The 269,320-nt window shown below is 36.6% G+C and overlaps 16 protein-coding genes, 5 long non-coding RNA genes and 1 pseudogene across 93 annotated transcripts in view; 14 read left to right on the forward strand and 8 right to left on the reverse strand.

Moving 5' to 3' along the window:
* The window catches only part of LOC126582278 (mitochondrial-processing peptidase subunit alpha-like), a 4,400-nt gene extending 34 nt beyond the window's left edge, over window positions 1–4,366 (forward strand). Inside the window, exons 1-13 of the mRNA XM_050246361.1 lie at window positions 1–131; window positions 611–844; window positions 950–1,246; window positions 1,727–1,894; window positions 2,099–2,266; window positions 2,410–2,490; window positions 2,635–2,701; window positions 2,824–2,921; window positions 3,332–3,404; window positions 3,490–3,560; window positions 3,687–3,736; window positions 3,831–3,943; window positions 4,042–4,366. The exon at window positions 1–131 is cut by the window's left edge and continues 34 nt beyond it. Coding sequence (XP_050102318.1) covers window positions 96–131; window positions 611–844; window positions 950–1,246; window positions 1,727–1,894; window positions 2,099–2,266; window positions 2,410–2,490; window positions 2,635–2,701; window positions 2,824–2,921; window positions 3,332–3,404; window positions 3,490–3,560; window positions 3,687–3,736; window positions 3,831–3,943; window positions 4,042–4,094 — 1,509 coding nt within the window. The 5' untranslated portion in view covers window positions 1–95 and the 3' untranslated portion in view covers window positions 4,095–4,366. The remainder of the gene's footprint in view (window positions 132–610; window positions 845–949; window positions 1,247–1,726; window positions 1,895–2,098; window positions 2,267–2,409; window positions 2,491–2,634; window positions 2,702–2,823; window positions 2,922–3,331; window positions 3,405–3,489; window positions 3,561–3,686; window positions 3,737–3,830; window positions 3,944–4,041) is intronic.
* Window positions 4,367–4,946: 580 nt separating this feature from the next.
* On the forward strand, window positions 4,947–7,541 carry LOC126582275 (pentatricopeptide repeat-containing protein At1g51965, mitochondrial). Its single transcript, XM_050246359.1, has 2 exons — window positions 4,947–5,890; window positions 6,008–7,541. Exons 1-2 carry the CDS (start codon window positions 5,123–5,125, stop codon window positions 7,211–7,213), a joined length of 1,974 nt encoding a protein of 657 aa, XP_050102316.1. The 5' UTR covers window positions 4,947–5,122; the 3' UTR covers window positions 7,214–7,541.
* A 168-nt stretch (window positions 7,542–7,709) lies between these two features.
* On the reverse strand, window positions 7,710–10,445 carry LOC126582279 (30S ribosomal protein S9, mitochondrial-like). Of its 2 annotated transcripts, none has more exons than XM_050246362.1 (4): window positions 9,776–10,445; window positions 8,923–9,363; window positions 8,224–8,304; window positions 7,710–8,080 (listed from the first exon to the last, which is right to left on the reverse strand). In XM_050246362.1, the coding sequence occupies exons 1-4, from the start codon at window positions 10,260–10,262 to the stop codon at window positions 7,989–7,991; spliced, it is 1,101 nt and encodes a 366-aa protein (XP_050102319.1). In that variant the 5' UTR covers window positions 10,263–10,445; the 3' UTR covers window positions 7,710–7,988. The 2 variants fall into 2 exon arrangements, with proteins under 2 accessions (XP_050102319.1, XP_050102320.1); XM_050246363.1 differs by lacking the exon at window positions 7,710–8,080 and adding an exon at window positions 8,114–8,163 and having other exon boundaries at window positions 8,194–8,304.
* Window positions 10,446–26,036: 15,591 nt separating this feature from the next.
* LOC126633854 (uncharacterized) lies at window positions 26,037–26,763 on the forward strand. The gene is made up of 2 exons (XM_050304399.1): window positions 26,037–26,570; window positions 26,677–26,763. The coding sequence occupies exons 1-2, from the start codon at window positions 26,037–26,039 to the stop codon at window positions 26,761–26,763; spliced, it is 621 nt and encodes a 206-aa protein (XP_050160356.1).
* Window positions 26,764–26,927: 164 nt separating this feature from the next.
* On the forward strand, window positions 26,928–29,705 carry LOC126582280 (acid phosphatase 1-like). Its single transcript, XM_050246364.1, has 3 exons — window positions 26,928–27,379; window positions 28,682–28,891; window positions 29,303–29,705. The coding sequence occupies exons 1-3, from the start codon at window positions 26,943–26,945 to the stop codon at window positions 29,478–29,480; spliced, it is 825 nt and encodes a 274-aa protein (XP_050102321.1). The 5' UTR covers window positions 26,928–26,942; the 3' UTR covers window positions 29,481–29,705.
* A 61-nt stretch (window positions 29,706–29,766) lies between these two features.
* On the reverse strand, window positions 29,767–37,594 carry LOC126582287 (uncharacterized). Of its 6 annotated transcripts, none has more exons than XR_007609414.1 (4): window positions 36,821–36,969; window positions 35,506–36,712; window positions 32,491–35,277; window positions 29,767–30,634 (listed from the first exon to the last, which is right to left on the reverse strand). It is a non-coding gene; the product is annotated as an uncharacterized LOC126582287 (long non-coding RNA). The 6 variants fall into 6 exon arrangements; XR_007609416.1 differs by having other exon boundaries at window positions 29,768–30,634; window positions 32,491–36,544; window positions 36,651–36,712; XR_007609415.1 differs by having other exon boundaries at window positions 29,768–30,634; window positions 32,491–36,570; window positions 36,651–36,712.
* A 95-nt stretch (window positions 37,595–37,689) lies between these two features.
* Window positions 37,690–39,017, forward strand: LOC126582285 (uncharacterized). 2 transcript variants are annotated; one of them, XM_050246380.1, is made up of 5 exons: window positions 37,690–37,775; window positions 37,859–38,093; window positions 38,240–38,276; window positions 38,435–38,459; window positions 38,589–39,017. In XM_050246380.1, the coding sequence occupies exons 2-5, from the start codon at window positions 37,956–37,958 to the stop codon at window positions 38,761–38,763; spliced, it is 375 nt and encodes a 124-aa protein (XP_050102337.1). In that variant the 5' UTR covers window positions 37,690–37,775; window positions 37,859–37,955; the 3' UTR covers window positions 38,764–39,017. The 2 variants fall into 2 exon arrangements, with proteins under 2 accessions (XP_050102337.1, XP_050102338.1); XM_050246381.1 differs by having other exon boundaries at window positions 37,738–37,797.
* Window positions 39,018–40,090: 1,073 nt separating this feature from the next.
* On the reverse strand, window positions 40,091–40,784 carry LOC126582288 (uncharacterized). The gene is made up of 2 exons (XR_007609417.1): window positions 40,393–40,784; window positions 40,091–40,302 (listed from the first exon to the last, which is right to left on the reverse strand). It is a non-coding gene; the product is annotated as an uncharacterized LOC126582288 (long non-coding RNA).
* A 66-nt stretch (window positions 40,785–40,850) lies between these two features.
* On the reverse strand, window positions 40,851–44,228 carry LOC126582286 (uncharacterized). Of its 12 annotated transcripts, none has more exons than XR_007609401.1 (6): window positions 43,852–44,208; window positions 43,521–43,693; window positions 43,324–43,424; window positions 42,744–42,862; window positions 42,570–42,648; window positions 42,209–42,366 (listed from the first exon to the last, which is right to left on the reverse strand). XR_007609401.1 is itself a non-coding variant. In XM_050246382.1 (4 exons), exons 1-4 carry the CDS (start codon window positions 43,003–43,005, stop codon window positions 41,205–41,207), a joined length of 318 nt encoding a protein of 105 aa, XP_050102339.1. In that variant the 5' UTR covers window positions 43,006–43,317; the 3' UTR covers window positions 40,851–41,204. The 12 variants fall into 12 exon arrangements, 2 of the variants coding, with proteins under 2 accessions (XP_050102339.1, XP_050102340.1); XR_007609400.1 differs by having other exon boundaries at window positions 42,744–42,842; window positions 43,852–44,202; XR_007609406.1 differs by lacking the exon at window positions 43,521–43,693 and having other exon boundaries at window positions 43,852–44,228.
* A 5,063-nt stretch (window positions 44,229–49,291) lies between these two features.
* On the forward strand, window positions 49,292–55,452 carry LOC126582289 (uncharacterized). Of its 3 annotated transcripts, XR_007609418.1 has the most exons (6): window positions 49,292–49,443; window positions 51,505–51,578; window positions 52,088–52,165; window positions 53,473–53,542; window positions 54,004–54,073; window positions 54,868–55,452. It is a non-coding gene; the product is annotated as an uncharacterized LOC126582289 (long non-coding RNA). The 3 variants fall into 3 exon arrangements; XR_007609420.1 differs by lacking the exon at window positions 51,505–51,578; XR_007609419.1 differs by lacking the exons at window positions 51,505–51,578; window positions 52,088–52,165.
* Window positions 55,453–60,081: 4,629 nt separating this feature from the next.
* LOC126633855 (uncharacterized) lies at window positions 60,082–61,572 on the forward strand. The gene has a single exon (XM_050304400.1). It carries the CDS (start codon window positions 60,082–60,084, stop codon window positions 61,570–61,572), a length of 1,491 nt encoding a protein of 496 aa, XP_050160357.1.
* Window positions 61,573–62,230: 658 nt separating this feature from the next.
* On the forward strand, window positions 62,231–65,394 carry LOC126582283 (uncharacterized; annotated as a pseudogene).
* Window positions 65,395–72,658: 7,264 nt separating this feature from the next.
* LOC126582282 (uncharacterized) lies at window positions 72,659–160,575 on the reverse strand. Of its 50 annotated transcripts, none has more exons than XR_007609367.1 (15): window positions 159,939–160,553; window positions 158,036–158,095; window positions 157,765–157,817; window positions 157,429–157,562; window positions 157,011–157,078; window positions 154,073–154,220; window positions 153,873–153,947; window positions 84,161–84,213; window positions 83,827–83,958; window positions 82,064–82,204; window positions 81,452–81,793; window positions 75,031–75,076; window positions 74,573–74,645; window positions 74,377–74,468; window positions 72,659–73,968 (listed from the first exon to the last, which is right to left on the reverse strand). XR_007609367.1 is itself a non-coding variant. In XM_050246369.1 (8 exons), exons 1-6 carry the CDS (start codon window positions 160,113–160,115, stop codon window positions 82,149–82,151), a joined length of 516 nt encoding a protein of 171 aa, XP_050102326.1. In that variant the 5' UTR covers window positions 160,116–160,575; the 3' UTR covers window positions 81,087–81,555; window positions 81,748–81,793; window positions 82,064–82,148. The 50 variants fall into 50 exon arrangements, 11 of the variants coding, with proteins under 11 accessions (XP_050102326.1, XP_050102325.1, XP_050102333.1 ...); XR_007609372.1 differs by having other exon boundaries at window positions 157,429–157,521; window positions 159,939–160,552; XR_007609373.1 differs by having other exon boundaries at window positions 157,429–157,532; window positions 159,939–160,552.
* Window positions 116,541–142,710, forward strand: LOC126582281 (acid phosphatase 1-like). Of its 3 annotated transcripts, none has more exons than XM_050246365.1 (3): window positions 116,541–117,005; window positions 120,462–120,671; window positions 121,026–121,431. In XM_050246365.1, exons 1-3 carry the CDS (start codon window positions 116,569–116,571, stop codon window positions 121,201–121,203), a joined length of 825 nt encoding a protein of 274 aa, XP_050102322.1. In that variant the 5' UTR covers window positions 116,541–116,568; the 3' UTR covers window positions 121,204–121,431. The 3 variants fall into 3 exon arrangements, with proteins under 3 accessions (XP_050102322.1, XP_050102324.1, XP_050102323.1); XM_050246367.1 differs by lacking the exons at window positions 120,462–120,671; window positions 121,026–121,431 and adding exons at window positions 141,741–141,950; window positions 142,305–142,710 and having other exon boundaries at window positions 116,575–117,005; XM_050246366.1 differs by lacking the exons at window positions 116,541–117,005; window positions 120,462–120,671; window positions 121,026–121,431 and adding exons at window positions 139,446–139,897; window positions 141,741–141,950; window positions 142,305–142,710.
* A 364-nt stretch (window positions 160,576–160,939) lies between the features above and the next one.
* On the forward strand, window positions 160,940–163,716 carry LOC126582284 (profilin-1). Its single transcript, XM_050246379.1, has 3 exons — window positions 160,940–161,175; window positions 161,519–161,656; window positions 163,258–163,716. The coding sequence occupies exons 1-3, from the start codon at window positions 161,053–161,055 to the stop codon at window positions 163,390–163,392; spliced, it is 396 nt and encodes a 131-aa protein (XP_050102336.1). The 5' UTR covers window positions 160,940–161,052; the 3' UTR covers window positions 163,393–163,716.
* LOC126582290 (uncharacterized) lies at window positions 161,663–162,745 on the forward strand. The gene is made up of 2 exons (XR_007609422.1): window positions 161,663–161,797; window positions 162,100–162,745. It is a non-coding gene; the product is annotated as an uncharacterized LOC126582290 (long non-coding RNA).
* A 7,748-nt stretch (window positions 163,717–171,464) lies between the features above and the next one.
* LOC126634273 (protein OXIDATIVE STRESS 3-like) lies at window positions 171,465–172,840 on the forward strand. The gene is made up of 2 exons (XM_050304778.1): window positions 171,465–172,031; window positions 172,424–172,840. Exons 1-2 carry the CDS (start codon window positions 171,730–171,732, stop codon window positions 172,722–172,724), a joined length of 603 nt encoding a protein of 200 aa, XP_050160735.1. The 5' UTR covers window positions 171,465–171,729; the 3' UTR covers window positions 172,725–172,840.
* A 3,359-nt stretch (window positions 172,841–176,199) lies between these two features.
* LOC126582427 (uncharacterized) lies at window positions 176,200–177,968 on the forward strand. Its single transcript, XR_007609522.1, has 2 exons — window positions 176,200–177,168; window positions 177,260–177,968. It is a non-coding gene; the product is annotated as an uncharacterized LOC126582427 (long non-coding RNA).
* Window positions 177,969–187,012: 9,044 nt separating this feature from the next.
* LOC126582426 (F-box protein At5g49610-like) lies at window positions 187,013–189,054 on the forward strand. Its single transcript, XM_050246577.1, has 2 exons — window positions 187,013–187,180; window positions 187,422–189,054. Exon 2 carries the CDS (start codon window positions 187,460–187,462, stop codon window positions 188,699–188,701), a length of 1,242 nt encoding a protein of 413 aa, XP_050102534.1. The 5' UTR covers window positions 187,013–187,180; window positions 187,422–187,459; the 3' UTR covers window positions 188,702–189,054.
* Window positions 189,055–189,097: 43 nt separating this feature from the next.
* Window positions 189,098–192,360, reverse strand: LOC126582425 (uncharacterized). The gene is made up of 3 exons (XM_050246576.1): window positions 192,071–192,360; window positions 189,504–191,911; window positions 189,098–189,384 (listed from the first exon to the last, which is right to left on the reverse strand). The coding sequence occupies exons 1-3, from the start codon at window positions 192,159–192,161 to the stop codon at window positions 189,304–189,306; spliced, it is 2,580 nt and encodes an 859-aa protein (XP_050102533.1). The 5' UTR covers window positions 192,162–192,360; the 3' UTR covers window positions 189,098–189,303.
* Window positions 192,361–216,498: 24,138 nt separating this feature from the next.
* LOC126582424 (uncharacterized) lies at window positions 216,499–220,072 on the reverse strand. Its single transcript, XM_050246575.1, has 3 exons — window positions 219,862–220,072; window positions 216,910–219,656; window positions 216,499–216,796 (listed from the first exon to the last, which is right to left on the reverse strand). Exons 1-3 carry the CDS (start codon window positions 219,950–219,952, stop codon window positions 216,716–216,718), a joined length of 2,919 nt encoding a protein of 972 aa, XP_050102532.1. The 5' UTR covers window positions 219,953–220,072; the 3' UTR covers window positions 216,499–216,715.
* An 8,957-nt stretch (window positions 220,073–229,029) lies between these two features.
* LOC126634301 (protein IQ-domain 26-like) lies at window positions 229,030–233,107 on the reverse strand. 2 transcript variants are annotated; one of them, XM_050304797.1, is made up of 4 exons: window positions 232,000–233,107; window positions 230,905–231,351; window positions 230,106–230,312; window positions 229,030–230,014 (listed from the first exon to the last, which is right to left on the reverse strand). In XM_050304797.1, exons 2-4 carry the CDS (start codon window positions 231,316–231,318, stop codon window positions 229,397–229,399), a joined length of 1,239 nt encoding a protein of 412 aa, XP_050160754.1. In that variant the 5' UTR covers window positions 231,319–231,351; window positions 232,000–233,107; the 3' UTR covers window positions 229,030–229,396. The 2 variants fall into 2 exon arrangements, with proteins under 2 accessions (XP_050160754.1, XP_050160755.1); XM_050304798.1 differs by lacking the exon at window positions 232,000–233,107 and adding an exon at window positions 231,451–231,981.
* Between the last annotated feature and the right edge of the window lie 36,213 nt (window positions 233,108–269,320).

Consider the following 269,320-nt stretch of genomic DNA (forward strand, 5'->3'; position numbering starts at 1 on the left):
CGCCCTGAAAAAGCTCAGACCTTTAAGAGGAACAGAGGCTGCAAAATTCCCCAATTTATTTTCTAGGGCTTCATTCAATCTTGAGCTCCATCGCCATGTACAAGGCAGCCTCCCGACTCAGGTCCCTCAAGGTCAGTCCCAACCTGCCGCCTCCCAAACCCTAATGTTCTGCTCCGTTTCCGATGCATTGTAAACCAAATGGGATTTGTGCTGTGAGATCTGCGTTTATCTTTTCTAGGTTTTTGTTTCCTGGATTTTTTTAACGATTGTATGACGAAATTTGGGTATTATTTTATTGATTGATGCGAATTTATAGCATTTTTGTGTATTGATTGATGCGAATAAAATGGAAAATATGGTCCTCGTGATTTATGTGTATTTTTCTTGATTAAAATGAGGAATTGAGTTTCTAGTATTTGGTTTTTGTTGGGCATATATGATATTGTCTATTTTTAATTTGATTGATAAATATCGTAGTGTTAGATTTTCTGAGTATAATTTGTAAGGAGCAATTTAGGGTTGTTGCTGGATGCGAAATGCCGTTGTTCTTAATTTTTATACATAGTGATAGTGTCGTTGACTGTTCCCTGACGTGAATGTGTCCGAGCAGGGCCGTGGAAATTTGGGGGCCACCCGGTTTGCAACAAGTGCAGCTGTATCGAAGCCATCCTCAGGCGGTCTCTTTAGTTGGCTGACCGGGGAGAGCTCAAGTGCTCTTCCTCCGTTGGAAACCCAGCTCCCAGGTGTTAACCTCCCTCCTCCAGTACCTGATTATGTTGAACCAAGCAAAACTCAGATTACAACTCTTTCTAATGGTGTCAAAATAGCTTCTGAAACTTCAACGGTATGTAATACAGTGTAGCTAAACTTTTCTTTTCTTGTACAGCCTTCTCATTTTACCGCTCAGTCTTGTTGATTAATTTTGGTTCTTTTTGTGTTGAGTATTCAGAGTCCTGCAGCGTCCATTGGAATATATGTGGATTCTGGTTCCATATACGAGACACCAGTATCCAGTGGTGCCTCACACTTGCTAGAACGATTGGCTTTTAAGAGTACAACCAACCGGAGCCACTTACGCATTGTGAGAGAAGTGGAAGCAATCGGTGGTCACATAGGAGCCAGTGCCTCTAGGGAGCAAATGGGATATACTTTTGATGCCATCAAGACCTATGTTCCCCAGATGGTGGAACTGCTTGTTGACTCTGTGAGGAATCCTGCCTTCTTGGAATGGGAAGTCAATGAAGAGGTAAAGTTTCTGTTTCTTAAATATTCTGTCAAAGTTACTAGACATCCATTTAGGATTCTTTGGGCAAAAAATCTGTTGCAATCATATACCTTTCTATAGTTAGTTATTAAAATCTCCCTCTTTGGTAAGATGGGAGGAGTTGGGGTGGTAGAGGTTGTCTTCCGTTTAATTTAGTATTTCCAGTTTGAAAAAAAAAAAAAAAAACCAGGACTTTTTGACATAGTCCTTTGCTGAGAATAAGTTTGCGCACTTGAAAGAGATAAGTTTGATTGAATTTGGGAGGTTTAGCAGAGGAAAAGTTTCAGCTCACAGTGAAATTATTGATGAACTTCTTAAAAGTAATTGTCTTTACATGTCTATTTATGTCTGCAAATGTGATCAAAGAAGTTTTGTAGTTTGGGTATTCATACATGGCGATTTGTTGTCAATTTCTGTAATTGTTCCGTCGTTCTTATTTCAGTTCACTTAATCTTTATACAGCTCAAAAAAGTGCGGGCAGAGATTGGAGAACTCTCAAAGAATCCCCAGGGCTTACTGTTGGAGGCTATTCATTCTGCTGGTTATTCTGGTGCATTGGCTAATCCTCTTTTGGCTTCTGAAGCATCACTGAACAGATTGAATGGCAGCATCTTGGAGCAGTTCATTGCTGTAAGATCATAAACTTATAAATACTGCGTACTCATGCTTATCCCTTATCCTAAAATTCAATACTGCATGCAGCGTAGTTGTTATTTATTCAAATGAATAACTTAGTTTTTTTGTTAACTATCTTTTAACCTTGTTCTATCCTTATTTCCTATTTATGTCTGGTCTGGTGTGGCTACTGACTGGTTGCTGACATGGGAATTTCAGGAAAATTATACTGCTCCTCGTATAGTTCTTGCAGCATCTGGGGTTGATCATCAGGAGATTGTATCCATTGCTGAACCTCTTCTCTCTGACCTACCGAGTGTGCCTCGCTATGAGGAGCCACTATCCAAATATGTTGGAGGAGAGTACCGTTATCAAGCTGATACACCGGTTCGTATTTTTATCCATTCAAAAGTTGCTTCTCCTTTCCTTCGTATTCTCCTCATTGTCTGATACAAAAATGTACGAAATTTTCACGTAAATTATTTAATTTTGTTACTAACATGCTATCTGCTATACTCCTCATCGTCCAGGAAACACACGTAGCTCTTGCTTTTGAGGCTCCCGGCGGCTGGCGCGAGGAGAAGCAAGCCATTCTTTTGACAGTTCTCCAGGTTCCACACTTACTCTCGGAATGCTTAACATAATATTACAGAAATTTGTAGAATCATCTGGGTGTTACTTATTGGTAGGTCATCATAATAAACATTCAAAATGTCATGTCTAGATGAGTGATGAGAACAATTCTGTATTTGCAGTTGCTTATGGGAGGTGGTGGATCTTTCTCCGCTGGGGGCCCCGGAAAGGGGATGCACTCAAGGCTATGTAAGTTTTGCCTAGGTTTCTAGTTTGTTGCTAATTACTGGAGTGCTTGACTATTATTCTTGTTTGGTTGGACATTTTTTTTAAATTTTTATATAACAATCATTATGTTCATTTGACAACAGATCTCCGCGTCTTGAATCAGTATCCAGAGATCCAATCCTTTTCTGCATTCAACAGCATCTTTAATGATTCTGGGTTGTTTGGTATTTATGCTAGCACTGTAAGGCTCTCAACCTTGAGTTTTCTGATTGTAGTTAATGTTGATTTCTGGGGTGAGCATCGCTGCATGTTGGTGTGTATGACTAGGACAGAAGATAGATTTCTTGATATGGCTTCTGCCTGATTTCATATTTTAATATGAAGTCTGGCGATTTATATTTTCTGTTGGAACAACGTGTTCTGTTTTCTTGTGCATTTAACTTGAGATTATAATTTCAATTTTGGTAATTGGAACTAGTTTTATGAAGTTGGTCTCTCTAGTGCACAACACATGCATCAGGATGGGGTTTTGTGTATGCCTTCATTGAATATGAATCATCAGTTGGCTTGATGAGTCTGTTTGGTAAATAATTAAAGTATGAATGTTATTATTTGAAAAATGATTTCTTTTGGCGCTACTTTTGAATGTAGGGCTCTGAATTTGCATCAAAAGCAGTTGATATAGCAGCACAAGAATTACTTACAATTGCAACACCTGGACAAGGTTTGCTCTTCGTATTTCTCACTTCTTGTTTCAGAATGAAGGACTTATGTTTCTCATGGTGCCTTTATTTCTTCTTTGCTCGCAGTTACGGATGTACAGCTTAAACGTGCCAAGGAGTCCACAAAGGCGGCAGTTTTAATGAATCTAGAATCTAGAGTATGACCTCTCTCGTACACGCATGATTATGGTGCAGTGGTTCTCGAATGCACTAGTTTGTCGTTATTTTAATATTTGTTGTTGAGGTTGGTCATTCTTAATGGGTTTTTGTTTTCCATTTTGCAGATGATTGCATCAGAGGATATAGGAAGGCAGGTTTTGACATACGGAGAGAGGTAATTCAATATCTGTTCCGTTTGATCTATTTGGTAGGCTTTTACAGCATTTGTTGCGACTTGCTAAGGAATATGTTACTGTTTACCATTGCAGGAAACCTGTGGAGCACTTCTTGAAGACGGTAGAAGAAGTGAGCTTGAAAGATATTACTACAATCGCGCAGAAGATTATTTCTTCACCGCTAACAATGGCAACATATGGCAATGGTAATTTCCAATTACTTAACACATTGATCTCATATATCGCGTCCGGTGGTACATTGATTAAAGGGTGAGAAATTAAGCCCTCGTGTGTTTTGTGGCAGTTGTACATGTACCCGGTTACGACTCAATTAGCAGCAGGTTCCAAGCAAAATGAGAGGATGCCTCCTGCTGGCTGTAATTTTTTGAATCGCATGACTACTCACGGCTTCCGAGCTATTCGCCGTTGTTGGCAATTGTCGAAATAAAATTTTGAAAGGATTAATTTGATCCAAATTACATATACCAGGATTTGTTTTGGCAAATATTATATCTTTTCTAAGCTGTTTTGGTGTACAGGGGGTTCTGCACCCTCCAAAAAGCAAACCTAACAACAAGAACAAACTTCTCCTTCATTTCGCGCACAAAAATAGAAGGATTTTTATTTTATGGGATGTGTTTTTTTCTTTTCATGATACTTAAATTGGACTTCTTGTTGCCTTCATTTCAAATAAGTAAACATGTTATATTTTTTATAAGTTATTTAATTTGGGCTTTTTGTTTGGTGTTTATGATCGGAAAGAATTGGGTAACTCATAGAATTTAAGGTAGAGCTAAGATAGAGATAAATGTTGTGAAATTTAGTCCTAGGGAGAGAAGTTTTTTCGTCATGTAAAGTTGTGTTGGATCAAAACGTTTATATAAAGATAGATGTTTGTAACCTCACAACAACATACAAGATCAAGAGTGAAAGTAATAATACAAATATCCCTCCTCTCTCTTTACATTCTTTACATGTATCCTACAAGATCAAGAGCGAAAGTAAGAATACCAATGTTTATATCCCTCCCCTCTCTTTGCTTGCATCATTTTTGTGATACATACAGTTACGAAATGTGATACATTGCATCCGTTCCACTTCTATCTTTAACAAAAGATTATTTCTCTCTCATTTATCCCTATTATAACAATAAAGTGCTGATAAAAAAAATAAAAGTGATTTTTCATTATACCAATATTAGAGGAATCTGCGCTACAACTTGATGAAAACAATGCTGTGGAGCGCGCAAAAACCACTCTGTGTACGACGTCGTTTGCTTATTAACAAAACACAGTTTAACCAGTCCAAACCCAGTCCACTGCTCTTTCTAACGATAACATTCGAATACCAAACTAACACTAACCACCACCGCTACTGCCGCCACCATGAAACCCCGCCACCACCTGAGACTCCTCCGCCTTACCAAACCCACGCCCTCAACCACCACGTGCCGCCACTATGCCACAAAGTACACCGCCAAAATAACCTCAACCGGCCTTTCCGTCTCGGCCGAGGTAACCCCGCCGCCGCCCCTCCCCACCGACATCCGCGGCTACGCTCTCCCGCGGCGTGACCTCGTCTGCAAAGCCACCCAAATCCTCCTGGGCTGCCAATCCCCTTCCGCCATGTTATCAGACCCCTTCTCCGACCTCTTTGACTACCTCACCTCCCTCTCCCTCCACATCACCCCGTCTGAAGCCTCCGAAATCCTGAAATCGGTAACCTGCCCCGACCTCGCCGTCAAATTCTTCCGATTTTGCCCCTCGCTCTCCCCTAATTTCCACCACGACGCCTTCACCTGCAACCGAATCCTCCTCATCCTCTCCAAGTCCACCTCCCCCGCCCGGTTCGACCTAGTCCGGTCGATCCTACGCGACATGGACCGCTCCAGCATAAGTGGCAACATCTCCACCGTCAACATCCTCATCGGCCTGTTCGGCAGCACCGAAGACTTGGAAACCTGTATTGGGTTGGTGAAGAAATGGAATCTCAACATGAACAGCTACACTTACAAGTGCTTGCTTCAGGCCTTCCTGCGCTCTCGCGATTCTGGCAAAGCTTTCGATACTTACATCGACATGCGGCGGCGGGGTTACAAGCTCGACATTTTTGCCTACAACATGCTGCTGGATGCATTGGCGAAAGACGAAAAGGTTTGAATTTTGATCGAATTGAATGCAATTTGACATTGTGGTTGCGCTCACATGTTCAAATTCGATGTGGGTTTTTGTGGGTTTCTGATTTTCTGATGTGCAGCAGAAATTTGGCAGGTTGAGGATGCACGCAAGGTGTTTGATGATATGAAGAAGAAGCATTGCGAGCCGGATGAGTTTACGTACACGATTATGATCAGAATGGTTGGGAAATTGGGTAAGGGCGATGAGTGTCGCGGGTTGTTTCAGGAAATGGTGAACAAGGGTTGCGCTCCAAATATGATGTTTTATAATACTATGATTCAGGCTCTTGCTCGGAGCAAGATGGTTGACAAGGCCATCATTGTGTTCTCGAAAATGGTACAGAACAATTGCCGGCCTAATGAATTTACGTACAGTGTGGTTTTGAATCTTTTGGTTGCAGAAGGGCAGCTGGGTAGGTTTGATGAGGTGGTGGGGATGTCGAAGAAGTACATGACGAAGTCGATATATGCATATCTTGTGAGGACATTGAGTAAATTGGGTCATGCCGGGGAAGCTCACAGGTTGTTCTGCAACATGTGGAGCTTCCATGGCATGGGGGATCGGGATGCATATACTTCAATGTTGGAGAGTTTGTGCAGTGCGGGTAAAACTGCAGAGGCGGTTGACATGCTAAGTAACATTCATGAGAAAGGGATAACTACTGATACTATCATGTACAACACAGTCTTGGCAGCTCTTGGAAAGTTGAAGCAGATACCCCATCTTCATGAACTGTACGAAAAGATGAAACTTGATGGGCCTGAACCGGACATATTTACCTACAACATTATGATTTCGAGCTTTGGTAGAGCTGGGAAGGTTCATGAGGCTGTGACGATATTCGAACATCTGGAGAATAGTGATTGTAAACCGGATATTATCTCTTACAATTCGTTGATCAATTGCCTTGGGAAAAATGGTGATGTGGATGAAGCCCACATGAGGTTTAAGGAGATGCAAGAGAAGGGTTTTAGCCCTGATGTCGTCACCTACAGCACTCTGATCGAGTGCTTTGGCAAGACGGATAGGGTTGAAATGGCATGCAGGCTGTTCGACGACATGCTTGCTCAAGGCTGCTATCCGAATATAGTGACATACAACATCTTGCTTGATTGTCTTGAGAGGTGTGGGAGGACTGCTGAGGCAGTGGATCTATATGCGAAACTTAAGCAGCAAGGGTTGACACCGGATTGGATTACATACGCAGTGCTTGAACGGTTGCAGAGCGGTTCGCATAGGAGAGTTAGGGTTCGTAGGCAGAGTCCGATCACAGGTTGGGTTGTGAGCCCTTTAAGGTGATGAATGGTGTAGATATACCAAATTTTGCGTTCCTGCTTCTTTGGAGCCAGTTTCCAGTTCCTGCCAAGGCCGAAGCATGTGGCTGCTGCTGGAATTACTCAAGAAACTTGCTCACCACAGCGCCATCACAACCAGCATCCATTTTGTTTGCGGAATGAGTTATTTGGGAATGAAAATTCAAGCTCATCGCTGTTGAGATAGAAACTGGCTCACTTGAGTTTTCGACGAAAAAAGATTCTCAATTGTGGAACATCATAAATTTAGTCACAAATTCACTAGTGTGGTTCAAAAATTCAATAATTGATGTGGAAGCATGTCGTGTATTTCAGATTTGATGTCTCACTGTCTTTCAGAATTTAACTTTACGTGAACAGTGAACAATGAACTTGTATGGTTGCTTTGGCTGCGAAGAAGAAAACAACGGTTGTGTCGTGTACTAAGTCAACTATAAAACTAATCTGATTCTCTTAGCGAGTGTCATCAACGTCACTTCCACTTCATAAGACAGACTCATATATTACCAAAGTTGGCAAATAAATCTAGTAAAATGTATTACTACAAAATGTCGACTGTGGAAGCAAAGGATCAGAAACAAATCGAATAGCTCCGGATGTTTTCTCACATCACAAAATCTACAAAATTCTTCTACCACTCATCGCCTATCACAAGCTACACTTGAAATGCCATACGAGTGGATCTCAATAAGTTATTGCAGTAAATCATACTTTTAAGTTCCAAACAAAACCGCGCAGAAAACAAAGCCCGGAGTAATTGATCAACGCTTGACCCACTGGAAGCTCTTCCTTGCTTTTGCTTTTCCGGGTTTTTTCCTTTCCACCACACGCGAGTCCCTTGTCAAGAAACCAGCTGGAAACACAAACAAGTTGCTGGGTTAGCAAGAAAGAGGCAGACAGATCAAATCTGTTTCTCCTTATAGACAAGAAAAAACTCTTCTCAAAAAAAAATAGACAAGAAAAAACCAGCCGACAAAGGGGAAGAAAAATATTTACATTCTTTGAGTGCAGGACGCAAGTCGGGTTCCCAATTTTGCAAGGCCCTGCTCACTCCTAATTGAATTGCTCCAACTTGACCTGGAAAAAACACCTTTTCAATTTTCCATATTTAACACAAACAAAAACGTTGATGCAAAGAATCAACATACCAAACATATTAAACATTGTTCTTTAAAAACGAGTTACTGTTAAGAGTAACAATTTGCACAAACAGTATTTTTGTACTCACCTACTATATAGGAAGAAGAGCCAGCATCAAAAAGCACGAAACAATCTTTAGAAATTACAATCAATTCGTATTTAATTCTGTCTGAGATGTTGGCTCCGATTTTCTTCTCTTTTCCTCTGCTCTGTTTCAGTTTCATTATTTGATGTGAAATGAAAATCTAACCACAATTAATTCAACCTAACTGAAAAATACACTCCATTCATTTGATTTCATGAGAGCAGGGGAAGAAAAGCTTTACTAACATATGGAACTGGACAGAAATTTGTTTTCCATGAGAGTTTGGCAGTGTAGGTAGTAAGTAGCGAGACAAATTTTGTGGTTTTCTGGCATATAAAGCTATTGAATTACAAGTTCAAGGATAACGGAGGGAAACAGCAGTTGAATTGGATTTCAAACAAGTCAATATCAAGGAAAAAAAGTTAACATATAAATCAAAATAAAGTGTGTGGCAACAAACTTAGGCTTACCTGTGGTGCCGCCTCCTTGAACAGTACAAGCGATATCCCAAAGGCCCAACGTTTTTGTCTCAGAGAAAGGTCGGAGGAGAGCAGCACGATGATCAAGCATTGGAAAATAGGCGTCAAATTGTTTATCATTAATTGTGAATTTACCATTACCAGGTTGAATCCAGACGCGTGCTACACTGCATTTCCTTCTTCCTGTTCCATAAGCTCTCCCCTTGTCATCTACCATTCTCACTCTTGCTTTGGCAACTTCCTCCTGTTTCTGGCGCTCTATTTCAGCTCTCGAGGATTTTCTGGTATTTTTCTCATAACGAATGTCTTCAATCTCTGATAGAGGGGGCAATCCCCTTATCCCTTGAAAATCCTTCAATGCAATCAAAGTGTCAAGCATTTCATCTGTGATTCCAGATGCAGCAATAAGGTCACCAAAGGCACGATTTGGACCTGCAGTTACCATACTTGATCAGTATAACACCTAAAGAGTCACCTAGCTGATAAATGAATCAGCAACTGCATTCAAAACAAAGTATTATTTGAACTATAATACTTCGAGAAAGCCGAAGAAATAATCTTATCCCATGTATAGTGCTTGCAGACCTAACAAGATATCTGATAATTTTAACTCCTCCCATTAATCAATAAGTAGTAGTGTAGTTCCCAAAATCAAAAGCAGAACAATAGACACACCAATATTTTAATGAACTTGCAGACCTCCCAACAACGAAACATACAATTGGTTGGTGCCCAAATCAACCCAAAAGGATTTAGTACAGTACAAGCTGTTCCACTAAGCTATACACGTTCCTACTCTTTAAGCATATCGATGTTATCCAGAAATTTACGAAAAAAAAGTAACCTTTGAGAACAGCAGTAAGCTCCCGCTCCTCTTTCTCAAGCATCTCAGCCTGTTCAGCCTTCTCAATCTCCTCTCTCCTTGTCTCACCATCAATGGCAGTAACAGTCTGTACACCCTCTCCGATATCGAACAAGGCACTCTTCTCGTCCTCTCCCAAGCTCCACAGCTTGTACTCCTGCGATGTACCCCACTCCTCGCCTGCTCTCCCTTTCAACCAATCGGAATCGGCCTCGCCGGACTCAACTTCTGCAATCCCGGAAATGTCCCCGGAGCTCTCGCCGAATAAAGGGTCGAACTTTCCATCGGTTTCCTGAGAAAGCCTCCAAACATCTGATTGGGAGGGACCCTGAGCATCGTCCCTGGAGAAGAACCTTGGAGTGAAAGTAGTGAAAAGAGGGTTTTGGGGTTGGGGGAAGGGATGGAACTTTGGGGAGATTAGGGTTAGGCGAGAGAAATGTGAGGGTTTGGGCAGAAGACGAGAGAGCATGGTGATGAAGCAGAGACTTGAAAAATATTTTAGACTTTTGAAATTTAGGGTCTAACAAGAAAAATGTTTCTTGCAATCATAACAGGAAGCGAACAGCAGAGAGAAGTTAGAAGTTGAATGTGTCATGGCTGCGATGTGTTTCTTGCAACTCGAAACAGATCAATCAGGAATTGTATGTGATTAATCAGAAGAACAAGTTGATATATATTATTTGGGCCAAATTTCTTGTACTGTTTTTCCTTTTCGGTTAGCCCGATCAGTTATGGGCTGATGAGGCCACGACACGTACAATTTTTTTCTTCAATATTATTATTATTTATTTTTGTTTTATCTTGTGGATAGATTGATGTTAATGCAAGAAGTGACTTCCGTACATTATTTTATTTTGATTTTTCAATCCCAAAAACAGATATAAGAGTGTGTAGCAGGAGAAAATGGTGTGAAAGTAACTTTCCTTTTATTACTACATCTATCGACTGAAATTGACTCGGTTAAATTATTTCCCCTAATTACTAACTTTACCATTCTACAACTAGTAAATTGCCCTATTGGATAAGACTATCATCTTCAACTCATAGCGTCTCTTATTCAAACTTGCCCCTTCTTTTTAATCTAACTTATAGTAGTAATATCGATTGTAAAAAAAGAAGGATTAACTCTGCACTTGAGGTTTTGTGTTCAAGCCCGTTCTTTTGAACTAAACTCTAATCTCTAATCTCTAATATTAGAAAATCAGCAGTCAATTTTGGTGTCTTAAGCTTCACCAAAAAGTTTAGGACAAAATCACCCCTAAAACAGAAAAATCCAAAACTAATCCAAATTAACACATCAAACACATCATGGGTAATTTTGTAAGAAAAGCATAACAAATACAAGATAAAAAAAAAAGGAAAAAAGAAAATGAAACGTGCAAAACTTTGATGTCGTGGGACTCCAGAGAAACACCACGAACTGACAGAGAAGAAAACTACCATGAACCATAACTCCACGTTGAGCACTGAAGATTATGAGAAGGAGGGAAATCTTATTTTGCCGTTCCTTCTACTTTGAGTGGTTTGGAAGAAGAAAAAAAAGTTCATCAATTTCCTTTTTGTTAGGACCATATGGTTTGGGCCCTTTAGCTCTTCCTCTCAGCCCATGCTTGTCAGCCTCCAACTAAGTTTTGCTCAAGGCCCAGCCGGGTTCCCTTTTCGACCTCGGCCATTCAACATGCTTTCACCTCGCAGTTCACAGCTCTTCAGTCATTGATACTCGATGAACTTCGTCTTCTGAAATCGAGTTTTCCTTCCTCCCAAACCACCACCCCACACATACCATCCCCAACCCACCGCACCTCCAGCGCACCACAACCCCAACCCACCACAAACCTAAACCCGACGACCATTCGACCACCCACAACCACCACCACACCTTCATTCCGCGCCTTGTTCTCACCCCCCAACCCAACATTCTCGAATCTCGGCCCTTCAAATCCTCCTTCGCCAAGCCTCGCCCCACTTGCCCCTTTTTTATCCTCCATCCGCACCACCCTACCTCCTACACCCATCACCAGCCGACTGACCCATTCCCAACAACAAAACACATCTCCTTCTATATTTTCTCCAAACCCTTACTCACCTATAACCACCCAAACCCATTCCTTTCATGTCCTACCATCCACAACCCCAATTCCCATAAATCCCAACCCATACCACCATTCCCCCAATTTTAAAACCATTAAAATGGAATTACCTAGATTTAATGGTGACGACCCATATGGCTGGCTTGCAATGGCCGAAAGGTACCTAGATTATTATGAGGTATAGCCTGGTAATTCCTGACACGACCCGATAACCCGACACGACATGACACGAAATTAACAGGTGTTTGGATCGACACGATAATGAAACGGGTCGTTATCGGGTAACCCGATAAGCACCTGTTAAGATAACGGGTTAGTTCGGGTATACACGTGGGTAACACGATACACGATAAGCAGAATATTAATTTAATAATTTTATAACCCTAAAAAAAATATTATAATAATTATATATATCAATTTAACAATTTTATACCCCTAAAAACTATAATAATTATAATAATTATATATACTTTAATAATTATACCCCCAAAATATTCACTATAATAGTTATATATATATATATATATATATATATTAAATTTTATACCCCTAGAAACTATAATAATTATACATACAAAATAAATAGATTTAAGGGAACTTTAACGAAAAGCTCCCAGTACTGTTCACTTTAACGAAAAACCACATTTTTACACTAAAAAGTCAATCCTGGTACTATTCACTTTATCCTTTATTTTGTCCTTATCGTTAAAACTCAAAGTTCTCAAGCCTTTTTCATTAGTTTTCCTTAGATTTAAATCTACTTAATAAATAAATATATATATATATATACACACACACACCATTGAACTTTATGTGATACGAATTATACGAAACTAATTTCAACGATCCAACCGTCAAACTTGTTTGTATATGCTTCGAGATCGCATCAGCAAAAAATTACAAAAAAAAAATATTCACAGATCAAGTAACGAGACAAAACTTTCCGACGGTTATAAACGAAAAATCACGATTTAACGGTTATTTTAACTCCGATTTTGATGATTTTTTACAGCTATAATCCTTGACCCTATATGAATACAATGAATGAATTCGATCTTCAATTTAAAATATTTACACTAGTGGATACCACAAAATCTTATGTTATACTTGATGAAAGTATGAATAAACTCTTAAGTGTTAGTGAATCTATTGTTTTGATGGGATACACATTCTACGAAACTAGTTTCAACGATCTAACCGTTAAACATGTTTGTATATACTTCGAGATCACATACGCCAAAAATTGCAAAAAACAAACATTCAAAGATCAAGTAATGAGACAAAACTTTTCGACAGTTATAAACGAAAAATCACGATTTAACGGTTATTTTAACTCCAATTTTGATAATTTTTTACAGCTACACTCCTTGACCCTATATAAATACAATGAATGAATTCGATCTTCAATTTAAAATATTTACACTAGTGGATACCACAAAATCTTATGTTATACTTAATCAAAATATGAATAAACTCTTTAAGTATTAGTGAATCTATTGTTTTGATGAGATACACATTTTTCGAAACTAGTTTCAACGATCCAACCGTCAAACTTGTTTGTATATGCTTCGAGATCGCATACGCCAAAAATTGCAAAAAAAAAACATTCAGAGATCAAGTAACGGGACAAACTTTTCGACGGTTATAAACGAAAAATCACGATTTAACGGTTATTTTAACTCCGATTTTGATGATTTTTTACATCTACACTCCTTGACCCTATATGAATACAATGAATGAATTTGATCTTCAATTTAAAATATTTACACTAGTGGATACCACAAAATCTTATGTTATACTTGATGAAAGTATGAATAAACTCTCAAGTGTTAGTGAATCTATTGTTTTGATGAGATACGCATTCTACGAAACTAGTTTCAATGATCCAACCGTCAAACATGTTTGTATATACTTCGAGATCGCATACGCCAAAAATTGCAAAAAAACAAACATTCAGAGATCAAGTAACAAGACAAAACTTTTTGACGGTTATAAACGAAAAATCACGATTTAATGGTTATTTTAACTCCGATTTTGAAATTTTTTTACAGCTACACTCCTTGACCCTATATGAATACAATGAATGAATTCGATCTTCAATTTAAAATATTTACACTAGTGGATACCACAAAATCTTATGTTATACTTAGCGAAAATATGAATAAACTCTTCAGTGTTAGTGAATCTATTGTTTTGATGAGATACACATTTTTCGAAACTAGTTTCAACGGTCCAACCGTAAACTTGTTTGTATATGCTTCGAGATCGCATATGCCAAAAATTGCAAAAAACAAACATTCAAAGATCAAGTAACGAGACAAAACTTTTCGACGGTTATAAACGAAAAATCACGATTTAACGGTTATTTTAACTCCGATTTTGATGATTTTTTACAGCTACACTCCTTGACCCTATATAAATACAATGAATGAATTTGATCTTCAATTTAAAATATTTACACTAGTGGATACCACAAAATCTTATGTTATACTTGATGAAAGTATGAATAAACTCTTAAGTGTTAGTGAATCTATTGTTTTGATGGGATACGCATTCTACGAAACTAGTTTCAACGATCCAACCGTCAAACATGTTTGTATATACTTTGAGATTGCTTATGCCAAAAATTGCAAAAAACAAACATTCAAAGATCAAGTAATGAGACAAAACTTTTAGACGGTTATAAACGAAAAATCACGATTCAACGGTTTTTTTAACTCCGATTTGATGATTTTTTACAGCTACACTCCTTGACCCTATATGAATACAATGAATGAATTTGATCTTCAATTTAAAATATTTACACTAGTGGATACCACAAAATCTTATGTTATACTTAATAAAAGTAAGAATAAACTTTTAAGTGTTAGTGAATCTATTGTTTTGATGGGATACACATTCTACGAAACTAGTTTCAACGATCTAACCGTCATACTTGTTTGTATATGCTTCGAGATCGCATACGCCAAAAATTGCAAAAAACAAACATTTAAAGATTAAGTAACGGGACAAAACTTTTCGATGGTTATAAACGAAAAATCACAATTTAACGGTTATTTTAACTCCGATTTTGATGATTTTTTACAATTACACTCCTTGACCCTATATGAATACAATGATTGAATTCGATCTTCAATTTAAAATATTTATACTAATGGATACCACAAAATCTTTTGTTATACTTAATGAAAGTACGAATAAACACACTAATGGGTCACTTTCATTAAGCTTTGAGTTCCATTGACAAGGTTTAAACTTTTGAGAAAGGCTTCACAACCTTGAAAACAAAAACGCTTTCATTTTGCATATCCTTGCACATTTAATATTTGTAATAGATTAGTAGTGTATGGATGTATTTTTTATGAGGCTATTATTTTCGAGTGTAGATGTAGTACTTAAGCGACAAATGTGTTTTAATGTTTTGAAGTAATATTTATGTGACAATGTGTGGTATGTGCAAATTTAAGAAATTTTTTTTTTCTTAACGGGTCATAACGGGTCGGGTCACTTTACCCGTTGGGTAAAGTGACCCGACCTGTTAAGGACCCATTAAGATAATAGGTGTGACACGACACGACCCGTTAAGATAACAGGTGTTACATGAAAACGACACAAACACAACTGACACGACTCGTTTGCCAGGCCTAATGAGGTACCACCACATCAGTGGGTTCTGGTAGCAGCTTGTAATTTTAGGGCCGATGCCTCCATTTGGATGCGTGGTTTCGAGCAGCGCTACGGCCGAGATAACTGGGGTCTCTTCGTCGACTTACTACTTCAACAATTTGGAGGAGGTGATCGAGCAAATATCGAATCCCAACTCACTCATGTTCAACAGAGAGGCTCAGTGGACGATTACACAGCTGAGTTTACCAAACTCTCTTGTCGAGTCATTGATTGGACTGAGAACCAACTCAAACATGTTTTTCTTGGTGGCCTACGTGACGACATCCGTCACGACGTACTAGCCCTCGAACCTGAATCCCTTCATCAAGCACAGAAACTAGCCAAAATTTTTGAAACAAAAAACCAAGCCAAACGCTCATTTTGTCCTAGCTTTTCTCGCCAACTCCATTCCTCATCTTCTACCCGACCCCCCTTCCCCACCACTACCTTCCCAAACAACGCCCCTACTCCACCACCCCATAACCCCAATGCCCCCTTCAAACGCCTAACCCCTGCTGAGGTTCAAGAAAAAATATGGAAGAATGAGTGTTTTCATTGCACAAAACCCCATTTTCCTGGCCACAAATGCAAAACCCCCATGATTGTGTTGCTAGACGTTGACAATGTGGATGATAACACTAAGTTCCATGATTGCATTCCGGAGGCAGAGACCCCTACTGACCCACCTTGCCATATGTTGAAGTTATTCACCATCACGGGCTGCAATATGGGCCACCCTATGCGTTTGACTGGCACAATTGACTCCACACTTATCAGAGTCTTAATTGACTTAGGAGCCGCTTGCAATCTACTGCGGGTTGACATTACACAACAGTTGGGATTGCCTATTGAACACATCACCCCTGTGCCATTTACAACAGTATCACATAATCGCATTTCTGCAAACATGAGAACCCACAATGTGACTATCAAGCTCCAAGAATACACCCTGACTGGATCATTTCTTTTATTAAACATCCCTGTATATGATTTAATATTAGGAATAGAATGGCTGGAATCTCTCGACTATATAGGTTGGCATTTCCAACACAAAACAATGTTATTCGCTGTGCAAGGCACTACCCACACCCTACAGGGCCTCACTACAGCCCAACCAACAGTTCATTTTTGCCAATCAGCCCAATATACCAATTCCTCTACCCCACCATCACTCAAACCCAACTTCCCCACCGACAGCCCACTTCCACCACCGCCCACCTACCCCATCGACACCCACATATCACCTCCACCTAATACTCATCCTGCAATTGCCTCACTTTTGTCAAAGTATTGCAACCTTTTCACTCTTCCCATCGGCCTACCACCACCGCGCCAAATCGATCACAAGATTCCCTTGCTTCCCAATACCAATCCCAAAAATGTTCGCCCTTATCGCTACCCACATTCACAGAAAGCAGAAATTGAACGACAAGTGCAAGAGTTGCTTAATTCCGGTGTCATTCCTCACCTGTTCTCTTGGTAAAAAAGAAAGACGAGTCATGCGCATTTGTATTGATTACAGGGCCCTTAATTCTGCCACCATCAAGGATCGTTTCCCCATACCTGTGGTAGATGAATTACTAGATGAGCTACATGGTGTAGCCATTTTTTCCAAGCTCGACCTTCGTTCCGGCTATCACCAGATACATATGTGCCCATATGACATTGCCAAGACGACCTTTCGTACCCATGACGGACACTTTGAATTCCTGGTAATGCCGTTTGGCCTCTCCAATGCCCCATCTACTTTTCAAGCACTAATGAATTCAATTTTTCGTTCGTACTTACGTCAGTTTGTTTTAGTTTTTTTTTATGATATACTAGTGTATAGTCCTTCTTTGAACACTCACATCTCCCATTTGGAGCTTGTTTTTCAAATCCTATCAACACACAGTTGTCAGTGGAATCTTGAGGATTCAAATTGAATCTTCAAAATTTCCAACGAGTTCACAACTGGAATCTCAAGATTTTGTTGTTGAAAACGACTGACATCACCGAAGATGACGGCTGCAGGCCGTCGATGATCTGCAAGACGGTGCAGATAGTGGTGTGATTTGACTTTGGGCTTTGTAGACGGCAGCCCAATTTTGCAGTCGTCGTTCTTGAGGCTTGTTGCTGAGCACTGTAGGCTTGGCCCCACGGCTTGGTCCAAATGGTGCTGCTTCAGGCCGCTATTTTATTTAGATTCTTTGACTCACAAATTCCACATAGTGAATTTATAATTGTGTTATGCATGAACATATGTATATATTGACAAATATATGAACATATACAATATATATCGGAAGGAAAATATAAATGTAGGGGGTTCATGCATAATGGGGAATGTTTTCATGCTTCATGGTTGTTTCAAATATCTTAATTTATTTTAAAAGAACCTGATTGATAGAAAACAACTATGCTTTTGAATTTGTAGAAGATCCTTATCAGAAAGCCGGAATTACATATCCAATGCGTTATATCACGTTCAACAAAAAACACAAATTAAATTGAATCAATAGTATGCAGATTAATTCAAAATAATAAATTAATCATAAAAAGAATGATTAAAGCGTAATACTCATATGATTGAATAACAAACTCTTTTTAGCATAGCGTCAAGAGCGTGCTAATAACGTGTTGTAGGCCTAATTTACTAAATCATATAAAGGACAAAGAGAGGGGGTGTGGCAATAGTAGAGAGAGATGTGTAATTGTGAGGTGTTGTTCTATTCCACCTCATTGTGCCTTTATTTATAGTAGTAAGGAAGGTTAATTTCTTACTCTAATAGGATTACAACTCTAATAGGATATTATCTAATCTAAGAGATATGGTAGAATCCCATAAAGATATCTTAGATATGTTAAGATTTACACAATCACATTCCTAATCTAATAGGATTGCAACAAAATCACATTAAAAACAAAAATATCAATAACTTAAAAATACCAAACACATTAAAAAATTATAATAATTAATTTACAAGTATGAAAAAAATATGCAAATGCTCGTGATTGCATCCTCTATACTTTGAGGATGCGTACATCGTCGTTTGAATTTCTAAAACCATAAAAACCCTCATGAATAGTATTTTAAGGGAGTTCAAAATAAATAAAATTCATAATCATTAATGTACAAGTTTGAAAAATGTGAAAACATATATAAACGTTCATGATTGCATCATCCATGCTTAGACAATAGTTACATGGTCGTTTAGATTTTTATAACCCTCCATAAACCTTAGATTTAAATTTAACCATCGATTGTCGTTTATGCTTTATTCTACTCATCAATTTTTTTTTGCAATTTTTTTATTGATTTAAAATTTATTTTCTTTAACGGATAACGGGTCATATTACCTGATAATATTAACAGGTCGATTTCGGGTCATGCCATATTACCCGTTTACTTTAACGGGTGTTCCACGACACGACCCATATCGGGTATGTCACGAAACGACATTGTCACATCCCAGTCCGCATAGCAAGATATTGTCCGCTTTGGGCCATGCCCTCACATATTTGTTCTTGGGTTTCGGCACGAGAACTTTCCAATGGGGTCGCCCATCCTAGGACTGCTCTTGCCCAAACTCACTTAAGTTCGAAGTTTTTATGAGATCCGGAGCCAATAAGTTCTCAAAAGGCATTGTGCTATAGGGAGGGGAGCATGTACATATAAGACACATCACCCCTTCTCCGTTGGTCGATGTGGGATTTTACAGACATGAACACAAAAAACATGACACGAATATCAGGTCTAGCTAATAGTACCATATATATGCACTCCCTCTCTATTCCAATAGTGATTTTTTTTAATTACAAACAATATTTTATACTAATTTACATTATGTTATGTTTTATTCATATTTTGTGTTCATAATATATCAGCCTCATATATACCTGTTACTTATGCAAATATAATTACAAACTCAGTGTGTAGGCTAAAATTTGAATATGTCCATATCATATTCTCATTCCAAAAACAACAAAAATAATATATCAAGAAAAACGTGGTTAAAATTGTCGATGTAGATTGCTACTACTGTGTGTCGTTGTCGTTGAAAATCACTGTGTCTTGTTGCAAGATCCAATAATTGACTTGTGTTAATTAAGAAGTCTCTTTAAGGTTGTTTTTAAAGAAAACTAATAGAAATGATTTGAAAATTTTAAGTTTTAATGAAAATGATAAAAAAATGTTGTAAGTGAATAATATTAAAATTGATTTTTTAGAATAAAAATATGATTTTTTTGTTAAAATGAACAATACTGATAATATTTCGTTAAAACTTTATTTTTTTAAAAATGATACTATTTAAATATTCATTTTTATTTATTACATGCCTAACAATCGGATCAAATGAAATAAATACAATTAAATTAACAAAAAAAGTGTGCGAGATAAAATGAGATTGTAGATAGGACCGCGCTGATTTAATTATGATCTCTTCTTGTTATAGATGTCCTCATATTTTTGTTTTGTTTTTGTGCGTTCTTGCTTTTCTTTCAGAAATGCTGAAAGGACCCAATGAAGTGACAAGTTGCCTGCAAATGCATTGAGTAGTCTTTGTTTGCTTGCTTATCGTTTCGTGGTTTGTGTTGATTACGGTCGATTTGAGTGGCAGGCAAGATTCGCAGGGCAGGCCCCTGTGTAAGGATGGTACATCCACGTGAGAAATATTTCATTTGAACTAGAATACGAATAGTACATCATGTGTTTTTATATAAATAGTAAGAAATTTTATTTTTTAAATTATTAACTTTTTAATACACATATCCCACTATTTATATAATAACACATAATGTATCATCCTATGTACCAGTCACATTAAAAAATCTTTCTCTACATGGTGTATTAGTCAGGGTACGAAAAATAAAACAAGTATAAAACAATTTTTTAAAATATCTAAAATACAATCACACTATTTTATTTAAATTTTAACTTATAAATTTTCTTTTATTCATATATATGTTTTAAATTGAAATCTATCATCAACTATGTTGATAATTGATCCTTATTATAACTTATACCACATAGAATAATTTATCACGTGATTTATGTTTTCAATATCTATAAAAGTTTCTCTGACGGACAATAATGCTAAAACAAATCAGAAAAAGACCTAACACAATGTAACAATCGTCAGCCACGTATGGGAGACCCTTCAAATGATTTTTTTTTTGGGGAAAAGTGTCGGCAAATGGATAAATCCAAATACCCTTTGTCCACAGGCATCCAATGTTTGCTGCATAATTAGTTCAATTCAACGTGGGAATTCCTTTATTTTTCACGCAATCTTTAAATATTTTCGGGCACGTTTGAATGATGGATTACGGGTTCAACTGTTCAAGCGATAGTAAACATCTTTGAATTAGCAAGAGATATGCTTAATGTTAATCCTTGAAAGAATTATGAATTAAGAGAGATTTGACAAGATTATACCAATTACCAGAAATATATGCAACTCGATTAATATAAGACTAAATTCGACAAAGAAAAAGGATTAATGTAAGACTAAATATGTGAACGTGGTGGGCGTGTGTGTGTGTATATATACACACACACAGATAGAGAACCTTATCTTTTTATATGCGGCTTGTTATGCATGCATGTTATATAATTATGCATATAATATCATCTCTTTTGACGTCTATTCCTTCCATTTTAAGCTTTTTAATAAGGGAAATACTTTTTAAACACTTGTTTAGCCTTACACACAACTCTGTTTAATTTAGACTATTGATTTCGTTTGACTTATACAATTCGATGATCATAAATAAAAAAGTGTATATGAGAACCTAAAAAATAAGTGTGAAAATTACTTTCATTATGTGATGGAATTCTATTGTTGTGCATCGATACCCTTCGTTCTGTGATATAAAAGATGCTTTAATTTTAGGCTTTAATAAGCTCTTACCGTTACCTTTCAATTATATAATACATAACTTTTTATGAAAAGTGAGAGAGGGTATTGATTCGATTTATATACATACAAGGGATAGTTTATACTAATTTATACTACGAGGAGGGAGAGATTTTGAACATGAAACACAATGAATTGAAGAGAAATATCATAGCCACCATAGTTGTGTTAAGAATATTCAACTTCCATCTATTACAATGAAAAGAATGGAAATTAGGAAATTCCTACATCTATATTTATTTGAAAGTAATTCCCTTTTCATTTTTATTTTACTTTAGTTGTTTTTTTAATTTTTAATTTTTTTTTGTTATTGTTGTTGTAATGATGTATCTTATTGTATGCAATTCTTTCTTTTTATTCTGAAAATATATGCAATATTTTTATTAATTTTATACTAAATCTTTTACAAGTATGCAACTCTTGCCACTTTTTTAGGGAGCATTTTTGCTCACCACTATAACTATAGTGTATAATCACTATACATCTAATTATTTATCATGTGTTATTTTATCTTTCTAGTTTTCACATTAAATGTTACTTTTAAATTTTTTTAAAAACTTTACTAAGGTTTAATGAAAGAACACTTAACAAATAATTAGATATATAATGAACATACACTAAAGTTTGGACGATAGCAAAAATGTAATGGCATTTGGAGAATTAAATAATTTATGAATTATTATTTTCAAAAAAGCATATGCTGACCAATTATTATTTTCAAAAAAGCATATGCCAACAGACAGTGATACTTTCTTGGGTAAGCAAACAACAACATATATTATTAATATTTATGGTACGTTTTGCATATGGCAATATATTATTACATTATTACTTATAAGTCCCTTTGCCTTTTGGAGTTTTCTGTTTGGTTGATTTCAACTTTTCTTGCATGAGTTGGTCAAATAAAACATAAAACTGCTTTTATTTTAACAAAAAAAAATATTATCTACATTAAGAGAGAAGGTATGAGTTTAGCTTCATAATGAACTAACAATAATATGATTCAAACTAGTATTTGACGAGAATCAAACTTAAGACCTCTCACTTACAAGTGAAGGAGAATATCACTAAATCGTTGTACTAAGTGGCAAACAAAAAACGCCGTTAATATTGTAACATTGATGTGAAAATGTGAAACGTGGGAACGGTAATGAAAAAGAGACTCACAAAAGAGAAATGCTAAGAAGACTCTTTCAAAGTGAGACTTTCTATGACTCTCTGTCACCTCGCAATTTACCATAAAATCTCATGCGAACATTATAAAATATTATGCAAAAAACATGAGATAACAAAGAGTTCATAGAGAGTCCTACTTTTGAAAGAGCTCATTAACATTTTTTTTAACAAACGATATTTTCTACATTAAGGGGATGTGAGCTTATCCTCACAATGAGCTAACAATAATGTGGTTCAAATTCACCTTTAGCAAGAATCGAACATAAAATCTCTCACTTACAAATAAAAAGAAATACCACTAAACCTTAGTACTAAGTGCCACACAATTACCATGACGAGGAATATACGCTATTGAGCACTTAACAAACTTAGTCATCAACTCCCTAATATCAGAAGCAATAAAACCAAGACTTGAGTAATCTATAGTTCCTCCTTTGCAAGCTTCAACTGCTTTCACCAAGTCCGTTTCAAATTGGACCAAACTACATCCAGTGTGAATAGCAAGCTGCAACCTAACTCTTATCGCCAATAGCTCCACCTATTTCACGAAGCAGATCCCTTGGAACCTCCACACACCCACTGCTCGAAACAAGTCTCCATCACCACGAAGTACTCCTCCCGCGCCACCATCCTTGACCTCTAACTTTGCCGTGCCATCTACATTTAATTTAAATCACCCTTCACTAGGTGTCATCCACCTATGTGGTTGCGGCTCCTTAACATGGCTAGGGCTGCAATTAGCCTCCTGGAACTCTTGAAGCCAACACAACGCCCGCTTTAGTACCTCCAAAGGCTCAACAAATTTCCCCTTCTAGACCAACCTATTATGCTCCATCCAAAGCGTCCATATTAGCATTAATATTATATCAATAACTACCCCTTGATGTAGTATTCATATTTCATAGATGGGGTTTTATCACAAATTGTCCCTGTAATTGACCCTCACTGTCAAGATGGTTCCTGAAATTGAAAATCAATCAATATAGTCCTTGAAAATAGGTGTAGCAAATCAATGTGGTTCTTTCATCACAATTCTGTTAAAAAATCTGTTAAGTGCTAATGTGGCCCATAAATGTGTCCCATAAGATTTATGGGTTTTTATCACAAATGGTCCCTGAAATTAACTCACACCATCAAGATGGTCCTTGAAATTGACCCACACCATCAAAATGGTCCCTAAAATTGAAATCGATGAATGTAGATTTGAAAGTAGGTGTTGCAAATCAATATGATCATTTCGCCACAATTCTGTAAAATTTTTGTTATGTGCTGATGTGAGTATAATAATTAATTAAAAAAGTTGCCAAATACTTTTTTGCACAATAGAATTTTTTTTATAATAGGACCTACTCCGAAGAGAGATCCCTTCCATAAATTCTCAAAAGCACAAGGCTTAACCAAGGCCTAAGATGGGGTTTGAAAAAGTTTTCAACCAACAATAGACACGCCTTGGTTATAACCTCATTATCTCAATGAAAACATCCCCGTTCTTTGAGTCACCAGACCACAGGGAAGTGCCGAACAAACTCTCCAAGATTAAAGTTGTGAGGATGTTGATCCCCTAATGTCTCAGAAGTTGTTGCCAATCAGCCAAGCCATCACCAAAGTTGATCTCAATCCAAGTCCAATTCGGTGGAGGGTGTCGAAGTATGTAAAGTTAGATGTATTGAGATTTTATTTTAGAGAATAGACAGCGAATGAGGTAGAGGAATGTGGACTGTGATTAGAGGTAATTGTAGGATTGGGCTTTTGGGTTTACAATTTTTTATTAACAATTAAATTATTAAACTTGTTTGTAATTTTTTTTTTTAAATTTAATTCGGCTTGTGTGATCCAATTATGTGTCACATCAGCATATAACAGAATTGTGACAGAATGAGTACATTGATTTGGGACACTTATTTAAGGGACTACATTCATCGATTTTCAAATTTAGGGACCACTTTGATGTCACATGTTAATTTCAAAGACCATTTTGATGTTGCGGATCAATTTCAAGGACCATTTGTGAGAAAATAGGACATATGAGACCCATTTATGTGCCACATCAGCACTTAACATAATTTTTAACAGAATTGTGACAGAAGGATCACATTGATTTGCAACACCTATTTTCAGGTACTACATTGATTGATTTTCAATTTCGGGGACCATCTAGATGGTGAGGGTCAATTTCAGGGACAATTTGTGATAAAAACCCTTTCATAGATAATACAATTAGTAGTATTCATTTTCACTTGTAAGTAAAATATTTAAGTTCAAATTTCATAAATAGTGAGTTTAATACTAATTTATTCTTCCATCTTTTAGTGTAAATATATCTTTACATCATACAAAAAAAAAAAAAAAACCCGATCCTTATAATTAATTTCTAAAACAACTCAAGGTCTTGTGCATCTTAGCCATTGTGATTCCTGAATTTTATTCGAATTGGAGTTTGATCCCAAAACTAGAAATTTATGAGTATTGAATTGTAAAGTTGTCACGATCTGAAGCAATATTCCTTTTAGATGACACCAATTAAGTGGAAAAGTTCAAGCACTAATATTAATAGTTTTTGGGAAACTATTAATGACACCATTGTTAGCACAGCGGTTGATTTCTCCAGGGGTTCTATCATGCTGAACCATATTAATAAAACACATATTGCCCTTATTCCTGAAGTTCCCAATCCTGAAAATACTAGCCTGTATCGCCCCATTAGCCTTTGCAATAACTCTTACAAGATTATATCCAAGATAGATTGGAGTCGTTGATTAACAAAGAGAGGAGAATGTGGAACTTGGAGGAGATTGTGCATATTCTATCAGCTTGTGATATTGACCTTATTTTAACCATACCCTTGCACAATATTAGTGAATCTGACAGGTTGGTATGGCCTTGGAATCTAAATGGGCAATATTTGGTTCGAAGTGGTTATCATTAGGCAATGTTGAAGCATGCTAGCGACCCTCCCTGTATTAATCCTCGCCAATCCCACCACGTGGATCCGAAACTATGGAAGTTAATATGGAATATGAAGGCAGTACCAAAATCAACAACTTTCTATGGAGAGCTATTTCAAATGCCATTCATACAAAACACAACCTCTTATCTTGACACATTGGCATGGATCCTAGATGCTCATTTTGTGGTACAGAGGATGAAACCTTAGAACATATTGTTCTCAAGTGCCCGTGGGTGCACTATGTGTGGTATGACTCTCGCTTAAGTTATCACCCCAATAATCAAGGAATTACCTCTCTCGATCGCTGGCTTCTATGCATGGCTACGATAGGATCTTCATCTTTAAGGGATACTATTTGGTTATATGTTGGGGTGATATGCTGGGAGATTTGGAAAGAACGATGTCATGCAATTTTCATGAAGGTGGCTCCCAACCCCATATTTGTCTTAGCAAGATGTAACAGTATGTACAATGACATAACAAATATACACACCAGGCTCCCATCAATTGTTAGTCAAGAGGATCATTATATTCATAGGTGGATCCCTCTAGTGGACCGGAACGTAAAGGTTAACGTTGATGGGGCTTGGAACTCTTCCATGATGGAAACTGGAGTGGGAGTTGTTATTCGAAATTCTAGTGGTGAACTTATTTGCGGTGAGTCCAGTTTCTTGAAGAGAGCTTCAGTTGAAGAGGTTGAAGCTGAAGCAGTATTAACAGGGATGAAACTAGCTTCAACAAAAAACTTCCAGCATGTTATGATTGAGAGTGATTCTATAGTGGTCATAGAGGCCATCAATTGTCCTTCTCACAGCAAAATATGGAGAATTTACCCCATTGTCGTTGAGATTCGACGATTGGCATCTCATTTTTCATCGGTAACTTTAACTTGGACATCAAGATCCTCCAATCGAGCAGCTCATTTGGTAGCTGCACTTGGCAACTCGAGGGTGAGACACTTCCAATGGGCTTCAATGCCTCCTCCCTCCTTGGTTCTGGTACTTTCACATGATGGACTCCTTTGTCCTCCGTCATTGGTAGTCTGATGATGGCTACTCCATTGCCATCCTCTATTTTTTTGTATGCCTTGATGGCTTTTTGTAGCTAGTGTTATCTTCTCTTCCTGAGATTTACTTTCTCTGTATGGTTGGTATCACTATGTATCCCCATCGGGGATCAGAGTTTCTGTGACTCCACTTGTACTTGTTCTCTTTTTCAATATATTTCCTCATTTTTCCAAAAAAAAAAATTCCTCTAATTTTCACTTATAGTACACCAGCATAACTAAGGGGCACCCACGTAATTATCCTTAAAACCAAAGGTCAATGTCTTGATTAAACCCTATTTAAAGAAGGAAACTTATCAATCTAATGCAACGAAGTCTCCACTCACCAAAACCCGCACATACCATGGAAAGATTGCCAGGAGTATTACTCTTCCTTCTTGCCATATTTTTCTCAACAACTCAAGCTTATGAGCCACTTATAAACCACCATATCCATCTCCTCAGGCCGAAATCCGGGGCGGGTGGCAGCAGCGTTCCCGGCGTGTCTTGCCTGAGTTGGCGTTTGGGGGTGGAAGTTAGGAACATTATCAACTGGAAGACTGTTCCGGCACAGTGTGAAAGCTACGTTGGGCACTACATGCTTGGGCACCAGTACAGGAAGGACTCAAAAGCGGTCACTGATGTGGCTTGGCTCTATGCTAAGAGCCTCAATCTTACAAAGGATGGCAAGAACGTTTGGGTCTTTGATATCGATGAAACTACACTCTCTAATCTACCGTATTATGCTCGTCATGGATTCGGGTAAGTTGCTAATTGAGTAAATATTACCAAAATCGTGATATTAATCTTCTTTCATGCAAGCAATTTCTTTAACGTTTATATAATAATTCATCAAAATTTTTCTTAAGAAAATGTTAATTATGTTCAATAATGGTAATATTTGTGGATAAATTGGTCGGACTCATTGGCCGGCTTGACTTCTTTGTCCTTAACATATTCATTTGGATTATTCGTACCGTTCAAATATGAGAGAATGAAAGAGAAGGAAAAAACGAAAGAGAGAATTATACTCATTTTTTTTTCTTCAGATCGGGGATTAATATATGAAAACCCACGAGTGTACGCTGCTTAACATTGTAAATTAATTATGGAGTTCTTTATTTCTATTTTTTGGTTCGTTTCTCATTTTTATACTACATACATTCAAATTGTCAAATATTAAATTATAATAAAAAATTTCAACAAAAACTTGTAGTAACCTATGATATATTATATTTATCGCCTTCATGATATTATTCACTATTTTATTAATGTTGAAATAAACAATAATAAGGACCCTTCACGGGTTTTGCATTTTTTTTTTCTATAAGGGGGACCCCCTAGGATTGCATAATGCTTGTTTGATAAATAAACGAATAATGAAGTTTATATAACGCAAATTGTTTGATTAATAAAAGAATAATAATGTATGAAACTCAGCGGAAAACAATCATACTTATATATCTTAGTGCGGATTCGACTACCATTCGTTCTCTCATTTCTCATTTAACTCACTAACATTATAACTCTACTGTATAAAACTCGCTTATATGTTAATAATGTGACCAATAATGTGGTACCTAAGCTCTTAGCTAGTCTAAATTTTTTATTATGACGGAGACATGAGTGGTACACCATGTGTTTTTATATAAATGGTAGAAAATTTTATTTTTTAAGTTATTAACTTTTTAACACACATATTGTATCATTTGTATAGTAATACGTGATGTATTACCTCGTGTGCCGGTCATACTGAAAAATCTCTCCTAACTAACAAATATATTTCAAAGATTTTATTAAATATAAAGCATGAGGATGCACATGACCCAACGCATAATAGAAAAATAAAGTAGCAATAAATCAAAGAAGTTGATCATCCAAATGGAAATTTTGCTAAAAAGCAAAACAATAATTGAGAAATCTTAGAAATACAATCTTTTTAGATAATGTAGATTATTGGCAAATCACATGATGAATTAATTAATGAAGAAGTTTGTTGTTGTTTGGTAGGGTTTAATTAGCACTCATAGTTTAAACAGCATTTTTGGGAATTAATATTTTCAGGACCGAGGTATACAATTCCACTTCATTCAATGAATGGGTGTTGGAAGGCACAGCCCCAGCTTTGCCCGAGAGTCTTCAGCTGTACAAGAAATTGTTGAAACTTGGAGTCAAGGTCGTGTTCATTACAGGTAGAGGAGAAGATCAGAGAAGTGTCACAATCACCAATCTCAAAAATGTCGGATATCACACCTGGGAGAAGCTTGTCTTAAAGTAAGCATCTACCAACGAGTTAACTTAACACTTGACGAATAGTGGTTCAACCCTAATTTTTTCTATTTCCGCGTGCATACATCTTGACCTACTTTAACCCTATATCAGTATATCTTGCCTATTTTTTTTAACTTTTCATGGAAAAAATCAACCTGAATGTATTTGTGGTCCTCCAAATGGTTCCTAGCAAACATACATTTTTGTTGCTTTATTGCAGTTTCGAGGAGGGCTAGTGTTAGAAATCAAGCGCTCTTCTGGCCCTCCTTATCCGAATTCGAGGATTCCCTACCTCATATTCTCATTCCTCCATCATAACCCTACCTATCTATTGACTGTTCATAGCAAAACTACATTTTATTGTATATATTGTTTTTATTGCTGTCTAAATTTAAGTAACATTTTTTGTTGCAGGGGATCAGCTTATTCTGGGAAGACATCGTACGAGTATAAATCAGCAGAGAGGGGGAAGCTTGAGAAGAGTGGATTCAGAATAATTGGGAACATGGGCGATCAATGGAGCGATATATTGGGGACAAGTGTCGGCAACCGGACCTTCAAGTTGCCTGATCCGCTCTACTACATTAGTTGATCACTGGTTTTTTGCTTTTCTGCAAGCGTTGAATAATTGATTGAGGTTTTACTTGAGTAAATAAAGGGGGAAAATGTCAATGTGCTGGATAAATGGTACTCTAAGTGAAATTTGACCAAATGTAAGCACTTTTTCTTCTTTGCTTTGAGGAGAAACTGTAGACGCTTTTGGTTTACCTGATGTAAGTGAGTTTGATTATATTGTTAGCAACGCATTTAATTGTCATGAAGCGCACTTAATTTTCTACAAGTAATCTCAAATGGAACTTTAAAATGAACAACTAGAAAGCAAATCATGCTAAAAATAAAAAATTAGTCTACATTGAAGGATATAAAAGAGACAAAAAAAAAAAAAAAAAAAACAAGAGAAATCACCAATTAATTAAACAGTTGCAGTTAACCTTTACTATCCTTAGTACAAATTATACCTATGAAGTAAATACAATCTTTCAATTTTTATACATTACTGCCTTAAGTTTTAAAATGTTAAAATTATACGTGACAATTACATCTCATCGTGGATACGAATAAATTATTAATGTGACAAATATAGAGCCCATTTCTAGAATCTAAACCCAATCATACCACAATGCAACTCAATTTTGGTTTGACGCACTCTTAAAGTAAGACTCGCTCCGATTTAAGGTTAAATGCAGTTTAAGACTTGAGCTTCTTGTTGGACCTAAATTGAGCAAGAAAACATATTCAAGCTTCTCTTCTATTGAGAGCTATTCTCACCGCCTATGTGAGTTTACAGATTCGAAAAATCAATTAGCCGCCAGCCCTTGCTTTAGCAAGGGTTGGTGGCAACCCTGGTTTCCTTTCGATTTCCTTTCTGTGTGTGTTTATCAGCATAATTTTCCTCCTATTCTTCTACCAAATTTTCTCCGACCCCAAACCTCAACTCCTTCGTCATATAGACCGGAAAGCCCCCAATTCCAACTTTCCTTCTCCTATTCTCCGCACTATTTGTTCAATTACATGTCTTCAAACAATTCATTTTCTTCCTTTCCATTATGGCTTTCTCATCCCTTTGTTTCCTCATACTACATCCTTTCCCCTTCTTCCATTGGATCCATCACCTCTTGACCCACATGCACTGTTGTGTTTTGTCGAAGATCTTTGGGAGGGTGTGTAGAGCTTTGGGCCCCAATCCTGGTGATGGATTGGAATCTTTCCTTGTGATGTTTTGGAGGTCCATATTTTGCTTTGTACTTCCTTAGTGATTGGGCATTCGTTTTGTATATGTGTTAGTAAGCAATGAATGTTGCCTTTGACCAAAAAATAAAAAATAAAAATTGAGCAAGAAAACAAAAACAAGGATACAATAAGTGTGGTTTGATATTTTTATAAAAGTGGATTGTACACTTACCATGTATGCAAATAACAAAGGCCTATATGGTAAATAAAAGAGGGATAAATTACATAAAATTACCTTAACTATAAGTCGAATCACAATTTCATACCTCATTTTAAAAAGGGTAAACTGTCGGTTTACCCCCTGAACTTTTCTATTGGAAAATTAAGGACTCAAACTAATTTTTTTAGCCAATTTGCCCCCTACCGTTAGTTTTTCATATATTCCATCCATATTTCCGTTAAGTGAGACCATGTGCATAACATGTGAGGATAATTAAGTCATTTCAATTTAAAAATGATTAAAAACTGAAAATAAATAATAATAATAATTTTCCCTCTATTTTTTCCCGCTAATTCATATCCTCAATTTTAATTTTCCATCTCATTCCTATGCATGAGAAATAACATATGGTGTTATTGTCTTCATAAGTAGCTAAGTTAATCTTTTTTTTGAAGCATGTACTACCATTTTTATTTTCTCTAACAAATTAATAATTTGACAAATGCTCATGGTGTTATTGTCTCCAAAGCAGTGCATTAATATAAGAAACATGTCCATAAAAAAGACTAGGGTTTCTTGTATTAATGCACTGCTTTGGAGACAATAGCACCATTAACATTTGTCAAATTATTAATTTGTTAGAGAAAATAAAAATGGTAGACAATAACACCATATGTCATTTCTCATGCATAGGAATGAGAGGGAAAAATAAAATCGAGGATAGGAATTAGCGGGAAAAAATAGAGGGAAAGTTTTGCTTTTTTTATTATTTTCAGTTTTTTAATAATTTTTAAGAGTGAAATAACTTAACTACCCTCACATGTTGTGCACATGGTCTCACTTAACGGAAATATGGATGAAATATATGAAAAACTAACGGTAGGGGGCAAATTGGCTAAAAAAAATAGTTTGAGTCCTTAATTTTCCAATGGAAAAGTTCAGGGGGGAAATCGAAAGTGAGGTGAAAGTTCAAGAGGTAAACCGACAGTTTACTCTTTTAAAAATTACAATGTCATACCTCATCTTACGAATTTGTTGCAATGTCAGATCTCTGTCAGTTTTTCTATTAATTTTTCTGTTCAATGTTGACCTGACTTGAGGCAGGACCCACTTCTTAGCCCAACTGAATTAAAAAATTAATTAAAGAATAAAAAATTTAAAATAAAATCATTATTTTTATAAAAAAATATGGAACCCGCCCTACAAACTCATCAACCTCACCCTTCTTCCCTAGTCTACCCATCACGCCCAACCCTCATTCACCACCAAAACCAGAACCCACTCCCCCACCACCGCCCTCACCCGCCAATCACCACCCTCTCTCCTTGCTGCTCTTCAATCCAAATTATTCACTACCTATTATTTTACCATTTCATTCCCCAATTTTGTAATTTGGTCAAACAAATCAAATCCCGGAATTTCGCAAACTAGGTGTACTCTGTTGTTATGCCCCTTTGACACCTCTGCCACCGCCACCAGCAAATCCCCGTGCATCCATCTTTTTCTTTCCTTTCTATTTTGAACACGTGGTGGCGTGTTCGTCAGTCTTTGCACATACAATCAGGCGAGCATCATCCTTGGGCAACGACACTGGAGACATCTTGGGCAATGTCAACAATCTTCTTAATCTTCCTAAACTACCAACACCAACAACACTTAATTTATTAAATTATATATAATGAATTGATTGAATGAAAAATTTCAGTAAAATCAACAAGAAACAAACTTGTTTGTGGGATTCGGGTTTAGATTCGAATTCAGAGCTAGCATCATCTTTGGCAACGGTACTAGGGACTAATCGTTGCTGTAGGGCTTTGGAGATCTTGAAATCGATGGAGGCGGCTGCACTGGAGCTGGGGTCGAAGGGACAGCGGGTTCAATCGGGTTTGGTGTCCAGAAGAGGAGGTGGGGATGATTAACAGACAAAAATGACGAAGGATCTGACATTACAATAAATCCGTAAGATGAGGTATGACATTGTAGTTTTTTTTTTTAATAAACGATATTATCTACACTAAAAGAGAGGGGATGAGTTTAACCTCACAATGAGCTAGCAATAATGTGGTTCAAATTCACCTTCGGCGATAATCGAACTTAAGACCTCTCACTTGCAACTGAAGAGGAATATCACTAAACCGTAGTACTAATTAGTTGTAATTTGTAAAATATGAGACATGACATTATGATTCTACTCATAATTAAAGTAATTTTGTATAATTACCATAAAACAGTGATTTCAATTGTTAAAGATTTGAAAATTGTAAATGACTCGATCTCTTTTTGAAAATTACATAAAGTCGTGACAAGTTAAATCACGTGGGTCTCACATGACCATGAACGTATGCAGGAATTTTCAAGCACTTATAATCATATACGTTAGGGACGGGCATTGTTCAGGTTGGATTGGTTTCACAAAAAAATTGCGACCAAACCAATGACATTATAATAGTTTTTCTTTCTTTTGCCCTTTTTTACAAAATTGTTGGCCAAAATTCAACATGTCGTCAATCTTCAAAATTTCACTAACATTAAATTCAACATTCTTATCTGGTTACCGCCGCTTAAAATTATGCTTCGTACCGAGGGCTGGATGTAGGAATTTCATAAGTGGCACAAGCCACTGGCGAGGAAGGCAAGCCGAGAGCATCAGAAGTGGGGGAGACCTGCAGAGGGATGGGTTAAGTGCAACTTCGTTGGAGCTTGGAACAATAGAAGTAACCGGGGAGGTTTTGGGGGTGGTGATTCGAAGTCATTTGAGGGAGTGTCTTGTCCCTGCTGTTGGGCCCATTGAGAGGGCAAACTCTGCATTGCATGCTGAATTCTTTGTAGCTCGTAGAGCTGCAATATTGGTGGGCACTATTTGTACGGTGGAGGGGAAGATTCAGTTCGATGTAGACTCTACGTTGGTGTTGCCTTCCATGCAGGGGACTGGGGACGACAACTCTGCCTTAGGTCCTATAATCAGTGATCTGGGATGCCTTCTCATGGAGTGGTCGATTCGATGGTTAGTCATATTCAACGAGAAGGGAACTCGGCAGCCCATCAGCTTGCTCGGATGGAAATTAATAGTGCTCAGGAGGTAATGTGGTTTGAGGAGCCTCTAGATTTGATCCAAGATATACTTCTAGACAAGGGATCGTAATTCTTTTCCATTGTTCATTTGAGGATAGTTCTCTTGTTGTGCAAGACACTCTTTTCCTTCGAGGCCCATTATGCGCACTATCCTCAATTTGTACGAATTCTAATTTACTTAATAAATATCGTATCTTCGCTTCAAAAAAAAAAAAAAAACCATTTTTATTTTTATTTCAACCAGTAAGAGGATACATCTAAAATAAAAACTCAAAACTACAGCCGAACCAATTTATTATATGATTCCATTCGATTTTCAACCATTTGATTATTCTTAAGAAACACTTAATTGTACCAATGGTTTCTGAACGTTACTCCTAGTTTAATTTTGGTCTCTAAACTCTCATATTGGTTTTTTAGTCTTCGAACTCTACAATGTGTTGTACCATTGATCATTTTCATTAACGCCATCATTTTTTTGTTAAATTTAGGAGTATATTAGGAATTTTATCCCACGTCACTAAAAATGAATAAAAAAAATCTAATAAACCAGAATTTTTTTTGAGTGTAAGAAAATGGAATACATAACCATTTTCTCCGTAGCTTAATATGTGATTTGTTAGTTATTTAAGTCCAACCACAGTTCAATCTCCTTTGAAATCACATTGCCTAATATTTACAAGTTGCTAAATTCCAACCATTTTCATTTTGTATTTTTATAGTTCAATTTTCATTTGTTTTAAGTTTTAGATATTAACTAGATAGTGATGTCCGCGTGTTACTGGGGGATTATAAATTGGATGGATAATTATATTTCTAACATTGCAGTATATAAATTTTAATTAATAAGTGTGTGCAAAGAAGCAATTTGTCATGATATAGTGAATACTAGTAAAAGAGCCCACGCGTTGCTGCGGGTTTTAAAAGTACATAAAACATGTAAAAAGTTCTATTACAATAGTAGAAAATGATAGTAGGCAACAGAAGCAAAGAGCTAGGTGCATAACAAAGCATCAGTAATGCATATTTGAATGAGAAAAAAAGAGAGATGTTAAAAGAAATCAGATAAAAATTGGTAGAACTACTGTTAGATTGAGTAAAGATAAATGAAATTCTATATGAAAGTGTGCTCTTAATTCAGTATAACATACAATGTCAACTATCTCATGATTTCAGAATCCTACTCTTTATATTGTCAGACAATACTATGATTCATAACTCTGAATTAGAGCATGAAATGAGTTGTTCGAGTAATGACACATACTTTTTTTTTTTTTTACCTGGTGACAGAAATTCCATCAATGTCAGCATGTTATCTTGCTTATTCACATTTTGAATTCATCCTTTAACAACATAGCAAGGCAACCTAATTAAAGCATGAAAAAAGCTTAAGAAAAAAATGTAAATGCTTTCGAAAAAATTCCACTTAAAATTAACTTTCATGAATGTTAGTAAGGTAGAAGAACCTTACAGTATATGCTAATACAGATTATAATTCATTGCAGACTGAAAGAACTCAAATAACGTAAATAAAAAGCCTAACACACTTATTAAATCATTCAAAATATATAGAAAGGGAGAAATTGGAAGCAACCTGTTGACGTTTACCTCTGCGATTAATTTCCGTCTAGAATCCTACACCACAAAACAAACATTAAAACAACACCTTAGCTAGCCACCATGCTCTCAAAATTCCTCAAATCTCTTATACATCTAGAGAATTGAATATTAGTATGACTACTATGTATTATGTTTCATTGTTGTTTCTTCTCTTTGTTTTCAATTCTTTTGATCATCCCCCAACGAAGTCAAAACGTATTAAATTATTCTAGTCCAATCGAGTATTTTGGAGTTCTATTTATTATTATATCTTTGTAAAGTTTGATTCTCATTTTTCATAATGCATTTTAGTGATCGAAACTGTGTTTACATTTAACTTTCATATTCAAGAGTTAATCTCGCAACCAATCATTCAAATCCTAAAATATACACAAAATCATGAAACTCATTAGACAAAATTGTAATGAAAATGTCAAAACAATCGAACAACTAATCAATTGTTGGTTTAGCTGATTATTTGTATTCTTGTAAGAAATTCTAAAAGTGAGCAATTTGGACCATTGATTGACTACGAATTGAAAAATAGGATGATCTTTTGTAGAAAACCTGCATATAGGTGAGTATGTTTGAATTTTGTAAGCAATTTGGTAAAAGCATTCTTTCCTTTAATAAAAAAAGAATTGGTTTACTCAACAAAAAAACAATTGGTAAAAATATTGCTCAAAGGATTGGAAGCTCATAATCATTCGGCTTGTCAGCAAAGGAAGACGGGATGTTTTATCGAATGTGCAATTGTACAGCTTTATTATCTATCAAATGTGCTAGATCAGAAAGAGAAGCATATGCATCTAGAGAATTGAATATTAGTATCACTACAACGCATTTAGGGGGGTGTATTCAATTGAGAATGTGAGAGATTTTAATGGATTTATAAATCCATGAGTTTTTATGGAGTTTAATTGATTTGTAGAGATTCCATATAAAGTTTTGATTCAATTCCCTCGATATTTTTTCTTTCAATAATCATGATTCTTATTAACTTACTTATCTCTGCAATCCAGCTTGAAATCCGTCTAAAATCACCTCCACAAACACGAATCTTAAACATGCATTAAGAGAAATCAAATAAAAAATAAAATTCAAAATTTGAGGATTAATCTTACACGATTCTTAAATTACCTTCCATTGGTGGTGATAAGGAGACGCACCGTGCCACAGATCTAACAATATAGAGAAAACACCTTCAATCAAATTAAAAAAAAAAAAATTGACCACTAATCATCTCAACATAAAAAACTACCAGAAATAAGTTAAAACATAATTAATAAAAAAAAAACTTAAAAACTCACCAACAAATCTTAGAGGTAAGAAATCCAGCCTCACAAAATCCAACATCAATCGGCACCGATCCAAACCTTTTAAAGGCAAAAAAATCTGCAGGGATTTGAGTTTGGCTGGGTTCGAATTCGTTTGGGGGCAAAATTAGGGTTTGATTTCAAGGGAAGCAGTCGATCCACGGTTTCGTTCAGGACAGATGGGCGGAGAGGCCTGGAAAAGGAGGATTATGCGGGGAATTGAAGGGCGAGATTGATCGCACTTGTTGGAATCGAAGGCGAGATCGCGGCAGGGAAGCAGGGCTATGCATGCAAGGGGAAGTCAGGAGAGAAAACGGAAAGAAATATCTTGAACAATCAAAAAGCCAGAGCAGCCAGCAGTGAAAGACAGAGAAATCTCGCTAGCACACCACGTTTGCAACAGGGTTTTTGTTTGTCTGCTTTCCATTTCTCCTCTCTCTTGCCATCTTCTCTGTATTTTGGCTGCTTCCCGCTCTCTTTTTTTTTTTTACTCTTGGTTCTGTGGTTCTCCGGCCGCCGTTAAGGTTTGTGTGGTCGGACGGTGATGGACTGCGTGGACGATGACTACTACAGCAGCAACAATGATCGATTTCTGGAAAACGGCGGAGAAAAATAGAGGAACTACGTTTTTAGATGATCGGATTGAATTTGCGGCAGGGAGAGGGGAAGGGAAAGAGGGAGGAAGAGAAGCAGAAAAGTGATGAGCAAAATGGAAGACGCTGGAAGCAAATAGAATACAGAAGGGCAAAACTGAGATCAGAGTAAACATGGGAGGGCAGAATCGGAACGACACTGTTAATTTCACTGTTCATGAACAGTGTTCCCTAAACGTTGTTGTCTTTTTGTGAGAGAGGTGTTCAGAAAAATTCCAAATATTTGTCTATCTCTGAGTCTGGGATTTGTCTCTCTGAGTCTGTGAAGCTGAAGAGCAGCAGTTTGAGATTGTTGAGTTGAGTCCTGCGATAAAACAGGTTCATTTTTTTTTACATTTGGTTCATAATCCAGTGGTACTGAGATTTGTCTGTGTTTCAGCGGTGCCAAAAACCGAGGGGCTTGCACCTACAATTTCACTTTCGGACAGCGCATTGAAGCGCTTCAATAAGATGAGATCTGAACACGGTGAAGACTTATGCTTGAGATTGTTGTGTTGAGTCCCGTTGATTTTGAAATTTCTTTGTTATTCTCTTGCAGATCGCTTTTTGCATTTTTTTTCCAGAAAGAATCAAGGTCGGCCTTAACATTGCGTATGAAACTCATAACATGCAAGGTATGCATGTCTCTCAGATTTGAGATCCTTTCTTTTGCTTCAGTTTTTTTATTTTATTAAATTTTCTTTTTATAATTTTGGGGGTTTTGTTTGTGTGCTCGGATGTTGTGTGTGGCTGTCTGATTTCGTTCTTTGTTTGCTTTCAGGAAACGCCGGTGTTCTTATTTTGGGGCTTTGCTGAAGGTATATAATTTGTTGAAATATTTAGTTTTTAATATATTAACAATTTTGCTGGGTCAGTTTTGTGTTAGTTTTTTTTTTTTGCTTTCGATCTCCTTCTATTTGAGTGGTATACTGGTATACAATTTATTGTCCTAAATTCACAATCTTACACTTCACAGATTTCACCACTCAACCTATACTCAGGTAATCAGTTCGCAGTTGAACTATTTTAATCCTTTCAGTTTTCAGACTCTATAGTGTTAAATCCAGTGTTTCATTTTGATTTTACTTTTGACTTTCATTCTACGTTCATTTTGATTGAGTTGTTTTAAGGATTTTGCGGGAGGACTCCCTTTGGAATTGCCGAATGCTGTTGTTTGTCAGGTCGGCGCAAGGTCACTTTCTGTCGGCATTGTCTGTATCCAATCCAACTATGATATTGATACTAGCAATGCTGCCCGTGCGATGCTTCCGGCGTGAAATTCAACATGTTCAAATGCCTTCTTAAGCAGTATCAATTTGAATGCACTTAATCAAAGCACAGGTTGCAGCATACCTTGTAATTTGTCCAAGGTGGAATTATTTTGTGATTAGGTATTGGAAAAACAAAGTTTAAACTTGTTATAGAACAATACTAGCAATTGTGCCCGCACGTTGTCGCGGGTTTTAAAAGTGCATGCATAAAATTTGCAGAAAGTTTTACAAACATGTATGTGTCTTCATCGTATTTACAGGAATGAATAAACATATAGAAATCACAAATGGTACAGTTTTGTTCTAGTAACTGGAAAAAAAAAACACAAAATTAGCAACAGGAGCAACAAAAAACCAAAATCAAATAAGTCAAATTCAGTTTTTCATCATGATTGTGCAAAAAAGAAAATCATACATCACTAACACGCAAAAGCGATTGAGCAAACTGACTTCGGTCGAGTTCAAAAACTTTGGAAGCAAGAGGAGCCTAATGACCTGCAATACACTCCACTCAATTAAGAAAAGCTGGAATAGTTGTATCATTAACCAAACAGATATGATCTTTGCCATGCAAAACATATTTGATACATCTATTTAATAAAGAATAGTTAACAGTTTCTTGTCTGCATTATCTCTGGAATACTACCAAATTATCCAAAAATTAGAACCAAACAGAGTGTTTGTTATTGATCTACCATATACAATATATGTATTGTTGTCCACCCATGTGAGAACGCTATTTGACAACGAAAGCAAACGAAATACCTCACCATTCAGAAAAATTGCCACCATCAATGTTCTTAATCCCCAATATAAAAAGTGCTAATTTTCACAATGGTAATTGAATCACACACCTTAATTCAGCATTACATCATTGTTTAATTTAACTAAACATATGGTTGAATTCATAATTAAGCTCTAATTAATCATTGAAGCTCTCAAACCTTTGTAAAAGCTTCAAATGATTTTAAACACTGTGCCTTTCAAAGCCTTTTGATTTCTGCATACTAATCTAAAGAAAGCTGTATTTAAGCATTTAAGCTTTTAAATTTTTGTAAAACCCTTAACTAATTTTGAATACTTTCCTTTTCAAAGCTTTTTCCTTGCTCATCACCAACTCAAACCAATAACGAAGACAACTCCAAAAAATAAGTGGAAAGCACACTGAGTTTCTCTTCTTAAAAAACGATTAAAATCTGAAGTAACCACACACCAATCAGAACAAATCGAGTTTCCCTTCTTAAAAAACAATTAGGATCTGAAGCAACCACACACACCAATCAGAAGCAAAGCAAAAAAACATTACCAATTCAACTTATATCAGACTTTCTTCCAAACATATACAATTCTGGACCAAAAAATTACTCACATGGAAAACCAATTTATTAGAACCATCGTAAATACAACAGATAAAACCAATTTGGCAAGGCTCCTTTCAAATAAACACAAACTAAGAATCGAAAATTGCACATAGTTGTTTTAAACATACCTAAGCTCAATATAATTTCTTTATCAATAATCTGAAGAGGTAGCACATGATCAGCCTCCAATTTGACAAAAAATTAGTCCCAACCTCCAGATCCGCAAAAAAATAAAAAACAGAAACAAAGAGCTTAAATTTCTTACCCTAGAGATCAAAAAATAAAGATAAAATGTTGAAAACAAACTGACCTTAAAATTTTGATCCCAACGATGGCAAGATGAGAACAAAACGCTGACCAACAAAGGGTTCGACACCGGAGAAGACCGGAAACAAAACACCCAATAAAATCAAACAAAGGGTCCGACACCGGAGAAGACCGGAAACCAAATCCCCAATAAAATTAAAGTCAGGATCTCTTTTGAGACTATTTCGCGAAGAAAGAGCAAAGATTAGGCAGCAAAAGAGGGAGCGATGAAGGAGAAAATCGCAGAGCAACGGAGATGAAAAAACGAAGAGAAAAGGTAAAGTAAAAACAATGCGGTCAAAGCAGAGAAAGAAACGATGAAAGACGCAGAAGGGCACGACCGACTTTCCACTATAGAAAAGTGGAAACAGTAAGCAAAACAAAGAAGAAACCGAGGGCATTTCCGTAATTTTACTATTTCTGAACAGTGCTAAAACTCAACTGAGTTTTAGTATATATAACTAGTAATTGTGCCCGCGCGTTGCCGCGGGTTTTAAAAGTGTATGCATAAAATTTGCAGAAAGTTTTACAAACATGTATGTGAATTCATCGTATTTAAAGGAATGAATAAAAATATAGAAATAACAGATGGTCCATTTTTGTAAGAAACAATGTATTTGTAATCCAAAGGTTAAATTTGTGTTGTAGGGTGTAAAAAAATGTTGATTCAAATGTGAGTTTGTGATGGTTGTTAAGTGTGTAAATTGACAGTTATCACGGATGAAAGTGTTTAGGTATTTAATATTTAACTAAGGGTAAAAATAATATTGTTCTTGTTAATAAGTTAAACAGCTGACAAATAATTTTATCAAAGCAAATAAAAGATGGTGCTAGAATGGTGTACCTTGAAATGAATGATGATTGGAGGCAATGCTTTACACAAAAACTGGTTATGCAAAATAACAGTAAGCAGGAATAAATTTGTATGTGTCAAATTGTTTTCAGAACTGGTAAGTTAAGAATCAAACACTGCACGAAAGTAATAAGAAATATAAATCTAGGCTAACAATATGCTTTAGCATTTTTCTTTAGGAACCTCATATATCAGAAGTAATATTTAGCAAATAGTAATTGTATAGTTTCAGTCTTATCACTAATGTAATCATGTTGGTTTCTAATCGAAAATCTTATACTGATGCATCTTTGGAAAAATAATTTGATCTATAACTAAAGCATTGTTTAATCAAATTGAATAATAACATTGTTAATAGAAGGAGCCGGTATACAAAAATGGATCAGATACGTTTGGTTCGCTGTTTCTGTATAGTACAGAGGTATAAGTTGCTTAGTTATTTCAACTTGCATAATTCGGACAAACGATCATCATTTCCATTCTTCCATCTCAGAAGAATCAACTGTTACGAATTTGTAGGTAAAGACTTTCTTGTATTGGCTTAGTCGTAATACATGGCTAATAACTGTGTTGATCACTGAAAGGTTTAAAATGGATGACTAAAGGTATAAACAAAGATGTTCCCACCAAAGATGTACTTGTCTCACATGCTTTAGCTAAATGAAAGAAGACTTTAGAAACAGAGGAATTGTTAAATGGAGCCAATAACCAATAAAAATGATATATGGATAAATTTAACAATTTCTCTATTACCAAATGTTTTTTGGATGAATTAAGCTATGTGAACAGGGTAGATCTGTAATGGGAACGTCTTGGCTAATACTTTTAGATATTGAAGTAAACCCCTCAGTGATCAGGGAAGGGATTAGTCATGTATTCTAGACTAAGTCAAAAGAAGACAGTCATTATCTACATTGGTAACAGCCAATTCCCCTGAGAAATTTTTTTAGTAAAGATTGAAGGGAATAAAGCTTGAATTATTGGTACATACAGTGAAGCCTTCAATTGTAATTTGGGATACAGGGTGGGGAAGGATGAATTATAAACGTTAAGTAAACGCAGGGACTTATACCTCAATTGGATTTTCAGATTAATTTTGTTTTGGAAAAAGGTGAACCTACAAAAGTAAATTAAATTTATGATTAAGAATAAATGAATACTGCATCTAGGCAACTGTTCTTTATGATTTGATATAACAAAAATGACAAATCACAGTGACCTCCTTAGAATATGAAACCGAATAAAAATTCAAACATAACGAAAAGTTTGAAAACCATGTGATGAAAAGATTTAAAATTTCTGAAACCTTTTGAGACTTACATTGTGGTCTGCAGTTTTTTCATCCCCAATGGAGGTTACCCCACGAAGGAACAGCACAAAGCAGGTCCTATGGAAGCTCCTAGACAATTGGTAAAAGATCATTGCCTACAAATCTGAAAATAGAACAATTTGAGCAAATAAAAAAATTTATATAGATATGTTTGTTATACAAACCTGTGAAAATGGTGCAAGTTTCTATAATAGAACCAATGGGAGGTCAACAGTTCATCAAATACGAAAATCAAATACCGATATTGTAGTTTAACGGAAAACCTGAAAAACACAAATAGACGCTAGAACAGATATGGATATATTATTTGAGATGTTTTATTTTAAATAAATGAAAAACCAATTAAAACTGAATTAACATGTGGTTTTCATACGGAATAAATGATGGCCTTTGTGTGATGCTTGCAAAGAATCTCTTTTTCATCATGCATATACAAAAATAAGACAGTGATTATGTTTAGCACTAATCAGAAAATTATACATAAATAGCATTGTACATGTTTTTCAATCATAGCTTGAGATCAATCTCATTCGATTATTCTATTGCTAACTAAACAAATTAGAACACCACAGAGAATAAGCATATGTCCTCACATACGAAACACCACTGCTATCAATAAAAGAAAAGTCGATTCACCAACAAAACTCAACAATAAACAAAGCTGTTAAAACATTAGGAATAATGGAATTAAAACATGCATTAATCGATTAGTTCCCTGCTTTATTTTAAATAGGAAATACATACCCAAACCAATAGTAGCCTTCGAACTCCTGTTAAATCTCAGATTTATCAGCGGAATAAACCAAACGCAAAATCCGCTCTTAGCCGACAAAAGCCTCGACAAACTGCCACAACTCAGCATAAAATCAAACTGTTAGGGTTTCGTTCAAATCAATGAAAATTCGAAATAACAACTCTCATATAAGGGTTGCAGAACTTACGTGAGTTAAATAAAATTTTTTTTACGATGATATGAACAAAGATCGCACCCAGACCGCACCAAAAATTGGTTGGAAAGCCGATGACAATTGGGGAGAAACGATTTACAGAGATGCAGAACTTGTCTCAAAACAGAGAACCCAAACAAACTCCCCAAAAAAAAGAACACGACGATCTTTGGGATGAATATTTTGCAAAACGAAAAACACAGGATTTCAGACGAAATGAAGGCGAGAGCAAGATGGAGAGAAGCAGAGAAAACAAAAACAAAGACCTTAAATTTAATGGCCTAGAGATAGCAAAATGAGGATAAAACATTGAGAACAAACTAACCTTAAAGTTCTTCCCCGACGATTGCAAGATGAGAACAAAACACCGAACAACAAAGGATTCAATACCGGGAGAGACTGGAAACTAAATCCCAAAGAAAATCAAACGCTGGATCTCTTTTGAGACAATTTTGTGAAAGAAAAAGAAAGGATTTGAGAGCAAACGACGGGCTGACGAAGTGGGAGAAAATCACAGACTCATGAAAGTGAAAAACGAAGAGGAAGGGTAAAGCAAAAAGATGCGGCCGAAGCAGAGAAACAAACGATGAAAGACGCGTGGCTGGGAAGGGCATAACCGACTTTTCACTGTAGAAAATTGCAAACAATACGCGGAGCAAAGAAGAAACCGAGGGCAGTATCGCCCTTTCACTGCTCATGAACAGTGCCGGGGAAAACTGAGTTTTAGTATATATGATTTCATTCAAATAGATATGGGATCACATTGACCATAAACTATTACAATATTCCACAGTTCATTACATTAGCATTTCTAGCCATTAGAACCTCGAAGACACAACTAATCAATTTTATAGAAACTTACCACGAAATTAACAAAAGAGAATAGAAGACCGTAAGCTTCATTCGGTTTCATAGCATATCATATTCATTTAAGAAAACCTCCTTGTAGTTTGTCATTCAACAAATCCTACTCACAGTAAAAATAACAGTAATAACTCATAGGAGCATAAAGTATAACCATTAAATTAAATTCAATAGAACATAAACTATATGTATAACTCCATAAATTCCTTACCACGCAAACCTTGAGAGGTCCAATAGGTCTAAAAGTCTCAAACCCTCTCCATATTTAGCTTCAATATTTGAAAACACTGAAAAATGGAGAAAAAACATAAATTCATCAAAATTCCTATCTTATTTACACATATTTACAACTATGTTTACCTTGTTCTTAATTGCTAAAAGAACTGAATAGTTTCTTCAATTGATTCTCAAATGCATTTAATAAGATATGTTAAAAACAAACATATGTTGATCTACCAATGTAAGTGTACCATGAGAAGAAAAACTAAATTTTCAATTGCTCATTTTTTTTTTTTTTTGAGAAGAAATGTTCAATTGCTCATCAATAATTAAAACTGACATATGTTAAAGGATGCATATGAGAAGAAAGTAGACTTTTCAATTTGCTCATCTCACATTTTTATTAAGTTGATTCACCAAGGTATCAGCCAACATCACATAAGAATATGCATATTCCAAGAGGAATGTGACTAACCAGAGAGATTGGTGATGGCATTTGAGATAGCAAGGGCAGTGCAGACACCTTTCCCTCATCCAGACATGTCTCCTCCGAGTAACAGCTTTGCGAACCTCTCCATCATTTAAACATCTGCAATCACAAAATAAATACGAAATAATTAAAATTTAAAAAAACAAATAAATCATGTTAATTAGAACATGAATTGGTATGTAGAACACGAATCAGATAACAAAATTTTCAGCTGCACATAAATTGGTATGTATTTTCACTGAGTTTTCAGGATGTGAATATTACTGGACATCCCCTAAATTTTCTCAGAATCCAAACAGTGAGCAAGAATTTCCCAGAAGCCCAAATTTAGAAAGAAAAAAAAAACATTTAAACATAAAAAGGAAACAAATAAACTAAACAAAATGAAATACCAGATAAAACACTCAATTAAAAAAAACTAAGCAGAACAAAAAGCCAATGACAAAAAATATGACCATATGTAGCAAATCCAAAGCACATCCCAGAATCTTAATAAAAACAGAGAAATAAGAAGCAGCTTTCAAATAAAAAAAAAGACATAAAACTAATTTAATGGTACCTAATTTGGCATGTGGGGGATTCAAATTGGATGTTCATAACTAATAATATTTCACAGTGTTTACAAATAGGTAAACTGTGTCCTAAATCATGTTTGCATATTGTCTTCTACTCTACTCTGTTCAAGTGTATATCGTGTTGGACTCAAACCCAACATTAACCTGCAAAATTAAAGTTAAAATGTTTTTGTTTCGAATGATCTGATACCTGAGAATAGAGAAAGATATATGATTATAGAGAAAGGCCAAAAAGAAGAAACACTTATTCACAAAACCACCCCTTCAAATCAACACACAGTCAGCATGCAGAGAAGGATCGCTTTGGACATAAAGCTTAACATTTTACCTGCAAGCCCGCTGTTTGAGATAAACAACACCAAATCATTGTATCCCTTTAGAAACTTAACAGGATGCTCCACCTTGACCCAATGACCGAAGACATTGCCTTAAAAAATCGGGGCAATAACACGTGTATTAGAGAAAACAATAGAATAGGTTATAGAGAATATGTTGAAAAATAGGTACCGGTTGTATACTGAAATCAATCATTACAACCCCTCTGGCTCTAAAACATTGAAGAAGAAATATCTGCAGTAGTTTGGAAGCCTGAAACTCCACGCAGAAAGTAGATTAACGTGGGTCAACTACATCTTCATGGTCAGTCTAATTTCTAGTATTACGGGTATTAGATTATTGAAGTGCAATATAAACCAATAACCATGTATCAGTAACATAGGAAAAATACGGAAATAATTTCGGGCATACACAATACAGGGGCGTTACAAAGCCTAATAAAAAAGTTCATAACTTCGAATTATCTTATCATACAATTTGGTGGAGCAAAAACTAAACCTACCAACATCAATATGCAGTGTTTGTCATAAAACGACAATTCATATCCATTACCATTATCCTCTAATGCTCTGAGCAATCTTAATGTTGGCCTGCAAATTATCCGGCCCCTCAACTGTGGAGGTATTATATGCTTATTTTGTCAACCAAATAGAGATCAACCTGAGTAAATTTCCGCTTAATTAAGTTCTAAACACTTTAGTAAAATCTAAAGTTAAAAAGAGCAGTTCAATTTGACTAAAAATACATAAAGGAAGAGAGAAAGAACAAAGAGTTGTAGAAAGCCGTAAAATGATACTAAACCTGCAAGTTAAATAAAAAAAAATTTCAAACAAATCTAAAAGCCAAAATTATTCAGAGGATCACTCTCAAATTAATAAAGAAGTTGGGAAATGCTAAGGATGCCCAGCTGTTTACATCTTCTCATTATTTTAGTCTAAGGAAAGCATGGGAAATGGCACTGTAGAAATGAATAGTATCAATTTAATTACAACAATGCCATTGCTCTAAGGATTTTGCCTGGGCTTTGTTTTTCTTTTAGGTTTAGTTGTATGGGCTTTTTGCAGGTTTGGGCTGTGATTGGGTTGGTGGGTTTTGTTTGTAGTCGGGTTTTTCGGATGATGGCTGACACGGGCAGGCCTAGCCTGCAATGAAGCCAGTGAGAAGAAAGGGGAGGTGTGGTGCGATGCGAGAGAGAAGAGAGACAGGAGTCGTCCGATGGCAGAGAGACGAGAGGTGGGTCGTGCGATGCCTGAGAGAAGAGAGATGAGGACTTCTAGAAGGAAAAATTGGAGGAGAGAGGGAGGGGTAGGATAAGCAAAACAATAGGTAGGGCTGCCCGGAATTTGGGTTTTGTTTTTTCTCGGTGAGCTCTGCTTTAGAGAAACGGTGAGGCAGGAAGGGACGCCTAAAGCTATGGTTGGTTTCAGAGATTTGGTTCCAGCTGGAAGCTATCTCTGCAAGCATTGATGAGGATTTCTCCCAGCTGGCAGGTTGCATTCCTTTCAAAGCTAAGTGTCCCTTTTGAACCGAATTTTCCCTTATTTCACTGTTTCTGGTTTGAACTTGCTTAGAAACCTGTTGTTTTTTCCTGCTTTCTTTTCTGTTTAATTCTGGTTCGGTTCTTCAACTTTTAGTTGGGAGTGCAAGATTTGATTTTAAATTATTAAATTGGGACATCAAAACAGATATTTTGTGCTGCTTTCTTCACTGTCTGATAATACTACTTCCTCTTCATTTCTCTTTTTCTTCCTGTTGTGTTGGTCTTTCAGTATTATAGCTTCTCTGCCGAAATAGGTTTTCCATTTGTATAAACCTAGGGTTTTGGGTGGTAAAATTGCTTCACACAATTTCTGGGGTTGCGATCGACGGTGGTATGTGCTGTGTTTGGTTTTTCTTTTGATTTTTGCTTGATTTGGATGAAATTGTAACCATTGTTTTTTTGGGTTGGTTCTGATCCTGTGCTAGGTTTTCCTCGCTGAGAGGATATTTTTCATTTTGGTTCCTTCGTTGATCAGTCGCAAATTTGGCAATGTCTCTGGTGGTCTTCTTATTTTTTGGGTAAATCTCCTTCCGCCAAAAACAATTTCCTTGCTATTGTTAGTACTTTGTTCTCCTTCTTCTTCTTTATTATTATATACCTTCTGTTTATTTAACATGTTTGTAAGATTGGTTTATCATTTATGCATGTTTTTATACAATTGTTGCATATTTCATTCATATTTTACATATGTATATGCTTCGCTTTTATCAAGTACGTACTTGAGAGATTGGTAGCTTGATTTTTGGGTGAGTTTTTGTCATCATTTTTTTGTACATCTGGGAACCCCGTTGATAAGTGTTAGATTAGAGTGTGTTTGTAATTTTTTGGAACAAATCAGAGGAATGATTGGAGTTTGGGTAAATTTGATGTTAGGTTAAAATTTCTTTGTAATTTTAGTCTGCTGTGCATTACCCATTCGGAAATCACGCTTGAGCAGTGTGCACCATTGTGCTATTTTGCAAAGTACCAAACCAGGGGAAGAAGATCATTAACACTTTGTTTAGACAGAACCGTTTGTTTTCGCCAAAATCAAAAGGAATTTTTTTTTTAACCGAATGGTGTGTTTTCTTTCTTCTTTGTCCATTTTGCCTAAAACATTTAACCAAAACATGACAATTTCACTGAAAAAATCCCATTTCCCTACTTTTAAATGAATTAAGCATGTCATTTTAACACCTCCTATAAAATATTTATGTAAACCAACTAAAAATCCGACTTTTTTCCTACTTTTGAATGAATGAAGCATGCAATTTCAATTTTGTCCATGTGGTCTAAACTATTGAATCAAAACATGACAATTTCATTGCAAAAACCCCATTTTTTCCAACTTTTGACTGAATTGATCATAACATTTTAAGGTTTGCATAAAAGATTATACGAGGCAGCTAAAAATCCTATTGTTTTTCTGTTTATTCATTGAATTGAACATGTCATTTCAAATTAGTAGCTCAATTTTCTTTCTGCTGTTACAATTAGTGGCTTAAGTGCCCCATTTTTTCCTACTTTTGAATGAATTGCGCATAATTGTGAATCGTTTCCTAACAAATCTGTTGAGATATGTTATTTTTGGTAGGAAATTGTGGTTGCTGTTGTTAGAAATAGATTGAATTTTTCTGTTTGGTTTTGATTATAGCTTATGTCTTTGAACAAGCATGCTTATAAAGTTGCTGCAAAGTGTTTTCTCCCTTGCTTGACCTGGGAATACAATGTTTCCTCCCTTTATTTCTCTGTTTTGTATCCACCAGCCATAAAGCACAAAAGTAGTTCTACTCAACACGCACACGCACACCCAGACACCTCCACAACTGACCACCCAACCTCCATTTCAGCTCAGCTCAGCTCAGATTCCGACCGTCCAAATCAACCACTTTTCCGACCCTTGAATGTCTTAAGGTACTTTTCTGTTCCATTTGGTTCCTTCTTTTGTTGCTTAAATTCATGTGATTAAAGTCTGAAAAAATACAGTGAAAAAGATGCAACTTTTTTATGCCAAATGTGCTTAAAGATTGGACATGTTGTTGAATGTTAGCCATGTAGTTTGAATTGGATATGTGATTGAATATTAGGTATTTAGTTTGAATTGATTTGGATGTGTGGTTTATTGAATTGGAATTCGGATATGTGCTAATTGGAATTGGATATGTTGAAACTTTATATATATCTCAAAAGAAAATAAAAGGAATTCATTCTACATACAGAAGCAAATGATCCAACAATTACATATTTAATTACAACTCCATGAGTGTTTTTGTCAATGATTTGTTGATTTTGTGTGATTTCGGTTGGATGGCTATCATAAAGTCAATCCTCAACTTTGTTCATGTATATTGAGAGTAAATTAGAGAGCTAAAAGGTAGTAAAGTTTGAATATTTATGTTTAATGTTGTTTTGAGTTTGGATTAATTTTGTTTGTTTGATATTAGAAATTGAGTGATAGGGAATTGGCACTTTTCTTCAACGTTTAACTCAATTCTAATTTTCTGCTTAGTTTCCAAGAAAATTGAGGGAAAAAAGGATAGAAGATTAATGAATTCACTGAATTGAGTGCTTTAAGTCCATTTGTGATTGAAGTTATTCCCTTTGCTTTCATTTCTGGTTGTTTTTTTCTTTTGGGTTTCCAGCACGTTGAGCATGGTACAACAACAACAACAACAAAGCCTTTTCCCACTAAGTGGGGTCGGCTATATGAATCCTAGAACGCCATTGCGCTCGGTTTTGTGTCATGTCCTCCGTTAGATCCAAGTACTCAAGTCTTTTCTTAGGGTCTCTTCCAAAGTTTTCCTAGGTCTTCCTCTACCCCTTCGGCCCTGAACCTCTGTCCCGTAGTCACATTTTCGAACCGGAGCGTCAGTAGGCCTTCTTTGCACATGTCCAAACCACCGGAACCGATTTTCTCTCATATTTCCTTCAATTTTGGCTACTCCTATTTTACCTCGGATATCCTCATTCCCAATCTTATCCTTTCTCGTGTGCTCATACATCCCACGAAGCATCCTCATCTCCGCTACACCCATTTTGTGTACGTGTTGATGCTTCACCGCCCAACATTCTGTGCCATACAACATCGCTGGCCTTATTGCCGTCCTATAAAATTTTCCCTTGAGCTTCAGTGGCCTACGACGGTCACACAACACGCCGGATGCACTCTTACACTTCATCCATCCAGCTTGTATTCTATGGTTGAGATCTCCATCTAATTCTCCGTTCTCTTGCAAGATAGATCCTAGGTAGCGAAAACGGTCACTTTTTGTGATCTTCGCTAGATTGCGCTGGTCATTAGTGTGGATAAGTATATAAATGGATAGAGATAGGAAAGCAAACACAAGATGTACGTGGTTCACCCAGATTGGCTACGTCCACGGAATAGAGGAGTTCTCATTAATTGTGAAGGGTTTACAGAAGTACATAGGTTCAAGCTCTCCTTTAGTGAGTACAAGTGAATGATTTAGTACAATGACATTAGGAAATATTGTGGGAGAATGATCTCGTAACCACGAAACTTCTAAGTACCGGAGTGTGGTATCGTCTTGACTTGCCTTATCTGTCTCATAGGTAGATGTGGCATCTTCTCTGGAAGTACTCTTCCTCCATCCAGGGGTGGTTCGTTGAGCATGGTAAAATAAATTATTTTGATTTTGGAAGTCTACTTTGTTTTTCAGCTTTAGTTCTTGGGGGAACTGAAAATGCGATTTCATGTATGGTGGTTGTATTTGTTTGTCATTTGAAAGCAATTGAAACAGAGAGAGAGAAGGGAGAGGAAAAGGATTTGGTCCTCATTTAATTCTTCTTCTATTACATAGATTCAAAATGTGTTTAGTATCTCATTTGATTGGTGTACCTTTGCTCATTTAACTCAAATTTAATATGATTTGGTCCTCCAATTTCTCTAAATTGCAAACGGATTTATTTTCTTTAGAAATTTCATGAACTCTGGTTGTGGGATGATGCTTGCAGATGAACTATATGCACAGTCTTTTGGGATGAGTTAGGAAGATCCACCTGAAAACAGCATAGAAGATAGAGAACTGGTATGTTGCTTTGTCTTTTTGTTCGATTTTGATGTTTATATGATCATTGTCTTTTCAATTGATAAAAAATCTTCTGTAACTTCTGAAAATTCATGGTCACCATTGAAAAAAATTGTGATTTGTTCTTAGCCATCATATTTCAAATCAAAATTGGTTCTGTCATGAACAATTCAAATGTTCAGTTCTTTTATTTCAGGGCAATATTTTTTCTTTATCGGTTTATGTAGATCGGGTTGCATTCGATAGTTGATGGATTCATGCCTAGAATCCTACTACTAATTTTGGCCTACAGGCTTGACCATTATTTACAGCAGAGATGTTTTGAGATTAAGAGACCTTAGGAAACTATCATACAAGACTATACTTACAATTGAATATCGTTTTTCGAGTTCATAAGAGGAATGTGTTTATGGAAGTTAATATCTTCTTTTTCTTTTGGTGGTTTTCTCACTAGGAAATGCTCAAGTTCTATCATATATTTTTTGTTAATTAAGTTTTGATTTTCACAGTAATTGTACAACCCTGTTCCATCATGATCAAATCTGCCTCGCAGATCTTCCTTCTGTGCCTCCTTCAAAACTCCTATGGTGAGTTCCAAAATATACCCCCAATTGTATTTTCTTCTCTCTCTGTATGCGCTTTTGGGAGGTTCCAATTTCTTGCGTTCTTAAGCTTATGCCTCTAAAGGCACCTTAATTTTGTGTTTAATTTGGGTTTTCTTTTGTTATGAATTCTGAATTTTGTCTTTAATTTGGGTTTTGTAGGTTTAGAATTTAGAATTTGTAAATAATTAACTTTAATTTTGTCTATTATTATTGGGTTTGAGCAAATTTCAACCTTTTGTCTTTGTTCTTTATACTTTTGAGTTCCATATATTAAATACTAGGTTTTTTTTCATTTAGCATCTTATGAATTTTATGAATTACAGCTTCTGCAGTATTTTCCAAGTACATTTTATATACATCCACGGTACGCGCACATGCAATGTCACACAAACACTGTCATGTACTTATACACACAACATATACAATATATACTCGCACACTTATGCCTTTTTTTATCACTTGGAAGCTTTTGTTGTTTTTTGTCAGCAATACAATATACTCTTACACGCTTATGCATCCCATGCACTCACAGACACAGTACACACATTGTTGTTTTTCCTTATTTGATTATTGGGATGCCAAAATTTTAAGAATTTCTGTTTAATTTGATTATTTGGTATACTCAGTTAGTTAAGGCTGTTCTTAACTTTCTGTTTTCTGATTGAATTTGTTTTGGGTGCACGGTTTGAGGGTAGGGTTGAGGGAACAAATGTGTTGGCTGCAGAGAGAGGCTGGGGTTGATGGATTGTATCTCTCCCTCTCTGTCCCATCTCTTCTTCTATCATTTACCATTTCCTTCCATTTGCGATTGTGTTGGGGGTTTTGTTTGTAGCCTGTGATTCTACGTGGGGTTGTTTATTTTTACTTGATCTGAATGCACGTCCAATTGCTTGCCTGCGCACGTCCAATTCATTGATTGCAAAGAAAAATAAACTGGTTGGAGTATCTTCTAATGGGCTCCTGCAATCTTTATAATTACTCTGTTATTTCCTTTAGTTATGGCTATTTGACTTTCTTTTAAATTTTCATAAATGTTGTTCCAATGGAATCAAGTGCCAAAATTAGAATAAACATTCTTTAGTCAAGTTGGACACTTATCCATATAATGTTTGGTTCAGGGATCCCTTATACAAACATAATCTTCAAATGTATTTCAATCAGACTTCACCCTCATGGTTTAATAAGTGTGAAAACTGTCTTAACTATACAATTGGTAGTCTTACTTAGTTTATTGAATCCGTTTGTTAACGGTTTGAATTCTTACTGTGAATCTCACTCATTTTTTGCAGTTTAGATTAGACTCTCATCACATCATTATAATCTGCTCTTGCTGCTGCGTGCATTTGAATCAACACTTTGGTATGTCACCTGAACTTAAATGCATTCTTTTCCCATTCTTTATGTTTAAGGCACCACGACTTTATGATTTTTTGATTGATTGATTGTAAAGAAAAATAAATTGGTTGGAGTATCTTCTAATGGGCTCCTGCAATCTTGATAATTACTCTATTATTTCCTTGAGTTATGGGTATCTGACTTTCGTTTTAATTTCCATATATGTCGTTCCAATGGAATCAAGTGCCAAAATTAGAATAAACATCCTTTAGTCAAGTTGGACGCTTATCCATATAACGTTTGGTTCAGGGATCCCTTATACAAACATAATCTTCAAATGTATTTCAATCAGACTTGACCCTCATGGTTTAATAAATGTGAAAGCTGTCTTAACTATACAATTGGTGTGTTATAGTCTTAGTTAGTTTATTGAATCCATTTGTTAACGGTTTTAATTCTTACTGAATCTCACTCATTTTTTGCAGTTTAGATTAGAGTCTCATCACATCATTATAATTTGCTCTTGCTGCTTCGTGCATTTGAATCAACACTTTGGTAAGTCACCTGAACTTAAATGCATTCTTTTCCCTTTCTTTCCGCTTGAGGCACCACCACTTTATGATTTTTTGATTGATTGTGTTTGGTTTCATCGCATTATCTTATTCATTTGCTTTCTGCTTTGTTTTTCATTCTTGGTTGTCTTGGTCATTGTCTCATTGTCCAGAGGTCAGATGGTTTGACTTCATTTTTTTTGTTTTAATTATGTTTGTGCAATTCTGTTATTGTTTCAAAGTTCCTTGCTATCTTTGTGATTCTGGTTTAACCCAATGTTCTTAATTCTTTATCAGATGTTGTTGGGCATTTAATCTCTGTTATTCTGTTATTGGTTGGTTGGTGTTTTCGTTTGGTTTTCTAATAGTGAACTGTCTCATCCTCCCCAAAATGCTTTAACATGTTTGGTTGATAACTGCACTCTCTAAACGAACTGGACATTTTTACCTTCCATATTTAACAAAATGAGCAACCTTTTAACAATGCAGGAATGCAACTAAGATATTAAGGAAAAATCATGGATATTTACATTCAAACTACAAGTATCATTTGATCATAAATAATTAAATCATGCATTTTCTTTATTAGCCATCCCTTCAAAATTTGATCCAAAACACTGTCAAAATGCATTTTGTTTGTGTTTTCTTTAGCTGTTATCTAACTTTTGCAAATCTTCTGCATTTACATTATTAATCTGAGTTTTAAAGATTTTTGACGGTGTTATTTTTCAACCTACAAGCTAAAAGATATTTAAAAAAAAACATAAATATTAACGCCGTATTTAATTTTTGATCAAGGCTAAATAAAATGGTGTGCGAGATTGATCGAAGAGAGCAACAAATTCTAGGAGTGTTAGTAAAAAATTTAAGGAAACTGGTTAAGGCTCGACATGATGAACGAAATCGAGGGACATTAGTGAGATATTATGACACTTCCCCGGGACCAAGTACAACGAGAGCAGCAAAAATACAAAAACAAGAATGGGTTTGCGTGTTTATGGTAGGGGTGCAAACAAAAACAAATTGGTGGTCCATACCATGTATCCACCTGCAAATCGTAGTAATCCGACAAAAGAAAAGGTTTTGTTGGATAAAAAACCTTTGCAAAGTTTTTTGGGGTTTTTCAGTGGGATTTATAGCTTTGCTCGCTAGAAAAAAGTTGGAATTCTGTTGCTCTTACTTGCCTTTGCTGCAACGGCCGTTTGGGTTTTAAATGTCTAAAGACAGGACCGGTGTTTTAGATAAGATTGACACAATGTAAACTTTTTTTGTTCGGTCATAAGGGTGATAATGTAAACAATTAAGCCTTTAACCGTTTTAAGGAAGTGTTGTTAATACTTTTTTTTGCACTTTTTTGGTACACTTCTATCTCACTAATGAATGTTTTTTGCTGACCCTTTTATCATTTTAAGGATAAAGTATTGTTAGTACTCTTTTTTCACCCTTTTGCTGCAGTTCTATCTTTCTGATTAATGTTTGTAGCTGGCAATAACCTTATTGTGCCAGAATTATGTTTCTCTCCTTAAATTTGTATGCCATTTCTATTGTTGTTAATAGGATCCTTTAGCCAATACTTTTTTGGTGGTTATACACTTTTAAGGTGGTTGTTGTCTTGATGTTTTGGTTTTCTAAGTGAGCGGGCTGTTCTCATCAACGAGTATTTTCAATTGTGTGCCTCTTACTTTTTTTGGCTTAACTTTAAGCTATGATTTTTGGTGCCCTAATGATTTTTTCTCATAATGCATATAAAAACCTTTGACTTTGGTGCTTCTATTGAAGTGAGAAAAACTCATATCTCACTTTTACAATTTGATCAGTGGTTGTTGATTAGATTACCTAATTCTTTTACTAAGAATTTGGTTTTACGTACTCCATTCATTTTTCTTCATATAAGTATATAAAAATTGCATCATCAAACTAATTAGAATTATTCAACTTATGGATGAGTTGGCATTGTTAAGTGGTCGTACTTAAACTCAAAAAATGTTGGAGTATTTCTATCATTAATAATTTGTATCAAACTCAACGTTTCATAAGAGTCTAAACTGAGAGCTTTGTGAAAAACAATGAAACTAGATCACACCATTTTATATATATTTTATTACATTGCTTATAACACAGGTCAATATTTTGTAAACTAGAACAAAAGTCCATTATGCTGTCTTAAGTATTGCTAAAATTGTTTTATCAAGTGAAATGTAGTTGACGAATACAAAAAATTAACTTAGGAAATCTTAATGATGATTGTTCATGTCACCCTGTTGATAAGTGTCTCCAATGTGATGGATATTTTGTGATGTAAAAGTGTTAGTTTGATGTTGGATTCTTGGTGAACATGTGCTATCCCAAGTGATGGAATCGCATCATGGATTTCTATGTTTCCGTAAATAGATTTAATGAAAATGTTTTCCAACATCTACGAAAACAGACATGGTGAACACAAACTTTAATCTTCAAACTTTCTCAGTGTTGTAGTATCTGGTGATTTAGTTTATCCTGTTAGCCTATTGTAAGATCAACCAAAAATGTTTTGCCTGTTCTTATTGTTTTGCATTATATGCTTTTTTATTGTTAGATCAATTGTGATTTTGTATTATTCGTGTTTGTCCGTGTTAAATTGTTCATGTACTTTCACTTTTACATCTAATTAGTCAACCGACAACGAAATTTAAACGTTTTAAATCCTGATCATCTCTATTTAAGACAATGCATTTTTTTTCTAACCTAAAAGCGTTTGATGCATGTCATTTCTTTAAAGTATTGAAACATACATCGTTCCAATTGTATATGTGTTTATATTTTCTCTTTCTTTCTGTAGCTTCTATAACTACTGTTTTAATCCTTGCGGTGATGTATTACTGCTCGATTGGATTTATGTGCAGCTGCAATCCCGTCTCTATATTGGTTAGATTTCTGCAACTTTAAAGAACCATCACCTTCTTCGTTTCTGCTTGCTTTTTTGTGGCCTTGCACATGCAATCATCCATGAATTCTTCTTGGATCGTGGTTCCTTTCTTATTTGATATTTATCCTGCTGCTCTTTATCACTATTTTTTTAGCAATCATTGCATGCTTTATCCATACTTTTTACCGTTGCAACGGGAAACAACGCTGTCCAGAGAGACAGCCGTAAATTAAGTTTCTCTGTTATTTGTTCTAATCTAATCACATTATGATTGTGTTTTTACTGTTGTATTTACAATGTGTTTGTCTTTCTAATTGCCTTTTGCTTTAATGAATCATGGTTCACTACCAATTTCATTTGGTTTGGATGGTTATTTGGTTGGAGTGTTGCTTTTATTAGAGAGTGAACCGCTGCTGTTTCTGTTTTTTTTTCTTCCCCTTTATGTAGTTTTATGTCTAGATGAATAGGGTGACCTACGAGGGCCGTTGAAATTCAACGTGCCGATTTGCCTGCATTTGTTGCGGATAGTGATCTCAGTAATTCAGAGTTGCAAGATGTTCCCACTGCTTACAACGATCAAAATAATGATGGTTCAAGTTCTTTCTCACTTTTTAAAAACCAAGACAACTCTTCCCAAACATTTGCATCAGCTTTCAAAAAAATTTTTCCCATCCATGGTGTTTTTAGCCCACATTTCGAACCTGGGACAAGTTCTAATCAGATTTCTGTGCCCGCCTTTTCTTGCTGATCGTGCAAATGTGCAGAGTCTGTTAGCTGTTGATGCTCAAACCAATCATTCTGGCATGAACCCACTAATAACCGGGCAAGCCAACTATCAAAAAAAAAAAGAAAGAGTATGCAATCTTTCGACATAACTCTGTTCTCATTTTCTCGCTAATTTCAGAAGTTCACTTTTCTCCATCTGTTAACTTAAGGTTGTTGATTTGATGGCTGCTTCTATTAATCTTTGTTTTTATAGGGATTGATCCAGAATATGTTGATTTTGGCTTAAGAAATTGCCAATGTCAATACTACAGTGCTCTGTTTTGGTCTACAGAACAGTCCGTAAAGAATGTTCCATCTACTTCTGCCCCGCAGTTCACCGCGTGTTGCATGAGTCAAAAAGTAAAATTCCCACGTGTTAAACCCACACCTCTTTGTCTGGATCATTTGTTGAATCCCAAAAATTCTCAAAGCTGCTTGCAATTTAAAACAAATGTTAGATCGTATAATTCAATGATGGCGTTAACATCAATGGGAGCCAAAGTCGATGCATCAATCAACAAGGGTCGGGGTTCTTATGTTTTTAAGATAAATGGTCAAGTGCATCATTTGATGGGTTCTTTATTGCCTCTGAAGGGCGAAAATCCTAAATTTGCACAACTGTACATTCATGACACTCAGAATGAAGTCAGTAATCGTATTGGTTGTTTTGGTGGATCAGAAGCGGTTGAAAAACTCGACCATCATGTTGTTGATGGCCTCATTAAAATGCTAGACGAGGGTAATGAGGTCATTAAGCTTTTTAGGCTCGCCAAAGATATGATTGATGAAGGGTCCACAAGTCATTTGCGTTTGTGTTTATATGGTGCGCAAGGCAATCATGATGCACAATATAATTTGCCTGTGTCTGACGAGATAGGTGGCTTGATAGTTGGGGATATTGGCGAATTCCACACTGAAAGAGATATCATTGTGGAGCATAGGACGAATGGCCTACAAAGAATCACAAAGTTACATTCTAAGTACATGGCACTACAATATCCTCTTCTTTTCCCCTACGGTGAAGATGGGTATAAGAAAGGCCTTCCTTGGAATCCAGATTATAAAGGGAAAAAACCAAAGACTGGGGGAGTTTCAATGAGAGCGTTTATGGCTTATCAAATTCAGGATAGACCAGGACACAATGATACCATGTTGAAAGGTGGCAAATTATTTCAGCAATATTTACCACGCTTGAAGAAGACAGGTTAGATTTCATCAAGGCAAATCAAGATTCTTTAAGAACAGAAAGTCTTAACGGAATTCATGAAGCGCTGAAAGCAAGAAATACAAGCAGTTCTGCTGTTGGCAAGAGAGTCATTTTGCCAACTTCGTTTACTGGCAGCGTTAGATATATGATAAATAATTATCAGGATGCAATGGCCATATGCCGTCACTTTGGAAATCGTGATTTATTTATCACTTTCACCTGCAATGCTAAATGGCCTGAAATTATTGAAGATATGCGTGATAAACCTGGTTGTAGAGCTTAATTCATCAAATCAGGGAAACCTTTTGGCGATGTCGAATCTGGTTAGTTAATCGCTCTTGGCCAATTTTTTCCCTTTCTTTGTTTATCTATCTTCTCATTGCATATTTAAATCGTTTTGTTTTGATGTCTTTGCATTCTTTATTTAAAAACAGTGATTTACACGGTGGAGTTCCAAAAACGGGGTCTTCCTCATTGTCATATCTTGCTCTAGGTGAACAAATATTATAAATGTTACTCTCCCTACGATGTTGATTCTATTATTTCGGCTGAACTTCCTGATAAATATTCTGACCAAGTTGGGTATGATGCAGTTTCGCAGTACATGATCCATGGGCCATGTGGTCCTGCAAATCGATTTTCACCATGCATGAAAGAAAACAAATGTTCAAAAAAATTTCCAAAACCTTTCACAAGTGAAACCACTTTTTCGGATGATGGTTTCGTTACTTATAAGCGTCGAGATATAGAAAATCTGTTTGTTCTGAAAAACGGAATCAAGCTTGATAATGCATTTGTTTTCCCTTACAATCGTGAGCTATTATTGAATTATATAAATGTTGAATCATGCTTTCAATCAACACTCATCAAATATCTTTTTAAGTACATAACTAAAGGCATTGATCGGGCTAGAGTTGTTTTTTAGGATAAAGAGTTTGATGAGGTTGTGGCTTATTTAAATTGTAGATATTTATGCCCTTACGAAGCTGTTTGGAGATTGTTATAGTTTTACATTCATTTTAGGGAACCATCGGTTGAAAGATTGTCTGTTCACCTTCCATTTGACCAAAATGTTGTTTTTAGAGAGATCGATGATCTCAACTATGTTATCAACAACCCTAATCTCGAAAGAACAATGTTAACAAAATGGTTTGAAACCAATGTCCAAGACTCTGATGCACGTAAGTTATCTTACGTTGAATTTCCTACCAAGTACGTTTGGAAAAATGATAGGAAACAATGGAGCCGTAGAAAACAAGGTAGATCTTTGGGTAGGGTTGTGTATGTTCACCCTGCTGCTGGTGAATTATACTATTTGAGGTTGTTGCTTAACTACCAGAAAGGCAGCTTTAGTTTTGACCATTTAAAGATTGTCAAAGACGTTCTTGAACCCACATTCCAAGCTACATGTACATCCCTTGGTTTATTGGGAGATGATAGGGAATCGAATAATGCTATGTTAGAAGTAGTTATCACTACGTCATCTTTTCAATTGAGGCAGTTGTTTGTCACATTGGTGCTCTTTTGCAATGTTGCTGATCCATTAACTTTGTTTGAAGCGCATTGGAAGTCCATGTGCGATGACATTTCCAGAAACATGCTTAACGTTTTTGGCCCGCAAGATGTTTCTAAATATCAGGATGAACTTAGAAATTCTCTTTTGTATGAGTTAGAAAAGTTGTTCACAGCTTCGAATACTTCTTTATCAAAATATCACCTGCCACAACCGAACAATCTAATGATGGATAGACTGAAGAATAGGAGTTTGAGAGAAGAGTTAAATTACAATGCTAACTCACTAAAACAAGAGCACTCACTTCTGATCGGCCAATTAAACAAGGAGCAAAAATTAGTTTATGACAGCGTCATAGACACGATTGACAACAACAGATCTGGCCTATTTTTTGTGCATGGTCATGGTGGGACAGACAAGACTTTTTTGTGGACCACCATCATAGATAGAATTAGATCCCAAAATCAAATTGTTTTAGCGGTGGCTTCATCTGGAATTGCCTCCCTCTTGCTTCCTGGTGGAAGAACAGCTCACTCTAGATTTAAAATTCCTATCAACCTCACAAATTGTTCTGTTTGTGAGATTAAAAAAGGGACTCATCTTGCAAAACTAATCACTGAAGCTGCTCTTATTGTCTGGGATGAAGCCCCCATGAATCATAAACGATGTTTTGAAACTCTTGATAGATCTCTTCGTGATGTTCTTAAAGGGTCAAAACCAGGCTTTGACCATTTGCCATTTGGAGGTAAACCAATTCTTTTCGGAGGTGATTTCAAGCAAATTCTTCCTGTTGTTCCAAGCGGAAGTGTTGCTGACATTGTTCAAGCTTCATTGACGAGTTCATACCTTTGGTCCTATTTAACTATATTTTTCCTTAAGCAAAACATGAGGCTTTCGAAAACAGGTCTAAACGAAGTGGAAAAAAAAGAACTTGCTGATTTTGCAAAGTGGATATTAGATATTGGAAACGGTACTGTTGCCAGATCTATATCTTCAGCTGATGAAGAAAGCTCCTGGGTCGAAATTCCAAAACAATTCCTTATCCATTTTGATGAAGATCCCATCAAATCCATGGTTTCAGCTGTGTATACAAATTTCACAACAAATTTTTGAGATGTGTCATATCTAAAAGAAAGAGCTATTGTGACACCACGAAATGGTACAGCCACTGAAATAAACGATTTTGTGTTAGGTATGGTGCCCAGCGAAAGCCGTACTTATCTCAGTTTTGATTCGGTGTCTTCTGCAATAGAAAATTCTGAAAATTTAGATATGCTTTATCCAATAGAATTTCTAAACCAACTTGATTTACCTGGTTTGCCGCACCACAAGTTGGCTTTAAAAGTTGGTGCCTCAGTGATGTTGATCATAAATTTAAATCAAAGTGGGGGGTTGTGTAATGGAACACGATTGGTTGTAACACAATTGAACGACAGAGTTGTACAAGCAAAAATCATGACGGGAAGCAATATTGGCGAAATAGTATATATCCCCAGGATCATTATTGAATCATCGCAACATAAATATCCCTTCACTATACGAAGACGACAATTCCCTCTAAAAATTTGTTATGCGATGACAATCAACAAAAGTCAAGGACAATCCTTGAAAATTGTCGGCCTGTTTCTATCACAAGTTGTTTTTTCTCATGGACAACTATATGTTGCGTTGTCCAGGGTCACCTCAGCAAAAGGTCTCAAAATTGTTATTGCTCACAATGCTGACGTGCCTTACGGTTATACAAAAAATATCGTTTACAAAGATGTTTTGAAACATTTGCATCACGGTATACATTTATATTAACGTTATGTGCTTTTATTTATTTTTTGAAATATGGCTCTGCTATTCTTTAATGTATTACCTTATTCAATGTTGAATTTAATTTGCTTTTAAATTTTATTTTCCCTAGATTGATGGAGCTGATGCCGATTCGTCTTCTGAAGCCCTACCAACCAGGGACCAAACTCCAGATCCGAGTTTGCAGGATGTGGGTCACAAAAAGCATCGGACATGATCCTCAACCTACAGGTCTTGACTGTTTTATCGTTGATAAACAGGTTTGATTCTTACACCTTTTTGACAAATCGTTGAATTTTCTATTGTTAATGAGCCTTGATTGCAATATACAACAATTTGAATGAAATATACATCGGCTGGATTGACATATTGAAATTTATGTATATAAACTTTTTTATAAGAACAGATGTAAATTAGAATCATACCTGGGTCATCATACTGGTAGTATATGATTGAACGATGCTAAAGGTTAAGTATGAACTTAGACTATGTGCCAAAAGAAAGTTGCTCATTACTTGCGTATAATTTATTTAGTTTGTTCAGGGAAGAGCACGGTGGCGTGTGCTTTGAGTGGGAGTTTGTACCGCAGGGGAAGCTGTTGTACATTCTTGATGGGGACAATGTCAGGCATGGCTTGAATTGCACCTTAGTTTTAAAGCAGAACATCGTGCAGAGAACATTCGAAGGATTGGTAGTATGTGTATGCCTCTTTTTAGATTAACTATGGATTTCTGCTTCATTATGTATTCATGAAACTAATCTCTGCAGTTTTTCAATTCATCTGAGGTATTTGTGATTTTGAATGACACTAAAATTATATATGAGTTATAGGAACCACTGGTTAAGAAAATGGGTCCAAATTCAAAGCTGCATTTTTCTTCCCTCAAAATAAGAAGAAAACATTTCCTCAGCTCCATATTTCAGCACCTCAAGTATATTCGTGTTCTAAAGCCTTCTATTTCTTTCCTTTTCTTCCGTGCTATTATTTTACCCATATGTTATTTGTAAAGTGAAAGATTGGATTTCATATGTCTTGAGTACTTATGGTTTTGTACAATACAAACTTGAGCTTATTGATCCAAATGGCTAGAACAGTATACTCAACCAATTTCATATCCTCTTGGCCAAATGAGAGTATAATACTTGCCACTAAGAAAAATACTTCTATAATAGCAATGTGTTGGTGTGTGGCATGCTCTAATTAGGGATATTTTTGTGTTATAAGAAAGCCACAGAGAGAGAGAGCGTCACATTTTTGTTTTTTTTGGTTTTGGTTAATGTTTCAATCGTAAACATGATTACAGAATCAAAGCCGAGGACACACAAATGATCCATGTAGTTTGAAATTTGTAAGTTACAAGCTTATGGAAAGTAAGCTTTTGTAGTTGTCTAATGACATAGTCAAAGAGTTATCCACCTAATGTTTACTCTACAATGACTGTCAATGAACACTAAAGTCTCATTCCGTGGGAGAAATTTCAAAGTAAGATGTTAATGTCTGAAACAAGCCTATGTTGAAATTTCTTTCATCGTTTTGTTTTTTGTTTGAAAAATTTATTGTTAAAATTTTCTTGGTGCTTTGTTTTATAAAAGATTCAAGATGGGGATAATTTAGCTTTCATTGATGTGTTGTGGCATGTGAGTGTCGAACTTTTTTCTTAATTTAATTTCAAATTGAAATGCGTTTAACGGTGGTCCTATATGATGAAGTTAGCATCCTTATAGGGAACCTAAAACAGGAGTAGTGTACTCATAAATTCCTACTTTTCTCTGCCTCCTTCCCCTCTACTTGCACCATTTGTGACTTATTTTCTTTTTTGGTTTTATCTCAGGAGTTTGTTAGGGAGAAAGTTCGTGAACGAAAGAAATCTAATCGAGAGGTATTTTCTTTTTGGCACATATCATGAATTATGTTTGGGTGTTTAAACAATATTTGCCTAAAAGTATACTCTATTTTTTAGTGGTATTTCAAATAAGGTAACTTCCCCAAACATTGATATTTTGGTTTTCTATTGGTATGTGTGAAACCAGCTTGATTCAGGTTACAAGGTTGAGGGTTGCGGATAATTGTCATATTGCGGATAGTTAATCATGTTCAATAACCTTAGTTACTAGGCCATTCACTTAAATTTTGGTTTCAAGTTGTAGAAAGACGGCTTTTCATTCTTTCTCAATATAAGCTTTCATTACAGCTTCTGTGAACTCATCACTGGATTTGTTAGATATAAGTTTTTATTTGGATAATCTTACTGGTGAATTGTTAAAAGGTAGGAAGGGAGAAGGCGGCCTGCGATTTTATAAACTAAAGTTCAGATGCATTTTCTGTGGTATGGGGTGTCCGAGAGAAAGGGTTTCAGGGATTAGGTTCCGATGCATTTTCTGCTTCAAATCCTTTTTTAACTAAACAAACAACACGTGCCATCAGATTATCAACTATCAACCGTTCTATTCCTTAATTTAAATTTTTTTTTCGTGCCTCTGCAAATTAAGCTAAATTTCTTTTTACAACATTGCTCTGATGGATGCCGATATCTTGCATGTGATCTTACATGCTATCTCTGTAAAAACAACCATCCTATCTTAATTGTTTGAGTGATTGTATCGTCGTCTATGCTAAATCTTTCCTGCTCATTTAGTATTATGTCTTATTTTGGTTTCCTCTTTCTGAAAGGGGGATGCAATTCATGTAACAACAAATGCTCGAGATGTTCAATCTTTTTTGGACCATCTGAGGGTCGGTGATGCATACGAAATCAACAAAAACTGTGTTGTTCACAATAAAGCATCAAACAAGGTTGTACCTCATGCTGCGATCATTGAGTTAAATCATAAGACCACAATCGTTCCTGTTCAGAAAACAACGCAAGAGATTCCGATGCAATGGTTCAATTTGATTGAAATTGGACCATCTTTACGAAAGAATAGATAGGGATGTTAAACTCACAGGTAACAAATTTTATTTTAAGCACTGCTTCATAAACCGAGACAATCATTTTAATTTTTTTGTTGCCTTCCGTGCACACCGATTCTCACTGATGAATATCATTCGTAGATATATTTGGTTGCTTGACGGTTGTGCAGCCGATTGAAGAGTTGACTATCCAACACACAAGAATTGCAAAAAAAGAGAAATCTTAACTAGAAAATATCAGGTGATTTATGTATGCTTTAAATTATTATTATTATTTTCACATCGCACCGTGCTAACTGCTAACTTTTAAATAAATTACAGGGGTGAAACTGTGAGGGTGACCTTATGGGGTGAGATTGCGACCAATTTTGAAAACACTGGATATCAATCGTTGAACATTTGACATATATTTTATCCTTTTCCATAATCCCTGTTGGATCAGTACTCCCCATCAACATGTAAGTCTTGGCACTAGAATTTTTTCCTTTTTTAAGATTGGTATTTCCCTTTTTCTTCAGGAATGACAAACGATGTTGCAAATATGATTCTTCTAGAGTAATATAAGAAGACGTCATCTTAAACGTAGTGAAAGGAACTGCAAATACAAAACATGAAGGAACGAAACCCATCAAGGAACTAGAAATAGTAAAAGGAAAAATAAATTTGATAGGATGTTATATAATCCATGGACATGTATAAAAACAATAATATGGCAGCCATTTGAAAAGAAAGAAATATCAGCTTACCTTTGGCTGGTGCACGCCTATTGATAGGATCTTATATTATACGTTTGTCCCATGCTTTGTTTCTCATTCTTGATTGTCTCTATCACCTCTGATTGTCCAAAGGTCCGATAGTACTTTGTTTTTTTGGGTTTAAATAATGTCTATCCAATTCTATTATTTTTTGAAAATTTCTTGCTCTCTCTGTTTGTAAACCAAAATAAACTGGTTGGATTATCTTCTAAGAGGCTCCTGCAATCTTTATAATTACTCTGTTGTTTCCTTTAGTTATGGGTATCTGGCTTTCTTTTTAATTTCTATATATGTCATTCCAATGGAATCAAGTGCCAAAATAAGAATAAACATATTTTAGTCAAGTTGGACACTAATCCATATAATGTTTGGTTCAGGGATCCTTATACAATCAACTAATTACTTTTACTTGATCCTGCATTGCACAAGGTTAGTCTCTCATCACCGACATGTTAACAAAAGTTACCTCTTCTTTTTTACAAGAAAAAAATTGTTGCATCTTCCTTGGCTGCTTCTTGATTTCTTTCTTTATTTGCTTATGCTCCATCTTTGCAAAATGACGATTATATATGTTTAATGATTTGAAAACATGTGACTCAATAACAGAATGAAAGTTTCACATGGCAAGCGACTGTTGTTGGATTTGATTTAGGCAGGGGCTGGTGGTACAAGCTGTCCATCCTGCCATAAAGCTGTTAAAAACACATCTGGATCGTTTGAGTGCAATGAACATGGTTTATTGAATATTTACCCGAACCATGGTAATATTCTTTCGCATCTGTTTTTCATCCATTCCTTATACTAATTTGCTGACTCCATTTTTTATTTCTGATGGTTATGAAATTCATACAAAATCATGTTTTTATGCTTATAATATTCTATGCAGCAAAAAATTTCAACATGTGACAAACCTACCGTTACATATCCCTTTCAACTTTATAAAAAGACTATTTATACTTGATGGTTAAATTTACAACATCTTCAATTCACTTTCATGTAAAAGCACAAACACTGACGTTTATCTAGCCGGCATATGCTTTTACAATCACTGTGATGCCTTAATTGATCTTTGGTTCACAATCTCAATGCATGCATGCAATTAACTTTGGGGTAGTCTTCATCCCCACTATACTTTGACTGATGTGTGACCCTTGCAACTATGGAGTTTAAGTTGTAAACTTTGGGAACCATTGTTTCCGTTTCTGTTTTGGTTTTATAAAATTGGCTAACAAATGTTGTATACTTTGTTGTTGCAGATTTTGTTAACTAAAACTTTTCAATAAATGCTATTTAGTTTCCACAGCTTATTCATCTTGAGTGATATCCATCTAAACGATCTATATGTCTTTCTGTCCATGCTATTCATGCATACCCTACATTATGATAATTCTAATGCATTTTCTACATTGCTCACAAAGTTGATATTAGTAGTCATGGCTGTCTAACACAAGAATATCCTCCTCTTGCACAGGTTCAAAATTGATGTTATTGTGGAAGATAAGACGAATCAACACAATTTCCTCATAATAGGAAGGCATGCAGAAAAAGTAGTTCGTGTTTCTTGCCACACTTTGGTGATGCAAGAAGGATATGAGGATCCTTTTGTGGCGCCACCAATTCTTGCAAATTTGATGGGCCAATAAAAAACATTTCAAGTCTCTTTTGGAAATCAGAACATCAATTTCGGAAAGACAGATTTCATCGTTCACGGATTGCTTGAAGATAAAGCATTGTCCGAGCCAGCAATCCCCTCAATCAAACCACAAACGCCCGCTCCCACCATAGCAAAAACAATTATCAATCAAGTCACTCCAGCCCTATTCACGCCTTCCCAACCATTGGATCAACAACTCCGATCAATTGCAGCCACTAAGACTTCGAAAAAAAACGTTGTTCCTTGATCAACCATTCACATCTGCCAGGTAAACTTTTCCTTCCGACTAATGCTCTCATCTGTCAATCTTATTAACCGTACTTCCTTCTCTTGGTTATATGTTTGCAATCATCAAAAGGTGTCCACCACTCTTTCACTCTTTTCCATAACTATCATGATTATCTTTACCCTTATCAATTTTGCCTTCATTCACAGCAAAAAACCTCGCACAGACCAAACAACCACAACAAAAAGTGAACAGCCATGCTCTCCATGATCAAATGCTATACACTATGCTGCATATTTTTTTGTTTTAACATCTATGGTTGATGACTTACTTGCTCAAACACCACTTTTCCTATGTTTTGCTAACTGCTAAGTGAGGTTTGGAGGTTGCAGAATATATATTTTGCAGTCTTAACTGCAGGCTCAAAATAAGTGTAAACTGCAGCTTACCTCTGTTTCTTCAATTTCTTATCAGCTACTTCAACAAGTCTTCAACACTTTCTATTTTATATTTCCTGTTGAATAACCTACCTACATTGCAGGACACATGTTATATGCGTGAACTAAATGTTTCTTTTGTTTCTTAAGTAAACAAAATTTTTTTGGAAACCATCTCTTTCTAATCAAGCACATACAGTTTCTTCCCACTCATTGTGCAATGTGTTTATATGCCAACTCACTTAAATGTGTATAAAAGCAAAACTGCTTATCTTACTAGCCTTATTCACTCATGTATCCCTCTGTTTGTTCATAATTGTCTTCAATTTATTCAACTTAAATGTGTTTTATACATCCGGTTATGTTTGAAACAGTTGGTTCCCGCAGCAACGCGCGGGCATAATTTCTAGTATTCTCTAAAAATACTACAGATGGGTTCCTCCACTAAAACTATAAAAACAAATTTAAAATTACAATTAAATTTAATATTTTCTCTTTTCCTCTCCCTCTTCGTGTTCCCTCTGTCCGATGACGCTTCCTAAAATTCTAGCCATTTTACTCATCTCTTCCCAAAAACTACATATACGTTTTAATCCGACAACTATGAATACATATTCAAACTGGGAAAAAGTAGGGCAGAAAACATACCCAAAAAGAAACAGTGGCGTTCTAGCTGCTGCCAAATCTCAGATTGATCAACTGAGGAGGCAAAACGCTAAATCCCTTTTTAGCTGGGAAAGCCCTGACAAAGCACCACAACTCACCGCAAAACCAAACTGTTAGGGTTTTGTCCAAATTAACAAAAATCCAAAATTAAAACTCAAATACAGTACCTGAGTTGAATAGAACTCATTTCACTATGATCTGAAGACAGGCCGCACCCAAACTGGGCTGGAAATTCGTCGAAAATTCGGCAACAACTTTAGAATCCAAGACGGCAAAAGAGACAAAATCTGTGAAGTCTTGGCCCGGCGATTGCAAGTTTAGGAACCCTAGAAACCAATTTTATGAGTTTCGACAAAACGCCCACAACCGCAGGTTTGCAGGGATGCACAACACCCCTCAAAAGCAGAGACGCAAAGAAAATCCCTTAACACACGAAAATCAGGAACTTTCTCCTGGATATTTTGTGAAATAAAGAACGGAATATTTGAGAGGAACGGAGGATTTGAGAAAAAATGATTTGGAGTGTTTTTTTTTCAATGGTGAAAAAAATGGTTAATAGTAAATTGATTGTATTTTAAATTTTATTGAACTCAGGTACCCATGTTCAGTTTTTCGGTTTGATTTGAAGGTATTTCTTGCGCAGAAGAGCTAGGGTTTCTTGGTGAGTTCTTCGGGTTGTGCATCATGCTCTACATCACAAGTTCATTGTTATTTTTCGTAATATATTCTGATTTCTAGAACTGTAAATTTGGATGTGGAAATGAATTTTCTGTGCAAATTTGGATATTTGGATGTGGGTTAAAATTAGGGGAATGGCTCAGATTTTGTTAGTCAATTAATTTAATTTTTTGTTTATCTCAAGCTTTTAAATGATTTCCTGCATCATTGCTTTGTTTTACTCACCGAAATTTGAGGGGTGAATTTTTTTACCTTATGACCTCATTTGTGATTATCAAGTGCATAATTGTCTTTTGATCAGATTTCCTTTGAAGTGAATGCCAAACTGCAGTGTGATGTTAATTGTGATGTTCAAACTTTGTGGCCTTTTGAAATAGGTGGGAGCATAATTCATTCTACTACAGATTGTTCCCCTTTCCATTTCCATGAGGTAAAAGCTCAAATCTTTGTATTTTTGTGTTGGAGAAGTTGGTGGAACAAATTATGCTTTACTCTACATATGACCAATGTCTATGATTTACCTATTTTGATAATGCTTTAATTATGCTTCTTGGTTTTTAATTGGGTTTTTGTGTAGCGAGTTGGATGGATAGTACATAGCATAGGTTTGGTTGCATGTTTATTGGAAAAAGAAAAACACAGAGAGGCACAACACGCTAGAGGATTGAGATTTTAACTCTCCTCATCTTTGCTGCAGCCAATAACAAGAATAAACATTCTCCTTTGCTTTGCCTGCTTCTACCAACAAATTGAAACCTAATTAAAATTTCATCACTACGATTTCACCCATTTATCATAAAATTGGTAGACATAACTTCATACCATCTCAGAGCAGAAATAAAGGTTTTAATTTTCTTTTACTCTGTTATCACTCACTCTTTGTTTACTTTTCCTCAATTTAAGTCTCCAAACAAGCTACCGTTTGTAAGTCCCATCAATCTTCCATTTTTATTTTTCTTGCTTTGATTTCAGTTTTTTATTACTAATTTTAATCATTTGTGTCCACTACTGATATCTTGGTATGTTAGTTTGAAAACGTTTCCCTTCGAATTGTAAAATCTGGCAAATTATTTGAAGCAATTCTAATTTCAGCTTTTTGGATTTTACAAATAGGAAGATGAGGAGACAAAAAGAAGTGCAAAGGAATGCATTTAGCTTCCACTTTTGAGGTTCCACGCACTCAAAAACTGCCGACTGGTGAGCTTAAAAAAAAGAAGTCTCAATTTGATATGAAGTTTGGATTTTCAAGTCTAGATTGGATTTAATTGTACATTTAATTTGATGGGTTTGATTTATATGCAAGGACTTTGCTTTTATTAATGCATAAAATACTAATTAAATTTTAATTACAATGCTAACTTTGTAGGTACCCTGGAATTAACAATGTAGCTGGATTTCTCCACTGGCTTAAGTACAGTGGAGAACTCAAGTACTGATCTCTTTATCTGTTTCTCAATCCTGGAACCTCTGGCCTCCGCAAGAAGGTTCGTCTCTCTCTCTCTCTCACGCTTTTTTTTTTAAATTCGTAATCGAATTTCCTTTGCATAAATGCTAGATCTGTTGCAGTGGGGCCGCAAATCCTACCCTCTGTTTGTTACTTTGTTCCAATTGTTGCAATCAATTTTTCATCGTTTATTTGGTCAATTCTTGCATTGTTTTATTTGGTCAATTCTCAATTAACGACTGGTTGTTCTTGCTTGGTCTAATTGGGTAACTTAAGAGTTTCATCTGTTGTTTAAATTTCATGTGAGAATTTTTTGTCCTGATGGATCCTTTTTTTTACCATTATTCAAAATTTTTTTTTTAATTATGTAGCCGAATGAGTTCGGTATTCCTTTGGAGTCTCTGCAAGTTTAAAATAATCTATGTTGTTGTTTTGATTGTGCTTTTTGTGACTTACGCTATTTTAATAAGAATGTTTTCAATTTAGTGTAATCTCAATCTCAATGGGTTTTTATAATACGCCTTATCAATGAATTTATCTACATTTTTCAATGTTAGTCTCGACGATTGTGATCACTGCACTGCATGGATTTTGTTTGAATTCCCAAATTTGGTTGAACATTTGACAAGCGCTTCTTGAATAAATTTCGAGTAAAGAACGTCTAAATATGACAATTTCAGGGTTTCAAATTCACTGGAAAATATGAAATAATATTGCATAGTTTCTGATTAATGCGAAAAATTGGTACTATTGTAGTGATATATGCTTTTGGAGAAAGTTGTAAAGTTTGATACTTTACAGCTTTAATCTACTTTTTCAGTTGTCTAAAGATATAAATACCCGCATTTAATTTACTTTTTTCTTTCAGGAGCAGTTTGAATGATTAAAATGTTTGTCATTTGGTATAGATGATCTTGGTTTAGCAAATTGATATCGAGATGGAACACTCCTAACTAGGTTGTAAGTTCGACTCACTCATCATATAAGAGTTGCTTCATAATTGTAATATTCAAAACCAAATGGCTTTTTCGGTTATGGTTCGATTATTATTTCCTTTTCAATTGTTATTCTTCATTATTCAAAACCAAATGGCTTTTTCAGTTATGGTTCAATTATTATTTCCTTTTCAATTGTTATTCTTCATTTTTGATGTGGTTGCTGTTTGTGATTTCCATTCAATGTGATCCATACTCAGTTTTCTTTTCAGAATTCCTCTCTTTGCCTTTTCCCAATGTTAATATTTTTCTCCATGATAGAAATTTTACGGTCTATGTTAATATTTTTCTTTTATAATTTAGATCCTACAAGTTCAAGGCATTGATGATGGAATTAAATTCAACGCTGCTTATTGTTCCTTATTTTAGATAAGGTTGTACAGGAGCAAGATGTAGCACCACAGCATCGCGGGGGCAGTCTTGCTAGTAATATATATAATTCGGTTTACAATAGATAACTGATCAAACCGAATTGGAACCGTCAGAATTGAACTACTCGTTTCATTAATAATTACTAGCATATGGGCACACTTTGTTTTTGAAATAAAATGAGAGAGGAAGAGAGTGATAGAGAATGTGGGAGCAGAGTTGAAACCATTTTCATTCAGTAACAAAGTTGTAGAATCAAAATATCAATTTTATCAATTTGCGAAAGCACAAATATGCAGATTAAATTGCATGTAAAGAAATGTGTAAATAGAAAAGTATCAAATTGCAAAAGAAATGTTAACACAACACCACTACAATAATAAGAAATCTCAAATAATAAAATCTATCATACATATGATTTTTTAAAATGGATACCTGTAATAGATAACTTATAGCTTTCACTTGCTTGTCGTTAATGAAATACAAAACACGGCCAACAAAAGAACACTAAGCAAATACCAAAAGAAAGATTAAGCTCCCAATCAAGTATTTAAATGAAAGAGATGTAAAGGTGGTCAAATAACTAAAAAACATCAATGTTTCAAACTAATAACCATCACAAATTTACCCCACTCAAAGTACCCTAAATAACACATCATGGGCATCCCACGATTATCTGAGAATATATTATTGGTTACTGTTGAAAATATATTGCATTATCTTGAATTGAAAGCACAAACAATGAAGAATGCACATGAACAACACAATTTCTTTGCAAAACAATTTTATAATGCTATAATGTTGAATTGGAAATTCAGAATGAATTTCATTATTTCAGTATGCAAAATTCAAGAATTTAATTACATCAAGACAAATAAGCCAAATTCTCTCAAATTAAAACGCATAAAATGAAAAAGAACATTAAACTATGCCTTGCCAAACCAATTTTTCAAATGTATCAGTGTTAATTTGAAACTAATAATTATCTAATTAGAAACTGCAGAGTCATTGGTATGTAAATTGTTTAACCTTGAGGCTTGTCAAAACCAAAAATGCTGGGGGGTCTAATTGTTGCAACAGACTGTAACTTAAGTTTTTTGTAGTGTCAGTCATAGTGAAATTATTATCTCTTTTCTCTTGAATCAATATTATAGCATAGGCAAAAGAACTCGAAAAAATGAAACTTTTTGCAGTGTCAGTCATATTATGCCCAGGTTTTTTTTTGGGCATTCTAATTAATCATTATTTAACTAAAGAATACAATTCATAGAACAATAATTAGTATATAAAAAGAAAGCAGCAATGTAAAAGTCATGGGGCTACCTAAATTCTGCGGGCTGAGGACAACAGCTTAATGGCACCAAGTTCCATTTTATGTCAAGAGTTGGAAACTGAATTCAAGACTCTTCTGGGTTCCTATTAACAAACATAACATGGTGGACCAAACTAAAAACAGTTTTAAATGGAAAATTATAATCTGAGTTGCTTTAATTCTTTTTGTAAGAATTCTCATAACCCTGAACAAATAGAAAAGTTTACTGCAAGCTTGGAGCTAATCGGGTCCAATTCTCCTTCCTCTGAAAACACACAAACCAAAATTTGAAGCCGAAAAACTATTTAATATATATATATATATATATATATATATATATATATATATATATATATATAATTGTTGTTTTGCTAATAGTGACCTTTTCTTAAAAAAAAAATGACTCGATATATTTTTTGCTCTATCATGGTCATCAGTTTAGGTAGCAATCATTTATCCTAATTCATTTTCAAATTAGGCTACGAATTCAAAATACAAAACATGAAAATCCAAATTAAACGGAAAATTCAAAATTCACAATGCCAAAACCTAAATTAAACACAAAATTAAGGTGCATTCAGAGACATAAGCATAAGAACTCGAAAAAATGAAACCTTTTGAAAGCGTAGAAAGAGAAAGGAAATACAAGTTAGGGTAAAGTTTGAAAGTTTACCAAGAGGGGTTTCGGAGGAGGTGCAGAGAGGAGTAGATCGAAGATACCGTTATCACCGTTGCATCTTGCAGGTTTTGTTATCTATTATAACCCTGAAACAAAACAACATCGGACAAATGGATGTAAATTTGAAGAAGGAATATGGTAAATAATTGAGGCGACTTTGAGGAATTTAAGGTACGATTTTTGCACATACCTTGGTGGGTTCACTATCTGGATGAGTTTCTTGTACTCAACATCCATGTCATGTGAAAAGCTCATGTTAACTTCTGCAGAAAGCCACCAAAAACTGAGACATAAAATTAGCCAAAAAGGTTGGAGAGAATAATTTAAAAAAAAAAACGAACGGGGAGATGAACAAAACAATTGTAACCAATCAGGAAAATATAGTTTTAAATCCCAGGAAAACCATCATTTCAATCATTTTCCAGTCTCCCTCGAAAAAAAAAAAAAATCATTTTCCAGTCTTTCAATAGGGATTGCACAGAAAATATAACTAAAAATCCCAACTTTCTCAGAAAACTACTACAATTTTTACAAATTTCCATCACCAACACTGAAAAATGAAAATCACTAAGCAACGAAGAAGCAAGCAAACTACAGAATTCAAAGAACCAAACATGCCAGAACTGAAACATTAAAAATAGCAATTACCCATTTGAAAGATAAAAAATCTCATATATCAGTATATTAGCACTCCCTGCAAAACACCAACAACAACAACAACAACAACAAAGCCTTTTCCCACTAAGTGGGGTCGGCTATATGAATCCTAGAACGCCATTGCGCTCGGTTTTGTGTCATGTCCTCCGTTAGATCCAAGTACTCTAAGTCTTTTCTTAGAGTCTCTTCCAAAGTTTTCCTAGGTCTTCCTCTACCCCTTCGGCCCTAAACCTCTGTCCCGTAGTCACATCTTCGAACCGGAGCGTCAGTCGGCCTTCTTTGCACATGTCCAAATCACCAGAGCCGATTTTCTCTCATCTTTCCTACAATTTCGGCTACTCCTACTGTACCTCGGATATCCTCATTCCCAATTTTATCCTTTCTCGTGTGCCCACACATCCCACGAAGCATCCTCATCTCCGCTACACCCATTTTGTGTACGTGTTGATGCTTCACCACCCAACATTCTCTGCCATACAACATCGCTGGCCTTATTGCCGTCCTATAAAATTTTCCCTTGAGCTTCAGTGGCCTACGACGGTCACACAACACGCCGGATGCACTCTTTCCATCCAGCTCATATTCTATGGTTGAGATCTCCATCTAATTCTCCGTTCTCTTGCAAGATAGATCATAGGTAACGAAAACGGTCGCTTTTTGTGATCTTCGCTAGATTGCTCCGGTCATTAGTGTGGATAAGTAAATAAATGGATAGAGATAGGAAAGCAAACACAAGATGTACGTGGTTCACCCAGATTGGCTACGTCCACGGAATAGAAGAGTTCTCATTAATTGTGAAGGGTTTACACAAGTACATAGGTTCAAGCTCTCCTTTAGTGAGTACGAGTGAATGATTTAGTACAAATGACATTAGGAAATATTGTGGGAGAATGATCTCGTAATCACGAAACTTCTAAGTATCGGAGTGTGGTGTCGTCTTGACTTGCCTTATCTGTCTCATAGGTAGATGTGGCATCTTCTCTGGAAGTACTCTTCCTCCATCCAGGGGTGGTATCTTTAACTGGTGGAGATGCACAAGGTAATGTATCAATTTCACTTGAAGCTTACTTGTAGTTTCAGGCTTGGTTAAGCGCGATACAAACCATGTAGTAGGAGTCCCCCAAGTCGCCGAGCTAGGGGGTCTGCTGAAAGAGGTGACAGACAAGGTAAGCAATCAGAGCTCCGACTGATTGTTCACCTTCTCCCCATCTTGCAGCAGCATGAAGGATAAAGAGAAGAAAAATGAGAAGAGATGATATGAGATACTTTTGCTTTTGAAGAAGTAACTTTCCACAGGCTTATTCTTGAACTGAGCTGGAGGGTTTTCTGGTTTCCTCCAGAGTATAAGGCCGACTGAAGAATTTGAGGGTCAAAACAAGTCCATCAAATCTAGAGTACGTTCCACCCTGCTGATATGGGATACTTTTGCTTTTGACAGAGTAATGGATGTATCGGCACGTGTGCTGTTACGCTTGTCTCCACATGCTTCCTTGTATCCTTCGCACTTGCCCTATCTGTTCCTCAAGCAGATGCGGAATCTTCCCTGGAAACATAAGATGTTGAAGATGAGTACTCGAGAGCAATGCCAGGTAAGTAATCAGGTAAGGGGTTCCAGGCAGTCAGTTCCTGGCTGGAAGCTTGATTCCAAGTGCTGACTGATTGCTCTCTTTCTCCTTGTCTTGCAGGTAAAAACAAGGTCAAAAGAAAAAACAGGAAAAAAGCATGATATGGGATACTCTTGCTTTTAACCCTGATGATATGAGATATTCTTGCTCTAGTATAGCTTGTTTGCAGAGGTATTATCGGGGGGAAAGAAAGCTGAATATTTCGAAAGGCTTTGTTGGGAGTGCCCTCTCAGATATGATGAAGGGTTGAGCATTTTTGCAGGTCTGCCTGTCCGTTGGGGATGGAGGTCGACATATATAGGAGTCTCCCTAACAACAAGTAGTAATGCTATTCCTTTACCCTGCTTGGTCATAGCACGGTAGTGGGAGCTGCCAGTTTCACATGTTTTAACTCTGTCAGAGCACTTTGAAAAAGTGGTCTGTGGTATCTGGCTCTCGAGATTCGGAGAACGATGCCTCTTCGATTTTTGAGAAAGCAATCATGTTGGGGGTCTGACTCTCGAGATTCGGAGAGCAGTGTCTCTTCGATTTTTGAGGAAGTAATCATGTTGGGAGTCTGGCTCTCGAGATTCGGAGGGCGGTGCCTCTTCGATTTTGGAGCAAGCAATCTTGTTGGGAGTGTTGTCTCGAATGTGAGTAAAGGTTGGACATGTTTGCTAGTCTACCTTGCCACGAAGCACAAAGGTTGACACATAGGGACTTTCCAATTATCCAGCAATGGTACTGTTCCTTTACCCTCTCTTCGATTTTGAGAAAGTAGTCATGTTGGGAGTCTGGCTCTCGAGATTCGGAGGACGGTGCCTCTTCGATTTTGGAGCAAGCAATCTTGTTGGGACTGTTTTCTCGAATGTGAGTAAAGGTTGGGCATGTTTGCTAGTCTACCTTGCCACGAAGCACAGAGGTTGACACACAGGGACTTTCCAATTATCCAGCAGTGGTACTGTTCCTTTACCCTTGTGGGTAATAATATGGTAGCTAGACCTTCAAAATTTATGGGTCTAAACTTTGTTAGTGCTGTTTCTTTGCTATTCTTTTACCTTTCTTGGTCAGAGCGATGTAGTGGGAGCTACAAGCTTCACGTGCTCAACTTTGGCAGAGAACTTTGGCAAAGTGATCTGTGGTACCCATGAGTTATTGTTGCGTGTGGGAAGTGGGTGATTGAACAGTAAGATTCATGTGCTTTCTACTTCACCAGAAGTCTTCGACAGAATGCCCATAATTTCTGCAAAGCTGAGTGTGCGTGTGACAGGTGCTGACAAGGCTAGAAAAGTAGGTGCCTCTTTGATTTCTGAGATCGGCCCTCGTGGTCTCTGAGCAGCCCAGCTTTTGAGAAAGCGAGCGCCTCTTCGATTGATTCGGAGAACGGTGCCTCACCGATTTTTGAGAAAGCAATCATGCTGGGGGTCTGGCTCTCGAGATTCGGGGAGCAGTGTCTCTTCGATTTTTGAGAAAGTAATCATGTTGGGAGAGTGGCTCTCGAGATTCGGAGGGCGGTGCCTCTTCGATTTTGGAGCAAGCAATCTTGTTGGGAGTGTTTTCTCGAATGTGAGTAAAGGTTGGGCATGTTTGCTAGTCTACCTTGCCACGAAGCACAGAGGTTGACACACAGGGACTTTCCAATTATCCAGCAATGGTACTGTTCCTTTACCCTCTCTTCGATTTTTAAGAAAGTAGTCATGTTGGGAGTCTGGCTCTTTAGATTCGGAGGACGGTGCCTCTTCGATTTTGGAGCAAGCAATCTTATTGGGAGTGTTTTCTCGAATGTGAGTAAAGGTTGGGCATGTTTGCTAGTCTACCTTGCCACGAAGCACAGAGGTTGACATACATGGACTTTCCAATTATCCAGCAGTGGTACTGTTCCTTTACCCTTGTGGGTAATAATATGGTAGCTAGACCTTCAAAATTTATGGGTCTAAACTTTGTTAGTGCTGTTTCTTTGCTATTCTTTTACCCTTCTTGGTCAGAGCGATGTAGTGGGAGCTGCAAGCTTCACGTGCTCAACTTTGGCAGAGAACTTTGGCAAAGTTATCTGTGGTACCCATGAGCTATTGTTGCGTGTGGGAAGTGGGTGATTGAACAGTAAGATTCATGTGTTTTCTACTTCCCCAGAAGTCTTTGACAGAATGCCCATAATTTCCGCAAAGCTGAGTGTGCGTGTGACAGGTGCTGACAAGGCTGGAAAAGTAGGTGCCGCTTCGATTTCTGAGATCGACCCTCGTGGTCTCTAGGGAGCCCAGCTTTTGAGAAAGCGAGCGCCTCTTCGATTTCTGAGATCGGCCTTCGTGGTCTTTGAGCAGCCCAACTTTTGAGAAAGCAAACGACTCTTCGATTTCTGAGATCAACCCTCGTGATCTCTAAGCAGCCCAACTTTTGAGAAAGCAAACGCCTCTTCGATTTCTGAGCAGGCGCCTCTTTGATTTCTGAAGCTCCGTCGAGTGCAGATTTTTATAGGGGCTGGCATTAAGTTCCAAAGCACACTTGAATCTCCACCAGTAGAAGCTTCATTCTTGCACTTCTAAGATCTTGATTTGTTCGACCTCTTCTCTCTTCAACACCTTTGAAAATGTCTGGCCCCTCCGACCGTCGTTTTGACTTGAACCTTGTTGAAGAGGCAGCCCCGCCTTCTCCAGACAACATATGGCGCCCATCCTTCGTCTCCCCAACTGGTCCTCTTACCGTTGGGGATTCCGTGATGAAGAATGATATGACCGCTGCGGTGGTGGCCAGGAACCTTCTCACTCCCAAAGATAACAGACTACTTTCCAAACGGTCTGATGAGTTAGCTGTTAAGGATTCGCTGGCTCTCAGTGTTCAGAGTGCAGGTTCTGTGTCTAATATGGCACAACGCCTATTTGCTCGAACCCGCCAAGTTGAATCATTGGCGGCTGAAGTGATGAGTCTCAAACAGGAGATTAGAGGGCTCAAGCATGAGAATAAACAGTTGCACCGGCTCGCACATGACTATGCTACAAACATGAAGAGGAAGCTTGACCAGATGAAGGAAACTGATGGTCAGGTTTTACTTGATCATCAGAGATTTGTGGGTTTGTTCCAAAGGCATTTATTGCCTTCGTCTTCTGGGGCTGTACCGCGTAATGAAGCTCCAAATGATCAACCTCTGATGCCTCCTCCTTCTAGGGTTCTGTCCAGTACTGAGGCTCCAAATGATCCCCCTCCGGTGCCTTCTCTTTCTGGGGCTCTACCGACTGCTGAGACTTCTCCTAAGCAACCTTTGTGAAGGCTCCCTCTTGTGTGTTTATTTTGACTCATGTATATGTACATATTTGTAGCTTATCGGGGATATCAATAAATAAGTTTTCCTTCATTTCAACGCATTGTGTTAAATACACCAAAGCCTTCTTCGCTAAGTTCTTTGAATTTTCTTTTGTTGAAGCTTGTATGTTGAAGCTTTCTGAGTGGAGCATGTAGGTTGGGTAGTGTTCCCTTAATTTCCCGAGTGAGGAAAACTTCTTGGTTTGAGACTTGGAAAATCCAAGTCACTGAGTGGGATCGGCTATATGAATCTTAGAACGCCATTGTGCTCGATCCTGTGTCATGTCCTTCGTTAGATCCAAGTACTCTAAGTCTTTTCTTAGAGTCTCTTCCAAAGTTTTCCTAGGTCTTCCTCTACCCCTTCGGCCCTGAACCTCTGTCCCATAGTCGCATCTTCTAATCGGAGCGTCAGTAGGCCTTCTTTGCACATGTCCAAACCACCGTAACCGATTTTCTCTCATCTTTCCTTCAATTTCGGCTACTCCTACTTTACCCCGGATATCCTCATTCCTAATCTTATCCTTTCTCGTGTGCCCACACATCCAACGAAGCATCCTCATCTCCGCTACACCCATTTTGTGTACGTGTTGATGTTTCACCGCCCAACATTCTGTGCCATACAGCATTGCCGGCCTTATTGCCGTCCTATAAAATTTTCCCTTGAGCTTCAGTGGCATACGGCGGTCACACAACACGCCGGATGCACTCTTCCACTTCATCCATCCAGCTTGTATTCTATGGTTGAGATCTCCATCTAATTCTCCGTTCTTTTGCAAGATAGATCCTAGGTAACGAAAACGGTCGCTCTTTGGTATTTCTTGATCTCCGATCCTCACCCCTAACTCGTTTTGGCCTCCATTTGCACTGAACTTGCACTCCATATATTCTGTCTTTGATCGGCTTAGGCGAAGACCTTTAGATTCCAACACTTCTCTCCAAAGGTTAAGCTTTGCATTTACCCCTTCCTGAGTTTCATCTATCAACACTATATCGTCTGCGAAAAGCATACACCAAGGAATATCATCTTGAATATGTCCTGTTAACTCATCCATTACCAACGCAAAAAGGTAAGGACTTAAGGATGAGCCTTGATGTAATCCTACAGTTATGGGAAAGCTTTCGGTTTGTCCTTCATGAGTTCTGCCATTGTATCTTAAGAAACCGCCAAATTTCCAATCAAAGAAAAAGTGCTAAAAGAAACCCAGTAAGACTAAAAGAACGATAATCAACCATAACAATTATAGTTGTTAACAATAAATGTAAAAACCCAGAACCATTAACCCTCATTAAAAATATGAACTATTGTCCTTATTACTATGTATTTAACCAGATCGCAAACAATCTCATTAGATCTCATGATATCATGAGGGGGCATAAACACATGCAATTATCAAGAAGTTAATTCTCTAATTTCTAATCACAAATTCCAAACATAAACAACGGACTGTGAGGGATAAGAACATATTGGACTGATGTACGGAATAGCTAATGTGATGAAAATGCTCAAGCCTCACCAACAGCGCTCCAACTCCTGAAAAATCATAGACTCGTCTACGAATAAACCCACACGCAAAATCTAGTTTTACCAGGCAAACCGTGGACAACCCATTGCAATTTACTGCAAAACAAAATTGTTAGTATATCCAAAACACAATTAAAACCCACAAATCCATCACCAAAACAAATAATTTCCCTAACAAAATTAATCAAATTAACAACTTTTTCAACCTGATATATAGATACACAACGACATGTATAAACATATCAGAGATATATAGAGAGAAAGAGAGAGGTAGAGGTAGAGAGAGACCTGATGGTGTTGATGAACACTGGAGAGTGAGAAAAGCTGAGGACAACTGGAGGTTGCTAAAAGAGATTAAGTACAGTGAAAAATTAAATATTTGGCTTCTGGGTATTTGAGAATAAAAGAGGTCGCACTTGGTGCGATGGCAAGTGCCTTCACCCATGAGCGGTAGGTTTCGAATTCGAGACTTGGGAGCAACCTCTCCATAAATGGGGAAAAGGCTAGCCGACATTCACCTCTCCCAGACCCTGCGTAAAGCGGAAACCTTGTGCACTGGGTACGACCTTTTTTGGGTATTTGAGAATAAGTGAGATTTAGTTACCTGTGTAAGGAGAGATTGGGAAATACTCTGAAACCCTTGCATCAGCAACCGCAAGATCGGGAAAAAAAAACCTTGGAAACCAATTTTATGACCTTCCACAAACCGCCGAGAAATCTAGGTTTACAGGGATGCAAAACTCATCTGAAAACAGAGAACCCAAACAAAATCTCAAATTAAAAAAATTAAAAAAATTAAAAAAATGAAAAAAGAAAAGGAAAACCACGATCACAAAACCCCATATTTGAACAAAAGAAAACCCCAGATGTAAGATCCGAAGAACTCACCAAGAAACGCTATCCTTTATGGGTAAAATTTTTCTTCGAATCAAACCGAAAGCGTTTACTGGTTGGGTGGTATTTCAGCAAAACGGAGAAAGTGAAAGAGAGAAGTTGAGGTTTGAGAGAGAGAGATAGAGAGAGAGAGAGGAACCTTCTTACATGCTTGAGAGAGAGCTCGGCTTTTCATCCGTCTTTCCTTCCCAATGAGCAACACGTGTATAGGAGTCTGGAACCAAACGCATAGCCTGACTTTTCCATCGTATTGAAGCAGACTGACGCGTGGATCTCTGGGGCAAGTTTGCCATTTAACTGTACCGCTGAGGGAAAAGAGTCGGAAAGAGAGAGCTAACCGAGGGCATTTCCGCCCTTTTACTATTTATAAACAGTGCCGGGCTCAACTGGCTTTTAGTATATATAGAATTTGCGAAACTATTCCATGAGATCGTCTTACTGGAGATGAAAAGAAATTTATACAAACAATTAGAAATCATGTAACTGTAAATGCCAAGTCCTGTGATCTAATGGTTAAAAATTATATAAATTGTTTTATGTATCAAGAAATGAAAAGCATATGGAAAGTGAGTAGTTACTTGAGCTGAGAGTTTAGATAATGACTTTAAGAGCGGCAAAAGTTTTGTTGGATTGTGCTGGTTGCAAAACATGTCTTCTTTTTGCACACAAGAGAGTTTCAAATGTATGCTAAAATTATTAGCCTAATTCAGATTTATAACATTTGAGGCAGAAAATAAGAAATTGAAATAGATATTCACTTTTTAACACTCGAAAACCTACAAAACAACTAAATAGGAAAACAACATAATAGTCTGTGTAGTGAATCTAGTGATCTAGTTTTTCTTTTTTAATTTTGTAATTAAATTTAATCTCAAATTTTTGCCCAACAATGGAACCATAAGAGATTGTGCAACAATAGTTTAGTAAACACCATAAGAGAATGGGGATAAATTGAATACTAATACATACACATCTATCTATATAGTACAACTAAAAGAAACTAAACATGTTAATAGAGAAATTAAACCCTAATATGAGTAGAGAACAATTTCTTACATGTTTCAATACATCCAGAAAAATAGTTCTTTTTACTTATGAATATGACATGGACACTTGCAACACCCCTATAGAAAAGAAAAAAAAAACAACTTGAAAAATTAAAGGGAAATGATTAGACCCAATACTCTCTGATGAATTCCAGCAAATTGAATTGGGGTTAAGATAAATTGGCAAGAATAAAAATAATGCATTCAAATACATGAACAAAAGATATTAGAACAACAACAAAATCATGAGAATTCAACTCAATAAATTCTGGATCCCAAAACAAAATGAATTATCCTTTCTCTATTTCCTTAGCTAGCCACCACCCTCAAAATTCTTCAATCCCTTATATCTCACAATGATAAACTCATGCATGTCCATTTCAGCTCTTAAAACCGAAAGAAATGTTAGGGTTTTTTAGTTTCTTACCCAAATCCACCAATTTGAATCAAATCTCTGCAACACAGATGTGCAGCTCAATGGTTCTTCTTCTGCATCTTCTTCAGAAGAATAGAACCAACTGTACAAAGGCTAAAATTGTTCCTCAATACCATTTGGCATCTCCATCCAAAATATTGAAGAAATGAACTTAACGATTATGCAATGCAAGTGTGATATGGTTGATTGATGCTTGATGTCAAGGACATTCAACCACGTTTTAAGATGCAATTTGGACCAAGAAATGAGAATGACGAATAGGGGCTATGATGAGCGAGATTATATAATTGCTGAAATTTTGGATTGAAGGAAATATAGTACTTACATAGAGAAAGTGGTTCACCTTGAACACTCCATGTGCAGTGAATGAGAAACTCACTAAGAAAGTTACAAAGAAAAGATTAAATGGCATGAACTCAACACGTTTTGTTTTGATCACCAAATTTTGAAGAAATAAAGGGGCATGAGTGAGAACAAATTCAACCATCTAAGAACAATCTGAATGAGGATCATTCGACAAAAAGTTATGATGACAATCGATGGCAAACATACATGAAAATTAGTGAAGCAATACTCAAGTATCCAACGAATAATTGCCTCCCATTGTAGTCCAAAAACTTAAGTTGACAAAGACAAAGGACACCAATAGAACAAAAACTGCAATTAATTAACAATGTCAACATCCTCATCTACAATAAACCTACAATAAACATTTTAAAGAACAACAAATAGTCAGTAACGCAGAGTTGTAAAAGGTACCTTAATAAGATGAGATGCAGGTAGATTACCTTAAGAGCTCTTTCAGCGTAAGAAATGAAAATGCTCAAGGAGGCTAATTAGAAAGCAGTCAAACTGAATTAGAACATTCAACAAAATTATTTTGTTAATTTGTCCATGATAAATCTATTAAATGTTCACCTGGAATAGAACATCAAAGATTCAACAATCAGTAGGGAAATGCAAAATATTGAATATTAATTCAGTCCAGGAACTAAAAATTTCATAAATGGTTCTTAAATATTGAACCCTAAAAATTCAAACATCAAAGATAACATATATGAACAATGAAAGATCAAGTCAATTACGCACCCGAGGTTACTACAACATGAAGCACAACCACTTTGCATCATTCATAAAGAAATACAAAATTTTAACAAAACCCCTTTAGTCAAAATTTTAACAAAGCATATCCGATCACTCTCACCGATATTCACACCAGTCATGACTTTTATCTTTCATGAGGAAAAAAAGATCAATATCATTAGTGTATTGTGTTATAGATATCCTCTGCAGTTAAAAAGTGGATAAACTATAACTAACTAATCATCAGATAAAACTGATCGAAATATGATTTTGAAAGGAGATAATAGGCATATCTTGAAGACACAAAGAGCTCCTAATTGGAAAACTAAATTATTTTACTATGATATTTTTGGCTGGTTAAATGCTAACATGTATGCAATAGAATTAGTTATTTCAGGATTCTAGACCATATATATTGAACGGAAGAAAGAGAGAAATAGAGAATTGCAAATAAAATTCTAGAGAGGGCGAGAGGACTCATCGTGAATTCAAAGCCGCTTGAAGAATTTTTTTCAAATCGAGACAAGATTTGCGTCAGGTTGTCATCGTTGACAAAGAGCGTACGAAATCTTCTTCGATATTGAGACCTTACGAATCTTAGCGTTGGGTACGTCGTTGACAGAGTGCTTCTCGACCTCAAACTGGAGCTGGTGACCACCAGGGAGTTCGATGTTCTATTTGGCCAAGAATTTGGAGCTTCGGAGAGAAAGATACGCAAGAAAGTTAAAGTAGATGGGGTTGACGAAGGGTAGCTAAATCAGAGTTGAACGATAACAGCAAATGGAGAACGAAGGGTTTCTAGTGATCATGCTTTCTGGAAGCGACTGGAGATCGAAGAGCCTTTTCATCCCCTTTCCCTCTCTAAGATAGCCAACACATGCGGAACAGTGCTTTGTCGTAGTAGAATCTCAAGATTTTGTTGTCGAAAGCGACTGACATCGCAGAAGATGACGGCTGCAGGCCGTCGATGGTCTGCAAGACGGTGCAGATAGTGGTGTGATCGGACTTTGGGCTTTGCAGACGGCGACCTAATTTTGTAGTCATCGTTCTTGAAGCTTGTTGCTGAGCACTGCAGGCTTGGCCCTGCGGCTTGGTTCAAATGGCACTACTTCAGGCCGCTACTCAACAATATTTTTCCCTTTTTTTCTTTTTCCAGATTTTTATTATTTAGGGTTTTCAGAACCCCAAAAATTAATAAAAAAAATAATGCTTCTATTTTATTTAGATTCTTTGACTCACAAATTCCACATAGTGAATTTATAATTGTGTTATGCATGAACATATGTATATATGAACATATACAATATATATCGGAAGGAAAATATAAATGTAGGGGGTTCATGCATCATGGGGAATGTTTTCATGCTTCATGGTTGTTTCAAATATCTTAATTTATTTTAAAAGAACCTAATTGATAGAAAACAATTGAGTTTTGAATTTGTAGAAGATCCTTATCGGAAAGTCGGAATTACATATCCAATGCGTTGTATCTCATTCAACAAAAAACACAAATTAAATTGAATCAATAATATGTAGATTAATTCAAAATAATAAATTAATCATAAAAAGAATGATTAAAGCATAATACTCACATGATTGAATAACAAACTCTTTTTAGCATAGCGTCAAGAGCGTGCTGATAACGTGTTGTAGACCTAATTTACTAAATCATATAAAGGACATAGAGAGTGGGTGCGGCAATAGTAGAGAGAATGAGAGAGATGTGTAATTGTAGGGTGTTGTTCTATTCCACCCCATTGTGCCTTTATTTATAGTAGTAAGGAAGGTTAATTCCTTACCCTAATAGGATTACAACTCTAATAGGATAATATCTAATCTAAGAGATATGGTAGAATTTCATAAAGATATCTTAAATATGTTATGATTTACACATTCACATCCATAATCTAATAGGACTGCAACAAAATCACATTAAAAACAAAAATATCAATAACTTAAAAATACCAAACACATTAAAAATTTATAATAATTAATTTACAAGTGTGAAAAATGTGAAAAAAAATATGCAAATGCTCGTGATTGCATCCTCTATGCTTTGAGGATGCGTACATCGTCGTTTGAATTTCTAAAACCATACAAACCCTCATGAATAGTATTTTATGGGAGTTCAAAATAAATAAAATTCATAATCATTAATGTACAAGTTTGAAAAATGTGAAAACATATATAAACGTTCATGATTGCATCCTCCATGCTTAGACAATAGTTACATGGTCGTTTAGATTTTTAAAACCCTCCATAAACCTTAGATTTAAATTTAACCATTGATTGTCGTTTATGCTTTATTCTACTCATCAAATTTTACTTTTTCAATTTTTATTTTTTTATTGATTTAAAATATATTTTCTTTAACGAATAACGGGTCATATTACCTGATAATATTAATGGGTTGATTTCAGGTTGGGCCATATTACCCGTTTACTTTAACAGGTGTTACACGACACGACCCATATCGGGTATGTCACGAAATGACATTGTCACATCCCAGTCCACATAGCAAGATATTGTCTGCTTTGGGCCACGCCCTCACAAATTTGTTCTTGGGTTTCGGCACGAGAACTTTCCAATGGGGTCACCCATCCTAGGACTGCTCTCGCCCAAACTCACTTAACTTCGAAGTTCTTATGAGATCCGGAGCCAATGAGTTCCCAAAAGGCCTCGTGCTATAGGGAGAGGAGCATTTACATATAAGGCACATCACCCCTTCTCTGTTGGTCAATGTGGGATCTTACAGACATGAACACGACAAACATGACACGAATGCCAGGTCTAGCTAACAGTACCATATATATGCACTGCCTCTCTATTCCAATAGTGATTTTTTTTTAATTACAAACAATATTTTATACTAATTTACATTAAGAATAAGGTTTGAACCCGATCAGGATACAGTGTGTTGAATAAAATGAAATTGAAGTAAAACACTGGAGTGGATGAATTGTTATGTTTTATCATTATTAGTTGTACTTATTTGATTGTCATATTTTGTGTTTCATAATATATCAGCCTCATATATACCTGTTACTTATGCAAATATAATTACAAACTCACTGTGTGAGGCTAAAATTTGAATATGTCCATATCATATTCTCATTCTAAAAACAACAAAAATAATATATCACGAAAAACGTGGAAGATGATCCTCTCCTGAGCTCATGATGAGGATCCTCTTGACCGGATTATCCAGGCCGTTCAAATTTAATCAAACGGCTCCAAACAGGAGGTCTTCTAAAAGTTATAATAATTGCAACCGTTGGATTAAATTTGAACGGCCCGGATAATCCGGTCAGGATGATCCCTATCCTAAGCCAGGAGAGGATCCTCTTCCGAAAAACGTGGTTAAAATTGTCGATGTTGATTGCTACTACTGTGTGTGGTTGTCATTGAAAATCACTATGTCTTGTTGCGAGATCCAATAATTGACTTGTGTTAATTAACAAGTCTCTTAAGGTTGTTTTTAAGAACAACTAATGAAAATAACTTGAAAATTTTGAGTTTTAATGAAAATGACAAAAAAGTGTTGTAAGTGAATACTACTAGGATTGACTTTTTAGAATAAAAATGTGATTTTTCGTTAAAGTGAACAGTACCGATAATGTTTCGTTAAACTCTATTTTTTTTAAGGATGATATTATTTAAACACTCATTTTTATTTATTACATACCTGCCAATCGGATCAAATGAAATAAATATAATTAAATTGGCAAAAAAAGTGTGCGAGATAAAATGAGATTGTAGATAGGATCGCGCTGATTTAAATATAATCTCTTCTTGTTATAGATGTCCTCATATTTTTGTTTTGTTTTTCTGCGTTCTTGCTTTTCTTTCAGAAATGCTGAAAGGACCCAATGAAGCGATAAGTTGCCTGCAAATGCATTGAGTAGTCTTTGTTTGCTTGCTTATCGATTCGTGGTTTGTGTTGATTGCGGTCGATTTGCGCGGCAGGCAAGATCCGCAAGGCAGGCCTCTGTGTAAGGATGGTACATCAGCATGAGAAATACGGAACATGAGTGGTATACAGTGGCGGATCCAGAATTTTAATATTGGATGGTCCCAATTTAGAAGCTCTGTACAAAATTAGACAAAAAACCTTGAAAAATTAAATGATGAACTACTAACTTTTCATTTTTACATACTACAACTTGGGATCATTTCCAAAATGAACCACAAGGTTTCAATTTTAGCATTTTATACCTAAATGTTTTTATTTTCAGTTTTTATGACTGGTTTAAAACGAAGCAAACAAGTGATGCATTGTTCTGGTGGTTAGAGTTTTCCTATTCAACCACGACGTCGGATTCAAACTTTCCTTCTTCTTTTATTGTAAAATAAGCATAGAAATAGAAATTGTCTTCTGTAATTAGAAAACGATGCAAACAAATGAAAATAATAAACAATTAATAAAACAAGGAGAAGAACATACACACAAACAAGATGAAATTGATAGCAACTAAAAAATAGATCAAAAAAAGAAAGGAAGATTGAGGAAGTGGTAGAGAATAAAAGGATATAATTTCAACCAAAAAAAAAAAAGCAAAGATGTAAAATAAAGTGACGTGGCTTAATTTTCTAAAAGCTAGAAAACGCCTTGGCCCAAAAACAAATGGTCATAAGCAAATACTTATTAAATGACATGATGAAACGATGCCGTATTGTCGAGCGTTAAAAGTTGAAAAAAACTATTTTTCTTCTTCTTCCTCCTCAGGCTGCCCTTTCTGGTTTTCTTTCCCCGCATCCGTTACCACCAAATGCCCAGATTTAGGTGGTCCTCAGTGGTCTTCACAGCCAACTATTCAAACTTTCGGGTGGTCCTAGGACCACCTTGGTTCCTTAATAGATCCGCCCCTATTGGTACATCATGTATTTTTATATAAGTGGTGAAAAATTTTATTTTTTAAATTATTAACTTTTTAATACACATATTTCACTATTTATATAATGACACGTAGTGTCCCACCCATATACAGGTCACATTGAAAAATCTCTCTCTCTACATGATGCATTAGGTAGGTTACGAAAAATAAAACAAGGGTAAAACAATTTTTTAAAATTTCTGAAACACAATCACATGACGTTAGTATTTTATTTAAATTTTAACTTATAAATTTGCTTTTATTCATATATATGTTTTAAATTGAAATCTATCATCAACTATAATGATAATTGATCCTTATTATAACTTAGGGAATTTTAACGAAAAGCACCTGGTACTGTTCACTTTAACGAAAAACCACATTTTTACACTAAAAAGTCAATCCTGGTACTATTCATTTTACCCTTTATTTTGTCTTTATCATTAAAACTCAAAGTTTTCAAACCATTTTTATTAGTTTTCCTTATAACTTATACCACGCAGAATAATTTATCACGTGATTTATGTTTTCAATATCTATAAAAGTTTCTCTGACGAACAATAATGCTAAAACAAATCAGAAGAAGACCTAACACAATGTAACATTCGTCAGCCACGTAAGGGGAGATTCTTGAAATGATTTTTTTTTGGGGGGGAAATGTCGGCAAATGGATAAAACCAAAAACCCTTTGTCCACAGGCATTCAATGTTTGCTGCATAATTAGTTCAATTCAATGTGGGAATTCCTTTCTTTTTCAGGCAATCTTTAAATATTTTCGGACACGTTTGAATGATGGATTATAGGTTCAACTGTTCAAGCGATCGCAAATATCTTTGAATTAGCAAGAGATATGCTTAATGTTAATCCTTGAAAGAATTAAGAATTAAGAGAGATTTGACAAGATTATACCAATTGCCAGAAATATATGCAACTCGATTAATATAAGACTAAATTCGACAAAGAAAAGGGATTAATGTAAGACTAAATATGGGAACATGGTAGGCGTGTCGTGTATATATATATACAGATAAAGAACCTTATCTTTTTATATGCGGCTTGTTATGCATGCGTGTTATATAATTATGCAGATAATATCATCTCAGTCCGCATAAAGAACCTTATCTTTTTATATGCGGCCATATTACCCGTTTACTTTAACGGGTGTTACATGACACGACTCATATCGGGTATGTCACGAAACGACATTGTCACATCCCAGTCCGCATAGCAAGATATTGTCCGTTTTGGGCCATGCCCTCACAGATTTGTTCTTGGGTTTCGGCATGAGAACTTTCCAGTGGGATCACCCATCCTAGGACTGCTCTCGTCCAAACTCACTTAACTACAAAGTTCTTATGGGATCCGGAGCCAATGAGTTCCCAAAAGGCCTCGTGCTATAGGGAGGGGAGCATGTACATATAAGGCACGTCACCCCTTCTCCGTTGGTCGATGTGGGATCTTACAGACATGAACATGGAAAACATGACACGAATGCCAGGTTTAGCTAACAGTACCATATATATGCACTCCCTCTATATTCCAATAGTGATTTTTTTAATTAAAAACAATATTTTATACTAATTTACATGAAGAATAAGGTTTGAACCCGATCGGGATACAGTGTGTTGAATAAAATGAAATTGAAGTAAAACACTAGAGTGGATGAATTGTTATGTTTTATTATTATTAGTTGTGCTTATTTGATTGTCATATTTTGTGTTTCATAATACATTAGCCTCATATATACCTGTTACTTATGCAAATATAATTACAAACTCAGTGTGTGAGGCTAAAATTTGAATATGCCCATATGATATTCTCATTCTAAAAACAACAAAAATAATATATCAAGAAAAACGTGGAAGAGGATCCTCTCCTGAGCTCAGGTTGGGGATCCTCCTGACCGGATCATCCAGGCCGTTCAAATTTAATCAAACGGCTCCAAACAGGAGGTCTTCTAAAAGTTATAATAATTGCAACCGTTAGATTAAATTTGAACAACCCGGATAATCCGGTCAGGAGGATCCCTATCCTAAGCTCAGGAGAGGATCCTCTTCCGAAAAACGTGGTTAAAATTGTCGATGTAGATTGCTACTACTGTGTGTGGTTGTCGTTGAAAATCACTGTGTCTTGTTGCGAGATCCAATAATTGACTTGTGTTAATTTAATTAACAAGTCTCTTAAGGTTGTTTTTAAGAAAAACTAATGAAAATAACTTGAAATTTTTGAGTTTTAATGAAAATGACAAAAAAGTGTTGTAAGTGAATAATACTATGATTGACTTTTTAGAATAAAAATATGGTTTTTCGTTAAAGTGAACAGTATCGATAATGTTTCGTTAAAACTCTATTTTTTTTTAAGGATGATATTATTTAAACACTCATTTTTATTTATTACATACCTGCCAATCAGATCAAATGAAATAAATATAATTAAATTAACAAAAAAGTGTGCGAGATAAAATGAGATTGTAGATAGGATTGCGCTAATTTAAATATAATCTCTTCTTGTTATACATGTCCTCATGTTTTTGTTTTGTTTTTGTGCGTTCTTGCTTTTCTTTCAGAAATGCTGAAAGGACCCAATGAAGCGACAAGTTGCCTGCAAATGCATTGAGTAGTCTTTGTTTACTTGCTTATCGATTCGTGGTTTGTGTTGATTGCGGTCGATTTGCGTGGCAAGCAAGATCCGCAAGGCAGGCCTCTGTGTAAGAGCAACTCCACCGTTGGAGTTTGCTCGGGGGATAGGCAAGGAAAAATGGCTCTAGAGGCTGGGCTGTGGACTCTAGCGTGGGGGAGCCCGAGGGACTGTGGAGGTCCGAGTAGCGCGCCTGTGAAGAATTGCCAACCCGAGAGCCCGAGTGGATCTGACGCAGTGCTGACGTCAGGGCGACGTCAGTCATAATATAAAATTAATAAAAATATAAAATATTAATAAAATTAAAAGTAAAATTAAAAAAAATAAAAAATATTGTAAAATCCAGCTTCAAACTCAACGGCTCTCGCCGGAGTTCGTCGTCGAGGTGATGAACACCCACAGACAAATGGCAGAGATGGGTGGCTAAGGTGTGGGAGCTGCTGAGCTTGAAAAATGGCATAGAAAAATGGCAGAGATGGGTCGCCAGAGATCGAGACCGTTGATGGAGGCTGAGGTGGGTGGGATGGTGAAGATGGAGGAAGAGAGGTGGCGGTGATGGTGAAGATGGAGGAAGAGAGGCAGCGGTAGGGGTGGTGAAGATGGAGGAAGAGAGGCAATGAGGGATTGGGGCGTTGGGGGCGGGGGGGGGGAGGGGGAGACGGGTTGAAAACTGGGTGTGGGGGGGGGGATACATTACTGTTCATTAGGGCAGTTATTGTTCACTAGGTGGATAGCATAGTGTATTGCCTGGGGAGAGGGCTCCAACGGTGGAGTTGCTCTAAGGATGGTACATCCGCATGAGAAATATGGAACAAGAGTGGTACACAGTGGCATATCCATTTAATATTGGATGGTCCCAATTTAGAAGCTCTGTAAAAAAATTAGACAAAAAACCTTGAAAAATTAAATGATGAACTACTAACTTTTCATTTACACGCTACATACTACAGCTTGGGATAATTTCCAACATGAACCACAAGGTTTCAATTTTAGCATTTTATACCTAAATACTTTTATTTTCAGTTTTTATGACTGTTTAAAACGAAGCAAACAATGCAAGTGATGCATTGTCCTGGTGGTTAGAGTGTTCCTATTCAACCACGGCGTCCCGGATTCAAACTTTCCTTCTTCTTTTATTGTAAAATAAGCATAGAAATTGTCTTCTGTAATTAGAAAACGATGCAAACAAATGAAAATAATAAACAATGAATAAAACAAGGAGAAGAACATACACACAAACAAGATGAAATTGATAGCAACTAAAAAATAGATCCAAAAAAAAAAAAAAAGGAAGAATGAGGAAGTGGTAGAGAATAAAAGGATATAATTTCAACCAAAAAAAAAAAGCAAAGATGTAAAATAAAGTGACGTGGCTTAATTTTCTAAAAGCTAGAAAATGCCTTGGCCCAAAAACAAACAGTCTTAAAGCAAATACTTATTAAATGACGGGATGAAACGATGCCGTATTGTCGAGCGTTAAAAGTTGAAAAAAACTATTTTTCTTCTTCTTCCTCCTCAGGCTGCCCTTTCTGGTTTTCTTTCCCCGCATCCGCTACCACCAAATGCCCAGATTTAGGTGGTCCTCAGTGGTCTTCATAGCCAACTATTCGGACTTTCGGCTGGTCCTAGGACCACCTTGGTTCCTTAATAGATCCACCCCTGTTGGTACATTATGTATTTTTATATAAGTGGTGAAAAATTTTATTTTTTAAATTATTAACTTTTTAATACACATATTCCACTATTTATATAATGACACGTGGTGTCCCACCCCATGTACATGTCACATTGTGTCACAGCCCGTCCCGAGATTCTTTTTATCAAGGTTGTGAAATGAAGAAAGTACCCTTGACGGTTAATAAGGTATGTGTGTGGCATGTTATTGATTATGCATATTTCTTAAGTTTTGGAAAAATTTAAATTGGATAAGGTTGTATTTTTGTGGTTAGGGAGTTAAGAAAAATGGATGGTGATGGTTTTGGGATGGACCACACACACATACACACGGGTCAAATCCTTTCTCTCTCTCCCCCGTGCTCTCTCTCTTCCCTCTCCGTTTCAGTCTCACTCTCTCCCTTCGAATTGTACGGACAAGGCACCAAGTCCTCAAACCTCCACGGATCGACGCCAAAAAGGTGAGGTTCTTCATCCTTTCAACCTCCTGAGTCGAATGGTGCAATTTTTAGAACTTAGAACCCTCGATATCACGTTGAAAACTCGAGGTCCGATTTGGGTACTGTTCATGTATACGTAAATTGTTGATTTTCAGGGAATTCTAAGCTTACAGTGAGCTTAGTGAGGTTCTAAGGAAGCTCGGAGTGCTTAGTTTGAAGGTTTTGGACGTCAGGATCATTGAGTTCGAAGTTGGCCGGTTTTCTTGGAATTTCTCCGGTGAGATTTCGTAATTTTTAGAGCTTTAAACTTGTACAACGTGATTCTACATGCTTAGGGCTTCATTTTGATATAGAATGCGTGAAAAATGGTTGAGAAATGACAGAGAACAAGAAGATTGAAAAATCTCCAGTTTTTCGGTGACTGGAAAAACCAGTCCGACGACTGGAGGAAGAAGGAGACGCGAGTGGGGGCGCGTGGGTCCGTGCCCTTCCTGGCGTGTGGGGGCGCGTGCGGCCTCGAAATTTTTTTCTAAAAATACCTCAACGTCTGTGACGTCGAGTAGGTCACTGTGGTAAATTCATATATCCAATTTGAGCATCGTATGAGAAGTTATTACGAATTGTCGGTTATGTACTTTAAATAATGTTGTTTTAGTTATTTCGCATATAGGTGATACCTATCCCGAGGACGAGCAGATTCAAGGGCGTCACAGGGGTTACGACTCTTCGACTTATCAGTGAGTGGGCAGTATTTTCTGTATTTACCTATATACTATCGATTTTCCCAGAAATTGAATTTAAATGAAAGTATGTTTTTAAAATGCCATGCATGCATATTATGAATTATATGAATTAGTAATTGATGCATATATATGTGAAATGGTGTTGTGGACGCATAGGTGAGTATCAGGTGAGTTTTATGTTGTTCATGTGATTTATTGATGATGTGAATTGTGTTGAGAGCTCATAACCTGCACCCCTGGTGTTAGTGCTTATAGTATTCACCGCACCGCATGCTCACCTTGGATCCAAGTAGGTGCATGTCGTACAGACCATGAGAGGGTTCTGACATGCTAGTCGTATAGATCACTAGAGGTGGTTCCGACTGGTAGGTGACCTTAGATTATGTGCACAGATGATTGATGAGAGAAGCACTATAGCGTATTATTACACCATTCTTGTCATACATACTACTTCAGGTAGTTCCGACTTATGTGCAGAGTAGTGCCGTATAGGTCACCATGGTGACTCAGGTTGGTTTGGATATTGAGCTATGGAATTAACCGTACAGGACCAACTGCAGGGTCTCCGGTTGATTCATTATGTCACCTATTATATTGATGCATCCATATTCTGTTATTGACATTTATGGCATGGCATATTTTCTGGATTTGATAAAGATTGATGATTTGAGATATATGAGGATTTATATTCTATTATGTTATTTTTGGGAAAGTATACATGTTTTACAGCGAGGAGTTAGAATTGTTTTTGATGAAATGTTTTCGAAAAGCTTGGTTTTACTGACCCCCCTCAATTTTGTTTTGCGCCCCTCCAGGTTCTAGTTAGTAGCGTTGGTGGCCCACGAGGATTCCCACGACGTACTGACAGACTACATAAATGTAGGACTCACATGCGGGTGTTGTAATTTAGTTATGGTCCTACTTGACTGCACCTAGTACTTATGCTCTGAATTTGTGTGTTCACACTTAAACTTACTCTAGCATGTTGGTTGGATATTATTGCTAGTAATTGGTTTTTATTCCTTCGCAATTCCTTTATCTTTTGCTTCCGCATCGCACTTTTGATTACGCCACGCTCACGTGACGGCCAGCACACCTTGATTCTAGGATCGGGGTGTGTCACATTGAAAAATTTCTCTCCCCATGATGCATTAGGCAGGTTACGAAAAATAAAACAAGGGTAAAACAATTTTTAAAATTTTTTAAAACACAATCACATGACGTTATTATTTTATTTAAAATTGAACTTATAAATTTGCTTTTATTCATATATATGTTTTAAATTGAAATCTATCATCAACTATGTTGATAATTGATCCTTACTATAACTTATACCACGCAGAATAATTTATCACTTGATTTATGTTTTCAATATCTATAAAAGTTTCTCTGACGAACAATAATGCTAAAACAAATCAGAAAAAGACCTAACGCAATGTAACAATTGTCAGCCACGTAAAGGGAGATCCTTGAAATGATTTTTTTGGGGGGGGGTGCAAATGGATAAAACCAAAAACCCTTTGTCCACAGGCATTCAATGTTTGCTGCATAATTAGTTCAATTCAATGTGGGAATTCCTTTCTTTTTCAGGCAATCTTTAAATATTTTCGGGCACGTTTGAATGATGGATTACAGGTTCAACTGTTCAAGCGATCGCAAATATCTTTGAATTAGCAAGAGATATGCTTAATGTTAATCCTTGAAAGAATTAAGAATTAAGAGAGATTTGACAAGATTATACCAATTGCCAGAAATATATGCAACTCGATTAATATAAGACTAAATTCGACAAAGAAAAAGAATTAATGTAAGACTAAATATGGGAAACCTTATAGAGAACCTTATCTTTTTATATGCGGCTTGTTATGCATGCATGTTATATAATTATGCAGATAATATCATCTCTTTTGATGTCTCTCCCTTCCATTTTAAGCTTCTTCTTTTTTAAGGGAAATACTTTTTAAACACTTGTTTAGCCTTCCACACAACTCTGTTTAATTTAGACTATTGATTTTGTCTGACTTATACAATTTGATGATTATAAATAAAAAAGTGTAGGTGAGAAGCTAAAAAAAAGTGTGAAAATTACCTTCATTATGTGATGGAATTCTATTGTTGTGCATCGATACCCTTCGTTCTGTGATATAAAAGATGCTTTAATTTTAGGCTTTAATAAGCTCTTATCATTACCTTTCAATTATATTATATGTAACTTTTTATGAGTGGTGGGAGAGGGTATTGATGTGATTTACATAAAAACAAAGGATAGTTTACACTAATTTATACTACAAGCAGGGAGATATTTTGAACATGAAACGCAATGGATTGAAGAGAAAGATCATAGCCACCATAGTTGTGTTAAGAATTTTCAACTTCCAATCTTTCTATTACAATGAAAAGAATGGAAATTAGTAAATTCCCACATCTATATTTATTTGGAAGTAATTCCCTCTTCCTTTTTATTTTAGTTTAGTCTTTTTTGTAGGGAAAACTAATAAAAAGGGTTTGAAAACTTTGAGTTTTAATGATAAAGACAAAATAAAGGGTAAAGTGAATAGTACTAGGTTTGACTTTTTAGTGTAAAAATGTGGTTTTTTCGTTAAAGTGAACAGTACCATGGGCGTTTCGTTAAAACTCCATTTTTTGTAATGATGTATCTTATTGTATGCAATTCTTTCTTTTTATTCTGAAAATATATGCAATATTTTTATTAATTTTCTACTAAATCTTTTACAACTATGCAATTCTTGCCACTTTCTTCGGGAGCATTTTTGCTCACCACTATAACTATAATGTATGATCACTATACATCTAATCATTTATTATGTGAATAGCAAGCTACAACCTAGCTCTTATTGCTAATAGCTCCACCTAGTTCACGGAGTAGATCCCTTGGAACCTCCACACACCCGTTGCTCGAAACAAGCCTCCATCACCACGAAGTACTCCTCCCCCGCCACCATTCTTGACCTCCAACTTTGCCGCGCCATCTACATTTAATTTAAACCACCCTTCACTAGGTGTCATCCACCTATGTGCTTGCGGCTCCTTAACATGGCTAGGGCTGCAATTAGCCTCTTGGAACTTCTAAAGCCAACACAACGCCCGTTGCAGTACCTCTAAAGGATCATCAAATGTCCCCTCCCAGACCAACCTATTATGCTCCATCCAAAGCGCCCATATCAGCATTAATATTATATCAATATCTACCCCTTGATGTAGTATTCATATTTCATAGATGCGTTTTTATCACAAATGGTCCCTGTAATTGACCATCATCATCAAGATGGTCCCGGAAATTGAAAATCAATCAATATAGTCCCTGAAAATATGTGTTGCAAATCAATGTGGTATTTTTGTCACAATTCTGTTAAAAAATCCGTTAAGTGCTGATGTGGCCCATAAATAGGTCCCATAAGATTTACGGGTGTTATCACAAATGGTCCTTGAAATTGACTCACACCATCAAGATGGTCCCTGAAATTGACTCACACCATCAAGCTGGTCCCTAAAATTGAAATCGATGAATGTAGTCTTTGAAAGTAGGTGTTGCAAATCAATATGATGTTTCTGCCACAATTATGTAAAATTTTTGTTATGTGCTGATGTGAGTGTAATAATTAATTAAAAAAGTTGTCTGAATACTTTTTTGCACAATAGAATTTTTTTTTGTAATAGGACCTACTCCTAAGAGAGATCCCTTCCATAAATTCTCAAATGCACAAGGTTTAACCAAGGTCTAAGATGGTATTTGAAAAAGTTTTCAACCAACAATAGATGCACCTTGGTTATAACCTCATTATCTCAATGCAGACATCGTCGTTTTTTGAGTCACCAGACCACATGGAAGCGCCGAACAAGCTCTCAAGATTAAAGTTGTGAGGATGATGATCCTCTAAATGCTAACAGTCATGTCCTAGAAGTTGTTACCAATTAGCCAAGCCGTCACTAAAGTTGATCTCGATCCATGTTCAATTCGATGAAAGGTGTCGAAGTGTTTAAAGTTGGATGTGTTGAGATTTTATTTTAGAGAATAGGCAGCGAATGAGGTAGAAGAATGTAGACTGTGATTAGAGGTGATTGTACGAATGGGCGTTTGGGTTTACAATTTTTTATTAACAATTAAATTATTAAACTTATTTCTAATTTTTTTTTTAAATTTAATTAGGCTTGGGTGATCCAATTATGTGTCACATCAGCACATAACAAAATTTTTGATAGAATTGTGCCAGAATGACTATATTGATTTGGGACACTTATTTGAGGGACTACATTAATCGATTTTCAAATTCAGGGACCACTTTGATGTCATAGGTTAATTTCAAGGACCACTTTGATGTTGTTGGTTAATTTCAAGGACCATTTGTGAGAAAATAGGACATATGAGACTCATTTATGTGCCACATTAGCACTTAATAAAAATTTTAACAAAATTGTGATAGAAGGACCACATTGATTTGCTACACCTATTTTTTTCATAAATAGCGAGTTTAATACTAATTTATTCTCCCATCATTTAGTGTAAATATATCTTTACATCATAAAAAAAAAAAAAAAAAAAAAACTTATCCTTATAATTAATTTCGAAAACAACTCAGGGTCTTGTGCATCTTAACCATTGTGATTCCTGAATTTTATTGGAATTGGAGTTTGATCCCAAAACTAGAAATTTATGAGTATTGAATTATAAAGTTGTGACAATCTGAAGCAATATTCCTTTTAGATGACACCAATTAAGTGGAAAAGTTCAAGCACTAATATTCCTCCAATTTTCACTTATTGTACACCAGCATAACTAAGGGGCACCGACGTAATTATCCATAAAACCAAAGGTCAATGTCTTGATTAAACCCTATTTAAAGAAGGAAACTTATCAATCTAATGCAACGTAGTCTCCACTCACCAAAGTCCTCACATACCATGGAAAGATTGCCAGGAGTATTACTCTTCTTTCTTGCCATATTTTTCTCAACAACTCAAGCTTATGAGCCACTTATAAACCACCATATCCATCTCCTCAGGCCAGAATTCGGGGCGAGTGGCAGCAGCCTTCCCGAACTGTCTTGCCTGAGTTGGCGTTTGGCAGTGGAAGTTGGGAACATTATCAACTGGAAGACTGTTCCGGCACAATGTGGAAGCTACATTGTGTTTTGTTTGTGTCGTTTGTTTTGTTTTGCTCGAGGACTAGCAAAAGCTACGTGTGGGGGAATTTGATAGGAGCATATTTATGCGACTGAGTTAGCTTGTTCTCATGCATTTATGTTGTTATTTCTTAGTTAATTATGTATTTTAAGCTATTTTCGTGTGTTTGTAGGTCCATAGGCCTTATGAAGCAATAAGATGCATTTTGGAGCAGTTTTGGGCTTGTAATGAATAGCACATGCATGGAGCAAGGTGGATGGATGAAATTGAAGACTAAAGAGGCTAGGAATGTGTTAAAGAGAAAGAAGAATTAATGTAAAAAGGACAAAGCTCAGCCACAAAGGCGTGTCACTCCACCATTCACCTTTCCATCATTGTCGTGCACCACCATTGCATTCCCTTTGGATTCCTATGTCATGCATCATCATCCATGTTCCCTCCATTAACTCATTTGTTGCATCATTCCACTTCCCTTTCCTTTCTCTACCATGTGCACAATCATTCATGTTCCCTAGCTGCAACACCACTCCATTTTACCCCCATGCTTTGCATCATCACTTCACTTTCACCTTTGAATCATTTCAAACACCACTCATTGCACTCATTTGCTACATCATTCCTTGTTCCCTCCATCATTTCAAATTCATACATCATTACATTGAATCATTGCACTCAATTGCTACACCATTCCTTGTTCCCTCCATCATTTTAGATTTCATGCATCATTACATTGAATCATTGCACTCAATTGCAACACCACTCCATGTTCCCCTTCATTGCCATGCACTTCCTCTATAAAAGGAAGTGAGTGTGTGTAACATAAATTTAGTTCATACTTGGTTAGATCATTCACTCCCATTTCAACACAACATTCATCCAAACACATCCATTCCTCCATACAAACAAACCTTCAAACACTCACCAACACCTTGTGCCGTAGCAAAGGAAAGGAAGGAAAATGCTTGGACGTGCTTGCTGTCCAACTTGGATCGTTGGAGCATTTAGGTGTTTTCTTTCTTTTGTTTTTAATGTTTAAATTCATTTCCTTTCGTTTTGTTGTAAATATGAGTGGCTAAACCCCTTTTGGCTAGGGGTGATTTCAAAGCCATGATTATGTGTGCAATATAATTTGATAAATTCCAGTTATGAACTCTTGAATCGTGAATGCAATTGGCTTAACTATTTGATTGATAACTTATTTGTATTTGTTAATTAATAGTCGACACTTAATTGGCATGCATAAATCCGTTGCTAGAATATAAGGAAGTTTCATATAATCGTTACAAACTTATATTCACATGTAGTGAAGGTCGCTTATAAACGATCGCGTTAAGTTCAATTCCTAGCATGAGTGACATGATGTCATAGTTGCAAGTGCTTTGTCAATGCTTATGATTTTCATTAAACGTAATGATCTTTGATAGTATCTCTATTATGATGTCATGTAGGGAACTTTTGAAGAATGTTTTGGGTTGTCGAATGATGTCATCCAATTCAATAAAACAAGGAAAATCTGAGAGTTAACTAGTGATGTCACGGTTAATTTGGGGCATTGTCATTCATAATTCAATGAAGTAATAACTGGAAATTAAGTTATTTGCATACATGTCATGTGTGGAGAAAAAGCCTCTAGCTATCCCATTCATCATCTTATTTCTCACATTCTTTTTACAATCTGTCTAGTTTTTCATACTTGTTTGTTTGTTTCAACTTCATCCAAATCAAAACCCCCCTTTTAGTTTCTTGTTTCAAAGTGTTTCAAATCTGTTTTAGTTTGTGTTTTTAAGTGTTTTGATTCAAGTAAAAGTCAATTTTGGTCCAAAGTCATTCCTAGTGTCTAATTTAAGTTTATTTGGATGTTTTAAGTTGTTTTGAGTATTTTAAGTTTGCTTTGAGTCTTGTGAGTCTTGTTAAGTGTTTTTAAGTTTAGTTTTATGTTTTTGAGTTAGTTTAGAGGTTATTAGCAAGCCATTCTAATCCCCGGTCCAGAACGATTCCTACTTATACTTGTACTACAATCGTCAACGATCATCTCATTTCGATTCCAAACCTTATCCAATACTGCATAGTGGATCAAAATCTCACGATTCTCGAGATGTCGGGTTGCTTTATCTAAGACATCACTGTAATCTATAATAACCTTATGTTTTGGAACAGATGAGTGAGCAATGGTCAGATTCAAACTAGGGTCACTATTTTGTGTCGTTTTCCTCATCTGGGGTTATGAATCTTTTGAACCATAGGGTCTGCCACAGTTCAGGGTAGAAGTAGATGATTGGCTAGCCGCCAATGTACCAGGCTGCGTGGAAGGTGCGGCCTCCCTACCTTTGGGGACGATTCGATCTAACCAGGTGCTATTTCGGCATACTCGAGGTCCATTATCCTTACAGGTGTGTTTATAGCAGGTATATGTGATCTTGTCACCTTCGCTACAACAGTAAAAACATCTGGCATGCTTTGAGCAATGCTTTGAAGATCTATAATTCGTCGCATTTCAGTCTCATACTGGGCAGTGAGGAGATTTAAATGAGACATAATGGGAGTATACCACAACAATTTGCTATGTTTTACAGGAACGTTAACATGCTTATCTCCCCCCTAAAGATGGGAAGATTGTCACATCAAAGTGACAATCCACAAAACGTGCAGTAAAGAGATCTTCTGTAAAGGGCTATAAATAGCGAATAATTGATGGCGAATCATAACCGTCATAGATTCCCATTTTTCTCTAAAAACCCATTTTGGTACATAGTGGCGACGTTATTGGTACATATACCGCGCACCCAAACATATGTAAATACAAGACGTTAGGCTCGTATCCAGTAACCAACTGTAACAGTGAATGAGGTTGCGTAGTAATGGCCCTCAGGCAGACCAATGTAGCTGCGTGCAATATTGCATAGCCCTAGGCAGATGTCAGCAGTTTGGTTCGCATAACCAAAGTCCGAGTTATCAATTGAAGGCGTTTTATGAAAGCTTCTACCAAGCCATTTTAGGTGTGAACATGGGGTACATGATGTTCAACTTCAATCCCAACTGACATGCAATAGTCGTCAAAAGTCTATGACGTAAACTCTCCAGCGTTATCTAGTCGAATTAACTTGATCAGATAATTAGGGTGGTGAGCCCTAAGCTTAATAATTTGTGCTAGGAGTTTTGCAAATGCAACGTTGCATGTGGATAATAAGTAAACATGTGACCAACGTGTCGATACATTAACCAACACCATAAAGTCAACAAATATCCCCTTGAATCCTTTTAAATCCTCTAAATCCTCTTAAGAAACTTATGAGGGTTGTGATTAATCTTTGTAATTGAGGGTTAAGTATTCAACTTCCCTAAAGAACAAGCTTTGCATGGTGGGAATCCAACGTAAGGAGGTAAATGATGCCCATGTGATGATTTGAGGATATGACGCATCATGTCACGTCCGGGATGTCTTATACGGTCAGGCCAAAGCAATAAAGTGCTACGGATTCCCACCATGCACATGTCAAAGCAGTAAATGATGTCCATGTCACGTCCGGGTCGGCCACATGGTGGTTCTTTATGTTGCAAATGGTTGTGATGTTCAATCCACTTGGGAAACGTTCCAGCATCTTGTCAATACGTTTCTGGCCATACTCGTAAGAAGGGATACAAAGAAATTTAGATCCATTCTCTTTAGTGGTTTCAATATGATATTGATTATCTCGAATGTCTCTAAAACCCAACAATGTTCTTCCGGAACGTGGAATATGGAGGCCTTTTCAATGGTTAAGACATTACCATTAGACAACATTATACGAGCCTTTCCATATCCTTCAATCAGGTTGGATGAGCCAGAGAGGGTTGTCAGATGTGCTTTCTTAGGTACAAAGTTAGTAAAATAATGTCGCTCACACAATGTGGTATGTGTAGTAACACTATCAGCCAGACAAATAACTTCCCTACTAGACATGCCTAAAATAAATTGATTGAATTGGTCACATGCATAAATATAATTCCATTCATTCAATTAATCAATTCGAGAAATAATATCCATAAAATAATTATCTATAATTCAAAACAAACCAAAACCAAACAAATTATTATAAATACTTAGAAAAATTGTCCAAATATTAAACCATAAACCTAAAAAATAGAGGGGTTTCAACCATACCTAGTGGGTTCGGCCAGTGGCGAAGTTAGGAATTTTCGGGAGGAGGGGCGAACTTAAAAGGAGTGCAAAGGTTAACAAATGACAAACGAATGAGGGATAAAAAATCAACTGTTGCTAACTTTCCTTGGCATGATGTGAGATTTAGGTTGACAAGGGTTATTTTGGAGATAATGTCTACGAATTGCTTCGCGATAATTAAGTGGATAATCAACCATTCGATGTCTATGTCCAAGGTCTTATAGTATTGTTTTATTATGTATCTGTATAATGGAAATAAAAAAAAATCTTAAACTCTTAATCCTAAAGCAGACTATACTAATATGACTAATAACTAATTAAACTAACAATTCAATTAATCAATACCAAAAAATTCAATTCAACTAATCAATATGAATAAGCATATACATTATTCAATAATTCAATTAATCAATCAATAATCAAGAATTCAACTTTTACCGTAAACAACAATTTCAATACTCATAGAATTGATATTGATTATCACTAATCAATAATCATATTAGTGTATTATCCTATAATTATATATTAATTAAATAAAAATAATCAATTAGAATTTGAAATAATATAAATTTAGAAAATAAAAAATTTACCTCAAATTTGGGAAATGGCTGTTGGCATGGCGTTTAAATGCTTTATAGGATTGTGGCACAGTGGAACACATTTGAAAATTGAACGGGTTGGATGGGAAAGGCGACAGTGGTCCCCACTCAATATTTTTTTTCACATAGCAAGTAAAACGATGCCGTTTTACTTTTAAAATTAAAAAACAGAAGCCTAGCACTGCTCGCAGGGAGCAACTCAGCAATATGAACAAACAGAACAACCACCATGTTTTTCAGTTTCCGGCCTCACCAGCTTATGACTCTCTCCTAGGCATGTTTTCTGATGAGCGGAGGGGCAACCGCCCCTCCTCGGCCCTATGTAGCTTCGCCACTAGGTTCGGCTAGTAAAGGTAAAAACACCCTAACAACATGTCTAGAAGAATAAAACTTATTCATCTAAAGGAGTTGATGCCTCCTAAAAATATGATATCTTTATGGATGTAGTAGCATCTTTAAGATGTTCCACATGGGCAAAGTCAGACTCATGACGGGAATGATACTTGGCAATTTGGTGGGGGGGAGGGGGTAGCTCTGCATTTGCGTGACCAAAGATCCTTTGATCCATATTGGTAGCACATGTCCATTTCATTGGAAGCCAATTGAACGATAGCTTTTCCCTTGTTCTTGAAGTTTGGGGACTTTGGGGCAAATGCTTAACGTTTCTGGGTCAAATTTCCTCCTTTAGGTGGGCCTTGGCTCTGTTGACCTTGGGCCCGTGGTTGGGCTTACCGCCCATTACCATGGCCACGATGATGTTTTCGTCGTTTGTGGTTGCTAGAATTGGTCCCATGCGCTTTAGGTACGGCGTTCGAGCTAATGGGTCGAGCTTGATGATTTGTCATCAAAAGTTGGTTCTACTTTTCAACGAGAAGTAAAACAAAGATCAAATCCATAAATTTGGTGAACTTTTATGCCCTATATTGTTGTTGCAGGACAATATTGGTGGCATGGAAGGTCGAATAGGTATTCTCCAGGAGATCTGCATCTGTTACGTCCACATTACAAAACTTAAGCAGTGATCGGATTCTACAAACTTCAAAGTTGTATTCATTCACAGACTTAAAGTCTTGGAAGTATAGATGCTGCCAGTCATGTCTTACTTCAGGCAAGTAAATGTCTTTCTGGTGATAGAAACGGTCGGCCAGAGCAAGCCAGATTGTGCGTGGGTCCTCCTCAGCGAGGTGCTCGGTCTGCAGTGCATCATGGATGTGTCTTCAAATGAAGATTATTGCAGTAGCTTTTTGAGCTTCATCGATGGGTTTGGCATCGGTATGTGCCTCGGTGGTGGCTCTAATACCCTTTGCAGTAAGATGGAGTTTCACATCTTGAACCCACTTCAAGTAGTTTCTTCCAGAGACTTCCAGAGCGGTGAATTTGAGCTTGTTCAAGTTCAACATGTCCCTAAAATAGAGGCTACAATAAAACATGGTTAGTTATAAGGTAATTCATAGACCTCGAGTTCTATAGACATGTATTGGTTTAATTTAAGCATGAAACTTACAAGTTTCACGTGGCATAAATATGGCCGTCACGTTAGCTCTTAACTGATCAATGGATGGAAAATGTAACAGATGTATTATATTCAAATAAATCCACCTCTCGCAATCGCCCACCTCTACAAACAAACCCAAAAACCTTCCCCTATCACCCCCACCCCCCGGCGACCTACCTCATTCTCCTCTACTCTTTTCACCTCCCATCCTATCCAAAGACCCATCACACCCTACCCCCACCTCCCCCGCTTCCATTACATTACAAAAATACAATCCCAAATCAATGTCAGAAACCCTAATTCAAAATTTCCAGGCAAGAGGTATTTTGTTAACAACACAAGGGTATGATGGAGCTCCTAACAAACTTTGATTAATGACTCCAAAAGCCCTCCTAGTTTGCCCAATTTGCTGCTGTCCACGAATAGTCCTCCTTTATGTTAGTCGAAAATCGAAAAAAGTCAGAATCTTTGGAAAATTTTAACTCTCAAAATCTAAATGCCCAGATTGCAAAAAAAAAAAAAAAAAAAAAAAAAAAAAAAAAAACCATTTCAGCGATTTATTACCTCGCATATTTATAGGTCTGATTAGACTAGAATGGTTCTCATTAGAAACAGCCATCTTTGAAGTTTATGATTTCCTTAAGGAACAATCAATCAATCAATCAATCAAATCAAACCCCGAGCAAAGAGGCTAAGAATCCTCAGTCACCTTAAATTTCGTCCCTTCAAGAAAGCCTATAGAGAGATAAAGAGAATAGAGAGAGAGAGAGAGAGAGAGAGAAGGATTGAAATCTCTGCAAAATACCACTTGTAGCGGGGGAGGTGAGAGCTAGAAGGATCGGTGGAGAGGATATCGTGTAGAGAGGGAGGGCTTGGTAGAGAGGAGATCGTGGTAGAGAGGGAGCGGAGAAGGACCCACTACCACTGCCGCTGGTGCGTCTTCTCCGAAGAGGTGGGGTGGGATGGGGTAGGTTTTTGGATAGGATGAGAGGTGAAGAGAGTGGAGGAGAGGTAGGTGGGTCGGGGGGGGGGGGGCGAAGTTTCCTAAATATTTTTTTGCTACTTGGCACAAATGTAGCAGCTACGTCAGCTCTTAACGGATCAATGGATGGAAAATGTAACGGATGTATTATATTGAAATAAAATAGTACGTAAGGTATGAAAGTGAAATGTTTTGAAGATATTGTATGAGGTTGTAATATACCTCATACCTGAGGTGATAAAGTGTAATTTACCTAATTTTATTTTTTTATTGATTTAAAATATATTTTCTTTAACGGATAATGAGTCATATTACCTGATATTATTAACGGGTCGATTTCGGATCGGGTCATATTACTCGTTTACTTTAACGAATGTTACACGACACGACCCATATCGGGTGTGTTACGAAAACGACATGAACACGAATGTCATGTCTAGCTAATAGTACCATGTATATGCACTACCTCTCTATTCTAATAGTGTTTTTTTTTTGTTTTTTTTTAATTACTGTTGACCCTAAAAACTACCAAGCCTATGTGGCGCGCAAGCCGAGTAATCTATGAGCTAACTACATCCTTCGGTTGTGTGCGGGGCCTGCCAACTCGTCGGCTGAGCTCGGCCGAGGAGTAAAATATGTGATGTTGCGTTGGGTGTGCGGCTGACTTCTGCGTTTTGCAATTGCGGCTGATGATGGAACTTGTCTCGGCCTTCGGGTTCTAGAGCCTGAAGACAAGGCTGCTAACTTAGCAAAGTTCAATATCAAATTCGGCTTCCAATGTGCCGAATGTAGTAACTCGTAACACCTCACTTCAACGAGAAGGCTGATAAGATGACCTCGACCAACAAGGATTCGAAAATCATTCTCGACCGAGACTTGGATAGGTAACCAATCGGCCTTGATGCAGTGCTGTTTATGCCAACTGAAAATGCTGCGAGATCGGCTGATTCTACAGCGACAGTGCTGTTTATGCCAACTAAAGATATCATCGGTTGCCTCCACAGTGCTGTTTATGCCAACTGAAGATGTGTCAGCGAAAAAGAAAAGAAAAAAAATCTCAAGGTTGTTGAGAGAATTTGTGCAGGGCAGTTGTGTGTTGAATTGGAGGTCCCTGATGCGTTGCTCATGTGTCTGTATTTACCTCTGCACAGTCTAATAATTAAGTAGAGTTCATCTACAACTCAAACTAATGCAACTGATCTGTGCCGTAGGCTAAGGCCTATCCCCCCTTTTTAGGCTTGGTATCACATCACCACAAATAAACTAGTTTATCTCCATAAAATAAACAAGTTTATATCCATGTAATCACCTCACCAATCAAATCCATCATGTATATTTCCCCTGACAAAGACCACATGCATGCATGATGATCCCTTCATCAGCTTAAACTCCAAAAAACAATTGATGAAATTCATCATCATATCTCAAGACAAGGTTACGTGCTTCAACCCTGTCCATGAATTCAAAGTCCATTTGAATTGTACCATCCACATCAAATATATCACATATTAAGTTTAAATATCATAGTTATTATTAAGAGATAATATTATGGTTAAAATCACAATATCATTCCTCAATACTAACTAAAAATCATTTTAACCACTTTATCATTCACCGATCTAAAATCCTTCTCATTCAACGGCCTCGATTGCACGGGCCGATAGTGTAAAAAAGGGTTCAAACAATTACAAACAATATTTTATACTAATTTACATTAAGAATAAGGTTTGAACCCTATCGTGATACAGTGTGTTGAATAAAATGAAATTGAAGTATAACACTAGAGTGGATAAAGTGTTATGTTTTAGTATTGTTAGTTGTACTTATTTGATTGTCATATTTTGTGTTTCATAATATATCAGCCTCATATATACCCTGTTGCTTATGCATATATAATTAAGAAAATGAACGAAAACAGCTTGAAAATTTTAAATTTTAAAGATAATGATAAAATAAAGGGTAAAATTAATAGTACCAGAATTGACTTTTTAGTGTAAAAATATAATTTTTTTATTAAAGTAAACAATATCATAAACTTTTTGTTAAAATTCCTATAATAATTACAATTTTAGTGTGTGAGGCTAAAATTTGAATGTGCCCATATCATATTCTCATTCCAAAAACAACAAAAATAATATATCAAGAAAAACGTGGTTAAAATTGTCGAATGAAATAAATAAAATTAAATTAACAAAAAACATGTGCAAGATATAATGAGATTGTAGATGGGACCGCGCTTATTTAATTATAATATCTTCTCGTTATAGATGTCCTCATATTTTTGTTTTGTTTGTGCGTTCTTGCTTTTCTTTCAGAGACGTGCTGAAAGGACCCAATGAAAAAATGAAGCGACAAGTAGCTGCAAAAGCATTGGGTGGTCCTTGTTTGCTTGCCGATCTTTGGTGGTTTGTGTTGATTGCGGTCGATTTGCGTGGCAGGCAAGATCAGCAGGGCAGGCCTCTGTGTAAGGATGGTACATCCACATGAGAAATATTGCATTTTGATCCAATAATACATCACATATTTTATACAAATAATGACAAATTTTATTTTTTAAATTATTAATTTTTTAATAAATATATTTTATTATTTCTATAATGACACATAGTGTATCATCTTATGTACCGATCACATTAAAAAATCTCTTTATCTGCATGATGCATTAGATAGGATACAAAAAATAAAACAAGGGTAAAAAAAATTTAAAAAAATTTTGAAACATAATCACGTAACGTTATTATTGTATTTAAATTTTAACCTATAAATTTGCTTTTATTCGTATATATGTTTTAAATTGAAATCTATCATCAACTATGTTGATAATTGATACTTATTATAACTTATACCACGTAGAATAATTTATCACGTGATTTATGTTTTCAATATCTATAAAAGTTTCTCTGACGTACAATAATGCTAAAACAAATCAGACAAAGACCTAACACAATGTAACAATCAGCCACGTAAGGGAGATCCTTGAAATGATTGTTTTTTGGGGAAAAATGTCGGCAAATGGATAAATCCAGAAACCCTTTGTCCACAGGCATCCAATGATTGCTGCAGAATTAGTTGAAAGGAAAACTAATGAAAAAGGCTTGAAAACTTTGAGTTTTAATGATAACGACAAAATAAAGGGTAAAGTGAATAGTACCAGGATTGACTTTTTAGTGTAAAAATGTGGTTTTTCGTTAAAGTGAACAGTACCGGGTGCTTTCGTTAAAGTTCCCTTAGTTCAATTCAATGTGGGAATTCCTTTATTTTTCAGGCAATCTTTAAATATTTTCGGGCACGTTTGAATGATGGATTACAGGTTCAACTGTTCAAGCGATCGTAGATATCTTTGAATTAGCAAGAGATATGCTTAATGTTAATCCTTGAAAGAATTAAGAATTAAGAGAGATTTGACAAGATTATACAAATTGTCAGAAATATATGCAACTCGATTAATATAACATATAAGACTAAATTCGGCAAAGAAAAAGGATTAATGTAAGACTAAATATGGGAACGTGGTAGGCGTGTTGTGTATATACATACAGATAGAGAACCTTATCTTTTTATATGCGGCTTGTTATGCATGCATGTTATATAATTATGCAAATAATATCATCTCTTTTGACGTCTCGCCCTTCCATTTTAAGCTTCTTATTTTTAAGGGAAATACTTTTTAAACACTTGTTTAGCCTTCCACACAACTCTGTTTAATTTAGATTATTGATTTTGTCTGACTTATACAATTTGATGATTATAAATAAAAAAGTGTAGGTGAGAAGCTAAAAAAAAGTGTGAAAATTACCTTCATTATGTGATGGAATTCTATTGTTGTGCATCGATACCCTTCGTTCTGTGATATAAAAGATGCTTTAATTTTAGGCTTTAATAAGCTCTTATCATTACCTTTCAATTATATTATACATAACTTTTTATGAGTGGTGGGAGAGGGTATTGATGTGATTTACATAAAAACAAAGGATAGTTTACACTAATTTATACTACAAGCAGAGACATATTTTGAACATGAAACGCAATGGATTGAAGAGAAAGATCATAGCCACCATAGTTGTGTTAAGAATATTCAACTTCCAATCTTTCTATTACAATGAAAAGAATGGAAATTAGTAAATTCCTACATCTATATTTATTTGGAAGTAATTCCCTCTTCATTTTTATTTTACTTTAGTCTTTTTTGTAAGGAAAACTAATGAAAATGACTTGAAAACTTTGAATTTTAATGATAAAGACAAAATAAAGGGTAAAATGAATAGTACCGGGTTTGACTTTTTAGTGTAAAAATGTGGTTTTTCGTTAAAGTGAACAGTACCGTGGGCCTTTCGTTAAAACTCCATTTTTTGTAATGATGTATCTTATTGTATGCAATTTTTTCTTTTTATTCTGAAAATATATGCAATATTTTTATTAATTTTTTACTAAATCTTTTACAACTATGCAATTCTTGCCACTTTCTTCGGGAGCATTTTTGCTCACCACTGTAACTATAATGTATGATCACTATACATCTAATCATTTATCATGTGTTATTTTACCTTACTAGTTTTCACATTAAATGTTACTTTTAAAAATTTTAAAAAAAAATTACTAAGATTAAATAAACGAACACCTAACAAATAATTAGATATATGATGAGTATACACTAAAGTTTGGGGCGATAGCAAAAATGGAATGGCATTTGGAGAATTAAATAATTTACGAATATTATTTTCAAAAAAGCATATGCCAACCAATTATTATTTTCAAAAAAACATATGCCAACCAACAGTGATATCTTTCTTGGGTAAGTAAACAACAACATATATTATTACTATTTATGTTACGTTTTGCACATGGAAATATATTATTACATTATTACTTGTAAGTCCTTTTGCCTTTTGAAGTTTTCTGTTTGGTTGCTTTCAACTTTTCTTGCATGAGTAGGTCAAATAATTGAAATAAAACAGAAAACTGCATTTATTTTAACAAATAATATTATCTATATTAAGAGGGAAGTGATTAGTTTAGCCTTATAATGAGTTAACAATAATGTGGTTCAAACTCGTCTTTGGCGAGAATCGAACTTAAGACCTCTCGCTTACAAGTGAAGAGGAATACCACTAAACCGTTGTACTAAGTGGCCAACAGAAAACACCGTTAATATTGTAACATTGATGTGAAAAATGTGAAACGTGGGAACGTTAATGAAAAAGAGACTCACAAAAGAGAAATGCTAAGAAGACTCTTTCAAAGTGAGGCTCTCTATAACTCTCAATCACCTCACAATTTACCATCAAATCTCATGCGAATATTATAAAATATTGTGTAAAAAACATGGATAGCAAAGAGTTCATAGAGGATCCCACTTTTGAAATAGCTCCTTAGCATTTTTTTTTTAACAAACGATATTATCTACATTAAGGGGGGAGGGGAAGTGGGCTTAGCTTCATAATGGGCTAGCAATAATATGATACAAATTCACTTTTGGTGAGAATCGAACATAAGACCTCTCACTTACAAGTGAAGAGAAATATTATTAGACTGTAGTACAGGGTCGGTCCAGAGATTTTTGAGGCCCGGGGCGACGTAAAAAAAAATGCCCTAACTTCATGTAAGAAAATTATTTATTTTCACACATAAGACATCGAAAAAATTATACTTAGAAAAATACTTCAAACTCAATAATTTAGAAACACAGAAAGACTAATTTATTTTGTATTGAGAGAGGGAAACAAAAAAACTGCGGGCTTACAAGTAGATAGATGATGAGTTTTGTTTTCCATTTGAACTTTGAATGTGTTTTTGAATTATCGTGAGGTGTTTTTTTCTTATTTACTAAACTTGTCAATACTGGACTAAAAAATAATGATGTTTTCGAATCTTTAATTAATATGTATTATTAATGAATGGGTACTAAATTAAACATTTTGATGACACGTCATATAATTTGCAAATTTGGTCTACGTATTATTCTTTGTTGAAGATTAGACTTGAATTAAAACGAATATTTAAAAATAAAAACCCACATAGCTACTAGATAGTAACTAAAAATAAATTACAAACCAAACAAAAATTTGTAAAAATTGAAAAGGATAAACATGCACATAGCATTTCGAACTTAGGACCACTTGTTAATTTTAAACAACAAAAATCATTGTTTCTAATTAAACTTTTTGATCCTTTAACCAAATTTTCTAAATTTATACTCTTATAAAAAAAAATTTGTAAAAAAAGGAAAGTAAATAAGCACACATGGTGTTTTGAACCCAAGACCTCCTTATTATTTTCAAATGACAAACCACCACTTCTAGTTAAATTTATGTGTCTTTGAATCAAATTTTATAAATTTATAATCTTATAAAAACATATGTAAATATACCGCCCTAATAATTTTGGTGCCCCTAATTTTTTTGGGCCCTGGACGGTTGCCCTTCCTGCACTGGGCCTAGGCCGGCCCTGCTGTAGTACTAAGTGGCAGCTATCTCATTAGCATTTATCTTCACAAATTTGAAAAACATAGGGCCCAACGCCCTAGGACCACGTGCACCTATAAAGGCCAGTGTCCAGGACCACGCACACATTTGAAAAATATTAAAAAAAAAATAGCACATCACGGGCACATTTTAAGTTTATGGTTATTATAACAAAATTTTGTCAATTGGCAAGGTGGTGTGCCACACAATTACCATGATGAGGAATATACGCTATTGAGCACTTAACAAACTTAGTCATCAACTCCCTAATATCAGAAGCAATAAAACCAAGACTTGTGAGTAATCTATAGTTCCTCCTTTGCAAGCTTCAACTGCTTTCACCAAGACAATTTCAAACTGGACCAAACTACATCCAGTGTGAATAGCAAGCTACAACCTAGCTCTTATTGCTAATAGCTCCACCTATTTCACGGAGTAGATCCCTTGGAACCTCCACACACCCGTTGCTCGAAACAAGCCTCCATCACCACGAAGTACTCCTCCCCCGCCACCATTCTTGACCTCCAACTTTGCCGCGCCATCTACATTTAATTTAAACCACCCTTCACTAGGTGTCATCCACCTATGTGCTTGCGGCTCCTTAACATGGCTAGGGCTGCAATTAGCCTCTTGGAACTTCTAAAGCCAACACAACGCCCGTTGCAGTACCTCTAAAGGCTCATCAAATGTCCCCTCCCAGACCAACCTATTATGCTCCATCCAAAGCGCCCATAACAGCATTAATATTATATCAATATCTACCCCTTGATGTAGTATTCATATTTCATAGATGCGTTTTTATCACAAATGGTCCCTGTAATTGACCATCATCATCAAGATGGTCCCTGAAATTGAAAATCAATCAATATAGTACCTGAAAATATGTGTTGCAAATCAATGTGGTATTTTTGTCACAATTCTGTTAAAAAATCCGTTAAGTGCTGATGTAGCCCATAAATGGGTCCCATAAGATTTACGGGTGTTATCACAAATGATCCTTGAAATTGACTCACACCATCAAGATGGTCCCTGAAATTGACTCACACCATCAAGCTGGTTCCTAAAATTGAAATCGATGAATGTAGTCCTTGAAAGTAGGTGTTGCAAATCAATATGATGCTTCTGCCATAATTATGTAAAATTTTTGTTATGTGCTGATGTGAGTATAATAATTAATTAAAAAAGTTGTCTGAATACTTTTTTGCACAATAGAATTTTTTTTTTGTAATAGGACCTACTCCTAAGAGAGATCCATTCCATAAATTCTCAAATGCACAAGGCTTAACCAAGGTCTAAGATGGGGTTTGAAAAAGTTTTCAACCAACAATAGACGCACCTTGGTTATAACCTCATTATCTCAATGCAGACATCGTCGTTTTTTAAGTCACCAGACCACATGGAAGCGCCGAACAAGCTCTCCAAGATTAAAGTTGTGAGGATGATGATCCCCTAAATGTTAACAGTCATGTCCCAGAAGTTGTTGCCAATTAGCCAAGCCGTCACCAAAGTTGATATCGATCCAGGTTCAATTCGGTGAAGGGTGTCGAAGTGTTTAAAGTTGGATGTGTTGAGATTTTATTTTAGAGAATAGACAGCGAAGGAGGTAGAAGAATGTAGACTGTGATTAGAGGTGATTGTACGAATGGGCTTTTGGGTTTACAATTTTTTATTAACAATTAAATTATTAAACTTATTTGTATTTTTTTTTTTAAATTTAATTAGGCTTGTGTGATCCAATTATGTGTCACATCAGCACATAACAAAATTTTTGATAGAATTATGCCAGAATGACTACATTGATTTGTGACACTTATTTGAGGGACTACATTAATCGATTTTCAAATTCAAGGATCACTTTGATGTCATAGGTTAATTTCAGGGACCACTTTAATGTTGCGGGTTAATTTCAAGGACCATTTGTGAGAAAATAGGACATATGAGACTCATTTATGTGCCACATTAGCACTTAATGAAAATTTTAACAAAATTGTGATAGAATGACCATATTGATTTGCAACACCTATTTTCAAATTTCATAAATAGCGAGTTTAATACTAATTTATTCTCCCATCATTTAGTGTAAATATATCTTTACATCATAAAAAAAAATTTAAAAAAAAAAAAAAACTTATCCTTATAAATAATTTCAAAAACAACTCAGGGTCTTGTGCCTCTTAACCATTGTGATTCCTGAATTTTATTGGAATTGGAGTTTGATCCCAAAACTAGAAATTTATGAGTACTGAATTATAAAGTTGTCACAATCTGAAGCAATATTCCTTTTAGATGACACCAATTAAGTGGAAAAGTTCAAGCACTAATAGTCCTCCAATTTTCACTTATTGTACACCAGCATAACTAAGGGGCACCGACGTAATTATCCCTAAAACCAAAGGTCAATGTCTTGATTAAACCCTATTTATAGAAGGAAACTTATCAATCTAATGCAACGAAGTCTCCACTCACCAAAATCCTCACATACCATGGAAAGATTGCCAGGAGTATTACTCTTCTTTCTTGTCATATTTTTCTCAACAACTCAAGCTTATGAGCCACTTATAAACCACCAAATCCATCTCCTCAGGCCGAAATCCGGGGCGGGTGGCAGCAGCGTTCCCGGCCTGTCTTGTCTGAGTTGGCGTTTGGCGGTGGAAGTTGGGAACATTATCAACTGGAAGACTGTTCCGGCACAATGTGGAAGCTACGTTGGGCACTACATGCTTGGGCACCAGTACAGGAAGGACTCAAAATTGATCACTGATGTGGCTTGGCTCTATGCCAAGAGCCTCAATCTTAAAAAGGATGGCAAGAACGTTTGGGTCTTTGATATAGATGAAACCACGCTCTCTAATCTACCGTATTTTGCTCGTCAAGGATTCGGGTAAGTTGCTAATTGAGTAAATATTACCAAAATCGTGATATTAATTTTCTTTCACGCAAGCAATTTCTTTAACGTTTATATAATACATTCAAATTGTCAAATATTAAATTATAATAAAAAATTTCAACAAACACTTGTAGTAACCAATGATATATTATACTTATCGCCTTCATGATATTATTCACTATTTTATTAATGTTGAAATAAACAATAATAAGGACCCTTCACGGCCGGGTTTTGCTTTATTTTTTTTCTATAAGGGGGAGGGACCCCAGGATTGCATAATGCTTGTTTGATAGATAAACGAATAATGAAGTTTATATAACGCAAATCGTTTGATTAATAAAAGAATAATAGTGTATGAAACTCGGAAACAAACAATCATACTTATCTATCTTAATGCGGATTCGACTACCACTGATTCTCTCATTTCTCATAATAATTAACTGTTTAACTCACTAACAGTATAACTCTACTAAAATATATTGTATGAACTCACTTATATGTTAATAATGCGACCAATAATGTGGTACCTAAGCTCTAGCTAGTCTAACTAACGAGAACTTTTTTATTGTGACAAAAATACGAGTGGTACATCATGTATTTTTATATAAGTGTGAAAATTTTATTTTTTAAGTTATTAATTTTTTAACACACATATCTCACTATTTGTACAGTAACACGTGATGTACCACCTCGTGTACCGGTCCAGCTGAAAAATCTCTCCTAACTAACAAATATATTTCAAAGATTTTATTAAATATAAAGCATGAGGATGCACATGACCCAACGCATAATATAAAAATAAAGTAGCAGTAAATCAAAGATGTTGATCATCCAAATTAAGCCTGGCAAACGGATCGTGTCTGTCGTGTTCGTGTCATTTTCCTGTAACACCTGTTATCTTAACGGATCGTGTCGTGTCACACCTGTTATCTTCACGGGTCCTTAACAGGTCGGGTCACTTTACCCAACGAGTAAAGTGACCTGATCCGTTATGACCCGTTAAGAAAAATATTTTTTTTCTTAAATTTGCACATACCACACATTGCCACATAAATATTACTTCAAAACATTAAAACACATTTGTCGTTTAAGTACTATATCTACACTCGAAAATAAGTGCCTAATAAAAAAATAATACATACACTACTAATCTATTACAAATATTAAATGTGCAAGGATATGCAAAATGAAAAAGTTTTTCTTTTCACGGTTGTGAGGTCTTTCTCAAAAGTTTAAACCTCAATTTACAAAATCCTCGATTTATATCGATCATCATGAAATTGTATTGGAACTTTGGTTTGATCTCGGCCAATCCAATGGTCATCAATTTTTTAAATTTAATTATATATATATATATAATTATTATAGTTTTTAGGGGTATAAAATTGTTAAATTAATATATATAATTATTATAGTTTATTCATACTTTTATTAAGTATAACATAAGATTTTGTGATATCCACTAGTGTAAACATTTTAAATTGAAGATCGAATTCATTCTTTATATTCATATAGGGTCAAGGAGTGTAGCTATAAAAAATCATCAAAATCGGAGTTAAAATGACCGTTAAATTGTGATTTTTCTTTTTATAACCGTATAAAAGTTTTGTCCCGTTACTTTATCTCTGAATGTTTGTTTTTTGCAATTTTTGGGGTATGCGATCTCGAAGTATATACAAACATGTTTGACGGTTGGATCGTTGAAACTAGTTTGGTAGAATGCGTATCCCATCAAAACAATAGATTCACTATAAGAGTTTATTTATACTTTCATTAAGTATAACATAAGATTTTGTGGTATCCACTAGTATAAATATTTTAAATTGAATATCAAATTCATTCGTTGTATTCATATAGGGTCAAGGAGTGTTGCTGTAAAAAATCATCAAAATCGGAGTTAAAATAACCGTTAAATCGTGATTTTTCGTTTATAACCGTCGAAACGTTTTGTCCCGTTACTTTATCTCTGAATGTTTGTTTTTTACAATTTTTGGCGTATGTGATCTCGAAGTATATACAAACATGTTTGACGGTTTGATCATTGAAACTAGTTTCGTAGAATGAGTATCCCATCAAAACAATAGATTCACTAATACTTAAGAGTTTATTCATACTTTCATTAAGTATAACATAAGATTTTATGATATCCACTGGTGTAAATATTTTAAATTGAAGATTGAATTCATTCATTGTATTCATATAGGATTAAGGAGTGTAGCTATAAAAAATAATCAAAATCGGAGTTAAAATAACCGTTAAATCGTGATTTTTCGTTTTATAACCATCGAAAAGTTTTGTTTGGTTACTTGATCTCTGAATGTTTGTTTTTTACGATTGTTTGCTGATACGATCTTGAAGCATATACAAACAAGTTTGACGGTTGGATCGTTAAAATTAGTTTTGTATAATTTGTATCCCATCAAGTTCAATGGTGTGTATGTGTGTGTGTGTGTATATATATTTATTTATTAAATAGATTTAAATATATTTATTTTGTACGTATAATTGATCGGTACACAGAGTAGTACATTACGTGTTATTATAAAAATAATTGGATATGTCATATGTGTGATAAAAAGTTAATATCTTAGAAAAATAAAATTTCTCACCACTTTTATTAATTTTCATTTTTCCATCTTTTTTTTGTTTCATTTTCAGCTTTTCTTATAATTTTAATTTTTTCCTTCATTCTTTTTCTTCAAAGGGCAACAGCCTATCCATCTTTCCCTCTTTTTTTTTGTTTCCCTTTCAATTTTTCTTATAATTTTCATTTTCCCTCCCTTTTTCTTCAAAGGGTGCGGCAGGAATGGAATGGAATTATGGAATCAATGGATGCATATTAATTAATAATTATTATAGTTTTTATAAAATTTAATTTAAAGTTTAATATATATATATATATATATAATTATTATAGTTAATATTTTGGGGGTATAACTTTATAGTATATATAATTATTATAATTATTATAGTTAATTTAATATATATATATATATATATTATAGTTTTTAGGGGTATAAAATTGTTAAATTAATATATATAATTATTATAGTATTTTTTAGGGTTATAAAATTATAAAATTAATATTATGCTTATCGTGTATCGTGTTACCCACGTGTATACCCGAATCAACCCGTTATCTTAACAGGTGCTTATCGGGTTACTCGATAACGACCCGATTCGTTATCGTGTCGACCCAAACACCTGTTAATTTCGTGTCGTATCGTGTCGGGTTATCGGGTCGTGTCAGGAATTGTGAGGCATAATCCAAATGGAAATTTTGCTAAAAAGCAAAACAATAATTGAGAGATCTTAGAAAATCTTTTTAGATAATGTAGATTATTGGAACATCACGTGATGAATTAATTAATGAAGAAGTTTGTTGTTGTTTGGTAGGGTATAATTAGCACTCAGAGTTTAAATAGAATTTTTGGGAATTAATATTTTCAGGACGAAGGCATTCAATATCACTGCATTCAATGAATGGGTGTTGGAAGGCAGAGCCCCAGCTTTGCCCGAGAGTCTTCAGCTGTACAAGAAATTGTTGAAACTTGGAGTCAAGGTCGTGTTCATAACAGGTAGAGAAGAAGATCAGAGAAGTGTCACAATCGCCAATCTCAGAAATGTCGGATATCGCACTTGGGAGAAGCTTGTCTTAAAGTAAGCATCTACCGACGAGTTAACTTAACACTTGACGGATAGTGGTTCAACCCTAATTTTTTCTATTTCCGCGTGTATACATCTGGACCTACTTTAACTTATATCTTGCCTATTTTTTAACTTTTCATGGAAAAAATCAACCTAAATGTATTTGTGGTCCTCCAAATGGTTCCTAGCAAACATACATTTTTGTTGCTTTATTGCAGTTTCGAGGAATTCGAGGATTTTCTATCTCATATTCTCATTCCTCCGTCATAACTCTACATATCTATTGACAAATGGTTCATAGCAAAACTACATTTTATTGTATTGTTTTTATTGCTGTCTAAATTTAAGTAACATTTTTGGTTGCAGGGGATCAGCTTATTCTGGGAAGACATCGTACGAGTTTAAATCAGCAGAGAGGGCGAAGCTTGAGAAGAGTGGATTCAGAATAATTGGGAACATGGGTGATCAATGGAGCGATATATTGGGGGCAAGTGCCGGCAACCGGACCTTCAAGTTGCCTGATCCGCTCTACTACGTTAGTTGATCACTGGTTTTTCGCTTTTATGCAAGCGTTGAATAATCGATTGAGGTTTCAAGTGAATAAATAAAGGGGGAAAATGTCAATGTGCTGGATAAATGGTACTATAAGTGAAATGTGACCAAATGTAAGCACTTTTTCTTTTTCCTTCAAGGAGAAACTGTAGACGCTCTTGGTTTACCTGTTGTAAGTGAGTTTGATTATATTGTTAGCAATGCATTTAATTGTCATGAAGCGCATTTAATTTTCTAGAAGTAATCTCAAATGGAACTTTAAAATGAACAACTAGAAAGCAAATCATGCTAAAAATAAAAAAATTAGTCTACATTGAAGGATATAAAAGAGACAAATAAATAAATAAATAAATAAAACAAGACAAATCACCAATTAATTAAACAGTTGCAGTTAACCTTTACTATCCTTAGTACAAAATATACCTATGAAGTAAATACAATCTTTCAATTTTTATACATTACTGCCTAAAGTATTAAAATGTTAACATTATAAGTGATCATTGCATCTTATCGTGGACATAAATGAATTATTAATGTGACAAATGCAGAGCCCATTTCTAGAATTTAATGCCAATCATTCCACAATGCAACTCAATTTTGGTTTGACACAAGTCGCACTCCTAAAGTAAGACTTGCTCCGATTTAAGGATAAATGCAGTTTTAAGACTTGAGCTTCTTGTTGGACCTAAATTGAGCAAGAAAACATATTCAAACTTCTCTTCTATTGAGAGCTATTCTCACTGCCTATGTGAGTTTACAGATTAGAAAAATCAGTCAGCTGCCAGCCCTTGCTTTAGCAAGGGTTGGTGGGAACCCCGGTTTCCTTTTGATTTCCTTTCTTTGTGTGTTTATCAGCCTAATTTTCCTCCTATTCTTCTACCAAATTTTCTCCGACCCCAAACCTCAACTCCTTCGTCATAGATCGGAAAGCCCTCAATTCCAACTTTCCTTCTCCTATTCTCCGCACTATTTGTTCAATTACATGTCTTCAAACAATTCATTTTCTTCGTTTCCATTATGGCTTTCTTATCCCTTTGTTTCCTCCATCCTACATCCTTTCCCCTTCTTCCATTGGATCCATCACCTCTTGACCCGCATGCGTTGTGTTTTGTCAAAGATCTATGGGAGGGTGTGTAGAGCTTTGGGCTCCAATCCTGTAATGGATTGGAATTTTTCCTTGTAATGTTTTGGAGGTCCATATTTTTCTTTGTACTTCCTTTGTGATTGGGCATTCGTTTTGTATATGTGTTAGTAAGGAATGAATGTTGCCTTTGACCAAAAAAAAAAAAAAAAAATTGAGCAAGAAAACAAAAACTGTTGAAACCATTGGCAGTCAATATTGGCAGTTGAAAACATTAGCTGATGAAACAATCGGCTATCTGATGAATGCCCACATAAGTTCTTTGTCAATACCTACACAAATATGATGAAGACTTTGGAAACAAAATGTTGTAAATTTCGAACTTTAAGAATTTGTCGTATGGATTCGCTCTATAAATAGAGCATTCCTACTGCCATCGATGTATATACAGAGAGAACATACAGAACAAAAGAAATCTCTTCCTCCAACTTTTATTTGTCATTCACTTGAGCTATAGCTTTAGTGTGATATTTTACATCTGCTTCGCACCTATCTAAAATGTTATCCCTCTAACTTTTACATATTTATAACACGTTATCAGTACGAGTCTCTAAATATAACTATTTCTCATTCCTCTTTGCCGAATGAAAATCATTTCTCTTCGCCGAAAGAAAAAATGTTTCCTCTAAGGTTTTTACTGTTCATCTTCTTCCTCTACCTCAACTGTGCGGTATACCTTCACGACGAACTGTTTGCTCCATGCCTGCTTCTAGTTCTCCAACTAGCGGTTACATACATCTTTGATTTCTTGTTTGGTATAGATATTGATTACTAACTAGTATTTATTTTTTACTGCAATCCAAGATGGTGCGGTACAATCGCCCATTTTGAACTGCAAATTTCATCTTATTGCGATCCAAGATGGTGCGGTATCATCTCCTATCTTGAATTACAGATTTAATTTTACTGCAAATTTTAGGTGGAGCGATATAATTGCCCGCCCTACCCTGCATATTTAATTTGCCTGCAGTTTAATTTCATTGCAATTTTTAGGTGGTGCGGTTTAATCAATCACACTGCTATGCGTATTTAAATTTTTCCTGCTACTTGAGTGGTGTGGAATAATCGCTCATTCTATGTTACATTATTTCAATGAGAATGGTGCAGTACAATCGCCTTCCTCATTCACCCTAAAAATCTCGAGCCAAAAGTTTCGAGTGCTTATCATTTTAGCCTGAAGATCAAAATGAAAAAAAAATTGTAAGAACTAGAAGTTCTAACACTATATTCCTCCAGGAATACATATTGTTGCAAGTTCTTACACATCTCATTTTTCTTTTAGAAAAGAAAATGGCGAACTTGGTAAAGCTTGAATATGTTGCCTTGGACATTATTGGGAAGAATTACCTTACATGGGTACTAGATACCAAGATCCATCTGGAAGCAGGGAATCTTGGAGATACCATCAGAGAAGTGAGCAGCTTATCCTCTCAAGAGCGGGCAAAAGGCTACAATTTTTATTCGTCGCCATCTTGGTGAGGCACTAAAGAGTGAGTACTTAACGGTTGAAGATCCGTTAGCTCTCTGGCAGGCTTTGAGAAGCAGATACAATCACCAGACAATGGTGATTCTTCCAAGAGCTCGCTATGAATGGACTCACCTAAGGATCCAGGATTTCAAGTCAGTGGCTGAGTACAATTCTACGTTGTTCAGAATTACCTCTCAGATGAAGCTCTGTGGGGATACTATTACTGAGGAAATGTTGCTGGAAAAGACCTTTAACACATTTCATGCCTCTAACGTGCTTCTGCAGTAGCAGTATAGAGTGCGAGGCTACACTGAATACAACCAGCTGATATTTGTGCTCCTGGTAGTTGAAGAGAACAATGAGCTCCTGATGAAAAACCATAATTCCCGACCTAATGAATCTGTTGTGTAAAACTAGCATTTCATATTCAATAAAAGTGGCATGTAAATTTCTTGTTATAACTTGCTTTTAACCCTGATTCCCTTACTCAGAGAGCATGGATAAAAATTATGGTCATTCTCAGAACATGAGAAATGGCAGAGATATCTGTCTTGCAAACTGCACAACAACGTATACAATACTTCGAGATCGAAAGTATTTCTCAAGCTTGATGTTTACAAAAGTAAAGGTAACAACAATATCAGGCCAATCAGATGTGATTGAAAGCTAAGGGGAAACCCATATTATGTTACCAAATGGAACAATATTATCCATACATAATGTGTTGTACGCTACTCGATCTACTCGAAACTTGTTGAGTTTTAAAGACATACGTTTAAATGGATACCACATTGAAACGAAAAGTGCAGAAAATGTGAAGTATCTATGCATTACCTCCAATGATACCCAGAAACGTATATTGGAGAAGTTGCGTAGTTTGTCGAGTGGATTGTATTATACATACATAAAGACAGTTGAATCACATACTGGTCAGGAACCAGAAGTTCATTGATTTCAAAGTTTACATACTTTGGCATGACCGTCTGGGTCATCCAGGATCCACCATGATGCGTAGGATCATTACCAACTCTAATGGACATCCATTATTGAGCAGAGACATTGCTATCTCAAATGATAACCCTTGCAATGCTTGTTCTCAAGGGAAAGTTGTAATTAGACCATCGCCACTAGGTTTGGCCAGTAAAGGTAAAAACACCCTAACAACATGTCTAGAAGAATAAAACTTATTCATCCAAAGGAGTTGATGCCTCCTAAAAGTATGATATCTTTATGGATGTAGTAGCATCTTCAGGATGTTCCACATGGGCAAAGTCAGACTCATGACGTGAATGATACTTGGCAATTTTTTTTGGGGGGGGGGGGGGGGTAGCTCTGCATTTGCGTGACCAAAGATCCTTTGATCCACATTGGTAGCACATGTCCATTTCATTGGAAGCCAATTGAATGATAGTTTTTCCCTTATTCTTGAAGTTTGGGGACTTTGGGGCAAATGGTTAACGCTTCTGGGTCAAATTTCCTCCCTTGGGTGGGCCTTGGCTTTGTTGACCTTGGGCCGGTGGTTGGGCTTACCGCCCATTACCATGGCCACGATGATGTTTTCGTCGTTTGTGGTTGCTAGAATTGGTCCCATGCGCTTCAGGTGCGGCATTCGAGCTAATGGGTCGAGCTTGATAATTTGTCATCAAAAGTTGGTTCTACTTTTCAGCGAGAAGTAAAACAGAGATCAAATCCAAAAAAATTGGTGAACTTTTATGCCCTATATTGTTGTTGCAGGACAATATTGGTGGCATGGAAGGTCGAATGGGTATTCTCCAAGAGATCTGCATCTGTTACGTCCACATTACAAAACTTAAGCAATGATCGGATTCTACAAACTTCAAAGTTGTATTCATTCACAGACTTAAAGTCTTGGAAGCATAGATGCTGCCAGTCGTGTCTTGCTTCAGGCAAGTAAATGTCTTTCTGGTGATAGAAATGGTCGGCCAGAGCAAGCCAGAGGGTGCATGGGTCCTCCTCAGCGAGGTGCTCGGTCTGCAGTGCATCATGGATATGTCTTCAAATGAAGATTATTGCAGTAGCTTTTTGAGCTTCATCGATGGGTTTGGCATCTGTAGGTGCCTCGATGGTGGCTCTAATACCCTTTGCACTAAGATGGAGCTTCACGTCTTGAACCCACTTCAAGTAGTTTCTTCCAGAGACTTCCAAAGCGGTGAATTTGAGCTTGTTCAAGTTCAACATGTCCCTAAAATAGAGGGTACAATAAAACATGGTTAGTCATAAGGTAATTCATAGACCTCGAGTTCTATAGACATGTATTGGTTTAATTTAAGCATGAAAGTTACAAGATTCATGTGACATAAATATGGCCGCCACGTTAGCTCTTAACTAATCAATGGATAGAAAATGTAACAGATGTATTATATTGAAATAAATCCACCTTTCGCAACCGCCCACCTTTACAAACAAACCCAGAAACCTTCCCCCTTCACCCCCACGCCTGGCTTCTCCTGTACTCTCTTCACCTCCCCTCCCATCCAAAGACCCATCACACCCAACCCCCACCTCTCCCGCTTCCATTACATTACAAAAATACAATCCCAAATCAATGTCAGAAACCCTAATTCAAAATTTCCAGGCAAGAGGTATTTTGTTAACAGCACAAGGGTATGATGGAGCTCCTAACAAACTTTGATTAATGACTCCAAAAGCCCTCATATTTTGCCTAATTTGCTGCTGTCCACGAATAGTCCTCCTTTATGTTAGTCGAAAACCGAAAAAAGTCAGAATCTTTGGAAAATTTTAACTCTCAAAATCTAAATGCCCAGACTGCAAAAAAAAAAAAAAAAAAAAAAAAAAAAAAAAAAAAAAAAAAGACCCCATTTCAGTGATTCATTACCTCACATATTTATAAGTCTGATTAGACTAGAATGGTTCTCATTAGAAACAGCCATCTTTGAAGTTTATGATTTCCTTAAGGAACAATCAATCAATCAATCAAATCAAAACCCGAGCAAAGAGGCTAAGAATCCTCAATCACCTTAAATTTCTTCCATCCAAGAAAGCCTATAGAGAGATAAAGAGAACAAAGAGAGAGAGAAAGGGATTGAAATCTCTGCAAAATACCTCTTGTAGCGGGGGAGGTGGGAGCTGGAAGGATCGGTGGAGAGGATATCGTGCAGAGAGGGAGGGCTTGTTAAAGAGAAGATCGTGGTAGAGAGGGAGCGGAGAAGGACCCACTGCCACTGCTGCTCGTGCGTCTTCTTCGAAGAGGTGGGGTGGGATGGGGTAGGTTTTTGGATGGGATGGGAGGTGAAGAGAGTGGAGGAGAGGTAGGTGGGTCGGGGGGGGGGCGAAGTTTCCTAAATATTTTTTTGCTACGTGGCACAAATGTAGCAGCTACGTCAGCTCTTAACGGATCAATGGATGGAAAATGTAACGGATGTATTATATTGAAATAAAATAGTACATAAGGTATGAAAGTGAAATGTTTTGAAGATATTGTATGAGGTTGTAATAGACCTCAAACCTGAGGTGATAAAGTGTAATTTACCTAATTTTATTTTTTTATTGATTTAAAATATATTTTCTTTAACGGATAATGAGTCATATTACCTGATATTATTAACGGGTCGATTTCGGATCGGGTCATATTGCTCGTTTACTTTAACGAATGTTACACGACACGACCCATATGGGGTGTGTTACGAAAACGACATGAACACGAATGTCATGTCTAGCTAATAGTACCATATATATGCACTACCTCTCTATTCCAATAGTGGTTTTTTTTTTTGTTTTTTTTTAATTACTGTTCACCCTAAAAACTACCAAGCCTATGTGGCGCGTAGGCCGAGTAATCTATGAGCTAACTACGTCCTTCGGTTGTGTGCGGGGTGTGCCAACTCGTCGGCTGAGCTCGGCCGATGAGTAAAATATGTTGATGTTGCGTTGGGTGTGCGGCTGACTTCTGCGTCTTGCAATTGCGGCCGAGGAAGGAACTTGTCTCGGCCTTCGGGTTCTAGAGCCTGAAGACAAGGCTGCTAACTTAGCGAAGTTCAATATCAAATTCGGCTTCCAATGTGTCGAATGTAGTAACTCGTAACACCTCACTTCGCCGAGAAGGCTGATAAGATGACCTCGACCAACAAGGATTCGAAAATCATTCTCGACCGAGACTTGGATAGGTAACCAATCGGCCTCGACGCAGTGCTGTTTATGCCAACTGAAGATGCTGCGAGATCGGCTGATTCTACAGCGACAATGCTGTTTATGCCAACTGAAGATATCACCGATTGCCTCCACAGTGCTGTTTATGCCAACTAAAGATGTGTCGGCGAAAAAGAAAAGAAAAAATCTAAAGGTTGTTGAGAGAATTTGCGCAGGGCAGTTGTGTGTTGAATTGGAGGTCCCTGATGCGTTGCTCATGTGTCTCTATTTACCTCTGCACGGCCTAATAATTAAGTAGAGTTCATTTGCAACTCAAACTAATTCAACTGATCTGTGCCATAGGCTAAGGCCCATCCCCCCCTTTTTAGGCTTGGTATCACATCACCACAAATAAACTAGTTTATCTCCATAAAATAAACAAGTTTATATCCATGTAATCACCTCACCAATCAAATCCATCATGTATATTTCCCCTGACAAAGACCACATGCATGCATGATGATCCCTTCATCAGCTTAAACTCTAAAAAACAATTGATGAAATTCATCATCATATCTCAAGACAAGGCTACGTGCTTCAACCCTGTCCATGAACTCAAAGTCCATTTGAATTGTACCATCCACATCAAATATATCACATATTAAGTTTAAATATCCTAGTTATTATTAAGAGATAATATTATGATTAAAATCACAATATCATTCCTCAATACTAACTAAAAATCATTTTAACCACTTTATCATTCACCGGTCTAAAATCCTGCGCATTCAACGGCCTCGATTGCACGGGCCAATAGTGTAAAAACGGGTTCAAACAATTACAAACAATATTTTATACTAATTTACATTAAGAATAAGGTTTTGAACCCTATTGTGATACAATGTGTTGAATAAAATGAAATTGAAGTATAACACTGGAGTGGATAAATTGTTATGTTTTAGTATTGTTAGTTGTACTTATTTGATTGTCATATTTTGTGTTTCATAATATATCAGCCTCATATATACCCTGTTGCTTATGCATATATAATTAAGAAAATGAACGAAAAGAGCTTGAAAATTTTAAATTTTAATGATAATGATAAAATAAAAGGTAAAGTTAATAGTACCAGAATTGATTTTTTAGTGTAAAAATATAGTTTTTTATTAAAGTAAACAGTATCATAAACTTTTAGTTAAAATTCCTATAATAATTACAATCTTAGTGTGTGAGGCTAAAATTTGAATGTGCCCATATCATATTCTCATTCCAAAAACAACAAAAATAATATATCAAGAAAAACGTGGTTAAAATTGTCGAATGAAATAAATAAAATTAAATTAACAAAAAACATGTGCAAGATATAATGAGATTGTAGATGGGACCGCGCTTATTTAATTATAATATCTTCTCGTTATAGATGTCCTCATATTTTTGTTTTGTTTGTGCGTTCTTGCTTTTCTTTCAGAGACGTGCTGAAAGGACCCAATGAAAAAATGAAGCGACAAGTAGCTGCAAAAGCATTGGGTGGTCCTTGTTTGCTTGCCGATCTTTGGTGGTTTGTGTTGATTGCGGTCGATTTGCGTGGCAGGCAAGATCAGCAGGGCAGGCCTCTGTGTAAGGATGGTACATCCACATGAGAAATATTGCATTTTGATCCAATAATACATCACATATTTTATACAAATGATGACAAATTTTATTTTTTAAATTATTAATTTTTTAATAAATATATTTTATTATTTCTATAATGACACATAGTGTATCATCTTATGTACCGATCACATTAAAAAATCTCTTTATCTGCATGATGCATTATATAGGATACAAAAAATAAAACAAGGGTAAAAAAAATTTAAAAAAATTTTGAAACACAATCACGTAACGTTATTATTGTATTTAAATTTTAACCTATAAATTTGCTTTTATTCGTATATATGTTTTAAATTGAAATCTATCATCAACTATGTTGATAATTGATACTTATTATAACTTATACCACGTAGAATAATTTATCACGTGATTTATGTTTTCAATATCTATAAAAGTTTCTCTGACGTACAATAATGCTAAAACAAATCAGACAAAGACCTAACACAATGTAACAATCAGCCACGTAAGGGAGATCCTTGAAATGATTGTTTTTTGGGGAAAAATGTCGGCAAATGGATAAATCCAGAAACCCTTTGTCCACAGGCATCCAATGATTGCTGCAGAATTAGTTCAATTCAATGTGGGAATTCCTTTATTTTTCAGGCAATCTTTAAATATTTTCGGCACGTTTGAATGATGGATTACAGGTTCAACTGTTCAAGCGATCGTAGATATCTTTGAATTAGCAAGAGATATGCTTAATGTTAATCCTTGAAAGAATTAAGAATTAAGAGAGATTTGACAAGATTATACAAATTGTCAGAAATATATGCAACTCGATTAATATAACATATAAGACTAAATTCGGCAAAGAAAAAGGATTAATGTAAGACTAAATATGGGAACGTGGTAGGCGTGTTGTGTATATACATACAGATAGAGAACCTTATCTTTTTATATGCGGCTTGTTATGCATGCATGTTATATAATTATGCAGATAATATCATCTCTTTTGACGTCTCGTCCTTCCATTTTAAGCTTCTTATTTTTAAGGGAAATACTTTTTAAACACTTGTTTAGCCTTCCACACAATTCTGTTTAATTTAGATTATTGATTTTGTCTGACTTATACAATTTGATGATTATAAATAAAAAAGTGTAGGTGAGAAGCTAAAAAAAAGTGTGAAAATTACCTTCATTATGTGATGGAATTCTATTGTTGTGCATCGATACCCTTCGTTCTGTGATATAAAAGATGCTTTAATTTTAGGCTTTAATAAGCTCTTATCATTACCTTTCAATTATATTATACATAACTTTTTATGAGTGGTGGGAGAGGGTATTGATGTGATTTACATAAAAACAAAGGATAGTTTACACTAATTTATACTACAAGCAGAGACATATTTTGAACATGAAACGCAGTGGATTGAAGAGAAAGATCATAGCCACCAAAGTTGTGTTAAGAATATTCAACTACCAATCTTTCTATTACAATGAAAATAATGGAAATTAGTAAATTCCTACATCTATATTTATTTGGAAGTAATTCCCTCTTCATTTTTATTTTACTTTAGTCTTTTTTGTAAGGGAACTTTAACAAAAAAACTTCTGGTACTGTTCACTTTAACAAAAAACCATATTTTTGCACTAAAAAGTCAATCATGATACTATTCACTATACCCTTTATTTTGTCTTTATCGTTAAAACTCAAAGTTTTCAAGCTCTTTTCATTAGTTTTTCTTTTTTGTAATGATGTATCTTATTGTATGCAATTCTTTTTTTTTATTCTGAAAATATATGCAATATTTTTATTAATTTTCTACTAAATCTTTTACAACTATGCAATTCTTGCAACTTTTTTCAGAAGCATTTTTGCTCACCACTATAACTATAGTGTATGATCATTATACATATAATCATTTATCATGTGTTATTTTACCGTACTAGTTTTCACATTAAATTTTACTTTTAAAATTTTTAAAAAAATTTACTAAGATTAAATAAAGGAACACTTAACAAATAATTAGATATATGATGAGCATTCACTAAAGTTTGAGAACATAGCAAAAATGGAATGGCAATTGGAGAATTAGATAATTTACGAATATTATTTTCAAAAAAAGCATATGCCAACCAATTTTTTCAAAAAAGCATATGCCGACCAACAGTGATATCTTTCTTTGGTAAGTAAACAATAACATATATTATTACTATTTATGGTACGTTTTGCACATGGCAATATATTATTACATTATTACTTATAAGTCCTTTTGCCTTTCGAAGTTTTCTGTTTGGTTGATTTCAACTTTTCTTGCATGAGTAGGTCAAATAATTGAAATAAAACAGAAAACTGCATTTATTTTAACAAATAATATTATCTACATTAAAAGGGAAGTGATTAGTTTAGCCTTATAATGTATTAACAATAATGTGGTTCAAACTCGTCTTTGGCGAGAATTAAACTTAAGATCTCTCGCTTACAAATGAAGATGAATATCACTAAACCATTGTATTAAGTGGCCAACAGAAAACGCCGTTAATATTGTAACATTGATGTGAAAAATGTGAAACGTGGGAACGTTAATGAAAAAGAGACTCACAAAAGAGAAATGCTAAGAAGACTCTTTCAAAGTGAGACTCTCTATAACTCTCAGTCATCTCACAATTTACCATCAAATCTCATGCGAACATTATAAAATATTGTGCAAAAAATATAAGATAGCAAAGAGTTTATAGAGAGTCCCACTTTTGAAATAGCTCCTTAGCATTTTTTTAACAAACGATATTATCTACATTAAGGGGGGAGGGGAAGTGGGCTTAGCCTCATAATGAGCTAGCAATAATGTGATACAAATTCACTTTTGGTGAGAATTGAACCTAAGACCTCTCACTTACAAGTGAAGAGAAATACTACTAGACTGTAGTACTAAGTGGCCGCTATCTCTTTAGCATTTATCTTCACAAATTTGAAAAACATAGGGCCCAATGCCTTAGGACCACGTGTGCCTATAAAGGCCAGTGTCCAGGACCACGCGCACATTTGAAAAATATTATAAAAAAAAAAGAGCACGACACGTGCACATTTTAAGTTTATGTGTTGTAAAATCGCCGGTGGTGTGCAGTAGAATAAATAAACAAGACATAAAATTTACGAGATTCCTCTATAGTCAGTGTGACTGGAGTACATCCTCGGGGCACCAATGATGCTTTCATTATAATATGAAATAATAAGAGTACAAAGATAACTCTCTGTATTATCTCATCTCCTCTTCATCTCTTCCTCTTCCGTGAGTCTCCCCTCTTCTTCACCTCTCATTCATTTTATAAACAAAGAGAACACTATTCACTTTACAAATTTTCCACAAATGAATAGTGAAAATAATGTGAATAAATAGTAGGCCTAGCAAACGGGTCGTGTCAGTCGTGTTCGTGTAACACCTGTTATCTTAATGGGTCGTGTCGTGTCACACCTGTTATCTTAACGGGTCCTTAACAGGTCGGATCACTTTACCCAACAGGTAAAGTGACCTGACCCGTTATGACCCGTTAAGAAAAATATTTTTTTTTTCCTTAAATTTGCACATACCACACATTGTCACATAAATATTACTTCAAAACATTAAAACACATTTGTCGTTTAAGTACTACATTTACACTCGAAAATAAGAGCCTCATAAAAAATACATTCATACACTACTAATCTATTACAAATATTAAATGTGCAAGGATATGCAAAATGAAAGCGTTTTTGTTTTCAAGGTTGTGAAGCCTTTCTCAAAAGTTTAAACCTTGCCAATGGAACTCAATGCTTAATGAAAGTGACCCACTAGTGTGTTTATTCGTACTTTCATTAAGTATAACATAAGATTTTGTAGTATCTACTAGTGTAAATATTTTAAATTGAAGATTGAATTCATTCATTGTATTCATAAAGGGTCAAGGAGTGTAGTTGTAAAAAATCATCAAAATCAGAGTTAAAATAACCGTTAAATTGTGATTTTTCGTTTATAACCGTCGAAAAGTTTTGTCCCGTTACTTAATCTTTAAATGTTTGTTTTTTGCAATTTTTGGCGTATGCGATCTCGAAGGATATACAAACAAGTATGATAGTTAGATCGTTGAAACTAGTTTCGTAGAATGCATATCCCATCAAAACAATAGATTCACTAACACTTAAGGGTTTATTCTTACTTTTATTAAGTATAACATAAGATTTTGTGGTATCCACTAGTGTAAATATTTTAAATTGAAGATCGAATTCATTCATTGTATTCATATAGGGTCAAGGAGTGTAGTTGTAAAAAATCATCAAAATCGGAGTTAAAATAACCGTTAAATCGTGATTTTTCGTTTATAACCGTCGAAACGTTTTGTCTCGTTACTTGATCTCTGAATGTTTGTTTTTTGCAATTTTTGGCGTATGCGATCTCGAAGTATATATAAACATGTTTGACGGTTGGATCGTTGAAACTAGTTTCGCAAAATGTGTATCTCATCAAAACAATAGATTAACTAACACTTAAGAGTTTATTCATATTTTCATTAAGTATAATATAAGATTTTGTGGTATCCACTAGTGTAAATATTTTAAATTGAAGATCAAATTCATTCATTGTAGTCATATAGGGTCAAGGAGTGTAGCTGTAAAAAATATCAAAATTGGAGTTAAAAAAATTGTTAAATCATGATTTTTCGTTTATAACCGTCGAAAAGTTTTGTCTCGTTACTTGATCTCTGAATGTTTGTTTTTTGCAATTTTTGGGCGTATGCGATCTCGAAGTATATACAAACATGTTTGACGGTTGGATCGTTGAAACTAGTTTCGTAGAATGCGTATCCCATCAAAACAATAGATTCACTAACACTTAAGAGTTTATTCATACTTTCATCAAGTATAACATAAGATTTTGTGGTATCCCCTAGTGTAAATATTTTAAATTGAAGATCGAATTCATTCATTGTATTCATATAGGTTCAAGGAGTGTAGCTGTAAAAAATCATTAAAATCGGAGTTAAAATAACCGTTAAATCGTGATTTTTCGTTTATAACCGTCGAAAAGTTTTGTCTTGTTACTTGATCTGTGAATGTTTGTTTTTTGTAATTTTTTGCTGATGTGATCTTGAAGCATATACAAACAAGTTTGACGGTTTGATCGTTGAAATTAGTTTCGTTTAATTCGTATCCCATGAAGTTCAATGGGGTGTGTGTGTATATATATATATATATTTATTTATTTATTAAGTAGATTTAAATCTATTTATTTTGTATGTATAATTATTATAGTTTTTAGGGGTATAAAATTTAATTTAAAATTTAATATATATATATATATATATATATATAAATATAACTATTATAGTTAATATTTTGGGGGTATAATTATTATAGTATATATAATTATTATAATTATTATAGTTAATTTAATATATATATATATATATATAATTATTATAGTTTTTAGGGGTATAAAATTGTTAAATTAATATATATAATTATTATAGTATTTTTTAGGGTTATAAAATTATAAAATTAATATTTTGTTTATCGTGTATCGTGTTACCCACGTGTATACCCGAACCAACTCGTTATCTTAACAGGTGCTTATCGGGTTACTCGATAACGATCTGTTTCGTTATCGTGTCGACCCGAACACCTGTTAATTTCGTGTCGTGTCGTGTCGGGTTATCGGATCGTGTCAGGAATTGCTAGGCCTAATAAATAGTAACAAATTATTCATGTGGGCCATCCACATATTATTCACAACATTATGGTTATTATAACAAAATTTTGTCAATTGGCAAGGTGGTCTGCCACACAATTACCATGACGAGGAATATATGCTATTGAGCACTTAACAAACTTAGTCATCAACTCCCTAATATCAAAAGCAATAAAACCAAGACTTGAGTAATCTATAGTTCCTCCTTTGCAAGCTTCGACTGCTTTCATCGAGACAGTTTCAAATTGGACCAAACTACATCCAGTGTGAATAGCAAGCTGCAAACTAGCTCTTATTGCTAATAGCTCCACCTATTTCACGGAGCAGATACCTTGGAACCTCAACACACCCGTTGCTCGAAACAAGCCTCCATCACCACGAAGTACTCCTCCCGCGCCACCATCCTTGACCTCTAACTTTGCCGTGCCATGTACATTTAATTTAAACCACCCTTCACTAGGTGTCATCCACCTATGTGGTTGCGGCTCCTTAACATGGCTAGGGCTGCAATTAACCTCCTGGAACTCTTGAAGCCAACATAACACCCGCTGCAGTACCTCTAAAGGCTCAGTAAATTTCCCCTCCCAGACCAACCTATTATGCTCCATCCAAAGTGCCATATCATCATGAATATTATATTAATATCTACCCCTTGATGTAGTATTCATATTTCATAGATGCGTTTTTATCACAAATGGTCCTTGTAATTGACCATCATCATCAAGATGATTTTTGACATTGAAAATCAATCAATATAGTCCTTGAAAATAGGTGTTGCAAATCAATGTGATGTTTTTGTCATAATTATGTTAAAAAATCTGTTAAGTGCTGATGTGGCCCATAAATGGGTCCCATAAGATTTACGGGTGTTATCACAAATGGTCATTGAAATTGACTCACACTATCAAGATGGTCCCTGAAATTGACTCACACCATCAAGATGGTCCCTAAAATTGAAATTGATGAATGTAGTCCTTGAAAGTAGGTGTTGCAAATCAATATGATGCTTCCGCCACAATTCTGTAAATTTTTTGTTATGTGCTGATGTGAGTATAATAATTAATTAAAAAAGTTGTTTGAATACTATTTTGCACAATAGAAATTTTTTTTTGTAATAGGACCTACTTCTAAGAGAGATCCCTTCCATAAATTCTCAAAGGCACAAGGCTTAACCAAGGTCTAAGATGGGGTTTGAAAAAGTTTTCAACCAACAATAGACGCACCTTGGTTATAACCTCATTATCTCAATGCAGACATTGTCGTTTTTTGAGTCACCATACCACATGGAAGCGCCGAACAAGCTCTCCAAGATTAAAGTTGTGAGGATGATGATCCCCTAAATGCTAACAGTCATGTCCCAGAAGTTGTTGCCAATCAGCCAAGTCTTCACCAAAGTTGATCTCGATCCAGGTTCAATTCGGCGAAGGGTGTCAAAGTGTTTAAAGTTGGATGTGTTGAGATTTTATTTTAGAGAATAGACAGCGAAGGAGTAGAATAATGTAGACTGTGATTAGAGGTGATTGTACGAATGGGCTTTTGGGTTTATAATTTTTTATTGGGGCGTTTTGATATAGACCCCTCATTTTTAGGCTTTTTAGATTAAACATCTATTCAATTTAACAATTTGATTAAACATTCTCCTACAATTTTGGTGCCATGTGTATTTTAATTAACCCATTGTAACGTACCTAAATTACATATTTTGCCATAGCCTTTAACATATCTCTTTGCCGTATCTAGTTTCTTCACCCCAAAATGCACGCAAGTTTCCTAGATTCTTGCTAACTATGTCTCAGAGTTTTAATCCGAGTAGAATACTTGTTGAATATCAGAAGGATTTGAATTTAAGGATATTAATAATGTTATTTTTCTAGTGAATTTTATTTTCCAACGACACTTCCTTCCTATGAACGTACCATAAATTTCAAAAGCCTTCTTTTCGTACCGAGGTTGACGTTGGTATTCAGGTTCCAGTTACTGATTTTTATTCAATTATCAGTTGGGTGCATTGATTTTGATTGTCTTTCGAAGTCGAAGGATTTGATTAAACGAAAAAATAAAAGATGAAAACTTAATTAATCTAGGTATAGCTGAAGCTGTTATCGAGTTAAAAAACATGATTCACACGTTAGGGTCGATGCATGTTGTGTATTAGCCAAATTATTAATTATGGTTTTAGTATTAATTGAATTAAGAATCCCATATGGAGCTTCGGTTGGATCTCATATCCATCCAACTTGTTAGGAGTTACACCGCAACGTACGTAGCTAGTATAAGAAGTTGAGGGTCCTGAGCAAGGCTATGATTAGTACATTATTAATGTTATGCTGACTCATATTGGACTGCGACTTTGTAATGTACCAGTTAACATTTTGAATTTGGTACATTATTGGACTGCAACTTTGTAATGTACCAAGAGTTTGGTATGTCATTTAATGTTATGTTGACTCATATTGATCGTTTGGTACGTAAAGTTTTTATTTTTTAAACGTATTTGTTTGGAAAAACGTTATCAGTGTGTGTTTGTAATGTACCAAGAGTTTGGTACATTACTTAATGTTACACATACTCATATTGATCGTTTGGTTCATGATAGAATGTTAAATTATATCATTTAAGGCGTTTGGTACGTAAAGTTTTTTTATTTTTGAAACTTATTTGTTTGGAAAAACGTTATACAATGTGTGTTTGTAATTTACCAAGAGTTTGGTACGTTACTTAATGTTACACTGACTCATAATGATCGTTTGATTCATGATATAATATTAAATTAGATCATTCTAGGCATTTGGTACGTAAAGTTTCAGTAATTTTTGAAACTTATTTGTCTGGAAAAACATTATACAGTGTGTTTGTAATGTAACAGGAGTTTGGTACGTTACTTAATGTTACACTGACTCATAATAATCGTTTGGTTCATGATATAATATTAAATTAGATCATTCAAGGCGTTTGGTAATAGGGGCAAAGTTATACTCACTGGTCATTAGCTCCTATCAAAACGAGATTATACAAAGAAATTAGACTAAAAGCTAGAAATGGACGACGCCATTGGGCTAGTATCGATATATGTAGTAGGCAAACTAAGAAATGTGGTTCTCTGTTCGGAGGCTTTGATTTTGAAAAAAAAAAAAAACGAAAAAAAAAACAAAAAAAAAACCTGAGTAAGAGACTTTCATAGATGGGATTGAATTAAAAAAACGTGGGAGAACCGGCTTCCTAAAGAATAGGCACGTACAGAAATATATCTACATAAAAGGATATATATGGAATTTAATAATTAATATATTAAATTAAAAAAACACAATAATGATTTGTAATCTAAATAAATATAAAAATGTTGACATGACTATTGTTTAAGTGTCCTAATCAAATTTTGTATTATAACCAATGTTTAATCTAAAGAGGATTATAAAAGTGATGGGGATTCTAATTTTCCCTTTTTTATTAACAAGTAAATTATTAAACTTATTTGTAATTTTTTTCAAATTTAATTAGGCTTGTGTGATCCAATTATGTGTCACATCAGCACATAACAAAAATTTTGATAGAATTGTACCAGAATGACTACATTGATTTGAGACACTTATTTGAGGAACTACATTAATCGATTTTCAAATCCAGGGACCACTTTGATGTCACAGGTTAATTTCAAGGACCACTTTGATGTTGCGGGTTAATTTCAAGGACTATTTGTGAGAAAATAGGACATATGTGACTCATTTATGTGCCACATTAGCACTTAATGAAAATTTTAACAAAATTCTAACAGAAGGACCACATTGATTTGTGACACCTATTTTTAAATTTCATAAATAGCGAGTTTAATACTAATTTATTCTTCAATCTTTTAGTGGAAATATATTTTTACATCATTAAAAAAAAATTAAAAAAAAAACTTATCCTTATAATTAATTTCAAAAAAACAACTCAGGATCTTGTGCATCTTAACCATTGTGATTCCTGAATTTTATTGGAATTGGAGTTTGATCCCAAAACTAGAAATTTATGAGTATTGAATTATAAACTTGTCACAATCTGAAGCAATACTCCTTTTAGATGACAACAATGAAGTGGAAAAGTTCAAGCACTAATATTCCTCCAATTTTCACTTATTGTACACCAGCATAACTAAGGGGCACCGACGTAATTATCCCTAAAACCAAAGGTCAATGTCTTGATTAAACCCTATTTAAAGAAGGAAACTTATCAATCTAATGCAACGAAGTCTCCACTCACCAAAGTCCTCACATACCATGGAAAGATTGCCAGGAGTATTACTCTTCTTTCTTGTCATATTTTTCTCAACAACTCAAGCTTATGAGCCACTTATAAACCACCAAATCCATCTCCTCAGGCCGAAATCCGGGGCGGGTGGCAGCAGCGTTCCCGGCCTGTCTTGTCTGAGTTGGCGTTTGGCGGTGGAAGTTGGGAACATTATCAACTGGAAGACTGTTCCGGCACAATGTGGAAGCTACGTTGGGCACTACATGCTTGGGCACCAGTACAGGAAGGACTCAAAATTGATCACTGATGTGGCTTGGCTCTATGCCAAGAGCCTCAATCTTAAAAAGGATGGCAAGAACGTTTGGGTCTTTGATATAGATGAAACCACGCTCTCTAATCTACCGTATTTTGCTCGTCAAGGATTCGGGTAAGTTGCTAATTGAGTAAATATTACCAAAATCGTGATATTAATTTTCTTTCACGCAAGCAATTTCTTTAACGTTTATATAATACATTCAAATTGTCAAATATTAAATTATAATAAAAAATTTCAACAAAAACTTGTAGTAACCAATGATATATTATATTTATCGCCTTCATGATATTATTCACTATTTTATTAATGTTGAAATAAACAATAATAAGGACCCTTCACGGCCGGGTTTTGCTTTATTTTTTTTCTATAAGGGGGAGGGACCCCAGGATTGCATAATGCTTGTTTGATAGATAAACGAATAATGAAGTTTATATAACGCAAATCGTTTGATTAATAAAAGAATAATAGTGTATGAAACTCGGCAAAAAACAATCATACTTATCTATCTTAATGCGGATTCGACTACCACTGATTCTCTCATTTCTCATAACAATTAACTATTTAACTCATTAACAGTATAACTCTACTAAAATATATTGTATGAACTCACTTATATGTTAATAATGCGACCAATAATGTGGTACCTAAGCTCTAGCTAGTCTAACTAACGAGAACTTTTTTATTGTGAATTTGTGACAAAAATACGAGTGGTATATCATGTATTTTTATATAAGTGTGAAAATTTTTATTTTTTAAGTTATTAATTTTTTAACACACATATCTCACCATTTGTACAGTAACACGTGATGTACCACTTCGTGTACCGGTCCCGCTGAAAAATCTCTCCCAACTAACAAATATATTTCAAAGATTTTATTAAATATAAAGCATGAGGATGCACATGACCCAACGCACAATATAAAAATAAAGTAGCAGTAAATCAAAGATGTTGATCATCCAAATTAGGTCTGGCAAACGGGTCGTATCTGTTGTGTTCGTGTCGTTTTCATGTAACACCTGTTATGTTAACGGGTCGTGTCGTGTCACACCTGTTATCTTCACATGTCCTTAACAGGTCGGGTCACTTTACCCAACGGGTAAAGTGACCCGACCCGTTATGACTCGTTAAGAAAAATATTTTTTTTTCTTAAATTTGCACATACCACACATTGCCACATAAATATTACTTCAAAACATTAAAACACATTTGTCGTTTAAGTACTACATCTACACTCGAAAATAAGTGCCTAATAAAAAAATAATACATACACTACTAATCTATTACAAATATTAAATGTGCAAGGATATGCAAAATGAAAATGTTTTTATTTTCAAGGTTGTGAGGTCTTTCTCAAAAGTTTAATCCTCAATTTACAAAATCCTCGATTTATATCGATCATCATGAAATTGTATTGGAACTTTGGCTTGATCTCAGCCAATCCAATGGTCATCAATTTTTTAAATTTAATTAAATATATATATAATTATATTATATAATTATTATAGTTTTTAGGGGTATAAAATTGTTAAATTAATATATATAATTATTATAGTATTTTTTAGGGTTATAAAATTATAAAATTAATATTATGCTTATCGTGTATTGTGTTACCACGTGTATACCCGAATCAACCCGTTATCTTAACATGTGCTTATCGGGTTACCCGATAATGACCCGATTCGTTATCGTGTCGACCCAAACACCTGTAAATTTCGTGTCGTATCGTGTCGGATTATCGGGTCGTGTCAGGAATTGCCAGGCCTAATCCAAATGGAAATTTTGCTAAAAAGCAAAACAATAATTGAGAGATCTTAGAAATACAATCTTTTTAGATAATGTAGATTATTGGAACATCACGTGATGAATTAATTAATGAAGAAGTTTGTTGTTGTTTGGTAGGGTATAATTAGCACTCAGAGTTTAAATAGAATTTTTGGGAATTAATATTTTCAGGACGAAGGCATTCAATATCACTGCATTCAATGAATGGGTGTTGGAAGGCAGAGCCCCAGCTTTGCCCGAGAGTCTTCAGCTGTACAATAAATTGTTGAAACTTGGAGTCAAGGTCGTGTTCATAACAGGTAGAGAAGAAGATCAGAGAAGTGTCACAATCACCAATCTCAGAAATGTCGGATATCGCACTTGGGAGAAGCTTGTCTTAAAGTAAGGATCTACCAACGAGTTAACTTAACACTTGACGGATAGTGGTTCAACCCTAATTTTTTCTATTTCCGCGTGTATACATCTTGACCTACTTTAACTTATATCTTGCCTATTTTTTAACTTTTCATGGAAAAAATCAACCTAAATGTATTTGTGGTCCTCCAAATGGTTCCTAGCAAACATACATTTTTGTTGCTTTATTGCAGTTTCGAGGAATTCGAGGATTCTCTATCTCATATTCTCATTCCTCCGTCATAACTCTACATATCCATTGACAAATGGTTCATAGTAAAACTACATTTTATTGTATTGTTTTTATTGCTGTCTAAATTTAAGTAACATTTTTGGTTGCAGGGGATCAGCTTATTCTGGGAAGACATCGTACGAGTTTAAATCAGCAGAGAGGGCGAAGCTTGAGAAGAGTGGATTCAGAATAATTGGGAACATGGGTGATCAATGGAGCGATATATTGGGGGCAAGTGCCGGCAACCGGACCTTCAAGTTGCCTGATCCGCTCTACTACGTTAGTTGATCACTGGTTTTTCGCTTTTCTGCAAGCGTTGAATAATCGATTGAGGTTTCAAGTGAATAAATAAAGGGGGAAAATGTCAATGTGCTGGATAAATGGTACTATAAGTGAAATGTGACCAAATGTAAGCACTTTTTCTTTTTCCTTCGAGGAGAAACTGTAGACGCTTTTGGTTTACCTGTTGTAAGTGAGTTTGATTATATTGTTAGCAATGCATTTAATTGTCATGAAGCGCACTTAATTTTCTAGAAGTAATCTCAAATGGAACTTTAAAATGAACAACTAGAAAGCAAATCATGCTAAAAATAAAAAAATTAGTCTACATTGAAGGATATAAAAGAGACAAATAAATAAATAAAACAAGACAAATCACCAATTAATTAAACAGTTGCAGTTAACCTTTACTATCCTTAGTACAAAATATACCTATGAAGTAAATACAATCTTTCAATTTTTATACATTACTGCCTAAAGTATTAAAATGTTAACATTATAAGTGACCATTGCATCTTATCATGGACACAAATGAATTATTAATGTGACAAATGCAGAGCCCATTTCTAGAATTTAAAGCCAATCATTCCACAATGCAACTCAATTTTGGTTTGACACAAGTCGCACTCCTAAAGTAAGACCTGCTCCGATTTAAGGATAAATGCAGTTTTAAGACTTGAGCTTCTTGTTGGACCTAAATTGAGCAAGAAAACATATTCAAACTTCTCTTCTATTGAGAGCTATTCTCACTGCCTATGTGAGTTTACAGATTAGAAAAATCAGTCAGCTGCCAGCCCTTGCTAAAAGCAAGGGTTGGTGGCAACCCCGGTTTCCTTTTGATTTCCTTTCTTTGTGTGTTTATCAGCCTAATTTTCCTCCTATTCTTCTACCAAATTTTCTCCCACCCCAAACCTCAACTCCTTCGTCATAGATCGGAAAGCCCTCAATTCCAACTTTCCTTCTCCTATTCTCCGCACTATTTGTTCAATTACATGTCTTCAAACAATTCATTTTCTTCGTTTCCATTATGGCTTTCTTATCCCTTTGTTTCCTCCATCCTACATCCTTTCCCCTTCTTCCATTGGATCCATCACCTCTTGACCCACATGCGTTGTGTTTTGTCAAAGATCTGTGGGAGGGTGTGTAGAACTTTGGGCTCCAATCCTGTGATGGATTGGAATTTTTCCTTGTAATGTTTTGGAGGTCCATATTTTTCTTTGTACTTCCTTTGTGATTGGGCATTCGTTTTGTATATGTGTTAGTAAGAATGAATGTTGCCTTTGAACAAAAAATAAATAAATAAATATTGAGTAAGAAAACAAATACTGTTGAAACCATTGGCAGTTGAAAACATTAGCTGATGAAACCATCGGCTATCTGATGAATGCCCACATAAGTTCTTTGTCAATACCTACACAAATATGATGAAGACTTTGGAAACAAAATGTTGTAAATTTCGAACTTTAAGAATTTGTCGTATGGATTCGCTCTATAAATAGAGCACTCCTACTGCCATCGATGTATATACAGAGAGAACATACAGAACGAAAGAAATCTCTTCCTCCATCTTTTATTTGTCATTCACTTGAGCTATAGTTTTAGTGTGATATTTTACATCTGCTTCGCACCTATCTAAAATGTTATCCCTCTAACTTTTACATATTTATAACACGTTATCAGTACAAGTCTCTAAATATAACTATTTCTCATTCCTCTTTGCCGAATGAAAATCATTTCTCTTCGCCGAAAGAAAAAATGTTTCCTCTAAGGTTTTTACTGTTCATCTTCTTCCTCTACCTCAATTGTGCGGTATACCCTCGCGACGAACTGTTTGCTCCATGTTTGCTTCTAGTTCTCCAACTAGCGGTTACATACATCTTTGATTTCTTGTTTGGTATAGATATTGATTACTAACCAGTATTTATTTTTTACTGCAATCCAAGATGGTGCGGTACAATCGCTCATTTTGAACTGCAAATTTCATCTTACTGCGATCCAAGATGGTGCAGTATCATCTCCTATCTTGAATTACAGATTTAATTTTACTGCAAATTTTAGGTGGAACGATAAAATTGCCCGCCCTACCCTGCATATTTAATTTGCCTGCAGTTTAATTTCATTGCAATTTTTAGGTGGTGCGGTATAATCGACCACACTGCTATGCATATTAAAATTTTTCCTGCTACTTGAGTGGTGTGGAATAATCGCCCATTCAATGTTACATTATTTCAATGAGAATGGTGCAGTACAATTGCCTTCCTCATTCACCCTGAAAATCTCGAGCCAAAAGTTTCGAGTGCTTATCATTTTAGCCTGAAGATCAAAATGAAAAAAAAATTGTAAGAACCAGAAGTTCTAACACTATATTCCTCCAGGAATACATATTGTTGCAAGTTCTTATACATCTCATTTTTCTTTTAGAAAAGAAAATGGCGAACTTGGCAAAGCTTAAATATGTTGCCCTGGACATTATTGGGAATAATTACCTTACATGGGTACTGGATACCAAGATCCATCTGGAAGCAGGGAATCTTGGAGATACCATCAGAGAAGTGAGCAGCTCATCCTCTCAAGAGCGGGCGAAGGCTACAATTTTTATTCGTCGCCATCTTGATGAGGCACTAAAGAGTGAGTACTTAACGGTTGAAGATCCGTTAGCTCTCTGGCAGGCTTTGAGAAGCAGATACAATCACCAGACAACGGTGATTCTTCCAAGATCTCGCTATGAATGGACTCACCTAAGGATCCAGGATTTCAAGTCAGTGGCTGAGTACAATTCTACGCTGTTCAGAATTACCTCTCAGATGAAGCTCTGTGGGGATACTATTACTGAGGAAATGTTGCTGGAAAAGACCTTTAACACATTTCATGCCTCTAACGTGCTTCTGCAGTAGCAGTATAGAGCGCGAGGCTACACTGAATACAACCAGCTGATATCTGTGCTCCTGGTAGTTGAACAGAACAATGAGCTCTTGATGAAAAACCATAATTCCCGACCTACGGGATTTGTTGTGTAAAACTAGCATTTCATATTCAATAAAAGTGGCATGTAAATTTCTTGTTATAACTTGCTTTTAACTCTGATTCCCTTACTCAGAGAGCATGGATAAAAATTATGGTCATTCTCAGAACATGAGAAATGGCAGAGATATCTGTCTTGCAAACTGCACAACAACGTATACAATACTTCGAGATTGAAAGTATTTCTCAAGCTTGATGTTTACAAAAGTAAAGGTAACAACAATATCAGGCCAATCAGATGTGAGTGAAGGCTCAGGGGAAACCCATATTATGTTACCAAATGGAACAATATTATCCATACAGAATGCGTTGTACGCTACTCGATCTACTCGAAACTTGTTGAGTTTTAAAGACATACGCTTAAATGGATACCACATTGAAACGAAAAGTGCAGAAAATGTGAAGTATCTATGCATTACCTCCAATGATACCCAGAAACGTATATTGGAGAAGTTGCGTAGTTTGTCGAGTGGATTGTATTATACATACATAAAGACAGTTGAATCACATACTGTCATGAACCAGAAGTTCATTGATTTCAAAGTTTACATACTTTGGCATGACCGTCTGGGTCATCCAGGATCCACCATAATGCGTAGGATCGTTACCAACTCTAATGGACATCCATTATTGAGCAGAGACATTGCTATCTCAAATGATAACCCTTGCAAGGCTTGTTCTCAAGGGAAAGTTGTAATTAGACCATCACAACTAAAGATTGATGCTGAATCCCCATCATTTCTGCAAAGAATTCAAGGGGATATTTGTGGACCTATTCAATCATCTTGTGGACCATTTCGATATTTTATGGTTTTGGTTGATGCATATACCAGATGGTCACATGTTTGTGTCTTATCTACTCGGAATGTAGCTTTTGTGAGACTTATTGCTCAGATAACTAAGTTACGAGCATAGTTCCCAAATTATCCCATTAAGTCAATCTAACTTAATAACGCTGATGAATTTACGTCTCAAACTTTGGATGATTACTACATAACATTGGGCATTGATGTTGAACACCTGTTCCTCATGTCCATACTTAAAATGGTTTGGCAGAAGCATTGATCAAGCGACTTTAGTTAATAGCTCGCACTCTGCTTATGAAAACCAAATTGCCAGTTTCTGCATGGGGACATGTCATCCTATATGCTGCACCATTGGTTTGATTGAGACCTATAGCCAACCATCAATACTCGTCAATACAACTCGTGTTTGGACATTAGCTAAACATTTCATATTTACGAGTTTTTGGTTGTGCTGTTTATGTGCCTATTGCACCCCCACAACACACTAAAATGGGACCTCAGCGTAGACTGGGAATTTATGTGGGTTTTGATTCACCATCTATCATTAGATATTTGGAACCCTTGACAGGTGATATGTTTACAGCTCGTTTTACTGATTGTCACTTTGATGAGACAATCTTCCCGTCATTAGGGGGAGAAAAGACCATTCCAGAAGAACAGAAAGAGCTAACATAGGTTGTTCCCACCTTGTCTCATTTTGATCCTCGAAGCATTCAATGTGAAAATGAAGTAAAAAGGATCGTTCATCTTCAAAGCATTGCCAATCAAATGCCCGATGCATTTAATAATGATATGAAAGTGACAAAATCACATATACCTGCTGCAAATGCACTTGCCAGAATTGATGTCTCTGTTGGACAAAATAAAGTGGCAGCGAATGATTTATCTGGTGCACACCTAAAGCGTGGTAGACCACCATGTTCAAAAGATTCAGCCCCTCAAAAGAGAAAGATGAGGGCACAGCTGAATCCAAATGAAATCATTCAGGAAGAGAGAATGAATGACAAATCCACAATTCATGATTCTGGACTTCTAGAAGAAGAAAATGTCCTTAATGAGACACATGTCCCTGAAGAGATAGCAGTACATAAGAGTAAAGAAATCTCCGTAAATTATGCATGTAATAATGAATTGTGGGATCAAAATGAAATAATCATTGACGATATGTTTGCATTCGTAGTAGCCACTGAAATCATATTAAGTGATGATCTTGAGCCCCGCTCTGTTGATGAATGTAAACAGAGACAAGATTGGCCTAAATGGAAAGATGCAATCCAGGCATAATTAAATTCCTTGGAAAGGCGAAGTGTTTTTGGACCAGTAGTCCAAACCCCGCTTGGTGTAAATCCCGTGGGTTACAAATGGGTATTCACAAGGAAACGAAATGAGAAAAACGAGATTGCAAGATATAAAGCAGGACTCGTTGCACAAGGTTTTTCACAAAGACCTGGAATTGATTATAAGGAGACATACTCTCCTATAATGGACACAATTACATTCCGTTACTTAATAAGTTTATTGGTTTCAAAAAAGCTTAACATGCGACTTATGGATGTCATCATTGCGTATCTATATGGAGAATTAGATACTGACATATATATGAAAGTCCCAGAAGGACTCAAGTTGCCTGAAAACAGCTAACAAATCACAAGGTATGCTCTCGATCAAATTAAGGCGATCATTGTATGGGCTAAAACAATCTGGACGAATGTGGTATAATCGTCTCAGTGAGTATTTGATCAAAGAAGGGTATATCAACATTGTCATTTACCTTTGTGTGTTCATTAAGAAATCCAACTCTGGATTTGCTATAGTGGCAGTATATGTCGATGATATGAACCTAGTTGGAATTCCTGAAAAGTTACATAAAACTGCTGAATATCTGAAAAGCGAATTTGAAATGAAAGATCTTGGAAAAACGAAATTTTGTCTCGACCTGCAGATCGAGCATTGTGCTAGTGGAATTTTGGTCCACCAATAAGCTTACATTGAAAAAATCCTGAAGCGATTTGGTATAGACAAGGCTTATCCACTCAGCACGCCAATGGTTGTTCGTTATCTAGACATTAAGAAAGATCTATTCCGTCCAAAAGAAGATGATGAAATGGTCATTGGTCCAGAAGTACCATATATGAGTGCAGTATGTGCTTTGTTGTATTTAGCACAATGTACTAGACCATATATGGCTTTTTCAGTCAACCTGTTAGCTAGGTATAGCTCTGCTCCAACAATCCGTCATTGGAAGGGTGTCAAAGATGTATTACGATACCTTCGTGGGACAACAGATATGGGTCTCTTTTACTAAAAAAACTCCACAAATGACTAGGTTCTTGTCGGATATGCAGATGCTGGTTTCCTTTCTGATCCGCATAAAGCCCGCTCACAAACTGGATATGTGTTCAAGAATGGAGATACAACAATCTCATGGCACTCAACAAAGCAAACATTAGTTGCTACATCTTAAAATCATTTAGAAATACTTGCTTTACATGAAGCAAGTCGTGAATGTTCTCGGTTAAGATCAATGATCCATCATATTTGGAATTTATGTGGTCTACCTTCAAAGACAGACACTCCAACTGTCATTCATGAAGATAATGCAGCCTGTGTTACCCAAATGAAGAAAGGATTCATCAAGGGCGATAAAACTAAACACATATCTCCAAAGTTTTTCAATGCACATGAGCTTCAGAGGGCTAAAGTTATTGAAGTCAGACAAATCCATTCTAATGAAAATCTTGCAGATTTGTTCACCAAATCTCTACCAAAATGCACGCTTCAGAAGTTAGTGCAAAGTATCGAATTACGTCGACTTACCAAACAGTTAAATTTGGAGAATGCGGAATCAGTGGGAGATACATATTATGGGGAGCATCCATGATACATGCTTGTTGTACTCTTTTTCCTTCGATTAGGATTTTTCCCACTGGTTTTTCCTATCAAGGTTTTAACGAGGCAACATAAGCATACTTAACACTATATCAACAATCCAGGTAAAGTTGTACTCTTTTTCCTTCGCTATGGTTTTTTCCCACTGGGTTTTCCCAAGCAAGGTTTTAACGAGGCAACTGATGTTGATATGTGGGCATCCAAAGGGGAGTGTTGAAACCATTTGTAGTTGAAAACATTAGCTGATGAAACCATCGGCTATCTGATGAATGCCCACATAAGTTATTTGTCAATACCTACACAAATATGATGAAGACTTTGGAAACAAAATGTTGTAATTTCAAACTTTAAGAATTTGTCGTATGGATTCGCTCTATAAATAGAGCACTCCTACTACCATCGATGTATATACAGAGAGAACATACAGAACGAAAGAAATCTCTTCCTCCATCTTTTATTTGTCATTCACTTGAGCTATAGTTTTAGTATGATATTTTACATCTGCTTCGCACCTATCTAAAAGGTTATCCCTCTAACTTTTACATATTTATAACACGTTATCAGCACGAGTCTCTAAATATAACTATTTCTCATTCCTCTTCGCCGAATGAAAATAAATTGATTGAATGAAAAATTTCAGAAAAATCAACAAGAAACAAACCTGTTTGTCGGATTCAGGTTTAGATTCAAATTCAGAGCTAGCATCATCTTTGGCAATGGCACTAGGGACTAATCATTGCTGTACTGCTTTGGAGATCTTGAAATCGATGGAGGTGGCTGCGCTTGAGCTGGGGTCAAAGGGACAGCGGGTTCTATCATTTTTGGGGTCCAGAAGAGGAGGTGGGGACGATTAACAGAAAAAATAACGAAGGTTTGACATTACAACAAATTTTTAAGATGAGGTATGACATTATAATTTTTGATGAGGTATGCCTTATAATCAAATACGTTAGGGCCGGGCATTGTTCAGGTTGGATTGGTTTCACAAAAAATTACGACCAAACCAATGACATTATAATAGTTTTTCTTTCTTTTGCCTTTTTTTTACAATATTGTTAGCCAAAATTCAACATGTCGTCAATCTTCAAAATTTCACTAACATTAAATTCAACATTCTTATCTGGTTACTGCGACTTGAAATTGTGCTTCGTACCAAGGGCTGGATGTATGAATTTCATAAGTGGCATAAGCCGGCGACGAGGAAGGCAAGCCGAGAGCATCAGAAGTGGGGGAGACCTGCGGAGGGGTGGGTTAAGTGCAACTTCGATGGAGCTTGGAACAATAGAAGTAACCGGGGAGGTTTTGAGGTGGTGATTCGAAATCATTTAGGGGAGTGTCTTGTCGCTGCTATTGGGCCTATTGAGAGGGCAAACTCTGCATTGCATGTTGAATTCTTTGTAGCTCGTAAAGCTGCAATATTGGTGGGCACTATTTGTACGGTGGAGGGGAAGATTCAGTTCGATGGAGACTCTGCGTTGGTGTTGGCTGCCATGCAGGGGAGTGGGGACGACAACTCTACCTTAGGTCCTATAATCAGTGATCTGGGATGCCTTCTCATGGAGTGGTCGGATTCGGTGGTTAGTCATATTCAACGGGAAGGGAACTTGGCAGCCTATCAACTTGCTCAGATGGAAATTAATAGTGCTAAGGAGGTAATGTGGTTTGAGGAGACTCTAGATTTGATTCAAGATATACTTCTAGGCGAGGGATTGTAATTCTTTTCCATTGTTCATTTGAGGATAGTTCTCTTGTTGTGCAAGACACTCTTTTCCTTCGACAGGGTTAAAATCCCCAGAAAGGTTTTTATCGAGGCCCATTATGCGCACTATCCTCAATTTGTACGAATTCTGATTTACTTAATGAATATCGTACCTTTGCTTCAAAAAAAAAAAAAAACCATTTTTATTTCAACCAGTAAGAGGATACATCTAAAATAAAAACTCAAAACTACAGCCGAACCAATTTATTATACGATTCCATTCTATTTTCAACCATTTGATTATTCTTAAGAAACACTTAATTGTAATAATGGTTTCTGAACGATACTCCTAGTTTAATTTTGGTCTCTAAACTCTCATATTAGTTTTTTAATCCTCGAACTCTACAGTGTGTTGTACCATTGATCATTTTCATTAATGCCATCATTTTTTTGTGTGTGTAAGAAAATTGAATACATAACCATTTTCTCCGTAGCTTAATATGTGATTTGTTAGTTATTTAAGTCCAACCACAATTCGATATCCTTTGAAATCGCATTGCCTAATATTTACAAGTTGCTAAAGTCCAACCATTTTCATTTTGTATTTTTATAGTTCAATTTTCATTTGCTTTAAGTTTTAGATATTAACTAGATAGTGATGTCCGTGTGTTGCTGGGGGATTATAAATTGGATGGATAATTATATTTCTAACATTGCAGTATATAAATTTTAATTAATAAGTGTGTGCAAAGAAGCAATTTGTCATGATATAGTGAATATTTGCTAAACTATGCCATGAGATCGTCTTACTGGGGATGAAAAGAAATTTATACAAACAATTAGAAATCATATAACTGTAAATGCCAAGTCCTGTGATCTAATGGTTAAAAATTATGTAAATTGTTTTATCTATCAAGAAATGAAAAGCATATGGAAAGTGAGTAGTTACTTGAGCGAAGAGTTTAGATAATGATTTTAAGAGCGGCAAAAGTTTTGTTGGATTGTGCTGGTTGCAAAACATGTCTTCTTTTTGCACACAGAGAAGTTTCAAATGTATGTTAAGATTATTAGGCTAATTCAGATTTATAACATTTGAGGCAAAAAATAAAAAATTGAAATAGATATTCACTTTTTAACACTTGAAAACCTGTAAGCCAGTGGCTCCAAGATGAAAAAAAAAACCCTACATAAACCCAAATCAACTAAGTTACAAAACAACTAAATATGCAAACAACATAATATTCTATGTAGTGATCTAGTTTTTTTATTTTGTAATTAAATTTGTTTGTACCATACTTGACCAATCCCGAAACTATTGAGCACCGGTCAACGTTATACCGTCAAGGACCCATAAGAGTTTTCCTCCAACCAAGAGGCCAATCACAGCGCGACATGTGTCGACATCAGAAGCCAATCATAGCGCGATACGTGTCAACGTCAGAAGTCGATCACAAGACGACACGTGTCAATGTCAGAACAAAGCTAGAAACACTCTTTTATAAAAGGAGATCATTCTCCCACAATTTTTGCTAATATCATTTGTACTAAATCATTCACTAGAACTCACTAAAGGAGAGCTTGAACCTATGTACTTGTGTAAACCCTTCACAATTAATGAGAACTCCTCTACCCCGTGGACGTAGCCAATCTGGGTGAACCACGTACATCTTGTGTTTGCATCCCTATCTCTATCCATTTACATACTTATCCACACTAGTGACCGGAGCAATCTAGCGAAGATCACAAACTTAACACTTTCGTGGTACCAAAGTTCTCACTGATTTTGTGCATCAACAAAATTTAATCTCAAATTTTTGCCCAACAATGGAACCATCAGAGATTGTGCAACAAGAGTTTAGCAAACACCATAAGAGAATGGGGATAAATTGAATAGTAATACATACACATCTATCTATATAGTACAACTAAAAGAAACTAAACATGTAACATAATTTCTTACATGTTAGTAGAGAAATTAAACCCTAATATGTTAGTAGAGAACAATTTCTTACATGTTTCAATATATCCAGAAAAATGGTTCTTTTTCCTTAATGACATGGACACCTGCAACACCCCTATAGAAATAAAAAAAAAAAACTTGAAAAATTAAAGGGAAATGATTAGACCCAATACTCTCTAATGAATTGGCAAATTGAATTGGGGTTTAGATAAATTGGCAAGAATAAAATAATGCATTCAAATACATGAACATAAGATATTAGAACAACAACAAAATCATGAGAATTCAACTTTCTAATAAACTCTAGATCCCAAAACAAAATGAATTATCCCTTCTCTATTTCCTTAGCTAGCCACCACTCTCAAAATTCCTCAATCCCTTATATCTCACAATGATAAACACATGCATGTCCATTTCAGCTCTTAAACTCGAAAGAAATGTTAGGGTTTCTTATTTTCTTACACAAATCCACCAATTTGAATCAAATCTCTGTAACATAGATGTGCAACTATCAATGGTTCTTCTTCCGCATCTTTTTCAGAAGAATAGAACCAACTGTACAAAGGCTAAAATTGTTTCTCAGTACCATTTGGCATCTACATCCAAAATATTGAAGAAATGAACTTAATGATTATGCAATGCAAGTGTGATATGGTTGATTGGTGCTTGATGTGAAGGACATTCAACCACGTTTTAAGATGCAATTTGGACCAAGAAATGAGAATGACGAATATGTGCTATGATGAGCGAGATTATATAATTGCTAAAATTTTGGATTGAAGAAAATATAGTACTTACATAGAGAAAAAGGTTCACCTTGAACACTCCATGTCCAGTGAATGAGAAACTCACTATGAAAGTTGCAAAGAAAAGATTAAATGGCATGAACGCAACGCATTTTGTCTTGATCACCAAATTTTGAAGAAAAAAAGGGCATGAGTGAGAACAAATTCAACCATCTAAGAACAATCTGAATGAGGATCATTCGACACAAAGTTATGATGACAATCAATGGCAAACATACATGAAAATTAGTGAAGCAGTACTCAAGTATCCAACGAATAATTGCCTCCCATTGTAGGTAGTCCAAGAACTTAAGCTGACAAAGACAATGGACACCAATAGAACAAAAACTGCAATTAATTAACAGTGTCAATATCCTCATCTACAATAAACATTTTAAAGAACAACAAATAGTTAGTAATGTAGAGTTGTAAAAGGTACATTAATAAGAAGAGATGCATGTAGAGCTCTTTCAGCATAAGAAATGAAAATGCTCAAGTAGGCTAACTAGAAGGCAGTCGAACTGAATTAGAACATTCAACAAAATTATTTTGTTAACTTGTCCATGATAAATCTGTTAAATGTTCACCTAGAATAGAACATCAATGATTCAATAATCAGTAGGGAAGTGCAAAATATTGAATATTAATTCAGTCCAGGAACTAAAAATTTCATAAATGGTTCTTAAATATTGAACCCTAAAAGTTAAAACATCAAAGATAACATATTTGAACAATGAAAGATCAAATTCACCTTCGGCGAGAATCGAACTTAAGACCTCTTACTTGCAACTGAAGAGGAATACCACTAAATCGTAGTACTAAATATTTGTAATTTTTAAAACATGAGATATGAAATTGTGATTCGACTCATAATTAAAGTAATTTTGTATAATTACCATAAAACAGTGATTTCAATTGTTAAAGATTTGAAAATTGTAAATGACTCAATCTCTTTTTGAAAATTACATAAAGTCTTGACAAGTTAAATCACGTGGGTCTCACATGACCATGAATGTATGCAGGAATTTTCAAGCACTTATAATCATATACGTTAGGGCCGGGCATTGTTCAGGTTGGATTGATTTCACAAAAAAAATTGCGACCAAACCAATGACATTATAATAGTTTTTCTTTCTTTTGCCTTTTTTTACAATATTGTTAGCCAAAATTCAACATGTCGTCAATCTTCAAAATTTCACTAACATTAAATTCAACATTCTTATCTAGTTACCGCCGCTTGAAATTATGCTTCGTACCAAGGGCTGGATGTAGGAATTTCATAAATGGCACAAGCCAGTGGCGAGGAAGGCAAGCCGAGAGCATCAGAAGTGGGGGAGACCTGCGGAGGGATGGGTTAAGTGCAACTTCGATGGAGCTTGGAACAATAGAAGTAACCGGGGAGGTTTTGGGGTGGTGATTTGAAATCATTTGAGGGAGTGTCTTGTCGCTGCTGTTGGGCCCATTGAGAGGGTAAACTCTGCATTGCATGCTGAATTCTTTGTAGCTCGTAGAGCTGCAATATTGGTGGGCACTATTTGTACAGTGGAGGGGAAGATTCAGTTCGATGGAGACTCTGCGTTCGTGTTGGCTTCCACGCAGGGGAGTGGGGACGACAACTCTGCCTTAGGTCCTATAATCAATGATTTGGGATGCCTTCTCATGGAGTGGTCGATTCAGTGGTTAGTCATATTCAACGAGAAGGGAACTCAGCAGCCTATCAGCTTGCTCGGTTGGGAATTAATAGTGCTCATGAGGTAATGTGGTTTGAGGAGCCTCTAGATTTGATCTAAGATATACTTCTAGAGGAGGGGTTGTAATTCTTTTCCATTGTTCATTTGAGGATAGTTCTCTTGTTGTGCAAGACACTTTTTTCCTTCGACTGGATTAAAATCTCCAGAAAGGGTTTATCAAGGCCCATTATGCGCACTATCCTCAATTTGTACGAATTCTAATTTACTTAATGAATATCGTACCTTCGCTTAAAAAAAAAAAACCATTTTTATTTCAACCAGTAAGAGGATACATCTAAAATAAAAACTCAAAACTACAGCCGAACCAATTTATTTTACGATTCCATTCGATTTTCAACCATTTGATTATTCTTAAGAAACACTTAATTGTACCAATGGTTTCTGAACATTACTCCTAGTTTAATTTTGGTCTCTAAACTCTCATATTAGTTTTTTAGTCTTCGAACTCTACAATGTGTTGTACCATTGACCATTTTCATTAACGCCATCATTTTTTTTGTTGTTAAATTTAGGAGTATATTAGGAACTTTATCCCACGTCACTAAAAATGACAAAAAAAAAATCTAATAAACCAGAATTTTTTTTTTGTGTGTAAGAAAATGGAATACATAACCATTTTCTCCGTAGCTTAATATGTGATTTGTTAGTTATTTAAGTCCAACCACGGTTCGATCTCCTTTGAAATCGCATTCCCTAATATTTACAAGTTGCTGAAGTCCAACCATTTTCATTTTGTGTTTTTATAGTTCAATTTTCATTTGTTTTAAGTTTTAGATATTAACTAGATAGTGATGTCCGCGTGTTGCTGGGGGATTATAAATTGGATGGATAATTATATTTCTAACATTGCAGTATATAAATTTTAATTAATAAGTGTGTGCAAAGAAGCAATTTGTCATGATATAGTGAATATTTGCTAAACTATGCCATGAGATCATCTTACTGGGGATGAAAAGAAATTTATACAAACAATTAGAAATCATATAACTGTAAATGTCAAGTCCTGTGATCTAATGGTTAAAAATTATGTAAATTGTTTTATCTATCAAGAAATGAAAAGCATATGGAAAGTGAGTAGTTACTTGAGGTGGGAGTTTAGATAATGATTTTAAGAGCGGCAAAAGTTTTGTTGGATTGTGCTGGTTGCAAAACATGTCTTCTTTTTGTACACATAGAAGTTTCAAATGTATGCTAAGATTATTAGGCAAATTCATATTTATAACATTTGAGGCAGAAAATAAGAAATTGAAATAGATATTCACTTTTTAACACTCAAAAACCTACAAGCCAGTGGCTCCAAGATGAAAAAAAAAACCCTACATAAACCCAAATCAACTAAGTTACAAAACAACTAAATATGCAAACAACATAACAGTCTGTGTAGTGATCTAGTTTTTTTATTTTGTAATTAAATTTAATCTCAAATTTTTGCCCAACAATGGAACCATCAGAGATTGTGCAACAATAGTTTAGTAAACACCATACGAGAATGGAGATAAATTGAATACTAATACGTACACATTTATCTATATAGTACAACTAAAAGAAACTAAACATGTAACATAATTTCTTACATGTTAGTAGAGAAATTAAACCCTAATATGTTAGTAGAGAACAATTTCTTACATGTTTCAATATATCCAGAAAAATGGTTCTTATTCCTTATGAATATGACATGGACACCTGCAACACCCCTATAGAAATGAAAAAAAACAACTTGAAAAATTAAAGGGAAATGATTAGACCCAATACTCTTTGATGAATTCCAGCAAATTGAATTGGGGTTCAGATAAATTAGCAAGAATAAAAATAGTGCATTCAAATACATGAACAAAAGATATTAGAACAACAAAAAAATCATGAGAATTCAACTTTGCAATAAATTATGGATCCCAAAACTAAATGAATTATCCCTTCTCTATTTCCTTAGCTAGCCACCACTCTCAAAATTCCTCAACCCCTTATATCTCATAATGATAAACACATGCATTTCCATTTCAACTCTTAAAACCGAAAGAAATGTTAGGGTTTCTTAGTTTCTTACCCAAATCCACCAATTTGAATCAAATCTCTGTAACATAGATGTGCAACTATGAATGGTTCTTCTTCCGCGTCTTCTTCAAAAAAATAGAACCAACTGTATAAAGGCTAAAATTGTTCCTCAATACCATTTGGCATCTACATCCAAAATATTGAAGAAATGAACTTAATGATTATGCAATGCAAGTGTGATATGGTTGATTGGTGCTTGATGTGAAGGACATTCAACCACATTTTAAGATGCAATTTGGACCAAGAAATGAGAATGACGAATAGATGCTATGATGAGCGAGATTATACAACTGCTGAAATTTTGGATTGAAGGAAATATAGTACTTACATAGAGAAAAAGGTTCACCTTGAACACTCCATATCCAGTGAATGAGAAACTCACTAAAAAAGTTGCAAAGAAAAGATTAAATGGCATGAACTCAACGGATTTTGTTTTGATCACCAAATTTTGAAGAAAAAAAGGGCATGAGTGAGAACAAATTCAACCATCTAAGAACAATTTGAATGAGGATCATTCGACACAAAGTTATGATGACAATCAATGGCAAACATACATGAAAATTAGTGAAGCAGTACTCAAGTATCCAACAAATAATTACCTCCCATTGTAGTCCAAGAACTTAAGCTGACAAAGACAATGGACACCAATAGAACAAAAACTGCAATTAATTAACAATGTCAACATCCTCATCTACAATAAACATTTTAAAAAAGAACAAATAGTCAGTAATGCAGAGTTGTAAAAGGTACCTTAATAAGAAGAGATGCAGGTAGATTACCTTAAGAGCTCTTTCAACGTAAGAAATGAAAATGCTCAAGTAGGCTAACTAGAAAGCAGTCGAACTGAATTAGAACATTCAACAAAATTATTTTGTTAACTTGTCCATGATAAATGTCACATCCCGGCCCGGGGTGAACCACTTCCCGGGCCCGCTCCACCACCGTAGCATGATATTGTCCGCTTTGGGCTTACCATTCACTCACAGTTTTGTTTTTGGGAACTCACGAGCAACTTCCCAGTGGGTCACCTATCCTGGGAGTGCTCTGGCTTCCTTCTCGCTTAACTTCGGAGTTCCTACGGGACCCGAAGCCAGTGAGCTCCCAAAAGGCCTCGTGCTAGGTAGGGATGAGAATATACATTTAAGGATCACTTCCATGGGCGATGTGGGATGTTACAATCCACCCCCCTTAGGGGCCCGACGTCCTTGTCGGCACACTTCCGACCAGGGATTGGCTCTGATACCATTTGTCACATCCCGGCCCGGGGTGGACCACTTCACGGGCCCGCTCCACCACCGTAGCACGATATTGTCCGCTTTGGGCTTACCATTCCCTCACGGTTTTGTTTTTGGGAACTCATGAGCAACTTCCCAGTGGGTCACCCATCCTGGGAGTGACCTGGCCTCCTTCTCGCTTAACTTCGGAGTTCTTACGGAACCCGAAGCCAGTGAGCTCCCAAAAGGCCTCGTGCTAGGTAGGGATGAGAATATACATTTAAGGATCACTTCCCTGGGCGATGTGGGATGTTACAGAAAATTTCATAAAAATTTGAGAAGGAAACACAAATTTACTGATAAAATTCAAGAAATTTAGTCAAATCCAAAAAACAAAAATCCAAATTTCATAAGAAAATCAAGAAAAAAATATTAAAATTACTGGTAAAAATCAATAATTTTTTTCTTCTAAATATACCTTGTGAGAATTGCAGCACTGCTTTGTGAGATATAAAGGAGGCAACTTTGGAATCAAAAGTATCAACGTTGGCCGCGACGAACTTGTCCTCGGAACTTCAGAAACCCATATAAAAAAAATCAATTTTTCATTCTATAGACGTAAAATTATAGCAGAAATCGATTATATGTAAGTACATAACTGTATACATAGATATACCTGTGGAAGAAACAGAGCAGATGACCCACTGAGAGGAGAAAGGTTGATTTGAAGCTGCTATGAAAAAATTCGTCAATGGGGTCAAGCTACCTCTCTAAAAATGAAACAGTCCCTACAAAATTCAAGGCTCAAAAATAAAATAAAATACAAATTCAGAAGAAATCTGAGAACAAATCATGCCGTCAAACAAATATGAGAAAAAAAAAGAAATAAATTCAAGTTAAAAATTACTTACCCACAAACCCAAACCACATCCCTAAACATTACACACCGCAAAACTCTAGAAATCACCAGAATTGAAAACCAGCGCCACTGGATATTGTGTTATAGATATCCTCTGCAATTCAAAGTGCGTAAACTATAACTAACTAGTCATCAGATAAAACTGATCGAAATATGATTTTGAAGGGAGATAATAGGCATATCTTGGAGAACAAAGAGCTCCTAATTGGCAAACTAAATTATTTTATTATGATATTTTTGGCCGGTTAAATGCTAACATGTATATAGTAGAATTAGTTACTTCACGATTCTAGACCATATATATTGAACGGAAGAAAGAGAGAAATAGAGAGTCGCAAATAAAATTCTAGAGAGGGCGAGCGGAATCACCGTGAATTCAAAGCTGCTTGAAGAATTTTCTTCAAATCGAGACAGGATTTGCGTCAGGTCGTCATCGTCGACAAAGAGCGTATGAAATCTTCTTCGATATTGAGACCTTACGAATCTTAGCGTCGGGTATGTCGTTGACAGAGTGCTTCTCGATCTCGAACTGGAGTTGGTGACCATCGGGGAGTTCGATGTTCTATTTGGCCAAGAATTTGGTGCTTCGGAGAGAGAGTTGCGCAGGAAAGTTAAAGTAGATGGAGTTGACGAAGGGTAGCTAAATCAGAGTTGACGAAGGGTAGCTAAATCAGAGTTGAACGATAACGGCAAATGGAGAACGAAGGGTTTCTAGTGATCATGCTTTCTGGAAGCGAACAGTGCTTTGTCTTAGCAGAAGGTGCAGCGATGGGGACAAAATCGTCTTTTTCATATGTAGAAGTGGTAAAAAATGGCTGATAACAAAGGAATTGGAGGGGTACTTTAGTCTGTTTACTTTTAATGAACAGTGTTTTGTGTTGGGTTTTAGTATAGGTATAATTTATAAATTTTCATTTGTGAGCTTCTTCTATTGTTTTTTGAAGATATAAGTTGAAGTTCCTATTATACCTCTAGATTTAACGGAAAAAAAAAAGACAGCGTTAGAGAAAAAGACCAATGATGCAGTGCAACACATTGTTAAATTTGAGGGCTAAAAAAACTAATTTGAGAGTCCAGAAACTAAAATTAAACTAAAAGTAAAGTTTATAACTATTGCTACAATTAAGCTCCTAAAAAATAATAATAAACCGGTCACCGTGATTTGGTTCGGCCGGTTTGGTCCATACCAAATTGATGGACGGCCCCACTCTATGCAGTAGCAGGACGTTTAAGGCACTCAACCGATCACGTTCATATCCAACGCCTGTAAAGAGATCACCGACCCAACACCAACGTGGTTATGTTTACACCAAGATTTAGTGGGCCCCACCCCACCACCAAGTTCCCCCTCCTTTTCTCTTTCAAGTTTCAGGCCAACTCCTCGTGTGTTATATAAGGAGTCTGAGCGCAGAAGAAAATTTGCAAAATTTTACAAAATCAAAGTTAATTCGAGGAATTTCGACGATCACGATTGAATCAGAAAATGTCGTGGCAGGCGTACGTCGACGATCACTTGATGTGCGACATCGACGGCCACCATCTGACAGCCGCGGCCATCCTCGGCCACGACGGTAGTGTGTGGGCCCATAGCTCCACCTTCCCTAAGGTTCTCTCACATTCTACAACTTTCTCTTTTTCCGATTACTCTTCATTGTCATTTTATTATTTGATCTGTGCTCTGTTTGTTTCCTCGGAAAACTTCAATTTTCTCGGAAAATGAAGTAATTGGATTGCAGATGCGGGACTTGTGAACCTAATGGATACTGATTTCAACATTTCAATTCAGATTCTGATAGGAATGGATTTTTTTTTTCTTAGTGATGATCGATATGGTTTGTGAATTGTGATTGATATTTTCTGTTTGGTTGCTGAGAAAATGTTCTCCGTTGTGGTAGTTAGTGAGTGATGGAGACTAATATTGGTTTGCTTATTTTATTATTTATGTGCAGTTTAAGCCGGAAGAGATTACGGCGATAATGAAAGATTTTGATGAGCCAGGGTCTCTTGCCCCAACTGGATTACACCTTGGTGGGACAAAGTACATGGTTATTCAGGGCGAGGGCGGAGCTGTGATTCGTGGCAAGAAGGTTTGTTTATTTTGTTCCTCTCCTTCATCATACACTAATTGGTCATTGATGTCATTGCTTTGAATTCTTTTTGGTGTAATTCGGGTTAGGTGTGTGTATTTCGAATGAAAACAATGTTTTCGAGAAAATTCCCTTTCGAAAGTGTGTTTCTTGATTAGGGTTTCAGTCCATGACTAACACAATGTCCGCAAAAGGTTTCAGGTCTTTGTTTCCTAATAGTAATAATGATTATGAACAAATAAACAATTTTGGGCAGAAATGAAATGACTAAGAAAATGCTCGTGTGTGTATTATCCAATATAACTTCTAAAAAACATGACATCCTTGATCAATCAAAGGCCTCAGAAGATAGCAGTTGTGCATGAGACAAGACTCTCGATTCGTCATGAGAGTATATTGTTAGGTTTCTAATGGAACATTTACTAAATTATTCTCTATATAAGTAGAAGAATTTACATGAAAAACCCTACATTTTCAAGAAATCGCGTCTTTAGATTAGGCTTGCATCTCTCAAATGACAAGTGAAAAAGAAATGGGGTCATTTTATGTTCATGTAATGGATCTGGCTGTAAAGTGTAAAGGAATTAATTCACTCATGAACAGCTTACTGTTTTTTTGCTCGATCCCATGGCTTCTTAATCGTCACCATGTGAGCTTTTAGGCAGAGCTTCATGGGTCTCAATTTGTGTATTTTAGATTATACAATTACATATCAAAATCATGTTATAGATACTCAATGATATGTTTATATTATAATTGTTCCCCAATTGAGCGTAATTCTCAGGCTGGTTTGAGTTTGGATCTAGACTCCTGGAAAAGTAGTGGCTGAGCTTGAGTTTGCTAGCAGGCAAGACTCAATTTAAGTTCTAATAATAGCCATTTGTAATTGAAGATGTGGACGGTTTATTTCATAGTTTATGAAAGAAAGGTTCTTTTCAGGTCATTATTTGAGAATATAGGATTATTAGCCTAAATTGCTCATAAAGGTTTGCAATGAAAACTGTAAAGCAGTATACGTGCACCCATGTCATAAGTAGTGGTCCTCATGGTTGTTTCAGCTTTTTGACTTATAAAATTGTTCACCATCGATTCCATCTGTTGAAGTTTCTTCATATTGCAGTCAACATTCTGCCTTCTCATCTGTTGATTATTATAGGGCTTTAGATAAGGGAGTTTTAACGAAAAGCCCACTGTACTTCCTTAAAAGAATAATAATAGAGCTTCAAGAGTCCCACAGGTGGACCGCTTAAATATTCCTCTTTTGTGTATCCAGATTTCCTTTTGGGCTCTTTGTTTAAATTTTAATTAGTCCCTCTCGATAATAGTCTCACATAGCTAAAGTACACAAACACATGGTTGTCTAATTGCATATGATTTATCTGCTGTAAAGTTTACTACCAAACTCTTCCCAACAAGAGGATGCCCCTCATGATTATGAGGTCCATAACTTTGCGGAAGGAGCTACGTACACTTGCAACCACCGACGCTAATTTACACCGAATTGCCTTTTTCATGTGCCTTTATGATGTATTTCTTGCTGTCTATGCAAAGTGTTTCTGGTCTATGTGTTAATGGCATGCTGGATTTGATTTCCTCTGCAGGGCTCTGGTGGCGTAACTGTGAAGAAAACCGGCCAAGCTCTGGTTTTCGGTATATATGAGGAGCCCTTGACTCCAGGACAATGTAATATGATTGTGGAGAGGTTGGGAGACTACCTGATTGATCAAGGCCTATAACTCATATTACCGTCATGATTTTCATACACTGAAGTTGTCTTTTTCGGCTTGCATATACTTGCTGGTTATATGGTTTGAACTGGCACTGTTGGTGGTGTTACTGAAAATAACCGTGCGCAGACGGATGCATTGCCTTCTGGTGATCAAGGATTTGTTCATTTCTCCGATTTTTTGTGTGTTTCTGAACGTGTGTATTTATTCGCTCAGCTCTTTGTTTGCTCCTAAGTTCTGAGTATCCTTGGATTTCACCTTATTACGATGTGGTAAAAATTATTTGTTCAATTCCGAAGAAATGTTGTTGTATAATATATCGATGGCTGAAAATCTAGTGTATAACAACTCTGTAAACCGTAACCAACTATTGGGTGGAAGTTGGACAAAAAGGAGCCTTCCACGGCTGGAGAACAACTTGTCAATGCCGAACTCATCTCCTCTTGGCAGGCCCTGTGCTCCAAGTGCTCGACAAAAGACCGCAATGAATTTATACGGTAGTTGATCCATATGTTTGATCTATGTCATGCATTGCCGAGTCTAATAGTGTAAGTTTGTAACTAAACACGGCCTTAAAGTGATTGGTTGTATGAGCAGTTGAGTTTGGTCCTGAACTCATAGGGCACACCTTATCCACCATGGGCAGGTAGCAAATAACGAATGAGAGAAGAAAAAAAAATTGAAGCTAGTTTATGGTAAAACTACTACTTTCATTATGATTCGGATTGGTCGTAAATAACAATCAGTATAGCTTATCCAATTAAGATTTTGATGAATTTTAAAAGATTTTAGAACTATAGGTGTATTGAAATAGGATTTTAAATGAATTTGCTAAACTCTAGTGGTATTCAATCTTGATTTCAAAAAGCATGTCAAAATCTGGTGGTATTCAATCTCGAGTTTTTTAAAATGTTTCAAAATCTGGTTGTATTCAAAATTCAATGAATTTGTAGGAATTTAGGAGTTGAAGGGTTTTGGTGCATTCTAGAGTGGAAAATATAAATACCAAAAGCCCTCACAAATCATGCCTCTACCCCTAAGATTTCTTCGTGATTCCTCCCTCTACAAAATATGAGCATACCTCGATATGAACGAAATCTTCTTCTAAACAGACATGTAAAGGTAACACGCCAAGAAATTTACAAAATTCTTTTTCAATATTTTTGTCTTCTCTATATGGCCAAATCTTTATCTCGTCTCTCTTCAAGAAAGACAACCAGTAATCAACAATTTTCTTGTCTTCTCGTGGTCAATTTTTATTATTTGTTTTTGAGAACCTTAAAATCTCAATTCAATTCAATCGAATTCTAAGCATCAATTTCCTTTCCTGATCTTGATATCTCATAATCAATAAGTTGTACTTGCCAACACCACTCCCCTTCATCACCATAGAAATCTTCTTCTTTTTTTGGCATCCTCATTGTGACTTTTGGCATCTTCTGTAAATGCTATAAAAGCTCCATAACAAAATTCGTATAAAATTCCTTTTAAATCCATATGAAGTCTATGTGAATCCATTAAAATTCATGAGGAGTCTATATGAATCTATTAAAATTCATAGACTCCATGGGAGTCATAATTTCATTAGAATTCATCAAATTTTCAATTGGATACATCTCTCTATCACCTCAAGAATAAAATTATGACCCTGTCCCCAAAATTGACTACTTCTCCCAAGCTCTTAAAATATGATATTGATGGGTGGTTGAAGGTACAAAATATGGATAAAGGGGGAGGGAGATAATGGTTGGGTAGGCCACGGCTGCAAGGAAGGACTAATTCTGAATTGATGTGAGAAGGTTCGTTTGCCCATCTAGTCGTATCTATAATTCTTCTATACTATATATCAAGATAAAAATGGCTTTTGGCATCATAGAATGTTACTCATTTTATTCATACGGAAATCTTACAAGGATTTAATTTCTCATGTGCACACACAACACACGAATGTGAACTCACCACTAGACCGTTGTACTAAGTAGTTGTGCCATTCACTTTTAACTTTGTTAATCATCTCAACCAGTTTATATTTTGAATTCATATATTCATATATCTTTTGTAAGAAATTAGAAAATTAAAAAATTACTAAGACATCTAATTAATGTGATGAAAATAAACGAATATAGTGCTGCAAAGACATATAAAAAAATGACTATGATTTAATCAAACTATCATATGGTTTCTAATTTTGGTAATTTTCGGTAGATATGATCTTTGAGGAAAGTCCTAAAAGATAAATGGTTGAATTGTTGAAATGCAATGTGAATTCAGCCCTACAGTGTCCAGGGGTTTTTAAAAAATTCCTTAACAAAAGCTCATTATACAATAAGCAAGTCTTCGAGCACCACATAATGATATGTACCATCCTATATTCCAAGGACATTGTATAATGATACAACCATTTATTTTTCAAGTATCCCTCTATGACTAAAAAACTTTACTAGAACATGTCTTCAAGCACCTGGTGGGGATTGCTGATTCTTGCCGACATTTTCCAAAAGCTTATCCATATGTATATCGACAACTACTATGGTTTGTTGAGGGCAACTGCAGGAAACTGTCGATTAGTGTTGAAGACTATCAAATATAGGGATCAAATACAAATACACAAACAAATATACATAGAGATTTGAAGCTGTTGAGATCATCAGCAACTCATGATCTCATGCTGGCTACACCACTAAACACACCCCATGTTAATGTGAGATGACCATACACCCCAATAATCATTTTCTTCAAGCTCTCAATATTACACTACTCTCACCCTCCATTGTAAAATAATGTAAACCATAACCACTAAATGTAAACAAGCCCACCCCAACTATAATTTTCAGAGAAAACAAGAAGGGGGTTATACTTTAAGGGTATAACAATATTAAATTATTTTATTACGTGTTATAACATGAATGAATTTTACGTATTAACTTAAAACTAAGGGAGACTTTGGATCCGGTCCCTAGCCACTAACATTCTTTGACTAAAACCTTAATTGTATTCAAATTTTTTATCAAAGTCCCTTGACTTTGTACACCTCATTATTGCTATTGATATGTATTTTCATATGTTTGATGTTAATTACTTGACATATTATGGGATTTAAAATCACATATTATATGGCATATAAATTTAAAAAAATAAAAATAAAAATGAAAATACTCAAAAATTTTGATTGAATAAATAGATAAAAACAGGTAATAATATAACTTTGAAATAATAAATGTCAAATGAATGTACTCATAGTGTTAAAAAAAAAATAGGGGTACATTTTATTATAGAATATGCATACATTATAACTATAAATAAATAGATTTTACATAAAAAAATGGATACATTTTACATAAAAAAATGGTACATTGACAACAACAAAAAATTGGTATATTTTACATATAACAAGCGGTACATTTATAAAGATAAATGAGTACATTATAAATTAAATTATGAGTATAAATAAAAAATTTAAAAATATGGGCAAAAAATGAAATTAATATATGGGTACAAACTAAAACTAAAAAGAAAATCGGTACAAGTTAAAAAAAGGTTGCAAATTAAAAATGGTACAAACAAAAATAGAAATATATGATACAAAGTTTAACCATAAATATAAAAATACCAAATGTAACGTTTCTAACACTAAATGAATATGTATTAAAAATAAAATTTAATTATGTTGATATGTAAATAATTTATAATTGAAATAAGGACATTCGTTAAAAACTAGTGACACACCCCGACCCAGGATGTCCACTAGGAATCCGAATCGAGCTATGCTGGCCGACACCTGGAAGGTGACGAAGCCATAAATTGTGATGATGTGGAAAAATGTGAATACATTTAAACCTAAAAGTGCTTAAAAACCAGAGTGCGCTGGTGAGCGGGAATGAACCCACTTCACACGTGACGTTAGAGCATAAATAAGTACAGCAGAGTGGATTGAAAATCATACCATCGAAAAAAATCTCCAATACTAAGATTTGTCACGAATCCTCGTCGATAAGAAAGCTCAGCTAATAAAACCTGGAGGGTGAAAACAAAACAATGGTGAGTGGCCCTAGAAATAAAATCTTAATAGAAACCTTTTAAAACGTTATAACCCCTCACTGCAACACCTGTATAGTTTCCAGAAAAATCATACCACGTATCATTGTGAAATCAAAAGTATATCAACAGTAAATCCATAAATATACCACGACATAGCATCTCATTAGCAATATAAATAATCATGTGCTCAATAATCTATATTAGCACACAAGTCGGAGTCACCTAATGTGACCTGTACGATTGCACCCATAGCTCATTAATCAATGCTAGCACATAAGTCGGAGTCACCTATTGTGACATGTACGACTCCCCCATATCTCATCAATCAATGCTAGCACATAAGTCGAAGTCACCTATAGTGATCTGTACGACTCATCCACATCTCATCAATCAATGCTAGCACATAAGTCGGAGTCACCTATAGTGACCTGTACGACTCATATCGGAGTTGCCTATATAGCTCGCCAATTCCTGCACACGAGTCGGAACCATTTAAGGTGGTATATACAACAGGCTGGGTGTAAATAAATACGCTCAAGTGCTACGATCACGTGAAGGCTATGCAAAGATTCGCAAGTTACCTACTAGTCGGAACCACCTAATGTGGTTTGTATGACAGGCTGACACTTGCCTTGGATCCAAGGTAAGCGTGTGGTGCGGGAGGTGAATGATCACGTGAAGGCTAGGCCCTGCCTCGGGTGGAGCACTAACACCGGGGTGCAGGACAATGAAATATAAATACATCTCAACACAATTATACTCACTACCATCAATATACTCACCTGAAGCTTATCGGGGCATCCGCAGCGTCATTTGACATAACCACTTTAACGTCCCAACATTCTTAATCGGAACTAAACCCAGTGATAGACCATAATAAAATCATGGTTAATCTCTACACTGTTAATCATCATAACTTCTTTCCTTAAAGAAACCAAGTACCCTGTTAAATTTGGATTGTTTTATGGCTGCATCTAATTGTCTTGTTAGACTGCCTACGTACCATCAAACGGGATCAAACCATTCGTAGTTCAACTTAGTACGTCAAAGCATTCACAGTCATTATATGTAGGTAATATGCATATAGATATGCCATAATGCAATCTAACACTCAACCATATCATAGTATCTTAGACTATATAAATATATGTATGACATGGCATAGATATGCATAAATCAAATTAAAAGCGTTTGCAGAATTATCAATCATATATATATACGATAAAAGGAAAAGACCCACTCACCTAAGGTTCGTGCTACGACTCCCTAGCACGAATATCAAGACATCACGAACCATCGTCGCCTAGAACAATTATCAAATCACGTCTCAGAGTTTATAACAATAGAAAACATAATTTACGTAAAACACATCCCTACGTAATTCAATCCGGAAGATACGCATCACGGATTTCCGATCTGTTACTTCCAAAGATACACATTATAATTCTAGAATAATATCCAAAAGTTTCGGGACGATCCAACGGTCGGATCTTTGCCAATTGCCAAAACCAAGTGGCGGTTAACGTTTTATTTTACGAACTTACAAATCAAATTCGGAAAGATCCGTGCGTCGGATTCCTAATCCATAAGTTCCTATAATTCTCAAATATTACGAACAATAACCTATTAAAGTTTGATGACGATCTAACGGTTAGATCGTCGATTCATATAATGACCTAATCACGTATTGTAGAGAATTTAGGTTCTAACGATCAACCTGCGTCATACTATTGTCAGAACTGAATTCAAGGCATCTAATTTAGCCTGGCCACGCGCCGCCGTGGGTGGCGATCGGCCGCCCCGACTAGCCGGAAAATCCAACTAATTCAAAAAATTCCCAAATTTTGCAGAAATGAAGATCTCCAAGGGTAGAGCAAGTTTTATACCTGTGACCAAGTCCAATTTGGCCGGGAAATGCTCCAATTTCACTCAAACCCGCCGGAACCCTAAAATGGGTGAACTTCGATTCTCCTTCCTCAGTGTTCCAACGCCCCTACAACCAGTTGGGTCTTGTTCATGGGTCCAAGGGGAGTTAGTTAAGGGTGGTGGTAGGTGGTGAAACTCGCCGGATTGAAGGAATCATCGTCGAAACCTCACGGGTCACCCGCACGGTTTTACACGGTTTTGGCCTAAAAAATCTTCAAATTTAGATGGAGATAGAAGATGGGGTATTGTGGAATAGGTTGTAGGTGAGGGATGGGTGAAAATCACCTGAAAAATTGGTGGAAATGGCCGGAAACAGAACCAGGTCGCCGTCGATTTTGTCTGCATGGATGAGTGTCGACGGGAAGGGATGGGGAAAATTCCCCTTTTCCTCATTGGCTAATGCCTTTTCCTAATTGGTTGATGCCTTTTTCCTTCATTAACATTAATTAGTCAGTTTTCCCACAAGGTGGGAGTTTAACACTTTATAATCTAAAATATAAATAATCAATTTCAAACGTCTGTAACTATACCGTTATAATCCGGATTCGCAAACGGTTTTCGCCTATGCGTTCGTACCAACGAGTACCACACAATACGTTAAAAGAATAAGTCTTATGTTTCTCTAGACGATGGTCAATGCAAGTCAAAGTCCTTGCCTCTAGGTTATTTTCGTCAATTCCCTCGATTAAAATAAATAAAAACGTAAATTTAGGGACGGGTTGTCACAACTAGGGACCTTGATAAAAAAGTAAAAAGAAATATGGTTTTAATCAATGCAATAGAAGAAATAGGAATGAGAACCTAATTTCTCTTAAAATTAAACTAGTAAAAGAAAACAAATTAACAAAGAATTGTCGACGACTCTATATGAAAACCCTCTAATTATTAACTATATATTTGGGTGTCTCTATGATCATGAACAACAACAAAATTTCATTAGGTTTTTTACTCCTATATGATTCTTGATAAGGAAGTAGGTTAAGGTCATATGTTGGAGTAAGTCCATCCCTATCCAAACTATATATGTACCTCATGTTGGTACATCTAGAACAACCTTCATTATTATTATTATTATTATTTTATTTTTTTAAACAACCTTCATTATTTTATTTTATTTTTTAAACAACCTTTATTTTTGACCCACCCTTAGAAGTTAGAACCAACGAGAAAATTACTTTAGAAAATTAGACACTCTGGTCCAATGCATGGTGACTCAGTAACGTACGTGGGTGGGTGGGTAGCTTAAAGGATGTAGAGCTTATCCTCTTTTGTTCGTACCGTATAACATAAGTCAATAATTTCAAACCATGTGTGAGAAGATAAGAATCTTTTGGATAAGGCAATGTATGAAAAGGAAACAACCAAGGCAATGCATAACTTCAATAAGCATGTTTTTTAATTTTATTAAAAAAAAATTGGGAGACAGGTGGAGTGCATGGATTCTTGCATGGTGTCTAGATTAGCTAGTGGTCCATATTTGTACCCATAATTAAAAATAAGAAAAATTATCAATTGCATCTTCCATTTATTTTTTTAACAATATTTGCATTCATGTCTCACTCATTACGAATAATATCTTCATCGTATAACTTTTTGTATAATTAGAATAGTTAAATTTCTTAATCTTCATTTAATTATTTTTCACAAAATTTAAATTAGAGATCGTTAAGTTATTTGAATGTTTCAAATAAATATATAGATTAGGGTTCATGAATATGTTATTTGATACTCACACTACCTATTTGTTCCATATATTTGGATGCATAAACAATATTTGATCTGAATATTTTTTTGTAGAAATAATTTTCAAATGTAGAATAAGAATTTTGATTATAAAATATATATGGTGGAGATATGTTAATCGCAAAGGTTTGAAGTATTATCCTTTCTATTTTTTAGAATTTAAAGCCAGTGTATGTGTTGCCTCCTTACCTAAAACTCATAGAATTTCCATGTAATCACCTGTCATAGGTATGCACTTTTATAGGAAGCAAGCAATCTAATCCACAAACTCTTTATGAAAATGGAGTGTATTTTTGCTCGCCAACATTTAGTGTGATGTATGCTCATCATCCTATTTTTTACCATTAGATGAGTTTAAATATTGAGATTTGTGCTTATCCACTACACGAATCTCGAAATTCAAACTCATCTAACGGTGATAATTAGGGTGATGAGCATACACCACACTAAATAATGGTGAGCAAAAATGCTCCCATGAAAATGTGTTATATATTCTTTTGTATACATATATATGCGCCAAAGGAATGTGCCAATTAGCTCAAACTTAATTACATTTACATGAAACTTCCTTGAAATTATTATCCACAAGTTTCTTTTGTTGTTCTTCTTCTTCTCCTTGTCTTTTCTTCCTGAAGATCTATGGGTGCAGGTAGGGAAGAACAAATGCTTCAAGCTCCATGCTCGATCACAAAATATGACAACTACACAAAAAGGGAAGATAGCTGGGTGATCATGAATGAAGATGATGGTCATGATGATGATCGTGATGATATGTACGACACCACATCCTGGACGTCGATTTCGAATAGATCATCGACATCTTCATCGGACTTAGTAGATTATGCAGCATCATCATCAACATCATCGTCGTGTTCTTCTTCCTTGCATTCGCATGGATCGTTGTTCGACTTGTCAGATCTCATGGCTCAGCTACCCATCAAGTAAGAATAAAGAAAAAGAAAACCCATTTCATCAATATAATATATTTCTAATTTCTTTTCCATTAATTTATAACCACGATATGTGGAATTAGATTTTGGATGTTGTATAGTTTTTCCATTCACATATATTAATACATATTTTGCAATTTTTATTAAATGTAATGAAAAAAAATGAAAATTTAATTTAACTAGCATCATAAGCTTCCATTTTCCACACAATATATGAAAGAACAAATATCTAACTAAGAAGCATAAATAATATATAGCTTAAACTAGTCGATCATGGAAGTGTGTTGGCTTAGTTACGCCCAAACTCAAATCCTGTGTCTCATAAATAAAAATAGTTTAGAATATTGTCTTGTTAGAAATTTTGATTAGCATGATATGTGCAGGAAAGGACTTTCAAAGTACTTTGAAGGCAAGTGCCAATCCTTTACATCTTTCTCAAAGGTCAAGAGCGTTGAAGATCTTGTAAAGAAAGAGTTACCATATAATCAAAGAAAGGCACTAAAAGCAAGCAAGAGCTATGGCGGTGGCTTGGGTTCTTACCGACCGTACACACTTCCGAAGGCCGCCATTTCTAAGAGTAACAAGGCATCAACTACCTCATCTTTTCCGACCAGATCAAGAAGCAACTCTTTAGGTAATAATAATGCTACAATCCCTCCAATTCCAATAAGAAAGAAGTTTTAACGTATCGTACGTGCGCCGGTCTGCATGTAAAGTTGTAAACTACACAATGTAATGTACACTTGTTAATATTTCTTTTTTTCCTTTGGGTGGAAGTATATACTGGTTAATATTTTGAACCTCCTGCTGTTGATCTTGCTACTGGCTTTTACACAGAGAAAACAGATATTATATTTGTTCTTCAGCTGCATGCGTATATTTCTACAATTTTTAATTAACATCTAGAATTTAGAAATAGTAGGCATAAATTCCATGCATGATTTGAAAAAGAGGAAAGAAGGTTGGGTTAAATCTTAGAAAACTCGGCATGTATAAATAGAGATGACAATGGAGCGGAGCGGATTGAGTTTGCTTGCCCTCCTATCTGGGACGTCCCCTATATATTTGCCCCCAAAACCTTTTTTTGGTGTGTTCCATTAGTTGATAATTTAACAATATATTATTAAGTGTCAGTGGTACTACAGTTTAATTATATATTTCTCCATTTATAAGTGAGAGTCTCAAATTTAATTTAAATATATATCAAGTTGATACCTAATTATGAGTGTGACTTAGTACATATAATTTCTCTCAAAAAACTAGACATAGTTGTATAATAACCAACTTATTGGTAAATGGACCCTTTAAAGACATCAAATACTCATCATTATTTGATTTCTTTGTTACCATGACCCTTTTGAAGAAGGATAATACTTCCCAACGAGAGAATGTACATATCTCACATCTTACAATTTGTATTTGGAGATTGCAAACTCTAAATGGAGTTGGTCTAAATGGCTAACTACCATTCAATTTTAATCCAATGGTGGATGAGAATAAGTGTTTATTTAAATTTCGTTGTTCTACTTTATCCTTTGTTGCGAAAATTAGATAACAAAATTAGCCTCATTAAGTCTCAAATTTTAGTGCTCGCAAGTGTACAAATCAGATGATAGTATAGCTTTGAAGCACATATATCATCCCACAAAGATCGAATTTATTCTAAAGTCTTACTAATTAAATTGAAACAAATTGTAATTGAGAAGCTTTAACGGAAGAGAAAAGTTGAATTAAACTAAGAATGAAGTACGACTTGAAAATAAAATGCATGAAATAATTAAATTAAAAACATAAGAAAAATGAGACCTAGGGCATCTAATTCACCGTAACCATTTCTACTTAATTCCCTTAATATGTTATGCTCAAGTAGTTCTCCAATATTGATGATCGATTTCCCCTAAATAATTCAACGGCCATGGCTTCTGGTTGCATCAAAAGTATCCTTACATGTTAACCCTTTATGGCATCTAGATGGATTTAAACAAGTAAGAACCCATTAAGCTCTATGGAGATTGTTGGAAAATCACATAAACCCTAATTGCATGGCATCTACAAATAGGTGTTTATGGCACCAATTGCAAGAAGCTAAACCCAAGTTAAGTATGGCGTCTACTCTAACTTGCATCAAATCAACTTAACTTAAACCTAGATGGTGATCAAGCATCTAAATAAAAATCATGCGTATTACGAATAGCAAAAGATACTCAATATGGAATAAAAACGTGATAATAATAATGCCACAAGGCAATTAAGTATTCATGATCAGGCTACATCTTAGCCCTAGCAAAGAAAAAACTCCAATGTAGCTCTTCCTCTTTGCCCTTCATTGCCGCAGCCCCTATTTAGACTTGTGCTTTTTTTCTAGTTGTTGGCTGACTCACTCAAAAGGAGAATGAATCTCCTTATATTAACACCCACGGCAAGCATTGGAAATACCAAGAAGAAATGGTCAAATAAATGACCACTAATCCGAGCTCTAATGGACTTTTAAGTCCTTAACAAAATGAAAAATAAACCAAAATAATAAAAACTCGTAATTATATTTCTCCTAAAACTTATTGAATAGCATTCCCATATCCATTTGATCTCCAAAACTGCTATGTTTCCACTTTTTATTGTAATGTATATGTCTTGGCACAGTTAGTTAGACTCTTGCTCCAAGGCAATTAAGTATTCATGATCAGGCTACATCTTAGCCCTAGCAAAGAAAAAACTCCAATGTAGCTCTTCCTCTTTGCCCTTCATTGCCGCAACTCCTACGTAGACTTGTGCTTTTTTCTAGTTGTTGGCTGACTCATTCAAAAGGAGAATGAATCTCCTTATATTAACACCCACGGCAACATTGGAAATACTAAGAAGAAATGGTCAAATAAATGACCACTAATCCTAGCTCTAATGGACTTTTAAGTCCTTATCAAACAAAATGAAAAATAAACTAAAATAATAAAAACTAGTAATTATGTTTCTCCTAAAACTCATTGAATAGCATTCCCATGTCCATTTGATCTCCAAAACTGCTTTGTTTCCACTTTTTATTGTAATGCATATGTCTTGGCGTAGTTAGTTAGACTCTTGCTCTACTGGAATTCCTCTAGACACCCAGAAAGCTCGTTTTTCACTTCTTTTTCATGTAACTCCGGTATTGAATGCCTATAAAATAAACAATAGATTTAGTGCATTTAGCCCATTCATATAAACAAAATCCAAAGGAAATATATGATAATAATATATGAAAATACATCATCTTTCACAGTTGAATTAAGATTAAACAATTAGATGACCACAATATTTTTTTTCCCAAAAAGGGGGAAACTGGTGGCAAGCCATAATTATCCACCCCTTCTAGGGGCCGGAAAGACCACAATTTTTTTTGAATTCTAGGATCTAGGAGAACAATACAATTACTTCTTATTATAATCCCTCGATAATTTTAATTGGGAGCAACTCCCAAAAAATCATTATGAACTTCTCCTTGGTCTTATTTATCTCCTAAATTTCTTCATGAAAGAGAGTGAAGATGACTATTTTGTAGTGTCAATAATAATACTATTTTAATCTTCTAATTATGCTAATATAAACAAACAAATAAATAAAGGCAAAAGCCAAGATTTGCCCTTTTAAGTTTAATCTCTCATTTTCCGAATTCGATACCAAATTAGGTTGCTCATTGTGTGGCTTAGCCGAATTCCCCCTTCCCTTAGTGTAAAAATATCAATGTACTAAAAAAAAGTTTAATCTCTCATTTTCTTTTATTCAAGCGATATGCAAATTATTAACCAAATCTAAAGTACAAGAGAGGAGCCACTTAATACTACGGTTTAATTTAATGATATTCCTCTTCACTTGTAAGTGAAAAGTCTTAATTCTGGCCAAAGAAAAATTTGAAGTACATTATTGCTAGTCCATTGTGAGGCTAAACCCACTCCCTCTCCTTTAATGTAAATAATATCATTTCTTTAAAAAAGACACACGAAAGAGGAATATAAATTTGGGTGTAGAGTAGAGCGAGATTCATACTGCTTAGCCTAAATCCATGTGTCATTCCTATATTGGGCCTCTGTAACTATTAGCCCACACATGGCCCAATAGCCCAAAAACATGACATGCACTTACTTCTAGAGGATTTATTACTTGAGTTGGTTAGGTTACATATCCTCCACACTTCAGTCTCAAAATCACAGAGAAAACGATTCGACATGGAGTGATTCCAATTTCCACCATTTTCCTTATTTTTCCTACGATTTCTGTTTGGGTGCTTAGCAAGATCATCATGTTCACTCTTCTTCACCAGGTAAAACCCTAAATTTCCAGCTTTTTCCATTCATATTTTTAGTATCTTTCTATAACCCTAAACAACAAACCTTAAACCCTAATTCTTCTCTAAAAAAACCCCATTTTCTGCTTTTAGGGTTCGGAAATTCATCGAGTCAATGTAGTTTCCTATATATTATGATACGCTAGACAATATGGGCTTTGCATACAATGGAGTGTTGTATTGGTTGGGTCACCGTGATGACTGTTTTTTGGTTCTTGGGTTTGATCCCTTCACTGATTATGAATGTAGTTTCACTGTATTTGATGTGCCTATACATGAGAAATTTGTAGTTGAGTGCCCAACAGTGAGTGTAGGGTTGGTGCGGATGAGTGACTATGACAGAGTTACTAGAACCTTGTTTGTTTGGAATTTGAAAGAACAAGATGTTGATTCTATGGTTGAGGGAGATAGCAAATTGTGTTTAAGTAACAGGAGGTTTATTCCCTAGATCGAAAAATGTATCTGGATGATGCTGAAGTTGTTCAGAGGCTACCTTTCGACCCAAACAATGAGGATATTTTTTTATCTATTGGTGGATGGAAATATTATCATGTGCAACATTCATACAAGAAAGTGGTCAAAGATAGTTGAAAAGATTACTCTCAATGCCCCTTTTTACTTCTACCTATTTGTGCTCCCATGGTGGCTAACACCAGTTCCTAGCCTATCACAACCCATGGTGGAGGAAGCAGTATTTTGCAGCCGTCCCCTGGATTAAAAATGTCATTATCAGCAAGATGGAATCGATGAATATTAGTATCAATGAACTTTCAGAATCCATATTGGTGGAAATACTTTGTCGGCTTCCTTGTGGTAAATTTGTTTTTCAATGCAAGGGTGTGTGCAAGTGCTAGTTTAGTCTCATCTCCAACCCTTCTTTTATTGACCACTTTTTTCGTCTCAGGATTGATAACCAAACACCAGTAGTTCGAACTTTGATAGACCATAATGGGGAGGAATTCCTTGACAAGATTCATTCATCATCCAAAGTGATACCAACTATGTTGAAAAGACTCCAGAGTTTACTGGGTTTGAAAAGAGTGCCAGTTGTGGTAGGTACTTACAATGACTTAATTTTGTGCTCTGCTGACTGGTATTATCAAAATGATTACTACATATGCAATCCATACACTATGCAATGGGTTGCATTTTCTCCTCCCCTACCCAATGCTTCCAAATTATGTGAGCAAGAATCATCTGCCACAATTCTTACTATAGGAAAGATGATTAGAATGGATATACTATGCAGCTTAATGGGAAGTATAGGTGCAAAGTTGTGAGAATTCTTCCACCTAATGATGAATTTGACTTTGATCCTAATGGATATTCCTGCGATTTCAACACGGAGATTTTCTCTTCTAAGACTGGTAACTGGAGAGAGATAGTTGTATCATCCCCACAATGAATTTTATATGATACTCTCGATAATATGAGCTTTGCATACAATGGAGTGTTGTATTGTTCAAGTCACCGTGATGGCTATTTTCTGGTTCTTAGGTTGGATCCATTCAATGTTCATGAATGTCGTTTCACTGTATTTGATTATCCTCAAGGCGAGACTTTTGTAGGGGAGTGTGAAGGAAAAATTTATGAAAACTAGTTCATTTGAGCAACATCTATGCATACAATTAACAATTAAAGGAGGAATCATGCTTGTAGGCACTCAAAAACAAAACTTTACCAATGAAATTCAAGGCCTAGTAGTTATGGTGAACCAAGACTCAACTCAAATCTTGAAGAAAATAGTTGAGAAACTTTTATATCTTTGAAGTACCTTTTTGCTTAGCAAAGGATATTCACCCATGTGAATGGCCTTCTTTCCTTAGTCTCCTTGCTCCTTGGCTCCATGGATGTGGATGGAGGAACTTTGCTTCTTTGTTCGATGACTTCTTGGATATAGATGAAGGAATGGATTCTCCAAGTTCCCAAGAAAGGGAACCTCTAAGTTTCCACACCAAGGAGAGCATTGAGGAAGAGATGAGCGACCTAGGAATAAATGGATGCTAGTGCATTCTTCTTAGGGTGGCCAGCCTCCTAAAAGAAGAGAGAGCTTTTGTGTTTTTCTCTTTCTCTCTCTAGAAAACCCCTTAACAAGGGAATGAGTTATAATTTCCTTTCTATAGCCACTTACATTGAGTGGCATAATTGAAATTAAAACCAACTCTCCCTCACACTTTCTATGGCCGGCCATGTGGGTTCATTGGGCTTTCATGCCCTTTGGGGTTTTTTTCAAGTTGTCATACAACTTGAGTTATTTGACTTGACATTCGAAGCCTATTGGGCCTTGAGGCCCAAAACTAACCCGAGGTCTAAAACGAACTTATTCGTTTAATTAATTAACATATTAATTAATACTAGCCATAAATAATTAAACAATTTAATTATCCTTACTCATATCCGTTGTTTCTTCAATATCTACCTTACACGGTGTACGATCCATTAGGTTCCTTTTAGCGAGGCAGTGGGCGATTAGAACTCTTCAAATCGATTGTGAATTGAAACTTACTTTCAATTCTCCCTTTAGTGATTATACACCTTTAGGGCTTCCACAAACCATGAGTGACATCTAGCAGTAAGTCATGGCTACCTAAACTAATCAGAAGAGGTGGAGAACCTATGTCGTGAACACCCTTTGACGGAGTGACTTTGACGGAGTCATAGATCAAGAACCTAACCATAAGACAACTATGATGCCTCAGGTCAAAGGACTACTTTGCATTATCCCAACCATGAGTTCTCATGTGACATGAGTATGAGAACTCCTTGTTGATCGCGTTCAGTGGACTCATTCTATATTGAGCACTTACATGTTTGTCTTGGTGTCAGTCACACCAATGACTTGAGTTCAGTCATTCTCTCTAAGAGAAGACATAGCACGTACTGATCTTAACGGATTGTCAATACCCAATTGGCAATCCTATGATCAGGAACGTTTAGGATATGTATACGAAAGAGAATGATCTCATGAATCTAACTTCTTTAGATCACATTCTCCCAATTACATATTCCTTGGACTTATCGTTTAAGCATATAACGTTTATATGAAACGGTTTTAAATAATAATATGTGCCCTTTATATTAAACTAGATTAGTTTAAAATGTGAAATGTCCATAAAGTATCATCATATGATTAGCTTTAGGGCACATTCCCAACAGAGTGCCTAAGTGTGTGTGAAGGGCTTGTGCGGACGAGTGACTTTCACAGAGATACCAGAACTCTGTTTGTTTGGGATTTGAAAGAACAATATCATAATTATAAGGTTAGGGGAGCTGGAAAATTGTGTTTGAGTAAACACGAGGTTTATCACCTAGACCAAGAAATGTATCCGAATGGTGCACAAGTTGTTCAGAGGCTACCTTTTGACCCAAGTAATGAGGATATTTTTTATCTACATGTGGATGGAGATATTATCATGTGCAACATTCATACAAGAAGTGGTCAAAGATAGTTGAAAATATTACACTTAATGCCCCATTTTACTTCTACCAGTTTGTGCTCCCATGATGGCCAACACCAGTTCCCAGATCATCACTCCATGCCCCTCAGCTACGCCGTGGTGGAGGAGCTAGCAGCTCACCAGCATATCGGAAGCATCAAAAGTACTAAACTCTTCTTTATTAAAGTTGGATTATTTACCTTTGATATATTTTCAGCTAGCAGTAGTTGTGCACTTGTCATAGTTTGCTGCAGTGACATGTTTCTTTTTATTACATTTACTTGGTCTATTGTGGCTTCCATCTTACGTTTCTAGGTTTGCTGTGAATTTCAATTTATTCTATATTATATGCATCGGTTATTTACTAAAGCGGAAGTTTCCTATCTATATCAATGTATTAAAAGGTGGAGACGTAGGCAAGGTGTTCCATGGACAGCACTGCCTAGGCGTGAGGCGTGAGGCGAAGATTGATGGGACCTTAAATAATAGGTGTTTATTGAGAAAAACAGGGGAAACATGGGACTCTTGTGGGTTTTAAAAATAAAAGAAAAACAGACTTGGCCAAAACACGTCGTTTTGGGCCGTCTTTAAAAAAAAAAATTCCTCTTCTTCTTCCTAATCGTCTTCCTCGTGAAGACGCTACACCACCTGCAACCCTGAACCTAGATGACAGAGCCTTCAACTTCGATTTACCCAGACAACAGAGCTATTCGACTTTGATTTCAGGTCACAGATGGATCTAGGAATGCTCGCCAACCACCTTTAGGCATGCCTTGACCACACTTAGGCGAGTTTTCATCCACTCCCCCTGGGCAGAGGTGGTATCACTCTCGCCCCACCTCCAAAGCCACCAAGGTGCGCGTTGGGGCGCGTCTTTTAAAACGCTGATATATATGCATTATGTTTGGTGGGATTGGACTTGCTATATTGGTCATGATGTGTTTTGTACTATGCTTGGTTGGATTGGACTTGCTATTGGTCGTGTTCTGTTTTGGCTTCGGTTTTGTTTCCGATTTCTGGTTTCTGGTGCTTATTGAGCTGTAGAGCAACTCATGGTTTCCTTTGGTTTTTGGTTTGTTTAGCTGCTCTGGTTATGGCCCTCTTGTGGTCCTCGCAATTCATTTTTTTGTCTTCATGATCTTCTAGAAATCAAAGTGCAATTGAGGCTTTCGTAGTTAAGCGCTCGTGTCGTATTTTGTTTTAATTTTTTTTTTTAGCCGAAGGTATAGAATATCATAGGTAGTAAAAGGAAGGAAAGAGTGGAGGAAGAAGGACGGAGAAATGAAGAATCCATGAAACCAAAATTTTGAAAAGAAAAACCATTTCAACTAGGTTTCAGTTTTTAATTTTGGCTCGACTTACATTTAGGGATGGGCAACGGTAACAGTGGGTGGGTAACCGTGGTTATTTATCCATAATCATTTATTCTCATACCCGCATAATCGTTTACATGTTGGGTAATTGTCTAAACGGTTATACTCATACCCATAACCATTTATAAACGATTAACCATACTCATAACCGTGTACCCATTTAACCGCAACCGTTTAGTATCCGTTTACCTATTTATCATTTTTAAACCCATATATCCTTTCTTTTTTTACCATTTACTCATTTTTCACCTGTCTACGTGTTTTTTTAACAACTTGAAAATTAAAAAAGAAAAATTTGTCATAATTTTATTTTTCTAACAATTAAACACCGTTATAGGTACATTCATCATACATTTTCGCATTTTAATTTTTTAAGTCCTTATATCATTCCAATAATTGAAATAATAGTTTATAGACGATATTTTTAACTGTTAGCAATAAAGGTAATATAAAATTTGCTAAGTATTCTTGGGTTACGAAAACTGTTAAAAGATAGTATTTTTGGGTTATTTAACTCGGAATGTAAAATATTAAAATAATATATATAATAGACCATGTAATTTAAAGTGGTTAAGGAAAACTATATTATATTAGCTATAGAAATCATGCACTATAGTCAATAGCATTGATCTAATTTTTGTTCAATAAGGAACATGATTTGTGTTATAATTTTACCGATATAAAATAAATGGGTAAATGGTTATCCGTTTATAACCGCGGTTAATACCCATAACCGCCCATTTAAATTTTACGGATAAATAGTTATACCTATAACCATTTATTTATCTAAACGGTTACCCATAACCGTAACCGTGAAATTTAAATGGGCGGGTAACCGCGGTTACCCATAACCGATGGGTATTTGTCCATCCCTACTTACATTTTCTTCCACCTCCGTCCCTTCTCTCATTGTTTCTCCAATACACCCTTCTTTCCAAAATGATAAAAACAAGGCGGTTACCGAACGACCCCTAAATCGTTAATTGCCAATCCTATTTCTTTTATATTCTTTTTAGGTTGGAACTTATCTACTAATTTGGTTGGGTGTGGTTAGCTTCTGCAAAAACTGTCAATAAACTTTGAAAAATATTCCACTTGCGCTCGCATTCATTGCTCTCCTCTTCCCTCTCCGTACACGACACCAACAAACCTAAATAATGCTCCTTTTACCGTCGGTCCTTGGACGTCGATTAGGATTGTCGACGACTGGCGTGTGAAAGCGATCGCAAAGTTTGTAGTTTCCAAGTATAACAAGGCGGTTCATAATACTAATTATAACTGGGTTTGGAACGGGCAGTAAGTTTTTTAGATTGTTTTCGACGGTAATGATGTTTGAGCAAACACAGGAGAGGGAGTATTTTTGGAGGATGACAAGACTTACTAAAGCTGGGGAGTGACAATTTAAATCCCAACAATTTTTGAATTCATGCCGGGTACCATTTTAATTAAGTGATGAGTTATTTATGATTCGGTTTCATCCTAAGCTCATTATGCTGGATTCATTTTCAACCGTTCAATTTTGATCCAAATGCTCACATATTGTTCGCACGCACGATCTGCACTTTTAAAATCGTGATGTTTTAATTAATCTAATCTAAACAACGAAGAAGCGAGTATCCGAATTGGAGCACATAGGGAAACAATGCCTTTTTAGTAAGAGAACGTTAACGAAAAGGGCTTACGCTAACTTTTATTTAATAAAAAACCATCTTAAACTATTATTTAATAAAAATAGCTTAAATTTTAAGCATAACGACACAAAACTTATCTTTCAGGCCCTACAAAAACTAAAACACATAGGCTCAACAAAAAGCCCAAACTAACGGTTACAATCCCAAAATCACTCCTCCCTCCTACGCCATTACTATCGGCATACCTACCCCTTCAAACCGCACCAAAACATCGAAACCTCCATTGCTCGAAACCTCAAGTTCTCAAACCAATTTCAACTTCGATTCAAGTTTTCAAACAACAATCTACACATCAAATCCAGAATTCCTCAACCTAAAAACTGCATTTGAAGACGAAAAACTGAAAAATTCGAGATATATATTTGCAGAGTCCAAATTGGAGAAACAAAGGTACGAACCTAGAAATAAGTTATTAAAAATGCTCTGCTGACAATTATCATCAATCCTGGTAGAAAAGACGTGGAGTTGTTCTTGATGGAGAAATAGCATATGTCTGTTTTAAGAACGGAAACTATGGTATGGCAACCAGTGGTGGAGCTATGTAGGAGGGAGGGGGCCGCCCTTTGCTTGCCAAAAAACAATCCCAGGAGCTAGTCCTAAGCCCCTCTGGTTCGGCCGGAAACTGGAAAACACGGTGGGTGACTATTCATGCTGCAGGTCCGCACCTCCGGTCCCCGGAATTCTTTCCTAAAACTCGAATTTCGCCCCTCTGCTCTGGTGCTCTGCGATGCGTTTTGGTTCTCTGGCAGAAGAAATGGAGCATTTGATGACGTGAAGAAATGGAGCACTTGGTCGAGGGAAGAGGGTTTCACTCAGTTTGTGCTTTTGGATTGGCGAAGAAAACAAAGTTCTTGCTTTGAAGAAAAATTGCTCTGGACGCGCGGCTTGGGTTTTTTCTAGGACATGTGGAAGGAAATGAGAGTACCAATAAATTAGGCCCATTAAACCTAACAAACAAGATAAAAGACGTGCAGAAATATCAACTGCTATCTAGTTCGCTTTCCAATACAAAGTTTTGGATCTTGTGGACTTTTTCTTCTTAGGATTAATCATACACCATTAACCATATAAATGTAAATCTTGGATGCACAACATCGGTAAGCAAAATCGAACTAGACCAAGAACTATACACTATTTATGAAATATGACCAAGAACTAGATACTATTTATGAAAATGAACCAATAACTAGGCACTATTTATGAAACCAGACTAAGAAAAAGACATTATTTATGAAACTGTGTCAATTACTATACACTATTTATGAAACTAGACCCTATAACTAGGCACTGTTTATGAAACATGACCAAGAATTAGGCACTATATATGAAACTAGACCAAGAACTAGGCACTATTTATGAAACCAAACCAACAAATAGTATAGTACCGTTCAATTTCATAAATAGTGTTTAGTTTCATAAACAATGTATGTGATGGACGTACGGATCCCGCGCATCAGGTCTTTTTTTTCTTTATACATTACAATTGTGTCATTTTCATTAACACTACTAACATTCTCAATGAAAACTGTGAATCCTACTCTTACCCTACACATTGCACACTCTCTGACGTCGTATAATTTTACTTCTACATTTTTTACTTTTTAACCAACTAAGTTATAAGTCTTTATTATTTTAGCCATATTTAAAAGGACAAATTTAGTAAAATTCGGGATATATGTATACTAATAGGATGTCTAGATGCTTATGTTGTCAAATTGTCAAACAGTACTATTATTGATTGTATATTTTTTTTATTAGAGTATGTTATTCTAATCCTTCTTAACATAAGGAGACACTATTTATGAAACTGGACCCATAATTAGACAATATTTATGAAACCAAATCAAGAATGAGACACTATTTCTAAAACTAAACTAATAAGTGAATTCTATTTAGGAAACTAGACCAAGAAAGAAATATTATTTATGAAACTAGACCAATAAAGAGACACTATTTATGAAACTGGACAAAAAATTAGGCATTATTTATGAAACTGAACCAAGAACAAGGCCATTATTTATGAAAGTGGACCAAGAACTAGGCACTATTTATGAAATAAAATCAAGAACTAGGCCACTATTTATGGAAGTGGAACAAGATCCATGCACTATTTATGAAATTGGACTAGTAAGGGGACACTATTTATGAAACTGGACTAATAAGTAGACATTGTTTATAAAACCCAATCAAGAATGAGACTCTATTTCTAAAACTAAATCAATAAGTGGAAACTATTTGTAGTAGTTCAAGGTCCGACATTTCCAGTCTCTTTGTTTCTTCGCCAGATCACATTTCTCAACTCACAATAGTTTTAAGTTTATACTTTGCTAATTACAAAATAATGTAGTCCTAGACGTAGACAAGTTAACTAGACAGTGTAAACATTCATATTCAAATTCTTTTTTATGTAACAATATTATATTAAAATATCGCTCGAACGGGAAATATTGTTACAAGCAAATCCCACATTTGCGGAGTTTGAGAGAAAAAGATGATTCCACATTTCCACTTGTGTAGCAGAGTCAATGATGATGATATATGTAATCACCATCATTATTAAGCATTGGTGATTTGGATAATAAAGGCAAATGTAATGGGCAATGTGGTTTTGGAACTTATTGAGACACATTTGGCAGCATCTTTCATTTCACTTTAGTGTAGAAAGACTGACTAGTCACCAAAGGCCCGCATAGACTTCCCAATCATTGAAGAACTCTCCTTTTTTGCATGTTTTGTCACAGAAGATAAAAGAAATTTAAAAAATATGGGGATCAATCATTTTCTTCGATCCAATCTCGAAACCCAGGTATCAAATCTTAAATCCCAAACACCCATTTGGTTTTTTTTGGATTACATCTTCCTATATGTGTTTTCTGATTGACAAAGACAGAAGAACAACAAAATATTACAAGCAACTGCATCATATCGAATCAAAACTTTGTTTTAACTTCTTCTGACTTCTTAATGTCATCCCAAAAACCAAAATTGCACTCTTCATCTGAGGATCGATAAGAGATTTGAACGAACATCCCGTCTCTTAGCTAGGGGGCCAAAAAGAGAGCAGTTATTAGTAATTAACAAGAATTGAAGGATTGAAAATGATTTCCAGTCTCCTTGTTTCTTCGCTTGACCTTCTTGCGCATTTCTCTGAGATTGTCGTCAACTATCAGCAGTTGGTTCCCTCTCGTCAACTTTGCATCCTCTTCTCCCTCCGATGATTTTGTCGCCATCTCCTCTTCTTCTATGCTTGATTCTTTGAACAGGAACAAGAAGAAAATAAAACCTAATTTGATCGAGTTCCTAAAGGCCAAAAATCCCTAGCTGGATAATAGAAAGCAATCAAATCAAAACCCTAAATTAAAAACTCTGCAAAAGTGAAGTGATTGGCCAAAAAATTTGTTAAAAAATCAACTCAGTTATTCGACATGACTAAACTAACGGAAAACAAAACTAATATAACCCAAAAACGTCAGGGGCAAAATAGAGAAATCAGTATGTTATTTTGGTTGGGCCATTTTAATTAGACTTGTTTAATATTGGGCTTTGTACTAACCATTAAATAAAGTTAGAATGTGGTTTTTCATTAAAACTCAAAATTTTCAAGCCCTTCCCATTAGTTTTCCTTTTTATTAGGGGGGTGTATTCAATTGAGAATGTGAGAGATTTTAATGGATTTATAAATCCATGGATTTTTATGGAGTTTAATTGATTTGTAGAGATTCCATATAAAATTTTGATTCAATTCCCTCGAAATCTCATGGGAAGAGGTGAGATTTGTGGATACTTAAAATACACTACGAAATCTCTCCAATTCCCTCTAATTCTTTAACTTTCTCAAATTCTTTAAAATCAATTTCTAATTGAATACACCTGGAATGTTATAAACTTATTTAAAATCTTAATTGAATACACCTGGATTTCTAAGGATTTTAATAAACTATTTTGAAATTCTAATTGAATACACCTAGAATTTCAGAGAATCACTTAAAATCCTAATTGAATACCCCTGGAATTATTAATTCCCTGAAACTCTCTCAGAATCCTAATTGTATACACCCCTCTTAAACTATGAGCCCACGTTCCTAAGTAATTATCCAATCAATTCACATTAAGGCCCAACAACCCAAATCATGACATGCAGATGCATTTACTTGTTGACGGTTTATTTACTTCTGAACGTCGGTTACAATTTACCCTTATCCAAACTCCACTCTCAGAATCCGTAGCGAAAACAATTTGGCGATCATGGATTTTTTAATCCTCTTTCTTTATATTTCTTGTGATTTTGCTCAACAAAATCCTCCTCCTCAATCTTACTGACCAGGTAAAACCCTAAATTTACAGCTTTCTGTTTAATCCCAGCAGAATTTTTCCCCCTTAAATCCCAATTTCTAAATATACGGTTCATAAATCCATCGAGTTAAAGTAGTTTCCTGCATATTTTGATTTAATTTCATGTTTTATTTTCTGATTCTGACTATGGTTAATTTATTGCTCAATTTATTGTATTGAAATTTGAAACCCTAAGTGTATAACTCTGATTGTATGTATATGTTGTTGTATAGTGAGAGGAAGCAGTAGATCGTTATCAGCAAGAGAAAATATGTCGACATTGATGAACATTAGTATTAATAATCTCCCCGAGTCCGTATTGGTTGAAATTCTTTGTCGACTTCCTTGCGCTAATTTCATTTTTCAATGCAAGTGCGTGTGCAAGCGTTGGTTCACTCTCATCTCCAGCCGTCATTTTGTTAACCGCTTTTTGCGTCTGCAAATTGATAACAAAATGCCGGTGGTACGCACTTTGATAAACCGCAATGGGGAGGAATTCCTTAACAGAATTCAGCCCTCTTCGGAAGTGATACCTCATATGTTGAAAAGGCTCCAGAGTTTGCACGGTTTGAGAAAAGAGCCAGTTGTGGTAGCCACTTACAATGACTTGATTTTGTGCTCTAATACCTTGTTTGATCAAACTGAATACTACATCTGCAATCCATACACCACGCAATGGGTTGCTCTTCCTCGCCCCCGTTGGGGACGCGACACCATAGGCCCCATGCCGGTGGGACTCATCTGCGACAGTCCTTACTATAAGGAGGACGGCCAGAATGACATTGTGGGGCTTAATGATAACTATAGGTACAAGGTTGTGAGAATTCTTCATCCTAATGATGAATTTAACTTTGATCCTGATGGATATTTCTACAACTTCAAGGTGGAGATTTTCTCTTCAGAGACAGGCAAATGGAGAGAGTTAGTTGTATCATCCCCACAAGGAATTATATATGACACTCTCGATTATATGGCCTTTGTGTACAATGGAGTTTTGTACTGGTCGGGTCACCGTGATGGCTGTTTTCTGGTTCTTGGTTTGGATCCGTTTGCTGACCAGGAATGGAGTTTCACTGTATTTGATTACCCTGAAGACGAGAATTTTGTAGTGGAGTGCCCAAGCGTATCTGGAGGGGTTGTGCGGATGAGTGACTTTCACAGAGATACCAGAACTCTGTATGTTTGGGATTTGAAAGAACAAGATGATGATTCTGTGGCTGAGGGCGGTAGCAAATTGTGTTTGAGCAAACAGGAGGTTTATTCCTTAGATCAAGAAATGTATCCGGATGATGCACAAGTCGTTCAGAGGCTAAATTTCGACCCAAATGACGAGGACATTTTTTATCTAGAGGTGGATGGAGATATCATCATGTGCAACATTCGTACAAGAAAGTGGTCAAAGATTGTGGAAAACACTACACTCGATCAACCTTTGTGGTTCTACTTGTTCGTCCTCCCGTGGTGGCCAACACCAATTCCTAGCCTACGACAGCCGGCCTCAGCCAGAGAATAGCAGAGGAACTATGAGGACTATTAAAGTACTAGACTCTTGTAGTAGCTTTCCGCAAGGCGACTTGTTTCTTTTAAGAAGTGATGTGTGACCGGCTTGCTGTGAATTTCTGTTATTCCTTATTATCCGCACTAGTTATTGTTTGCAGGAATGTTAACATCAGTTAAATCTGTGAATCTTCTTGCTTTGTGCTTGTAGAAATTTAGTTTTAGTGCTGCTATTGGTCATGTTCTGCTTTGGCTTTGCTTTTTATTAGTTTGTTATGAATTTGTGGAGCCTTTTATGGCTTTGCAGTACTGGTGGGGTTCTATACGCTCTTGAAGCGTTTTTGTATCAAACTTATAGTTGTCGGTGTCTTTGAAATGATTTTTATAATTTTGTGGCGTTTAGGAGGAGATATGCTGAAATATTGATTCAAATAAAAATATAGAAAATGCAAATGAAGAAGAACCAAATGCTAAAAGAACATATCAGATTCTCTCTCTATAAAAACTAGCATCACACAACCAAAATCATCCGGACACTCTTCAGTGGAAGAATGGTGAACTACAAAACAACCTAGCTGCTCTGTGTTAGGTCAGAATATAGATTTCCGCCCGGAAGATTCATGGAGACGTGACCGTTCGGTTGCGAAGTCTGCTTGATCGCCTCAGCGGAGTTGTAATTTCTCCGTCTTTACCACCCTCCTAAATTGACACAGAGAAAGAACAAGAAGAAATAATTAATTTTCATGATACGAATAAATTAGTTTCAAACGCACATATTTAATTTAAGCAAAAAATTTCTGCAACCGAAAAGTTCTCACCTTTTTTTTCTTCATGGCCATCTGAGGCGTACTAAAGCTTCCGTAGGAATGGGAATCCATGGACGAAAACTCTGACTCCGACGGCTGCACTTGAATAGAAATTGACTGATCTTTGCTCCCCAACTTTTTTGAAGAAACAGAATAGTTGTTTTCTTCACTTTCTGTCATCTTGTTTTTCATATCACAGGTCCTTAGAGAGCTGCTGACCTCTCCGACCACAAGCTCGCTGAGCAATTCAACTGTCAGTGCCTTGCTATGGAAATACTCTCCGGAAGCTGCCCCGGTTGAGTGCTTGGAAGACAGAGACATCCTTCTGAAAGATGAGTAAACATGCTCAATGCTGTCGTCTCCCCTACCAGGAAATGTCAAGGGCTCATAATACGGCTTTGAGGGCGGAGAAGAAATGTTCCCGTTGATTTTCTTCTGCTCTATTACCAGAGGTTTAGCAGAAGGACTTGCCATCACACGAGAATCCCTTTTAGTAGCGTTCCTTTGCTTAAAGCGAAACACTGACACCAAAGAGGCAACAATCACAGAAAATACAGAAACCCCAATAGCAGCTGCGTAAAATGTTTTCGATTTCATGAAATTGATCAGCTCCTCCCTCCAGTTCCCTTCTGCTTTTAAATCGGAAGCCTCATCAAAGCTTATATCATCGTTATCCATGGTCTCTGGTATAACAGGTTCTGCTGCCATGTCCATTATTTTCTCAAGTATTCCATCATTTTGCTCCGCTGCAACCTCTCCTTTTTCAAAAGCATTTGAAACATCAGACACTAAATTCTGATGATCAAAATCATCAGACATGGATGGTCCAACACCCTGCAACTCAGATTTCTCAACTATGTCACCAGAAATATCTTCAATATCTTCAAGTTGTGGCATCACCACTACTTCACCCAAACCATGAATTCCTCCTTCCTTTTCTTCTTCAATTTCTTCAGCTTGTGGCTTCACCACTTCTCTCATCTCATCAGCAAGTTCTACATCTCCCAAGTTCTGATCTTCAACCTTCGCTTCATCCTCAATATCTTCATCAATTTGCATCTCTTCTCCTTGAACGATAACCTCCTCGGTCCCCATTTCAATAGCTCCTTTAATTACTTCCACAAAACCCGTATGTCTTTCTTCTTTTTGATCCGAAAGATTACCTCTACTTTCAAGTTTCTTCAACAAAGCAGCTTCAATTGTAGAGTTCTGAGTGCTGCAATACGCATCGTCCATGCCTTCAAAGTGTGTTTGATGGTTCATTGGAGACATATATGAGGCAAAGAGAACTATAGCCAACAAAAGAAGTAAACTTTTTAATACCCCTTTCAATTTCCCGCCCTTCTCTTCCTCAACCTCCTCATATTCCTCCTCATCGCTTTCCTCATCGCACCCCTCAACTTCTGCATCACTTGCTTCAATGTCTTCATCACTCAACTCAATTCCCTCATCTTCTTGCTTAAGAGTCCCATCCAGACAAGGCGAAGCCAAAGAACCAGGACTTGTAACAGCACCAACTTCCTCATCAGTGGCTTTCTGGTAATCAAAAGAACCACTATCACTCAACTCGATTTCTTCATCTTCTTGCTTAAGAGAGCCATCCGGATGAGGCAAAGCCAAAGAACCAGGACTTGTAACAGCATCAACTTCCTCATCAGTAGCTTTCTGGTAATCAAAAGAACCACTATCACTCAACTCAACTTCTTCATCTTCTTGCGTAAGAGACCCATCTGGACGAGGTGAAGCCAAAGAACTAGGACTTGTGACAGCGCCAACTTCCTCACCAGTGGCTTTCTGGTAATCAAAAGAACCACTTGTACTGGTCCTGAACCCAACACCATTTTCTAGGCCAAGAAACAACTCTTGCCGCCTGTTGGGCTTGTAGCGGAGGAACTGAGGCCTCGGAGAGAGGTAATTGGTTACTGGGTCATATGGCCTTGAAGCCAAATCATTGGAAAGAGCCTCATCAGCATCATGGGATTGAAAACTTGGAGGGGATTTTGGCAAGGCTTGAGACAAAGAATGACTAACATTATCAATAGCTTTATGGGATTTTTCAACATGGCTATTCCAAAAATCTGGTTCAGAGGCCTCCATTCTTTCCCCTAAGATGTTCTTTCTTGAAGCAATGGCCATGCGTTTGGAAGCTGCAGATATGGATATGATTGGTGACGTGTTGTTCTTTGTCAATGGTTTCTTGGGGGTTTGAAGATTGGGGCTCTGCGATTTTTCAACATGGGTATTTGAAAAATCGGGTTGGGAGGCGTCGTTTCTTTCCCTTAAGATGTTCTTTCTTGAAGCAGTGGCATTAGATTTGGAAGCTGCAGATATGGTTGGTGACATGTAGTTCTTTGTCAGAGGTTTCCTGGGGCTCTGCTGATTGGAGTTACCCACTTGCTGACAATATTGATCGTTTTCGTCTGCATATTCGTGAAAAACACAAGTCTTGATACAAAAACTAAAACATCTAAACAATCAGAAGACTTCTAATGCTTCGTTTCGGATACGGAGAAAACAGGAATTACATCTTTCTATTAAAAACCAATGGAGAGAGAGAGAGAGAGAGAGAGAGAGAGTACCAGATGCAGAGGGCTTTGGGGTTAGAGGACGCTTTGGGGGTGTCGATGAAGAAATCCTCCTCCATTCCTTATCGGAAGATTTTACCTCCATTTCTTGCACTTTGTTTTTCTGGGTAAAAACTTTGAATTGATTTAGAATACGTGCATAATTTCTGGGGCTCGAAAGATGATATCCACAATGTACCAAAGTAGAGCGTTGGAGATGCGATATGACCGTTGGATGAAAGGTAGAGCGCTGGAGATGCGGCGATATGACCGTTAGAGATTACAATATATAACTACAGAATCCACATTTTGAATTTTTGACCGGTGGAATGCCTGCTTTGCAACGGTACCAAAGTATTTCTTTTTTCCTTTTTTAGATCTTTTACTTATTTCTTTTTCTTTTGGAGTGTGATATCCACATACCATATTTTACTTCTCACACACCTTTTTAATTTTTAATCGTCTGATCGGATGAATTGAAGAAGATTAACAAACATAAATTATCAAGGAGTGTAAGAAGTAAAATGGGGTGTGTGAATAGCACATCCATTTCTTTTTCGTCTAACTCTTATTATTAACTGTATTTTTTTCATTGTCGATTGTACACAAGTACCACTTAAACTTGTAAGCATGTGCACCAATATCACTTAACTTTTCAAATTCTTATCGAGGGAATTATCAAATTGGGGTTGTACAAACCACCAATTTTGACACCATATTGACTCAGGCAGTGTTATTTTGGAGCCAATTTGATTCTAGCCAATCCATGACTTTAATTGACAAAAATTTCCTTACAGGTGACATGTTTTAACGACAAAATTAAGGGAGATTTCATGAAAAGGGTTTGGGCTAATTTTATCTTAACAAAAAGCCATGCTATATTTTTTTTAATGAAAAAAACTTAAATTTTAATAAAGATTACAAAATAACTTAAATTTTAATGAAATGACACAATTTTAATATAAAAAAATTAAAAAAAAAAACCTGACCCACTAGATCCGCGCATCAATCACATACACTGTTTATGGAACTCAACATTACTACATTGTTTATGAAATTTAACGATACCACACTATTTATGAAACTGAACGGTACTATACTATTTATGGAACTGAATAATATTAAACTATTTATTGGTCCAGATTCATAAATAGTGCCTAGTTATTGGGTCTAGTTTCATAAATAGTGTATAGTAATTGGTACAGTTTCATAAATAGTGTCTCATTCTTAGTCCAATTTCATAAATAGTGTCTAGTTCTTGTGGTCCACTTTCATATGTAGTGCTTAGTTCTTGGTCATGTGTCATAAATAATGTTTAGTTCTTGGTCCAGTTTCATAAATAGTGTATAGTAGTTGGTACAGTTTCATACACAATGTCTTCTTGGTTAGTTTCATAAATAGTGTCTCTTTCTTGTTTTAGTTTCATAAATAGTGTTTCTTTTTTGCTCTATTTTTTTGTTCAGTTTTAGAAATAGTGTCTTATCCTGTTTCACTCAGTGTTCTAAAACGCGATCAAGGCAACGCCTAGGCACTGGGCGTTGAACCGCCGCCACGATTTTTCCAAAAATGTTCAATAAATTGGCAAGGGTATTAGGCGGTGTCTAGGCGGCCGACTGGGTAGGCTGGGCGGTCTCGACGGCGAGCTAGGCGGTCTCGGCAGTGAACTAGGCAATTGCTGGAAGAAAAAAAAACGAAAAATTTAACTTGGACTCTTTGGATTTCTTCACCGGAGCCAGCAACATTTTCAAGGATCTTTGTTGTGCTAGACTATGTTTTGGGAAATTTTGCAGGGCAAGAAGATGGGGAATTAGGCGGAGAAGACGATGGAGAATTGGGCGGAGCAATCGAAGAAGTGGAGCTTGTCTCTGTGAACTGAAGATGAAGGAAGAAAAAATGTTGCTGGCAAATTTCTGCAGTCATCTGTGAAGATGAGAGGAGAGAGAGAGACAGAGAGAGAGAGAGAGATAAACATTTCAAATGTAATGGTGCGGACTGGATCTCAAATCCAAGTCAAAATCTGATGGTTTTAATTAAGAAAACCATGGACTCTAGTGGTTTTAATAATGAAAACCACCCAAAGTGGACATGTGATGTGAAAGAGCAGACGGGTTGATGGTTTTAATAATAAAAACCACCACATAGTGGGCTTTTTATATTTTTAAAAGTGTGTTATATATATTGTGTGTGTGTATATAAATCTTATATAAATTATAAATTATTTAGATAATTTTTTTTTCTAGGAAAGCATATCATATATGTACATAAAACAGTCACATATATATGTTCTTCTATAAGAAATAACATATTAATCAATAATTATTTACATTTGATATAGTAAATTTAATTCATTCATAAAATATATAAGAAATTTACCTAAATCCACCTAGGCCGCCTACACCCCGCCTAGCCGTCTAGTCGCTAGGTGCTAGCCCGCCGCCCGACTAGTGCCTAGCGTTTTTTAGAACCTTGGTTTCGCTACATGCCTTGAGTACCAACCACCTTCATGGTGGTGATCATGGTGGTGATGCCCATGCCCATGGCGTTCTTCATATCCCAAATAAAATCCATTAGACCATATAACCTGCAAACAGAAACAACCACAAGCAACACCTCACTCGGCATAACTTGCACACCGATCCACCCAAAGAAAAATAGCACAATGGTTTTTTTTTTTTTTTTTTTTTGTGTGTGAATATAATTGAAACTTGAAACGACAACAAAGAACCCAGATATGCAATCATCAAGGAGAAGGAAGAATCATACATTCACTTCTTTCTTAAGAAACTTTTGTTTGTATTAGATCCCGTAAGGAATGCACTCCAGAAAAGTATTGCGCAACACAAATCCACCTCAACAGTCTATGGAACAGGATAAATTTAGTAAAAGATAAAATGACCCATAAGGAGCAAATTTAGAAATCTTGATAAGAAGGAACCTTCATATCCACGGCAAAGGTTTGGTTTAATGATAAAGGGTTTTTATCACAAATGGTTCTTGAGATTAATCAAACTTATTATTTTGGTCATTCACTTTCAAAATCAATAAATGTCGTCCTTGACATTCACTACCGCACATCAACTTGGTCTTTCCGTTAAGATTCAATCAACTATTCTGTTAGTTTTTATGTGAGACCCACAAATCCAATGAAATGGTGACACATGGATTACACAAAATAAGGGTTTTTATCACAAATGGTCCATAACATTAATCCAACTCCTCATTTTGGTCCCTGAGTTTCAAAAATCAATAAATTTGATCCTTGACTTTCAATACCACACATCAATTTAATCATTCCGTTAAAGTTTCGTTAATATTTTTTGTTCCACTAATCCAATCATATGGCGCTACATGGAGTAACTATAATAAACTATTTTTTTTTAGGATTTAAAACTAAAGTTTCGTTTTTTGGGATATCGTTTTTAAAAATCGTTCTTGGATTAAATTACCATATCTCACACTTTTAAAATGTAAAATTTTATTTAAAATTTGAAAATTATGTTGACTGTCGTTTGTCATTTTCCAAAACAATTTAATTTTTTTTAAACGTAACCTAATCCTTCAACTAATTGTCGATCTAAAATAATATTATTGTAAGTAAATTGGAAATAAATGTAATAAAACAAGTGTAGACATCGAAATTTCGGTAAATAAATGTTGACCGATAAATCAAAGTTTCAACGTTCATGTATTACATAAATTTTACACGTAGCGTGTGTCTAAACAAAAAATCGAAATAAGTTGGAAAAGTCATCAAACAGGACACATGTCAACACCTGGCAGAAACGACTTATTTCATCTGGAATATTATATTCAAAATTAGGCCTTAGAAAATTCTATAAATAGAAGGCTAATTCATTCATTTGTGGGGGGACCAATTTTCATATTACACTTTGAAGCTTTGAAGCTCTGAAACTCTGAAGCTCTCAAACATCCAGGTTCCCGAAGAATCAAGAAAGCCTTATTCGTTCTTCGTTCATCATTCTTCAAGATCAAGCCCCGACGGCCCTTGAAGAAAGCGTTTTTCGTTCATCGTTCTTCCAAGATCAAGCCCCGACGACCCTTAGATTAACAATCATCCACCAATTCAAGATCAAGCCCCGACGGCCCTTGAAGAAAGCACCATCGTTCATCATCCGTTCATCCAAGATCAAGCCCCAACGACCCTTTGGATCAACAACGTTGACAAATCCACACACATCCAACCGTTCTTCAAGATTAAGCCCAAAAGCCCTTGAAGATCTGTTCATCACTGTTCTTCAAGATCAAGCCCAAAAGCCCTTGAAGATCCGTTCATCACCGTTATTCAAGATCAAGCCTTAACGGCCCTTGAAAAAACATTCATCCTCAAGATCAACCCCCAACGGCTCTTTGAAGATCCGCTCAAATCCACCTTCAAAGATCAAGCCCACGACCCCTTGAAGAAACTTCCAACAGTTCATCCAAGATCAAGCCTCAACGGCCCTTGGATCAACGAAACATCCACAAACCAACACCTTACGGAGATCGAATCAGAGGATCAAATTTGAGAGAGATTGTAACCCAAAATCATCAAAATACAAATATTTGTTTATGCACGTTATTCTTGTCTCTTTCCTTTCAGGAATTTTCCGTGTTCACAAATTGGCATGCCCAGTGGGACCATTTCTACCTCTCATCTCTTTCTCCGTTCAAGAAATTCAAAGCACACTTCCAAAATCAATGGCATCAAGCAAAGGACAAGCCGTTCTCACAAAGGGAAGAAGCCTGAGCACTTCCGCCATGAACGGAGCATCTATTGGCGCCACAACCGCTCCTCAACATGCCACTTCAAAGTTGGTGCCGCTAAAGGAACAAGGGGAGCATCAAAGGTGCGAGTCCGTCATCAACTTGACCTCGCTGGGGGCACCTAAGCATGATGCTGAGGCACACAAGATGACATCCCAAAGCAACCAACGACGTTCTTCGTCAACATCCTGGATGTCTAAAGGAAAGTCACGTTTATTGGTTGCACAAGTCATGACCATCGGTGTTACCTCCATCGAAGAACAACTGGCTCAAATGAATGAAGCGATCGCAAGGCTAAGACGGATTGTGGAAGAAAAAGACTTGCAAATCGCTGCACTTGTCAGCCGACTGGAGCCACAGGACGACGAGAACCCCGACCCAGAGAATGATCCACTAAAGATAGGAGATGACGAAGAAGAGGAGCCTCAGGTGGAGAAAAACGATGTGAAGCCGGAGCCAGACCAAGCAGCGGCACTCATGGGATCTCTTTCTATCCAGCAGCTGCAGAAGATGATCACCAACACCATCAAGGCACAGTATGAAGGGAGCTCACATACCTCATTGTTCTACTTGAAGCCCTACTCCAAGAAGATTGATGCCCTGAAGATGCCAAGGGGTTATCAACCACCAAAGTTCATGCAGTTTGATGGAAAAGGAAACCCGAAACAGCACGTTGCCCACTTTGTTGAAACTTGCAACAACGCAGGGACCGAAGGGGACTACCTTGCCAAGCAGTTTGTGCCCTCACTGAAAGGAAACACCTTTGAGTGGTACACGGACCTAGAGCCTGAGTCCATCAATAGCTGGGAGCAACTGAAGCGGGAATTCCTTAACCGCTTCTATAGCACCCGCCGCATTGTGAGCATGCTAGAGCTAACAAGCACAAAGCAATGGAAAGATGAGCCGGTCATTGACTACATCAACAGATGGCGCACTCTAAGCCTCGACTGCAAAGATAGGCTCTCGGAGACCTCTTCAATCGAGATGTGCGTCCAAGGCATGCAATGGGGTTTGCAATACATCCTTCAAGGCATTAAACCACGGACCTTCGAGGAATTGGCCACCCGCACCCATGACATGGAGTTGAGCATCGCCCATCATGGGAAGAAGGAACCGATTGCCGACTACAAGAACGACAAAATCCTTGAGACAAAGGTGGAGAAGGCTACGTGGAAATCCACCAAGGAAGCAATGACAGTCAACACATCTCCTGTCAAAATCCCTACACGAGGCAAGGCGATTCAAGCTGAAGCTTTTCGTGATCAAGAGATGCGTAGACGCACTTTGAAGGAGCTTGAAGAGAAAACTTATCCATTCCCCGACTCTGATGTGGTTGCCATGTTAGAAGACTTGCTGGAAAAGAAGGTGATCGGCTTGCCTGAGTGCAGACGGCCAGAAGAGATGAATCGCACCGACAGTCCTAGGTACTGTAAATTCCACCGCTTCATCAGTCATTCGACAGAAAAGTGCTTCGTGCTGAAAGATCTCATCATGAAGCTGGCCCAGAAAGGAATCATCGAGCTAGATCTTGACAATGTGGTGAAGTCAAACTATACCACCATCACTTCTGGCTCTTTGTACTCAAAGTTTTTACCTCAACCTCCGGGGGCATCCTCCAAGACGAGCAAAGTTGAAAGATGGACTCAAGTCACTCCTAAGAAATTGCACAAGAAGCATACGTCTCCTCCATAAGTCCGCCAATCGGAAAGGGGGCAAAACAGCTATTGTCAACCTTCAAAGCAACGTGAACGTGTTGAAGATGATGAAACTTCGACACGAAGATCGTCCGTCCCCATCACAATGCGCGATTTCTTGCCCGAAGACTTCTTCGATCACTCGGTCAAGGCTCCTTGCTATGAAGATTGTGAGGAACGCCTCTCCAAAATTGCTTGACAAATTCACCAATGCTCCTTGTTCGCACGAGCCTAAACTGCACGAACCATTGCTCTTTGTTCGCACGAGCCTAAACTGCACGAACCAAAGCTCCTTGTCCATAAGAGCCTAAACTGCAGGACACAAAGCTCCTGGTCTGCACGAGCATAAAAGGCAACACTAACGCTCCTAGTCTGCACGAGCATAAAAGGCAAAACAACATTCTCCTCGCCCGCATGAGTCTAAACTGCATGGCACAAAGCTCCTGGTCTGCACGAGCATAAAAGGCAACATCAATGCTCCTTGTTCGCACGAGCCTAAACTGCACGAACCATTGCTCCTTGTTCGCACGAGCCTAAACTGCACGAACCATTGCTCCTTGTTCGCACGAGCCTAAACTGCACGAACCAAAGCTCCTTGGCCACAAGAGCCTAAACTGCAGGACACAAAGCTCATGGTCTGCACGAGCATAAAAGGCAACACTAACGCTCCTGGTCTGCACGAGCATAAAAGGCAAAACAACATTCTCCTCGCTCGCACGAGTCTAAACTGCATGGCGCAAAGCTTCTGGTCTGCATGAGCATAAAAGGCAACACCAATGCTCCTTGTTCGCATGAGCCTAAACTGCACGAACCAATGCTCTTTGTTCACACGAGCCTAAACTGCACGAACCAAAGCTCCTTGTCCGCAAGAGCCTAAACTGTAGGACACGAGGCTCCTCACCTGCACGAGTTGAAACTGCAAACGGCACAAAAAAATTATATATGTATTCGAACTACGTTTTGACTTGATCTCTTTCTTTGGAAGGGTACGTAGGCAGCTTGAACATTCAACTTCGAGTTCAGTCACATCAAAATAAAAAATAAATGCTTTATTGAAGAAGGTCAATTATATTACAAAAAAAAAAAAAAAAAAAACAGTTTCTATATGAAAAAAAAAATAATATATATATATGGACAACAACATGCAGGTCTTAGCAGCTAAGGAACAAAGCCCAAATATCAGGCGCAGCCTAGGATAGCACCAGCCTCTCCTCCAAACAAGATCTGGCCCAAGCCCACTCTCACTCTTTGTCATTTATCAAGGGAGAGACCAAGGCCTGCTCAAAATTTGATTACAAATCCAGGCCCTCATTAAAGCCCAAAGGCTGTTTCTTCTCCATAGCCCAAACCACCGATCCGCTCACCTGGTCCGAGACTCCACTCGTCTTCATCTCCAGTCAGTGCGGTGGACCCCCTCTTCCTCACCAACCTCAACGTCAACGCCATCTATGACACCTGCCGCAGACTGCCGCGATACATCAACCTTCTCCGCAGCTCCCCTGCAAGAGGTCTTCATCCCGTTGTCGGCGGCTGTTGCTGTTGTAGAGACCGGAAGAATAGACTGAGGTGCGTCTGCTGCTACGGATCCGGTGAAACCAGGATCTCTCCGTCCATGCTCGTCTTCTACAGCGGCCATCGTCATGCTCTTCGTCCAAGCTTCACGATTCCCGCGTCTTTCGTCACATGTTACTCCAGGAACTTCCTTCTCAGCGCATGCAGCAGATCCCAGAAGGCCGGCGTCAACTAGGCGATGACTCGAACCTCCCCATGGAAAGTCAGGAGCATACCAAACAAACTCCTCACCCGACGCCGCAATCTCGGCATCTCTGCTCTCTGCTTCGATCTGACCACCGTCTCTGTTCGCCATGACTTTCCTGTGCAGGTAGAGTAGGGTGTCCTGAGAAATTCCCCTCGAGTTCATCCTTGTTGTCTCTGCCGCAATGGAAGTACTTGAAAATTAGGAGATGGATGCATACTGCGATGATGGCTACCATTGTTGTGAAGGTGAAGAGGCCAGCCGAAGTCGAAGAGCTCGAGAATTGACAAAGCAAAGTCTGGTGGCTGTGCTCGGTGACTGTGTTCAGTGTCTGTGCTTAATGGTGGTAGTGGTGGAGCTTCTTCCGATGTCTCCTCGCTCTCTTCTTCTAGCTCTGCATCCTCCTCCTCCATGCTGCCCCCTCGTCCATCCCTGCAAGTTCTTCATCCCATCACCAGAATTTATATAAAAATATATATAATAAAAAAAAAGATAATGGATGAAAGTGGCAGGCACCACTAAAAAAAAAAAACAAAAAAAAATAGTATATATAAACGGATGGTGCATCAGGCACCATGTGCAAAGGAAAAATATATATATATATAATAATATATATACATATATAAATGGATGGTGCATCTGGCACCATGTGCCAGCCAAACAAAAAGAAAAAAAGAAAGAAAAAAAATTGAGTGATAGTGGTAGTGCCAGTCAAAAGAAAAGAAAAAGTATATATATAATAAATAAAAAAAAGAGGAGAATGGTGGTGTCGGCATGGGCATCATGAAATATATATATATATATATATATATATATATATATATATATATATATATATATATAATGGATTGTCGGTCTTCACCATTGAAAAAAAAAAAAAAAAAAAAAAAACTTTATGCTTTTGGCACTAAATATATATATATATATATATATATATATATATATATAATTTTAAAAAAAATTAAAAAAAAATTTAAAATTTAAAATAAAAAATGTTTTATCTCTGGTGCGTCTGGCACCATGATTAAAGAAAAAAAATGTTTGATGTTTGGTGCTCTGGCACCATGTGCAAAAAAAAAAGGGAAAAGAAAGGAAAATATAAAAAAATGGATGGTGCATCTGGCACCATGTGCAAAAAAAAAAAAAAAACATTAAGAGAAATAAAAGTCCATTTTATTTATTTTTTCTGGAAATTTTACATAAATTTGCATTATACATACCTATAAAAAAAAATAAAAATAAAAAAATAAAAATAAAAAAGTCAAATCAAATTTACAGGAGGGGATCTTCAATGATGATCAGGTGGCGCCTTATCACTCGGCGGAACTCCAGGAAGAAGAGGAGCCGGAGGTTGATCATTTGGAGCTTCATTACGCGGTACAGCCCCAGAAGACGAAGGCAAATGTTGTTGGAACAAACCCACAAACCTCTGATGATTAAATAAAATCTTACCATCAGATTCTTGCATCTGGTCAATCTTCCTCTTCATGTTTGTAGCATAGTTATGTGCGAGCCTGTGCAACTGTTTATTCTCATGTTTGAGCCCTCTGATCTCCTGTTTGAGACTCATCACTTCAGCCGCCAAAGATTCAACTTGACGGGTTCGAGCAAATAAGCGTTGGGCCATATTAGACACAGAACTTGCACACTGCACACTGAGAGCCAGAGAATCCTTAACAGCCAACTCATCAGACCGTTTGGAAAGCAGTCTGTTATCTTTAGGAGTGACAAGGTTCCGGGCCACCACCGCAGCGGTCATATCATTCTTCATCACCGAGTCCCTGACGGTAAGATGACCAATAGGGGATATGAAGGATGGGCGCCATATGTTGTCTGGAGAAGGTGGGACTGCCTCTTCACCAAGATTCAAGTCAAAACGACGGCCGGAGGGTCTAGACATTTTCAAAGTGTTGAAGAAAGAAGAGGTCGGACGAACCAAGATCTTAGAAGTGCAAGAAGGGAGTTTCTACAAGCGAAAATTCAAATGTGCTTTGAAACGAACTGCGTGCCTTTATAAAAAATCAGCACTCCACGAGATTTCAGAGATCGAAGAGGCAAGCTCAGAAATCGGAGAGGCATCTTGCTTTTCCAGACGCGTCAACACCCGTCACACACAAACTCAGCTTTGCAGAAATCACGGGCAATTTGTCGAAGCGCCGATCCCAGATATCGAAGAGGCGCCAGTCTTTTTCAGCCTCGTCAACACCTGTCACATGCACACTCAGCTTGGCGGAAATTACGGACAATTTGTCGAAGATTTTTGATAAAGAAGAAAGCACGTGAAGCCATACTGATCAATCACTCAATGGTTACCGACACGAGTGAAAGAATAGTACCTCTACAGGGATTAAAGGACTTCCTATAACTGTCCACCTTCACCTTACATAGAAAGGCAGACATACAGAACATTTCTTCATCTCCGAGAATGCCTTCCCAACGAAGCCTCTCGAGTCACCCAGTGTTCCTTATTCCTTAAGATACCTCTGCAAGCCAATAACTCTAAAGCAAAAGTATCTCATATCACCAGGGTAGAAAGCAAGAGTATCTCATATCATGCGTTCTCCCTATCCTTTCCTTTGTCCTTGTTCTTACCTCAAAGACAAGGATAAAGAAAACAATATGCCGGAACCTCCACTCAAACTCGGGTAAGGAACCGACTGCTTGGAACCCTTCCCTGATTGCCTACCTAGCACTGCTCTCGAGTACTCGTCTCCCACTGCTGCTGTACTTCTAAAGAAGCTGCCACATCTGCCTGAAGAACAGATAAGGCAAGTGAAAATGATACCTTGCAGCATGTGGAGACAACGTGCAGAAGAAACAAGCAGAGAAGAATGCAGCCTGCACAGTCAACTCAGCAGAAGGAGTCTGAGATGAGGAACTCGAGAAGATGCCACATCTGCCTGAGGAACAGATAAAGGAAATGAAAATGATACCTTGAAGCATGTGGAGACAAGTGCAACAAAGCACGTGCTCATTCATCCGCTACTTCTTCAAAATCAAAAGTATCTCATATCATCAGGGTTGCAATCATTTTGAACGGTGAACTCGTTTTGACCCTCAAATTATTGGGTCGACTTACTAGGCGTTGTGGGCTGCACGTGCCGATTCACCACCCTCGAATCAAATCCTTAAAGATCAAGTCACCAACTGGAAGAAGAACCCATCAATCTTGAAGATCATACTGCTGACCAAACTGCTCAGGTGTGAATTAGAAAGATTGAACAAAGCAACAAGTCGTCACCTTCACCTCGTGCCTGCTTGCCATATATTCGAGTCAACCTTCAAGAATCAAGCCTCAACGGCCCTTGAAGAAGCTTCCAGCCAAATTCAAAATCAAGCCTCGACAGCCCTTGAGGAAATCACAAGTCCGATTCAAGATCAAGTGTCCACCACCCTTGAATCAAACCCAGTTCAAGATCAAAGTTGTGGAAAGTCAACAAGCGCAAAAACAAATACGTGCCAATTCATCCATTACCAAAGCCAAAGATCATCTACCACATGAAGTTCCTTGTGGTCCAAATTCAACCTTCAAGATCAAGCCTCGACGGCTCTTGAAGAAATCTCAAGCCCAATTCAAGATCAAGCCTCAACGACCCTTGAAGAAATCTCCAGCCCAATTCAAGATCAAGCCTCGATGGCCCTTAGATCGACATCTACAGTAAGGGACTTCAAAACGCATCTCCTACACGTGACAAGCACATGTATACGACGCGCCTTGAAGTGGGGGCATTTGTAGACATCGAAATTTCGATAAATAAATGTTGACCGATAAATCAAAGTTTCAACGCTCATGTATTACATAAATTTTACACGTAGCGTGTGTCTAAACAAAAAATCGAAATAAGTTGGAAAAGTCATCAAACAGGACACGTGTCAACACCTGGCAGAAACGACTTATTTCATCTGGAATATTATATTCAAAATTAGGCCTTGGAAAATTCTATAAATAGAAGGCTAATTCATTCATTTGTGGGGGACCAATTTTCATATTACACCTTGAAGCTCTAAAGCTCTGAAACTCTGAAGCTCTCAAACATCCAGGTTCCCGAAGAATCAAGAAAGCCTTCTTCGTTCTTCGTTCATCATTCTTCAAGATCAAGCCCCGACGGCCCTTGAAGAAAGCGTTCTTCGTTCATCGTTCTTCCAAGATCAAGCCCCGACGGCCCTTGAAGAAAGCACCATCGTTCATCATCCGTTCATCCAAGATCAAGCCCCAACGGCCCTTTGGATTAACAACGTCGACAAATCCACACACATCCAACCGTTCTTCAAGATTAAGCCCAAAAGCCCTTGAAGATCTGTTCATCACTGTTCTTCAAGATCAAGCCCAAAAGCCCTTGAAGATCCATTCATCACCGTTATTCAAGATCAAGCCTTAACGGCCCTTGAAGAAACATTCATCCTCAAGATCAAGCCCCAACGACTCCTTGAAGATCCGCTCAAATCCACCTTCAAAGATCAAGCCCACGGCCCCTTGAAGAAACTTCCAACAGTTCATCCAAGATCAAGCCTCAACGACCCTTGGATCAACGAAACATCCACAAACCAACACCTTACGGAGATCGAATTAGAGGATCAAATTTGAGAGAGATTGTAACCCAAAATCATCAAAATACAAATATTTGTTTGTGCACGTTATTCTTGTCTCTTTCCTTTCAGGAATTTTCCGTGTTCACAACAAGAGATTTTAAATAAACTACAATTATTTCATAAAGATTGCAAAAAAGTGAGTTCATTGCTAATAATTCTAAAGAGACCATAATTTTATACACCTATGATAAGTGATGTAAACATATAATATTAATTAGAGAAAATTAGAATGCCCCACTCTGTTTCTACAATTTTTTTATTAAGCATTTGTGTCTTTTAAAATTTTGATTAAAACACTTTGACTAGTGACCACCTAAGCATTTTTTAATTTATTGTAATTAGTTTTTTTTTTTCTAAATGAAAAATGTTATATGTTGATTTCTCACTTAATCTTTTTAGTTAATAGAGATTTTTTGGCGTGTCAAAATCTATGCCCCTATGTTGGATAATTAATAGATATTAACTATTAAATCATCAATATTATCTCTTAATTTTTGAATTTTTAACGTAAACTTCATTGATCACGGAAAAAACTTACAGTAGCAGAAAACATGGAGATGGCCAATCCAACATGATGAAAACACCACGGACGCTACATTTATCTTGTTGAGTTCTAGTTTGATTGCATGGTTGTGTAGTATGCAACATAAAACAAGTGCTTTTAAAATATTGTAGCACAATATAATTTGCATAAAAATTGTTGACAAAAGGGATTAGTTGGAATGAGATTAATGTCATTCGGCATGAGATATATGAATATAAATTTTAAATTGAAACCAAATTTAAATATATTAATTTCTAATTTGAATTGTACTCATGCCATGTTGAAATGTACTAATATAACTTGAAACGTACCAATGCCAAATTGAAACGTATCAATGCTGATAGGATATGTACCCATGCCAACTTGAAACGTACCAACATATCGTTTGGAAATGTACTCATGCCAAATTGAAACATATTGATGCTGATATGAAATGTACCCATGCCAACTTAAAACATACCAACATATCGGCTAGAAACATACCAATACTAAATGGAAACATACCCCATATCATCTACCACTAGAATCTATTTTCCAAATGTACCATGGTACGAATACTCAAATCAAGAGGTTTGCGTAAAATGAAAATAGAAAGGGAATGAACATGACTCACAAAGGATGATGGAAGAGTATCGACTGATAGAAAAGAAATGGCATGAAAAGATTGTAGAATGGTCATGAAAGAAGAATATAAATATATATCACGTTAGAAGCATAAATAAATCAAATTTGATATGTTTTAGATTTTTATAACATATGTCCACTAGATTCTAGGAGATTTGGATAATTATTAGCTAATTGGTACATTATATATATGGAAAATTGTGTAATTTTGCATTAAAAATGCTACTTATAATATATTAGGAACCTAAAATGTAGGAAAATGTTTAATAAAAATTCTAAAAGGAATAGATGTTTAATCTAACAAATAGAACTATGAGACATTTAAATCTAAACGCCCCTTAATTAGATCACTGGACGTTGGTTATATTCGCTTAGCACATCATATAATATTAAAACAAGAAAAATTTTGAAATATCATATGAATCTTTTCATATTTTTCAATTTGTTATATAAACTAAAATTTTAAGCAATTTGTCATACCAACTTTACAAAATCATTTACTTGTCATCTCACACCAACTCTTTTACGTGTTCCATCCAACTCACACATGACTTGTGTTTAGGGTTATTTAGGTTATTTTAACATCTTTTCACAAGTTTTTTACTTTTATTTAGAACAAACCCTTAATTTTTTTACTTTTCTTTAGCGCATATGCATCTACAACTCCATTTATGACACAAAACGTCAACATGTTTCTCATTTATAGAGCCCGTATGAAATTATGTCTTTGTGACATGCTAAAATGCAAACTCCCACTTGTGTATCATAACATATTTGGAATAACCAGAAGAGAGTGCATTGCATGATCATTTCTTTGCTATCATATAGAAAATATTGTTCTATTGCTTGAGAAACTGATTGGATCATATTTATATATATTTTTACTTTAAATTCACTCGTCTTTTCTTGGTTAGTTCCTTATATTTTTGAGCTATTTACGTTATTTTTGTGTTTATAGGATTTGTTATGCAAAGAAAATAAAAATAGAACAAGTGAAATTTTATTCGTGAAAAGCAAATTTAAATTACAATATTGCTAACCCATTGTGACGCTAAATGGTAAACCAATATTTAAACTATATATTTCATCATTTTATATTTCTTTTCTTGTCTAATTTATTTGGAAGCTTTAAGTATTTATGATACTTTTGATATATTGTGTTTGTAGGAGTAACATGATCCAAAGAACTTATTTTTCTGCTATGTGGGGCTGCTAGAAACTAAATGAAAATAAAAGGAGAGCATCGGGAGGAGAATATAGAGGAAAGCAAGCTGCCTTTGCAGCTGGAGGAAAGCAGGTCAGCGACAAAGGGATCCAAGGAAGTCAGAAGAATTAGGGGACAGCAACTGGCAAAGCAGAGGAAATGGAGGAGTCCACACGGGGGACGGAAAAAGAATCCAAAGAAGGTATGCGAGAATAAAAGAAGTCAGACGAACAGTGAGAAGGGGGGAGCGGGAGAGAGGGGCTGCCCTTTGGGCAGCTCGCAGAGACGCAGGAACGAAGAGACGTGAGGAGAGGCTGACACGGCAGGAGCGAGAAAGGCAGAGAGAAGCAGCAAGGCTGCAGAGAAGAACAAAAATAAAGGCAGAAAATAAAGAGGAGAGACATCTGCCTTGCGGCAGCAGAAAACGGAAAGCAGAGAGAGGGTAGGTCAACAGGCGGAAAAAGAGGAAGCTGCCTTTGGCAGCGTGCTGGCAGAGCACATACTGGGCAGAGAAAGAAGGACTGACAGCAGCGGGCAGGAGGAAGGCTGACGGGGCAAGTGAGGCTCGGGAGGTCAGGAAGAAGGAGAGGACGTGCAGGAGAGAGGAGAGACACGGGCAGGGCAGTACAGTGCAGGGAGACCAGCAGACGCATGTGAGGAGGGACTGACAGAGCACGTACTGACGACGCAGTGAAGCTGCACAGCAACAGATCACCTTCTTTCGGTTTAATCTTTCCAAACTTCTATTTTATTTCTATTTTTAATAATGTGTAAATAAACTGATTTTGGCTAGAGGTTAATTCAAAGCCATGATTATATCTGTAATATGAATTGATTACCTTCAGTTGTGATTTCATAAGTTGTGAATTCAATTTACTTATCCGTTCGTATAAAAACTGATTTGTGTATGTTGGTTGAGAGTGCACGCTTAATTTACATGCATGAATTTGATGCTAGAATATAAGTGAATTTCACCTAATCGTTATGAATTTATATTCACAAGTAGTAAAGGTTGCTAGTCACAATCACGTTAAGTAAATTCTTGGCAAAAGTATCATGCTTTTCATAGTTACGAATGCCTCGTCAATGCTTATAGTTTTCACAAAGTTTAATGATCTTTGATTGTATCTCTATTGTGCTTTTCACGTAGGGGACTTTTGAAGAATGTTTTGAATTGTTGTATGCGTTTTCCCGTCCAATTCAATAACTTAAGGAAAACTTGAAGATTAAAAAAGTGTTATTCACGGTTAATCTGAAGTGTTGAAATTCACAACTTATTGAAAGAACAACTGAAAATCAATTTAGGTTGCATATGTGTCATGTGTGGAGAAAAACCCTCTAGCTAGTCCGTCATTTATCCTTTCACCTTAATTTCATGTTTTTGTCAATTCTGTAATTTATTTAAGTTTAATTTACTTCTAGTCAAAACCAAACACCCTTCCATTATTAAATTATATTATTTAGTTAGTTTTCATTATTGTTAGTCTTTCAATTCGATTTCCGTCCATTTCAGTCCTACTGTTTAATTTGATTATTTTCATTATTTTGAGTCATCCTAAGTGTGTTTCGAGTTATTAGAGTTTTTAGCCTAGTTTTGTGTCCTTGAGTCTTGTTTAATATTTTTAAATTAATTTAGAATAGATTAGCAATCCCTCCTAATCCCCGGCCTAGAACGATACCCTACTTACATCTATACTACAATTGTCAAAAAGAGGGTTTAATTTTGTGTGTTAACTTATTTTTCACATCAGAAACCCTACAGTTTTTTGTCGAATACTACTTAATAAAAGGAAAGTAAGGTAGTAGAATGACCGAAATACCCTAAACATAAGTCATGTGCTCGCACATGATTTATATTGGATGGAAAACTTAACGGAGTTAGTGAGAGATAACAAATTAATGATTTCAAAAAGTTGGTATGACAAGTTGCTTAAAATTTTAGTTTATATGACAAATTGAAAAATGCTAACAAGTTCATATGACATTTCAAAAAATTCCTATTAAAATATCGTATTAAAATGTGGTATCCTACCAATACTCGTAGTATTTAGTCACAGTTTTTTTAGAAAGATTACATTTTTTAGGAAAACGATCTGTACTGGATCCTTTTCCAGGGGATCCTAGAGATCTCATGATCGTGACCGTTCATCGTATATTGTGCGGTCAGTTTTCATTAGGTACTATTTATATTTAATTTTAAATTTTAAATTTTAAAAGCATTTCTAACCGCACGATGTACAATGAACGGTCATAACCACGGGATCCCTAGGATCCCCGGGAAAAGGATCCTTTTCCCATTTTTTAGAGTGCCTTGAGCTCCCCAAGCCTCCTTTCTTTGTTCTTTTGAAACCCTAGCTGCATACTCATTTTTATGCATTAAGTCTTGTGCTAACTCATCTACATCATCTCTGAACAAGGTTTGCATTGTTCATAGTCTAAATTGTAGTTTCAAATCTTCATATAGGTTGGATTCTCAATTAGTTTCTTCCTCTCTCGAAAGCCAATTCCCCACCACTGCAGACTTGCAGTTGGAAATCAAATGAAAAGCCATCTCACAATTCCACAATTGCATATCAACAAAAGCCAGTTTAAAATCAAAACCTAATAAAAAATCAAACCCAAATCAAATCAGCAACCCCAGCTCCCGACGGAGAACATGCATCGGCGATCCCAAGCTGCTATCGTTCCAATCCAACTAGGTCATCTCCAACCAAAAGGATTAAACATAACCTCATTCAGAATTATAGCCTTCTAAGAAATTATTTTTTAATGAACAATGTCAGGCTGTATTCATATATCATCTCCAATTGAATAGGCTAAACATAGCCTCTCAATCATTAAAATTATTAGTTTTAAATTTATTTTTTAAATTAAGATTATCTGTACATGATTTTGAAGTGAATAGAATGTGAAATAAGATGAAAATGAGGTAACATAGTATGTAAAATGTGTTAAAATATTTGCAGAATGTCGAACTGCCAAATAAGTTGATCAGATCCAAATAACAGCAAGTCCGTGCTCCAAAATCCTACTTTTCCGAAATCCCGTGATAATAAAATTCATAGGACTTCCTTGTCTATATTTAAAATAAGGTTTATAGAGCAGGTTTTAATCGAAGTTCCTCCAAACTGGTTCAGGGACCCTTCTCCGCAACCTAACTTCAATTTCTGCATATTTTAGACCCACCAAAAGTTTTCCGTTCATTCTGAAATTTTGTCACGATCTTTCTTGACATGTTAGCTACCAACTCTAAAAATTTCAGAATCAAACGACCTCTCTAGCCACGTTTTTCAGATTTTACAAAACCACTCGTCGAGGCTGCACAGTTCCACAAAATCACTTGTGGGAGCATCAACCTGTCCTCTGTAGCACACCTCGCAAGCTCCCTCTCTTCACCGCTGGTTTCCCTCTTCTCTCTTGGTTTTCACTGGTATTGGGTTTTGGCGTGAACTAGAACCATCTTTTTTATCTCTTTCCCACGTTGACCAAGAAGTTCGGGATAAGGATCAGATGAAAAGTAATTCAGTTTTCCACGTTCAAAGGTGTTAAGGATACAATAGGACCACCAACTAAGTCTATATCTGATTAAAAGATTTCTTATCTGTTAAGATATAGTTGGTAGAGTAGGTGGTTGTATCTATATATATTGTATTGTACATATTCTGAAAATGTAATGAAATCATTCTATTCAATCATCTCTCTCTCTAGAATTCTTTCTCTCTCTACCTCTAAGTGTTCTCTCACAGAATCATGAGTTTCTACATGGTATCAGAGCCGTTGTCTAACGACCTTGATCCACCGCTTCCGTCTTCTTGAATTTTCTCACCTCTTTCTCTTCTCCCAAACAGATCTTCTCTGCCCTAATTTCTTCAATTTCTTGAATTTCTTGAATTTTTCTTCTCTAATCTTCTGGATGGCTGCGAACTCTTCCTCTCCGGCTGCTTTGTCTGGTTCTCGTGTCGAAGTTCCAAATCCATCAGCTCAATCTCTCTCTTCGATTACCGTTCAGAACATTACTGGTATGGTGGCGACGAAACTCACTCGTCACAATTACATCACCTGGCGCAGTCTCTTCCCCCCTGTTCTGAAGCGATTCAAGCTTTTAGGGCTTGTCAATGGCACTGATGTGTGTCCTTCTCCGTTTGTGCTTGATTCTTCCGAATCTCAAATTCCTAATCCGGTGTATGAGACTTGGTGTGAACAAGATCAACTCTTGATGATTTGGATCAATTCGACTTTATCTGAAGATCTACTGCCTTTGACAGTTGGCATAGATGATTCCAAATCTCTCTGGCAATCTCTCGAGCGTCGTTTTTCTGGTGCCTCTCGCATTCATATTCACAGCTTACGCTCGAAGATCCAAACTATTCAGAAAGGTGACTCCTCGATGACGGATTACCTCAACTCTCTCAATGAGATCTCTGAAAAACTTGCAGCGGCTGGCAATCCGATTTCTGAACCCGATCTTGTTGCCTACATACTTTCTGGCCTCTCTGATGAGTATGATTCATTCGTTGACTCTATTGAAACAAGAACTGAAGCTATCAACACTGATGAACTCCACAGATTACTTCTTAGTAAGGAAATTTCTCTTCAGAAACGAAAGACCAGAGCCTCCTCTTCATCATCGGCACCGTTTCATGCTTATACTTCTCAACAAGGATCTTCTGGTGTCAACTCTTACAAAGGTAATTCTCGAGGTCACTTTCAGAATCGTAATCACTATCATAACAATCGCACATTTGGAGGCAATCGTCCTACTCATAACACCTCTAGTGGTCTTCTTAGCTCAGGTCCACATTCAAGATCTACAGGATTTGGTCAGCACAATAATACCTCTTACTCTGGACGGTTTCTTCAGTGTCAGTTATGCCTCAAATCTGATCATGAAGCTCTCAATTGTGAGAAGCTCTCTCAGTTTGCCTCTCAACGATCACATCCTGGACCTCCTCTTGGTATGACCGCTGCTACTTTTCCTCCACCAAGCTATTGGCTAACTGATAGTGGTGCATCTCATCATGTGACTCCGGATCCAGCTTCTCTCAATTCTGCCATTCCCTACACTGGCAATGATCAATTCTTTATTGGTAATGGTAAAGGTCTGTGTATCTCTCACACTGGATCTGCTTTAATTCGCACTATGAATGCTACATTTCAACTTAATGATGTGTTGTTAGTTCCTAAAGCTTCACATAACTTGTTATCCGTTTACAAGTTTGTTTGTGATAATTGGGCTTCTCTGACTTTTGATCCATTTGGGTTCTATATCAAGGACCTAAATACTGGGAAGATGCTCTTCCAGGGCCTCTGTGAAGGTGGCTTATATCCTTTCTACTGGGATGCATCTAATGGAACCTCAGGCATTGCTCTCTCTCCTCATGCATTGATGATTACTAAAGCGGATGCTCATGTCTGGCATCAACAACTAGGTCATCCATCGAGTCTAGTCTTTCATAATGTTGTGAATAAAAACCAGCTACCTATGATTGGTTCTGTTAACCCAGGGTCTATTTGTACTGCTTGTAAGTTGGGGAAGGCTTCTAGACTACCCTTTTCCATTTTGCCGTGTACTACTACTAAGCCATTTCATTTACTCCATACCGATGTTTGGGGTCCTTCTCCCACTTCCTCCTGTACTGGTTATAAATACTAACTCATTGTAGTAGATGATTACACGAAATACAGCTGGTTATATCCATTGTTCTATAAATCTGATGTTTGCTCTGTCTTCAAGACTTTGGTGCACAAAGTTCAAACCTTTTTCGATTGTAAAATACAATGTCTAAGGTCTGATTCTAGTGGTGAATTTTTAAGCAAGGATTTTCAGGGGTTTCTTAATGCACAAGGAATTACACATCAATTAAGTTGCCCTCATACACCTGAACAAAATAGGTGTGCCGAAAGGAAACATAGACATGTTGTCGAAATGGGCAGGACTCTTCTTTTTCAAATTGGTTTGCAACCAAAATTCTGGGTAGAAGTGTTTCAAACTGCTGTGTATCTCATCAATCGCCTCCCTCCTCAATCTTCTTCTGTTAGTCCTTGGGAGACACTATTCAAAGCGCCTCCTAAGTATCATAATCTTTAGGCTTTTGGTTGTGCTTGCTATCCTTGGTTGCAGCCCTACTCATCGCATAAACTGGATACAAAGGGTAAACTGTGTGTATTTTTTTGGTATAGTCTTAATCATAGTGGATACTGATGCTTTGATCATGTGGCTAATAAGCTCTATGTCTCTCGGCATGTTACATTTGATGAACAATTATGTCCTTTCAAGACTGGGATGTTCTCAGGTCCTACTCTGTCTTCAGATGCTTCTACTACAAGTATAGTTCCTGCACCTATACCTATGACTATTCCTGTTTCTTCTTCAACAAGTACAGTTCAGTTGGCTCATCCAAATAGTGTCTCACAACCTTCAGCCTCTTCACCATCTGCTGATTCTTCATCTCATATTCCCTGCAATATAACAGAGTGTTCCTCATCTACTCCAACACCTACACCTATTAATTTTCATCATATGCTTACCAGGGCTAAAGCTGGAATTCACAAGCCAAAAGTCTTCACTGCAACTAAACACTCTCTTACTGCGTCTGTGGATTCCATTACTTGTCTTCCTCCAACACCTACCACTTTTTTACAAGCTTCCAAGAATCCAAACTGGATGGCAGCCATGAAGGTCCAGTTTCAAGCCTTGCAATCTACCAGGACTTGGGATCTAGTTCATTTTCATCATGAATTGAATTTAGTTGGTTGCAAATGGGTTTTTAAAGTCAAGCATAGACCAGATGGTTCGATAGAACGGTATAAGGCTTGGCTGGTGGCTAAAGGGTTCCATCAACAAGAAGGTCTTGATTTTACTGATACCTTCAGTCCGGTTGCTGAGCCTACTACTATTCGAATTTTATTGTCCATTGCAGTTTCCTATGACTGGTTCATTCATCAACTTGATGTTAGTAATGCATTCTTGCATGGTACTTTAAAAGATTATGTCTACATGATCCAGCCCCCTGGTTTTGTTGATTCCAACCACCCACAACATGTGTGTAAACTCAAGCGTTCTCTCTATGGTTTAAAACAGGCACCTCGGGCCTGGTATAAAGCATTTTACAAAGCTATTCTATCCTTGGGATTCTCGGCTTCTTCCTCTGACACCAGCTTGTTTATCAAAAATGATTCTACCATCACCTTCATCTTAGTCTATGTCGACGACATTATCATCACAGGGAACTCTACCTCCGTCTGCACCTCCATCATTTCTCAATTACAAACAATGTTTCCCGTCAAGGATATGGGTGATCTTCACTACTTTTTGGGAATTGAGGTTCACAGATCTGGCACAGGTTTATTTCTTCATCAGTCTAAATATGTTCTTGACTTGTTAAAGAAGACTGATATGGTTGGTGTTAAACCTTGCTCCACTCCTGTTGCATCTGCCAAACTGGATCACTCTGGTACTTTACTCTCCGATCCTACATTTTATAGATCCACTGTTGAGGCCTTATAGTATCTCACATGGACGAGACTCGATTTGGCATTCGCTGTTAACCAAGTCTGTCAGTATATGCATTTTCCTCGGACAATTCATTTGCAGGCAGTCAAACGAATACTTCGTTATTTGAAGGGTACTCTTGATTCTGGTTTATGGTTTACTAAAGGTTGTCAAAGCCTTACTGCGTGGTCTGATGCGGACTGGGCATGTTGTCCTATTGATAGACGATCCACAAGTGGCTATTGTGTTTTTCTTAGCCCTAATCTCATCTCTTGGAGTGCCAAGAAGCAATGCATTGCTGCCCGCTTGTCTACTGAAGCTGAGTATAGGTCTCTAGCCAATACAGCTGCTGAACTCAGTTAGATCAGTAAGATTCTGCACGATATCTCCTTTCTTATTCTCAGAACTCCTGCGATTTTCTGTGATAACAAGAGTGCGATTGCATTGGCCTTCAATCCTGTCTTCCATGCTTGGACAAAACATGTTGAAATTGACTACCATTATATTCGGGAAAAGGTTCTCAGTGGCACAGTTAGTGTTCATCATGTTACATCTCTTCTTCAACTGGCAGATATTTTCACCAAATCCTTGCCTTCTCATCGTTTTGCCAAGTTAACTTCCAAGCGTTCAGTTCGAACCCCTAACTTTAGCTTGAAGGGGTGTGTTAAGGATACAATAGGACCACCAACTAAGTCTATATCTGATTAAAAGATTTCTTATCTGTTAAGATATAGTTGGTAGAGTAGGTGGTTGTATCTATATATATTGTACTGTACATATTCTGAAAGTGTAATGAAATCATTCTATTCAATCATCTCTCTCTCTAGAATTCTTTCTTTCTCTACCTCTAATTGTTCTCTCACAGAATCATGAGTTTCTACAAAAGGGGCTGGGTATCAGGCTAAACTTGGCCAGTTCCATAGCCCTTTGGCCATGTTTTGACCTGGTGGGCTCCACTAAATTTTAGCCTATTTTTCAGTTTAAGATTGATTTTGTCCAAATCAGGCCACATTTTGGCCCTTTAGCCCTCTTCATTGGGGATGGTGTCTTCATCGCCTGGGCGCCAGCGTTCTTAGCCTCCCATATTCCTCCAAGTTCACAAAGATCCCATCTTTTGGGAGTTTGGGTTTCAACAGAGACCATCGGCAATGCAGGTATATTGTCAATCGTGCGAAGTAGATGTTGAGGTCAAAGCGAACCACGGTATTAGCCAATCCCGTGCTTTTCATTGGGTCTTGCTAAGACCTTCTAGTGAAGGTTTTTGTCGAGGCTAGCCCTGGTTAGTTCCACTAAACTTAGTCCTACGCTCAACAAACACCAGATTAATAACTAGTCCAGTCCAGTCCAATGAAAATTAGTGAGGGCAAACAAACTCACACTGAAGGCACAAGACTCTTATTTTCAGCTAGCAGTGCACAAGTAGCAATTTTCTGCAAGGTGACTTGTTTCTTTTAAGAAGTGATATATGATCGGCTCGCTGCGAATTTCAGCTATTCCATGTTATCCGCACTGGTTCTTGTTTGCAGTTATCAGTTGAATCTGTAATCTTCTTGCTTTGTGCTTGTTATTTGGTTGGATTGGACATTTAGTTCTAGTGCTGCTGCTGGTCATGTTCTGTTTTGGCTTCGCTTTTTATTAGTTTGTTTTGAATTTCTGGTGCGTTTTTTGGCTTCCAAGTACTTGTGAGTTTTATACGCCCTTGAAGTGTTTTTGTATAAAACTTATAGTTGTTGGTTTTTTGTTTTTTTCTAAATAATTTTTATAATTTTGTGGCATTTCTGAGGGAGACACTGAAATATTCATTCAAATAAAAATACAGAAATACAAATGAAGAAGAACCAAATGCTAAAAGAACATATCAGATTCTCTCTCTATACTAACTAGCATCCCACAGCTCAAATGCTCCAGACACTCTTCAGTGGAAGAATACTTAACTACAAAACAACCTAGCCGCTGCGTGTTAGGTCTGAATATGGTTTTCCGCCTGGAAATTCATGGAGACGTGACCGTTCGGTTGCGAAGTCTGCTTGATCGCCTCAGCGGAGTTGTAACTTCTCCGTCTTTACCACCCTCCTAAATCGACACAGAGAAAGAACAAGAAGAAATCATTAGTTTTCATGATACAAATAAATTATTTTCAAAAGCACATATTTAAGTAAAATTATCTACAACCGAAAAGTTCTCACCTTTTTCTTCATGACCTTCTGAGGCGTATTAAAGCTTCCGTATGAATGGGAATCCATAGAGATAGAAGAAAACTCTGACTCCGTCGACTGGGCAATAGAAACTGACCGAGCTTTGCTCCCCAGCTTTTTTGAAGAAACAGAATAGTTGCTTTCTTCACCTTCTGTCATCTTGTTTTTCATACCACAGCTCCTTAGAGAGGTGCTGACATCTCCGACCACAAGTTCGCTGAGCAATTCAACTGTCGGTGCCCGGCTTTGGAAATACTCTCCAGAAACTGCTCCGGTTGAGTGCTTGGAATACAGAGACATCCTTCTGAAAGATGAGTCGTCCCCCCTACCGGGAAATACTGAGTTGTATCTCTCTGCAATCACAGGCTCAGAATACACCTTTGAGGGCGGAGAAGGACTTGCTATCGTACGAGAATCCTTTTTAGTAGCATTCCTTCGCTTAAAGCGAAACACAGACACCAAAGAAGCAACAATCACCGAAATTATGAAAACCCCAATAGCAGCCGTGTAAAATACCTTCGATTTCATGAAACTGATCAGCTCCTCCCTCCAGTTCTTTTCTGCTTTTAAATCAGAAACCTCATCAAAGCTTATATCATCGTTATCCAGGGTCTCGGGCATAACAGGTTCAGCAGCCATGTTAGTGGAAGACTCTTCTGCTCCATCCATTTTTTTCTCAATTATTCCATCACTTTGCTCCGCTGCAACCTCTCCTTCAAAAGCATTTGAAACATCAGACACTAAATTCCGATGATCAAAGTCATCGGACACGATTGGTCCAACACCCTGCAACTCAGATTTCTCAACTATATCACCAGAAGTTTCTTCAATATCTTCAAGTTGTGGCACCACCACTACTTCACCCAAATCATCAATTCCTCCTTCCTTTTCTACTTCAATTTCTTCAGCTTGTGGGTCTACCACTTCTCTACTCTCATCAGCAAGTTCTACATCTCCCAAGTTCTGATCTTCAACCTTCGCTTCATCCTCCATCTCTTCATCAATTTGCGTCTCTTCTCCGTGAACGATAACCTCCTCGGTCCCCATTTCAATAGCTCCTTTAATTACTTCCACGAAACCCGTACGTCTTTCTTCTCTTTGATCCCAAAGATTATCTCCACTTTCAAGTTTCTTCAACAAAGCAGCTTCAATTGTAGAGTTCTGAATGCTACAAAACACATCTTCCACGCCTTCAAAGTGTGTTTGATGGTTCATTGGAGACATATATGAGGAAAAGAGAACTATAGCCAACAAAAGAAGCAAAAATTTTAATCCCCCTTTCAATTTCCCGCTCTTCTCTTCCTCATCCTCCTCGTATTCCTCCTCATCACTTTCCTCGTCACTTGCCTCAATGTCTTCATCACTCAACTCAACTTCTTCAACTTCTTGCTTAAGAGACCCATCCGGACGAGGCGAAGCCAAAGAACCAGGACTTGTAACAGCACCAACTTCCTCATCAGTGGCTTTCTGGTAATCAAAAGAACCACTATCAATCAACTCAACTTCTTCATCTTCTTGCTTAAGAGATCCATCCGGACGAGGTGAAGCCGAAGAACCAGGACTTGTAACAGCACCAACTTCCTCATCAGACGCTTTCTGGTAATCAAAAGAACCACTATCACGCAACTCCACCTCTTCATCTTCTTGCTTAACAGACCCATCCGGACGAGGCGAAGCCAAAGAACCAGGACTTGTAACAGCACCAACTTCCCCATCAGTGGCTTTCTGGTAATCAAAAGAACCACTATCAATCAACTCAACTTCTTCATCTTCTTGCTTAAGAGACCCATCCGGACAAGGCAAAGCCAAAGAACCAGGACTTGTAACAGCACCAACTTCCTCATCAGTGGCTTTCTGGTAATCAAAAGGACCACTATCAATCAACTCAACTTCTTCATCTTCTTGCTTAAGAGACCCATCCGGACGAGGCGAAGCCAAAGAACCCGGACTTGTAACAGCACCAACTTCCTCATCAGTGGCTATCTGGTAATCAAAAGTACCACTATCAATCAACTCCACCTCCTCATCTTCTTGCTTAAGAGACCCATCCGTACGAGGCGAAGCCAAAGAACCAGGACTTGTAACAGCACCAACTTCCTCATCAGAAGCTTTCTGGTAATCAAAAGAGCCACTTGTACTAATCCTCAACCCAACACCATTTTCCAGGCCAAGGAACAACTCTTGCCGCCTGTTCGGCTTGTAGCGGAGGAATTGAGGCCTCGGAGAAAGGTAATTTGTTACCGGGTCATATGGCCTTGAAGAAAAATCATCGGAAAGAGCCTCATCAACATCATGGGATTGAAAACTTGAAGGGGTTTTTGGCAGGGCTTGGGGCAAAGAGTCCCTGACATTATCAATAGCTCTATGGGATTTTTCAACATGGGTATTCGAAAAATCGGGTTCGGAGGCCTTGTTTCTTTCTCTTAAGATGTTCTTTCTTGAAGCAACGGCCTTGGGTTTGGAAGCTGCCGATATGGATGTGGTTGGTGACATGTAGTTCTTTGTCAATGGTTTCTTGGGGCTCTGCAGATTGGGGCTCTGCGATTTTTCAACATGGGTATTCGAAAAATCTGGTTGGGAGGCCTCGTTTCTTTCCCCTAAGATGTTCTTTCTTGAAGCAAGGGCCTTGGATTTGGAAGATGCAGATATGGTTGGTGACATGTAGTTCTTTGTCAATAGTTTCTTGGGGCTCTGCAGACTGGAGCTGCCAACTTGCTGATAATATTGATCGTTTTCGTCTGCATATTTCATGAAAAACAGAAGTCTTGATACAAAAACTAAAACATCTAAACAATCAGAAGACTTCCAATGCTTCGTTTCGGATACGGAGAAAACAGAAATTACAGATGGAAATTGCATCTTTATATTAAAAACCAATGTACAGAGAGAGAGAGAGAGAGAGAGAGAGAGAGAGAGAGAGAGAGAGAGAGAGAGAGAGAGTACCAGATGCAGAGGGCTTTGGGGTTAGAGGGCGCCTTGGGGGTGTCGATGAAGAAATCCTCCTCCATTCCTTATCAGAAGATTTTACCTCCATTTCTTGCACTTTGTTTTTCTGGGTAAAAATTTTTGCTGGATTTAGAAATATGTGTATAATTTTATGGGGCTCGGAAGATGATATCCACAATGGTACCAAAGTATAGGGTTGGAGATGCGATATGACCGTTGAATGAAGGTAGAAACCATTGGAGATTATAATATATAACTACAATATCTACAGTTTGAATTTTTTGACCGTTGGAATGCCTGCTTTGCAACGGTACCAAAGTAGTGGTTGGTGATAAAAAAAACTTACCTTTTCCATTTTTTTTTTCTTTTCTGGTCAGATCTTTTACCTTTTTCTTTTTTCGTTTTCGTTTTCGTTTTCTTTTTCTTTTTCGTTTTTGGTGTAAAAAAATCTTACAAAAAACGTGCTAGTGCTACAGTGTAGTGCTAACTTATAAGTAAGAGATCTTAATTTCAATATTTGTCAAATAAGAATTTGAACCACTTTATTATAGTACGCCTATTGTGAGGCTTAACTTACTGTTTCATCCCTTATTATAGATAATTCACTTGTTCAAAAAAATTCCTATATTTTTTCATTTTCTAAGATTACTAGCAAATACGTTTTTGGGATAATCGTTTTCATAAGTTGATCTTGGATTAAACTACCATATCTCACATCTTGAACATGTAAAATTTTATTTAAAAAATGAAAAAAATATATCTATTGACTTTCGTTTGTCATTTTCTAGAGGCTTGTAGTAGTTAAAGTTGTTGAGGGTACTTATTTCTGCATTCAAAAATTTTAGTTTGATTTCTTCTCTCAGTATTGTTTGTATTAAAGAAACAAATAAATTATGTGACAACTTATTTCCTCTTCCTTCCTCCCCGAGCAGGGCCAACCTTGGGGTAAGGCGACCGAGACAGCCGTACAGGGCTCCAAATCTTGAGGGGCAAAGAACTAGGAGGGCAGCATGAAGAATAACAGGAAGAAGAAAAAGAAAACAGCTTGTTTTTTCTCTTTCTAACCCTCGACTACACGGTGTCGTGTATTTGCGACATGTCGTTTGTCGTTTGGCCAAAACAGTTGTTTGACCTTTAAAAAAAAGAATATTTTTTCTCACCATTCTAAAGTGATGGTGATGCTCATCCCATATTTGTCGTCTTAGGTTTGAGTTTAAATTTTGAACTAAAATATATTTGACGTATTATGCCAAAGGCAAAGAAGTTTTTTCTTTTTCCTTCTCTACTGATCCCCTCGTCCTTTCTTTATTATTTTCATTGATGTCAATTTCATCGTGGTTTCTATGCATGTTCTTCTCCTTGGTTCATTTTTTGTGTTTTTATTATCATTTGTTTGCTTCGTCTTCTGATTACAACCGATAATACTACACTAGAAAAAAAGAAATGTTTAAACCTGAGACGCAGTAGGTTGAAGAAGAAGACCCTAGCCACTAGGTGAATCCACCCCTTGCATTGTTTATTTCATTTCAAAACCATTGAAGTAAAAACATTTAGACGTACACTGCTGAAATTGTAACCTTGTAATGCATTTTGATAATAACCATCAAACTATAGTATTTAGCTTGTAAAATGCACTTTAGACAAATTTCTTTACTGTCCTTTTCTCATCACAAATTAAATAAGTTTATCTTTTATTCTAAAGTATTGACTGATAGTTTTAAAGGAAAACTAACGAAAAGTCTAAAAAAACTTTTCTTTTAACGAAAAGTCATTTTTAAAGGTATAGTGAATAGTGCCAGTTAAAGGTAAAAATGTGGTTTTTCCTTTAAAATGAACAGTACTGGGGAGTGTTTTGTTAAAACTCCTTAGTTTTAAAGTGTTTTTTTTTTCTAAGTATATATAATTATCAAGAGTTAATTTATGGAGACCAATTTTTCATGGCTGCATATATGAATAAACAACATAATTTATGGAACTTGGGCCTTAGCTCATATCCAACGTCCGTTTACGGATGGTGGGCTTGTCCATATGGGCTATTATTGAACTTCGGCCTAGCTGTTGGGACTGTTTCCCCTTAAGTTGCCCACCTTCTTTCGGGAAATTCTACTTAGGTCATTTCCAATTGAAAGGGCTAAGCCCATAGGGTCATAGGCCGAAAGATATTCATTTTTTACACAAAACTCACCTCTAATAGAGGTCTAGGCCAAAATCCAGCAATATGGCCAACCATTCAGCTCCTTCAGTTGGGCCCAGCTGAATTTTTTTTAAGACGAAATTAAAAAAAAATTAAAAATTTTAATTTTTTTCCTATAAATACCAAAGACATTTCTACACTATTTCTCACATCATTTTCACTCTTCCATACTATCTTATCTTATTTTATTTCAATTTTTCACATTCTATTCACCTTAAACACTCTTTTCATACACACCCCTCCCTTACATCTTCCAATAATCTTTCCTTTTAATTTTTTCAATAATTTTCAAATGGCCACATCTTCAAGTGGCACTCAAATATGTCAATAAACCTTATTTTAATATGGTTGTTTAATTCAATTAACCAATAAAATTAAAAAATAAACTTAAAATATTGAAGGGGCTAAAAAATAGTCCCCTTGGGTTGGAGATGGTATATAAATATGAGCTAATACTGTTCATTAAAAAATAATTTCTTGCAGGGCTATAATCTGGACAAAGGCTAAACATAACCCCTTCGGTTGGAGACAGCCTAAACATAGCCCCGTCCAGAATTATAACCATGCAAAAAATTATTTTTAAGGAACTCCCATACTCATATACCATCTCCAACCAAATGAGCTAAATATAGTCTCCTCAATAATTTGTTAGTTTTAAGTTTATATTGTAATTTTTTTTAATAATTTAATTAAACTACCATATGATGTTTTCAAATTTACTCGTTGAATTTGAATCAATTATTGCAACTGAGAAACTGGGCCCAAAAAAAGGGCTAAGTTGAAGGCTATATTTGGCCAGCCTAATGCACTTTTGGCCAAAAAAATGCTAAGTGGAAGGCTCTATAATAGAATTATATCACAGTCATCGGTTGGAGATGAGTTTTTTTGGCAAATTAGATCATTTATGGTTTTTAGACATTTAACCCTCTCCATTGGAGATAACCTTAGGGCTAGATCTTGGACCCATTGTACCTTTTTTATTTTTTATTTTCCTTAGTCCCCTACCCCCGTTATACTGGAACAAAAAAGACAAATCCTGCAAAACATAAGTTCACATAATCGTAGATTGTTGTGTTTTTTCGGTAAACAAGATTGGATCAGCTAAATTTGGTCAATTTTTATCCTTAATGTCAAAATCTGATCCACTAAAGTCAAATGGAATTGTGGTTTAATTGCTATGAAGTCAAACAAACTGGTTGGAAATCTATGTTTCTCCTCCTCTGAGGGTCTGCACGTTGAGAAAAACATGTGAGTCTCAACCTGCCATTGGACAATGTCTAATGGCACTATGACTTAATCAAAATTTGACACGTGGTAAGATTTAACTACAATTTTGTATATACGTAAGAAAACTGAAAAATATTATTTCCATAACTAAAACCAAAATAAAACATCCACTTAGTACTACGGTCTAGTAGTATTCCTCTTTACTTGTAAGTAAGAGGTCTTAAGTTCAATTCTTGCCAAAGGCAAATTTGAACTACATTATTCCTAGCTCAGACTTCCTCTACTAGAAAAGCCTCAATTGCAAGTCTAAAGGTGGGAAAAGAATTCTAATATGGGTTGATCAATTTTCTAAGTAAAGGATGCTTGTTGCTTTCATCCGTCCCTCCAGTTTATGTATTAAATTTCTCTTGTTTTCAAAGAATTGAAATCCCATCACTTCATATTTTCTCTCAATGGATTAATTGGAACTGTATTGACTTTGGTCTTGAAAACAACAACGTATGATTGAACCCAAATTTGTTTTCTCTTGTTTTTTTTTTCTAGTGATGAACCATTTTTTTCATTTTTCAAAGAATTGTGCTAACCATGGCGAGAAAATATGTGAGAATGGAAAATATAAAGCTTATTCCCTCAAAATTTAGTCAAATGATACTGAACTCGGCGCCAACGAGAGAGGTGAATTCTCAAGTGGAAGAGGGCTCTGGTTGGGTGATTAAAGTGTATTTTCTATTTTTATTTATCTTTGTAATCTATTTTTTGTTTCTATGTAATTATGAAAGCTTTAAAAGGTAAACTATAACTAAGAAATAATAATTAATTTTTACCTCGTGTCAATTTCGATTGAGTCGAAATGCCATTAGACATTGTCTAGTGGCACGTTGAACCTCACACAAATCTTTCTCCTATAGGCTATAGGTGCAAGTTTACACCATTAAAATCCTCTTCAAACATTTACCAAAGCAGAATCATGTTAGGAAAAAGATCAGTAGGGTTTACCAATCAGAAGGTGTAGATTAATAGGCCAAAAGATTATTAGGGTTTTTACAAGTGAAGTTGTTAGGCATCGAGAACCCAAAATCTTGTTAAAGTCAGAAAAACCCTAACGTACCGACAAAAGGATGATTAGGGTTGAGTGATTCCAACTTTTGATTTTGAATAGTGGTTAGCACATGAGAGATTAATGCTAACCTTTGACTAATCAGCTTCTAACCACAATACTCCAGACAGTAACTCTAATCCAACGTTAGCATTAACTAATCACGTTTAAGGGATTGATCAAACCAAGGACCTGAAGAAGGATTATCTTAATGGTTTTGAAATCTAAGATTTTTTTATTGGTTCAAAAGCGTAATGAGATAAGATGACGAAAGCATAGCCGCTCAACCAAACATATTCGAGCTTGTTGGTCTCGTGGCAAGAGCTTTTTTTGAAACAAAACGTATAAAGAATTGTGTTGTCAGTGTTTGAATCAGAAGAGGCATACTTACTACTTCATTGGTTAAATTAATCTTTGGTTCCACTTCACGTCTTCTTTTTGTGTTCAAACCTGTGGCCCTGTGGCCTTCTGGTTAATTATTCTTGTTTCAAAATCTGGTGTCATCTCCATTCCACAAACAAAATGGTTTGCCCTTACTTCAAATTGGTCATGTAACTGGTTTGAGAAACCTCCGGACCTCGTCTCAGATTTACTTTTTGAAGAAGCTGTTTGGTAATTGATGTAGGGCTTTGTAACTCTGTTTTTGAAATGAATCTATCGAGTATTTTTTTCAAAAAAACAAAAAACAAAAAAAAACAAAATGGTTTCATGTTATATATAATACAATTCAAGTAAAATGTTAAGGAGATTTTTGAAAATTGAATTTTTTATGAATTCTCTGTTACCTTACAGTTGAATGTTGATTTATGTGCTAACATTATAAAATATTATGCAAAAAACATAAGGTGGAAAAAAGTTCATGAAGAGCCCAATTTTGAGAATGTCTATAGCATTTCTCATAATACAATTCAAGTAAAATGGTTATTAACACTTTAAAATGGTTATTCTGTACTTTAATATTATAAAAACATAAGGCAAATTTGTCGTAGAGGAAGCTATAATGACATTTTTAGGCCGTCGACGTTAACGTTTTAATTTAAATGTATTAAATGAAATAGTTCAATTAACTTTTACGTCACTTCGAATTAAGTGATAGTATGAGAGAACTGATGACTGTAGTTTTTTCTTTGAGCGATATTTTATTTTAATTTAAAACACACTTAATTAAAAAATAAATTAATCTACTCACATTAAAGAGAAACACATTACTGTAGTTAAGGAGACTCTTTAAAAAATGAGACATTTATAAACTTTTAATCACCTCATGTTTTTGTTACAATTCTCATACCAACATTGTAAAATGATGTGCAAAAAATATGAGATGACATAATTTCAATAAAAAGTTTCATTTTAAAAAAGTCCTCTTAGCATTTTTCTCTACTTTATTACTTCAAACCAAAGCATTATTATTTCCTTTTTGGGGGGCAAGACCCAAAGCATTATTTTGTCTCTAAAATCATGTTGGATAATCTAGATTTGTCACAAAATAACGAAATTAACGACATAACAATCATATCACACGTCCATGCAAAGGGAACCGGATCCCCTCTGGATCTTTCAAATATGAGCACACTAATCAATGAATTTGGATCATTAAAATTTGATCAAACGGCGGTAGTCCTATAAAAGTTATAATAATTGTAGCCGTTTAATCAAATTTCAATGACTCAAATTCATTAATTAGTGGACTCAGTTTTGAAGAATCCGAATAGGATCCGACTCCCATGCAAAGAAGCACGTGATAATATCATATATCAGCCGTTGGATCGTCATGATTATAGGTCTGGAGGGAAGGACAAAACAACCTACACGCTGCACGAAATATTCATATACACTCGATGATGATGGAGTATTGGCTTAAGCAAACGTAGGAAGGAAAAGGATTATTCAGTCAAAGACCGGCTCAAGAACCCAAACTACCCTCCAAGGACGTTAATGATGTTTTTATTTTTCTGGTAGTAAAGCTACATTTAACGTTTAATTATATTTTTATTTGTGGTATCTTTTTAATAATGATAACATCCGTCAACGTATATAAATTTTATTTTTATTAAAAAATTAGTACAATCAGGGCCGGCCCAGGCCCAGTGCAGGCAGGGCAACCGTTCAGGGCCCAAAAAAATTAGGGGCACCAAAATTATTAGGGTGATATATTTATATATGTTTTTATAAGAGTATAAATTTATAAAATTTGATTCAAAGACACAGAAATTTAACTAGAAGTGGTGGTTTGTCATTTGAAAATAATAAGGAGTCTTGGGTTCAAAACACCATGTGTGCTTATTTACTTTCCTTTTTTACAAATTTCTTTTTATAAGAGTATAAATTTAGAAAATTTGGTTAAAGGATCAAGAAGTTTAATTAGAAACAATGATTTTTGTTGTTTAAAATTAACAAGAGGTCATAAGTTCGAAATGCTATGTGCATGTTTATTCTTTTCAATTTTTACAAGTTTTTGTTTGGTTGGTAATTTATTTTTAGTTACTATCTAGTAGCTATGTGGGTTGTTATTTTTAAATATTCTTTTTAATTCAAGTCTAATCTTCAACAAAGAATAATACGTAGACCAAATTTGCAAATTATATGATATGTCATCAAAATGTTTAATTTAGTGCCCATTCATTAATAATAAACATCATTATTTTTTAGTCCCATATTGACAAGGTTAGTAAATAAGAAAAAAACACCTCACGATTTATTAAAAAACACATTCAAAGTTCAGATGGAAAACAAAACTCATCATCTATCTACTTGTAAGCCCGAAATATTTTTGTTTCCCTCTCTCAATACAAAATTAATTAGTCTTTCTGTGTTTCTAAATTATTGAGTTTGAAGTATTTTTCTAAGTATAATTTTTTCGATGTCTTATGTGTGAAAATAAATAATTTTCTTATATGAAGTTAGGGCACTTTTTTTTACGTCGCTCTGGGCCTCAAAAATCTCTGGACCGGCCCTGAGTACAATTAATAGTATTTGTAGTAGAATAGTATTTTTGTTTTTCTTAATCAACTTTTTACCATTTGAGCTCGTGGGGCCCATCATATCAAATCACATGATAAACCATGATGCAATCAATCAAAACCCATCAATCAGATGAAACCCCTAATCATTTCTGATAAGAAATTTTGAAAAATTTCACGGTGGTCTACACTACAAACACAAATAGCATAGCCTTTCCTTGTTTTATAAATTTTAAATTAAATAAATAGCATAGCAGTGGATAGCCTTTTCCCCCTCCCTTTCACTTACAGAATTAGCAAAGGTTCTCACATGATAACATTACAAATCATATACTTAGATTTATTAACAATATATAGTAGAAAGTCAAGCGTAAATTATTTTTATTGATATTATATTATTAAATCGTGATAATTGTGAATTCGTTAAATAAATTTAGGATAAAAGAACATATCATTATCAAACTTATTAAATTAGGCTATGCTACAAGCCTAAGATAGAGAGAATCAAACATTGATTTGTAATCTTCTCAGAAGCTAAGTTTTTGGTGGGAAAATAAAATGGAGGTTTCAAATCAATTCAAATAAGATTTCCAATTTTCTTGCATGGATTATAATGTGGCCGCTGCTTCTTGCCTCGCCTAGCTATTATGAATTTAGCAACGGTTGAAACCGAGATGTTTTTGTCCATTTCTTTTATCTGTCTAGTGCCTATGCATTACAAACAAACAAACAGAGAGAGGTGCTTTTTGTCCCTTTTGTAATCATAGTAAATTCCTTTTTTATCCAATACATTTGATGGCATGTTGGTTAAACTCTCACATATGTTTTTGGTAAGGTCAATCAGTTAATGGTTTTTGCAATCGTACTGTTCAGTGTTTGACTGGTACAAGCGGTGGGAAATGAGACTCAAATGCAAGACAATAAATGCAGTGGTAATTGTAGTAAAGGTATAATTGTCGATTTGTCTTCCAAACTTGTATAGAGCGATTAATTTCTTTCTTGAGCTTAATTTTAGTTGATTCTTCTCCAAATTTTTATAATTAGTCAATTTCTCTTTGAACTTTAACCTTAGCCAATTACCCCCTTAAACATTTATAAATAGCCATTTTCCCCCTTCACGCTAGATTTTAGAATATTTCTTCCAATTTTCCATCCATTTTGATCACGCAGACGACACATGACAACTGTATGGGGGCAAAAAGAATGGAAAATTGGATGGATAAAAATTGGATGAAATTTTTTAAAACCTAACACTAAGGGGGTGAATTGGCTATTTATAAAATTTTAGGAGAGTAATCGGCTAAAGTTAAAGTTCATTGGGAAATTGGCCAATTATAAAGTTCAGAGGGAACCGCTAAAATTAATGTTTAGGAGGCAAAACGAAAAATACCTCCTGTAATAAATTGTTTTTTGCCACTTTAGGCCTGGTTATTACAAGTGACATTGGAAAATGGAGACTTTAACGGAAGAACTTGAAGGATGACAAATGATGCTGGAGAGGGGAGACTCGAACACAATACCTCAGATAAAGTCATAAGCGTGAGATTCGATTTTTAACCATTTTCGTTTAAATGCAAGCAATACTAAGGAGGCAACACTCAAAACAAGACCCTTATTAACCACTTTAGCTTTGGGAGCAATCACTTTGGTACCTCTGTGATCATTGAATTGCAAACAAAACATTTGGATTATCAGAAAATAACATGTAGAACCTCTTTCCATTTCATTGACTCATAACTCAAAGGCACAATTGGAAAGAAAGAAACTTGAGGAAAATAAAAAACAAAAGAATTTACACAAGAACTCTTTGTTCTACTTCTACCCTACTCATCGATGCTAAATTGAAAAATAAGGCGTGGAGAAGTTGTTCTCCTCTCTCCAATCTGGTTTTTTTTTTTTTTTTTTTTTTGGCGGTAGGTCTCGGGTTCGAGACTTGGGAGCAGCCTCTCCATAAATGGGGGTAAGGCTAGCCGACATTCACATCTTCCAGACCCTGCGTAAAGCAGGAGCCTTGTGCACTGGGTACGACCTTTAACCATCTGCTATGCAGATTTCTCAATCATTCGAGACTTCTTCTTCTTCTTCTTCTTCTTCTTCTTCTTGGACTTGATTGCACGATCGATGCATTCGAATGCTGCTGATGCTGTTTCTGGCTGACATCATTTCGTTAAGCGAAAGCCTCTTCTTAGGCCCTGGTTCCGGCCTTTGCTTCGGGGCGCTGTGGGATCTCGACTTGGCATTAAATGACTGAGTGCTTGACATGTAGTTTGGGAAGTTTGAGTAAGGCCGAAAGAAGCTGTCTCCACAAACACTTTGAGATGGTGTGCCAGGAGCATTAGAACGAAAAGAGGTGGCAAACCGCGGAGTGTTATGGGCAGTCAAGAACTTGCATTCATCACCATTGAAGTACCATTCAAAATCTTGAGGTTTCTGGCTATCAGGTATAGAGATACGAGTTGGCATTGGACAGGGCAGCGGTGAGGAGATTGTTTGGTAATGCAGGTCTTCGCCACGATCAGATAATATGGTGTTGAATCTACGAGACCTGGATCTCGGCTTGAATGTGTCAATTTCCACAATTTTCGGGCTTTCATCAAAGCTATCAACCGAAGTTTCATAAGTTGCAGATAGCCTCCTGCTATAAAATTCACTTCTTGCATCTTCAAATCTTTCCTGTAATACATTAACGAATCAACCACATAAGTAAGAAGCCAAAAAAAAAAAAGTTAAATGGTGATTCAATTTGGTGAAATTAAAGACTTACAACACACTTCCGGGCATTGATTTCGGGCAGGAACCTATTCTCTTTATTGAAAGAACGACGCGCACGCTGGTATCGGACAGTAGTCTGTGCTCTCAAAAGAGCTTGCATACTGTAAAGAGTAGCAGCAGCCCGTTTCCGGACAAGAAATCCTCTAACAAGAGCCTGCAACTTAACCAGTCCTCTAAGAGCACGGTGCGCCTTCCTCGCCTGAAATCAAATTCGATTCAAGATTCAACACAACAATGCGCATAAATAATCATTTCACAGAAAAGGCAAGAAAATCGATATCATAACAACAAATGGGGTACATAAGATGAAAAACCAGGCCGAAAAATCATTACCAGAAATAGCAAGAAAACCGAAATCGTTAACACAAATGGGAGGCAGACATTAAAATCATTATCCCGTTTTAAAAACAAGATTTCAAATTTCAAACACTTCACATTCGGATATACACAATGATCAAGGAAGAACAAATGTTGGCCGTTCGATTGACACGCGGAAACAAATTTTTCTACTGTTCCATAGGATTTCGAAGCAATTCTGACAAGCTCTTGGGAGCAGACGCAAACGTAAGATAACAAACGTAAACGCAAATCTAGCAGTTCCATTGACTGAGGAAGCAGATGTTTCTACTCTACTGTTCCATTAGGATTTTGGAAAACGATTTCACAACATCCTGGGAGCAGACACAAAAGTAAAAATTAAGAAAACTACTTCCACAAAACCAACCGAAGCATACATTAAAATTTGTTAACTTTTCACGTAACCAACATTCTCAAAGAAAAAGCAAACATACCAAATAGCCTCTGAAAACTGTTTGAATCTTCATTGCAGCCCATCTCTCTCTTTTCCCAAACATGATCCCGCCTCCACCGCCATGGCCGCCTTGACTTGTCAACCTCACAACAGCCACAGCCGCCTGTGCGGCAGCCACGGCGGCATCAGCAGCGGCTGCGGTGGCCGCAGCCACTGCAATTGCGTGCTTGTTCTGCTCCTTCTCGGACTCGGCAAGAAAGGATCTGAGCCAGGCAGAGTCAGCAGGGACAGGAACATTCGGCGGACGATTGGTGGTAGTGTCTTTCCCTGACTTGGCAAAGCTCCACCTTTTCTTCTCCTTCCGGTCGCTGGACACGGTGCTGGTGTTGTCGACGTGGTGTTTCTCTCTCTTCATCCCCAGCAAGCCCTTTAACCATTTTGTAGCTCTCCCCATGTTTTTTGCTATCTCACTTTCTCTCTCTAGAATCTGAAGTTGAAAGTTGGAGAGAGAATGTTAAAAGGAGGCAGGGGTTAAGTCAAAAGGATCCAGATGTAGTTTATGAAGAAGCAAACACCTACAACGCACCAAATGTAGAGAGAGAAAATGAGGAGAGAGAAACAAGTGAGAGTGAAGAAAGAAAGTCAGAGAGAGAGGGAATGTTGAGTTTAAAGAGCAAAGTGGTGAGTTGTGCACCTAGGCTAACCCCATTTTTAGTGTCTAGAATTTGGATGAGAGAGAAAGTAGAGGAGTGAGAAAGTTTTGAAAAAAAACTAAAATCCAAAAACAAAGGTGGGTGTGTGTGAGCAAAGAGAGCAGAAAGGGTTCTGCAAAATCTTTACAGGTTGCAAGCAGAGAAGTGTGGAGCAAAAGATTAACAAACAAAATGCATCAGAGAAATGCTAAGGAAAAGATTAACAAACAAAACACTTGAGTTAAAGATTAAACATTGGATTTTTTATTTTAATTTTCTTTGTGAATTCTGACAGCTCCTCGTGAAGAACTGTATTACAAGACAAAATCCGTCGCAGAATGATGCAGATATTCAAAAACAAATTTTATAACCAAAAAAAACAAAGTTTCAAAAACTCAAAAACTTCACGTAAACAAAACAAGAATTTACAAACTCTCACTCACCTCCTTAAAATCTTTAAATTCAAAAAAAGCGCCGGGTTTTACAGTCCCCCCGCACTTTGTCCTCTGACTATTCTTGGCAAAACTACAACGACAAAAGACAATACCACCACCCCCTCCACCGCTTCTCTCTCTCTCTCTCTCTCTCTCTCTCTCTCCACACTGCTTTCTCTATATAAATTTCAACTTTCTGGTGCAACGTGTACTCTGGATGAAAGATACCCACTGACAATCCCGTGAACCGCTTCCAATTTGTTTTAAAAAGCCTCTCCCTTCTTCTCTTTCAAAACCCTTTTGGGTAATAATAGTACGCTTCTCTCTCACTCCTCCCTCTCTCTCTCTAAAAAGAACAATACCTTTTGCTATCTTCAGCAACTGCAAGCCCCTGACCCTTCTATAATTAAAGCCATAATTTTCTCTGATCTCTCTCTCCTCTCTCTCTATCTCCCTCTCTCTCTCTCTCTAGAAGTAGACTCAGACTGTGTGGAAGTACTAGAGAACTATAGAGGAGGACTATAAAAAGAGCTGTAAAAACAGAGCAGGCATTAAAAGCCCGCTTACCCACCAAAAAATACTTCTTTTTATAGCTTCTCTTTTGCCCCCCAAGGACCAGTACTACAGACGAGTGAAAGAGAAAGAAGAACCCAAAAAGCCTGAGACTTCGCCTTCCTTCTTGGGTTGGAAGCGTTTCCGTATCTTTTTTTCCCCAGTGATTCCCTCTCTCTCCTCTCTCTCTCTCTCTCTCTCTCTCTCTCTCTCTAGGATTGTTTACTGAGTCCTCTCTGGCATTCTTTCTGCATCACAATCTCTGAAACAGAGCTCTCTGGCATTTCCCAAATCAGCCCATATCAAGCAGATCTGAATCCATTTGGTGGGTGCAGGCATTGCTTATTAAGTTAGTGGGGAGAGAAACAGAGAGAAGGGGACGGGGCAATCTTGGGATTTGAAAATCCATAAATGTTGGGTTTTTGAATTTTTATTTTTTTTCTTCTGATATTTGGGATATACCAAGTTAGAGTCCGTGTTAAAAATGGCACTCTGCCATTGACTATTTGAAAATAAAAGGGTTTTCTTTTTATGTTTTATATTAATTTTTCCTTCAAAAAAATGTTACTGAATGCAGATCCCTTCTTCTTCTTCTCTGCAATCTGGTGTGATGAGTGCTGTCACAGAGTTTTAATTTTTCGTATTATACGCTGTCACATGATGGATAAGGAACCTGAAAATAGTATGGATCTTACTTATTCTTGTTCATTGTTTGGCCAAAATCCAGTACATAATTAAATACATAACGTTTAACAATAATATTTTGGCATTAATTCAAATTAAATTTCAAAGATTTGAGTGAGATCATAGGTAGAATTTGAAGAGAATGGATTGTGTATGGACGCATCTAGAATTAAAAAAAAAAGGATTGTGCATTTCCTCCGCTTTACATGTTACGACTCGTTCTTAAAGTAAATCATGCCCCCGAAGTTATGAATTTACAAACATGCCTCTAAAGTGTTAAGTGTAAATCTTACGTGGACATCTAAGCTTATTGCTTATGATGTATATTTTCTTGTGTTATTTGAATAGCATATGAACACATGAGCATAAACTGAATGTATAAGATCACTTCCAGTGTTGGAAGGCCCCCCAGGGCAACTGCCTATTAAATCCCCTCCAATAAATCGTACCTGCCTTTAATGAATAGTAATTGCCTTTTACATTTCTACCCCTAAACTAAATAGCCATGACAATAGTCAATAAAATATTACTATTATTTATTTTATAAAATAATAAAAAATAATTTTATTTGTAATTTCGGATACGATTTTTTATCGGTCTCGTTGCGCCACATGTCATTAAGTAAGAAATTACAACTCAAAGTATTTGAGAAAATATAAAATTGTGGTGTAAGGTGGAAGATAATGATAAAATATTTATAGAAAAATTAAATCAATTTAGTTTTTAATTTTAAAAAAAATTCTGATTTTTTATTAATTTTATTAAATTATTATTATTTTTTTTTACATTTTTATTAATTTTTTAACGTGGCTGACGTCAGCCTTGCATCAACGCGCCCTTAGGCGCTCGAGCCTTGGATTCATCCTTCCCCTCTCACACGGGCCTTCCTTTAGCCCAATTGCTCACATGGGCTAGAGAAAGGAAGGGAGGGGATTGTGTTGAATTAGTCCCTTGTCCACATGGCTTCAACTCCAGTGGAGCTACTCTAACGAACAAGTTACACACATTTCAAGGCGAGAGGAAATTTATGGCTTGTTTGGAAGTGCTTTTAAAATGACTGAAAGTACATTTGATGAAAATATTTTTGAAAACAATAATTTAGTAAAAATCCAAGTAGATCTTAGAAAAACAGTTTAAGTGCTTCCTGCAAGAAGCATATACTTGATGCTTCTTCCAAAAAGCACTTTAAGTGCTTTTGGAATTCAAAATTAATTTCACCAAAAGCACTTTCAGTTATTTTAAAAGCACTTCCAAATGAGCCCTTAGTAATTTTGCACCCTCGAGTATTAGTTGTTAGAATCTTCCAAATTGCAATTGGATTTTATTTTAATGTTTCTGTTTAGGGTTAGTGCTGTATTGACTAGGGGTGGGCAAACGGGTACAAGAACCGTGGGTCGGGGCGGGTAATGGCAGTTCGGGGCGGGTATGGGCTGGTTCATAATTTTAAAAAGGAGAAACAGGGCAGGCCTTTGTGATTTTCGGTTCGGGCCGGTTCCTGGAGTATAGGAACCACGGGTACCTGGACCGGCCCGTTTGTAATTAAAATGAACGGACCAGATTGATGAATAAGCTACCATATGTAATTTGAACCGTCAGTTTTAGTTTTATACCCTAAGTTCTCTATCTCTTTCTCATCTCATCTCGACTCTCAGTCTCAGTCTCAGTCTCAGACTCTCTCTCAGTCCTTCCTCGACATTGACAATTCCCTTCCCTCGACTCCAATCATCCTCCCCCTCACCAACCGTCGATTCTCCTGGGCGAACACAACGGCACCACCACCCATCATCCTCTTCGACAACATCCTAGAGAACCCAGGGGCCAGGCCATCACCCTTGCCGTCGATTCTCTCCTCTTTGACAACAACCCCATCACCGTCGTAGAGGACACTAGTACCAGCCATCATCCCTCTAAAATTTAGGTAATTCTGAATTAGGGTTTTGTTATTAATTTGAAATTTTGAATTTTGGGTGTAGGGATTTTAGGGTTTTTGAACTAGGTTACCGGAGTTAATTTTGCAGTAGATTGATGATTGTCTATCAGGTAAACAAAGTTCCCAAAAAGAATCAGACATGCTTAGGTGGTTCATGATTAGATTTCAGTATCAACAGATTAATATATACATAGCCAACATTTGATATTCACTATTCATGCATATCCCGAAAAATATAAATGTCTTTGGAAGTTTGGTTGCTTTTAAGTTTAAACATGAAGGTGATATAGCTGAACCCTAAAATATCATGTCAAAACTCACCTAAAAAACAAACATATTCTTTTTGTAATTTGCTACATGACCAGATGTTTCCCAAAGTTGCATATTGTACATGTTTGGTGATATAACCTACCAAAGAAATGCAAATTAGGTGAAAATTATTCAAGATTAATAGAATGATGTAAAAACAGAACATTAAATGTCACCTCTTTATAGCCTCATTCTCTGTATTGATTCCTTATGAACTCCATTAGTTTGTTATAAATCTGGGTCCCATTAGGGAGGAAGAACCAACTTCCTGGACTGAATTTGACAAGAAGAAATAATCAAATGGAAATCATGGGGAATCTTGATCTATTATACAATGAAGAAGTATTAGCTCCATCCATACCTAAGTGGGTGACAAAAAAAGAGCTCCTGCTTTGTACCTAACAATCTATGGTCATACATTTTTGTTTCTTCTAGCTTCTGGATGTTTATCTATTGGTATTCGAGGAATACTTTAGGTTTTCTAAATTTCCAATCTGTTAATTTGGTAGTCCTACAATCTTGTCATTCCTGGATCAGAAGCAGACCAGAATATTTTGTTTACTTTGTGAAGCTGCTACTAGCATTTCTGTTAATAATACCTATATTTCCCAAATATCATTTATCATACTCTTTTATTGTAAATTTCCTAGATGGTTTAGACTCTAGAGTAACTCATGCATTTTTATCGTTTCTCTCTTGCAGCTATCTAGAAAAAAGTAATATTGTTATTTTGGATGTTCGACAATGTAATATTGTTATTTTGGATGTTGAATGTCTAGAGTAACTCATACATTTTTAGATGTTGGACGATGTAATATTGTTATTTTGGATGTATTGTTAATCTATGAACTTTAATGTTGAACTTTGTATTTAGATTGGATGTGAATAATGATGAATTTGTGCAAAATCTGCATAAATGCTATTTGTGACTCTGTGCAGTTTGCAATTTGTGCAAATCTATGCAGTTTGCAATTTGTACAATTTTTTTTTTATTTTTTTTTTCAAACAAAAAAAAAGAAGGGACCCATGGACCCGGCCCGAACCAGCCCGTTTCAACCGGGCCGGGTAATGTTCGGTTCTTATATTAGAAAATGTAATCCCGGCCCGGCCCAGCCCGTTTCCTTTGAACCCAGGTCCGATCCAGTCCCTTCAAAATTGGGCCCGGCCCGTGCCCAGCCCTAGTATTGGCAGTGTCCCCTTGTAAAATTTTATGGATTTTTATGAATTTTAATAGATTTATAAATCTATGGATTTTTATGGAGTTTAATTGATTTGTAGAGATTCTATGTAAAATTTTGATTCAATTCCCTCGAAATCTCATCGGAAGAGGTGAGATTTGTAGATGCTTCAAATACACTGCGAAATCTCTCCAATTCCCTCTAATTCCTCAACTTTATCAAATTCTTTAAAATCAAATTCTAATTGAATACACCTGGAATGTTATAAACTTCTTTAAAATCCTAATTGAATACACCCAGATTTTTAAGGATTTTAATAAACTATCTTAGAATCTCAATTCAATACACATTGAATTTCAGAAAATTGCTTAAAATTTTGATTGAATACCTCTAAATTCATTAAAAGAATTAAAATCTCTCAAAATCTCATTTGAATACACCCCCCTAAGCCTAACCGCCCACTAATTTCCCAACACTCTTTCTCTCGCACCACTTTCTCCCCCCAACTATCTCATTCTCTCTCGACACTCTCCCTCACTCGATTAAAACCCTGATCGATATGGTCGATGAAGACCACAACCATCTCCGACGAATTTCAAACCACCAACATCGCCATTAAAATCTCTTTTTCCCCCTGAACTCATTTCTAACGTCAGTTTGGAGAAAAACGAACCCTAAATGTTGATTCGATGAGCTATGACATGGAGCTACTTTGCCGGTGAGTTTTGCCCTTTTCCCAAAAAGGTAAGGCCAAAGCCACCATCAATCTCTTCCTCGTATTGAGTAGATGAAGTTTCATTTATTGCATGTGTGAAATGGTTGAGATTTGATGCAGATCAAAGAAGATTGTCCTTAGAGTTTTTCCAACGAGTTGCAGAGTAATTCGACAAAGATTTCGGCCAAATCTTGTCGATTTGGACGATATTGACACCACCAATCGACTCCCCTATCTTAGACCCAACTTCGAGCTTTGCATGCTCGAATCTGCCTCGATATGTCAAAACCCAAAACTTTGATTTCGGGCTGAGACTTTAGGCCATTTTCAAGGCACTTTTAGCCACTTTTCAAACTGCTAATAGGTAAAATCTCATTCATCGTTGTCTAAGCTTCATTTTGGCATATTGTACGTGACAAACTGTTGAGAAATGATCTTGTTTTGACTCTATGATGAATCCGGTGAAAAACGCAGAATCCGGCAAATTTCTAATCAACGGACTCCGGCGCATATTGGCTCTAGAGATCGACGAGAGTAAAAAGAAGACAGAATATTCTGTAACAATGTCAGCATATTCTGTCAATAGTGATGGAATATTCCTAATGGCATCAAGATATTTTGCTGTGTAGAAGTATATTTTGTCTATATTTTGTCCCCCCCTGAATATTCCTTTATGCTAACAGAATATTCTGTTTGGTGATCTCAAGCTAAAAGATTTCAATCACCGTCGGTAGAAATATTCCACCTCCACCTTAGCTGCATGTTAGAGTGTGCATGTGCATGATTCCTTTTTTAAACACTTTTTAACTCCTGAATCGAGCAAACAAATGGAACTTTTGAGTTTTAACTTTTTCCTTGGTTGTTGTTTAAATTAATAATTTGAATTGTGATTTCTCATATAGGTTAGGGACGTAGCCACCTTGTCATTGACCCTTGTGACATTTTAATGATTCTCATACCCATTTGGTGAAGTAGTCAGTTGCCACGATCATCATGCCTTTGCCCCTAGTAGTGGGCGGCATTGGCCTTACCAAGTCGATTGCCCACTGCATGAACGGCCAATGACTCGTCTGTGAGTGTAGTTCGCTGGCAGATAGTGCTGGTACCGACTTGTAAAGTTGGTAGCGGACGCACTTTTGTACTAACTCCTTAGCATCTTGATGCATAATAGGCCAGTAATATCCTGTGTTAAAAGCATTTTGTGCTAAGGTTAAGCCTCTGGAGTGATTTCCACAAATGGCTTCATGAATTGAACTTAGAATCTTTCAGTCGTCGGGATGCGCTAGGCAGTGTAGTTGTGGTCCAGTGTAGGATCTTCGAACAAGAATATTGTTCCACATGTAGTGGAGTGCTACCTTTGTTTAGAGCTTTCTAAACTCCAATCTTTCCATTAGGAGTGTGTCATTAACCAGGTTATCTATAATGGGATATTACCAGTTTGGAGTTTTACGAACCTGTGACAAGATGTTGGTTCCGCCTCTATGCTTGCCTTGTTTAGATATTCCACATAAATAGAACGTTCATGTGGGCGTTGTCTACCCGCGGAACTCGAGTGAGGGTGTAAGTCTGAAATGTCTTAAGTTTCTTTCGTACCTTCTCTAGGTATTGCGCCATCTTCGGATGTTTTGCCGTGTTCCCCAGTAGTCTGGGGGGTGATTAGTTGGGAATAAAAATAAATTGCTAGCTTTTCACTGCCAAGTCTTTCCCATTCGAAGGCATATTAGTATGGTTTCGTACTCTGCTTTATTGTTGGATGCTTTGAAGCGTATAATGGTTGCCTGCTCGAGCATTGAACCGTCTGGGATAACAAGGACCACACCTGCTCCCGAGCCATTGAAGTTGGATGCGTCATCGACGTGCAAATGCCAAAAGTCTCCATCGGGTGAAGCAGTCGTGGTTAAGGAGTGGTCGGTTGCTTCTAGGGCGTCGTTGGTTAGCTCTGTTGTGTCACCTAGGCTAGGCGTGAATTCTGCTGTAAAGTCTGTTATGGCTTAAGCCTTTATCATTATGTGGGGTCAGAAAATTAAGCTGTATTGGCCAAGTTCCAACGTTGATTTCATTACTCGTTGGGAAGCATTTGGACCATGTAGGATTGATCATGGAGGATACCGAGTCATGACAATGACTGTATGAGCTTGAAAATATAGTCTGAGCTTCCGAGCCACAACAACTAACGTCAAAATTAATTTCTCGATCTTCAGATATCTGGTTTTCGCATTGAGAAGAGCTTTAGAAGTGTAGAATTCCGGCAGTTGGACCCCGAGCTCTTCTTGTATAAGGGTAGAGCTCACCGCTACTTCCGAGACTACCAAGTAAATGTATAAGTCCTCCACTGCTTCTGGCTTAATGCGAGATACTTATTCAGATCTTGGAAAGTTATTTTGTACTCATCATCTCATTTGTCTCGTTGTGTCATCTGGATTGCTTTGGAAAAAAAAACTTGCATCGATTTGCTCGGATTTACTTAGGATGTGCTTCGATTCCTGGTTAGGCTACTAGGTACCCTAAGAATCTGCCTTAAAATACTCTGAATGTGCATTTGGTAGGATTGAGCTTCATCCTGTACTTTCTAAGGATGTTGAAAGTTTCTGCCAAGTTGCTGATGTGGTATGATCGCTGCTTGCCCTTCACCATGATGTCTTTGACGTAGACCTCCATGATTACTCTAATTTGCTTCTTAAACATCATGTTTATCGGTCGTTGGTAAGTGGCTCATGCGTTCTTGAGGCCAAAAGGTATGATCTTATAGCAATAGGTGCCTCGCTTGATTAAGAAAGTGATTTTCTCCTTGTCGGGCCTGTGCATGGTTATTTGATTGTAGCTGGAGTACGCATCCAAGAAACTGAGCAGCTAGTTCCAGGAACTTGAATCTACTAGTAGATCGATCTGGGGAACTAGATAAGGATCCTTTAAGCATTCTTTATTGATGTTAGTGTAGTCTACGCAAACGCTCAATTTGCCATTCTTTTTCTTCATTGCTAGCACGATGTTGGCAAGCCATGCTAAGTGTACTACCTCTTATATGAATTTGGCCTTCAATAGCTTATCGATTTCTGTTTCGCTGATCGTCACTCTTTCGGGTACGAAATGTCTTCTCTTTTGGATGACTAGTTTGGCAGTGGGGTCAATGTGCAGCTTGTGACAAGCTATATTGGGGTCGATGCCAAGCATGTCAGAAGGTGACTATACGAAGATGTCACGATTTTCCTTAAGGAAAATCGTGAGTTCTTCCTTTTCTTTCGAGCTCAAATGTGAGCCGATTCTAGCAGTCTTTTCTAGTTGCTGGGGATCAAGAATGATGTGCTCAGCATCCTTTTTAGGCTTTAATCCCCATCTCATCTGTTGGCACTTTGATTTGGACATTATCTTTTTTATCTGTGTGCTGTAATTGCTATTTGGTAACTTCATCATCTTTTTAGACCTCGGTAGCCTCTACATGGCTAAAGGTTTTCTTTTTTACTCATTCAGTACTTGGACATGGCATCGTCGAGATGTGGCTTAGTCAGACTTGATTTATCTGATTCTTCCTCCCAGGATGCGAAATCGGATTTTTTGATACTTGACGAAGGTTACAACATTCAACTTTATCAGCCAAGGTCACCCTAAAATCCCATTGTTGCGAGACGGGTCACTTACTATCTTGAACATCTGCTTTGAGACAACTGGCGGTGTTCTCATGTCAAGTGTAATGTTGCCAATACCAGTCGAGATATGTCCGTTGAATCTGGTGAGTATCTCCGCTTGGTGTATGATTGTGCTTTTCAAGCCCATCTTCTGAATTACTGAAAGCTGAAGTAGGTTGACCGAACTTCTGTTGTCAACATTATTTTGTTGACTATAGCATAGGCTAGTTGGATAGATATCACTAGTATGTCGTCGTGTAGGATGTCGATCCTACTTGATGAAACCAACGATGGGTCCAGGCTGGGTGTTGACTACTTGGACCTGTGAGACTAGTATAGCCGACCGAATCTTCTTTTCTTGGAGTTCGTAGTGGCCCTTAAGTGCTCAGATTCGGTGAATATATCATTGATTTGAATTATCTTGGTTGGCGACTCTTCGTCGGCGTCTACGTTCATTCTAAGCTGCGCAGCTGGCTTATCTAAGTATCTGTCGACCTTGCCTTCTTTCACCAGCTTCTTTAGGTAGTTCCTCTAAGTGTAGTAATTGTCGGTTGTGTGACCGGGACCTCGATGGAATGCACATTACTTGGTGTGGTCCAACTTGGAGGTATCTCTATATGACTGATTCGGCAGCTTAAACCATGGTTCGTTCTTGATGTCATAGAGGATTTAGTGGATTGAGATCGAGAACTTAGAGTAGTTCTTGGGTGTCGGGCCTTATTTAGTCGGGGATCGGTTCTTGTACTTAGTCTCATACCTGTTTTTGTTGTTGTACTACTTCCTGTCCTCCTTCTTTTAAGCTATTGTCGATTCTTTTTAAGTCTGCTTGGGTGCCTTGTCTACCCGTGAAGCCTCATCCTAAAGTGCATGCTTATCTGCCAGAGCAAATAAGTTTACCAGAGTTAGGTTGACGTTGAACAAGTGGTTGGACTTCTTCTTGATCGAGCGATATGATGAATACTTTTTAGTGAAAACCAAAGAAAGTTCATCAAAACTTCGGATGGATTATGGCAGCAGGGTGTGGAACCAATCTTGAGCCTCGCCTTGTAGAGTGATGGCGAATATCTTGCACATGAGAGCATCATTGTTTCGATAAACGATTATTGCGCTTTGGTAGTGTTTTAGGTGTCTCTATGAGTCTTCATCCCTATTGAAGGACGTGTAATGTGGCATGCTGAACTTACGTGGAGGCTCTGCCTGTTTGATCTCGTCCATGAAGGTTGACCTAGTTATGTTGGTCATGTCCCATTGTAGTGCCTCGTAATTGGAAATCCTGCAATCGCTCGGTTATGAGCCTCTCTATTTCTTCCTAAATTTGCCTTTGTTGAGGTATCGGAGCTCTCGGCTACCCCCGGTCGTGACTTGATGGTTTAGGCTGTTCTTCTATGTGTTTGGCTCATCTATGATGCGGTAGGAGTGCATGTGGTACATTCCTAGCAGGCAAGCGAATTTCTCGCAGGCTACCGGTTGAAATTAAGCTAGATTGAGCAATTGCTTCTCTCCATCCGTCATGTTGCCCACTCTGACGTGAGGTGAAGGATGGTCCTTGCGAGCCTAGCTGCGAATGAACATTTTGCCTGGAAGGTTGTTCATGTTAATTATCGGAGTGTGGCCCCAACTGAGAGTGTATACTCATCCATGGGCCTAACCAAGAGTGCATGCACATTCATGCGTTAAGACGAGAGTATACACTATCTCAGAGGTCAAATCAAGAGTGTACAGTGCCCGAATGCTTGGTTCATGACTGGTCAAGTGGCTGTTTTCCAACACGCTGTTGGAGAGGTTCGTCGTTTACTCTTGTCATAGTTCACGAAGGTACGTGCACTCTTGGTTAGGCCCATGGACGAGCATACACTCTCGGTTGGGGCCACACTCCGATAATCAACATGAACAATTTTCTAGGCAAAGTGTTCATTCGCATCTAAGCCCGCAAGGAGCATCCTTCACCTCACGTTGAAGTAGGCAACACAACGGATGAACTTAGGAACACCTCATTTGGGGCACGTTGCATCTTAATACGCTACAATAGCTGATTCACCAAGATCGTCTGCTGCACGAGGGTGCTTGTCAACTCTGTGACTTGTCAAGACAATTGTTGTTCGCCATTTGGGTTAGAAGAGCTTGGACGGTATGCGTCCTCTTGAGTGGTGGAAGTGTAATGGACTCTGGGAGCGAGATTTGAGCTAAAATAAGCCAAATCTACATAAAATATGTAAAAAAAACATTGAGAAAATGGGTCCATATCATAAAAAATGGGTCGGCCTAAGAGCAAAGAGGTGCGGATCTGGGTCAATGAGTGCGGGCACGGGTCTGGAGCACGGGTCAACCACTAGGCTGCTGGAGTGTGTGCAGATTGGGCTTCAAAATATGCTGAAATGGGCTGCTTCAACTTGGGTTGTTGCTACAATCGTTGCTGGGCTCACACGTGGGGAGGTCAACATTGCTCGCTGGATTGGGCACACTAAGCTTTGCGTGAAGTGGGCCGCTGGGGCATGATCCTAGAAGCTTAATGAGCTGGTTCGGCATCTCAGCTTGGCTGCACTGGCGGCTTGAGCCGTGCCATAAAGGCTGCTGTAGTGGTCTTTCCACGGGCCTCTAAGCTTAGGCCATTTATGGAATTGGGCTGCAGGTTACACTAGCACGAGCTAGGTTTTGATTGGCTGCTGCACTGATGGTTGATTGGGCCACAATAGTGGCAATGGGTGGTGGCAGCTTCGTTGCTCTATGATCCGTCGAGTGGGTGAAAACCCAAATTTGTAGATAGTGTTTTTTGTTGTTATTTCATAATTTTTCCGTCATCATATTTCTTCCCCAGGGCTATTCAAAGAATTTATAAAAAATTCTAGGAGTATGAACGTGTGGGAAAATCTACGAATGAACAAAGAAAAATTAGAAACGTTGGTTGCGAATCTTCTTCGAGCGTGTGAATCAAAGTCTCAATGGAAGCACCAATTGTGGATGCAAATTTCCACCATCTTCTCCTTTGACGAAAATGCACTTGCAAAATAATAACACCTAAAATTAAGGCCAAAAGTCTCACGCGCCCATGATGAATGGGGGGCTTTGGCTAAAGAATCTCTGACTCCAATGCCAAAGTTAGAATTCTGAAGAAAAAAAATGTGTTTAAGATTTTGTGGGTAGCAAATGGCTTTTTAATAGGAGAATGGGGATATTTATAGGGGAGTGGCTAGCCCTATTTGGAGAATAGTGGCCGACCATATATGGTGAAATTGTGTGAATAATTGCAAGATACTATGTGAAATAATATCTTGCAATTAACATGGTAATTAATCCTAAATTAAATAGGAAAATTGGGAGTGACCTTTTGAATAAGGATTTGAGGAGTGATGAAAGGGATTTGAATAAATACCATTTTGATCACCTTTGACTCTTCCTTGATTGAGTCGTTATTGTCCGTTACATGCGTGTAGGGATCCCGATGTGCCTCGAGGGTAATTTTGTCATTTTCAACCAAAGTCCACGTGTCACCTCCATAATTTTCTTGATTATTTTTTGCTCCATAGCGGCGGCGCATGGCTAGTAGGCCGACTTTGCCTTTTTAAGCTAATGTCGATATTCTGAATTCATATTTGATATCTATTTGATGTGATTCGATTGTTTGAATCTAGTATTGAACATGTTTGTACCATACTTAGGGTCTCCGTATTTAGACCTCGTATAAATACTCGGGGGACTCAAATGTAATTATGTAATAAATGAAGGGGGCAAATATGTAATAAGTAAGGAGCCCTTATTCTATAAAAGGACTCATCACTCTCTTAATTAAGGGAGGTCAAGGCTTAGGCCATGAGCACACAGAAAATAGGCTAGAGAGCACACTGCCTCTAACCTTCTTGTATATTCACCATTCAGAGTGAAACAATATCAACATCAGTGTGGACATAGCCCAAACATTGGGGTGAACAACGATCCATCTTGTGTTCTTTACTTTCTTGCAGATTCACGGTCGGATTTACGTTGTTCCAAGACCTCCCGGTTTGTGCATCAACATTTGGCGCCATTTGTGGGAAACGGCACGAAAAGCTATGTTGGTTCTTTTTCATTTTTTCATCTCACCACCGTGAAACCTTAACAACCTTACCACACTCCATCGTGAATCTGCAAAACCCAAGAAACCAAAACCCCTATCTCCACTCTCTAGCTCTCTCTCTCTCTCTCTCTCACCACCCACGAGCTCAGAGCCTCAGAGCTGTGAAAGCTATCACCTTCATTTCCTCTCTCTCTTTTCATTTCTCATGGAACTGAAACCCTAGTTTCTATCTTCAACCCAGAACGTCAAAACCCGAGGTATGTTTATGTATGTAAACTTAGGGATCCGAGTCAGGCCAAGGGGAATAGGAACTGCAAGGAGCAATGACTCACACATGGAGCTCTTGTACACACAGCAAAGATGGCTGCAAGAACTCGGATCTACAAAATGATAAAAGGAAGAAGGAGGCTTACGTCGTAGTGATGGAGATTTCTCGCCCTAACCTCCACTAAGATGTGGTTGGCCCTGACTTGGACTTTCTCGCCGACCTTCCCGTACCCAGGCCTAATCGAATACTTGACGGCCTTCGACAACGATGGTGGCGGAGCAGTCAGCGTCAGTTTCTACTCCATATCATAGATGAGAAGAGCCTCAGTGGGCAGGGGCGTCGAGCTGGAAGACAACTGAGCAAGCGCTGGTCTATGAGAAACCAGTGTTTGAGCCATCGCGTCTCTACACTCTACGACCATCGATCAATCACCACTGCATGCAAAGACACAAACTTTAACAAATTCCCACTTTGGAGAGCTCCCAGATCGTGAGAAATGGCTGTCATCGTTCTCAGGGTCGTACAGTGAGCTTCGACGACTTCCAGACGGTACAGAAAGCCATTGACACTGGTTTCCACCATCGTCTGTCCTCAGTACTTTGCTTCAGAACAAGATGAGTTCTGAGCTTCTTGATTCTCTGTTCCTTTCTGGGTCATCAAATTCTTCCTCTGCTTATTTTCAGGGTACTATTTCACTCTCTCTTTGTATACTGAAGACAGCGAAAAACGATTGGTTGGTGGCGCAACGGGCCGTCGCCGAGAACCAGGAATCCAACTCCATGCCGGGACATGTTTTGGAGAGGTTGTTAGAAACCGAATCCTCCACCAAGTTTAAACGACTTCTCGAGTGGTTGCCTTAGCAAAAACCATACGTTAACAAGTCATGGTGCTACTACTTTTGGTCAGTTCTTGTTACAGGGATCTCACCTTCTGCGAATACCACAAGCATTAGTGGAAAACAGGAAGAATATAAGTTTTCTTACAATATTTCTATTATTATTCTCCTTTGTGTTGTTTGCCATCTGCCAAAAGAGAGAAAACAAAGAAGAAGGAATTATACCTGGTGGTGGTTGATGCGGAAATTATCTTAACACACAAATTTAACCTTCTTTTGACAACTGTAATTCAAGTATAAGTAGGGATCGTTCTGGACCGGGGATTAGGAGGGCTTGCTAATAACCTCTAAACTGACTCAAAAACATAAAACTAAACTTAAAAACACTTAACAAGACTCACAAGACTCAAAGCAAACTTAAAATACTCAAAACAGCTTAAAACAACCAAATGAACTTAAACTAGACATTAGGAATGACTTTGGACGAAAATTGATTTTTACTTGAATCAAAACACTTAAAAACACAAACTAAAACAAATTTGAAACACTTTGAAACAAGAAACTAAAAGGGGGGTTTTGATTTGGATGAAGTTGAAACAAACAAACAAGTATGAAAAATTAGACAGATTGTAAAATAAATTTGAGAAGTAAGTTGATGGATGAGATAGCTAGAGGCTTTTTCTCCACACATGACATGTATGCAAATAACTCGATTTCTAGTTACTACTTCATTGAATTATGAATGACAATGCTCCAAATTAACTGTGACATCACTAGTTAACTCTTAGATTTTCCTTGTTTTATTGGATTGGATGACATCATTCAACAACCCAAAACATTCTTTAAAAGTTCCCTACATGACATCATAATAGAGATACAATCAAAGATCATTACGTTTAATGAAAATCATAAGCATTGACAAAGCACTTGCAACTATGACATCATGTCACTCATGCTAGGAATTGAACTTAACGCGATCGTTTATAAGCGACCTTCACTACATGTGAATATAAGTTTGTAACGATTATGTGAAACTTCCTTATATTCTAGCAACGGATTTATGCATGCCAATTAAGTGTCAACCCTTAATTAACAAATACAAATAAGTTATCAATCAAATAGTTAAGCCAATTGCATTCACGATTCAAGAGTTCATAACTGGAACTTATCAAATTATATTGCACACATAATCATGGCTTTGAAATCATCCCTAGCGAAGAAGGGTTTAGCCGCTCATATTTACAACAAAACGAAAGGAAATGAATTTAAACATTAGAAACAAAAGAAAGAAAACACCTAAATGCTCCAACGATCCAAGTTGGACAGCAAGCACGTTCAAGCACTTTCCTTCCCTTCCTTTGCTACGGCACAAGGTGTTGGTGAGTGTTTGAAGGTTTGTTTGTATGGAGGAATGGATGTGAAGATGAATGGATGTGTTTGGATGAAGGTTGTGTTGAAATGGGAGTGAATGATCTAACCAAGTATATGGAGTTGTGAGATGTGAATGTAGTGTCTTTGGATGGATTTTTTCTCCCCTTGTTATGGTGAATGGTGGATGTATTTATAGGCTTGGGAGATGACCGCCATCTAATTAAGGTGGTAGTGGTGTATGTTGTGGTAATGAGTGAATTTAATGGGTGTAGTGGGTGAGTGTTGTGGTAATAAGTGGATGTAATGGGTGTAGTGGATGAGTGGATGTAATGGGTGTAGTGGATGAGTGTTGTGGTAATGAGTGGATGTAATGGGTGTAGTAGGTGGGTGTTTGGTAATGAGTGGATATAATGGGTGTAGTGGATGAGTGTTTGGTAATGAGTGGATGTAATGGTTGTAGTGGGTGAGTGTTTGGTAATGAGTGGATGTAATGGGTGTAGTGGATGGATGTTTGTAGTTGTAGGTCAACACACTTGCACACACACATGCTGATTTCTAGCCTTCTAATCTTCAAAAAAGTCCATCATCATGTCTCCATGCTTGCACTATCCAATCTTGGCCCAAAAATGCTCCAAATAGCACTTTGTTGCCAACTTTGTTATTTGAACCTACAAACACACGAAAATAGCTTAAAGTACTAAAATAACTAGAATTAAACTAAGTAAATGCCAAGAAACAAGCTAACTAAGTTGCATAAATATGCTCCTATCAAATTCCCCCACACTTAGCTTTTGCTAGTCCTCGAGCAAAACAAAAGAAACAAAACGAAACAAAACAAACAAAACACAACCTAACCTTCCAACTTTTGCCTCAGGGATTTCCAATGCACATGACATGTTAAAAATCATCATTCCCACATATTTTGGTTATCTTCACACTTGAGCACAAACTTAATCACAGTCACTACTTACTAGTTCACAATTAACCAATTAAAACAATGTTTTGAATGTAGTAACATGCCTTAGAGAATTTGCTCAATTCCTTACAAGATACTCTTTATTTTCACACACATTTTCTGACTACACACCCTACATTAGAGACTGGGACTCACATATGTTATAACAAAGGAAGCAATTTTCTGGAGTTATTAAGCATGTTTAGATATGATCTCATAAATGGTATACTACTACTTAGATGCGAGAACCAGTGACACCATATGCTCATACCAATTTCAAACTCCATAAATTGAAACGCACAACACTCAAGATTGAAGTCAAGGGTTGTAACAGGGCTTGGGGGTAATGGCTAACAAAGAAAAGATAGGAATAACAAACGTTCTTAAAGCGATAGCAAGCAAAGCAATGAAATAGACACTTGGAATTCACTTTAGAATGCAGAATCAACTTTTACATACAAAGGGAAGATTCATGCAACACTTAGGGCCGAATTCAATGTTTTGGACCCTTTTTTAACAAACAACACTTTAGAGCTATTTTTCATACTTTTTTTTTTCTTTTCTCTACCCGTGCCTTATTAAGGACTTTAGTACACACACACACAAGAATTACTTCCCCCACACTTGCTTTCTGCAATACATTGATAAAAAAGGAGTTCATTTTAGGTCATGCTTTACTATGCTTTAAGAACAAGGGTATGGATGATCCTAAAACTAGGCTAGGTAAGGATAATGTGCTTTAACAAAGAACATAGGCTTAACAAGGCTCAACGGGGTTAAACTTAAACACATAATGAAATAGAGGCACGGAAATTTGGCTTTGGTGGTCACTACACATCTTCATCTTGAATATGTGTTATGCAAATCAATAGCATGCTTTGAATGAAATAGGCATGAGTTCTAGCATTTGGAACTAAATGATGAAACGCCTTCTAAGTAGCAACCAAGCAAAGAATAATTAGATCATGCAACGACTTTAGAAACCAATGATGCACATATTATTAACTCTCCAAATAAACGTTTAGGCTCAAGTCTCACAAGAATAGGCATGAGTTCTAGCATTTGGAACTAAATGATGAAACGCCTTCTAAGTAGCAACCAAGCAAAGAATAATGAGATCATGCAACGACTTTAGAAACCAATGATGCACAGATTATTAACTCTCCAAATAAACGTTTAGGCTCAAGTCTCACAAGGTTGTAGCGTTCATTTGAGTTCCTTCCTTCAAGCATGTTACAAAAACTGATTTTTCCTTTATGATTGCATGTGAATTCATAAATTATAACCACAACCAAGCATACACCAAAGAGTAAATCAAATTTTCATCCATTTTTATAACTCTGTTTAATAGTCATGTAATTAAAAACCAAATCCTCATCATTGTGTTGGAAGGTACCCTAAGACACAAATAAACACACAAAAACAACTCTCTCTTTTTTTTGGGTTTTTCAAAACAATTTTTCAAAATTTTATGAGATTTTCGGATTTTTATGTCAAAACACACTAAAACACTCTAAAACAGCTTAAAAACACTTAAAAACAGCAAGGAACAACACTAGAAGTAATGGGTGATAAACTCCTACAAATTTTATGCAAAACAACTTGGTTACCCCCCTCCCCACACTTAAATCAAACATTGTCTTTAATGTTTCAAACATAAACTCACACAAAAACAAGCAAACAAACAAACAACGAAAAAAACTGACAAGTATAGCAAAGTAAAAACCAGACAGAGTAGAGTTTAAGAACGCAAATTTGGTTTTGGAGATAGATGATCTTGTTGACTTTCCACAGCTTTGATCTCGAACTGGTTTGGAATCTGAGCGAGAGATATAAGAGTTCCTTAGTTGTGCAGTCTGCATTCTTCTCTGCTTGTTTCTTCTGCATGGCAGGCAGGCACGAGGTAGAGGTGATGGTCTGTTTCTTTCTTCAATCTTTCCAAGTGCCCACCATTTGCTTTCTTTCTCCTTGTCCCTAGCTGAGGATGAATTAGCACATTGTCTCCACATGCTTCGAGGTATCATTTTCACTTCCTTTATCTGTTCCCCAGGTAGATGTGATGGACGAAGAGGAAGCATAAGATGAGTACTCGAGAGCAAGGCTAGGTAAGCAATCAGGAAGGGGTTCAGGCAGTCGATTCCAGATCGGAAGATTGATACCAAGTGCTGACTGATTGCTCTCTTTCTCCTTGTCTCGCAGATGAAAACAACGACAAGTAGAAGGACAGGGAGAAAGCATGATATGAAATACTCTTGTTTTCAACCTTCATGATATGAAATACTTTTGCTTTGGATGAGTTGTTTGCAGAGGTACCCCAAGGAATAAGGAACACTGAGTGACTCGAGAGGCTTCGTTGGGAAGGCATTCTCGGAGATGAAGAAAGGTTATGTATGTCTGCCTTGCAATGGAGGGTGAAGGTTGACATTTATAGGAATTAATAACCGGTACTATTCTTTCACTCTTGTCGGCAACCGTTGGATGATTTAATAATAAACTTCACGTGTCTTCTACTTCACAAGAAATATTCGATAGATTGCCCGTAATTTCCGCAAGGCTGAGTGTGCATGTGACAGGCACTGACACGTCTGGAAAAGCAAGTGCCTCTTCGATATCTGGAATCGACGCTTCGAAAAATTGCCCATAATTTCCGCAAAGCTGAGTGTGTATGTGAAAGGCGCTAACACATCTGGAAAAGCAAATGCCTCTCCAATTTTTGAGCTTGCCTCTTCGAGTTCTGAGCTCCGTCGAGTGCAGAGGTTGCATGTGACAAGTGCGGAAAAATCTGGAAAAAAAGATTGGCCCGTGGTTTCTAAGCAAGCCCAGCTTTTGAGAAAGCTAGCGTCTATTCGATTTTTGAATTGGCCTCTTCGATTTCTAAGCTCGCGTCTTCGATCTCTGAAATACCGTCGAGTGCTGGTTTTTATAGAGGCGCGCAGTACGTTTCAAAGCACACTTGAATTTCTGCTTGCAGAAACTCCTTTCTTGCACTTCTACGATCTTGACTTGTCCGACCTCTTCTTTCTTCAACACCTTTGAAAATGGCTGGCCCCTTCGACTGTCGTTTTGACTTGAACCTTGGTGAAGAGGCAGCAATGCCTTCTCTAGACAATATATGGCGCCCATCCTTCATATCCCTTACTGGTCCTCTTACAGTTAAGGATTCAGTGATGAAGAATGATATGACCGCTGCGGTGATGGCCCGGAACCTTGTCACTCCCAAAGATAACAGACTACTTTCCAAACGGTCTGATGAGTTGGCTGTTAAGGATTCTCTGGCTCTCAGTGTGCAGTGTGCAGGTTCTGTATCTAATATGGCCCAACGTCTATTTGCTCGAACCCGTCAAGTTGAATCATTGGCGGCTGAAGTGATAAGTCTCAAACAGGAGATTAGAGGGCTCAAGCATGAGAATAAATAGTTGCACAGGCTTGCACACAACTATGTTACAAACATGAAGAGGAAGATTGACCAGATGTAGGAATCTGATGGTCAGATTTTACTTGATCATCAGAGGTTTGTGGGTTTGTTCCAACAGCATTTGCCTTCGTCTTCTGGGGTTGTACCGCGTAGTGAAGCTCCAAATGATCAACCTCCGATACCTCTTCCTTCTGTGGCTCCGCCGACTACTGAGACTTCTTCTAAGCAACCTTTGTGAAGGCTTCCTCTTGTATTTTCTGCTTAATGTTCCTTTTTTTTTCTCATGAAAATGAATGTAAAAATACCTTGCATATCTATCAATGTTTCAAAAATAAACTCACGCCAAAAACAATTAAACAAGCAACAAATAAAAATGACAATCATGGCAAAATAAAATGCAGAAAATGGAAGGTTTTTAGAAACGCAAAACTAATTGTGGAGTGATTCAAAAATCTTCCTCATTTTTGAATACATGGGTTGCCTCCCAAGAAGTGCTTGCTTTAACATCTTCTAGTTGGACGAAACTTCCTTCTAAGCTTGGATAGGGCCCATAGCATAGAATTGATCCTTGAATGGAAGGTGATACTTGACGTGATCTGGCAATGGTTTAAATTCTAGTGTAGGTGCCTGAATCATCAAAATCAGCAAGTTCGTATAAAATAAAATCGAAGTTGGAGAAGATGGCTTACTTGCTTGCTCCGACACAAACTCAATTACGAACACCACATTTTTGAAGGTTGTAGGGATATGGGATTTGGCCAGATTTGGTGTTTTGAGAGTTATGACTTGTCCCGTGTCATAAAATCCAACTTCTTTGGGATTTTTCGTCTCAAGTATATCTTCTTTGATGAATTCTAGACATTCCCCATCCACTTCTTGATCTTGATTCTTTGGAAAGGTTTCTAAGATGCCTTTCTCACCCTATTCTTCCTTAGATTGCTTGATCCTGCAAGGAATAAGGACATTTGGTGAAACGGGGTCAAGACGAATTGAATTTAGGCTTACCTTGGTTGTAGTGGACGGCATAGAGGGCATATGGGGCTGCGGCAAGGGTGGTTCTTCCCTTACCGTGGCCTTGTTATTCTCATCTTCTTCGAGCATCAGCTGTTCATCCATGTTTTCGCTTGGTTTGGATGTCTTGGGTTCACCTCCAACCTCCATAGCACTTCCCAAAGTGATAGCATCATGGATTTCAAAATCTTCCTTCAAATTTTTAATAGCTGAGTTGAAGAGTTCACTTTGCTCTTGAATTTGTGTCGTGAACTCCATAATCTCTCCAAGTTGATTTTTCAATTCACTCATCTCTTTAGCTTGAATGAGCATTGTTTCATTTTGATTTTGCTGCCCCTGCACCAAAGAGGTTAGTAATTGAAAATTTTTATCACTATCCGTGGACATACTTGAATTTGATTGGAATTGTTGTAGGGGAAGCTATGGTGGCTGCATAGGTGTTAAATAAAACTCATCGGATTGCTGCCAATATCCATCTTGTTGAGCCTCCTTAGTTTGATTTTGTGAGCCCTGCACCAAAGAATTTATTTCATTAAAAATTCGATCATAATATATTGACGAACCTGAGTTTGATTGAGCATATTGTATATGAGGTTGTGATGGCGGCATAGGTCTTGAATGGAACTCCTCTTCTTGCTACCAATATCCATCTTGTTGGAATTGTTGAGGTTCTATGTAATCTGAATAATCTCTCCAATTCGAATTGTCAGCGTTGGAAAACATGTTGTCCCATGATTGGCTATGGCCTTGATAACCCCAAGCACCTTCATTCGCAGCAAATTGAGAATATTGCTGAGTTGGATATCCTTGCCCATAGGACATACCACATGTAGGGACACTTTGTATTGTGGTACTTTCGGCATATTGTGACAATTGAGAAGTAAGTTCCGCCAATTGAGCTTGAATGGTAGCAAAATCCATGTCTTACTTCTCTAGTACCTGAAATCAAGGAAACAAAACTAAATCAAATATCAAAAGTAAAACAAAAAAAAAACAGAAACAGAAACAAAGTCAGTAACTAAAAACAAAAGACACGAAAATAAACAAAAAGAAATAACAAGGGATTAGCAAAGTTGCTAATCCCCGGCAACGGCGCCAAAAACTTGATGCGAAAATTATCTTAACACACAAATTTAACCTTCTTTTGACAATTGTAGTACAAGTATAAGTAGGGATCGTTCTGGACCGGTGATAGACGCATATTTATGCGACTTAGTTAACTAGTTTTCTTGCATTTACGTTATTAGTTCTTAGTTATTTTAGTACTTTAAGCCATTTTCGTGTGTTTGTAGGTCCAAAGGGCTAAGGTAGTAAGAAAGTGCATTTTGGTGCATTTTGGAGCAGTTTTGAGCTTGTAATGGATTACATATGATATGAGCAAGATGGATGGACGAATTTGAAGACAAAAGAGGCTAGGAACATGCTAAAAATCTGGTGAAACAAATACAAGTTGCAAGAAGGGATAAATTTCTAGAAGGATTGGCCAAAACTTTACTCAAAACCATGCATACCCCATAAAATTCATCAATGTTGTGGCCTTCCCTTTGTTTTACTTCCACCAGATTTTTTAGTGATGATGCAATGCCTATCTCACTATGACATTTGAGTGGATGATGTAATGCTTAACTCACCATGACATTTGAGTGGATGATGCAATGCTTAACTCACCATGACATGTGAGTGGATGACTCAAAACCTACCCTCACCAACAATTCTCCACCTTGCCATGCCTTACCTACTTCATTCCACCAGATTTTTGCATTAAACATGTCCATCCTCTTCCTATAAATACCATGGCAGCAACCTCATTCAAATCATCCAGAAATTAACCATTCTCCAAGCCTTTCCTTGCCTCTCCTACATATCTAAACCCCTTCCCATCCATTCCTCCAAATAACCAACCCTTCAACATCATTCCAACCTTGTTGTTGCGGCAAGGAGAAGGAGAAAAGTCCTTGGACGCGCTTGCTATCCAACATGGATCGTTGGAACGTTTAGGTGCTTTCTTCCCTTTGTTTTTCAATGGTTAAATTTGTTTATCTTTGTTTTGTAATAATGAGGAACTAAACCCCCCTTGGCTAGGGGGGGATTCAAAACCATGTTTATGCTTGCTATATGATTTGATTACTTCCAATTGCGTTTCTTGAATTGTGAATTCAATTTACTTATCCGTTCGTATAAAAACTAATTTGTGTATGTTGGTTGAGAGTGCACGCTTAATTTTCATGCATGAATTTGACGCTAGAATATAAGGGAGTTTCACCTAATCGTTATGAACTTATATTCACAAGTAGTGAAGGTTGCTAGTCACAATCACGTTAAGTAAATTCTTGGCATAAGTTTCATGCAAATCATAGTAACAAGTGCCTCGTCAATGCTTATGTTTTTCATAGAACTTAATGATTCTTGCTTGTATCTCTATTATGCAATTCATGTAGGGAACTTGTAGGGAATGTTTTGGGTTGTCGTATGCAATCATCCAATCTAATAACTTGTTGAAAAACTGAGAGTTAATTAGTGCAATTCACGGTTAATTTGGGGCGTTGAGTATTCATAACTTATCGAAGAGCAATTGGAAATCATTTTGTATGCAAGCAAGACATGTGTGGAGAAGAACCCCTTAGCTAGCCTTCCATTATCCATTCAACCCAAATTTGTTTAAAATCTATTTAAGTTTTTAGTTTATTCGTTTTTACTTTCAACTTCACCAAACTCAAATCCCCCTTTTACTTTCTTGTTTTAAAATCTTTTGTTTACATTTTTAACTTTGTTTCTTTTTGTTTTTGAGTCAGTTTAGAGGTTTTAGCAAGCCCTCCTAATCCCCGGTTTAGAACGATCCCTACTTACATACTTTGCTACAATTGTCAAAAGAGGGTTTAATTTGTGTGTCAAGTAATTCTCGCATCAACCGGAGATTAGGAAGGCTTGCTAATAACCTCTAAACTGACTCAAAAACATAAAACTAAACTTAAAAACACTTAACAAGACTCACAAGACTCAAAACAAACTTAAAATACTCAAAACAGCTTAAAACAACCAAATAAACTTAAACTAGACACTAGGAATGACTTTGGACGAAAATTGACTTTTACTTGAATCAAAACACTTAAAAACACAAACTAAAACAGATTTGAAACACTTTGAAACAAGAAACTAAAAGGGGGGTTTTGATTTGGATGAAGTTGAAACAAACAAACAAGTATGAAAAATTAGACAGATTGTAAAATAAATTTGAGAAATAAGATGATGGATGAGATAGCTAGAGGCTTTTTCTCCACACATGACATGTATGCAAATAACTCGATTTCCAGTTACTACTTCATTGAATTATGAATGACAATGCTCCAAATTAACCGTGACATCACTCGTTAACTCTCAGATTTTCCTTGTTTTATTGGATTGGATGACATCATTCGACAACCCAAAACATTCTTTAAAAGTTCCCTACATGACATCATAATAGAGATACAATCAAAGATCATTACGTTTAATGAAAATCATAAGCATTGACAAAGCACTTGCAACTATGACATCATGTCACTCATGCTAGGAATTGAACTTAACGCGATCGTTTATAAGCGACCTTCACTACATGTGAATATAAGTTTGTAAAGATTATGTGAAACTTCCTTATATTCTAGCAACGGATTTATGTATGCCAATTAAGTGCCAACCCTTAATTAACAAATACAAATAAGTTATCAATCAAATAGTTAAGCCAATTGCATTTACGATTCAAGAGTTCATAACTGGAATTTATCAAATTATATTGCACACATAATCATGGCTTTGAAATCACCCCTAGCCAAGAGGGGTTTAGCCACTCATATTTACAACAAAACGAAAGGAAATGAATTTAAACATTAGAAAGAAAAGAAAGAAAACACCTAAACGCTCCAACGATCCAAGTTGGATAGCAAGCACGTCCAAGCATTTTCCTTCCCTTCCTTTGCTACGGTTCAAGGTGTTGGTGAGTGTTTGAAGGTTTGTTTGTATGGAGGAATGGATGTGAAGATGAATGGATGTGTTTGGATGAAGGTTGTGTTGAAATGGGAGTGAATGATCTAACCAAGTATATGGAGTTGTGAGATGTGAATGTAATGTCTTTGGATGGATTTTTTCTCCTCTTGTTATGGTGAAGGGTGGATGTATTTATAGGCTTGGGAGAGGACCACCATCTAATTAAGGTAGTAGTGGTGTATGTTGTGGTAATAAGTGGATGTAATGAGTGTAGTGGGTGAATGTTGTGGTAATGAGTGGATGTAATGGGTATAGTGGATGAGTGTTTGGTAATGAGTGGATGTAATGGGTGTAGTGGGTGAATGTTTGGTAATGAGTGGATGTAATGGGTGTAGTGGATGGATGTTTGGTAATGAGTGGATGTAATGGGTGTAGTAGATGAGTGTTTGGTAATGAGCGGATGTAATGGGTGTAGTGGATGGGTGTTTGGTAATGAGTGGATGGATGTTTATAGTTGTAGGTCAACACACTTGCACACACACATGCTGATTTCTAGCCTTCTAATCTTTAAAAAAGTCCATCCTCATGTCTCCATGCTGGCACTATCCAATCTTGGCCTAAAAATGCTCCAAAATGTTCCAAATAGCACTTTGTTGCCAAGTTTGTTATTTGAACCTACAAACACACGAAAATAGCTTAAAGTACTAAAATAACTAGAATTAAACTAAGTAAATGTCAATAAACAAGCTAACTAAGTTGCATAAATATGCTCCTATCAGTGGTGGTGCCCTTCTTTATGCCTCAAAAGAGCTGGAAAAGTTGGTGACTGCCAACTTCGATCAAAAGATAGGTGTTCAAATAATTCAGAATGCTCTCAAGTATTCGAAAATGAAAAGCATCAAAGTGTACCAAAGAAGATGCCCATACTTTCATCATGCATGTTCCCATTTTCTGAGAAAGCAAAAGTAGAAAGCAAAAGTAAAAGGGAGGAAAATAATGAAAAATGAAAAGATGTCTGGAGATGGAGAAAAGCTGAGGAGGAAGTGGAAAGCATGGCACACCCATAACCACTGTCATGAATGAATATTTTATTAAGTTGTCTTTTGCAAACTGGAGTAATTATTGTATAATTATACTGATATGTAAAGAAGGCAGCATGCCAAAAAAAAAAGGGCAAAATGTTGGCAAGCCCAAAATAGTAGGCTGGAATGTTATGGGGAGGGCGAAGGCCCATATGCCCAAAAGAGCTAGGCCCTATGGCTTCAAACTCCAACCTTCATCCCTCCACTTAAGGTTCACCCTCTATTATCACGGTAGCCTGCCGCTATTATCACCAACCAGGTGATCAAAAGTACATCCAGTACTTCAAAATTATTCGGCAGCCTGCCATTATTATCACTAACGAGGTGATCAAAAGTACATCTAGTACTCCAAAATTATACATGAGCATCACTCATGTCAATCATACATAAACATTCATGAGCATCATTCATGTCAACATTCATGAGCATCATTCATGTCAATCAACATAAACATTCATAAGCATCACTCATGTCAATCAGCTTCGAAAGCTTCATTTACAGAGCTCCAGCTTCGAAAGCTTCATTTATAAGAGCTCCAGCTTCGAAAGCTTAATTTACAAAGCTCCGACTTCAAAGCTTCATTTACAAAAGCTTCAGCTTCAAAGCTTCACCTACAAAGCTTTAGTGCATGGTATACAAAGACCGCCTGCGAACAACCGCCACTTCGGCCTATACATGGATTGAATTTGAAAGTCTCCAGCCAACAGACTCTATTGATTGAAGACTTAGGGGACTACATTATGTACCATATATTGGGCTTCCGCAATTGGGCCTCATGAAAAATATTTGGGGGACTTAGCCCATTATTTATGTACTGAGGAGTGAACCCTTATTCTATAAAAGGGACTCCCTCACTTTCATTAGAGAGCACCCATCACTTATGTATTAAGGAGTGAACCCTTATTTTATAAAATTGACTTCTTCACCTTCATTAGAGAGCATCGTCGCCAGCTGAGCAGCCGCCTCGCCGCGAGCATCACTCCTAGCCCATCACTTATGTATTGAGGAGCGAGCTTTTATTCTATAAAAAGGGACTCCCTCACCATCATTAGAGAGCATCGCCGCCAGCTGAGCAACCGTCTCGCCACGAGCATCAACTCTAGACCATCATTTATGTATTGAGGAACGAACCCTTATTCTATAAAAGGGACTTCATCACCTTCATTAGAGAGCATCGCCGCCAGCTGAGCAACCGCCTCGCCGCGAGTATCACTCCTAACCCATCACTTATGTATTGAGGAACGAACCCTTATTCTATAAAAAGGACTCCCTCACCATCATTAGAGAGCATCGCCGCCTGCTGAGCAACTGCCTCGCCGCGAGCATCAACTCTAGCCCATCATTTATGTATTGAGGAGCGAGCCCTTATTTTATAAAAGGGACTCCCTCACCTTCAACGCCACAAGCCGAGTCAACCAAGGCAACATAAGCCACAAGCCGAGCAGCCTCGCAACATGTGATACTTCTAGTTGAGCATCATTTCACATTGAGCACCGCCTCATATCGAGTATCAATTATATATGACATCTAGTTACTTCGGCCCACACATGGACTGAATTTCAAGTCTCCAGCCAAAAAACTCTTTTGACTGAAAACTTGAGGGACTACTGTTTGTACCATAATTAGGGCCTCTGTATTTAGACCTCGTATAAATACCCAGGGGACTCAAATGTAATTATGTAATAAATGAAGGGGGCAAATATGTAATAAGTAAGGAGCCCTTATTCTATAAAAGGACTCCTCACTCTCCTTATTAGGGGAGGTCAAGGCTTAGGTCATGAGCACATAGAAAACAAGCTAGAGAGCACACTGCCTCTAGCCTTCTTGTATATTCACCATTCAGAGTGAAACAATATCAACATCAGTGTGGACTTAGCCCAAACATTGGGGTGAACCACGATACATCTTGTGTTCTTTACTTTCTTGCAGATTCACGGTCGGATTTACGTTGTTCCAAGACCTCCCGGTTTTGTGCATCAACAAAACATATCCACCACTTGGATATTATTAGTAAATGGTTTAAATATGATGATGAACTACGAATAGCTTGATCCTGTTTAAGGGTACGTAGGCAGTCTAACTAGGAGGTTAGATGTAACCATAAAGTAATCGAACTAAATTTATTGTGGTTAATAGAGTTGTAATTAACTATGACAATGTTTCGGCCTACCACCAGATTTTGCTTCCGAGTAATTTTTGGGTCGTTACAAGGGAGGGGGAGACGAGTAAATAGAGTGAAGAGGGGACTAAGTCACAGTTTTGGTGTTTCTGAGTGTTTTTATTTAGTGGTGGATTGTCATAATTGTTATGTCATTTCTTTCAATCCATTGTGTCTCAGGTTCAACCCTTCCCTTCTTTGTATTATAGAATATCGATTGTAATACAAAAATGTTTACTAAATAAAACAATTAATTTTAAATTATAATCCAAACTTTTTAAATAATTTAAGGAATTATTTGTTTATCCATGTAGCACAAGTTTGACATATCTATCAGAGAAATTGTGGTATTTATATTTGTCACGTCATCACTAATGACCAATTTGAAAAAATATAAAATATGCAATAGAGGTGTAACAGTACTGCAACAAAACGATAACTTTTTATATGACATTGCAATATTTTAAAAATTATGCTAGAAAAATGAAATGTTGACAAACTTAGATGGTGTAAAATGTAATTTCATCTTTTTTTTTTTCTTTCCAATAGCAATTAATGCACTTTTTGTGAAAAGTATATTAGGGTTTTTATTTTGGGTGCACATAATCAAGAAAGTTAGGTTTTAGCTATGGGTAATGCTAGGAAGACTAAATTGATATGACAAAAATTTGTAAGTTAAATGACATGAAAATTAATGATTGAATTATTACTTAAGCGTTGATAAACGTGCTCATTTCTATTGATGACACATCATTTAGTTTGCAAATTTTGTTTACAAATTTTAGTCCCCCTAGTATTACTCCTTAGCTATGGTTTTGGGTAAATTTTTTGGTTTTGCGTATAGTCGTCCCACCTAATTTCAGATTCTTTCATTTTCTGGCCTCAGTTATTTAGGTGGTACTTTTATTTCTCTCTTTTTTTCTTTTCTGGACTCATATGTTACTTGCCCTCCATTTTATCTGCTAATTAGGTTTTTTTGGTAAACTAATTAGGGTTAGTTTCCTCCTTTTCAAACATTATTGATCCTTGTTAAATTGAGGTTCATAATTCCTCCTTAAACCTGCCTATCCTTGATGTTGAGGTCCTTGAAGTTGTAAAAAGCATTGGGGCTCTTAAAGCTCCTGGACCTGATGGTATTCATGTTGTGTTTTATCAAAATTGTTGGCGACTTGTTGGCCAATTTGTTACGAACATGGTTAAAGATTTCTTTAACACAATATCAAGTCTAAGGCTAATAAACCATACGCATATTGCCCTTATACCTAAAGTGGATAACCCTGAGTTGGTGTCCAACTTTAGACGAATTAGCTTAGATAATGTCACTCTAAGATTATAGTTAATCGGATTAAACCTTTACTAACACATTGCATTTCCAGGAATCAATGTGCCTTTGCTCCTAGAATATCAATCCAGGATAATATTCTGATTGCACATGAAATCTTCTCATATTTTAAAGGCAAAAAATGTAAGTATGGTGCTATGGCTATCAAATTAGATCTTGAGAAAACTTATGATTTTATTAGTGGGGATTATAATATAGCTATGTTAATAAGCTTTAGTTTCAACACTTATTGGGTTAACCTCATTATGGAATGTATTACGTTCACTTCTTTTTCTATTTTAGTTAATGGTAAAGCTCATGGCTATTTTTGTCCTGCGAGAGGAATTAGACAGGGTGACCCCCTTTCTCCCTACATATTTATTTTATATATGGAATCCTTGATAAGACATTTGAACAATTTTGGTGGGTCTCCTAGAAATAATGTTGGTCTGCAAACTGCTTCTAGAGGCTTTAGAGTTACAAATCTGAAGTTTGCGGATGATTGCTTGATTTTTGCTAAAGCTACCAATGTTGCAACTAGAAATATTGCTAAAGTGCTTAATGACTTTTCCCATACTTCTAGGCAAAAAATAAACTTCCATAAATCGTCGCTTTATTTTTCCAATAACACTCGGAATCAATCTAGAAATGATATTGTTAACATTATTCAAATCCAGCAAAAAATCACTATTGGCAAATATTTAGGGATCCATAATATCTTTTGGAAAGACCCTGTTAATGCTAAGGAATTTATTATTAAGGTCCAGAGCAAATTATCTGGTTGGAAGGCCAATACTCTCTCTAAGGCGGGGAGGCTTACTCTTATTAAAGCTAATCTTGTTGGTATTCCTAATCAAACTATGGCCTGCTTTAAATTCCCTAATAAGATTACTAAGGCTTTTGATAGAGAAAGTAGGAAATTTTTGTGGGGAAAAGACTCCAAAATCAACCCTGTTGCGCGGGACAAAATTTGCTGCTCTAAAGAGAATGGAGGGTTAGGCATTAGAAAGAGTGTTCACTTTAACAATGCATGTTTGGCTAAATTAGGGTGGAAAGTTCTGAGTGAGGATCAAAATTGGTGGGTCCAATTTGTTAAAAATAAGTATTTGAAGAATGAAGAATGAAGAATTTTTTAATAATAAAATTAGACAAAATTATTCATATGCGTGGAAGGGTATCCTCAAGGCTAGGGACGTTGTTAGGATGGGATTGTGTTGGGTTGTTGGAAATGGAGAAGATATTCTCTTATGGACCCATAATTGGGTTTTTCCTTTCCCGCTCACCAATCTCTTATTTAGCACCCAACTTGCTAATGTTGATCTTGACTTCAAAGTGAGCCAGTTCATTGATAACGGTCATTGGAATAGACATTTGTTATCGTCTATGGTTGATGTTGATGTTGTCAACAAGATTTGTAGTATTCCTTTGCCTTTCGCCCCTCAAAGTGATTCATGCTATTGGGGTCCAAATGCTAATGGTAAATTCTCTTACAGAATTCTATTAATAATAATGTTAATTCTAGCAAGATTTTGAAAAAGATGTTGAACCTTAACTTGCCTCATAAAGTAAAATTTTTTACTTGGCTTCCCATTTTGGGGAAACTCCAAAATAGAGACCGTTTGGCAAGCCTACTATTTGTCCCCTTTGTACTCGAAAAATGAAAGCATTAGCCATCTTCTTGTTGATTGTGTTTTTGCTAGACATGTGTGGAATAATCCCGCCTTATCTAACTCCTTAAAGATGAATCAAACCCTTAATTTCAATGAGTGGCTAAACTCCCTGGACAACAGCAACATTGATTATTTGAGTGGGTTGAATACGGCGTTCCTTATTTGTTGGCAAATTTGGAAGGAAAGAAACCTTATTGTTTTTCAAAATAAAAATCCAAATTACACTAGAATAGTGATTTCAGCGTCAAGTATGGATAGAGATTATTGTGCAGCTAATCTGCTGTTGCATACAGCGTCATCTGGTAATTAGATGGCAAAACCCGGCTCAATTTGTTGGTCCCCCCACCCCCCGGATACTAGTTATGTCAAGCTCAACTTTGATGGCTCGGTGGTTAACCAGCAGGCTGGCTCTGGTTTTGTGATTAGAAATGAGAATGGTTCCCCTATCATTGCTGGGGCGCGTAGTGTTGGTCAGAGTACCATTAATGTGGTGGAATGTTTGGTGCTTCGTATGGTCTCTGAATCACATTTTCAAGGGGTTTTAAGCGAGTCATCATTGAAGGCGATTCTAAGCTGGTTATCAAGGCTATTCGTGATGCCTATCATGTTCCCTGGAGACTAAGGACCATTCTTGCTGATATTCGACAGTTGACGGGCTTCTTTGAGGATATTTGCTAGAAGCATGTTTTTAGAGAAGCCAATTTCCTAGCGGATGTGGTCACAAGTGTTGGTCTCTTAGTTAATGGCTTCCATGTTTGGGATAAACTATTCCGATGGCTGCTCGTCCAGCTTTTCTTTTTTACTGTACACAAATGGATTGCCCTAGGGGGCTTTTCTCTTTAATTCAGTCCTTTCCTTTTCTAACAAAAAAAAAAGAACAAGTTTTTTGCGCACTTCAATAAGCGTAACTTCGACACCTTTGTTATTGTCCGCAATCATGGTCGACTATGCAAGGACATTACGATAGGAACCAGTTTGAATGGATTGCAACCATCTAAGGTTTGCTAACTGAACTCTATTTTCTCTATTTTTAGGGTGTAAAAGATGCAACAATCTCGAGAGTTGTTATTGAGACACCAAAAAAGATAATCATATACTTCTTGGCCAGTAAATTTCCCCTCATATGTTTATAAACTTTTTTGGAGTGCCAATTTCCCCTCGTATAACTAATCACGATTTTTTAGGATAGTATTTTGTGTGAACCGTTTATCTATTTGGTTTGTTTTTTTTTTTGTTAACTAGGGTTCGTTTGAAAATGATTATAAGAGGGCTAAAATCACTTATGGGTATGTGTTTCTCTACAAATTTACTTGGAAAATCTCTTTAAATGATATGAAGAAAAACTTATCATCATGTACTTCTGGATCGCTTAAAGTGATTATATGAATATGCCCTAAAGGTGATTCTGACACTCCTCTAATCACATCCAAACGAGCCATTAATTGTTTTTTCTCTTCATTCTTTCGTGTGTTTACTTAAGGTCCCTTTTAATAACCAATTCATAAATACTTTCAATATTCAATTTTCAAAAAAAAACAAAAAACAAAATAAAAAAACTGAAAATTGAAAACTACTTATTTAAGTTTTCCATTAATTAAGCAGATGTAATTATGCTTTGGGAAATTTGAAAAAATAACCAAAATTTAGACCCTAGTATTATAGCCACCACTTTAGGGGTGTTGTTAATTTGGATTTCAGAGGATTTTAATATAATTTTTTAAATGACAGATTTCAAAAGATTTTAATATACCTTACAATTCTATACGGATTTTGATAGATTTCAATGGATTTGTATTATAGATTTCAATGGATTTGTAGGGATTCTTTATTTGATTTCCTAGGATTTTTAGATTTTTTTTAAAATAAAAAATTTCTTACTTTTGTTAAGCTTTTGACATGTTTTATAATAAGTATGGATCCATAGCTTTCCATCCATCACAGACCTAGGGTCCCAAATTCTCTGCCAAGTTGTGCGCATCAAATACAAGAATCCGTGATCCGCATTTGGTTTGGGAAGTTTTGTCCACTTCCTTGTAATAGGATTACAAATGTAGTAAGCCTTATAGCCATCACCACCCAGGCAGCAAAGGAATCCATTCGAAGAAGCTCGTATGTCAACTGGCTCGGGCAAGAACTTCAGAGATGGGTCTGGAACACCATATGCATTCGGCTTGAGAGAGAAATGAATGAGGGCCTGCATTGGATTGAGAAAAGAAGCCCGAGATGCCAAGAAAACTATTTCACTGCTTGTGGACAAAGAAGCAAGTTTTGATATCGGGCTTTCAGTTCCTACAAACTCTAGTGAACCTAAGAAGCATGGTTCCTAATGATGTCTTTGAGGTTCATATATAAAGACAACTCCATGAAGGTTTTGAATGCCTCTTCAGTTCGACTCTAGCCTCCGCGATTGGGTTTTGAAATCACAAGGTGGAGGGTTGGATTCTTGATGGCGTGTGGTATTTATACCACCTACCTTCAAATTTGTTAAAATTCCTCATTTACTAAAATCCTAGCAAATCCTTAGCATTCTCACTACACCTAACCTGCGTGGACATTTTAAAAATCTTAATTGATTATCCTTAGATTTGGATGTATTTTTAAAATCCTTTAAAATCATATTTTGACTACACCATGATTTTAAAGTCTATTAAAATCCTAAGAAATCATAGTTTGACTAAATCCTCCTTAATTTTATAATAATTATAACCAAAAGTTGGAATGAAATTACTGATATACGCTTAATGACTAAATACTTCCTTTTTTTACTAAACCCACTGAATACTCATTGTACCCAAGCTCCATCTGATTCAGCTCCGAAGGGAAGTTGTGATAAAAAAATGAGCATTTGATCATTCACTTCACACGGGCCTTTTTGCCTTTTTCTCTACTTTCAAAATTCAATGATTGTTGACTTGTATTGGGTTTTCTTCCAAGTTTTTCAAAATTTTCCATCTTGGTTTTATCTCTGATTATCACTTATGGTATTGGATGGTTGCTGAACTTGCTTCTTCATCATCATCTTCTTCCGTTTGCCTCTAAAATTTTCAATCTTCTATTAATTTATAATTTTGGGTAAGGAATTCGGATCAATTTTTCCATTTAAGTGGAGAATAATTCAAGAAAAAAGGGGTTTGTGGCCACTTTTTGGGATGATATTATGGGCCATTTGGAACCTACATGTGGGGTGGGGTGGGGTGGGGTGGGGCGGGGCCGGAGCTAGTCTGTGTTGGAGAAAAAGAATAGAGGAAGGTGGGGAGACATAATGATCGAGCTTGCGGAACCTACATGGTGGTCATGCCAGGGAGAGAGATTAAGTGGCAAGGTAGCAGGGAGGACTGCAAGATTTAGGTAGACGGGGCTCAACGTCGTAGTCATGGCAGCAGCCATGATCTGCACTCAATGGCTTGCGGGTGGACGTCGTCGGCGAATTTTTTCACGATTAAGAGGAAAAGAGGAAGTTTATTTTTAGTCATTATGGGTAAATTAGTAATTGTACATCAACTTTTGGTTATAATTATCATAAACTTAGAAAAATAACTATATTCTATTTGAGGTCCAAATTTTGATTACTTATTCAAATTTCCCTTAGGCTTGTTGTCCAGCTTGCATATGGAGGGAGACGGGGAGTGTCCGACGTTGGTAAAGCAGCACGACACTAATTATATATCTGTGTTCGCATTAGTGCACTTTCATGAAAATCCGTATCAAGGTCCGCATGAACGTTGGCTACATGAAGTAAAAATCCGACAATGATATGGAGTAAGTTTAGGGGGGAAGAAGAGGTGCAATTGGACTTCATCATCAAGACCGACCACTATGCTTCATCCTTTAACCAAGTTCTTTGATAAGGGCGTTGTGGATCTCACTTGCGGTAGTATCTTGGCGGGTGAGAGGTTCAACATCAACTCCAAGTTATACATGCTGCGAGGTCACATACACACATCCATGGAGGGGATATATTTTCGACACAAAGACCAAGTCATTCCATAACTTCAAGGGCCCCAAAGGAATGAAGCCTTATGGAACTGTGATTTCAGTTTGGCAAGCTTTATTATCATGCAACTCAATATGATTACCCGCACTGGCCAAGCGAATCTGTAAAACCAACCTTTGAGCGGTATGATCCTAAGTAGGGCATTTGGAAGTCCCTGCCACCTATTCCCTCTAGTATGAAATTGGGCATGTATGAGGTAGTTGGTTACGCTGTTTCCGCAGTAACATTTTGGTTTCGTTGACTGCCAAAAAAGATCTAAATTCTGTGCTTTTCATGTAACTAGAAGAGATTGGAATTCTGTCAAAGCAGATAAATGCGGTTCTTATCCTTTCAGGGGGAGGGCCGTGATTGCAGGCAATAACATAATTGAATGTCAGAGTGCGACAAACAAGACTACAAATTAATAAGAATATTATTAAACAAACGAGAATGTCGAACCGGCTACAAAACCACAAGAGGTTACATCTTGACCAATTTATTCAATAGAGCTACGAAGCATTATATTTATAACGAACAAACCTAACTTTAATACTAATAGGCTTGGCCCAAACTAAGCTTAAAAGAAAACCCAAACAATAAAATACCTAAGATACTAATATTTTCCAATAGCCCTGTCAAACTCATGGCAGTATACGACATGAGTTTGCTTTGGGTTTGCAAACAAGCATATGCAGACTAGCTCTGTTAAGCGGACTGACAGGCATGCAAACTTGACTGGACTTGACTTGACTTGACGAACTGGTTCAGATTCAGATTCAGACTAGCTAGTGTTAAGAATATGAAAATAACCCACCACTAAATAGACGAAATTTTCATATCTCAATTGTAGCAATGAACAAATAAAAATAAAATACCATCACTCGAGTGATCATATGTCCAAGCACTTGAGTGACGGTCACAAAACAATTCCCGAAAACAGACTTAACCATTTTTACCCTTTGCCCGTGTGGGCCTAACGCAACAGCAAACAATTTTCTTTTTCTTTCCCTTCTCTTTTTGCCTTTTTTATTTTTTCTGTCCTTCCTCATCTGTGTATGGTTGGTGGCAGATGAGAGAAAAGCAGAAAGACAGAAGAAACAGGCGAAGACAGCAAGCAGGCTCAGGGCGGCGGATCCTCAAATCCAGATTCTTCATATAGCGGGTGGCGCTGGTGCGAGACAGGTGCAGCAGTGCTGTGGTGGATCGGTCAGATCGGCGGGTCGGATTGGGGTTGCAGGCAGCAGTAGCGCGGGCTGGGATCTGGGTTGCAGGTTCCTTCGGTGCTATGGATGCAAGCGGTTCGGCGATGGCTTTTCCAGATGGTGGTTCCAGACGAGACGGAACTGGGTTCGTCGGAAGGCGGCGGCGTAGGCATGGCTGGTTAAGGTACATAGGATGGGTTTTAGCAGATCTGTACTTGGACAATATCGAGGGGGAATGACAGGTTGCGGAAGCGAGCAGATGCAGCGGGACTGTTGCGACACAGGGTGGCAGGACTGGTTCAAGGCAGATCAAACAAGGGTCTAACCCAAACCAGAGAACGAGAAAAATTCCACAAGACGAAACTGGAAAAACAAAGACAGACATACTCAAACGAACAGAACTGTTTTGATATCAAGTTGAATATCAGAGTAAAATAAGACTACAAACTAATAAAAATATTATTAAACATACGAAAATGTCGAAATGGCTACAAAACTGCAAGAAGCTACATCTTCACTAACTTATTCTACAGAGCTACGAAGCATTATATTTATAACGAACAAACCTAACTTTAATGCTAATAGGCTAGGCTCAAACTAAACTAATAAGAAAATCCAAACAATACAATACCTAAAATACTAATATTTTCCAACAAACATAAATGCTTCATCACACAAATTTGGGGAGGTTATAAAGTTTTCCTTCGATTGTAGTACGTATTCTATGAGTGAGCCTTGCAGTTTGCAGGGTTTGGAACACCACCACGAGTTTTATAGGATTTACGATGATGATGGAGTGTGGACAGAGTATATGGTTCGTTTGGGGAACTTGGATTTTTTTCTCGGTCAAATTGTCAGAGATGAACATCGTCTTTATCGTCAACCTTTGTGAATCACCACATTCCGAATTGTTGGTTAAGGGGGAAAATGCTACATCAAGACCTTGGATTCGGTTTATGAGGTGAAACTCAGCAGTTATGAATATTTCTTTATCGACTTCAGCTTCATGCCGTAAGTTACTTCCTTTAGCGATTCTCTCTCTCTCTCTCTCTCTCTCTCTCTCTATA

Source organism: Malus sylvestris, chromosome 9 (genome assembly GCF_916048215.2).
Source record: "Malus sylvestris chromosome 9, drMalSylv7.2, whole genome shotgun sequence".
Classification (NCBI taxonomy): Eukaryota; Viridiplantae; Streptophyta; class Magnoliopsida; order Rosales; family Rosaceae; genus Malus; species Malus sylvestris.

Coding starts and splice junctions, on each gene's coding strand:
- LOC126582275 (XM_050246359.1), top strand. CDS start 5,123: ATGAAACCCCGCCACCACCTGAGACTCCTCCGCCTTACCAAACCCACG. Junction 5,891..6,007: donor CATTGGCGAAAGACGAAAAG/GTTTGAATTTTG, acceptor GAAATTTGGCAG/GTTGAGGATGCACGCAAGGT.
- LOC126582424 (XM_050246575.1), bottom strand. CDS start 219,952: ATGGAGGTAAAATCTTCTGATAAGGAATGGAGGAGGATTTCTTCATCG. Junction 219,657..219,861: donor CCCAAAGCCCTCTGCATCTG/GTACTCTCTCTC, acceptor TGAAATATGCAG/ACGAAAACGATCAATATTAT. Junction 216,797..216,909: donor AGAAGGTCATGAAGAAAAAG/GTGAGAACTTTT, acceptor GTGTCGATTTAG/GAGGGTGGTAAAGACGGAGA.
- LOC126582280 (XM_050246364.1), top strand. CDS start 26,943: ATGCAACGAAGTCTCCACTCACCAAAACCCGCACATACCATGGAAAGA. Junction 27,380..28,681: donor TATGCTCGTCATGGATTCGG/GTAAGTTGCTAA, acceptor TAATATTTTCAG/GACCGAGGTATACAATTCCA. Junction 28,892..29,302: donor TGGGAGAAGCTTGTCTTAAA/GTAAGCATCTAC, acceptor TTTTTGTTGCAG/GGGATCAGCTTATTCTGGGA.
- LOC126582285 (XM_050246380.1), top strand. CDS start 37,956: ATGCTTGAGATTGTTGTGTTGAGTCCCGTTGATTTTGAAATTTCTTTG. Junction 38,277..38,434: donor ATTTTGGGGCTTTGCTGAAG/GTATATAATTTG, acceptor TACACTTCACAG/ATTTCACCACTCAACCTATA. Junction 38,460..38,588: donor ACCACTCAACCTATACTCAG/GTAATCAGTTCG, acceptor AGTTGTTTTAAG/GATTTTGCGGGAGGACTCCC.
- LOC126582425 (XM_050246576.1), bottom strand. CDS start 192,161: ATGGAGGTAAAATCTTCCGATAAGGAATGGAGGAGGATTTCTTCATCG. Junction 191,912..192,070: donor CCCAAAGCCCTCTGCATCTG/GTACTCTCTCTC, acceptor ACGAATATGCAG/ACGAAAACGATCAATATTGT. Junction 189,385..189,503: donor TGGCCATGAAGAAAAAAAAG/GTGAGAACTTTT, acceptor GTGTCAATTTAG/GAGGGTGGTAAAGACGGAGA.
- LOC126633855 (XM_050304400.1), top strand. CDS start 60,082: ATGTTAACAAAATGGTTTGAAACCAATGTCCAAGACTCTGATGCACGT.
- LOC126634301 (XM_050304797.1), bottom strand. CDS start 231,318: ATGGGGAGAGCTACAAAATGGTTAAAGGGCTTGCTGGGGATGAAGAGA. Junction 230,313..230,904: donor CAGTTTTCAGAGGCTATTTG/GTATGTTTGCTT, acceptor ATTTGATTTCAG/GCGAGGAAGGCGCACCGTGC. Junction 230,015..230,105: donor TCAATGCCCGGAAGTGTGTT/GTAAGTCTTTAA, acceptor AATGTATTACAG/GAAAGATTTGAAGATGCAAG.
- LOC126582284 (XM_050246379.1), top strand. CDS start 161,053: ATGTCGTGGCAGGCGTACGTCGACGATCACTTGATGTGCGACATCGAC. Junction 161,176..161,518: donor ATAGCTCCACCTTCCCTAAG/GTTCTCTCACAT, acceptor ATTTATGTGCAG/TTTAAGCCGGAAGAGATTAC. Junction 161,657..163,257: donor CTGTGATTCGTGGCAAGAAG/GTTTGTTTATTT, acceptor TTTCCTCTGCAG/GGCTCTGGTGGCGTAACTGT.
- LOC126582279 (XM_050246362.1), bottom strand. CDS start 10,262: ATGCTCTCTCGTCTTCTGCCCAAACCCTCACATTTCTCTCGCCTAACC. Junction 8,305..8,922: donor TCAAGGAGGCGGCACCACAG/GTAAGCCTAAGT, acceptor TGTTTTTTCCAG/GTCAAGTTGGAGCAATTCAA. Junction 8,081..8,223: donor GCGTCCTGCACTCAAAGAAT/GTAAATATTTTT, acceptor TTGTGTTTCCAG/CTGGTTTCTTGACAAGGGAC.
- LOC126582281 (XM_050246365.1), top strand. CDS start 116,569: ATGCAACGAAGTCTCCACTCACCAAAATCCTCACATACCATGGAAAGA. Junction 117,006..120,461: donor TTTGCTCGTCAAGGATTCGG/GTAAGTTGCTAA, acceptor TAATATTTTCAG/GACGAAGGCATTCAATATCA. Junction 120,672..121,025: donor TGGGAGAAGCTTGTCTTAAA/GTAAGCATCTAC, acceptor TTTTGGTTGCAG/GGGATCAGCTTATTCTGGGA.
- LOC126582282 (XM_050246369.1), bottom strand. CDS start 160,115: ATGGTCACCAACTCCAGTTCGAGATCGAGAAGCACTCTGTCAACGACA. Junction 157,499..157,764: donor AGGTGAACCTTTTTCTCTAT/GTAAGTACTATA, acceptor TTTTTGAAGAAG/ACGCGGAAGAAGAACCATTC. Junction 83,478..157,428: donor ATTCAAATTGGTGGATTTGG/GTAAGAAACTAA, acceptor TCTTTTCTATAG/GGGTGTTGCAAGTGTCCATG.
- LOC126634273 (XM_050304778.1), top strand. CDS start 171,730: ATGGGTGCAGGTAGGGAAGAACAAATGCTTCAAGCTCCATGCTCGATC. Junction 172,032..172,423: donor ATGGCTCAGCTACCCATCAA/GTAAGAATAAAG, acceptor TGATATGTGCAG/GAAAGGACTTTCAAAGTACT.
- LOC126633854 (XM_050304399.1), top strand. CDS start 26,037: ATGTACAATGACATAACAAATATACACACCAGGCTCCCATCAATTGTT. Junction 26,571..26,676: donor CTCCTCCCTCCTTGGTTCTG/GTACTTTCACAT, acceptor GGCTTTTTGTAG/CTAGTGTTATCTTCTCTTCC.
- LOC126582426 (XM_050246577.1), top strand. CDS start 187,460: ATGTCGACATTGATGAACATTAGTATTAATAATCTCCCCGAGTCCGTA.
- LOC126582286 (XM_050246382.1), bottom strand. CDS start 43,005: ATGATGAAAAAGAGATTCTTTGCAAGCATCACACAAAGGCCATCATTT. Junction 42,843..42,952: donor CAAAGGCCATCATTTATTCC/GTATGAAAACCA, acceptor TGTGTTTTTCAG/GTTTTCCGTTAAACTACAAT. Junction 41,292..42,569: donor AAAAAACTGCAGACCACAAT/GTAAGTCTCAAA, acceptor ACTGTTATTTTG/CATAACCAGTTTTTGTGTAA.